Source organism: Centruroides vittatus, unplaced genomic scaffold, assembly GCF_030686945.1.
Source record: "Centruroides vittatus isolate TY-2023 unplaced genomic scaffold, ASM3068694v2 contig_364, whole genome shotgun sequence".
NCBI lineage: Eukaryota > Metazoa > Arthropoda > Arachnida > Scorpiones > Buthidae > Centruroides > Centruroides vittatus.
Window position 1 is genome coordinate 862773 of NW_027122188.1, and position 288358 is coordinate 1151130.

Consider the following 288358-nt stretch of genomic DNA (forward strand, 5'->3'; position numbering starts at 1 on the left):
ACAATTAGGGGAGAAACAGTTTATAGAATTACGTTTGGCAACATTTTTACGTAAGTTTTAATTAGAAATAATTGAAACTTCTTTTTTCATGAAAGAAATCTAAACCTGTGAATAAAGGTCGAATAATCCCCAGGAATTTTTCGGGGGGGGGTCCGTTCGGATATGTCGGGCCCCGTCCCTCACCACCCGGTCGCCCCATTGTGGGCCTGGCCGAACCCATAATGGGCCAACTAAAAAAAGGCCCTCTTAGTGCCCACAGGGCGGAAAGAGTTTAAAAAACCTGTGAATATTACATTCTAGATAAAATGTGAAACCCGTAATGTCATATTTCTCTAAATACGTTTTATTGGAGAAATGAATTCTAAACGCAATGTTTACTGCTGCAAAAAAAATATTGTGACGTAGTGAGTGGCTGTATTTTGAAGTTGAATTTATGTGCAAACCATAATGTTTTAAGAGCCAAAGTGCAAGTCACATGACTTTTGGCGCTTAAAACGGTACGGCTTATGTTTACATCATTTTCTTATTCCAGAGAATTCGTAACATAGTGAAGGTTTTTTAAAAATCATTTTATTATAAAAATTGAAATGAGGACTTGAAGGAATTCATACACTAGAAAAAGTGTTTATCTCTTCTGAACAGTTTGTTTTTTGGTATTTGCAACATTATGGCATTGCACGCTTCATAATACAGTCAAACCTGTTTTTATGCGGGGGATAGGGACCGCATTAAAAAAAACGCATTAAAAAAAATCTCACGAAACTTCACGAATGGCTGTAAATAATAGTTTTCGCAACACAATTAAAAAAATAATTTTTTTATGCGGTCAACAGGGACCGCATAAAAAAAGTCTCACATAGAAAATAACTCAAAACCGTACGAAATAGAATTTATTGACAACAGATGTCAGCACTTGACTGCATCGTCTGGTCTATCGTCTGTTTTACATATTTTTGTCCAGGTGGTGTTTTGTTGACTTAAAAAGTAAATTATTTCATTTCTCGCATATTCATGCAATAATATTACTATAATAAGTGCATTTATGCTATAATAAGTTTATTTAGCTATAATAAGTCAACGTGAGACATGACGAATCGCACGAGACTAGTCGCCAACTATACCGCACAAATTAAAAATTCGCATTAAAAAAATCGCACAAATGAAAATCGCACATAAAAAGAGCGCATAAAAACAGGTTTGACTGTATTTTATTGTGTAAAACTAATTACAGTCAAACCTGTTTTTATGCGCTCTTTTTATGTGCGATTTTTTTAATGAGAATTTTTAATTTGTGCGGTATAGTTGGCGACTAGTCTCGTGCGATTCGTCATGTCTTACGTTGACTTATTATAGCTAAATAAACTTATTATAGCATAAATGCACTTATTATAGTAATATTATTGCATGAATATGCGAAAAATGAAATAATTTACTTTTTAAGTCAACAAAGCATCACCTGGACAAAAATATGTAAAACAGACGATAGACCAGACGATGCAGTCAAATGCTGACATCTGTTTGTCAATAAATTCTATTTCGTACGGTTTTGAGTTATTTTCTATGTGAGACTTTTTTTATGCGGTCCCTGTTGACCGCATAAAAAAATTATTTTTTTAATTGTGTCGCGAAAACTATTATTTACAGCCATTCGTGAAGTTTCGCGAGATTTTTTTTATGCGTTTTTTTTAATGCGGTCCCTATCCCCCGCATAAAAACAGGTTTGACTGTATATGTATGTTTACAATAACTTTATTTTTAAATGAAATTTACAACTTCCTAGTTGAAATCTAGTTGAAAGTACAGTATTTTGTGTAAATTTTCTAAATCATCAAATTTGCCTACTCTTAAAGGGTGCCCCCACCGAATTTGTGCCCAGGGCCCCTGGATTGGTAAATCCGGCCCTGCCTGTGTGCAGATCTTATTACTATACAGTGGTGTGCCGTCCTTGGAAGCGGTGGAAGAGCCGCTTCCCTTGTATTTTCTAAAATATAAATACAAATTGTGCGATTATTTTCATATTTGAACGTACTGTACTTTGAATTAATTAAAATTAATATTTTATTATAACCGCATTATGTATCTTATTACAAATTTCTATACTAAAAGAGAAAAAAAGATAAGATCGCTATTGCATATTCGAATATCAATGGCGGAATGGAAGAGCTGTATTGTCGAAAACGGGACAGCTTCCACCGCGAAAATATCCGAATGGTGTAAAGCAGCCAGATTATAGGCATTTGCGCATACGCTTTACAGAGCACCAACCTCAGGCGGTTTAGCTAGTGGAAGCTACACACCAAAATATCGTATAACGCATCCAATGATTTTATCCAGGACCGATTCTGGCCTGCTAGATATTTGGCCGCCCTCGCCCCATTATGTGAATCGCGAGTAGATTTATAACAACCCAACCGATAAGAATTTACTGGTATGTTTTTATGATAGTTCTGTATAGTTGACAGGAGTTTTAAAAAAATCCATTAAAATATTTCATATTTTTATTCTGCTCTCCCATCTTGTATTACTTGCAGATTTCAATGTTAATTAAACTAGTGATATTACGATTTAGTATGTCCCAATCCCATCTATAAGGGATGGGACATACTAAACTCGTACAATTCAATAAAACGTGTACAATTCTTGTACAATGTTAAAAAAAAATTAACTGTTACTTGGGCAGCATTATTCACAACTAAATTTAATGAATAAGATGCACGTGGTACAAAAAAAGCTCTAGAATTTATTTTCCTTAAATTTACGATTTATGTATCCGTTGCCATAAAAATTTGTCTTTCCACTTCTTTCCCAAGACTACAAATATTCAGATACAAAGTAACCGATTTCAACTTATTTCTAGTTAAGTGGTTAAATAATTAAAACTCTGCTGAAAGAGCCGGAATTTTACTTAAAATTGTCTCATTTAACACTGTTTCGCTTAGCGCTTTGTCGTCTAGGAACGCATCCCCCGCGTTAAGCGGGGTCTTGCTGTACTTCAACAAAAAATTTGTTCGACATTTTCACGATAAAATTTATGAAGACATAAAATGGCTTTGTGGGTGCATAAAAATGCAAAAATTTTGTTGGCCTTGCCTACTATTTTCAAATGAAAGTGTGTGGAATAAGAAGGACTTTGACGATTTAAATAATTTGAATAAAGCTGGCAAAAGACACAAAAATCGTAAATGTCACATCGATTCTTTCGTAAAATTGAAGCAATTTGGAAATCAAAGCAGAATAGAATTTAACATTAGTAAACAATATAAAATAAATATTGAAAATTATAACAAGATAGTTACGGTTAATAGATATATAGCATCTATTAATTTAGATATAATATGTTTTTTATCGAAGCAAGAATTGGCATTTGGAGGGCATGGGGAATCTGTTGATTCTAATAACAGAGGTTATTATATTGAACTTGTTCATTTATTAAGTACGTACTGTACATCAGATAATCTATTAAAAATGCATTTAGAGAAGTCTGTGTTTTTTTTCTGGCTTATCGAACAAACGAATATGAATAGACCCTAGACCAGTGTTTCTCAACGTAGGGGTCGCGGGTGAAACCATAATTTAAATAACTTCATTGTACAACCTTGTCTTTTCACCAATTGATTCACTGGATGTAGATGGCTCACTTCGTTTTTTCACAAATTTATCCATTTCGCATTAGAAATTGAAAAAAACAATTCAGTTTCACAGTTGACCGCACACTAAAATAAAAGCACCAGACGCACGCTTCACATTCGAAACTTAACTGAAGTGGTGCAATCGCCAGCGCCTCTTTTTTACTAGGGACAGCACGACTTGTTCAAACGCATCCACATGCATGTTCAAACATGCTCTCCACAGCGAGTATTATAGAAGGAGATCAAATTACAAAGAGTACGTACACATTAAGTTGGAACTTGTAAATTGCTCATATATGTTCACGTCATGCATGCATGTTCATACCAGTCGCTATAAACGCAGCGACATAAAATAATAGGAATAGTTGTATTGCATTTTTTTTATACTGTCGGTATTTTCTTAATGTATAAAATTAGTGCAATGTGATTATATAATATTTTTAAAAATTTACATTTATAATTACAGTCAAAATTCAATTAGTAATAGTAAGGCTTACTGTTATTATTTCTTTGGGTGGGGATCGCGAAATATTAATTTTATTTATATTTACCAGTGGCGTGCCGTCATTGGAAGCGGTGGAAGCGCCGCATCCACCTTCCAATGACCTTCCCTTGTATTTTCTAAAATATAAATTTTCATATTTTAACGTACTTTGAATTAATTAAAATTAATATTTCATTATAACTGCATTATGTATCTTATTAAAAAATTTTATACTATATGTGAAAAAAACGATAAGATTGCTATTGTATATTCGAATGTCAGTGGCGGAATGGAAGCGCTTCCAAGACAGCTTTCAAGGCGAGGATAACTGAATGGTGTAAAGCGGCCAGAGGGCATTGGCGCATGCGCTTTACAGAGCACCAACCTCAGCCGGTTTAGCTGGTGGAAACTACACACGTGTAACGCTTCCAACGATTCTATCCCTTAGCCACTTGGTAGGGAGCTATCTGACTAAGTGAATTGTTTAAGATTTAAAAAATAAAGAGTATTCAATGTTATTTTTATGTACATTTTGTACATTTGTACATTATGCACGTTTTATTGCAAAGTTATATTTAATTACAGTATAAGTAAAAGAAAATTATAATTATATTGACAGATTTTCAGACAAAATCTTTAGAATTTTTATCACTTTTAGATGTTTTTCATAATATTAAAATTATTAACAATTTTTCCGAGCGTATTTTAATTCTTTAAATTAAGTAAATTTTATGGGAAATTTTTTGATTTATCTAAATTACGTAGCGAATCGCAGTATTTATATTCGTGTCCGGACTATATCGACAAGTAACTCTTAAACATAAAACATATTATAATTAATGTCGATCCGAACAAAGACGTACTAAAAGAATTATATAATTTAATATCATTAATATTTACGGTACCATTTACCGGTGGGTCTGCTGAGCGCAGTTTTTCGACCACGAAGCAAATTCATACATTGGCCAGGAACACTCGGTCAGAGGGAAAAATTGTCGTCGCTAGCGTTGCTTTCGATAGAAAGAGAGTTTTCAAATGCGTTGATGGAGTCGACGACCAGCGACTTTTATGATAAAGTAATTAACGACTTTGCCGGAAAAAATCGCCGAATAAAGTTAGTTTATAAAAAATTTTAAAAAGTTTTTCTATCATTGTTTGTATCGTATCAATTTGTATTATGTAGGCCTATGTATTATTTGTATTTTACAACTAAAATACATAAATTGTTTATTTTTGTCATTTCCAGTATTTGTTTAAAACTTTTATGGAAATGTCATGTACCGGACAGGTCTGACCCGTCACGAAAGACGCAAAAAAAACGGTTAATTTAGAGAAAAATTTATTAGTTTAAAAAAACAAGTAAAAGTCGCTTGTAGTCGGACACGCATTGTTTATATCAAACTGCCAGGCAGAAACCATAAATCGCGGAAGGAATCGTTCTATGATCGGTGGAAGATCGAATTTATCTTCGATTTTGACTTTTCTCACTCTCCAGGTAAGAGTCTCGTTACGTTTAGTAACGATGGATCCACCACTAGGGAAGCGTGATTGAGGGAGAACGACCAATCAAAATGGATGAAAGAAAGAACGGAGATTGATATAATCGTACATAGACAATCGAGGACACCTGGCACTCGGTTAACGTTCCGAATAACCAAAACCCGTGTGTCAACGCGCAAAAAAAAAAAAAAAAAATTTCTCGTCTATTGTGCCAACCTGTAACCTGTGCCACTTCGGACTTAGACCGTGTCCCCGACTCCAACGGACAAAGTCTCCCCGTGCCTTACGGACTCGTCAACGCCACTGTCCCGGAGCCACCTTCGATCGACCATCAAAGAACCACATCGACGCTCAGGACGTCCGAACGGCCGATTGTCCTAAAGCAAACTATTTTGTACATAGTGTATGTTTATTTTATGTTAAAATAAACGGTTTTTGTCAGATACTTGTCATCTTTGTCTCTACAGCCACCACCTATGTACGAATGGACCCTAGATTATTACTGACGCGCAATTAACTGATTGCCCCTGGAAGTCGGCTTCTTACAGAAACACAGCTTCCCTATCATCAAATGTCACGGCACGCCACTGATATTTACTATTTGGGGGGTCGCGGAGCTAAGAAGGTTGAGAATCGCTGCCCTAGACCAGGGATGGCGAACCTTTTTGAGCCTGCGTGCCAAGTTGTAAGCCTACTTAGGTTTAAAGATGCTAATGCGTGCCAAAGTCTTAGACTTCGAATAATGATATTTAAAAAAATTAAACGAATTTGCTTTAATTCGAATAAATGTAAAAAATCTGATTGAAAAAAGGATGATCAGGTGATAAACAGAAAGGATGATTGAAAAGAGAAATCATATGATACATTACGTGCCATAGGTTCGCCACCCCTGCCTTAGACCATCACTGTTGCGCAATTAACTGATTGCCCCTGGAAGTCGGCTTCTTACAGAAACACAGCTTCCCTATCGTCAAATGTCACGGCACGTCACGTTACTATATATAATTCTTATTGTTTGAAATTCTTCAGTTTAGCACACCACACTCGAATTGGTGTCAGAGGCGGACAAAACATGATCCTAAATTGAAATTTAACGCGGAAATTTATAACACTTTATAATGCGAAAAAATGGAAATGTCCAAAAGTAATTTTAGTGGTATGAGTTTAAAATCCATAATTTTATAAAAATTTGCTTCTTGTCCTACGTTTGAAATTTAATGGTTATCAAGCTTACATATTGGCTTCTAGTCTGGGGAGTTATCATACTTTTTGAGAATGTTTTCATTTGGAAACCAAGAGACTTTATCGGCTATTATATCAAATATGCAATTCGGATAGTTCTGTTCTTTCCGTTTAAAGATGTTTTTAAAATTTAGTTGCCTTACAGTCCTTAATTGAATTGTACTTTATTATAAATTGTCTACTTGGACTTAACGTATTAATAGGACTTTATACCGGTGTATTGGTTATCAACACAAGGAGTTCATAATCAGAAAAATCTTTATTTTATCACCTGTAGTAGTTTTTCCTGTACACATCATACGTGTTTCAGGCTAGACACAATTTATAAAAAAAAAGGTTTTTTTTTCTTTCTTTATTGCTCTTTATGCCCTGTGGGCACTAAGAGGGCCTCTTTTAGCAAGCCCATTAATGGTTCGGCCAGGCCCACAATTGGTTGGCTGGGTGGTGAAGGACGGGAATCGACATATATCCCCATCCCCTCAACTTTTAATCACCGAAATTTAGTAGCATCAATCCCTTTAATATACAAACCTCTCTGCAAAGTTTCAGAAATTTTTGACAAAAAACACAGAAGTTGTTAAGTTTCAAAAAGGGTGAACAAAATCGTGCTACAAACTAACATCCATATTTACAGAAAAACTTCCCGAATTGTTTTGCTTTTCTCAACGTTTCAAGGTGTTCTGAGCCCAAAAAATGTAAAAATCTTGGGAGGTGATTTTTGATTGATCGCCTTACTTTCCCTCTGTTCAGCCGGGAAAGTAAATATATTCCTAAATATGACTGAATTTACAATCACGTCACACAATATACAAACGACATTCGGTAGATTTTGATATTGTAGAATAAGCTAAACAGGATCAGAAATAAAAAATGAAATGAATTTCAGCCTTTGTCTATATTGGTAGTATTTTCTGAATCGTTTCTGAAACTGATAAATGAATAGAAAGTCTATTCTCAAATATAATCTAACTAATTGTAAATATAATGGTTATAAAAGTTTTGTAAGTTTGTCATTCGAATTGTTTATTCCCTTTAGTTTTATAATTTCTTAAGAAGAAAAAATTCAGTTTACTACGAGTTTTTAAAAATCATCAATGAAACTCTATTATTATGTAAACTATAATGACAACAGAAATTTGCAAGACTTAAAATAAAGAATATCAATTTAAAAACTAAAACGTTATAAATGTATAAATTTGTTTATATTCGTCTATTAATTGTATTAGTGTTAAGACAGACATTTTTTTCCTTATTTCTTTTACAAAAAGTGTAAAAGAAATAAGTGTAAATAATCAATGTTAGAATGAAATAGAAATTATCTGTACTTTGTTAAAATACAAGAATGCTCTTCTCTTTTTACAAAATATTGCGCAGTTTAATACAAAGACAGCAATCAAATTATATTTTTAAAAAATGTAATGTTTTAAAGGAAGCCACTTTAATATATGATATAGTAGAAGTTTGTTAATCCAGAATTGACCGATAATAATCTGGCATGCTAGTATTCTGTCAATCGAAATTTGTTTGACTATGTGATGTGCATATCTACAGTAAACTTTAGAATTGAATAGTACAATACATCACATAGTCAAACAAATTCCGATTGACAGAATATTCAATTTTCACCCTGGATGTACCAGGGCAAAAATTGAGGCAAAGGTGTGGGGATTGGTGTATGATAGACTTTGTATTATTCTGCTATTCTAAAAAGAACATGTTGTGGATCATAAATTGATTATTTTCAATCATATTTATTTAGACAAAAGAAATAAATACATGGAAAAGGTTCTCTTTGAAGATGATAAAATATTAAACATTCTTTTACTGTTTTTTTTTTACTAATTTTGAAACTAAAACTGTAGTGGGGCAAGCCTGCCTGCAAGATTGTCTCCCCCAGAATCTATAAGGAACAGTATTGGATTTAGATCACTAATTGATTCAGTAAAACCACATAGTTTAGTAGGCCTATAAGTAAAATCAAACCTTTCTATCTTCATAAGAATAAATAATAAAATACAGTACATATAAAAAATAAGAAAAAACTCAAATCTATAAAATATGGATTCTTGAATGCCTGCATTTTGCTAAAGGACTAAAAATTTGTAGTTACACCACTGCTTTTAAAAAAGAAATTACATTTTTCTTCAAACTAAGTATCAATTAGGTAAAATCAGTTATAGTTTTGAGCTTATATGAATTTTTTTACAGTAAAGTGTTTAATGAAATTGTTTATTTTGTATTATGCAAAAGAAAGAGAGTTTGCTACTTGGGGAAAAACATAGCTTTACAATTTTTTAAAATTTGATTAGTTAAACTATCACCTTTACTTTTAATTTATTTTTATCATCATTTATAATGCTCAAATGATAGTTCAAAAAAACTCTGCATAAACAAAGTATGCAAGAAAAAACTTGGCTGAATTATAAAGCAATATTCTGCAATGTCTACTTTGACTTTATTGCAATTCCAAAAATATGTATGAAATATATTCTGAAAAGTAACATTTAAAATATTGAATATTGCTCTTCAGAGTATCAAAAACAAAAGTATATAATAATTATATAAATTAGTGTTTACATACTATAATAATTTAAATAACTGTACACTGTAATGGCAGAAATTTTCTAAATTACAATTTTTTTTATTAGATACAAATTTGTTTAACTACTATTATTATTACAAATCTTTTGTCATCTAATGACAATAAAAACTTTTTAACAAAAGAAATCCTATAAAACTAAATCTTAAAGGATTAACAACAGAATTAATAAAAACATTATTCAATTTTATTTGATTCTAATTTCTCTTGTTGACGACGCTCCCATATCAAGCGATGTTTTTGTTTCATATAACAATCTCTAACATTTGCATATCCGCTTAAATCACCATCTACAAATCACAATAAAATAAGTTTTTTTAGTTTATATTTATCGATCAGAATTCAGTAAAAACAAAAACCAGAAAGAAACTTTCATTTTATAAAAAATTTCTATTTTTCCTATTTACAAAATAAATACTTAGAATTTTTCTGAATAATTTGATACTGTATTTTTATTGGGTTGCAATCTGAAAAAATTGTAGACCTACAAATTCCCACTGTTGTCCATCCATGTGCCTGTCTGTATTTCCTTAATCTTGAGAATGGAATTAGGTCTATATCTGGTCCAGATATAGAAACCTTAGGGACAGGGGGCCCTGGTTAACTAAATACGAACTTCTGATGTAAACTGGAAGTCATGTTGTTTCAATTCAAAAATTTTCCACCGAAAGGTGTTAGATATATGACTGACATGACTCTATTGTTAAAGGAAAAGTATGATGTACAGGGCAAGCCACTAACAATTTGAGGTAGAGAGCATAAATTTTAAATTAATTAATTAAAAATTGCAGACTGACATTATGATGATGTCACAATAAATAATTGCTCATTGCTGATTTATATTTTGCTCAGATACTGCATTTTACTTGTAATTATGAATAATTATTATTATTAGGGAAAATCAAATGAAAATGGACCAAGATTTGTCACATTGCACAGATATTTATTTGTGAGTTAAAATATATCAACACAATTAGGACATTTATCCCACCTTTTAACCAGATTAGAATTTCCTTGTCCATAAAAGATTGAATGTGAGAAAAGAAAATGTTCAACAGCTTCCTTACAGTTCCAGCCAATTCAAAACATTTTCCTTTGAGTGGCTTTTTTTAAAAGGACCAAAAATGTGAAAATTGCATGATAAAAAATCAAGACTATATGGTCAATACGAAGTATTTTCACTTAAATTTCTTGAGTATGTGTCCATGTTTTTGTTAGGCATTCTGGCATTTTAAAATCCAATGTGTGTAAATTTTCAATATTTTTCTTCATGCAATATTGTGTAATCTGTGGTGATTTCCTCCTCTGTAATACACTGGTTAGACTACATCCATTGTGACATTCTCTGGTATGATGATGATGCAAAATCCACAATAACACGACCTCATGTCACAAAATCCAAGAGAGATACATTCAAGAAGATTTAAGTGGAAAATGCTTGGCTCTACAACTGTGATTTATCATCCTGAGACTTCATTTTCAGTCCTCTCAAAAAAAAGGCAAAGAAAAATGTTTCATATTAAACAAAGTTGCATAACAGCCGTAAAACATTTTCTTATAATGTTACAATCATTCTCTTTCTGAGACTGGCATTTCCAACTTTGTTAAAAGGTGGGATAAATGTCTTAACAGTTTTGGTATATTTTAACTCATAAATAAATGTGTATGATGTGACAGACACTAGTTCATTTTAATTTGACTTTTCCTAATATTAAATAAAATTATAAATTTATGCTTAAAACTTTATAAAACCTACATATAAATAAATAGATTTTACTTATAAAATTATTTCCAACATAATTATACAAAAACTATTTGAAAATCCTAAATAATCCTAGACTATAGATACAGTGCAATATTTTGTCTTGGTAACATTTTGTTTTTCATATGAATTCCATTGCAATATATGAGTCCACACTGCAGCAATAAGCTATGATGGAGATAAAATGTTCTGGTGGCTGGCAACAAAATGCCCTCTTGTCCTACATGTTTATATGAGAGCATGCACATTGCGATTTTTTGCCATATAGAGCATTGCAGCACGGTCAACAGTCGATAGATGCAAGCCATGACTTGCAACTTGACCTAATAAACAATGCCATGAATGACAGTTTTTATTGATAATCACATTTTAATAGAAGTTGAGTTGTAGCCAAGCTTGTTTGATAAATCTTTGAAAGATTACTCAAATTTAAATATAAAGAGAAAACTCTGGGAGGAAGTTTGTGTGACATGGTATAACTTAACACAGTGATTCCCAACCAGTGAGGTGTGCTTCCCTTGGGAGGTGCACCTCACTGGTTGGGAATCACTGCAGCTATGGCAGGGAAGAATAGTGGCCTTGTAACTCGAGTGAATTCCATAGCTCTGAGAGTAAAATGACCTGCATGTAGAACTGACAGAGTTAGAACCAAACATGGATCATTTTGTGCAATTCAAAACAAGCTCATATTTCACATTGATGCTTACAGTTTATGAAAAAATTTTTTTAAATTTACATTATTATAACTATTCAGAAGGAATAAATTCCTGGTTGTACACTATGTACAGATATCACCCATTTTATTTGTACAAAGTGCTACAGATATATTAGGTCTATAAATAAAAGTAATGAGACTGGTTTCATAGCAAACAATATGGCAACATTGTGGGATTTTTGTGCTTCTTTGACCACAATGGAAGTGTTCATAAAGAATTCGTGCCTCAAGGACATGATGTCAATCAGCATTTTTTACCATGAGGTTCTTGAAAGGCTGTGAAAACGTGTTGCTCGTGCGAGGCCAAACATCAAAGAGACCATGCTGCATTATGACATTGTAAGCATCATGTGACAAGGTGCATCTTGTCACATGATGCTTACAATTATGGAGTTTTGACACAGAAAAATATTCCTATTGTCCCTCAGTCTCCATATTTGCCTGACGTGAGCTCATGCAACTACTTTCTCTTCTGCAGACTGAAACAACACCTCAAAGGGCATCATTTTGGCATGACAGAAAACAAAACAGCTGTAACTGACTAGTTAAAAGCCATTCTGCTTTCTGCATTCCAGCACTGCTTTGAAGAGTGGAAGCAACACCTCAGGTGCTGTGTCGCTTCCCAAGGGGACTATTTTGAAGGACACGGAGTTGATTTATAGATTAATTATGAATACAGATATTTACAGAAAAAGTCTCATTACTTTATTTACAGACAGGTATTTGTATTTTTAGTAGTGCAATTGTATTTTTGCTTCATATTTTCAATCAAACTTTTCTGATATTATTTAATTTGTAATGAAAAACAAACAAATACTAAATATAGAGCAATAAACACTTATGCATATGCTGGGGAAGGTAACATTGCACACGAGCCCCAATTGGAGAGGCATACTGTAAAAAAGGTTGGGAACCACTGACTTAACAAATGAAAAACAGAAAGCAAGTAAGTTTAGTTTACTCTTTTTATTAATGTGTTATTAATACAATTCTTGTATCCTTATCCTTACTTATATTATAAGGTAGTTTATCACATTGAATTAAAGGATTGGCTACTGGAGAAGGGATTAAGACTATTAGACATAAACATTCAAATTTGATGGTTAAAAAACCCTCATTGAAATTAACATTTGATTTATTTAATTGGCTGTGTTCCTCTGTGTTACAGCCCATCCACAAAAAGAGCCACAATTTCTTTTGCCCTCTTTGCATATCTTTTGCCATGCTTAAATTATTTGAATTCTGTATATTACCACATTTACTTTCCAATAACCAGCAAAATGTGTTCCAACCAACATCATGTCCTTCCTCATCAGTCAACTTTATACACAGCATGCCATAATAAACAATTTCAAAAACAAATTCCCCACATACATAGTTTCCTTGATGTGACTCAAGATTTTGATTCCATTATACCAAATAAATTACTGACCATACTAAATAACTAGTTTGACTAATTCCATAACTATTTTGACTCTTGATACTTATTAGCTACTAAAAATAAATTTCTTTCGGGACTTTTCTATCTAATGACTACTTCTTTCAGAACTTTTCACTCTTTCTAGATATCCAACAGGACTCTATTCTTAATAATTACCCAAAGAATTGGCTGTGGCTAAACAAAATTACCCAAGGAATTGGCTGTGCACAGAGGAATTCTGTGGAGAATTACCAAACTATATCTTCTAAAACTAATCCACCTCCATTCCATCTTTTTTGCTAACTTTCAATCAGTCATAGACTATTGCTTCCCCACATGATATTCTAAATCTTATTTCCTCATTTATAAAGTTAATGCTGAAATTTCTAAAACCCATATTCTTTTAAACAAACTTGTAAATCTGTCCTTTACTCATTCTCCCAAGATATAAACATTGAAGACATACTATTCCTTGATCTTCATATGTATAAACATATATCAAAAAAACCCTATATATATTTTAGCTTATGGTTAACTATTAATAGATTTTTGTTGTTTTTATTTATGTTTTATTTTTTATTGGGGTTTTTTCATGTTATTGTGGGAGAGTGGCTTTCTTTGTCTTTTGGGCTTCATCTATAATCTACTTTGTAAATAATGAAGAATTAAGTTTGCAGTTGATTTTTCTGACTGGACACTATCATCTGTGTAAACATCTGTACAAAATAAAGAAAGATCACTTTGTTGGAAATATGGTATGATGGATGAAATTGCTCACTATATCCTATTTGAATACATGGCATTGCTTCATGCAAGATACTCAATTTTGGAGCTGGGGACTGAGTGTGATGTTATGCTGAGAACTAGTGAAAAGCCTTTTCACTTCTGTGTTTGAGAAAAGCCTTTTATACTTTGTTAACGAAAGTGGCTTTATTGAGGAAGATTTATTGAGATTATCATCTGTCTTACTTCATCAATCTAAACAGAATATAGATTTCTGATTGTTAAAGATACCTTAATTATAAAAAACTAAAAACATTTCCAATAAATCTTACTGTTTTTTCATAGATGTATCATCAAGTTTTGTAAAATTATTAAGATTAAAAGACATTGTTAGAAATTGCTATTTCTTATCAATCTTTACCTTATATTTAGGTAAAACAAATTTTTTCCACTATATGTCCACTATTATTTAGATGAATATTCATTTTAAGTTATTATACATTTTTAATTGTAATATTTATGTTAAATTAATTAATGTTTTAAAAATTTAACATATTCAATAAATATAAGTTCATTCAATAAAATATTATATTCAATATCAACATGAAACAACAATTATTTATTGTGACATTGTCACAATGCCAGGCTGCAATTTTTAATCATATTTTTAATTTATTTAATTTAAAATATATGCTCTCTACCTCAAATTAGTAATGGCTTGCCCCTGTACATTATACTTTTTCTTTAACAATAGAGTCATGCAAGTCATATATCGAACACCTTTCAGCAGAAAATTTTTGAATTGAGATAACATGTCTACCAGTTTGCATTGGAAGTTCTTATATAGTTAATTGGGACTTCTTGCCTCTGAGGTTTCCATATCTGGTCCCATCTTTCATCTACCTAACTCATTTCTCAAGATTAAGGAAATACAGACAGACACCAGCCTGATGGACAACAGTAGGTCTACAGTTTTTCAAACTGCAGCCCAATCATATATGTTTATTAATACATGATGATAAATTATGATATGGTTTTTTTTAGAATATAAATGAAAATACAAATATAATATATTTATTTTTAATATACTTGCATTTTATGAACCAATTGAGAGCGGCTTCTTCATAATCGGCAAGTACTTTTTTGCAGTTTTCTTGATGATCAGGTGATTCATAAAAAACACAATCATCTCTTCTCAAACGTAAAAGATTTAAAATTTCTGTATCGACAGCTCTATAAAATATATTAGAAAAAAACAACTTTTACTAAAATTGAAGTAGTATAGTAAGAATAAGTATAAACAAGAATAAGTAGTTTTTAATATAATTCAAATTTTCATACTATTTAAATTTTATTAATAATGAATATGATTATATTTGGGTGTGCAAAGTACTCAAATAATCAATGTTTTCTAGTGATGATAAATATTTTCAACACTTTTTTCAATTTTCCTTTCTCTCTAAATATATTTAGCATTACTTTTGCAATTACACAGTGCTTGTCAGCTCTCAATCTTTCCTATTTCATGTATGTAATTAATAATACTGTAAAAATCTGACAGTTTGCATCATCAAAAAATGAAATATCAAGAAAACACAAATATTATTGGGCTAAAAAAATATATAAATATTTGTATTCTTTTTACTGAGATTTCACATTTAAAAAACTCTAAAAACAAACTAAAAAAAAAAAATTTGTTCTTTAATATTTAAATGCAAAAACCTAAGGATAAGGATAATCTATCTATACTATGTGATTTTGCATGAAACTTTTCCTACTAGGAATTGCAAATTTACCAACTTTTTATTACTAGTAAAATGATAAATTTTTATAATGTTACCAGCCATTTTCAAATTTTGACTGAAAAAAATGCAACAATTAGCACATTAATGATTTAGTTGCTAACTTCATGATAAGTTGAAAACTAAACAATTTTTACTGCTCTATGACCAATTGAATTTCTTTTTTTTTTCTATTTTGAAAAGCAAAAGACACATACGAGGTTGTAAGCTATCTATACAAAGTCCAAACTCCTAATTGCTACACCATGTTCAAAAACATAAATTGCTGTTACTATGAGTACTACTGATGCATACTGTGTGTTCATTGTTGCACTTTCTTAAAAATGATCTATCCAGGATTAATATTCTTTGAGACTAAAAGTTCTGACTAACAGTGTAAAAATGGTAAATTGAAGAAGATTGATATGGTTTTAATTTCCATAGTTTAAATAGGATTTGTTCAAGGGCTTAGAAATTGAACACTGTTTTCAAGAAAGCAATACATTTGGGAACAAGAAACTGAGGTTTCACTGTTTTTTTAAATACCACAGCACATTACAGCAATGATTCTAGATTTGCATAATTAATCATAAATCAGTTACAATGCTCCAAAAACATGCTAAAATTTTAAAAAATTATTTAAGAACAACCTTATTTAGGATTCTTCATATCCAAACAACAAGTTCTAAGAATATTTGGATGTAATGTACATAAAATATATACATACTACTAAAAACCTATGTAAATATTAAATGGCATCTTAGAAGAAGCATATATAAATTAAAAATTTAAGATAATTTAAAACATTTTTTAAGTTCAAGACATTTAAAATTATACAAAATAAAACAATTTTATTATTATTACTGCAGTATAATTTCTGCTTACAAATATAAATATTTATTAAAAATTTTTATGTTAAATTTACTTGTCTCTCTTATATTGTTCATTGGCTTCATAAAAGCACAGCACGTCACCAACTTCGCACTCATCAATAGATGGTACTCTTCGAAACTTCTCATGATAATAATAATATTTTGGACGGTTTGCAACTATCTTTTCTGTAACAGAAATTATATTATTATTATTTTTTTTATTTTAAATATTAAAAAGAAATTTGTATAATTACAGTTTTAAATTTTTCATGTATTGATGTATTCTTAATGTTGATTTAACTTGGCTTTTTTCTATTTTATTTGTTTTTTATGTACATGATATTGCAATTGCATTTAAGCAATATAGTTTTATCTACTAATTTTAATAAATTCCACACATCAGGCATTAGCTACTAAAAACATAGATATTCACAATAACTATTTAATAAATAAAAACCTGGTTGCTTTGAGTATTTTATATTTAAAATTATTTATATGAAAAGCATAAAATATTTTAAACTTTCAATAGAAAAGCATAAATTTCTGATTAATAAAATTTTGTTTTCACAAATTTGAAGACTATAAAAATAATAATTTTATCACCACATTGCAACTAATAAATTATATATTATCAATGCATTTTACTGATCAATATATATATTGATCAGTAAAATGCATATATATATATATATATATATATATATGTAAAATGCAATATATATATATATATATATATATACAGTGAAACCTTGCTTAACGAGCACCTTGCACGAGTATTTCACATAACAAGCAAAATAAATTGTAAAAATTTGCCTCACTTAACGAGCAATATTTTGCATAACGAGTGATGAGGAGAGGGGAAGTCCCAAATTGTGCGCATGCAGCATACTCCATCAGTCTGTTTAGCACTTGTTCCGCTAGCATGTTAGTATTGCTCGTGATCACGTTTTTCCAAACTTGTGCTCACACATATTATCAGGTCAGTCCATAAGTTCTTGCGCATTTTTATGACCTTGAGAAAAATCTTGTTTTGCTGTTAAAAATGTCAGTCTAATGTGATAATTTTTATATGGAAGTGTTAAATTGGATCTCATTCATATAATACTGTTCAGAATTGTGAACATTTCAGTTGTTTATTTTCGTTAAAATGGAAGTAACTGACGAATATAAAAGACACGTTTTATACTTTTTATTTTTAAGTGGTGAGAATGCTACAAACGCAGCCAAAAAAATAAATACTGTTCGACGACGGATCTTCCGGTACGAGCCTTATCCTCCACACTAAAATCATTGTTTCTAAATCTTTCAAACCACTTCTGTACAGTCCTTGAACTAATTACGATTTGATTATGTACAGTATTTATTTTTTTGGCTGCATTTGTAGCATTCTCACCACTTAAAAATAAAAAGTATAAAACGTGTCTTTTATATTCGTCGGTTACTTACATTTTAACGAAAATAAACAACTGAAATGTTCACAATTCTGAACAGTATTATATGAATGAGATCCAATTTAACACTTGGATGTAAAAATTATCACATTAGACTGACATTTTTAACAGCAAAACAAGATTTTTCTCAAGGTCATAAAAATGCTCAGGAACTTATGGACTGACCTGATACTTATAAACATCAACAACCATAGCCCGTTATATAATAAACACACCAAATTCTGGGTCATTAAATTTAATGACCAATTCCAAATTAAATTTTAGAAATGTCTGAATTAAAAATTAACTATTTATTATTATTAAATTTAATACGAGATGGAAATATAACTGTCTACCTCTAGTCAAATTAATTAATTTCTAATATTTAATTATAGCCTTTACATAATCCAAGAATTTGGCATATCGTTTGGAGTGTTTATCAAACATATTAGCTGTGATTTTTTTTTTGTTTCTGCAAATCAAATTCTCATCAGGATGGTTCATTCCACGCTAGATGATGATGATGATTCACACTCCTTATGGCCATCCATAAATTACCTAAGGTATTTTGGGGTGGGTGGGGGTCAAGCATTTCTTACTTGGGTAGGGGGTAATAGATCTTGTCTTACATAATATTCTTATTTTTATTTTTTGATTTCATTGAGTGGTGGAGTTTTGAATTTGGTGGTTTCTATTAAGAATACTCATTGTACTAATGCCATCTCATGTGATATAATAGAATAACAATGCTAGCAGACTCATGCTCTACACATTTTTTATCATGGGAGAAAGGCCGTGTGGTGGTTTCTCTCTCTTTTTTTTTCTTATTAGAATAAGTGCATCACTCCTGTGAGTGTATAAGACTAAGAATACATAAACCAAATTACATGATACAAAGTAAACATAAAATTAGTATTCGGCTTTTAGTGAAAACTGGAACTAGATATTAGTAATAATAAATAGTCTTTTCTTCCATATTCATAACATAATTGTAAAAAACATCAAACAATAGCTTTTGAACAAACTTATCGAGTGGACATGGCCACTTGAAACCAAGCGTAAAGATTTCTAATTTCAGAATAAATCTATGTTGATCGTAAATTGCACAATGATAGATCATATGGTCGATGGTGTCTAGGTTTTCTGTAAAGCAAAAGCAAGAGGCAGTTTCTGCCTAGTTATACATTGCCAGGTAGCTTCTAAAATTATAATGCCCAGTAAGTAGTTGAGCAGTAGCAAATGTTAAATCTCTGAGTGATGAGAACCTGCTTTCAACACTAGGAAAATAAAGTCTTGTTATCCTACCAGTTTTACTGCTCAACCATTGTTGATTCCTCTTTTGCATAGCGTTGTCAAGAATATAATTTTTAAGGCTGCTACGTGAGAGAGGGATGTGATTGTAGTCCAAGTCAGTGTCCTTTGCAGCTGACTTAGCCTCAAAGTCATCTTTTTCATTTCCTAGTATGCCAGTATGACCAGGAACAAATATAAAAGTTACCTTATTTACAAGACTTTTAATATGGTGCTAGATAGTAGTTCTGAAGTAGTAGTTTAGAACCTTTTCTACAATACATAGTGGCAAAGGAAGGAGCTCTGCTAGAATCAGAGAGGCATTAGTAGAAACAGTTCTGCAGTGCTTTGAAATTCTGATGGCAAACTATTTTTGAAGAGAGAGTAATTTACTTGGTACTGAATTTTTACTGGTTACATGACCCCAGCTAGAGGCCACGTAAAGCAGCATTGGTTGTATTGCCCTATTATATAGAGTTTTACAAGCTTTATGATTTAGTCCCCAGGTGCACCTAGCACATTTCAGCAGCATGTAGTTTATTTTCTTGGCCTTAGCCAAGATGTAATAATATGGCAACGGAATGTGGTTTCTCTCTATTCTCTCGTTTTATTTTGTATGACATTTCTGTTTACACGTGCACTAGCTGGTCGATCTGTCAAAGTTTTTGCATCCTTTTGTGAAAATTAAAATTTATATAAAAATGAATATTATGACATTGATTAATGATAATGATAATTAAAAGATTGTTAATAATTAAAAAATGAAGTTCTTAAAATAAATTGTTCATTCGAATTCATTAAATTTTTATATTTTTAAATGTGTTTATATAAAGTCTTTTATATATAATAGAACATATTAATTAACTAATTAATAAATATATACTTTGGACCCAAGGTTTTTAGGGTTTCATAAAAAAAATTTTTCTTATTAAAATCTTTCTATAAAATCATGCCTAAATATTATGTAAGATAGGGAAGGGGAGGGGATCAAAGAAAATATTACGGTTTCTTATACAGAGGTGGGTGGGGGTCTAGAATGGCTGAAATCGCCCTTACGTAATTTATGGGTGGCCCCTTAACGGCGTATATTGTACAATTTTTTTTTTTTTGAATAAACATTACACATAAAACATTTGAGCATCTTTTTCTGCATGGAATGCATTATCGTATTTTACATTAATTTCTATGGGAAAAATTGTTTTGCTTAATGAGTGTTTTGCATTACGAGTAAGACTCTGGAATAAATTATGCTCGTTAAGCGAGGTTCCACTGTATACATATATATAATTTAAATGAAGAAATATAGATAAATTGAATGAAAACAATAATGGATATAATAAACAATAATTAAAATCCATCTTAAGAAACGAAGCAATAATAAATATGTCTATTCTAATAACCTTAAACAGCTTCGCATACTTTGTGAAGCTGTTTAAGGTTATTAGAATAGACATATTTAAACAATAATTATATATAAGCAACAAAATACAGATGTATAAACAATAATAATACACAAACACACTATGAATTAAGTTGAAAATGTCAAGACTTTTCACTTTAAACTTCACCCACTATTAAAGGTACTGTACCGTATATTGATTAATTCAGCTACTGTATATACATTTTTTTTTTTTTCCTTTTCTGTTACCATAGCTCTTGTCTCCCTAACATCTTATTTACTAACACAGGATTAAAAAATTGACAGCACAATAGCTTCAATCCTGCAATCTTAAGCAGTATTTTGTTATAAACTTTCATTGGTGGGTAAATCTTATAGCTATATCACCCACAAACTAATTTAATTACTATTTCAATCATTGAATAAGGAAGAAATGTCTGTATGAGATTGAGTAGTATAAGTAATTAAATGTTTATTTTACTATACATTAAGCATTGCTGTAAAATAATGAACAATAACAATGGGCTAATCCTACAAGTAAATACTATGTACAGTAAATAATTTTAAGCAAGCTTTTAATAAAAGTTAAAAAACAAAAATATAAAAGTCAATTATAACTTAATGTAGATGTTTTTGTGGCAATTACTTAAATCAGTAACTAAGGTCAATTTTTTAAAATTTATTTTAATGTATGGAATCCAAAACTTGACTTCAAATCTGGATATTTCATACACACCTCGAGCCCAAGTAACCGGTGCATCTATCATATAAATAAGTCCATTGATGAATGCATCAAATGGGCTTCTAGAAGGCCGTGAATCACTCATCTATAAACAATCTTCACAGATTTTTAATAATAATAATGACGACCACGAATCTAGAAGTACTTCGATACCTCTAACTAGCCAAGGAGATTACCGAAAAACGCCACCTGGCGAACGATTATAAAACAAAATACAGTAATTAAAAACCCTAACTTTACAACAATTTTTATTTTTTTTTTATTTTTTAACAATGTGAAATTATTTTCCCTCTTTATTTTATATTTAATAATTATTTAATTCTTGAATTTCAAAAATTGCTTATTTTATGATTAATCGTCCAAATTCATAACTAATCGTTAAACAAGTATTCTGGACTTTTTTTAACCCTCGTTTTTGCCCTGTGGGCACTAAGACGGTACTTTTTAGCAAGCCCGTTATGGGTTCGGCAAAACCCACAATGGGATGGCCGGTGGTGAGAGACCGGGATATATCCGGACGGACCACCCCCCAAAAAATTCCTGGAGATTTTTCGGCCCGTTCGGATTCGTTTCCGGGTTCTCCCAGAGCGGTAGGCTGCCACATTGACCACTCGACCATCCGGCCGTCCGATTGGATATATGAGTAACTTGTACACTAAACTATTTTTCTATCAAAGTAACAAACATAACTAATAAATACCGTATTTTACGGACTACAAGACGCTATGGACTATAAGACGCACCTTAATTTTTAAACAATTAAAAAAAAAACCTATAAGACGCTACGGACTATAAGACACACCTGAATTTTGGAGGCAATTTTTCGAAGAAAAAAGTGCGTCTTATAGTCCTTAAAATACGGTATACGTATTATTTCTTTCAAATCTTCGAAATACAATAGTTTATTTCGAATTTTAAATAAAAACTAATATATATTTTTTTCTTGTATAATCATTTCTCCAAATATACAAGGTGATCATAATTAAAGAGTAGCTTTTTGCAGAAAAACCGTTGAGCAAATCTTAACCAGAGCCAACTAAATTTGGTTTACATACTGTTCCGAGTGTGCTGTTTCGATTTTCAGAAAAAATTTTACTTTCAAATTCAACCGATAAGGAACAATTTGGAACTGCTAACTCCGTAATATGCATATTAAGTAAATTTTATGGGAAATTTTTTGATTTATCTAAATTACGTAGCGAATCGCAATATTTATATTCGTGTCCGGACTATATTGACAAGTAACTCTTAGACATAAAACACATTATAATTAATGTCGATCCGAACAAAGACGTACTAAAAGAATTATATAATTTAATATCATTAATATTTACGGTACCATCTACCAGTGGGTCTGTTGAGCGCAGTTTTTCGACCACGGAGAGAATTCATACATTGGCCAGGAACACTGGGGTCGGAGGAAAAATTGTCGTCGCTAGCATTGCTTTCGATAGAAAAAGAGCTTTTAAATACGTCGATGGAGTCGCGACCAGCGACTTTTATGATAAAGTAATTAACGACTTTGCGGAAAAAATCGCCGAATAGAATTAGTTTATAAAAAATTTAAAAAAACAAGTTTTTCGATCATTGTTTGTATCATATCAATTTGTATTATGTATGTATTATTTATATTTTACAACTAAAATACATAAATTGTTTATTTTTGTCATTTCCAGTATTTGTTTAAAACTTTTATGGAAATGTCATGTACCGGACAGGTCTGACCCGTTACGAAAGAGGCGAGAAAACGGTTAATTTAGAGAAGAATTTATTCGTTTAAAAAGACATAGGTAAAACACATTTGTAGTCGGACACTCATTGTTTATATCAAACTGCCAGGCAGAAACTATAAACCGCGGAAAGAAGTTGTCCTATCGGTGGAAGATCGAATTCATCTTCTATTTTGACTTTTCTCCGGCTCCAGGTAAGAGTCTCGTTACGCTTAGTAACCAGGGACCACCACTCGGGAAGCGTGATTGAGGGAGAGTGACCAATCAAATGGACGAGAGAAAGAACGGAGATTGTTATAATCTTCGAAATTCCACCACGCACGTACGAATGGACCCTAGATCATTACTGACGCGCAATTAACTGATTGCCCCTGGAAGTTGGCTTCTTACAGAAACACAGCTTTCCTATCATCAAACGTCACGGCACGCCACTGCCGTGTTATATACACAAGAAGCCGACAAAGTAGTTGGAAGATTGGTTCAAGTTGTTTACAAACCAATAAAAATGAAAAGTTAAACCAATTAATAGAAGGGTTCCTAATCTTTTTTGTGTATTGTCCCTATTTAAAAAAGTATTTTTTTCTGTCCACTCATTCAATGTTAAGTACTATATATATTATACAATATTATATTATATATTAATATAACTTCTTAAATAAATGTTTTTTTTTTTTTTTTTTTTTTAAATTATATAAGAGCAAGAAGAAAAATGTGTAAAATTGTAAATATTTGCAAAGTCTTAGCTATCCCCGCAAACTTTCATTGACCCCTGAAGGGTCAATACCGACCCATCAAGAAAGCCGGAGTTAATATAACAGAATGTATTTAACAAAATATTTCAGTTTTAGAATTAATAAATCACAGGAGGGACAATCGTAAATTACTTATCAGCAGTTTATAATAAATTTAAATTTGATTTTGTACTTGACTATTTCAACCAAACACCAAAACACTTAGGGTTTTCAACGTCAATCGGCATAAGAAAGCTGCGCAGCAGCACCGAATGGATAAAATGGAACAAGCAGCTCTTTGCCTGCCGTTCGTCATTACCAGACGAACGACAACCCAGAACTCACCACGTGGAGGTGGCTGCTTCAGAGTTCCACCAAGAGTTGGAAAGAATCCAACTCCACAAGTGACCAACATCACTTGTCGAGCCGAGTTCTTTCTAACTCGCACGATGAAAATATTCATAATTACCTCTGGATTCAGCTATTCGAAACTCACCATATTATTACTATCTGAACTAAGGAATGCAATATTACAAAAACTAGTAATAAAAAAAGACAGAAATGTATAAATACACAAGGTCGTAATAAAATGCACGTTAGGGTCACAAAATTTAGTTCAATCTCATACCGAACCTCGTTAACTAAAAACAATAAAAAAAAATATTAAAAAAAATACTAGCCTTGCGCGCGATTTAATAAAACGAAACACAGAAAGTCCTCTCCATCTCCGGTCGGCCTCTTAACTCGAGCGGGCCTTAAAGAAACGAAACACAGAAAGCCTCACCGTCTTTTGCCTTCGACCCGTTCTTGTATCTTCGTTCTTCGCCCTAGGAAGGCCTCTTCGCCCTACGCGGGCCTGTTCGCCTTACGGGATTTTATTAGAACGGTGTCGACGGTCGCCTTCGACCCCCGTTCTTGTATCTTTTTTCTTCGCTCTAGGAAGGCCTCTTCGCCCTACGCGGGCCTGTTCGCCCTACGCGGGCCTTTTCGCCCTACGCGGGCCTGTTCGCCTTCCGCGGGCTTTTCTAGAACGGGGTGCTGTCTTCGTCTTCATCCGAGCGAGCCTTAATGATGCAGAACACAAAGAGTTAGTTTGAGTGAAGAGTAAAGAGTAACTCGAATAAAAAGGCCGACAGAAAATTTCATCTTTTTACTCGAGCAAGCCTAAGAGAAAGGCGACATAGAGAGCCCTTTCTGCCTTCCGTACATTACTTAATCACAATTTGTTCTCAAATCTCAATGAAACGCGGAACTTTCGAACAAATTTACCCTTAACAATAGCCACCTACAATAGAAAAAGTCAACAATGCATTCTAACAATTCGTTACGTATTGTTAGAATGTATTGTTTGGAACGCGTGAGATATTATGATCCCGTCATATTTTTACGTAACGCGTTTCGAAAAACATTAATCGGTTTGAAATATTTCACAAAGGATTATTTTATTATAATAATGTTCATTAGAAACAGGATTACTTTATGATTTTTAAGTACATTTTCTAACCAATTTTGGGAATTGAAAAACAAAATGCAATAATTTTATTTCAGTTACAGATGTTGAATGTCGACGATTACATCAAAGAAAAGTTTTATGTGCCCTCCACTTCCATGCTGCTAAAAATTGCATTCAGGCCCACCAGTGTTTAAGCGGTGTTTGCACCCTGAACACTGGGAGTTCGGTCGTAGTTTCGCGCCTCGCTCGGACGGGCTGGCAACGTGGAGTTTTCCGGGTTTTCATTACGTCTATAACGCCTAAATAGGGGCCAGTTTTACTTAAAAGACCTCCCGGAAGGCATCCCCCTAGGCAGATCACCCAAGTGTTGTGTTGCCATAACAAACAAACAAACAAACAAAAACTGCATTCGCTGCAGAATACTCTCGACGGCAGAATGCAACTGACCTGCGTGGAATTGTCTCACATGAAATTCTGTTTTATAAGACAGCTAGACTGAGATAAATAAGACTCTTTAGATAGTATTATAACCGTAAATAAAATTAAGACGTAAACTGAGTTAGCTCTATGGGAAATTCTTGTGAACTTTGATATATCGATCCGGAAGTTTCGCCAGTATTTCATTGATAACGAGAAAAGCTTAAGTTTAAAATTTGAGCTTTCTAGACCCAATAGTTTTTTCTCTACGAGTGTCTGATGAAGAAAAATAAGAAGCAAATACAACTTTTTTGGAGATTTTTGCACTTTTCAATTGGTTATATATTTCAGCAACCGCTTTATACAAAATCTTAAATTTTGCACACTACCTAAGAAAACAATTTTCCTTCGAACGACACGAGATATTCAAAATTACTATAGTTGTTTGGAGGGCGGAGAAATTGACTTCTGAAAATCTGATTCCTGTATATGTAGTCAGTCAGTGACTATTTACTTCTCAGAGAGTCAGTGCCGTGACTCCTGATATAAGACACTAGATCATTGGATCAAGTTGCTTCTGTTATTAAATACAGGACGTCGTCACTATATGTCATAATTAATAGACTCTACATTCAATCCTAATTACAGTAACATTATATATCATTTTGTAGCCTACTATAAAATGTGGTATACAAACTTATATGTCATAAAACTTTAAAGGAAGCTTAAAATTTTAATATTCTGTAGAATATTAAAATTCTAAGATTTCATGCGATTATTTTCTGGATATTTTATTTTGTACTAATATATGTATTACACATGAATATTTTCAAAATATAGCAAGTTTCAATACTAGTATATCTTTTGCTTATAATGTATTGCTAGCTATAATTTATTGCAAGTAAAAAACAAAACTTAATCTTTTGCATGACCAGATGGCCGAGCGATTAATTTGACAGCCTATCATTTTGAGGATCCGGGATCTTTTTTCTTTTTTTTTTTAAACTCTTTTCACCCTGTGGGCACTAAGAAGGCCTCTTTTTAGTAGGCCCATTATGGGTTTGGCCATGCCCACAATGGAGCGACCAGGTGGTGAGGAACGAGGCCCGACATATCCGAACGGACAACCCCCGAAAAATCCCGACATATCCGGGTCGAATAATCCCCAGGATTATTCGACCCGGATATGATCCGTTCGGATTCGATCCCGGGTCCCCAGAGCGGTAGGCTGCTACCTTGACCGCTCGGCCACCCGGCTGTCAAGAGGATCCGGGATCGAATTAGTATGGGCCGAAAAATGCTAGGAATTTTTTCAGAGATTAGTCCATCTTCGGGCGATGGACGAAACTCATTATAGGTTTTTGTCTCTTACCTCCTTGCGAACCCACAATGGACTTACTAAAAAATACGCTTTAAGTGTCGACAGGGCGGAGATTTCAAAAAATTTTTCATTTTAAATGATATTATTAATTCAAAATGAAAACAAATATTAAAAAGAACTTTATATTATTATCATGTATTTACACCAATTTATAGTCTTTCGTATTTACTTTATATTTATTTTAATGTAAAAAAAAAAAGGAAAAGAAATTGGAAAATAATCAATAATCTCGACATCCACACTAACGAAAGTTTAGAAAAATCTGGCAGCAGTGCCGGAACTGGAGTGGACACGCGTCTTTGGAGAAGGTTCCATTTTGTTAGTTGCGGTGTGCTGCTATGGTGAGTTTGTAGATATATCGACTTTCATCGAGTTTCTAGCTAATAATTTTTATAAATATACCAGATTAAGTTAAATTCTTCATACTTATTTATTGATTTCAGCTATTATTTTGAATTTATCAATAGTTATTAAACATTTTAAGCAAAATTATTGTATAATGTACCCAGACAATGCATCGGACTGAAATATATAACAACCAATAGGAACTTTATATATTAAGAACTTTATTATTTATTAATTATAAAATCGATTTACAATATATTGTAACAGTCACATGGCGAGAATAATTTTATAAGAAAGATACCTGTGGTAATGTAAATGGTTATGTATGTTTGAGACACACATATACCATGTTTAAATAGAGACCCAGCAAGTGAAATTTATTGTATCTTATAAAATAAATGGATCTTACGATTATTTCCTATAATATGAAAAGTTGTATACTTGGTGTTTTATATTCAATTTTTTTATTAGTAACTTTTTTGTTTTATTTCTTTTGTTACTTAATATTAATCGATATTTACTTTGGCTTACTTTACTTTACCAGTACTTTAAACCACGTTAGATTACTTTAAACCAGTTTTGCTTGTAATAAAGAATGTCTTCAATTTTTGTTTGACCTGATCTTATCAAGAAAACGATGTGTATATAATACACCATATGTAATTTTGGGATATGATAAAATCAGTATAATTTGTTATTTTGTGACAAAATTTTAAAGTTTGTTGGTAGTGAATTTTCATCTTGAAGCTCCTGGAGTGTTTTTGGTAGAGGCTGATGGGATGTATCTTGTCTTTTTATAGCATCCCATGTTGTTCTCAAACAGATAAAACTAGTTTCGGTTAATGTTACCTATGGTGAGTAAAATGGCAGCTTGTCTCTGATTCCAGCAAACAGAAGAAAGGAAACAGTGGGGACGCATTTTCTAACCTAACCTAACCTAACCTAATACCCCATTCGCACTGAGCATTTCAATCTAGAGTGTGACCAAGGTCGGAGACTATGCCTTGGTGTGATCGCTCTCGACCGTTTTAATCTCGACTGAAACAAAGTTCAATCGCGATCGACTCGAGAGTTCTTGAAACTAGATCCAGTCATAAGAGAGATCCCACAATCCCACGCGCGCGAGAAAATACAAGATGGCTGCGGAACATGTGTTGGGCTATCGACAGAGAAATAAAAAAGATATTTGGAGAGATGATGACATCTGTCTATTACTAGATATATGGCAAGAAAAAGTATTTATTTCTAACCAAAACTTCCATTTTGTGTGTTGGTGTTTGTGATTTACCATGTAGTTGTCGGTTTTATCATCGTGTGTAATAGCCGGGTTGTTCTCAAGCAGACTGCCTGTGCAAACAGCACGACGTTCGATTAGCAACAGTCACAATCTAGATTGTAGGTAAATCAAGATCGAAGTGAATCGTGGATTGTGTGCGAACGTAGTATAATAAATTACCATGATTATTACCTACCAAATTATTAGAATAGGTTAGGTTAAATCATGCGACCCCACTGTTTCCTTTCTTCTGTTTGCTGGAATCAAAGACAAGCTGCCATTTTAGTCACCATAGGTAACATTAACCCTAGTTTCTTACCATTATGAATTTTTTTTTTAACAGACATGAATTTGATAGAAATTTCCAAAATAGAATTACTGTATTTGGTGTCAACCCATATAGAAAGCACTAAACTGAAAATTCATAGTACTACTTACCAATTCCTCAATATTTCAGCTGCCATTGTTTAAGCTTGTCGTTGTGGAGCTGCATGTTGGATGGCAGATGTGTACAAGTGTGTCGTGTGACGTACCTTCAACTTCGTTCAGTCACGTGACTACACTTTGTGTTTCCGGATACATTGCATGATACAGGGATGCTGTCTTATTACTAACACGTGATTACCTCTTTTATGACTGAATAGTCTGCAGACTACAAGTTGATAAGCATTATTTTATGTTTCCATAATGATGACAATTTAGTTTTCAAGATTAACTTCATAAAAAAACAGAAGAAATAAATTATCAAATTACTTGTGTAACTTAAAACTTTTTTACAGTTTTTATAAATTACTGTATTTAGGAAGTAATGTATTAAATTTTTAACTATCAGTATACATTTTTCTCTAATGAATCCTTTTCTTCATTTTAGTTATGTATTATTTAATAATGGTAAAGCATACATTGTTTTAATTTTCTTAAATTAAATTTTTCGAAACAATACACAAATGACATGTTTGAATTACAAGGGAAAGGGCTCTGTAACATAACTGTCGTATCTGTGTTGGTTTGTTTCATTCTGAACTTCATTTCTCATGCTTTACTTTACTAAATGAATTTCTCTATGATGTTATTTTGTGCTTTCATATAAAAGTACCAAAATTATTTGTATATTTAATGATAGTGTGGACTTTTCATTATTTTAACTACTCATTGACACAATTTTAACAGACTAAGAACAATTTGTTAAAAAAAATTAAATTTTAAATGAAACATTTTATTTCCAAACACAAAAGTCTGTATATTATACACAGTATACTTTATATATCATTGTTATATAATTTCAGTTTAAATTTTAAAATAAAATGGTTGGTTGTTATAACATGTATATTTGTAAATTTAGATGAGAAATCTATAATGTATTTAGAAGTTATAAGCATTTAATCTGAATTTTAAAGTGATTTGATAGTTTATTTATTTTGCTTTTTACGGAGTTAATCTTGAAAAATAAATCATCATCAAATTGTAAGTGGGTGAGTTTTGTTACAGGATGTTATGATATTACCGGAATGTAACAGATGTAATGTTTATCAAACTGTGGTCCTCGGACTCTTTGGAGTCCGAAAAGTTTCCCAGAAATACATCAGATGTTATGTGCTGACATATCTAGATACACACGTGACCAAGTGCTGCCGAAGGCAGATCATGTGACACATTTTGTACTTGTCTGCCATCCACCCTGCTGCTCCACAACAAAAACGAGCTTAATTAAAACAATGGCAGCCTGAGCAGTGCAGAATCAGTAAGTAGTACTATGATTTTTCTTTTTATTTAGTGCTTTTTATATGGGTTGGAAACTTCTATCGAATGTGTGTCTGTTAAAACAAAAATTAAGAAGAAAATTTGTAATGGTAAGAAACTATAGTTTTACTCCCAAACATTATGAGATTTAAGTGGAAAGCTTAACTGGCTATTCTAGACAATGGATATCTTCATTGTTAAGAAAGTTATTACCAAGTGCAGCTCTGTGTGTATTGGACATTGTTTACAAAAATGAAATTTGCACCCGTGACACCTTCAAAAGTCTTGTGTTGGGTTACAAAATCTTGCAATAATGGCACTTCTTGAAAAACTGTGTAACTATGTGGCCATTAACTTTTGAGAAGTCGTCTTATAGTCCGTAAAATACGGTATTTTATAGCCAGGGAGGGGGCCCGGTTAGAAGTAAATGTCATCAGCATCCCAAAGTGGGTTAATCCGTGCCCTGTATGGTGCGGATCTATTGGGTTGCACAGACAGAAATTCGGCAATGTACTCTAGAGCAGGGATGGGCAACCTGCGGCCCCCGGGCCGCATGCGGCCCACATTCATATATTTTGCGGCCCGCGACGCATAAAATGTGAATAAATATATCAATTTCCCAGCTTAAGGAAGTATGCTGGAAAAATTCAAACGTTATTTTTACAACTTATGTATATGAATAGTTTTTCCCGCAATGAATTTAGTAAAAATTAAAACAAGAAACCAGCTAACAGACACATGGAAACTAATTTAAAACTAGCAGTGACGAATATTCAAATATTTCCAATATATTACGTTTACATCAGTTCCAGAAGCTAAATTAAGTATACCTATGGTAGTTTATAATTATGTATGAATAAATAATTCTGATTTACCAACATTTTTTTTATCATTCTCTTGTATGCGGCCCGCATCAGTTCAAAAGTCTTAAAATGCGGCCCTTACATAGAAAAAGGTTGCCCATCCCTGATCTAGGGCATAGTGAACCAGCTCCTGAATATTATTTTTTGCACCATTCTTTCACATCATTCATTCATTCCCTATGTGGCCTGTCTCTTGTCTCTTCCATGATTCCAAGTATTATAAGTTCTAATTGTTTTCTAGTCACTTATTCTAGATGTGACCAGAAGCCAAATTTCTTTTGGATGATCCATTGAAATAGCATTTTTGCTGGTTGGACTCTTTTATAGTCTGTCATTAGTGACCCTAACATTCCAATGTATTCTGAGTAGCTTCCTACAGCATTTTGTTTCAGACTTTGTCATCTTCTGGCTTCTTGGTGTAAAACTCATGCCTTACAGCCATAGAATATGCTACTAAAGATGCACATGTCCACAATTTTTAAAGTTGTTTTTAATGTAATGTTTTGACTTTCCCAAATTTTTTCTGAGGCTTTGAGATTTGCAGATTCTTTGGCTACTCTTGTTTTTATTTTGTCAGGATAGTGTAGATTTTCAGTCAACTTTCTCCCGTAAATTCTGTAGTCTTTTCAATTCTTTGTTCCATTTAAGTTGAGTATTTCATCTTGAGTTTGCCTTCCAAGTACCATCATCATGATCTTTCCTAAGTTCATATGCATTCTACATGTAAGGTTTAACTGTTTACTCTGTAAAGAGAGTGTGTGTATATACCAGCAAAGAATGCCCAGCATTGAGTTCTTGTTATAGGATAGTCTGTCTCCTATGGCAGTGAGTATCTGTGCAAATTGGTCAAAGGATTTGGCAAAATGTGGGGATGAAATCAAGGGAAAGGAGTGATGGTCTGAGTTTTAAAGTAGCGTATATTTTTTGAAGGATTATTGAGATAAACTATCCGAAATTATGCTCAAAAGGTTTGGGGAGATGAAATGAGAGAGGAGTGAGTTTTATGGTTGTCTATGTTTTCCATAGGGTATCAGAAAGTAACTATGTGAAATTTGGTCCAGATTGATCAAAGTGTTTGGGAGCTTATAGGAAGGACGAATCAGCAGGAAGGAGTGAGGGATCTAAGTTTTAAGATATCTACATCTGTACATTGGAAAGTAATAAGCTTTCCAAAGGTCCCTTGAGACATGTATTTTGTGGCAATTGCTACTTCTTTTTAGACATTTTAGTGTCAGTCAGGCTCACTTGCACTTGTGTACACCTGAAAAGTCACTGAAAGAATTCAATATATGTGGGTAGCTATCTGATAACATAAGACTAATTTTTATTTTAAAATAATGGCATGGTAGGATTAAAACTAAAACAAGTAAAACGGCAAGGCCGTATTTGGAACGAGGTTATGTCTCAGAGACTTACTACTAAGCGGGATCACTTTGACACTCACGGCGGGTCTCATTCTCTAATCATCTTTGGTATTGCTGGTTTTGAGTGCAATCATTCAAACTTCGCCAGCCACAACCATGACCACGAGGTCTTCCATGATACATTTCCATTGAAATTAACGTATCAAATGTTGAAATTTCTTTCCATTGCATGACGCCCCAGGTAGAATTTTTGTCAATGTGAAAATTTTCTGTTTTTGAAAAAAATAATGGTGGCTATTGCATCGTTCGCAATTATTTTTTTATTTTGCACAGACGAAATATATATATATATATATATTAATAAATGTAAAAAGAAAAAATAATTATATTTTGGAAGTTAGTTTTAATGTAAAATTATAACATCACGTCATCTAGTTTCAAAAAGTTCCGATGATCAAATGGGATATCTCCGGTCAATCGGTCAAGGTTAGCACGTGGCGACCAGAAATATGTGGGGAACAGGACAGAATAAATGGGTTTTTTCAAAGATTCGTTTAGCAACATTCTTTTTTCGAACTTCCCAACGCAGGTGTTTGTCAAAATTTGATTTCACAATATTTGTATTTCCAACTTACCAACGAGCAATGCATGTGCAAATCTTGCACTACTGCCTGTTTGTAGAGAGTGTCGCCATTTTGTATTTTATTGTGTTTCAGTTCTCGGTTCCCTGACTACCTAAAAGTCTGGTTTTTTTTATGCGTGCATAATTTGGGCACCTAATACTCTGTGCCAAATTTCAATTCCTGATATGTACTCCTTCATACCTCTAAGCTGATAAGACAGCAGGACGTACGATTTTATAAACAAGACATAGTCTTGTCAAAAACAATGAATCCACAAAAATAATTTAGGTCTACTTAGAAAAGTTCAGTTTCATATCAGGGAAGTAAATTCGCTCCTTATAGTTTTATATCATATTATAAGAAACAAACAACGAAGACGATATAAACAACAAAGCATATACACAACTATCTGAACTGCATGAATTGAAACCAAAAATATAAAATAAGTTTTAAAAAGTCCATGAGATGGTTAAGGGGAATTGATCTTGGATGGATTAGACAAAAATGTGAGGCAAATGTGGTAGTAAAACATCGTTCTGCATTTCTTAATATGAAAATAGTATATAGCCTATGTTCATCTGGAAGGAATAAGCTTTCCAGTAGCAGAAGAATTTTAAAATTTTTACTTAACACCTCTACTACAGAATATGGAATGTACCCAAAGTTAATTTGCTCATGTCAGGAATGCCATTAGATCAAGGGGAAAATATATTGATGTGTTACACTCACAGCTGCCATCTTGAATGCAACTCCAAAACTGTAAATGGGAAGGGGGTCATGTGGCACATCATTTGTCAGAATTTCACAGGGAATTGTTTGCTGAAAGATTTATTGACCTACTTTGAACATGTTATATGATGTATTCAATGTGCTGTCCCTGAGTTTTTATGCAGGCCTGTAGATGTCCCTCCCATTCATGCACAACATTGTGCAACACACCTGATGTGATAGTGCTGCATGCATTAAAGAGACTTCACATGTCCCCACAAATAAAAGTCCAGTAGCGTCAAATCAGGAGCAAGTGGGGTCACTCGACAGGACTGTATTAGCCAATTCACCTATCAGGAAATTGAAGGTAAAGGTGGTCTCATATATGGCGTCCAAAGTGTGGTGGGACATAGTCTTGTTGAAAAAAGTCAGGAAATGTGCCATCCTCTGAGAGCAAGGATGATAAAATGTGCTCCAGCAGCAGGTTCACGTAACTCTACATTGAGATTACCACCAGTAAAAAATGGGCCGATAATCCTGGTTCCTTGTATCTCACACCACCATCACTTTTAACTTCAATCATCTTGCTGGCATCAGTCCAGTGAGGATTTTCATGGAACCAGTAACGCATGTTCTGTTTAACTTTTCCATTAATGTAGAAATTGCCTCATCTGTGTGGATGATTTTGAACTCAAAGTGTGGATCTTCCTGTATTCTGTTCAGACACCATTCAGTAAACTGGACTAGCTGATCAGGATCATCTTCACTTAGGTATTTCTGTAACTTCAATTTGTAAAAGTTCCATTTATGCTCACGTGCGATCTTAGGGATCAGTGATCTGCTAATACCACATTCCTGGGACAATTGCCATTGGCCTAAGGTGGGGGACTTTGCAAATGATGCCAGCACTGCTTTCTCTTAATCCATCGTTGAAATGGACCAATCCCATATTCCTGAATTTCTGGAATAGGTTGGCAACTGCTGTGTGACACAAGCTCTCTGTGTGGATTATATTGATTATTGGGTGTATAAATATGACTGCCCTTTTTTCGGTAAATATAAGACATTTGTTTGTTTTTAAAATGAAGGAAGAATTTAATCAAAGTATTTTACATCAGAAGTTACAACGTTCACCCATTTGTAAGGCAACAAACAGATTCTATGAAGGAAGAAGTCTTGTTGTTTTGAAGCAATCCAGTTATCAACCAAATCTTGAATATCTTCATGAGATCTGAACTGTTCCTGAAAGGTCACTCTGCATGAATCAAAACAAATAGTAATCTGAAGGAATGACATCTGGAGAATATGGCAAGTGGGGCAATACATCCCAGTGAAGTTCTAGAGTTTCCTTGACTGATCTTGCAACATGTGGTTGAGTGTTATGTTGGAAGACAACCTTGTGTCTTTTGACATATTCTGGATGTTTTTGCTTCAATACTTTGTTCAATTTGATTAAATGTTTGTAACGTTCAACATTGTCTGACTATTGCAACAGCTCAACCGTTTTGGTCCCACCAGATACACAACATAACTTTACTTCCATGTATATTCTGTTTTGGCATTGATGGACCTGGGTCACCTGGATGCACCCATGCCTTTGGTCATTTTTCATCTCCAGTAACAATTTGGTGCAAAAAACCTTTTCTTTTTTGTCTTTGGAGCAATAATTTACATATGGTTTTTTGACGTTCAATGTCTTTCTTTCAGTTCATATGGGACCCAATTTTCTTGCTTTTGAATCATTCCCATTGCACGTAGACATTGGGAAATACATGGTTGAGAAACATTTAAATTAGCAGCCAGTTCTGATTGTGTTTGGCAAGAATTGTTGTCAAGTAATGCTTCCAATTCTTCATCTTGGAATTTTTTTGGTGGTTTGCCATGCTTTTTGTCAAAATCATTATTTTTAAACTGTCGAAACCACTCTGCATGTTGTATTGGATGGAGCATGTTCACCATAAATTTCCAACAGCAAATGATATGTTTCTGCTGCATTTTTCTTTGAAATAAAATAATGAAGCAAGACTTCCCTCAAATGCTGTTTTCCCTGCACAAAACTCGACATTTTTAATCAAATAAAAATAATTATTGTTTACACTTTAATGTCTGGAATTTATTTTTGAAGAATGCTGTAAAACCTTTCAAATAAAAGTGTTGCCAGAATCAGTTGCATGCAAGCAGTACTACTAATGCTGTCTATTAAAAAAGGCCGGAGTCATATTTATACACCCAATAATTTTATAAAATACCAGTCTTCAGCTTTGAGATGATAATATAAATTCCCTCCAACTTGAAAGCATAATAGAAACATGGAATTCATTGAGTCTATGTATAAGAGTTAGGAGAAATAAAATTCAAGCTAAGGAAGTTCAATTTTTTGAGAGCACTGTATAAACTACTTTTTTGCTGAGAATTTTGTTGATGATGAGAGTAAGATATTGATATTAACCCAAATTATTGCCAAGCATTTTTCTGTATAAGATTTTACATGATTATAATATTTTAGTATGAGATGCTTTTTATAATTTTAAATAAAAAGAATACAGCTTACAAAAAATAAACTTGTATTTCTTCAGTTGTATAAATTGGTATGATAATTGTTTATTATGACATGTAATAACTTAGCACTATTAAAACAGTGTTAATAATGTTAAATTTTAAGAAACATAATTTATGTATTGTTTTGCAGAGTCACCGGAAATTTTCAGCCCCTAGACATGGTTCTATGGGCTTTGTGCCCAAGAAAAGAAGCAAGCGACATAGGGGTAAAGTTAAAGCTTTTCCAAAAGATGATCCTTCAAAGCCAGTTCATTTGACTGCTTTTATTGGCTATAAGGCAGGAATGACCCATATTGTTCGTGATGTGGATAAACCTGGATCAAGTAAGTTACATTCTTGGTTTTTACATCAGAGTTCTTTTATTAGTCAGATTATTTCTTCCCCGAGTAATTTCATTTTCTGAAAATATATATCAGATGTTATCTGAACATTCACTGATTGTCCCTTACCAACAAAAAGTAATAATTTAGAAATATTTTTGTTGGGACACAAAGTATAAACTTAGAAATTTTACAAAAAATTTCCCATAGATGAACTTTAAGTGTCTTCCTTTATCCCTTCATTACACCATCAGGAAATAATTTCAAATTCTACCATCAGGAGGGATAAAGAAGAACACTTTTAAAGTTTGTTCGTGGAAAATTTTTTGGAAAACTTTCTAAGTTTAATAATTTAGAATGTTAATTATAAATAGATCATGGTTTTCCACTTGCAAACTAATATGAAAAATTTTATAATTACTAAGTAAATGAAATGCTTATTTAGTGATTAACACCAAGTTTTGTAAAATTTTAATGAATGATGGTTGATTTATAGTAGTATATTTTATTTTAGAAGAAATTACATAAGCACAAAGAAGTTTGATTCTCAACAAAACTGGGCAATAATATAAAATTAAAACAATTTAACCTTCAGTTTCTCCCAGCAGACAGATGAAAATAAAAATGTTTTTGATATAAGACCTGTTTCAGGTTATAATTTTCAGAAATGGAATGCCACAAGCTTTGATGTTTGGATATAGAATGTTCACATTCCTTATTCAAATATACAGAATTGTTTAAAAAAATGCAAATTCTTAAAAAAATAGTTTGTTTGCAAAAAACATTTCTGTGATCTGTATGAAATTGTAAATATGATGCTGCTCATGGGCAATCTGCCTGAAACTTAGAGAGCATTTTCATTACATTTTATACTCATCTGATTGTAATTGTTGTGTGTAATTTATATATCATCATCAAACGTTACAAACAGTAATGTGAGAAATGGTTAACTTTTAAACTGAAAGACTGAACTGTGTGCGCGTGATCAGTTGAGGACCTTGGAAATAAAACACGTTAAGTGACATTAGTATAGTTTTCAGTATTATAGAATGCAAAACCTATTTGGTCGATTGCAGAGACGGAGTTTACGCTAACTGACATTTAAAGGTATTTTTTATTGCATCTTCTTGAAAACTTTCATTGCCAAAAAACTGTCCAAATGCATAAAAAAATGATAGTCCGTTGACAAAAAGTCTGGAGAATAAGGTAAATGGGAAAGAATTTCATTTGAATACTTTCATTTTTGTGATGAATAATTAAAAAACTGCAGACCTCCAAATGATTCTTATCTCTCATTGAGTTCGTGTGGTACCAATTTGTCAAGCTTCGTGACTTTCCCTAACGACTGTAGATGTTGAGAAATGGTTGAATAATGTCCAGTATGTTCAATCTTTACATGATTACCTGGACATCAGGTGATGTTCTAATTTGATGATCATCTTCAATTCTGATTTGAGATTTGTATTCCTGGAATGAAATTTTTTAAACCGATGCTTACTGGTCTGCTCACTCACAGAAAAGTTTTACCAAAATGTTTTATTGGTATTTTGGATTGCTTTGGCTGCTTATACTCATAAAAGAAAATTATTCAATTTTCCTTTTTTCCATGCCATCAGACAAAGTACTATTTAAACATGTGGAACTCAATATAAATGAGATTACATTTTTAAATTCACATATTATGTGTGCTCTTCCAGTTGCATATATACAGCACTGTTCACATGGGAAAAAGCTGTACTACAAGGCCAGAAAGTTTACATTTTAAAAAACAGCCATTTTATTTGCAATAACCCAAATTATACATATACATTTAAATATAATAATAAAACTTTTGTTGTGAAATATTTTTATTGTTTTTCAACACTTGTCTATCTAAAATTCCATTTGCAGGAATGTAATCATGCATTATGTATTAATTTGTATGAAAAATTAGTTCCCACTTAACAGTAACTACTGGGAACTGGTTAAAAATTTCAACCCATCTACATTGGCAGGACCCATTGTTTTGTCAGTATTCTTAGATATTTTCAGATTGATGTAACTTTTAATACATGAAAGTTTGTCAAATTGTTTGCAATCATTTATATATTGGTTCCAACAAATACCTGTTGTGTCAGACAACACATTTGAGACTGGTGGTCCCAATCTGTCAATTTTTTGGGCCTAACATGACACTGGTAAGATGGTTATTCCATCATATTTCTACTTGACCATTTCACTTACATTCATCATAGAATGTTTAATTTGGCAACTATCTCACAGAATGACTAAATGTGAAAGCTCAGCCACCACTTGTTTTTTCCATTTATCTTGATGGAAATGAATATGTAACTTTATCTAATTTGTGGCATATGTTGCCTTAATAATTTTGCACATACATCGCATAGCCAATCACTTGTGGAAATAAAGGGTGCCTAGACCTTTTTGGCAAGATATCTGTTTTAAATTAAGAATTGATTTTCATTGTTTTATTTTTATGACATATTTCATAAATAAATACTGGATAGATGTTAATAATAATGATTGGTGATATAATTTATAATCTAAGAATTAAATACTTTTGAAATTAAAAAGAAAAGGGTACCATTGTGCACATTCACAATAGTGAAGTAAAACATTAAAATTTGTTTTACTTCTATTTTTGTTAAATGACAACAAAACAAAGTATAGTGAGTGGTCAGTTCACAAACAGTTATGGCAGCAAACAAATTGGATAATGAACACTTTTGCGATAGATTCTTGTGTTCAGACAACAAACACAAAAAGAAGCGACATAAAATAATGAATACCGATTGGTTTTCCCTTGTTTACAAGTAACAATTTGAAATCTTTTGGAGTGCGGGAGACACTCAACTCGATAGGAATCAGATATTATTCCTCTGAACTTTGAAACTCTCCATTGTAATTCCAACTTTTTGTGTACCTTTCTGACAAATAATTTTTTATAGTCTTTGCAAGTCAATTGGGAGGGCACTCATTAAGTTTTGCATTTGTTTTTATATTCTAAAGGTAAGAGTTTAACTGTCCTATTAGCTATTCGTTAATGGTTTAATGCCAAAATTTTGAATTTTATTCGGGCCTCACATTTACATAATTCTTTTGCGTTCTAGTTGATTTCTGTTCACTGAATTTTTGTGAGTGCTTTTCTGAACTTTATATTTCAAAAAGAGAGTGATGATAATATGAAGCCTAAAAAGAGTGTAGTGTCAAGAACCGTGCTCTGCTTAGAAACCAAGCAAGAGATAATAGCCAAGGTAGAGTGGGCAGTATGGCTTGAACCAGGTCTACAGTAGGCACAATCTTAGCTAAGAAAGATATAATCAAGAAGACTCAAAGTTAAAGCAGTAACAAAAATCACATCTGAGAAACAAAGATGTGCCATGTATGAAAAAATGGAGATTGCTTTTAGTTTCTTATTACATGTAAATAAACATAGTAAGAAAGTATATAATTTTTTTGATGTTTTGGGATTTCCAGAATGAATTAATCAAAATTTCATAAAAATCTGATTGGTTATTGGGCAATTTGGATAGCGAACAAAGTCTTGGAACGGATTATGTTCATTAACCAATCACCCACTGTATATCTTATTTTCTAATCAGTACCTTTTAGAATAAGTTTACTTTTACTAAGATGTGATATTCTGTATAATATATATATATATAATCTAATTCAATCTGTAGCTTTTATTTTATGATGATGCAATTAAAAATGAAATGAATAAATTTGTTTTCAAGATATAATTCTAATACATAAAAAATTATTTTTGTAGAGGTCAATAAGAAAGAAGTTGTAGAAGCTGTAACAATTTTGGAAACACCTCCAATGATGATAGTTGGTGTTGTTGGTTATATTGAAACTCCCAAAGGACTAAGAGCATTTAAAACTATTTGGGCTGAACATTTGAGTGAAGATTGTAAGCGTCGCTTCTATAAAAACTGGTAATTAAAGATTTTAAATATATGTTTGATTATTATTATATTATATTATTTAAACAGTTCTGTAACTGTAATCTATTTAACCTTACTTCATGTGACACATAAAGAAACTCATTGTCTTCCATCCCTTTGGCCTCAATGTAACATAATCAGCATGCAAACAGTATGGAAAACTAGTTGTTTGACATGACAACAATATTAAGTTCTATAGGTTTTTGTAAGCACTGATAAACATAGTTATGACAAATTCATTTCCCATATTTTTCTTCTCCAGTGATGTGATGGATAGCTGCTTGCCAGTTTGGTTACCAATGTTACAAATACGTTGCTTTGATTGGCTCATTCTTCTGCCTAGTGCAGTGGAAAGTTTCTAGGAACATATTTCTTCATCATAACCAAAATGTCAAATTTAAATAGTGCTTTGAATTTGAGAACATTACCATCTCATGTAGAGAACTTATTTATTTTGCAATTAAATACTCCAGAAGCTATTTGTAGTCTCGTAATCAATGAGAGAGGGCTTCAATCACATAAATTTGTTTACAGGTGGAATGAAGTAAGGATGAATATATTATACCAATTGTTAGTTTGTTACTTATTCATAAATGGAAATTAATTCATTTAAATTAGGATTGATGTAAGAACATATTGCTGCTTCCAGTTGTATATTTCTTCAGACTTGTTCTCCAAGCAGAATTATTCTGGGATAAGGAGATATTGAATAGATTAAATATTTGAATTTAAGATGTTAAATTTAAAGAGGAAACGTACAAGCAAAAAAAAGTCGACAGGCAGGTGGCGCCGTGTGTCACACGTAAGCATAAACAGAGTGACGTGGCTGAATGGCTGATGAGATTCAGTGAGTGTGGGGTCTTTCATTCTTCAAATAGTGTAAATTTATAACAGAATAGTGTAATACAAAAGTTGCAAATCTCTACAATGGAATTTTTTTTAAGAATGAAGAAGTATCCCAAATCCATTCCACTAATTATTGGAAGTTAAGTAGCTAATATTGAAAAATTAATCGTGGGCCGTATATTGGCCACCCCTGATCTAGATCATATTACTGTTTGGAAGCCACCACTCCTATCCATTGCACAATACAATGTTTATTTTTAGTTGTATGTGGTTCCCACGCTTTGTAGAACGTTTGATTAGTTTATTCTAGATGAATGTTAATTATTAATGGAAAATTAAAATTCTGTAGAGTTTATGAAAATACTGTCTCTAAAGCACATTTGAGGTAAACAGTTCAACGAATTCAAGTTAACCAGTTTGATTTAACATGTAAATCCCTATGTTGAATCATTGGAGAAAGAAAATGAGTTAACTAGATTTTACTGTATTAATAATTTCATTATAAATAAATGAAATAAGTAACTAAATGAGTGAAACTCACAATTTCAAAAATGTATATAGTCTTTACGGATATGAATTTTTGAGAGTTAATATAAAATTCTACATTAATTTAATAAATTTTAAAAATATAGAATTATTATTTGTCATAAGTACAAATGTGACAAGCCTAGAGACAAAGTTAAATTCATAATCAAAACTCATTTTTTTTTCATGAGGGAATATTCAAGTACATGTATGATAAAAAAAATAATGCTTAAACACAAGTATAAAGCACAGTCATACTTTTATAGCAGAAATGAAAAAAGATTTGTCTGCAAGCTCAACAAAATCACACAGTACCTTTCATGCATTTATAGTGACATATAATGAGCTTGTTCATATCATCCGAAAATCTACTATACCTATTGCTGCAGTCACCCAGCAATGATAGTTTTCATTTATTTATTACTAATGAAATGATAGACTGTACATTTTCAAATGTGGGAAAATGTAAGTTAGGAATTAGATCTGGAGATGACAACTAACCCTTTTCAACTTGTCTTCAACAAAGTCAACTGGTGTGTGATAAATACAAGTTTCAAAGATGTATTTTTGACATCTGGAAATTGTGTGCGCATTTAGTTTTATTTAAAATTAGTTTTACACGAAAATACTAAAGTTGAGAGAGTGAATTAAATTTAAAATTAATTTATTACAATAATAATTCTTACTTTTATATGTAATTTAAGTTTTGCTGCTTTATTAAAATAATAATGTTAGAAAATGAATATGAATTTTAATAAGTTTTATTTCTAAAAATTAATTTTAGGTATAAATCCAAAAAGAAGGCTTTTACTAAGTATTGTAAAAAGTGGCAAGATGATTTAGGAAAAAAAGAAATTGAAAAGGATTTTAGAAAAATGAAGAAATATTGTAAAGTTATTAGAGTAATTGCACATACTCAGGTAATATATTTTTAATAATAATTCATTAAAGTATTGAACTAATTTAACAAAAATTTTAAGGAATTTTTCTTTAAGCTAAACAATTGTCTTGTAATTGCTAAAAAGATTTATAAATGAGGAAAGATTTTGTTTTATATCTAAAATCATGCTGATGATGATTCTATAGTTTGATTTAAAATGAAATTATAACTAGGGCGAACTGAAGCATGATGATATTTTAAAAGTGTTTTCAAAATTTAGTTTAAATAACTAATTATTTTGAATATTCAAAATTTTTTAAAAATTTTATAGATGAAGCTGATGAGAAAAAGACAAAAGAAAGCACACATAATGGAAATTCAGTTGAATGGAGGAACAATAGGTCAAAAAATAAAGTGGGCAAGAGATCATATGGAGAAACCTGTTCCAGTTCAAGAAGTATTTGGTCAGGATGAAATGATTGATTGTATTGGAGTTACCAAAGGAAAAGGGTTTAAAGGTATGTAAGATATTTTGCTGAAGAGAATTATTATTTTATACATATGAAAAGATAAAAGATTATTATTATTATTATAGGCATAAATGTTTAATTTTAAATAAAGTTAATCTGTGTTGAATAAAATTATGGCTTCTATTTTTCTTGTTTTTAAACTGAACAGTTAATAGAACTTAGTTCCATTTGTGGAAAAAATACTGCAGAAGCAAAATACAGAAAGTTTTTTTAGCTTATATTTCAGAAATGGAAAATCAGTAGTCAATAGAAAATGAAGAAATTGTGACATTGATAGATTAATGTTGGCAGACACAACAAAGCCATGTGAAATATCAGTTGCTTACAACAAAATTAACCATATTGGCTGTTAGAAAATTTTTAAATGTCCACTGAACTTTTGAAAAGTGTACAGAAAAAATTAAGCATTTGATATTATATGGCCTGCAAAGCAATGACACTAAAATTAATCTTGGAATTTTGTCATTCCACTGATGCCAAGTTTCTATTAATGGGAATATTTTGTATTTTTGGAATATAAACAGTCTTTTTTTTTGTTTTCTGTTCTTTCCCCTTTGTGAATTTTCCACAATTGGAATTAAGGCTGATATTTTCAAGTTTCTACAGTTGAATCCTATTTTTATAAGATAATTTGATCTTGGAAAACTTATCAGTTAAGTGAATTGAATCTATCTTTTATAAGATGATTGTCATTGAGATTATATTCCTGAAAATAACTTTAATGATAAAATACTGCACAGAAATGGCATAACATTATTATAACTTTGTGTAATATTTTAATAATTCTTAGTAATAAGTTTAACATCTAAATGAATTAGTTTTTTAAATCAATATAGAAAAATATATTAAAATAAAAAAAATTACACGAGGTATTTTTACGATTTTTAATTTTAGATTAAAAAGTTCTTTTTAATCTAAAATTATCATCATGAGAGAGAAAAATTTGGTTAAAGGATTAAACTGCATCTGTTGGAAAGAATAAGAGGTTGCTATTTAAACTGCATCTACAGTAGAGCATCGATTGTCCGAAACAATTTGAGACTAGGATTGTTTGGATAACTGATCATTTACGAAAAATATATTAAACACACAAACGTACTGTGTATAATTTGTATCACATGTCTTACAAATACATACCTTACATAATGTAGTACATTAAATTAGGCCTACAGTTTAGGTTGGCAGGGAAGGGGAGCGTGCTGCAATGCCACAGTACTATTGGAAATTTGAATTCTCTGACACTTTCGGTTAACTGATGTTTTGATTGATTGGTATTTGGATAATCAACGCTCTACTGCAGCATTTCTCAACCTGGGGATCACAGTGATATTAAAGGGGGGATCGCGAGACAATAATAAAATCATTTTATGAGAAAAAATCATTTATTATAAACTTACAAATGTTTTACTTATAATAAGTACACATGTAAAGAAAAGAAATTAATGTGATGGTTGCATTTGTTTTTCATTTAAAATTTTCTCCATACATGGATCAAATTACAAAGTACACATCAAGTTGGAACTTGTAAATTGCTCATGTATGTAAACGTCATACATGCATGTTCATATCTGTCACTATAAATGCAGTGACATAAAATAGGAATAGTTGTATTACATTTTTTATACTGTTGGTATTTTCTTAATGTATAAACTTAGTGCAATGTGATTATATAATATTTTTAAAAAATTACATTTATAATTACAGTCAAAATTCAATTAGTAACAGTAAGGCTTACTGTTATTATTCCTTTGGGTGGGGGTCACGAAATATTAATTTTATTTATATTTACTATTTCGGAGCTAAGAAGATTAGAATCGCTGTATTTTAAACAATAGATATATGTGAAACAATTATAGTATATTGAGTCCAAAAATACAAAGTAAAATTTTAATTAGTATTTTTGGACTCAATATTTATGCCATATTACAATATCAAATGGTAAAAAAACTTATTACATTTAAAAATTTTAATTTCTAATACATAATGACTGGCTTAAGAATTTTTTTGAATAATTAATTTATATTAATTTGCAATTATTTTCTATATTGCATTTATACATGAAAAAATTTGTAAAAAAATTAAATATATTCTAGGAGTAACAAGCCGTTGGCATACAAAAAAACTGCCAAGAAAGACTCACAAAGGTCTCAGGAAAGTTGCTTGTATCGGAGCCTGGCATCCAAGTCGAGTTCAGTTTACTGTTGCTAGGGCAGGTCAGAAAGGTTACCACCACAGAACCGAAATCAACAAAAAAATCTATCGAATTGGTCAAGGAATTCATACAAAAGACGGAAAAATAGTGAAAAATAATGCTTCGACAGACTATGACATGACTGAAAAGTCAATTACTCCAATGGTAATTTATTTTAGATAAATATAAAATCACAATTACAATTAGCAATAATCAGTTTTTCAGTATTTCTATTTCTTAACATCAATCATAATTCTAGATCATAGATGGGCAACTTTGGTATGCATGCCAAAAACTTTTTCTAGTGCACTAACCCAGATCTTGCCTTTAAAAGAAATATTCAACACATTTGCTTGAGTTGTACAGAGTAACCAATTTAGTGGACAGCTCACTAAATCTGGCTTTTTATAGCATCTGTCCACTAGATCAAATTATGTGCTCCCAAAGATTTTGGTCAGCACATCAGAAAATTTTGCATTATAGATTTGGCAATTCTGACACGCATGCTTAAAAAAGGTTTTCCACTTATTGTTCTAGATCATGATTTTTATAATACAGTCGACTACGCATAAGTCGACACCCGGATAACTCGTCACTGTAGGTTAATTAGTCAGCTTTCTGTGGTCCCGGCTGACTTACATAGGCAATAATGCTATTAACGTTAAAAGCTGTTTATTCGACATCGTTTAACTCGTCACCACTGGATAAATCAACATACTTTTTCAACGTCTGATAAGTCGACTCCCCTCCTGAAAAAATGAGTTCACACCGTACAATAAGCTGTGTGGTGTGAACTCCTTTTTTCAGGAGGGGAATCGACTTATCAGACATTCTAAAAAGTGTGACAAAAAAGTATGTTGATTTATCCAGTGGTGACGAGTTAAACGATGTCGAGTAAACCGAGTTTTTTAAGGTTAATAACATTAATGGCTATGTAAGTCTGCCGGGAGCACAAAAAATTCACTACGTAACCGACCAGTGACGACTTATGCGGAGTCGACTGTATTAGCATCATGTTTTGTTTACTTGTTTTAGAAACTATCATGCTTTAATAGAAACTGAACACAATTAAAATTTAAGTGAAAAATAAACTTTTAGTGATAACTAGAAGTTGAACAAAAATTGGAAGGTAAGGCATTTCAACTTAAAATTACACTTTATAATTAAGAATCAACACACAATTTTCATGTAACTTGCGTCTAATTTTTATTATGCATAATTATATATAGTTTTAATTTAGATGAAAATATTGTGGAACAAAATTAAGATTCAGAAATATGAAAAAAATATAAGAAAATAAATAATATCTTTTACATTATTATAAACAAATGCATTTGTAAAGCAGAAGAATAACACACATTCAAACTAATTTTTATCATGAAGTTTAAAGTTATAGCTTGAGTTAAATTGTATTTTAAGGAAACTAAGCAAAGGATTTGCCATTCATTAAAGTATTAAACCAATTTAGCTTAAAAAGATTCCTTAAAATTTTTGTTAAGCTAAAATAATTGTCTTGTAATTGCTGAAAAGATTGATGAATGAGGAAAGGTTTTGTTTTATATCTAAAATCATGCTGATGATGATTCTATAGTTTGATTTAAAATGAAATTATAACTAGGGCGAACTGAAGCATGATGATATATTAAAAGTTTTTTTTTCAAAATTTAGCTGAACTGAAGAATTATTTTGAATATTCAAAAATATTTTTTTTATACTAACCAAAAAGTATGCTAACATTTTTAGCTGTAGAATTTCTAAGTAATTTGAAATAACCTTTTGCTGGTGTAATTTTTAATCACTGTTTTATTATAGATGGTGCACATGTTTTAGCATATATAATAATATAATATGTTTATCTTTACAATAAATCAACATTTTAAATATTTTAATGATTAAAATGAAATATTTCAGGGAGGATTTCCTCATTACGGGGAAGTAAATTGTGATTTTGTTATGCTGAAGGGATGCATCATGGGTCCGAAGAAGAGAGTGATAACATTAAGAAAAGTAAGAAATTATTTTATTTTTATAATTAGATTGAGAATTATTAATAAAATATAAATTTAATATACTTGTTATAATGGAATGTTTTTACTGAATTTAACACAAAAAATTTACTTAATTAGATTATTTGAGAATCTGGCCTTTAAAATATGAAAAATGTTTTTATTGTTTAGTAGCTTTATGAAACTGAGTATTTTGATACATATTTGATTTAAAATTTTTGCATGCCATTGTTATATAATGGACCACATATTTGTTTTACATTGGTTACAAAATAATTCTTGTTCGTTTTCAATAGTAAAATACTTTGATATGCCTAAATTCACTATAGAATTTCATTAGTCCTAACGTGTTGTCCCATTTATGTGTTTCCTTTCTGATACAGATAATAAATAATGCAATATTTCCTTAGAGAACATTCTCATAATCTGAAGATAACATTCTTCTATTCTTGCACCTCTTCACATTCCTAGAATTAAATGGTGTAAAAATGAATCGCCAGGTGTATTTTTTCTTGGAGGGGAGGATTAATAATAGAGTATTGGCTAATTATTAATAATACAAAGTAATTGCAATATAGAGAGTGTCTGCATGTTTGTATTATATTGTAACAGAGAAGGATACATTTATTTTTATACTAACAAAGTTTATTTCAGAAATTGTTCCAAAATTAATTCTTAATGGTTCATATAACATTTAATTGACTAGAGTTTCAAGTTATATTTTTTTTGCTATTCAGACAAAACTGGAGAACTTAGAATTTAGATTCAAAAGTTTTTATTGTATTCTTTCCACTCTGAACATGCAAGATTATCTGATATTGTATAGGAACAATAGTGGTCATGAGTGTTTTGAGAAATGGCAGGAAATTCTAACAAGTGAATTGGCAGGAATTATCTAAGTGTTTTCCAGGCAAAAACTTCCACGAGAAATATCCAGGACTTTACCAATAAACAAAATGCTATTACTTTCTTGCACGATAATGCCAAATCACAAAAGCCAAAAATTACAATTAACAATACTCTATTCGGCTTAATTGGGACATGTTAGGACGGATCTATTTTGGCCGAATTAAGCAGCTGCCCCAATTAAACGAACTAATAATAAATTCTAAAATAAAATATGTAATAACGTAGGTAAATAAATAAGAATGTAAAAAATAATTAGGTACCTGTTTTAATGTTTTATTAAACCAAAATACAGAAAATATTTGTACTCTAAATTTGCCAGACTCATGACAATATATGATTGATTTGCATCACGCTAGTGTTGTCAAATACAGTATTATTAGTGATGTACACAAGGATGGATCGTTCGATTTGTTCCTGATCAAACTATTTTTCCTTTCTCTCTAAAAAGGAGAAAGGAAAAGGTTCATCCAAAAGTCAACTTATGGTCTTCCTTTGAGCACAGTTTTCTTTACTTGGAGATTGGCCACTTTGGCAGGAGCATCCATAGAATCTGCCACCTCGGATGCTGGTCTCAACGATCGGATGGCTAGTGTTCGAATCTAGACGTAATTATGCATACAATACCTTTCAAGGAAACTCTAGCTGTCTTCAAACTCAGTCGAGAGACCTTGAAAAGTTGTCTGGGGATCTTTGTCCCTTTGCTTTTAAAGGGATCGTCCGGGTCCAATCCAGAGCAGGGGATCACTGTGTGATATGTCCCGCTATGGTGACCCCTCTGAAAAAACTGAACTACCTGAGCAAGACAAAATAGCTTTCTCTACCAATTGTTAGGCCTACCTGAAATTAGTGTATGTAACGTCTATATATTTTCAGAAGATCCCTAAAATATATCAAAACTTGCTAAATTCCTTTTCTGCTACTGTCTCAATTAAGCATTATGTATTTATTAGTTTGGTTTCTGTTCTTTTAATTGGGGCAGCCTCTTTATTGGTCCAAATCTCAATGGAATCAACTGTATTTGAATTGATGAGATTGTTTTGGCATTATTTGCTGGTTTTTGTTCTAACAGATAATTGCTTGATTTGGTCTTTGTTGTTGAATATTTTAGATACCAAGTGGTGTTAGTGTTGTCAGAGGGCATAAAGACTTCTTTTCAAAGCTATTGAAATTTTATCTCAATAGTATTAACAGCTTACTAACAAAATGTCAGCAACTTGTAGATGTTTTTTTTACATTAGATTTGAATATGTTTGAACTGAATTTCTGTTATATAAATCTAAAACAAAGAACTTTATTAAACAATCTTAACTGCTAATAAGTTTTAGGCAGTCTTACCGTTTTTTCTTTTTACTTCAGATAAAACACTTTTCAAGACACTGTCCCTATCAGACCTATTTTATTCTATTTGGAACATACCTTGACAGTGTTCTGAAGATTCCTTAAACTTATATTATAATTAAAACAGTCTTAAACATTAATGAATCTGAAGATGAATCTAGAAAGAGTGAGATTCAATCCAGTATTTATTAATGTTTCATGATTTGATTTTTTTGAAATAATTAAATTACAAAAATTTTGGATAAAAACACTAATCTTATCAAAGCAAATTTAGTATGTTTTAGATAATTTTTATCTCTAAATGCTTATGATGATATTTAAAGAGAGCCTAAAATAAGTATGATATTAATAATGAAAAATGAATGATAGGACTGAAGCATTTACTTAAATTTAATATGGTATTTTATATGTAAATGATATTTGGCATTTCAATAGCCTTTACATTTTGTTACAGTCTCTTCTCACCCAGACCAAGAGATCGGCCCTGGAAAAAATCAATCTGAAGTTTATCGACACTTCCTCGAAGTTTGGTCACGGAAGATTCCAGACCGCTGCCGAGAAACACACTTTCATGGTTAGAATTTTGTCTATTACAAATAGTTTAATTAGATTTACAGTATTTTAATATAAAATAGTTTCGATTGAATATTAATTTAATAAAGTCATGCCTTGCTGATTGAAAAAAAAATAACAGTTTTTTGCATTAGAATCCTAGCTACCTCCATTTTGGAAAATAATTTACTAATAGAAAAGGCATTAAACTTTTACTGCCATCTGCAGGAGATGTATGCATAACCAAAGAGGTTATAATCAGCCTTTATATGTTGACAATCATCTGTTACAAATTAAATCTGTCAATATAATTACATACGTTTGACTTACATATAAGAGTTGTTGTTATCTATTAGGAACTTTAATAATTTAATCACTTACACCTGCCAATGATGATAATACAATTAGTGGAAATTTGGTTTTATGGGTTTTAATTTTAAAAAGTAAAATAATACCAAATTATTATGCAATTAATAAATAACTTTAACATTCAAGTTTTCATGTTGTCTGCTATTTTGTAGTATTGCCTTTAGAGCTAGCATAGAACTGAAGTGAGAAATGTCTGTGAGACAACAATTAAAAAGATTAAGATACTTAATTATAATTGTAATCCCACTCCCAATATTTAAGATCAACATCTGCTAATGTGACAAAGGCTTAAGCCTTTGTTTAAAGCACTAGACTCAATCCTGCAATTGACTGTTTTTCTTTTTTCTGATGCCAAGTGTTCTGACTTAAAAAATGTTGAGAACCCCTATTAATAAGGAAACTTGTAATTGCTTTGTGATGAAACTTACAGGGATTTCATTACTGAAAATGATGTTGATTCCCTTGCTGCCTTCCTTCTGATGATTAAATAGTGTAGTACTTATTTAGTTTTCTTTTATACGAATTTTATGACTAAAATAATTTTTTTTAATGCAGGGCCCGTTGAAGAAGAATAAAATCAAAGAAGAATCCACTGCATGATAAAATTGTGTAAAAGGAGGAAATAAAAACAGATTTATGATAACTAGCTTTTTATTAAAATATTACAATTGTCACTCCTCAAAATTAAGTATAAAGTGACAAAATGTCTTTGAATAATTTCTTTTAACATCAATCACAGTAGTAAAAAAATCTCATCTCCTTCAGGAGGATGTGTTTCCGCATTTACAATTCAAAATCACAAAAACACCATAGCATTTGAAAAATGATTGTACAAAACAATTTGCATTTTCTGGTTGTGCATTGAAGGTTTCATGTAAAATCGGTTTGTCAGCTTTTAGCTCAGAACATTGTCCCAAAGGAAGAACTGCACCTCAGTGCCTTGCACTGTATGGTGTTTATATGTAATAATATATATATATTATATTTTTATATACAAAATTTTAATACTCCTGCCGTGTAAAATTGATATCTTGGTTTTCACAGAAATCTCTGGTCAGAGGTATACAATTAAAATATTTACAAAATGAACATTCATATATCGGATGTACGTAAAATAAAACTATTAATCCTACAAAAAGGGCCGTAACGACGATCAAACATACCCATATGAGAATTATTTTTGTCGTCCTGTCGTAAGTCCCGAACGACACGAATGGTAATAAAGCATAAGACATAAGAAACCCAAAAATAAAGCCGAAAAGGTGAGCATAATTATCGACCCACGGTAGTAGTCCGATTAAAAACAACACCATAGTAACGCCACCTAGCTGCAAGAGGGCTGCCCCCGGCCTCTTCAGCATCTGCCAGCAGTGTATCACTTCCACAAATAAACAGGCCAGTAAACCAAACTGAGAGCCCGCCGGTCCTACCTGTAATTATTTTCGGTTAGTAGAGAAGGATGTCCGAACGGGGAAAAAATTTTTATCTTACCTCCGCTCTGTACGGCACGAAGATGGCACTTGCCAGATTTCCCGCCACACCCGACATGATGTAGATGATAGCCATTCGTAATGGTCCTATAAGTTTCTCTACATCTCTCATAATTAAATATTGAACTATCACAGTTACTAGCAGGTGTATTATTCTAGAAAATAAATTTTCCATTATTTTACGTAATTTAATTAAATAAAAAATTGTATAATGCATACCCTGCATGTAGGAAAAGTGAAGTCCAGAGTCTGTAAAATTGATCAGGCACCTCTGGATTATAAAAAGGGATCATACCACAAACGTCATCAAGACATGATACCTATAAATGAATTAAACATTTGTTGTTTTTTTTTTTTACTAATTATCAATTATATGAAAGGACAAAAATATTTGAAACACTAATTTTCAATACAAAAGAATGAGAAGTTTTACAACAACGGTATCTAGGCTGGAGGTGTCCAAAATTAAAAGCTTATAATACAAGATCATCACATTTTTGGAGATTTCCTATTTTCACTAGTACATAATTGTCATTGCAGTAAATGGAGCATGTTATGGTTGGCCGAATTTAAATTAGTTTATGCATGCCCGAAGGGAAGGGAATGGGATCGATCCTCATTTGAATTCCCTCATTGGTGGAATAAAACTAAGAGATGGGAAGTTTTGGTTTCACAGACTAGAAGACACACAACCAAAAAAAAGTGCATGATTAATGAGATTGTGTGTCATTTATGTTACTAGCCTGTTTAATTGAGTTGCAAATTCCACATTTCGTGACTTTGTAGGCATAATAAACATTTGTGAACAAACTTCAAGTTCTCCAATACTTTTAAGCTAGCCGATCATATCCCAATTCTCTTGAATCTGGCTTTTCAAGCAGGCCAACTGCTTGGACAACTAGATTTTCAGATATGGCTCTATTGAATTTTTATGCATGGAAGTTTATTAAAGATAGTATGTACCAGAAAAAAAGTTTGAGATTTGGATGATTTAAAGCAGCGTATTGCAGCAGATGCCGAGAACACCTTGGGAGAGCTTGAGTATCGCACGTCATCTAAGTAAGCTTCACACGTCAAAACAAAAAATGTCCACTTTGAACTTTACTGATCTTCATAAAATTTTGGAGTTACTCTATAATACTAGTGACCAGATTTTCTGAACTTCAATCCAGGATACTCTAAAAACTGAAGGTAGGAAATTTAGGTTGTGAAGTTGCTGTTTGAATGATTTTGTTTCTTAATAATGTGGAACATTTTTTTTTTGGCAATGCCACTTGACAGTGTTCTGTTTTTGAAAAGCAAATTTTAATTCATAGTAAAAATTAAGAAATTGAAAATTTAATATTGAAGTTAAAAAAAATAAACTCACCCAAAATTAATTCTTTTTAAAATTTATGAACTATATACTTATACGTGAAAATGGGATAATCTGGGACACTTCCAAATGGAGACAGTTAAAAAAGTGACCAGCCATCCTTTTTTGTTATAATTAAAGTATAATATATACATCAGGATCTACTGTACAAGGTTTATGTATTTTTGAATACCTCTAGCCCAGATAACCTGTATATAAATAATCATTTAGACCAGTATCGCTGATTAAATGATTTTCTACTTAATACACAAAACACTTAAAATATCTACTTTGCTGAGGATAACGGTCAAGTAGTTTTTGACCTTATAGTACAAAAATAAAAACTGGAATCGGTCACAATTTGTTTAAAATATTTAATGAATTTTTTTTTTGTGTTCGTTTGGTATATTATGAAGTGTTCCATTTAAAAAAGTTGAAATACAATAATTCTTATAGGTAATCATCAGACATTATGTTGAAAATGTGGGGTTTTAAAAAAATATTCTTCAGCAAGCTTAAGGTGATCAAAAACTGTAAGCTTTTAAATATTAAGCATTATTGTCTTGATTCTGATTCACAAAATTAATATGTACAATTTCTGGAATTTGCAATTTTATTTACAAAATGTCCTGATATCTTTTGAATTCAGCTTTTTAAGTAATTTATTAAAGAAGCAATGCTAATGGTAAATTATGAATATGATATCTTAAATAGTCAAAATTCAATAATAAATACAATGTTTTTATTGAAAACAATAGTTAAAATATTTACAATACATCTGAAACATTTTTTAAATGTATTGGTAATATATTAACTTACTTGTGAACAAAGAGCTGCTTCTTCATGAAAGAAACCTTGCACAAAATCACAGTATTCTTTTGTAGTAATATGGCACTGCCCATATATACCTATACAACAAGGTCTAGCTATAACTTCACATGACATATGTGCTTCAGCTGCTTGTTCACTCATCACTGTATGCCTACATACCTGTAATATATAAAATTTATTTATATTTCAAACATCATAAAATTAATAAAGAAAACTTGCTAAATTAAAAAGTCTTGTACAATAAAGTTGTTATATGATTGAATTATGAGTTTACAAGAGAATATATTTTTCTAGATGGGTAGTGAATCCTGTGGCAACACTGGAAATTTTTCTAATTAATAATTTTTTTATTTTCAGGTAGGCATTATTTTGTTTTACTGTCTAAAACAGGCCTGGCCAACCCAAATTGTTTTGCGGGCCACTTTGATCATGCGTAACATTATGGTGGGCCACAATTTATGCAAACATGCTTTTAAAAAAGTAAAACAAATACAAAATGAATAAGAATTTATTGTTATACCAAGAGTTCGTACTCGTACTTGCGCATTATAACAATGACACATGCAAATTTTCATTTATTTAATTGTTTTGGTATACACAACGGGAAATAAAAGTTGTAAGATATATAATATCGCTTAGCGGGCCACACAATTTAACGTGACAGGCCGCGGGTTGGCCAGGCCTGGTCTAAAAGAAATACCTATTCCCAGCAAGTATGTACAAAAGTATAGTGAAATTATTTCATTTGGATCTACTAATGAAAATTTTGAATTTACTTCATGGTGATTTTGGGTTAATGTTACCCTATAGAAAATGGCGAAGCTTCCGGTAATCTCGAATCAGATTTCCAAGTGGCGTTGTTGATAGAGGGAGCTGTGATATATCACATTGTAATATGCAAATTTTTAAGAACAAAGCAACTAGTGAAATGATATCGTTGATTTAACGTATTGTGTTAAAGACTTATTGGATTTAGTTATTATTAATTTAAAATACTGTAATTCTAATTTAATTATTTGATAGCTGTAACATTAAATAATTAGGATTTGGTGATATTAATTTTTTAAAAATGAGTGATATTGATATTAATTCTGAAGAATTTTGGGTCGGATGCATCTCCCATAATTTTTATCAACTACTAGAATCTGAGTATTTGGAAATAGGTTTGGATCCCAGAAATGACAATGGATTTAAATTTGCAGTATGTTTAGGATTATAGCAAACTGATGACATGTGTAAGAAATGTTCAAAGGATTGCAAATTAGTATATCGAAATGATAGAAATTCATGTGTGATGCGATGTCAAAAATTCTGGAATAATAGTTCAGCCTTTGCTGGATCATTTAAAGGTAATTGTGGTAAAATTTCTTGGACTAAAATTTTGTATATATGGCATTATCTGGGATTGGAATGCTCTTCTACTACCTCAGATATTGTTGCAGGTATTTCTAACAAGGGTGCAGTTGACTGGTCTAACCATATACGTTATGTGATGCTAGTTGCTTTGCATACTATGACATCATTTAAAATCGGAGATCTGAATAAAATCATAGAAATAGACGAAACAGTTATATGTAAACGTAATTACGAAAAAGGACATAAACTAAAAATTACAAAATGGGACATAGGAAGGAACCTGAGTCTGTGCCTGCTGCTCCAGTAACTAAAATAATAAGAAAGAAAAAAAGGTAACAGAAAAAAATAGGCAAGAATTCTGAGAAACCAGATAAAAATATGAAAAAAAAAACGTCAATTTGTAATGTGGTGTGTCTTCCAGTAGAAACCAAACATCGGAAACGAGAAACTGATGCACAATAATGTAAGTAAAATTATTGTTTCATACTATTATTTATTTTTTTAAATAAACTAAAGTATAAAAACGATGTTTTGTAACTAATACATCACGGTCTCTATTTTCGATAATTATGCATTCATAAATGGTCGTCAAAATGGCAACCGGAAGCTCTGCCATCTTTAATACCTAGGGTAACATTAACCTGATTTGGATATTAAAGATGACATCTCATTGTTTATTCAATTAAATCTAAAACAAGATTCCAAACTTAAGGGGATGATTGATAAAGTGGAAAGAATTTCCTTTTGGTTATAATTTAGATGAATCAATCATTGAATTACAGTTTTCTCTAAATGTTCAAGTCTACAAGGACTTGAACATTTAGAGAAAACTTTGACACGATGAAGGCAGTTGCAGTGTTTCTCTGTAAGAATGGAATATATAACAATAATTTAAGAAATCAATCAAATCAAGAAAGGTTTGAATGTTTTTTAAGATAACAATTTAATTGTCCAGTCTTTCCAAATTAGCTAATCATGATGATAAACTTACATAGAAAAATATATCTCTGATAAGAGGGAAATACATGACATGGAGTTGCATAAATGATGTAGATTAGGACACCATTTTCCAGGGGAAAAAAATTGATTTTTTGTAGTTTTCATGGTCTTAGAGAGAGAAACTGAGAATCAGAAGTAATGCCTACAAACTAAACTATTCAAAATTTTTATTTTAGATAATCTTCCTTCTTTGTCTACAGAGAGTTTTCAGAATTTTTAGTAATGAATATAGTCAAGAATCCCAATTTAGAGAAGATATCCTTACATAAAATCTTCAATATTTTAAAACTATTCAATAGATCAAAATAACCAAGAAAAAAGTCTTTATACAGATTGTCTAAATTTTTCATTCTTTTGTATTAAATTAAGGTGCTTTCATGAATATCTTATTCACCAGTGAATATTTAGCAAGACAAAAGTTTCTGAGTAAGAGATTGCAGAGAACTTAGTTCTTTATTCTGTATGAACTAAACTAGAATGCACTTGCTCTTAAAACAAAAATAATGAACAGATTAAGACTTCAGAATGTGCTATTGCATAAAATCAAAAATTAACTCAATATCTAATAATATATTATAGTGTAAAACACTATTTAGGCTTGTAAATATGAATTCTCTATAAATTATCCAATCTATTCTTTTAACTCTTGGTGTGTTGCATGGCATCTCACAGTAAAAAATCTGAAAAAAAATTCTATCTTCCCAATTTTTCATCCTGGATGACATACAACTGACACCTTTTTCAGTGCATAAATACTTTTCCAGAAAAAAATACTGGTATCTGAGATGCCACACAACACAAGGAGTATAGTAACCATTGCATGAGAAATCTATGAGCATTAGGCTCGTGACAGTTGCCTTAAATAAGCATAATAGCAATTTAAAATAAATTTATTCTTATAAAAATACTGTTCCTTGCATTCTCTACTATTTCTTCATTGCTGCACAACAAAAACAAGTTGCAATTAATTTTGAATAGGAGAGCTGTGTTACGTGCAACAACGCAAGAAAAATTTTTTAAAAAATTTTCATTTTAACACCATAAACTTTAAATTGTAAAATTTTTGTTCATTTTGCAATAGTGTTACTTAGACATCATGACAAATGCATTTATTTGATAAAATTTTCATAATTTTTTAAGTGATAAAGCTAGTAATTTATGCAGTCAACATAACATGTGATTTCTTGCTAAAGTTTTGATCGTCCATGCATTATTTCTATTACTTCATTTCTCATTCCAGGTTAAACAATCATCAAAATGTTCTGATACTACTTGTAATATTTTCAACAATATTAATTTTTGAATTACGATAATCCATTTTTGATAACTGCATGACTATACTGCATAAACAAAAATTAACATTTAACAATCATTTTTGTCAAAATTATTTTAATTTTAATAAAACATTCTTTGGAATAAATTAAAACAAAAATATTGAAATTTTAACCATTTACAAATGAGATGGAAGCTTTAGTTTACAGGATAATAAAACACGTCATGGTTTTTTAACATTTGCAGTAGGGTCAGTGCTGACTCTGCTGCTAATTCCCTTTAAGTCTGGCACAAATTAGTCAACATTTCAATATGATATCAGAGATGGTTTTTATGGTCATGTCACTTTTCGTTTAATGATCTGTTTACCTTGTGATTTGCTCATGATGTACTTCTGAAGAACCAATGAACTATTGAACTCTTGAACTATTACCTGTAGTTCATAAAATGGTAACAATCAGTAACAACGATTTGTTGATGTTAGCTTCAAGCTGCTTCCATTTGTTGCCTATTTGGCAGAAATTTCATAAATAAATGAAAACAAAATTAGGGACCCAACAGAGAATGGATTTGCCATTGTGATATGTATATAGCTTTAATTTCATTGAAATTGATAGATTTTCATAAATATAAATTATAAACAGCTTTGTTTCATAATCCCAGCATAACAAAGACATGGCTGAAACATGACAAAGATCACAGCACAAATACTTGCTAGATTTTTGTGGCCTACAGTGCATGTTCCTTTTTTGCAATCTTTCAAATGTGTGCAAACATTTCTGATCATTGCCCAAAAAATTAACTTCTTGGATCTTGAGTTGTTACAGGGACTGCCTACTTTCGATTGAAGGGTTTGACGTAGAGCAATATTGAGTCAATGACCAGGTGATTGATGGATGATTGAACAAATTTTGTTTAATGTTGCCTTTGACCAGTTTGCTGTGATATCATCTAGATTGCACCGGGCTTTAAAGTAATGAAGTTTTCCTACCCTGACATTGAAAGACAACATAGCCCTCTCAAATTACAAACAAATTTGATGTCAATCCATGAAATCTAACATAATTTAGAACAAAGTGAAATTTGATGTGTTTATTTTATTGCTTTTATTGGACAAAATTACAACAAAATAAACCATAAATATGCATTTTTGTCAATCCATAAGTATTTTACATTGTTAGAAAGAAGACAAAATATGGAAATAAAAGATATAATCACAATTTCAGATGCAATTCCAATAATTTCACAATTTCAGAATACACAATAGCATGTTTATTCTGAAAGATACCATGCAACACAACTAAACCAGTTAACTTCATTCAATATGCACAGGATTAAGATCAAGATTAAACTTTTGTAAAAAAGAAAAATGTAAAAAACACTTTTTTTTACAAATCTGAAAAAGATTTAAGATAGAAGTTACATATACAGTCAAACCTGTTTTTATGTGGGGGATAGGGACCGCATTAAAAAAAATCTCACGAAACTTCACGAATGGCTGTAAATAATAGTTTTCGCGACACAATTAAAAAATATTTTTTTTATGCGGTCAACAGGGACCGCATAAAAAAAGTTTCACATAGAAAATAACTCAAAACCATACGAAATAGAATTTATTGACAACAGATGTCAGCACTTGACTGCATCGTCTGGTCTATCGTCTGTTTTACATATTTTTGTCCAGGTGGTGTTTTGTTGACTTAAAAAGTAAATTATTTCATTTTTCGCATATTCATGCAATAATATTACTATAATAAGTGCATTTATGCTATAATAAGTTTATTTAGCTATAATAAGTCAACGTAAGACATGACGAATCGCACGAGACTAGTCGCCAACTATACCGCACAAATTAAAAATTCGCATTAAAAAAATCGCACATAAAAAGAGCGCATAAAAACAGGTTTGACTGTATATTATCTGATAAAAAAAAAACCATCAGATATTGTCCAATCACTCACTCTATGACTGGATTATGCTGGAGTAAGATGATTGATTTATTATTTTATACATACAGGTTGTAACAAAACTATGCCAATATTTTATGAATAGCTTCTAGGGTCAAAAATAAGCTTAAAATCCTCTTTAAACATTTTAAAAAATTGCTTCATTTTCAAGATCTGGAATGCAAAAAAAAAAAAAAAAAAAACTTATCAAATTTCATGCTAAAGTACTAACAATGGAATTTTTAAAGTAATTTTGTATTTGCTTTTTATACTTCTGTCAATGGATTGTGGTAAGTAAATGCTGCCCAAGTAGGCCCTACTATAATGAATGAAAACAAAGCCTTATCCATTTTAAGAATTTGCAGTATCCATCCACTTTACAGTAAAAAAAAAAAAAAAATTGACAGGAAAGTTTTTCAATGTAAATTTACTTTGAATAACATTTTTATCTGTACAACATTAAACAGAATGATTTACAAAAACTGCTCAAAACGTCTTTCCCACTCACACATGTATAATGTGTGTGTGGGGAAAGACGTTTTAACAGGCTAGATCTCAAAAATGAAATGTGTTACTTAAAAAACATTTATAGAGGATTTTAAACTTATTTTGACCTTAAAATTTTGGCACAGCATTTTGTTACATCTTGTATATATGTAAGTAAATTATAGATTTGAGCTAATTTAAGTAATACATTAACTTAATGTTTTTGTATAAAAATATCCACATGATTTAAATTCAATTAATAACAATTATTGAAAGACGACTAATAAATTTCCATTAAAAAACTAACTGGTTTTTTAACAATAAAAATAATTTGAAACTAAACTAAAAATTAATCTCCAAAACACAATTCTAACAACAAATTTACTTTATTAATGTATATTGCCACGGCTCACTTTTCCCACCGTGTCATTCATGGTGCAGGGGTTAGCATCTTCGCCTATTGGAAGAAGGTTTCCGTTTCAAAACCTCTTTGATGTGGTTTTTTTTTTGTGTACACGTTCTCCTGGTCTGAGAACACATGTTAATTCGTTATCATTTACATATTTCAACCATGTCCTCACAGTATATAATCGCGAGCTTTCAGGTTGAGGGTGGTTATTATCTAGCACTGCAAGCTGCAGTGGTTATGTTCTCTAAGTGAATAAACGTCCCTTTGTGTTCCTAAAGACTGGTTGCTGTTTGTCTCTGCAACATTATTATTATTGTTTATAGATGTGAAAATCCAAGGATGATGAGCCAATAGACCCAAGAATGTTTGGTTAAAAAATAGTTTGTTGCTTATATTCCAACAAAACAATTAAATGTTTTTGATTGTTATATTTCAATATAATATAATAAATATCTTACTGGCCACTTCGTGATGTCATCTGGCCATTCATATGGATATGCAGATGCAGGTTCTTCACAATACCTGTAAAATAGAAATTAAATGTATATTTATTTTTATATTTATTATTAACATTATATGAAATTATGTTATCATTTCTTATGCAAAAATAATGAAAATGTGGAACTTGGAGTAAATAATTTTAGCCTCTCAGAAGCTTGAAACTTTTGAGTTTCTAGAAACTACATCATTTATAAAACAAAATGCTTTTGAGGCAATGAATTACATCAAAAACATTATTAGCAAAAACCAATGAATCATTGACAACAAACTCAGACTTTTTCACTAATAGTGCCATTGTTTTGTTATTTTATTTATCACATATCTAAAGTGACCATATATACTAAAACTAATATAATAACTAACTAAAACAACAAACACGAATATATAATTTTTCTACTGTTCAAATTTTAGATTACAATAGTATTAGAAAAATTTCATGTAATTATTTTTACCTTGGATCTTGACCACAAACTGAACCAGATAATCTTCTCTGTGGTGAACTCCTTTCAAAACCAATTCTTTTTGGATCGGATATCCACCTAGGAGGACCTGGCTGATTTATATCCCACTTTCTCCACGTAGAAATTACCTCCTAAATAAAATATATAAATTTTTAATTATGACTGAAAAAACAATAAAGTAAAAATTTCTTTATTACATTTAGAAAATTATTACAATAAACTATGAAATTAGAGGAATAAACAAGTAAATAAATAAAACTCAATATTTCTTAAAATTCAAAAAATTAGGTTCTTGATTCCTAATTGAAGTTAAATACACACATTGATTTATTTTTAATAGAGAGATTTTTTTGAATGGTACATTAAGTTTTTATTAGAACGTATAACAGATAAACTTTATTATTTTAAGTTCATTTTTATATTGATATAAATAGAAAATTTATAACAGATTATTGAGGAGAACATAGTAAATGCAATGATTACATTATAATCAATCGTCAATCTAATTATGCATTGAGAATTGCAAATTAACACACATTAATAAAATGCTATTCAAATAATTATTTAAAATAAATATTAATATAAAAGAAGAAGGAAAAAAAAATATATGTATATTGCTTAGTAAGTTATTTTTAAAAAATTACTGTAATGAATAATGATTTCTATTAACTCCAAAACCATGAAAGATGAATTTATTAGTAGAAATTTAATTTTAAAAATTAATGGTAACTGAATTTAAAATATTAATATATTAATTTTGTCATTCATTTTAAGGCAATCCATGGTAACAAAACATATACAAGTGTAATATGATTTAAAAAGTTTTTCTTGCTACTTTTCATTTATGTGATGCACTTTTGATTTCTGAATTCAAAGTCCAGCAATAGTCAGCCAACATTTGTACATGTTAGTGCAATACATTCTTTTTAAAATTTATTCACATTAGTGCATATTAAGAATATATCATTATTACTGAAAATTTTTCAAGAATGGGATGTTAAGGCCAAATTTGGAAAACAATTTAATAATCAGCACAAAAAATATATACAATACACTTAATAAAGTGTAAGGAAAAAAGTCATTTTGGCCAATGTTATTAACTTAAAAAAGAAATAAAACCCTTCCTTTTTTTTTAATTAATAATTTTTGGTGCATATTATGGTCTATCCTAAGTCATATTAACTTATCAGTACAAACATGCGGTCTATACGAATATGATGATAATGCACAAAGTACAGAATTTGTAGTTAGGCAGTAAAGTAGTAATTGGAAAGGAAAACATCAGAAATAAAATTTAAAGAATCTGAAGGGGTAGTTAAATATAACTAACTTGACTGTGCACACCTCACACATGAAATATTCTAATAAAGGTATCTCTTGTATAACTTGGCATTCCTACAACATAATGTTCTTACAATAGAGTCTGAGAATTGAAGACATTGGAGAATTACAAAAATGTCACATTTTTTTAGTGCAAACACCTTCATTCTATTTTCTTTTTTTATTCAAGCAAGTACGCATGTTGTCACATATTTGAAAATTTCAATATTCTAAAATCGATGGGCAATGTCATCTTGTGCCTTTCACCAGGTTTTCTTTAATGAGAATTGATTGTACAATATTTGTTCTTTGTCCTAGCCTCCTATTCTAGCTTTCATATAAACCAGGTGTCATTGTCATTGGTGATAGTCCGCACATGAACCCGATTGTCCCTGTTTTGTTTCTATAGATAAAATTAATATCTTTAAAAATTTAATCTTTTATATACTCTCTTAAGCAAACACAAACAAATGAAAATATCAGATTTTATGAAAACAAGTAGAGAAAAATCAAAATGTTGCTGATACTTCAGATTAAGGTCAACAGGAAAGTTCATATGACAATGATATTTTGTCAAAATGTCCTTGTTTAATGGTGTTTAGAAGTGAAGAAAAAAAATTAATGTTAATATGCAATACTTTTGATGTGACTGTTAGTTAATTATTGATTGCTTTAATAAACATATTTCTCTTAATTGTGAAAAAGAATAGTATACTTTTGCTAACCCTAAGTATAATCCTTTGTTTTGTATTGCATGGATTTTTATAACATGGTAATTAGATTTCACAAAAGTGCCATGTTATATGGGAATATCTGTATGTGTTTTGTGACACTAATTTTCAAATCCCTTGTGTCATGTACTGTCGCATGTTTATCCCCTCCCATCTAAAAATTGTGACATAATAGAAGCTAGTAAGATTTGCTTGCAGACAGAAGTACATATGCATTTCAACTTACAAATTTTAGTGTATACCTTGTATGGTACTGGTGTACTGGTGCTTTTAACATGCGTAATGTATATTTTCAGGCATTTTTACAGGCACACGTTTGTATGGATATTGAAATTTTAAATGCATATAAATCTAGTCCTTAATTGTTACATTTCAGAGATTTGTAATTTTGTGTTTAAAAAAATATTAATACAGTAATTCCTTCATTTAAACAACTAATTGGTTCTAAAAAAAAAAAACAGTGTATAAATGGCACCATAGAAAGTTGTTTAAAATAGGGAAGCTGTTCCTTATTCTCAAATAAAGCATTTTACTCTTAGTGGAGTAGAAAAGTTTTAACTAAAACATTTTTAAATATAGCACATGAATCAACTTTATGTTGTTTCATGTGCTACAGTTAAAACCTTAGCATGTTATTCCATGTTTTTGCAAGCTATGTTAAGCAAATTTACCAAGATATGTAGAATACTACCCTAGTAAAAACATATATTTGAAAATGTATTTGAAACACTGAAAATGAAATAATGAATTAACATTAAACTTTGCTGTAAGCTTAATATCTTGTAGTAAAACTCTAAAAATGCTAAGAACAGTCTAAGATGAAGACACCATGTCAAAGATCCAAATACAAGAGTGATTCAATTACCATATTTACTTGCACATAAGACGATCTCGCATATAGGATGAGGTGTGACTTTAAAGATCAAAATAAAGAAAATTAGATTTATTAATACAGTTCTAATTTTATTTTGTTTAATCACAAATAAAATATCAAATGCACATAAATGCACACATTGTCCCACAAAAATTACTGGCATTTCAAACTTCAAGGAAAAATCTTGTAAAATGGACAACATAATTTGTTCATGTACAGCTGGACAACTGGGAACCTTTTTTGCCAATTTTTAACAGTTGAATCCACTCTTCATTGATTACACTTATGAGTTTCACCAAATTCTGATTTCCAAATAATCATCTTGTTTTCATGTGGGAATGAATTAAAATTTATATCGGTCTCCCGTGTGATTTTGGAATTCAATTCAAAAGCTTGGCTTTTCCTATTGCTATTCATCTTTACTCGTGTCAATACACAAGAACGATTTAGATGACCCAGATAAAATACTTCTGTTTTTAAACACCAGAAGGTGAGAATCTGGTAAAAACTGCAAATACACAGTTTACAAAAATTATTGCAAAAATGAAAAGAATCCTTCGCTTGCACATATAGGGTGACTTAGGTTTTTGAAGCAGTGAAAAATGAATAAAAACCTTGTCTTATATGCAAGTAAATATGGTAATTCAAAGAAGTTAGGAAAGATATGGAAGATGACCCATATTCAGACAGACCAGTGATGGCACATAATGCAGAGATAATTGATAGAATTTAGGAAGAAATTAGACAAGACTGTCAGCAATCAAAAGAGAATCAGACAGTCTTTTGATTGCTGTACATAAAATGATTCCATGACAATCTCAAGATACACTGCATGTGTGTCATGCATCAAGCCTTCAAAGTCCAAAATAGAATTTTTATGTGATCATAGTCATCCTACTCTCCTGAACTATGACTGCAACAAATAATAAATGCTTCTTTAATCTTAGGAAGAGATTAAATGGGTGTTGTTTTGTAACATTGCAAAAAGTTGAGTGTGTTGTGCTATAAACTTTTTTTTAACATATGTACAAAAACTTTGGTTTCAGGACTGCTTCTGGTCATGGTATGGATGTTGGGAAAAATGTGATAGCAAATGGTCATTATTTCAAAGAAAATGCATTATAATTTATTACATTTACTCTCACAATAAAACTAGTTTTTCCTGTTTTATTTCTGAACCTTTCTTGTATAAGAAATGCTGTAACTTCAAAAATTTTACTTTTTTATATTTGATATAATATTAATTATTCAAAAAAAAAAAACTATAAAAATCTGTGTATTTTATGTAATATTGTGACGAGCAGATCTGCACATGCATATATATGTATGAGCTGAATAATATACAGTGGGTGATTTTGTCTTGGAACTGATTATGTTCATTAACCAATGTTTACTACCTGAATTGTTTGTTAACCAATTATCGATTTACCACAGATTTTTATGGGAATTTGATTAATTCGTCTGAAGACCCCAAAAAATAAATAAAAATACATATATACACAGTCTTGCATTTTTATCAGTCATGTTTTTTTCTGTTTGTGGGATATTAAAGAATCTGTCTAATGTTGATTGCTTTTCTCTCTTCTTCAGGATTTTTGGAAGTAGTTTATAGCATTGTTGTCATTGATATCTGCAAGTGCTATTAATCTCAACTTGGTTTTGATGCTATTCTAAGACCATTGTGCTGACATCCTCCCACTTCTTCAAAAGATCTTTAATAGCAGATATCAGCATTGGTCCTCTTTCGTCTTCCTCTTTTTCAGAAGAAAACACATCTTGCTGAGTTTCTTCTGTTGTCAGATCAGTTTCAGGTACCATTATGAGCTCTTAAATGTTCTTTGTTTCTCAGATGTGATTTTCATTACTCCTTTAGCTGCTTGAGTCTTCTTGATTATATCTTTCTTATTAAGATTGTGCCTACTGTAGACCTGTTTAAGCCACATTGTCTAGCAACATGATGTTGCTAGACAATGTGCCCACTTTCTACTTTGGCTATTAAACACTTGCCTTTTGAAAATAAAAACTGACACAAAACTTAACAAGTGCCCGCCCAACAGTCTCATGAAGATTATAAAAAAATTCTTTGTCAGAAAGGTAAACAAAAGACTAGAATTACAAGGGAGAGTTTCAAAGTTTGGAGGAATAGCCTACTATCTGATCAGTATCAAGTTGAACGTCGATGTCAACACCTCCCGCACTCCAAAAGGTTTCGAATTGTCACCTGGAGACAAGGGAAGACCAATTTATATTCACTATTTTACGTTGCTTCTTGTGTTTGTTCAGTGAGATGTTTGTTATCCGAACATAAAAATCTTTCGCGAAAGTGTTCATTGTCCAATTTTGTTTGCAGTCTGAACTGTTTGTTAACCTATCACCCACTGTATAGTAATTTAGTATAGTTGTGGCAAAAAGATGATTTCAACTGATCTGATCAGTCATTTCATTTTTGTGAATAAATAAAGTTTTGGAAGCCAGCATCTATTGAAGCTTATAAAGAAAATGTGATGCTGCATTCTAAAATATAATACTTCAATAAAATACTGGCTACATAATAAATATATAGGACTCTGCAAGAATTCAGGAATAATATTCTCAAGCATCTTCACATAGTTTAGATTTTGCTTATAGTGTTTATTTCTATGACTTTTCACTTTAAGATAAACTGTGCTAGTGATTTTTCAAAGTTAAAATGTGTTGTCAAGAGATAATTAAAATAACAGCCATTAAAATTTTATATGGAAAGAATTAAAAAAAAAGAATCATTACACACAGCAACATTTCAATTATATTCGAAAATAGCATATTGGTGAAAATTTCATCTTCTATATTCAATTCTTTGAATTTATCATATTGATATAAAATAAAAACTTTACTAATGCACTTTCTTATTCCCCGTCTTATACTGTAATATAAATGTCTTGATGCACTTTTAAAGCATATTTAATTTGTAAAAATATTAAAATACTGTATTTTAAAATACTCATTTTCAAATTAATACATATTACTTTACTGGAGTATCATAAAACTGAAAAGTGTTTTATATCTATTTTTTAGTTTAATACCCTATTATAGCAATATTTATTAATTAAAGTTATTTATTCTATAAAACAAAAACAATTGTCCTAAAACTTATGAAAATGGTAATATAAAGTTTATTCCATCAAGATAAAATTAGTGATATTGTGTGCTTATACCATATACAGTATCATATTATGAGTAATAAATATTTTTTAATGAATAATGAAATTTTTAATGAAAATGGTGTTTATTTTAACTAATATATCTATAATTAAGCTTAAACAACATATGATCAGAAACTACAAGTGACAAGTTACTTCATCCACAAATAATTAAGCAATAAATTGCATTTTGACAGCTAATGATAAACAAAACACATAAATGTTCAAAAATATGAATACACATTTCTAACTTGTTAGAATTTAATCAAATTATTTTATGCTTAAATTGTTTATTTGCAATTTTTTTTAAGCTTACACAGCACAATAAGGCTGAATTTTAATCACGAGAATATAAAATATGTGCATTACATTTAAATTTTATTCACTTCAATTAAAACACATTTTTTTTCTTTCTTGCTATAAGATCTTCATATTTTAGTATAAGAAAAAAGAAATATATAAACTGGGACATGTAGTAGAGTTTCTTGTTCATATTTATTAACACGTTTAAAAAATATAAAAATAAATAAATACATTTTTAAGAAAAAATGTTAAAAATTTAATAGCTAGATAGTGTATAAAAATATAGTAAAATGCATCATAAATTAAAATAAGTAATGTCTTTAAATAAATTCAATAAATATATAAAAAATGCCACAATACAATTAAAATTATTGTTATACAGAAAGAAAGAAAGAAAACAAAAGGCTAACAACAATTAGTCAGCACAGAATAAATAATTTAACAAATTATGTTGAAAAGTTTCATAGCAAATCTTATTTTGTCGACGATAAATGATAAGCCAATAATATCAGTAGTTTTTATTTTACGATAATGATATCAAATTTGATAAATTAATAATAAGTATAAAAACAAATGCAAAAAAAAGTCGTTTTAAAAATATTTCAACTTAAAAGGTCTATATGAGTTATTTCATTAGGTTTATGGGGTACAATGAATTAGTATGACCTAGTCACATACTTTAAGTCAAGCAATAAATTTGTTTTAACTTATATAAGCCATATAAGTATATTAGCTTGATATTCTAGAACAACAAATTTTTTGGTTCCCTCATTAACAGTACGCATTAAATTTTTAAAAATTGTCTGAAACTAAATAAAGCTTATTTTATGAACCTTTTCCATTTTATGATAATTCCAAATAATATCTATTACAATTACTTATTGATAAATAACATTACTTGATATGATTCTCTTACCAATTAGATATTTGCTTAGACTTAAGTTGATGTTTTATCCATGTATATTTGCTAGCTAAAAGCTTTATGAATATGAATTAGAATAGACAATAAATTCTGAATAAAATAATTCAAATATATTTTGTTTACTTATTGATAAGTGTTTAGGTACAAATTGAACTGTCACACAAATTTTCTTCCAAATTATCATAAGCTAATTTAGCTTTTGATAAAGTTTGTTTTATAATATTTTCCCATAAAAACCTACTAATGTGACACCATAACGTGACATATGATTGAAAGATGAATAAAATAATTTTTATACATTTTTCTTAATAATTTTCATTATATTATATAATCTTCCCCATTTAGAAAAATATTTTATTTTCATTTAACTATTACAATATTGTAAAGTAAGTTTAAATGATTTTTAAATGCTAAAAGTTTGCTGTTTGAATGTTACCATTGAAGCAATTAATTCATTCATTAGTTTTTTTTTTTAATATTACAACCAATAATTTATTTTAAAAATTAATTAATTAATTTCTTTAAAGAATTTTGAGCTAACAGCCAAATTCTTTCAAACTCAAAAATATATAAATTGAAAAAAATTCTAATAGAAAATTCAAGAAATGGCAGCCTCATTGCATTGTTTATATACTTTACAATGAAACATTAGAGTAATTACATTGAAATTGTAAAGATTATTCCTAATTATTCCTACTAATCTCTGAGATAAAAGCAGTAGCATCCAATTCAATACATTTATAAACTTCTCTCAAAACCCTATACATTAGTATAAAGTCACACCAACTGCCATATAAGATTAGGCTATTTTAGCGTGATCTTCCAGAATATTCTAAAATTCTTTAATTAAATTTAATGAGATGGCACCTAACGCCTCCCTCTAGGAGCAAATTAATTAGTAATTAAAATTATAATTGCTGGTAAATAGCCCAATCTTATATGGCAGTTGATGTGGCTTTATACCAATTCAATACATTAATAAAAAATACAAAATAGACATCTATATATTAAAAATATACATATTAAAGTATATTATTATATATGTTTCATAGTAATGATATTCAGTCAGAAATGTTTGCAACAATGACTTTTTTACATTATAAACATTTAATTGACTATGCAAATTTTTCTTTGCAGTATACATAATTATTTATTAGCAACTTTAAAAAAAACTAAATGAAAATTTTAAAAGATTAATATAAATGATATAACATTAAATTATATTGTCTTTTATAAAAATAAATTATCTTTTAAATAAAATTTTGCATTGTAATTTTTTAATATCACAAAGATGGAATAACTAACAATTTATCCATATGATGTAAACAGCCTATTGCATCCTTTTCCCCATGTTATGGTAACATATTAACAAGAGGCCTCTGACCAACCTGACTAGAACAAAAGGCCAGACTATTAACTACCTAGTTCCCATCATACTTGACAAAAACTATCTAGTCAATAAATAATATGCATTTTGTTAAGATTATATTATTAAGATGATTGAAATTGCAGGAAGGAGCAACATGTTAAATCTTATATCAATGGAAATTAATATTCTGCAAGACCTTTTCCAACTGCTCTTGATGTATTTAGGGTACAAGATTGTTATCAAGTGATGTGAAACTACAATTAAAGATTTTCTTACTGTCTGAACATTTTCTTCAGTACACAGTTCTTGAAGTATCATATTTGTTATATATAAGTATCATAGTATGTTAATTTGGAACTTTATGTCTATTACACTTCCATACTTTTACTTACCCAGTCCAAAATTTCATTGCATGATGGAATTGGACTATGTCTAGAAACATTAATTTAAACCATAAACAAAGTTTGTCATTTGGAAAGATTATTGTCTGTAATGAAGAAAAAAACTGTAATTTTGTATGTTAGTAATTTACAATGAAGAGATAGAAGTATAAGTTCTAAAATAGCATCAAATTCTTTTATGCATGTCAACATCATTTCTAATCCCCACTCCTCAAATAGAACAACATAATGTATTAGTTGATTCTGCACCAATTTGTTTAAATGATATACTATAATTTTTTTTATCAATTGCCCATTATTAATTAATGAAATTGATTAAAATACTGACTTGAATTTATAAAATAACATTTTTTTTTATAAATCAGCAAACCAAACAACACTTTAATTAAACTCCAGCTAGCATTCACAGCCCTTTTTAAAGGCCAACATCAAAGGATTAAAAACATTAGCTAGTGTTTAATTAAAGCATTGTTTGGTTTGCTGATTTGTGAGAAGGTTATTATGTAAGTTCAAGTTATTATTGAAAAAAATTAATAATCAAAAACATAATGAATCACAGTTCCATCTATTAAAATTATAGTTAAACTTTAATTTTTGATATATATTTTTTCCATTAAATTTGAAGATGTCTATTTTGCTTTTTATTTCTAAAACAATTCTCTGTGCAATTCAATATAATTAATGCATCATACAGAGCAAATAATTTTGCAGTGATGCTGTCATTCCATTATTTTCAATTAATTTCTTTGTACACAAAGGTGTGGCTAAACTTTTTACTATTTTCAATTACTCTACACATTTAGAAAGTGTGAGAAAAATTAAGTTATATCAATTGGCAATCAATTCTTATAAATAAAACTTGTTATAATTTTTAACATTAAAATATTAAATAAAACATCAACATATTTTTATTTGTAGAGTTTTAAGATCAAATCATCTTTAAAGCTCTAATTTACCTCAATTTTATTACATTCAATTAGGAACCAATAAATTATAGAAAAACTATTTTTATATAGTAAAATAGGAGCAAAATATCAAAATGGAATAATGAACATTATGATAATCACTACTTATTTCTTATATTAAATACAGTGGAGACCAGTTCTAAATAAAAGCAAACAAACAAACAAAAAAAAAAAAAAAACAGTTATAATAAAATGAATTAATTATATGCCAATATAATTAGTTCACCATACTAAAAAGACAATATTTTTATTTCTCAATTTTGCATAAATTTAGTGGAAATAAATTTCATTGAATATCCTTTCATGATAATTCATTTAACCAAAATTTTGACTTTATCTGAAACTCAAATTTTTGTTTAATTAAATTCACTCCAAATAATGATTAAAATTTCCAATAACTCAACTGAAAGTATTTAATATTTTCATTTGACACTTTGAGCTTCAAAGATGACACATATATATGATTATAAAAATATTTTTAGAACAGTTACTACTTTGGAAGTTCTTTGATGACAACAAAAATTCAAAAAAACATTAAAAAAATTAAAATATTTTAGTTGTTTTTAGTGTTTTTTTTAATTGTTTTAGTTGTTAAATACTAATTTTATACTTGTCTAAGCATAAAATTATTATTTTTACAAGACTTGCAAATTAAATTCCAAAATTTATTAGTAATTGCAAATCTTGTAAATTTAATGGAAAAACATATCAGTAGCTTGCAATTACTATGAGTTCAAACAGTATGAAATTCAATTTAGTATGAGTAATGAATTGACACCAGGTTGCAATTCATACAAGCCAAAATTCAATTTAATATAGTTTATAATTGACATCATCCTGCATATAATCAATTGAATTTAGCTTATAGCATTTAAAGTCAAAGGGCAGTGTTGCTGATGCATCAGTTAGTATTCAGCTGCTGTCCTATATGAAAAAAATAAAATAAATAATTTCTGACAAAGCTTTAAAATATTTCAGAAAATAAACATATAAATATATCACTCGTAAAACCAACATCAGCATATAACAAGAAAAAAGAAAAATTTACGAACATTTTCGTCTATGTGAAATAGACATCCTCGGGTATAAACAATATCGGACAAACAGCTAACCAAAAATAGAATGTTTTTTAAAAATTCGAACTAACTATGTGATTCAAATACATTACATTAAAATTTATATGTTCAGAATAAGAATTTATTTTTCAAAATTTCAAAATTTAAATGTTTTGAAAAATAAATTTGAAGATAGAAGCATTAGAGAGTGGAACATTTAAAAATCAGAATTGAACCGAAAAAATTTGTAGAACACCTGAAGACGACCCTAGAAATGGGTTGAAAACATTAGTGATATGTTCTAAGTATTACCCGCAAAGCTATACAAGGTTAGGGAGACGTATTTGTATTATTGCTTTGTTCATTGGATAGATTTGATATTTATATCAATTATTTTTTGTCACTAAAATTAATTTCTTTGTTTTGCATTACTATGGCAATGCTTTTCATTTAGCTTACTGTTTTCCTCCAGGGACTGATGATGATATGGTAACTAAAACATTTATTCAGTTATGTATATTATTAGGTAATTTTATTTTTCAAATAAATCAGTTATTTATGTATTGATGTTATATAATTGTAAATTTCTGAAGATAATTCTTATCTCAACTTTTATGATTTAAATCTCATTTTTAAAATAACACTTTAAAGTATAAAATTTAAAAAATAATTATTGGTATCATTCCAGTTTAATAGTTTTGATAATTTCTTTCTATAAATAAGTATAGCTCTCAAAATTAACAACTACATAACTTTTTGTTGAAATGTAAATTACTTAAAAACAAAAACTTTATCAAGGTGTTCTATTATAAGATAATATTACATTTCTGAAAAAATAGCATAATGATGATATTTCAAATAAATATATATAATTGATCAATAGATAAACTAATCGAGAAAGTTAGGATTAAATCATTATATTATCCTTTTAGAGGTCAGTTGGCTGACATCTAAAAACAAAGATAATATTTTAACCCTGAATTTCTCAACTAAAACATGAGTAATGCTCCGAAGAGCAGTAAAATAATCTTGGATAAATTAATTTTTAATAAACATACATTTATAAATATTAAGTAACAAAAATTCAATTGATATAAAAACTTGAAAAAACTAAAAAAAAGAAAAACAACTAGAACATTATCTTTTATAATATCACTGTATTCTATTATATATTTAACATTGCAGATAAATTTTCATTTTACTCATAGCTATAGTTTCTTAAATAACCCTATTTTCATCCTATTATAGAGAAAATGATTTTATTCAATATTAAGAATTTCCTTCCTATATCATTAGAATGATTGTCAGGAATTTGAACCAGATTAATATTGTAAAATTAAAACAAGACTATAAAAGACATTATAAATCAATTTACCATGAAGAAATCATTGTCTTTTATCTGCTCTGACTGACTAATAATTATAGTGTTAATATCTTTTTGTCTTCATAACTAATAACATTTCTAAAATACTCAAATGTTAACTGAAATTTTAGAGTAAACTTTAAGTTAAAAAATTTTAATTAACAAACCATTAAAACAATATTGTTGGAACTGATGATACTTTTACAGAAACAGTTAATAAAAAATAATATATAAATTATACTTATTCAAAATGTAATTAAAAACATATAAAATGAGGAATATGTGGTTTTTTACTTTAACAATTTCATTAAAAATAAATTGAAAATAAAGCAAAATTTAAAATATATCTAAAAAATTAATTAATTATACTTTAAAAGATTGATTTATATATTAGCCATTGAAATATAAGTAAAAATTGAAATAAAAACAACACACTTATTAAAAATGTTGATATAGAAATTTTGTGTGTATTAAACTAACTCCATGTAGAAGTTTTTCAGTTTTTATAAAAATCAATAAGATTAATGAACTCAACTAACTAAAATCACAAAGTTCGTTCATTTAGTTTAACATGCAGAATTCATAAACAAAATATACAAATATAAATCTTTAATCAAAATTAATCAATCTTCTTTTTAGATTTTTTTTTAAATGACCAAAATTTTGCTTTTTCTTTACTTTATTGTTATGTATTTATCTTCTATTTATATTTTGTTTAAAAGTTTGGGTGTAAATAATAACAATTTAAAAAACATTGTTTTGGTAACTTAAAATTTATTCTAAAGTTTCAAAATGTTCAAATGCTTCTATTTATACAATTACTTCTGAAAATCTATATGCAATGAAAATACTCAAGATAGATGAAACTCTCAATTATTAATAAAAAGTCATTTTAATAGCTATCATTTTCTGTTGCTTTCTTTTTATGAAACTCATTTATTATATAATTGAACTTATTGTATTTCTGCACATATTAGAGCATGATATTTTATCCAAGTATAAGAGTGTGCTCTTATAAACAATGCAAAATTGGCATATATTTCACAAAGTACCTAAAATCTTGCTGTTTTTAAAAAATGTTTATAGTATTGAAAATATTTTTTAACTTTTGTCTTTTTATTTTTAATAATAGTTTCACAGAGATGTCACTGAATGATTATTGTATTAGTACATTTATATTTAATTTACATTGACACATTAGTATTCTTGTTCTCATAAGCCAAAACAAGCTGCATACAAGAGCATGCTATTATATGTGAGATACTCTTTCACAAGCAAAGCATAATGTATGTTTCAAAAGTAAAAGAAACAAACAAATTTTTACATATAAGACAAGCTCTTATATACAGGAAAACACAGTAAAGTAGCATAAAAACAGATGTATTTTTTTAATCAAAAATAATACAAAAATCAAAAGTATTTTTTGTGTGTGTAAATTCAATTTTGAATACACCAAATAAATTTTAAAATTAAATGCCAAATGAATCTTTAAGAATGAAAATATTTTGTATATTTGTGAAATTCTGTATTTGGACAAATATAAAATAAAGAATTTTTGTTTTGTTTTAATGAAGTAAAATTTGCAATTACTAAGAAAAAATGAAACATCACATAAAAATAGTAGGATATAAAGAAATGAAAATCTAGAAGACAGATAAAAGCTCTCTTGGAAATACAAAAGAAATAAGAGAGATTTAGTATAAGATTTATGAGTGAGAAATAAGCAACAACTGAGAAAAGAAACTCAATTATACAAAAATTAGATAATAGAGAAAAGCCGATTAGTGCTTATCAACCTCCTTTAATGCTAAACTAAGGTGACCAGATTTCAACATTGGTAAAGCAGGACAAAATTCATGGGCAGGGGGAGGGGGGTTGTCTTGTTAAAAAAAAATTGTTCTAGAACAACAAAATTTTATCATAAAAAAAAAATGCATAAATTGTATTATATTTTTTTAATTTCAACATATGTAAAATTTACAAATATAATAAATATATATACTATTATAAATTTTTAAAAACTCTATTCTTTTACATATTTCTCATTTGAGTGAATTTTTTTAAATAAATTGCTGTCATTGTTTAAAATGTCATAAAATTTTTCACAAGAATTTGTTAAATTATATTTTACACATAATATTGCTTTTATAGTCTCAACACTTAATTGTGATTCGTGGGATGTCTACACTTTATTCACGGTAGAAAACATGCATTCAGTCGGGCATTTCTTCCTGGTAAGGACAGTGCATATTCCACAATTTTTAATGTGTTATTTTATGGAACATAGTTTGTTTCAAAATGATGAAATATTTCTAGCCATTTGTTCTCTGTTGAGATTTTTGCTGATGCCCAAGATTTAACCTTTTTTTTTTATCAATATATATTTTTAATAATGATACTTCATTAAAAAGATCATTTTCGGAAATATTGCTATCTGGAAAATGTTGACTAATGTGATCGAATAATTTTTGCACATCTTCCCAATTAAGTTCTTGTTTTAACATGACCCAATGAAAATGTTCAATATCATTGTAATGTCCCAGAAAAGAATGCCCGTTGTTCACACACACAGCCCTCAGGGTCACATTCCTCTCTTTTCCTCTAAAGGGATTGGTCACAGCCACCCAAGTAGGAAGGGTTGGAAAGAAAATTTCTATAAGGGACAAAATATATATCTAATATGGTGTACAGCCACAATACGAAACAATCTTTACTGGATCTTAAACATAAGTTGTAAGTTTATGACATGTAATTGACAAAAATTTAATCCTTCCAAAAAGTTGGAACATTTTTAAAAAGCCGCAGGATGCGGGACAAATTGTTAAAAATCGGAACTGTCCCATCAAAAGCGGGACGTCTGGTCACCTTATGCTAAACAGGAAATTGAATTTAGATTTAGATTTACTTTAAGAATAAGTTAATCTAAAACTTTATAAAATAGGATTATCTCAAATGATAAATTGAAATATTTAATTCAGAGATTGAAAATCTTATAAATGCTAAAAAAAATAAATTATACACGATAAAATTTTATAAAATGGCATTATAATTCAAATACAATTAAACAACTGTAATATATGTATGAACAAAATAAAAACACTTTCTTAAAATTATATTTAAATATTAATAAAAAATGATATATGATCTAAATAAATTTGAAAATTAAATTTTTACTTATTTATGATTATTATTTATGAGTATAATATAACATTATTAGAAAAATAGATCAACTAATTAATTTTAAAATGGATTGATGTAAAAAAATTAATTTTAAGTAACAACTTGAAAAAAAAACTCATTCTTCTTCTTCCTAGCGTTGAGGTTCTGCTTCTATGCAGGGTCCGCTTTCTTGCATGCCCTTCTCCATATGGTACAATTCAATGCATCTTCCAGAGTGAGGTTCACCCTCTCATGTCATCTTGCAGTCAATCCATCCACCTCATTTTGGGGTGCCATCCAGGTGGGCTGAGTTGTAATGCTGTCTTCGCTACTGAGTGTTCATCAGTATGCATGACATGGCCATACCATCTAAGTCTTGCTTCCTGCATCTTTTCAGATATAGGGGCCACTTTCATGGATCTTTTGGATGTCTTCATTCGGGATGTGGTCAAGTCGGGTAAAGCCGAGGCACCAGCAAAGCATCTTCATTTCCATGGTATGGAGAATTTGTTCGTGGCGGGTGCTTGATGGCCAGCATTCTGACCCGTATAGGGCCACTAGGCGGATGACAGATTTGTAGACTTTCACCTTTAGCCGGGTCTGCATACGATGGTCACAGAGGATGCTAGTGCATTGCCACCACTTTAGCCAGGCTGCCTTGGCTCGCGTCTTTGCATCAAGGGTGATTTCACCATCATTGCTGATGAGTGAGCCAAGGTATTTGAACTGAGTGGGCTTCTTAAGGTCTTCTCCCTTAATGTTAATTGACCCGTTGGTCTGGACCCCACACTCTAGGTCTCAAAACTCAAAACTCATTAATATTGGTAAATCTTCTTATTCTATAAAAATACTTTCTAATAACTAACTTATATCTTTATTATTAGTAACAGCCTTTCTTGTTCTGCAGCCTTTTCTCTAGAACAATAATGCCTCAATATGGGATTATAAATAACCCATTTTATTCTATCAATTGCTTATTTTATGAGTGGGAAGATATTTATGATTAGAATTAGAAAAATGATTCATTGATCCCCCCTTTCACTACAAAAGAAAAAATTGCAAAATAAAAAAAAATGTATAACTGGTAATACAGACATTTTCTTTGAAAAAGTTATTAAATTATTGTTAATTAAATAAAAAAAACTCTTATTCACTTCATGAACAGTTCATTTTTTATTGTATTTTAAAGACAGTTGATTTGGAATTTACCTTACAATAAAACCTTTATAATGATGAAAAAAGTGAATATCTCTATAGAATTTAAAATTAAAATTATATTAGTAAAAAAATTCAATGATTAATCAATCACATTTAAATATATAATACATATAAATATAATCATTGCATTTACTATTTTAAGCATACAGAAATATTAGAAGAAGCATATTAGAAGAAGCATACAGAAATACTGTTTTAAGCATACAGAAATTATTTATGACAATGAAATATCAATATTAAATAATAAACATAAATCTTTATATTGAAGAAATTTCTACATTTTATCAATGACCTGAAAATATTTATTTTTAATAATTTTATTAAAACTGCAGATAAAATAAATTTAACAAATTGTTAATTTTGATAAAATTTAGCCATTCTAACAAAAATGTTAATAAGATGAAATATTAAATTAAATTAGGAAAAGTCATTTCTTAAAATATGAAAAAAAATAATTTTAATACATTTTTTATATTAAAATTAATATTTTTTGTTGTAACTGGTTTCCACTGTAGTTTCAATTAATATAATAGTAATTAAATCAACAAATAAAATTTATTATAAAAATATAATAAGAAAATATTTTTTTCATGCAATTAATGAGAGAAATATAAAGATGATGCCTACCCCTGCCATCAATCCTCGTGTCAAGTGTGTTAAGAAAGAAGAAAAGATCACCATGGTATCCTCAATCATCATAAAAGTATTTCTAATATTCTTTAATAAATTATAACCTAACATTTATCATAAAATTATTACAGGTAGCCCTCTGTTTATGCCAGCTCAATTTACGCCGATTCACAATAACACCACTGCGCAATTCGCCATTTTGCGGTGTAGTTCCCTGATTTTCCTTATGCTAGACTGATTTTCGTTTCAGTGTTGACATATATACTGAGCTTGCTACATTGTACATTTGTTAAAACAAAGATTTTTATTGAATAATTTATTTTCTCTGTTCAATATTATTGAGTATGTACACATTTGCATTGAATTAATATTAAAATACTAAACGTTTAGGTACCCACAAGTAAAGTTATTAAACCTAGTAGTCCAATAAATGGCATCCGAATCCAGAGCGCCAATAAACGCAAATAGTTTGTATCCTGTATCAGTTCATTCAGTAAAACATCTTACAGCGCAGTAGCACTTCCGACAATCACAAACTATTGTTAGTGAGACAAAACCAACTTCAATTTTTCCATCCAAACTGACCTTATACATGCACTACGGCAGCCAGTGGTCGACCAATCAGCATCTCCACTTGTCTGTAGCTCTATGTCAGGTTAGCATATCATTTCAACTATGGAAAGTTTGACGGATGAACTTTGTGAGTTAGACAATGATTGGGAGCAAAGTGCAAATGTAAAAAGGAGCATCATTGCATCCATTCGACCATATTCCGAAATTCTTAATGAAAAAAAACAAAAATCTAAACAATTAAAGATGGATACTTGTACTTTTTTCCAAAAAATGTAAGAGATTCGAAACTTTGAAATATCATTTGTTTTTCTTAAGATTTTTTGATAAAAACATTCACTTTATTTTATCATAAAATATATTTTAAAAAAATTAAATTTATAATATATGTATTTTGTATTATATTGTATTAATAAACAAAATTATTTGCTTGTTATTCATTTATGTAGAACCTAACCCTATACCTCACTGTAAATATGGGTTCATTTTATGCCAATTTGATTTGCGCCGGCTTTTGTAGGAATGGAACTGCGGCGTAAACTGAGGGCTACCTGTATTTCAAGTATTTTAAAGGAAATGAATATATCTGGTATATAAAAAAGTGCTAAACTTCTAAAATAATTAAAATCATTATTTATAAAAGTCAATAATTTACATTACCTTTAAATTAATAGCAATAGAAGTTAATAATAAGTAATCATTTTAATAGAATTAAAATCATATTCTTATTTAAATGAATTTCGTAGTAAACAACAGTAAATGATTATAATTTAATTAACAATTTTATTGAATATATTTCAATTTTTCATATGTAAATGCCTAAATTCCAGTTTAATAATCCAAAATCAGTAACAGTACACTTAAATAATTTATAGGAACCAAAAATAAATTTTTAATATGATGTTTTTAGGAAATTTATCCCAGCTTCAAATCATTATAAAATTACTTTTACAAAGTAAACAAAAGTGTTTGTTAGTGATCTGAAGCTGGGATAAACTTACAAAAACATTTGTCATATTAAAAATTTGTTTTTGGTTTCTATAAATTATTTAAGTGTATTATTGTTGGTTTTCAATCTCTCATTTGAGTTTAGTTTTTATATCTACTATATATACAGACATATATATATAAATAAAATTTATCATAAATCTGAATAAAAAATTAAATGATCAGAAAGAAAATAAATCAATTTATTTATACTGTATATATAATATGCATAATAGAAGACCACTTTGAAGGAAATTGACACTTCTACTGATGTACAAAAGACAGAAGTGTCATTTTTTTTCTTTAAAGCAATCAAATTCTAATGTCCCTAGATTATTTTATAATAGAAAACATTTTCACAAAAACAAATATACATAAATAATTACATGATCAATTCTAAGTTTTAGTAACATAATACTGTATATCTGTCTGACATTAATGTCATAATATACTCTGCTGATTTATTTGATACTGTTTTAAATTACTGAAATTCCTTTAATTCATATAAAATATCTAGAAACATCCAATGATTTCTTTACATTATTTATATAATAATTCTAATAAATGTATTTATTCTTTAAAAAAAATTTGTTATTTACATGACTGAATTCAGTTTCAAATCAAATCTCTATTATAAATTCTTTTCAAATAATTAGTTTTTATTTGAAAACAAATTTTAACTATTCTTTATATTCAACATTTCATCAAGTAAATGAAGTAAACAATTAATATTCTAAATTCAATTTCTTGTATTTTACATTTTAAAGCATTTGTATTGCATTTTGGCTTTTTACTATACTGTATTTTTTTTTCTAAAGAGACCTTATTATTCGATGTGATACAGCAGGCCACTTTGCCTTAAAATTTGCAAAAAATATAATAAATTAATTTTCAAAAACTGTCAAGATTCATCATATTAAACGGCATAAATTGGTTTTTCAATATAAATATAACCTGTCTGTTTGTTTGAAGAAATTACTAATTATTGAAAACAGGGAACTTAATTTTAAAACTCTATAAAATTTCCATAGAATAAAAACCTCACTGTTATCCTTATGATACTATACATATATCGTAAAACTATATAAATGACTAATCAAAATAATTAATAATACTAATATTTTCAAAATATTATAATTTAAATTATTAAATAACATTATATGAAAACATTTATTAGTTATCTCTATTTTTTTATAATCTTTTCTTCTAGCATAATACGATGAAAACGATAGGTTATATTATGTGAGTTATAAAATAACTGAAAATTACTATACTGTAATTTTGAAATCAACTTCTGTCTGAAAAACATAAACGATGGAAGATTCACTAAAAAAACTTAATAGCTACATCCACTCTAGATAAACTAAAAACACCAGCAAGAGTCTCGAGAGATATGCCTCTCCCATTCCAAATGTAAATGTTGTGTGGAACAAAATTCTTTTAAGTTAATAAAATATTGAACCACTATTTACAGAACTTTATACATATCGTGCATAAACAGAGTATTTATCAAGAATAATTTCACTCCCATATCATCTTAGAAAAATAAATGAATGTCATAAGTTTTAAATAGATTTCTTAGTGTCAATGTATACTTTCTCTAGAGAGTACTCTAGTCACTTACTCAGCAACCATAGAAATATGACCGTGCAGCCTAAATATATATCGGACCTGTGAGCATATAGCCAGATAGCAAGAATGGTAATCTTATAGTGAAACGTTACGCTAAAGAAAAAACGTAATTGTTAACTATCGTCGTAGGACGTAGAAATAATCAGCAGATATCATCTTATTTCCTGTTCACTGTAGAATTTACAGAGCCCAAACCAGAAAGTGTTGTCTTTTGTCCGTTGTCGTTACTATAAAAGAACCGCTTTAGGAAATGTTAACGAGCATGTAAATAATGCGCAAACTGCTGACTTCTCACTTTCATATACGAGTCAAATTGTGTCTAATACTTTTACGTGCTGTTCTCATAGGATGTTAGTGGCGTGAGCCGGAAGCGGTAATCGAGACTCAAAATATCACATAATTGTTTTGCAAAACAGTGTGGTGATAACAACTTATCTGTGCCTAATGTCAACATTGCTACTTGCAAAAATTGAAGGCTCCTTAAAGTTTATTGCTTAAAAGTAGGAAGAATGAGTACTCCCATACCTTCTAGCACTTAAGTGCGCTTCTAAAACGACAGGATTGTATGCTTGTCGTCCTACTTTACGAGAAGGTATTTAAGTTAATGAAATGGTTTGTTAAAATAATATTGTAATATATTCTGTTATATATTGATGAAATTTCGAAAATATAAAATATTTGTTTGAGATATTCATTAAGACAAAAATATTAATTTACTCAGCCAAGTGCCTAATATGTTATTTTATTAGCTCTGAAGACTCTGAGATATTAGCCAATTCGGCTCCTATTTCCTATGATTACCCCCTATGAGAACCCCGCGTGTTTTTGTTAGAACGTGAAAGATTGGAAACTCAAGAATTCCAGTATACGATATATTACCCTGGAACTCTGTTATCATCTCATGTGCGAGGTGCGCTGAGAACAATACCTCCTAGCGATAAAGAACGGCAAAAATTTGGTCCGCCAACCATAGATGGTCTTCTATGGGCCCCCGAACACAATGCATAGAGTGGCTTCCCCTACAAAGAGATGTATCACTGAAACAAAAATAATGTTTAAAACATGAAAATTATGGTCTCCTTTTTTTTCTTATTACCCGCGATACCAGAGATTCCCTCATAAGCCACACTCCCTCTGATATTAGGCCCCACACTAGAGCAAAGCGTGTTGGCGTGTGAATCATATTGAGAAACACTCAGAAAAGAGGTATTATAGACACAGAGTTTAAGAACCTATACCTCTCGGAAAAAGATATAGCACCTTATTTTCCGTTTTAGTATCTATTTTCTCCAGACGTAAGGTAAATATTTTCCTCAAGGGTGGATTGATATATGACACACAAGTGTATAGTTTCGAGCATGTAGGTTGATTTTGCAAGTGACTTAAATAGTTAAACCAGATAATGTATTCATTGAATACACATAATAGCAAAGGTTTGTATCTATATTGTTTGTGTTTCTATTACATACCATAAATAATACTGTCTATTTTTAATATTAAAACATATTACTTACTAACATTTAACCGTAATGTTCAAATGAATGTGCGTAAGTAATTCTTAAATTGGTAGAAATTTTACAAGGGTACCCCTATAATCAGTGGCAAATGCCGTGCACTCACTCTATCAAGTATAGCATGGATTTACGTCTAAACAATCATATATGTTCGCTTAGCAATTGGGAGATGCACCAGCCGTGCGCATTACAACCGCTGTGATATTAAGTTAGCTCGACTAATATTCCACGCCACTATTAAACGCACTCAAGTTTTTGTAGCCTTGAGTAGAGAGTAACTAACACACTGTTAAAACACTCTAATTTCAGTTGTGCCGTCATTGAAAATGATGAACTAAAATAAACCCAATTTAAAGGAACCGTAACCTTGTAAAATATCTACATTATATAGAAATATATGAGAGAAACATACTCGGTGACTAACGTCAATAAACATGAGTAAACAGACTTTCTTTTAGTCTTATTCCCGTGCCAAGTATACCCTCATTGACTGCTCTTCATGTTAGCGCTATACCAACTTACTCCGTTTTAATATCATCTGGCACTTAAGTTTTGAGAACGACACCTGGCGTTACGTCTAAATTAAAAGTATCCTAGCTACTCGTAGTGTTTCATGTCGTTATGCACGCGGTGGCCGTTCTGCAAATCCGTCCAATGTCTTCCGCCACAAAATGAGTACGCCCAAATCTCTCATCTTCTGCGCTTGTTTTTTGGAGCTTAGTAGTATGAATTGATTTGTGTACCATTGAGTGCATTATTCACACATACCATTGTGTCGGGCTCCTCCATGGCTACTATCTGTCAATCCCAGTGTTATTTCGCACTTGGTCACCCCCGGCCTTCAACACTGTTGGGGATCATCCAGATTTTATAATGTGGTTATCCCTTTTAAGTATGTGAATTTGTAGTAGAGTTCGTGTATAAGTGTGGTTTTGGACTAAGTATGGCATTAAAGACGATCTTATCGCCCGTTATAGTGTGTAGTGGAATGACCCCGCCCCCCAAAAAACCAATTGTTTGCTATGCAAGATTGTTTATTTTTACGTCAAAATCTTTTCGTTTAAAAATAGTCCCGAAATTTTAATAAAGTACGCCTTGTAACTATTTTTAAAATCAAAATTGTGATTATATAAATGATGTCTTCTTAATTTTTGAACCTACACCCTTTTGTGGCTATTTGTCGTTAGGTATCTTTCGTGTTTCATAGACAAATAATCCATTTTATGATAATATAATCTACTATGGGAATTATGAATTTGAAGACCCTCCCTTTCGCGAACTTAAGTATAATAGCTCAAATTATTAGAATTCCTAATGTAGGTATATTCGAGCTATTCGGATAGTACGGGCGTCACTGCTCCTTATTCTATTATTTCTTTTCTTTCATCTGCCTCGTCGTCTATACCTAATGAAACGCTCCTACCAAAAACTAAGTCAGTCCACGGCTCTATTAACCCTTGTTAAATAGCGGAAAGATTGTCAGAATGCGATCCGAACTGTTATATCTTTAATTGGATAAGTCAGCACACCGTGGTGACGCACTATTAGCACCTAAATATAATTTGATCGCCTCTCCCAGTGTTTTCATTGTTAGCTCTGTGATATTTGTTCTATTCTCGTAGGTTCCCTGTGCTCTGTGGAGTTTTGTAAAAATGAAACTGTAACTTGTTTGGCCATGGAACAGAAAGTTTCCGTCCAGGTTACGGATTTACATCAAACGTAACGCAATTATCCGGTTGATGTCTGTTTCAACGGATTTTGAGATATATAAGGACAGCACAAGACTGTTCATCTCCCTATAGGTGATTTGAAATTTTTGTTAGAATATTTCTATTTCGTACATACCCACTATGTGCATAAAACTTATTTGCGTTTGCTAAAAACCCTTTCATTACGTATAAATGCCCTTCTCTCTGTCGACCTTTAGAGATTGATAATCGTGCTTCCTATAGTGTGATAAAATTCATGTAAGTTAAATATAAACCAGCTCAAATATTTGTCTTATGTTGTAATAAAAAGCCGAAAAATTATGTTACTGCTTCAGATGCTCTTAAATATATAATTTGATATTACTAGATAGAGACTAATTGGAAATGATCCTAATAATGATTTAACTGCGTAGTAACTCAAAAACGAAATGAAGATCAGTAATGGTTTTAGCTCTTTTATAGAATATACGACAATTTATTGGATTCTAATTCCAGTAATAAATTCACTTCTCATATGGAAAAATGAAAAGATCAATGGAAGAAAAAACGTTGAGTTATAAAAGTAATAAATGTTAAAATAAATACCCACCGCATAAGTATTGTCAACAATAAAGCTGTATCGAGTTAATTGATGCTCCTTGACTTACTTACGTATATTTATTTAGGCTCCAATTGAGTTAGGATGCATTCAAACTATAATTGATTCTATCCCGATTCCCGAAAAGAGACTCAAAACTGTGTGTTGTCTGGTCTCACCTCACGTATAGTAAACCCACGTCAGTGTTTTTTTTTTTAGTCAATAATGAGTGTCCAAAGAACGTCCCAAATTCCCAAAACTTGTCCAAATAATTCCAAATGAACGTATTCAGGTGTATTTCTTGTGTTTCCGCACTAGCTTTGGCCACACATCTGTGCTTTATTAATATTAGCACTATGGTCGCAGTGACAATTAGGTTAATGATTTAGAGATAATAATATTTTCACAATTATACTAATATACACTTAAATATTAAGTGTTAAATGAAAGTGTGGTCATTTATGTAAGATGAGAGTAATGGCTTGTGAACAAGAGGTGGACATCAAATAAATTCACAATGTTCTTGAAATTTAGCTATAATCACAAAAAAACTAGAAGAACAATAGCTAGTCCGAAGTTTTAGAAAAGAGTAAATTAAAGATTACCCTATAAATAAAAGTGACATGCTATCAGTGAAAAGATAAAACCAGATAGATAATAAGTCATTTTGTCCCAATGACCTACATTGACAAAAACGATCTTATATATGCAAAAGGAATTTTATATAAAGGATCCAAATAGTCTAGTACTCCTACAAAACTAGCTAATTATATATAAGAACGAAGAAGAATTTTCATCCTAAAATGTTACGTTAATTAATTCTTTACTGATTTAATATCATTATTTATTGTATCTGATATCTTAAACTCATCAGTTACCAAGTCAATTAAAACTCAAAGATAGCTTTAAAGTCTAAGATGAATATATATATTTATATATGAGAAAACACAGCAGTGAGAAATTCGTGACATATAAAAAGATACCGCAGTTTTATCAAAATATGACTTGCCAATTAGTTTGATGTCATGGTCATTAGAATTTTAGGTTAAAGTGTACCTAGGTAACCCCTATGGCGACACTTCTGGAATCTCGATAGCATTTGTGATTAGAAATGCGAATATTTAATTTTTGTGGGCCCGAGGACACATGTTCTAACCTAACGTAACCTAACCTATTCTAATAAATGACCAAATTATTGGTAATTTATTAGGGAATAGAATAGGCTTGGTTGGAATGACATGTGTTCCCTGATTCCAGCAAACAGAAGAAAAGTTGGTAATTTACTACATTACTACATCCCTATATATATTTACCATATTTAACTCAGCTAATATTGGTCCTTATATACTCCATTACAATAAGCACACTCCATTGGGTTTCCTTGTTTTTGTTTATAAAACTTATTTTCATACATAAAATAATTATTTCTAATACAAACAGCCCTAAATGTATTATCCATTGATGCAATTCAACTGTTCTAATGTTTTCTTAACTCTATTACTGTATAAATAATAAAAGAATAAATATTTTTTATATAAAGAGACACCATTTTAATATTGTTGGTAATGTCTACATTTTTAATTTTTTACCTGGGGAAGCCCATGCTACTGGGGTAACATTAAAAATTTGGACAAAAAAGTGCAAAACAAAATTTCCAGGTAGATTTTGACAATTTTGGTGTCAAAGTGCTCAGTATAACCTTCTCTTTTGCATTAATTACTTTTTGGAAAATATAATTAACTCTGAGAAAAGATATATTCAAAAAACAAAAGTGTCAACTTTTCCATCTTTGATGCTTAATAACAAAAAAGGGTTAATGTTACCCTAGGTATCAAAGATGGTGGCTCTTCCGGAAATCTTGATGGCAAGAGTGTTTAGAAATAAAATGTAGATGGCGCTGTTTTTACTGATGCAAATTTTCATCAAAATTTTTCCTTCTGGAAACATGAGGAATAATGTGAATTTTGATTTCGGTTATTGGTTAGACAGATGGTGCATGTTGTTAAGTGTTATATAGGTGTACATGTTTTTTTAAAGTTTGTACAATTTTCTCTAATTTTTTAAAGTTAACGAGTAGGAAAACATGGCCAATGGTAATTTCCATGTTAAATGTTGTCTAAAAGTGTGTAATTGTGCTATATGTGTTAAATGTGTCATAACCAAAAATATGTAATTGTGAATTATGACGCCATGAGACAATGCAACCAACACATGGAAGGCAAGGTGGACGTAAATTGCAGGTGCCATTCTCTATGGAGAAGCTGCCTCTCGCTGCCAAAAAAGTGAGAGATGTGAATCATAAGGCTGAGTTCCTTAGAGGCTTAAACTTTTATGTACATTCCAGGCAAATTCTGTTCGAATCACTGATGTATCCAATCTAATTCAATTACAACTAGTTATTGATGGATTTGAGATAAAATGATGAAATTTTTATTTTTCGTCTTCGATCAAAAGTAAGGAAATGAAACCAAAATCTCGGGAAAAAGTAAGTAGCAAATTTATGTTTTAAAAATGTTTTAGTTTAAAAAAGTTTAAATCTAGGTGCATATTGGTTAATCTCAATGGTCGCCATCTTGTTTGCACATATGCATGCGCAAACAAGATGGCGACCGGAAGTGCCGCCATCTTCAATACCTAGGGTAACATTAACCCAAAAAAGTATATTGAAATTTTTGGGTGTTGTTTTCTGACATAAAGCCAGACAGTTGCTTGATATTTTTCCAGAGTTTGGTAAATTTTGGTTGAACTATGGAAAGTTATCAGAGTTATAAAAAAAAAGGAACCAGATTTATGTCCTTCATCCTCACTAGATGATGCCATGATACCTAGCTCTCCAATTGTCTAGCTCTAATAACGAGAAGCTTTTGGAACAATGGAGACTTTGTCATTTTTTTCAAGGTGTAGACTTTTTGATTTCATTTTTGTACTAAAATACAGCTGATTCCATTTAATTGGGCCACTGATTAATTGGGGCAGCCACTTTATTTGGCCAAATCTCAAAGAACGGAAACCAAACTAATAAATTAATTTATAATTTAAATGCTTAATTGGGACAGTAACAGAAAAAGAATTTAGCAATTTTTGATATATTTTAGGGATCTTCTGAAAATATGTCAACTCTACATACACTAATGTCATGTAGGCCTTACGGTGGAAGTAGAATGAGTGTACAAAGCTCAGGGTGATAGCATTGGAGATGATGAAATTAAGAGAGCAATAAAGCAATTCACATTAAAAGAATTTGATAAAATGCTTCAGGAATCACTTAAGTAAAATAATGGATGACAATCTGAATGTTGAATGTTCAATAAAAGTGCATTGAGAAACAGAAAATGTCATTCACTGTTATTGAATCTTGTAACAAGAAAAAAAACCAAATTTTTTAATCAAAATCTCTCCTACATTATGTTTATGAAAAATAATTCTCATGTTTTTTGTTTAATAATAATGTTTTAAAAGTAGAAGCTTCATTTAATTTATTACCTCCTTTTAAAATACATACATAAATAAATAAATATCTAGAGTAATATTTAATATTTAAAACTGTAAGCATAATTTTGAAAAATTTGTGGCAATAATCTCTTATTTTTCACATGTTATTCTTCTTGACTGTTATGGTTTCAATTGTTGCAATGTTTTTCCTGACAATCTTTAACTGCAGTAACAGAGGTTTTCTTGTATATTAAAGATCAATTGAAATTTAATAATTAGTCTAAATCAACAACACACATATATATAAATATGGGCTTATCACACATCTATAGTATATACATGTTAGAGGAGCCACAGTTTATTGTAAATTTTTATTATTAAGGTGGTGATAATTATTAAAAAATTTGTTAAATACTATCATTCACTGGTGTGGTAACCCTATATATATATATGTCACTGTGAAAGACCAAAATTAGAGAATGTCGATATTCTCCGGTGAACGTCGACACATACAAAATACGTCAGTGATAGACCAAACATTTGGTTATATTATTATACATTTGAACAATCGCCGGTGTATATCAACAAGCACAGATAAGCTTTGGTGAAGGTCGAAATGACACCCGAGAAGTTGATGTCAACAGAGAGGCAATAGTCTGTCGCCAAATCCTTTGTGGGTAGCCGGAGGTAGGACAAGGTCATACCTCTTTTCCCAGCAATGGTTTCATGGAAACCACCCACTTTGTCACTGGATGGCATTTTTATTCTTTTGACCCTGTGAGGTGGGGATCAGTTTGTCAGCTTTATACCCTGCTTTATATCGCTGAGAGAAGCAGCTGCAGCTAATTCGAAAATTGGAGGGCAAGGCTATACACGCTGTCATTGCAAAAAGAAGTGTTCCACGAATAAATTCAGTTTTAAAAGCAAGGGACTCTTTTGCAATTCAAAGTGCTATAACAGTTTAAGTTGTTGCAATAAATAAAATTGTATAATAATAGTCACATAATTTATGTGTAAGTTTATTATTGTATTATTTTCTTTAATGATTTAGAATGTACTGTTCGTTTTAGGTTCAACAGTTTATTTACATGTGCTGTTACTTAAGATTTCTCCTATTTTGACACATTGAAAAGTTGCATTTTTGTCTTAATGTAATAAAAATATTTTTATTCAACATTCACCATCAGTGCATGCTAAATGTCGACATTTTCCAGTGTGAGAAATAATGATATTTAGCAAATATTTCATACATACATGAAACGACTGTGTGAATGCTGACATTCACTAAAGAATGTCAACATTTGCCAGATATCGGTCATTCACAGTAACATTTATATGTGTCTTGTTGATTTAGATTAATTATTAGAGAGTATGAAGGGCTAAAAGTGGCTATATTATTACATTAATCAATTGAAGTTACTATTCATATACTGACAAAAAATGCTTTGTTATTTATAAAGTAATTTATAAATAGCTTTCATAAACAGTTGCAGATTTAGAGACATGAAACTAAAGTAGGGGCCTTGTAACATGTAGTTGAAATGACCTTTACAGTTATGAAAGTATTTTATATCTTTATTGAAAAATGAACAAGTTATTTTAATAATAATAATAATAATAATAAGCCTCCCAAAATCCTACCCTATGTCCATGTCAAACATCAGACCACATGGGGACGGGCAATGCATAATAGTGATTCTTATGCAGCTAACAGGGTAAAGGTAACCCAACAATATGGAGAATTATAAAAATGATGAACATATAGGATAGCTGCCCGGAGGTGATCTCCGGGGCACGTTTAGAGCTGACACTGGACGTGGCAGCATGCAAGCCACCAGTGGCTTGCATGCTGTCACTCTCACACGCTCTGCTGAGCAGGCGTGTGAGAGTCGGGAGACCTGAAGAGATTACAGCCGATCAATGAGGAGGAGAGGTGGCAGATGATGCTTTGCAGAGTAGGGCTTTGTCCACAGACACTGTTGGCTCATTAGCAATGACCACAAGTAATATATTATGTAAAGATAGAAGATGCAAGTGGTCAATGGAAGAACTCAAAGAACTTATATTCTGTTATTTTAAAGCAAAATATATGAGCAGATTGGAGATGCTTTTTATTAAAAGGAACCCTAACAATCCTAAAATCCATAAATTTAATGGAAATACTTTGTCAACTCAAGCTTGCAGAATAATTAAACAGAATGTAATATCACAAGAACTACTTAACTGTATACAAACACAAGCAGAAGAAATACCACCTACAGAACTGATTACAACTGTGATTGCAGAACCTGAGAATGTTCGAACAACTACAGTGCACAACAACCTGTATGATATACAATCCATACCAGATTTTGTAGAAAATATAGACCAGTGGACACGAAACATTGTAATAGTTGAAGATCAAGAACTTAGTCTTGCAATTCCTTTGGATACTGGCTGAAATGAAAGAAATCTCGTTTGAGGAACAGTTACTTCTACCTAAAGCAAAAATAAATAGATGTTTCATAGAAAATCTAAATATCCTTAACAAATATCTACCTAATTTATTAATTACTAATAACAGCCTGCTTGAAATAAATGATATAATATATGCAACTGCTAAAACTCTAATAGAAAGCAATAATCAAATGCCACACATATCTACAGCGACTATAAAATCAAAATGTGACCCAGTTTGGAAAAAAAAATACAAACTAAAATAGATAATTTTAGGAAAGAACTAGGACAACTAGTGGAGATAACAAGAGGAATTGACACACACAGAATGAGGAAAATTAGAGACAATCTCTATATAAAATACAATATCCAAACTGAAAATGATCAGAATAATATAATATCAATGAAAAGTCAAAGCTTTAGCAGGAAAACTTAAAAGATATGATGAAATGAATAGAAAAAAGGAACAGAACAGGTTATTTAAAAAAAATGAGCATAGGTTGTACACAAGCTTGGGAAGCAACACTACTCAAAATATCAAAATACCAAGTAAAGAAAAAGTAGAAGAATTTTGGACATCAGTGCTATCTAATCCTAAACAATACAATATGGAAGCTAAATGGGTTAAAGAAATAGAAGTTTCAAGTGACATTAATGCAGTAGAAGAGATTACAGAAGACCAAGTAAAATTTGCTATATGAAAATTAATGAACTGGAAGTCACTGGGAATAGACAAAATTCAAAATTACTACATTAAATATTTGACTAGCGTTCACAAATACTTTGCCATATTATTTACAAATATAGTCTCAGGAACAGAGATGTTAGAAGATTGGTTCACTACAGGTAAAGTCATACTTATACCCAAAAATGAAAACTCCAAAGATCCAAAAAACTGGAGGCCTATAGCATGCCTTACGAGTATGTACAAATTACTTACTGCCGTACTAGCTAATGTACTGTACTTTATGACCACTGCCATAAGCACGGCATAATAGCAGAAGAACAAAGAGGGCATTGCCGTAGAGCCAGGGGGTTGTAAAGATCACTTAATGGTCAATAAAGCAATATTGGAGGTTGCACACCAATCTCAAAGAAGTCTGAGTATGGCGTGGATAGACTACCAAAAAGCCTACGATAGTGTATCACACAAATGGCTCCTTAAAATTCTTGATATCTATAAATGCCCATCTACGGTTAAAAGATTCCTCCAAGTGACTATGCCTACATGGAGAGTGATCATGACTGCACGTGGCTCCCAAGATTCAATCACTACTCGACCGATCTACGTAAGATGTGGGATATTCCAAGGCAATTTTCTCTCTCCACTGTTGTTCTGCTTGGCTATAAATCTGCTTTCATTCATACTAAATAAGTATGAAAGGAAAGGTTATAAACTGAAAGATAGTATCTAGGTTAATCATCTTTTATATATGGATGACCTTAAGGTTTATGCAAACAGTAGAAATAATCTAAGAGTATTATTGAATAGCATCGAGATTTTTACAAGTGATATAGGGATGGGGTTTGGACTGGATAAATACAAAGTAATACATATAACTGCAGGATGCAGAAGCAAGTGCAGTTGGAGAAGGACATACACTACTGAATGGAGAAACTTTCGTGCAACTTGCAATAGGTGATAGATACAAATATTTAGGAGTGCATGAATCAGGAAAAATAAAGCATAGTATTATTAGGGAACAGATAACAAAAGAAAATTTTAGAAGGATTAAAAAACTTTTAAACACATACCTTAACTTGTGTTATCTAATAAAAGGTATAAATACATATGCTATCCCGGTCTTACTTTACTCATTCGGAATAATCAACTATAAAAATAGTGACCTAAAGAAAATAGATGTCAAAACACGAAAGCTACCAGCAGTTAAAAAGTACATCAGCAAAAAGCAGAAGTAGAAAGGCTGTATTTGCCAGTAAATCAAGGAGGAAGAGGACTATTAAATATAGAGTACATGTATAATGCACAAATAGTTAAATACAACAATATCTTAAAAGAGGAAAGTGATCATCTGATTAAAGTAATAGTAAAGCATGATATAGGTAGGGATAAATACTCAATAATAAAAGAACACAGGGTTTAGAAGGTGAATTACATTTACCACGAGGAAATACACATACAGATGAAGAAATTTAGAAAAATCAATAATAAAATGGCATAATGACGTATGGAGAAGCAAACAATTACACGGTCAATTTCCTAAAAGGGTATTGGATCAGGGTAATATAGACAGAGAGCTTGCGTTTGAATGGATTAAAAAGCAACAAATAGCCCCAAGTGTTGAATCATTAATATTTGCTATACAGAACCAGGCTGTAATGACACAACAATATCAACATGACATATTAAAGGAGACACTGGACAGGAAATGTCACCTTTGTACGACCAAAGATGAGATCACGCAGCAAATTATATCAGGACGTGAAAAACTGGCAGGGACTTGTTATGTGAAACGTCATAATAACCTTGCCCAGTACGTCTACTGGTGCCTGGGCTGAAAACATAAAATAGAAGTTCCTAACCAATGGTGGAAGGAAACATTAATCCAGCGGCAAGTTAAAAAAAATGGTACAGCCAAGATCTTATGGGAAATGCCTGTCCAAACTGATGTCACTGTATCTCACAATAGACCGGATTTACTTTATGTTGATAAAAACTGCAATAAAACATTCTTAATAGATATAACTGTACCATCAGATTACAACATTAGTGCTAAAGAAATAGAAAAATTAAGTAAATATCATTTTTTTGAAATCTGAAGTTAGCCATCTATGGAATACACAGATGACTAGTATCCCAATAGTAACAGGAGCAAGAGGAATAGTACTGAAAAACATAAAGAAATATATAGATCAATTAGAATTTAACATTGACATCAGCATTCTTCAGAAACAGGCAGCCGTACACACATCCCTTATACTCAGTAGGGTGCTTGATAATACTATCTTTGTGGTCAACACACCAGATCCACTCAAGCATAATATGCAGCAATCTCAAGACATACAACAATCTTCAGACACGCAGCAATCATCAGATACGCATCATTCATCAGTTAATTCAGAGTTACCCAATATGACTATTGAGACTAGTACACAATGCTCATCTGGAAACCTTTTAAGAGGAGGAGAAGAGGAACTACTTGCATGTAAAATGCATCTAATGCAGTAAAGGGGTGGAAACAGATACCTTCTTTACCGTGGGTTACAGGACAAGGTATTTTTTACTCCAATGTAATCGTGTAGAAATATAAAATAAATAATAATAAAAGTCAATAATGTAACCAAAACATTTCAAAAATACATCAAATGCTATTGAAACTTAATACATAGTGAAACCAAATGTTTTCAGATTACAATCCTACTTGAACTTATTAACTTAAACAGACAAACTGATGATTTTTCTATATTTTGTGCATAAAACACAAAAATTAAATACTAGCATATTTTTATTTAGTCAAAGTGGTTTTAATTATTTACAGCAATTTGATATGCAAGCCATCTGTCAAAGAGGGATGCCTCCCAGGAAGACTAAGGAAAACTGATTCCTATTTAGGTGTTACAAATATGAAGAAAGCCTGAAAAATTCCACATGGGCAGCCAATTTCTTGCAATAGAAACTTATATCTCATTCTGACATAACTGTCACCCTATCCATATTCCCAAATAATATTAAAATGTTAAAAAAAAACCTATTTATCTGATAAATGGTGATTCTAAATGAACTAAAATGAACTAAAGTTTCATTGTATTTATATTATTTAAGTTATACATTAATATAAAAGGAAGTAATAAATGAAACAGTGAGTGTGAAAGAAAAAAAGAAAATATGTAAATTATCAAATATTTCCATATTTAATAGCAAAAAAAGTGCATGTTAATTAAGACAATAAGTAAACAGAAAACAAACAAAATAGAATCAAATAAAATTGATTTTTAATTAATAAAACTATAATCAGCAACAGAAGGACTTCTAATGTAGAGATACAGTTTGCTAAACTGCACAACTCTGTTATAATAAATGGCATTAACGTTAACAAATATACAGTGTGAATGAAACAAAGAAAATGGTAATTTGGACCTAACAAGCTATATAATTATAGTGAGAAGGAATCTCAATCTTTCTTGTAATTACTGGCACTTGTGCACACAATTAATGCACTTGTAATTAGAATATTTTGTTCCTGTAAATAGTGATTGTTGTATCAAATTTTTCATCTCAAAATAGAGAAGATAAAATAAGTGTTAATTCAAATTCTCATACGTTGAGTACTTGTACTTGTAAATCCGGGTAATAAACTTGAAGATTATTATATTAAATATCAAAAAGTAATAAACTTTTAAAAAACATCAAATTGATTTTTATTAAAACATTATTATTATTATTATTATTATTTTGTTGGGTTAAGTGAGATATACTCGGTTAACACCGGTGGCTGTGTACTATGCCGGACCAAAGTCAAGGCATAGTAACCAAAACAGAAATTAAAGAAGTGTATCAGTGTGTGTGTCTGTATTCAAAAATTTTCTCACAATATGACATGTATTCAATATAGTGGCCTTCTGTAGTGTCATGTATGTGTTTCTATTCAATTCTAATGTGCCCAGGCTTGTGTGTAGTGTGTGTGGTATGACACCTGTAGAGGAGAGAACAACAGGTACAATAAGCACCCTATCCATCCTCCACAGATGCCTTATTTCCTGGGCGAGTTCTGTGTACTTGCTAATTTTTTCAGTGCATGCGTTTTGTATATTGTGGGTGTTTGGAATGGATATGTCTATAATGTATGTGATTTTATTGTGTTTGTCGACGAGTGTGATGTCTGGTCTGTTGTGGTAAATTGTTTTATCTGTGATTATGGCTCTGTCCTAGTACATTTTGTGTGTGTTGTTTTCCAATACTGTCTGTGGAATGTATTTGTAGTATGGTTCGTGGATGTCTACTAATTTGTGTTTCTTTGCAAGCTCTTGGTGTATTATATTTGCTACTTGATTATGTCTGTGTAAATAATCTGTCTGTGCCAAGAGCTTGCAACCAGAGGTGATGTGTTGTATAGTTTCTGGCATGATGTGACATTTTCTGCATGTGTCATTTGTGAGTGTTGCATCTTTGAGTATGTGTTTTCTGTAGTTTTTAGTATTTATGACCTGATCCTGTATGGCAATCATGAATCCTTCCGTCTCCCCAAAGAGGCATCCCCGAGCTAACCAGCTGTTTGACGCAGTTTTGTCAACAAAATCCTGGGCCAGATCGTAAGGATGCCTGCCATGGAGTGCCTTTCGAGCCCACGATTGCTTAATGGTGTCTATGCTTTTTATATGTTGTGTTGTGTCCATATGATGTGAGTGTAAGTTTAATGGTGTGTTATTCGAGTCTGCTAGAGTTACTGCTTTATGTAATTGTGATGTTTCTTGTTTCTTGTAGAAAAACTCTCGCAGTGACTGTATTTGTTTGTAGTGAAGGTTAACTATGTCAATCAGGCCACGTCCGCCATCTTTACGTGGAAGGGTTAATCTTTCTGTGGCAGATTTAGGATGATGTTGTTTATGCTTAGTAAGTGTTGTTCTTGTTTTCCTTTGGAGTTGCTCGAGATCTGTGTGAGTCCAATGTATAACTCCAAAAGAATATGTGAGTACTGGGATGACATATGTGTTTATTGCTTTAACTGTGTGTTTTGCATTTAATTGTGTTCTGAGAATAGCATTTAACCTACTTTGGTATTCTTTAATTAATCTTTGCTTTATTTGTGTATGTTCTGTTAGTTTGGCCTGTTGGAATCCTAAATACTTGTAGAACTCGCCCTCTTCCATGGATTCAATAATGTCTCCATTTCCAAGTGCAAAATCTTCTTTCTTCAGGATTCCTTTTTCTATGTGAAGTGTTTTGCATTTATCTAGGCCAAATTCCATTTGTATGTCCTTGGTGTATGAATGTGTGATTTGTAGGAGTTGATGAAGTTGTTTTTGTGTGGATGCATAAAGTTTTATGTCATCCATGTACATGAGATGTGACAGTGTAAACTGTGTTGTTTTTTCGTGTCTGATATTGTAACCATATTGCGTGTTGTTTAACATGTTGGATAATGGGTTCAGGGCTAAGCAGAACCAGAGAGGACTCAAGGAATCTCCTTGAAATATTCCTCGCCTAATAAAAATTTGGTTTGTTTGTATGGAAGTGTTACTAACCCTGAGATGTAGTGTTGTTCTCCAGTGCTGCATAGTGTTTTGAAAGAATGCAATGAGTGATGGATGTATTTTGTACATGTGTAGAATATGTAGCAGCCAACTGTGTGGAACACTGTCGAATGCTTTTCTGTAGTCTATATATGCCATGTGTATGTTTCTGTGTTGTTTGTGTGCTTGCCGTAGAATGACTGAATCTATGAGTAACTGTTCTTTGCATCCCCTGTGGTTTCTACGACAACCTTTTTGCTGTTCTGTTAGAATGTCGTGTTCTTCAACGTGTTTGTATATTTTGTTTGCGATACAGGATGTCAATAATTTGTAGAGTGTTGGAAGACATGTAATTGGTCTGTATTGTGTGGGGTCTGTGGTATTGTTGTTTTTAGGTTTCATGTAGGTGATGCCCTGGGTAAGAAAATTTGGCATGTCTTGTGGATTGATGATGATGTGTGTTAGATGTTTAGCTAGTTCCTGGTGCAGTGATGTAAACTTTTTGTACCAGAAATTGTGAATGTTGTCTACACCAGGTGTCTTCCAGTTGTGTGTTCTGTTAACAGTGTATTGGAAATCATGTATGCTTATTTCAACACAGGGCATAGTTGGTATGTTGTGCAAGTTTCTGTTCTCCTCCTCGATCCAGCCTGCATCAGCATTATGCGTGACAGCACTGGACCAAAGAGAAGACCAATATGTTGTGAGTTCTTCTTCTGTTGGTGTGCCACTGTGCTGTGTAACAGTGTTTGCTTTGTTATTGATTTGTCTGTAAAAGAGTTTTTCATTGTTTGTAAATAATTTATTTTGTTGTTTTCGTAGTGTACATGTTTTGTATCGTTTGAGTCTACGTGCTTTGGCAGCAAGTTTTTGTTTTAGTGTATCAATGTATTCTGTAATGTGTGTGTTGTGATGTTCATGTTTTGTGTGTGTTTTTATTTTCTTGAAAATGTTTTTGAGCTGTTTCCTTAATTTGGGTGTTATGTTGTTTTTAGCGTATTGTGTCAGCTTGCCTAATTGCTGTCTAATGTCATTTATTTGTATTTCTATTCTTCTCTGCCAGGCAGGCTTGTGATAGAATTTTGTTTTCTGTGTGTTTGTCTGTGATTGTACTTTCAGCCCATGGTGTGTCACTACTGTGACTGCTCCAGCATAAACTAATGTATGAATGTCTGCGAGTGTAGAAACTGAATGAATGTAGTGTGGTAGTAAGTGAGTGTTTACGTAATTTAGTGTTTTTCCTACTTCCTTTGACGTGTTGATTTTTGGTATTCGTGGTCGTTGTGTGGGATCTGTGCCTGTATATTTAGTGAGTGTTTCCTGAAATATAAGTGAGAGCGTATTAACTAAATCCATGTCTATGTTATCAGTGATGGATGAGGAAATGTCTGTAGTATCATTAGTGGTAATTGTTATATGTGTGTTATTATCAATGCTTGTTGCTGGATTATCCTGACAGGTTACATGATCTTCATTAATGTTAGATGTTTCTGTCTGTTGATGTATTTGATCAGCAACCTGTTGTTTGATAAGTTCAAGTGTTGTTTGTGGAATAAGGTTGTTGTGTATAATTGTTCTTTTTTGATCAACAACCCTTTGTTCGGTGACAGTGAGGTGAGGATACTGTTGTGTGAATCTATGGTGTAGTTGTTGTCTGTATGCTGTCATGTTTGTTTCGAGTTTTGTGATGGTGTAGTAACTACGGATGATAAACTTGTTCATTTCTACTGTCCATTTCATCCGTTGGCGTGGTTTTCCAGCCTTTGTGGTCTGTGGATGCATTGCCACAGAAACACCAAGGCTGGGTTTGTTCCTCACATCTGTTGAGGGCATTGCAGTAGCCATGCTTGGGCCGGTGCTGCTTTCGCCACCGGTAACCAAGGGAGACTGTGGCCTATTTTTCGAACGTGAGCCTCTGCCTAACCCACGAACGCGGACCTTGTTAACCCGGGCGACGTCCGAGCCGGTATCACACTTTGATCTAGTTATTACCATAATAAATATCTCCACAGAATGTGGGTGTGGTCACTCTTAGCTTCATTTCTCTCCATAGACCTTACTGGCATGGGTGTCCCTACCAGGAGCTTATGCTCCAGCCTGCATTGCCCTATGGATCAGTAAAATTACTGGGCTCTCCCACCACGACCAGGTGGTGACCACGGGAGAGTTATTATTATTATTATTATTATTATTATTATTATATAATATATATAAATATGTCACATATGTGGCAATTTATATTTGAACAGGCTTCAAAAATCAATGAAAACTTGATTTTCATTGAAGAAGGTCTAGTGAAGACCAAAATGCATCCCATAAATAAAGTTGGTCTTTTATTGATGTGATATCGATTTTCTAATGCTCCAATACAGTTTGATAAGCTTCGTATATCTCCATTAATTGGTAATTTGAGATAATTATTTAAAAACAATTCTGTTAAAGTAGTTTCATGCCACACACCCTCCTGCAGGAGCATAGTGCAACATCCCACTTGGGGAACAGTCCTGCATATTCAGCTTTTGCATCTTACGACATGATGAAATTGCCAAAGACCATAATATGCTGTTTAGCCAGTACTGTTGCAGTGTGGCCACATGGAAGGATAGATACTGTGCAGAATAGTACGACCTATAAACATTAATATGAATGAATGATATATATATAATTTGTTATGTAAAGTTGTTGTTACCCAAAACCCCCATTAGATAACCACGAGACACGAGCAGATTTCCATGTGGGCATTTATAATAGTGGGTTCTTTTTTGCGCAGAATTTTTGTGGTTTTCCATTTGTGTTTTTGACTATTTGAAGCCGTTTGTTACATGTTTTTGTTCTTAAGTGTTGTATTTACTTATCTTTCCAAATATGGAAATTGATATAAAAATTCAAAATCAATAAATTTCAATAAAAATCTTAAAGTGTAATTTCTATTTTATCAGTGTATATATTTGAATTTTGCTTTGAGTATAGATATTTGTGATTGCAGGAATTTAATGGAAAAAAAAAGTTCTAAAAACAATGTATTTATTAATGGAACAAACATTTTTGACCATATACAATGGCCATCTTCAGGTTATAGAATGGAATATAATAAGTAGAACACAAAGCACAATTGAATTTATAAGCATTCAAAAATTACAAATTTACATATATGTGCAGGAGCATAAATATATTAAACTTCAAATAATGCAAATAAGCATGTGACACCACTGCAGAATCTTTCAAGTTAATTGCAATCTCTTTTTAACTGCAGTGGGATCACATGCTTGGAGAGCATTATTTGAAGTTTTAACATAATGAACACAGTAGCATAAATAATTTTCAAATGCTTATAATTTCAAATGTAGTGTCTGTCCTATTTATTCTAGAACAGTGGTTCCCAACCTTTTCTAGGATGCGGAACACTTTTGTGAGCAATTTTCTTTAGCGGAACACTTACTTAAGTTAATATGAAATACATAAGCTTGTCATCAGTTATTTTATTAGAATTGAGCAGTTATAACTCAAAATCTCTACTCATATTATTAATGCCAATTCTAAGACAGGAAAAAATATACCTAAATAACTTTAATGGGAAACTTGTGCCTGATGTTTTTTACATATTTCATTCAGTTTTTATCATTGCCTTTATCTTATTCGAAACAGTAGTACACTCCATAAGTACGAGTCGTACATATATATTTAAGTTTATGAAAATTTTATGATTTTAATGTTTTGATATTCAACGGCTCGAATACGATTGTACACTTTCCGATTTGCGACTAAATCTGCGGAACACTTGGGAGATGCTTACGGAACACCGGTTGGGAACCACTGTTCTAGAACCTGAAGATGGTCATTGTACATAGTCAAAAACATTCATCCTGAAAACATTTTTGTTAGATTTAAGGTTTTTGGTATTAATTTTAATTTAATGAAAATTATTTTTTGAGGAGATACTTTAAAGCTACTGGAAGTGGTTTTGCACATATTAAATAAAACCCTAAAAAATGAAAGTCTTTTCAAACCTCTTAATTTAAAACATCCTATTACACTTTATTTGTAATAAAGCATTCTTTGTCAGTGTTTTTAAAACTGATAGTTTCAAATAAAAATACCACATTTTTCATTTCTGTATGCTCTCAGCAATTTTGCTGTTTTAATTTCTTCAAAGTTATGACAAATTAAAGACTTATGACAAAAAAAACCATAAAATTTATATATGGTTTTTTTTTTTTTTTGGTCATAAAATTAACTTTTCTACTAAATAATTATTTTGCCACAGTCATAATTCTAGAATCTATTTATTTTGTTTATTATATTGTATTTAAAATGCTTCTTATTTTTAGAAAAAAAAATTATATATATAAGGTGCGTTGCAAAAGTTTAGGTCACTCCTTTTCAGTTAAGCAAACAGAATGCAAACACATCCAAAGAAACTAACACACACATTTATTTGTGAAGGTAGCAGAAACATGTAAAAATAATATGATCTCATTAAACTAGCATATTATTAGATGACTGTAAATGAATAAATACACAAAGTGAGATAATCCATGTGTTGCAAAAGTTTAGTTCCACTGTTTAAAATTACATATTAATATTCCAGAAACTCTTCTTTTTGCATCCCAATGTCAAAAACATGCTGTCTAAAAGTCACTGGAGCACATCTTGACTTATCTTGTCCCATACAGAGGTAATGGCTGTCTGCAGTTCTGCAACAGTTGAAAACTGAAGTTTGTTGGCATGCACCTTCTTAGTGAGAATTCCTAAGGTTCTCCATGGGGTTAAGGTCAGGGGAATTAGCAGGCCACTCCATTATCTGAGAACCACTCCCATGTAGTGTGTGCTACATGGATTAGTGCACTGTCCTGTTGGAATGTCCAGAATGGTCCTCCAACCTTCTCTCCAAATGCCATGAGGTGCACATCCAACAGTTCCTGGTAGTCTCTGGCCTTCATACATTTGGAAATGCAATGTTAGTCACATTCATCCATTTGGAAATGCAATGTTAGTCTTCCTGTTGTATCCGAATCCGGCCCAGACTATTACTGATCCTCCTCCCATTTGGTGTATGGAAAAAAATCTTGTCCTCTCTGATATCATGCTAGTAGTAACACCAGCCATCAGGACCATCTAAATTAAATATTTTTTCATCACTGAATACTACTTGTTTCCATTCTGTATTCCAATTTGAATGTTCTCTAGCCCATTTTACCTTTGCTATTTTATGGTCTGATGTTAATTTGGGTTGACTTTTTTCCTTCTTGTACAGCAGACACTCATTGAACCTTACAGCTCGATAGGGTTGACATGAATGTTAACCATTGGATCACATGCCAACTGTCTGAGTGATGATCTCGATTGTTTTAGGGTGTTTATGACCTGTCGAAGATGATGTTCACTGAGTGCTCCGGGATGTCCTGAACAAGGTTTTTGGTTGTAATCCTCTTGGTTACATACATAATTGTTCACAGTGTTATATGACCAATTAATCCCTTTTTCTACAGCCTTGTTGAACAGCTCTTGCTGCTTTAATGCACCAATCTTGCCTCTCTCATAGGTGGATAACAGCTTGCCATGGCTCCTGTTTCCATAAAATGTTATATCAAGCAAATCACACAACTCAAAGTTGCAGCAGTGTGACAATTTCACTCTTAACACATATGAAATAGTTTGTAACATTTAACTTGCAGATTCATATCATTATTTCTCCTGGGGATGTGGTGGAACTAAACTTTTGCAACACATCGATTATCCTCACTTTGTGTGTTTATGCATTTACAGTAATCTAATAATATGCTAGTTTAATGATGCCATATTATTTTTACACGTTTCTGCTACCTACACAAATAAATGTGTGTGTTGGTTTTTTTTAGATGTGTTTGTGTATGTTTGCTCAACTGAATGGAGTGGACCTAAACTTTTGCAATGCACCTTATATATACTTTGTTATTAAACAATATGTTTGAGTAAGTAAATGTTAATTTTTTAAAATTTTATTTACACTTTTTAGTTATATTTTTATTTCATTGTTATAAAACTGCTATAAAACAATGCAAAATAACATTTTTTTTTCTAAATGAATTTTTTCAATTACTATGTTCCTATTAGTTAGATTATATCAAGGATGAGAATGCAAATGAAATTTTATTATTGAATATTCAAGAATATTTTATTACAATTTAATTAGTTTTATATACAGTTTTGATATTTATAAATCTTAAAACTATCATATTTATTAAACAAAAACATTTTCAAAATATATTCAAATAACTGCAATTGTAAGGTCTTGTCAATTTTCCTCAGTGTTACAATTGTTCCATATAAATGTACTTTGTTATCAAAGTTAAAAATCAGAATGCTGCAAATCTAAGAATTTTATCTAGACTACACATATATCTATTAATTTATTAAACAATATAAAAATTAATAAATGAAAATTAATGAATTTTCAATAAACAATAAAAAATGTTTTATTAAAGTATACAAGACTTTTATTAGAAAAACAAAAATATAATAATTTTTGTTTCAAATAATATCCTATTTTATGAGAAATAAATCATAAGAACCTATCTCTAGTCATAAATAATAATTAATTCATCAAAATATTCAGATTAATGAATCTGATAAATATAATAAAATTATTTTTTTAAATTAATACAAAGGCAATGTCATAAGGACAATATTAGCCTCCCCCACAATGGGTTTGTTTATTCATAAAACAACATTATTAATGGCTATTTATTTTTAACAGTTTTATTCTAAAAAGTTATATAATATCAAGCACTATAATGAAAAGCCTATTTACTTCCATTATTCCCTATAAAGATAAATTTTCCAAGTTTAACAGTATTATCATACCAAAACTACTGACATTCAACATATCTTTTACAATTACATATTTATGAAAATAAACATGTTAAACTATAATTAATATGCGGTTCTCTTAAATTACTGAACAAATAATGTTCCTTCTTCTTAGAACTTAATTAACTATTCTATACTACAGTTAAGATATTTTTCCATTTAAAAATGCCAACACTTCAACTAAAACTTACAAGATAATAAAAGAAAATTTTGTTTTATTGGAGGTTGTTTTGTAAATATGTAAAACCAAATGAGAATGTCTCTAATTGAATGCAACACAATTAATCTTTATGGTTACACACTATAAATTAATATATGTCTAGATGCAAGATTGGATAGTCGTGTGATGACCTATGTAAGGTATCTGATACGATGCATCTGCTTATCATACATCCAAATTACTGCAATTCTGTTTCTTTAACAGAAGTGAGTTCAAGTCTCTCTATGGGCTGAACTTTTCTTTAGCATTTTATAAATTATTAAATCAAACTTCTATAAACTGTAAGATGATGATCTAATTACTTAACTTTATGCCAAATTAAATTGTTTAACATAAATTTTCACACTATAATGTGAAAATAAAAGTTAAAAAATCTAAATTTTTGGATTGAGATAATGGTTCTAAGGAAAGGAACAAATAGACCAGGAATGGATAAAACTATTGAGAAAGTTAAATAGAAGGAAAAATAAGTAATGTCCAGAAAAGATAGTGAAACATTATTTGTAGTTTGGAAGAATAAAAGATAAAGCTTAATTTTTTTAAATTAAAATTTAGTTAAATGTAAAGATACTTTATCTAATTTTGTGAAGTTAGTAAATGTTAAAGTTTAAGTTTAATAAATACTTAAGAAATAATGACAATTGTTTAATCTTGAAAAAAAGTTTTTCATGTGTAAAACTTATTTCATAGAGTATCTCATTTAATTCATTTTTTAAAAAATCTCTGATATTAATATTTTATAATTTATTTCTATTTTAGATTCCCAGAAAATGACTAAATCAATGTCTTCTTGTTCAGTATAGAATATGAAAAAACTATTATTTTAAGTTTTTATATTTTTGAATACTTCTGAAAATGTTTAATATTCAATTTTATTAAAAGCACTTGTATCTTGAAGATGAATCAACGAAGTCTGGAAACATTAGTTTTACATTTTTAAAAAGAAATACTCCAATAAAGTAAAGTTTTCTTGTTATTTTTCTACTGTTTCTAATCAAAGGATTAGTTTTTGTTAAGATAAACAGCAAATTGTTCACCATACTAGTAATCCATCTTATTAATACATATCATTTATATTTCATACTAGCTGACCTGGCCACGCGTTGTTGTGGCTCAAAATGTATCTATTATAAATGTATAACACTTCCCCGTGGGGGAATTTCAAAAAATCCCTTCTTAGTGGACATTCTCTTGACGTACCCTATTAAAACGCAATCAAAAACGCATCTAAAATAGTATAATAAAAGCCAAGTTCTTCACAGTTAGCCTTAATCCTGTCCCTTTCCCCGCTGGGGAATATCGAAAAATCCCTTTTTAGTGTATATTCTGTTGACGTAACCTATTAAAACGCAATTAAAAACGCAAAAAACCGCACGTAAAATAGTATAAATAGAAGCCAAGTTCTTCACAGTAAGCCTTAATCCTGTCCCTCTCCCCCAGTGGGGGGAATTTCGACATGTATATTATATAAAAACACGTGCGTATTCGAATGCAACGTTGTGTCAAAATTTCAAAGGAATCAGTAGGAACAAACGAACGTTATATTTTATTTATATAGATAGATAGAAAATGATCTGCTTTAGTCCATTTTCACAGAAAAGCATAATGCCTCACAGAAAAGCAAACTTAGGTCGTCTGAAGTTAGCGCCATCTGTTAAAAATAAAAGCTTTAATCCATATATAAATATATTTTTGAAAGAGGGGAAATGGTGGTCTTCACATATGCCACAAACCTTCGCGGGAATGTATTAAACAACTTCCCGAAGTTTTATGGCAATCGGATAAATGGTGTGGTAATGCATGAAGGACAAACACACAGACACACAGACATACATTCGTTTTTATATATATAGATTAACATATGCAAAGTAAATATGAAATAAACAATTTTAGTATGTATCAATAAGAATAGAAAATAACAGTGAAAAAATGAAATTTTTACTGCAATAGATAGATAATTTTATAATTAAATAGTAGCTTAAGAACAAATAATTAGAGGGAAAAAATAGAAACAAAAAACTGTTTCTTTATAAAGAATAAATTAATTGAATGCATGAGAGAATATAACAAAGAAGAAAATGAATTTGTATTTTTATTAAATGAGACTAGTATTAAGAGTATACAAATAAGAAACTGACAATATATAGCAAGAAGAATGTATATAAATATATTTAACAGTTAGAAGTAAACAGCTTAAGAATTTAAATTTTTTGATTTTATTGAACATAAAACAAAACAGAAAAGCTTAAATACATAAATTTTGGGTATGTCTTAAGCATGACTAACATCAAAATTATTTCCTAAGAAAAATTTTTGTGACATGATATAATGTCATATATTTTCTAGCTGTCCTTTCCATCCCCTCTTTACAAAGCTATATTGTTCTATTTGGAAATTTAGCAAGCAGTCAAATACATTAATTTTAAAATTACATTATTATTATTATTAAAATAATTCTTTCTATTTATGTCTTTTTATTATATCAAAAGTTAATTACTACAATGACAAAAGTTTATTTTTTTAGATACATGATTATTGCCATTTTTTCATGTATATAGTGTCCACTCTTACATGCTTTGGAAATTTTCTTGCAGTGTGCTGATATAGAATTTTCTATAACAGCACATTTTTGTATTAAATGTCTCTAGACATTTAATACAAAACCAATGAAAAACTGACATACTTTTGATGTAAAAATAAGGTGTAATTGTGTATGAATAAAATACTCTGCCTTTAAAAAGTCCTAATACTAGGTCCAAAGCTATCAACAGAAAATTTGTTGCATATAATAGGAGAGAAAGAACAAAGAAAGAATAAAACCGATATCTATTAAGGGAAATGAAATTATAAATAGTAACTGATGCATTCTGTAATGACAGTTTATCATGTAGTGAAGTACTGTAAAATTACATGACTATAAATTATCAATGACTTAAAGTAATTTATAAATCAACTTCACTGCAAGGAAAATTGTTGCTGTATAGTACATTATTTACTCTTGATACCACTTTTTTCTTTTTCTATTCAACTACTTAAATTATATCAGGTTGTAAAGATGAAATTTAGACATTCTGAAAAAAACTTTATTTACAATTAACTCAACAATGATTACAGTTCAGCCTGATATGTAATCACCATCGATATCAATCACATCTCACCACTTTTACTGCAAACTTTCAATTCTGTGAGCATAGAATGACTGGTTTTTCTTTGAAACTTTTGAGTATTGTTCTCATATGGGTATTATATATTGACAATATGGTTCTGCAAGACACAAAATACAAGGTAGTCAACTGGCTCAAAGTCTGGGCTGTAAGGTGGAGGAGGCAGAACCTCTCAGGTCAGACTGGTCAGCTTCTCTAAGGTTATCTTTGCTCTATGTGCAGGCAAATTGTCCTAGTGGTATCAGACTTTGTCATTTTTGGAGTGCAAGAAAACACTCAAGTTGTGCTAATTTTCTGATGGTCAATTGTGGATCATCATTATCTATTGCAGAAGATGATCATCATTAATGGTGGAATCAGTCTGGATGGGGATCATCTTGAAATGAAAAATCTCCATCCTTAAATTTCTTGAACCAATTGTAGCATGTCTGCCTGCTGACTATCCTTGCAGATAAGATTGTGGGCCTTTGTTGCATTGTGGCAACTTTTGAAGTGATAGAGCAAGAACATATGAATGTGTTCTTTTGAAAGTTTCATATTATCAGACATTGCTATTTCCAATGAAATATGTGATGAATGCCTCCTGGTTGTTATACTTATATTCTACATTAGATGTTCTAGAACTTTTTCCAGTTGTTTATAGAAAAACAATCAAAATGTCTAAATTTCACTTTTAGAACATGATATATTCAGCAAGTATTTATCCAGAATATTTTAAAGAAGTATGCTAAGAAATATTTAACCACTATTCTTATTTGAAATATGCGTATTATTTATTACATTTTCTGGATGTAGTAACATACTGTTAAGTGTTCAACACTCAAATTTTAGGGGGGGGGGAAATAGTTATTTGGATAAAAGTAATTAAAATTACATCAAAAAATCTTGTATCAAAAGGAGGTAAAGGTGCTATAGTCTACTCTGTATTCACTTAAATACATTTCTGATAGGTAACAACTTTCCCATCAACATGTCTACAAGTTATACTGAGATTTTTATGGTCAAAAAATTTCTCTTTGTAAGTATCAATTGTCTTTACCATTTCTTGTGATCAACACATCATGAGGAAGTTCACAGGATATGTTAGCATGGACGTACTATGTGATGATATTTAATAAAAAATATAGAAATATTTTCTATTAAATAAAAGTACAGGAATAATTCAGTTAATGAGGTTGATGCATTCCAGAACATTACCACACTAATTGGAAAATATATTTAACAGGAAAAATTATGATTCATTTGAAAAAGGGATTTTTTTCATTTAAAAGATAAAACTGATGTAACAATGGGTCATAAAATGCATAAACTAAAAGAGAAATAGGTAAAAAGTCATTATTAAACTTGAATTTTTATTACTTAAAATTTGCATCTAAATGTTTTTATTAAAAGAGAAAAAATTATTCAATGTTGTTTAAACTTGTCTCTACTTTTCTGCATGAAACTTTCGATAGCATTAAATTATATTTTCAATTGATCTTTTGCATAAATACTGCATTTTTCAAAATTATTTCAGAAATGAATCTATTAAGCATATATTTGAAAAAGTCCAAAATGTACAATACCAAAATATAACAGGTAGTGAGAGGTGAGCAGCTGGACTGAATGCTGCTAGCCATTTTTTCAAGTCTTTTCAATCTAAATTTGCTACCAGAAGTGTTTAACACAGTATTTTTCTGCTTAAAGCTTTTAATCACTAAGTAAATTTATTGTTGTTATTATGCAAGTGGGACTTTAAAGCCAAACACACATCAACCTAAAAAATCCATTGTGCACCCTACAAGAAGTTACTTTAGAAATTTGATCTTTTTACAGAAAGATAGCAGATATCTAAAGGAAAGTTGAGGGATGTCCAGGGCTCAAAAAAGAAGAACCCAGACAAAGATCTGTACAATCATTAATGAGATGTAGAGGAGTCTCTTCAGCAGATCTGAAAAAAGAGCAAAAGACTGAAGAGAAAAGTTTCAATAGGTACAAATGTTTATAGAAGTGACCAAAATCAGCCACAACGCAAATCAAAAGGACTATCATCATTAAACAGATACTTATGTACAAGTACAAATTTTTCTATACTTTTCTAAAATATAAATATATTTTAATAAAAAGTTGCATAAGTTAATAGGCATTTAAATAGTATTGATCCAAGAAAATTAATTGTACTTCATGCCAAATAATGATCTAGTGTAATATTATGATGTAACATACTCTGTCTTACTAATTCTTAAATAATGCCAGGATAGAAGAACATTATTTCTATGGGAGGCATTTTATATCTCCTCCCTCTTACAGTTTAACAGTATCATTTTGAAAATTCTCAAACTATGGATCATGTTATATAATTGATTAAAATTATAAAACTACAGATTATTATAAAAGAGCATTTCATTTTTTTTTATTTTATGTTCTTATTTTGATTAAATATGAAAAGTCTTGTTCAATTGGATTCTAATTGAATTGGCCCAATAAGGATAGTTGCAAGTTATCGGAAGTAATTGCAATTTTGAATAAAATATTGGTTTTAATGCCATAAAACCAAGTGTTTCATCATAACATTACACTGGTATTGATCCACTTTTTATTGCTCACATTATGCAATTTTTGTTAGAATTTATAGTTTTAATTTTCTTATACATATTAGGCTGGTAATGACTGTATTATAGTGAACCATCAAGCATATTATAAGTCATATTATAGTGAATCCTGCATTAAATGAAGTAACATTAAACAAAAATATTCCTATATTTTAATTTAGTGATAAGAGACTGCACTATAACTTTTCAAATATTAAAATAAGCTGTAATTTGAAATCATTTTTAATATAAAAAGATAAGAATATTGATATCATTGTAATGATTTTATATCAATATTTTGCCTTTGAACTATACAAAATAAAATAATCCAGCAATGCACAGATATAAGTTATGTTGACAGAAATATTGATATACATGTTATTCAAAATTTATTGAATTGTTCAGATTTTCTCTTGCAGTTCCTTGCTAAAATTAACTGCTTTAGTATATTTTTAAAATAGTATTAATCATCTTACAAATATTTATCACCTTATTTGAAATCAATAACCAAACTGATTATACAGGTGAGCAAATAGAAATTTACTTATAAGCTGAAATGACTTTAGAGGAAAGCATTGCAGATGAGCCTGATTATAAAAGGGATGCAAACAGTATGCAAAATTGTTAGCAGTTAAATTACGAAAAATTGTTGGTTTACAAAACCAACAATTTTTTGTAATTTGATAAGATTTTTGATGTTTTGTAAAAAATACAGATTTTTGTCCCGGTTAATGAACAGAACTTCTTTCAGATGTGATTATAAAAGTTTGTTGGACAGTAACAAGGAATATAAAAAAACAACCAAAAAGCTTTCATTGAAATATGTGTTGATTCTGTTACTGTTTAATTCTTTTCTAATCTTTCTTTTTCTCTCCTCTCTTTTTTCCTATTAAAGACTCCTCCATATGCTAATGTCTATTCAATGAATGTTTAAATTTTTAAATTGCCTCAGGGTCATTCAATAATTTACATTTAATATTTTACCAATAGCCTTAATTCAATAATGAAAGTGTCGTGTTTAAATTTTTTTAACAAAAAATTTATTAGAAAATTAATTAAAATACACATAACTTTTGAAAAAATTAAAATATTTCAATGTTTCTTTTATTTTTCTGAGAGAGAACACCACTTCAGAATTACTTCATGATTATATTGTCAGAAACAAAGTAGTGCAAAGCATGAGACATCTGATACCATCTGGCATTCCATGCATATCAAATTACCTAAAATATTTAAATATGATTTAATATTTTATAAGGTTAAAATCTGATTCTTTTCATAGTTACTTGAACAGAATTTTCTGGTAATCCAGTCCATTAAACTAAATGCACTGAAAAAACTTTTTTTATGACAACTATTTTTGTTAACATAGGCCTTTTATACCATCATTTATTAGAAAGTTTGTAAATAAACCTAGGTAGGAAAGATGATTTGGGATATTTTTGCATATAAATTGTTGTTTTAATGTAGGGTTTCTCAAACGGGATCCCGAGATCCCGGTTATTTTTTTAACCTAGGAAATCCCGCAAATTTCTTAAAAATTTACTTTTTTCTTATTCTGTGTTAAAGTTGAGGAAATTTTGCAAATAGAAAGTATAATTAACTCATAAACTGTCAAAATAAATTTGTATTTCTATCTTGAGGAAACCGTGTTTTGTAAAGGAATAAAAACCGAATAAAAAGGATGAAAAATTCGCCCAGTGTTTAAGTTTACGTCACTACATTGTGTCTTCGAAAGAAAAGAAAAGAAATTTGTATTTATTAATTTTAAACCTACTTATTAATTTTTTAAATTTTTGCTCGTTATGGCATGTTACAAATGGTCAATAATCAATGCGTAGCTTATTTGTGGCAGGACTCTGAGAATTCTTTACTTGTAATATCTGGAATAATTGTGCTTACGCTGTTTTAGTTTTAGTTTTAACCATGCCCAGTAGCTTCAATAACTGCATAACGCCAGGTTGTGCAAATTGGGCAAGGATACAAACGACTACAAAGTCTGCAAGTATGAAGTTTTTCGGTACTTATGGGTTAAGAGGACGCCAGTCAGAAATTGTGATCAAAATCGCATTTTTGAACGAAATTATCTAAATAACAATAGAATAGTAAATTTAACTCAAAAATTACTGTTTAAGTTGTAAAAATGAAAAAACAGCAAGAAGAATGATTATTGATATCACGTCTCTGGTTCCAGCAAAGAGAAGAAACAGTGGGGACGCACGTTCTAACCTAACCCAACCTAACCTATTCTAATAATTTGGTTGATAATAATTATGATAGTTTGTTAGAATAGGTTAGGTTAGGTTAGAACGCGCGTCCCCACTGTTTCTTCTGTTTGCTGGAATCGGAGACGAGCCGCTATTTTGGCACCGTAGGTAACATTAACCCTTATCTGTAATCGTAAGAAGTAAGCAGTTTTTGAAATTTGTTAAATATTAAAACTAAGCATTTGTAAATCGTTAATTTGTTGTTTGATTTAACAATTGTTTTAAATTTGAAAAATAAAAACTTGCATTATTCGGAAAAATCACAATTTCCGACTGGCGTCCTCTTAACCCATAAGTACCAGTTTTTCTTCATAAACCTAATTATTAAAGACAAACGAACTGTCGAATTATCGGGCTACAAGCTTAATACCGCTATTAAAGCAGCCAAGGTAGACAAATCAAGAATACTAGAGAGCAAAAGAAGTACTACAATCTCGAAAACAAACTAGAAATCCTCCATGCTACAGGTGAAAAAACATATAACATCTGTTTTCTCTTAAATGCATTAAACACGATTCCAATCACATGAATTGAATTGGAAAGGGCATTCTTGGTAGCAGGCTTTTCATTAGTTAAATAAGAACCAGATCGAGTGATTGGAGTATTGACCATCTTTGCTTTTTAAAATCTTATTATAAAATTTTCCAATAATTTTTTGTATTGTGTTTTATTTAAAAACAAAAATTACTTTTTAAGTTAGAAAGTTGATCTAAGTTCGTGTTTTTAAAATTTTCAACTCAATTCAAGCATTTTTTGTTGTTGTTGTCGTTGTATGCAGTTGCCAGCAAACTTTAATAAATTTTTTCTATTAGTGAACATTTCTACGTAATTCAAAGATAATTTTTAATATATATCTTACACTGCATTATTAATATGATTTTGGAGGTTGCAGAACGTATTAAATTATTTTAAAAAATAAAAAAATAATTATATCATTTGATTTCAAGATATTTTGTATATCTTAAAAATAATTAATTTTGTCCCTGACAAGCAAAAGACTGGGAAACGAGAAACCCTATTTTAATGTTCAATAACTTTCTTCTTTGTGTAATTTTCTGTTAAGAAAATGATATATTATACAGTGTAAGGCATTTCCAGTTAAAGCAACACTTAATTTAAGTAAAAATAATGACACGGTATTTGGGAGTAGATTATGCATGGTAAGTTAGACAATTCCTTGAACCAGTTTCATCTAACTTTATTTTTTGGAAGTAAACTTATCATTTTCTCACCTGATAAAGAGTTTGAGAGAAACTAAAGATGCTGTTTGTTTTAATCTTGTTGTTGAAGAAAAATATTCTCTCTTCTAAATTTATTATATTATTTTTTAGAGTATTTTAATATTTTTCTACTGTTTTTTCATAATTTTTGAAATAAGAACATACTTCAGTCTCACATAAGAATTGCTTTTAAAAATGAATTTGAATATAGCCACTCAGATAACACACACAATTCAATTATTAGCATTAGAATACGTTGTATATTCATGTACTACACACACACACACATACACAAAAACACAAACATATATATATATGTGTGTTGAGTTTATAAAATAATGATGATAAAGGAAGATAACATATCATAAAATATGTAAAAATAGAATAATACTTATGTATGTTTCTTCTAAATTATTATTATTTTTTTAGTAGTATTATTACTATTTATTAAAAATTTTGAAAATATCAGTTTTTTAAAGAATTAAATTAGTCATATTATCTTGTACAAATATTTTCTTAGTATTAAAAAAAAAAAAATGCTTATGTGAGATTCAAATACAAAAATCTTTTATTCATCGTTTCTAATATTTTTATATTTGAAATTCATATAAGCATTTTTTTTAAGTTTTCTTAGAAAAGAAACAAATTTATTTTACATTTTAAGTTCCTATATGATGAAACATTAAAATCTTGTAGACAATTTCTATATAAATTAAATTATTTTCTTTTTATAAAAGCCTTTACTATTTTCTGAATTGATGGTTAAAGCTAATACATTTTTACAGGCTTTATATCTTTATATAGAAATAATTTAATCAATCTCTTTTGTGCAATTACACAATTCTGACTAGCTGTTTTGTTTAAACAAAAATCTAGTGTTTAGCTGAACTCTTTTATATGTTTTTTTAATTAGGTATATAATAGTATTACAACCAATATTATAACTTAAGAATAAATATATTTAATTAATGTGGATCATAAATATAAATATCAGTTTTTATTCACAAATGTCATATTAATAATTTAAAACAAATAATGTAATTATCAATAAAACCTAAATTTAATAGCCAATAAAATCACTAAATAATCATAAAATGGTCACAAATTATGATTAATTTATTATAACTAGTTAATATTTAAAATAAATTTTATATATAAAGAACAACAGTTTACTTTCATTTTATTTGTAGTCAAACTTTAATTGCACTTTATATGTTTTTAAAATTAATATGTTTAATTCTCAGATTCAAAATTTCAGAACAATTATATATTATTGTTTATATACTCACACATTTGAACTGATAATATGTAAATATATAATTCAACTATTTCCAACAAATCTCTAATCCTAAAAAATTAAATCTGTTTTTCTTTATATATTTAGAACAAAATCATTTTGAGAGCTATAAAATAAATTTATTTAAGAGAAACATTTCAGATTTTATCATCTTTAATCAATTTGCATAAACAATCAGCAAAAATAATAATAATATATTTTAATAAAAACAGGTAACATATAATAAATATTGATTTATAAATAAACAGCTTAATAAAGTTTTAATATATATTTACAAATTACTGTTCAAAATCATAGAACATATCTTACAGAGCATTTATCCCTTGATGTCTGAACACAACCAGACTGATCATTACGAATACAGCAGGCAGTCTTCCTTTCTGCTTCTCTACTTTTCAAAATATCATCATGTATTTTTTTATCTTTCCTCATACAAGGAGTAAATTTTGCACCTAGATGTACAAGATCAGCCTAAAAATAAATTAAAAATTTGATTTCACTTTTAATCACATACTAAATATGTTATGATTTTTATTAATTGGAATATAATATATTTTATATTTATTAACCATTCAATCATCTAAAGCCATAAACTTTTTTAATAGTTAAATTATAAATTTATGATCTCTTGCAGAATAAAATTTTTACAGAAACTTATGAATATCAATATAAATTAGGAAACAACAATAGCATTTGTACATGTATTCAAATTAAGTTTTTATAATATTGTGTAACCTGATTAACTTGAATCGACGGGGGAAAAGTCAGGGCTTTGAGTTATGGAGATTTGGCTAAAAATCAAGATTTTTGTGCATAGGTTTACTGGTAATCCATAATAAACTATCCATACATTATTTTCCATGCATCTTATTACAGAGAATTGTTGCATCAATGCAAAGCCCTTGGCGTTGTCCAGAAACTCAAAAAAAGCTTAATAGAATGATTAAATAAGCTACTGATAAATGCTTTCCCAAATGATTGATCTGTTCACTCTTACATATTTAGTAAGGTTTTAATTAAATTGTGATATTTTACACCTAGAATCAATCTGCTTTTTATTTTTATCACAAACATACCACTTTTTATGATTGTTAAATTTTTAAAATTTTGACTCAAAAGTTAAAATTTTTACATAGAATTAAGCTATAATTATTTTTTAAATTAATCTATTGAAAATCCATTTATTTATTACATCATCTAGTCAGAGAAATCCATCATCAATCAAATAAAAAAAAAGCAGGTTTGATGGCAGTTACAGTATCCAGGTTATGCATGCTGACAGGAAGCCATCACCCCAGCCACTGTCACATGGCACAATGTTTATTTTTAGTCTAGTTTATTCAATAGATGAAAATTAATTATTTTATTTAAATTAAAATTCCAGAATTTTTGAAAATACTGTATCAAAACTTCATTCAAGTTAACAGTTCAATGAATTTGAATTAACCAGTTTGATTTAACATGTAAATCCTTGTGCTAGATGAATGTGGAAAGAAAGTGACTTTGGGTAAACATGACTTCAAGTTATGCTGTTCGAGTTAACCAGGTTTCACTGTATATATTATTTTAAAAATTCTATTAATATGAAAAACAAAAATGTATGGAGAGTTGATTCAAGTGTAAATGAAAATATTTTAAAACTTGATTTTGAAATATTTTTAGATGATGATTTGATAATTTGAAAATAGGAACAAATTACTTTTTTAGTAACTTGTTCCCATCCTCATATTTTGTTATAAAAAAAGTAAAAACAACACAGTTTTTTAAAAATTTACCAAGAATGCAATGAAATATCTTACTTAAATACATTCTATTTCCAAAATTCAAAAACAATGTCTTTTTAAAAATAGGAAGAAAAACCAAATTCTGCATACTAAGCATCATAAATGTATATTCCTGACTGAATATTTATTAACCAGTTAGTTAAGGACACAAGTTGATGATACATCATATATAGACTTCTTTTTTTCCCATTTTTAAAAGATTCAGGTTTTGAGTTTTAGAAATAGACTGATTTTAGTAGATATTTTATTGTATTCTTGACAAATGTTAAACAGCTTATTTTTATGTTTTTTAACATTTATTTTTAATTGTATATTCTAAGAACAAAACTAGATATTCTCAAAAGTATTAACTAAAAATAGAAAATCTTTGGCCTTTATGCTGAAAAAACTGACAACTGACATTCTTACTATGCAATGAAATAAATTAAACATTAAATTTTGATTTTAAGAAAATATTTTCAAATTTCCTCAATTTTACTGATAGATATTTAAATCATTTAAAAATAATACTGTGAATATTAATTTATTTGATTACTTTTATTACTTTATTTATTAAATTGAATTACATATTGATATTGTTCATCATTATAAACCATTCATCTTAATGATTGATTAAGTCTATGATACAAAATGTTTCAATAGAAGTAGACTACTTACAAAAAAAAAAAAAAAATAGTAGTCAAATTGGAATATTAGATATGTTACCAAAGATTCAGAAATCTTAATAATCTTTGTATTGAATAAAATATTTTGCTTCTTTAAAGTGTCAAAATTCAACTCTCAATGCCTCATAAAATGTCACAGCATCCATGCAATCAATTTAAGCACAGTCTATTTTAAAAAATGTTTATTATTATTAGTTTAATTCACATAATTTTAAATTATGACATTTTCTTTTGTTTTATCACTGATTTTTTTTACAAATTTTTAATATTTATAATTACTTAATCAATATATACTGAGAAGTACTTAATCCTGCTCTCATATAAATCAGACATCCTACTACTACTTTGCAAATAACATGAGCACAATCTTTGATATATCCTGTATCCGAACAATCTTTCTATCATTAGTCAAGCATACAACTGTATCAAGAATGGAGGAAAACAAAGAATCTAACGTGGCATCATAATGAGTATAAGACATGCTAGACAAAGCATTTTTTAAAATAGCAGCTCTCCTGAACTCCTCACATACTATAGCCTCAAGTGTATCAAAAATGGTGCAATGAAGAGAAAACATCCAGTCATCAGCATTCCTGTGAAAGAAGATCACTTGTGGAGAGAGGTCTGAGAAAGATGGCTAGAACTGTGCAGGAAAACAGACAGGTCACAATCTCGCAAATCACTTCAAATTTTAACCTTTTTGGGCAGAATAAAATATCATACTGGACCACTAGCCACACCTTACCTGGACCACTGATGGCCAGTTTGGGTGCTACTATAATGGAAAACAAAACCAAGCCTCCTGTGGACACAACACACCACTGGACCATTAAGGATTAGAAAAAAGTTGCTTGATTTGATAAATTAAAGTTCCTGCTGTATCATGCTGATGTAAGGCTCAGAATTTGACAAAAGCAACATGAATGCATGGAGTCTTCTGTCTGGCAACAACTATGCAAGCTAGTGTAATGGTATTGGGTATGTTTTCCCGACACACATTAGGTCTCTCAATACAATAGATTTACTTCTGAATGCAGCATTGTATCTAAACAACATTGTGGACCAAGTGCATCCTTTCATATTGGCAGTTTATTTTCAATCAGATGGTTACTTTCAGCAGATGACACAAAGCCCAAATCATTACCGAATGGTTCTAGGAACATGGCAATGACTACTTTGTTGCAGTGGCTCACTCAGTCCCCAGATCTAATTCTATTGAACATCTTTTGAATAAGTTGGAAAAGACTTTTCACTGGAGGCTTATACCTCTGTCAAATCTCCAGATATTACATAACACTCCATTCCTGTACAGCACATCATCTCGTTGAATCCATGCCTAGATGAATAAAAGTTGTTCTAAAGGTAAAGGAGTCTCAACATGCAACTAAGTGGATGTATCTAATAATGTCATCTCTATGTATATATATAAAACTGATATTGTTTATGTAAAGTATTATTATAAATTGCAACAAAGATAGGGAATAGCATCACAAAGTGGTGCAAAATGCAGGGAATAAACTGCTGAAAGTGGTCAATGCTTAAAAAGTTTAGAATATGATGATTTCTCATGAGTTCATTCTTTAAGAGGAAGGTGTAATAATTATTGAATCACTAGACGTTTTATAAATAAAATTGATATAGACAAAACATTTTGATTTCTTTTATTGTAAAAAAATAATATGTTTGTCTTGAATCATTAAATATTTCTAATAAAAGAGTCATAAAACTTTTATCGTTTAGTCTATCAAAGTTAGTATAACAAATGGCAATTTTTAAAAATAATAATGTAAGAAAATATATTTTATTAGTAGGAAAACAGTATCAAATATAATATGTAGTATTAGTAGTATGTATACATAAACAAAGGAAATACTCTATTTTCATACTAACTTGGCAATTTATTTAATGTGATCTTTTAAGAAAAGCATTCCTGTGTTAAAATGCAGGTAACTATAAAATAAAAACCTTACTAGTATTATGATTCATAATACTTTTTCTTGTATAAGGCGATAATTACAATAGATTACTTAAATTCTATTTTGGTAAAGTATCTTTCAAAGAATACTGAAATTCAGTTTTGTTCAGACAACAATGTAATAAACATTACTACAAAAATGTTTTATTGCTATTACAGTAAAACTTTGATTTAATGGACAAAATTTCTGATCTGTAAGTTATATGTTAACATGTGATGAGTGGTCACCATAGACAGGTTTTACTGCATATATGTATATTTGAAAAAATAATGCGTAGAATTATTTTGAAAAATAAAAACATTGCAGAATGAATTATTAACTTCATTTGTTCTAGCTGTATCTACATTAATAAGTTCAAAAGAATATACAACCAAAGGAGCATTGTACTGTATATATGATAATATAGATAAGTCTACTCTTTCCATTTCAGTTAAATGTTCAAGTTCTGGAAAGAATAGGCATTAAAAACTCCTCATTATTAATGAATAATTAATTTGAAATAATTTTAACTTTATGAATACCAGAAAAACCAGCAAAAAAATACAGTTTAATTGTGTAAACAAATGTTTTCAACAATTTTAAAATTGTCATCATCATGTTGAAGGAAGATAGAATTCAATCTTCTTTTTTTTAAGTAAATGTGTCTGAATGTTATTGGATAGAATATATACATAATAATTCACATGATCTCACCAGGCTATGGATCATCAATAAAGATTTCCATATAAAGATCGTCATGCATGAGAAAAGATATCTGCATCCCTGTAATTGATGACTATGCCCAAATCATTCATCCTATCTTTAACTGGCCCCATTTAAAACATGTCAAAAGGATGAAGATTTATAAAGCTTCCTTTAGAGAATTGGCCAAGGATGCAGATACTTTCTCCCATGCATGGAGATCTTCTTTGATGAATCATAGCTTGGTTGGATCACATTAGTTATTATGTATGTGTGTTAGGCTCAAAGACCAAAATCGCTCATTGAGTGAAAAAAACAACAACAACACGTGGCTAATTCAAAATGGCCATGAAGCGAAATTTGTGTCGTGGCTTTCATGATATTTGACCATGACGCGTTGTGGTGATTAAAAAAAGCCATAATGTGTTCTTAACATTAGCTGATGCAACCAAAATAGAGGATCATACGACGCACAGTGGTTTGTAACTGTAAAATATAGATTCTAGCCTCAACATTTTTATTTACAATTTTTAATGCTTAACATTATTCTATAAGTTTTCCTAGAAATTTAATTTTTATTCTTAAAAAAATTTCAAAGAAATAAAAATGTAATGGAGAAAAATACACATTTGTTTCTTTTGTTTACTAAAAAGTGCTAAAGGTCTAACTCGGGGGTCACCAATCTTTTTTTGGCTGTGGGTCAAAATCAACCAAAATATGTGTATTAAAAAGACATTTCAAGTCAGTGGTATTTTTATTTTAAAACAGTTGTTTTTGGTGAATAATAAAATAAATTTTATTGAAAAAATAATTACAATATGCTTTAAACTTTAAACATAATTAGCGTTATAATTTTAATTTTTATTATAAAAACAAACATAACTGAATGAACTTTATTTTTCTCTTCGATATCAATGGCTCCCGATGCTGAAATTGTGACATCAATTTAGTCAAGTCTGGCTTATAGTTAGTCATCTTAAGTCAAATACAAGCATCTGAATTGGCAGTTAAGCTACTCTTGTTCTTACTTAAAATAAATTTCATGTGTGAAAATATTTGCTCACATTTATAAGTGAACTGAATGCGGACAAAATGGCAAAGCCAACTTTTTTCAGATATGAAAACTTTGTAGGAAGTGAAGCCCAACACGTTGATATCATGGAAAAATCATAATCTGATTTTCCAAATCTTTCCGCAATATCTTGAATTTATCCAAAAATAAAGTATAATATATACTTTATTTTCGGAACTCAAGTGGGTCACTTAAAATTATGAAATGGGTCACAGGTTGCCGAGGCCTGGTCTAACTACATATACTTGTAGGTGCTTGATATACTATACACAATGATATAAAAATCAGCTGCTAAAGTTAAAAACACTGTGCAATGGATTTATTATGGTTAAAAGCCACCACATGCTCTGGATGTTAACTAATAACGAGGTGATAATAAGAAAATAAATAAATCATAATGAAAAAGAAAGTTTTATCTTCAATCATCTTATATAAGTAGGTAACAAAATTATTCATCATATACAGAAATGTAACTTGGTTAATTTTCAACAGTTAATCATTCGTGAAAGAAAATCTGTTGTGGTGATTGAGATGTCAATGTTTTCTAACAACTAATTTACTAAAAATAATTACTTTGTCAGGAACTTTTATTAGTAAATCAGTCTTTTTTTTATGAGAATCAAGAATGTTGCAGAGTCACTTTTGCCAATTGTTTTTGAATAGATTATTGATGAAAACAGAGTGTACATCCATGTACCTAGCATCAATTTGCATTATTTCTTTAGCTTCTGTTTTCCTGTCCTAAAACCCTCCAGTTATAAGGAAAAACAATGGTTTTGGGCTAAAACTTTTTCCAGCAAAACTTGTGGTGCAATGAGTAATAGCATCAGAACACAGGGTAGTTTTGCCCTAAATATAAGACTACCTGAAACATTACTCAGAGAAGTTGAAATTACTCTAGAAAAGGGTAATTATCCTAGAAACGACAGCACTGGTCAAGAATGAACACAACACAAATTCTGCAAGTGTTTGCAATGCACCTGTTGACAAGTTAAAACCTATCCTTCATATTGTGGTTGCATCAGCTAACATTCAGAATGCATTATGGCTTTTCTTAATCACCACAATGTGTCACGGTCAAACATCATGAAAGCCATGACATGAATTTCGCCTTGTGGTCATTTTGAGTTAGCCACAACATGTTGCGGTCGTTTTTTTCACTCAATGAGCGATTTCAGTCTTTGAGCCTAACATATATTATATCAAATAGAACTTAAATTTTTTTTTTAAATGAACATGTTCAGATTCTATCCTCCATTCTTCAACATGAAGACAACAATTTTAACTTAAATTATACAAAAAACATATTATTATCATCATTTATATATTTTATTGCAATTGTATGTCATTGATCCATATTTGGAACACTGTTGAATTTAAATTTTAAAAACTATTCCTTTATATGTTTGTTCCTGATGATGGCTACATAGATAGTCAAAACATTAGAAAATAAAAAAAATGTTGCTGGAACAGACTGGAACTTTTTATTTTGAAAATGTTGGTTTATGTAATTAAACTTTATTTTTTGCTGGATTCTCTGGAATTTATGAAGCTGTAATATTTTATTCAGTTATTAAGGGACATTGTTTATGAAATAATTTTAAATTTTATTATTAACTATGTAATTACTCTACACTGACTTCAACTTAAGATTTTTATTGTGAATGAAATATTTTCATTTAACTTTTCTTATCATTATATCATGTATCAATAAAAAAATTATACAGGGTGTTTCAAAATGAATATCAGGATTTTAAGGCTTTGTAGTATTTATTATATTTAAGTTACAATTATAAATAATACATCAAATGAAAGAGCAACTCAAACAGTTTTTTCTACAAGTGTTCAACGTGAGCACCATTCGTCACTTGGCACACATCCAGTTGATAGGCGAGTTCTTTCTAAACCTTGATCAATGTGTCTGGAATAATTGTTGCAACAACTGCTTCAATCCTGTTTTCTTAAGTCGGGTAGGTCAGCTGATAGCAGAGGCACATACACAAGATCCTTTATGAACCCCCAAAGGTAAACGTCACATACATCAGTCGCATGGCTCTCTCACTCATTCAACACATTCTTCAGTCACTCTTGGTTGTCACGTACTCTTCCCTTTACAAAGCCAGCCGATGTCTTCAAACTGATGATACCATCTACCGCTGTTATCATCACTTGGAGGATTACAATGGAACTTAATACAGAATGCACATTGCACTGTAACTACAGATTGTCCTTGCAAACTATAAAACACAAAAAGCTTTCTGTTTTCTAGTTGCCATCTTTGCTACTAGTGCTTTCTAATGGAAACAGTGCATCATACATATACACAACAAAACTGTTTGAGTTGCTCTTTCATTTGATGTATTATTTATAATTGTAACTTAAATGTAATAAATACTACAAAGCCTTAAAACCTCAATGTTCATTTTGAAACACCCTGTATTATAAAAAATAGGTAATCTAGTTTCTTATATAAACATTTTTTATTGTTGCATATAGAAGAAATGCTTTAAGACAAATATGATATCTGGTAATTCTTCTCTTTTTATCTCCATTTAGTTAGATAAAAACATGAACAAATGAAAATCGTGAAAAATTAAATAATGGAACAATTTAGTTCTAATCCAATTTCTCTTTAAAAATAGAATTACCAAGAGAGATTAAATTGATATAGGAAAACTTATTTATTTAAAATAATGTTAATACAAGCTAAGCTAAAATTAGCAACATGTGTTGAATTTTTTAGTTATTTACACAACCACTTAAAAGGGTCTGTTTGATAATTCAGCACATCAGTCCTAACGTCAACAATTAACAGGTCAGGAATCAATCAGAAGATATGTATGAACAAATTCTTTTTATCAGAGGCATTTTGGATTGGTAATCTGCCAATCCCTCTTCAGTCTACTAAAATAAATTGTATTTTGTAAATAGTTTTTTATATTTTAGTCATTAAATTAAAAATTACAAGTCTAAAAACATTAAAAATAGATGTAATCTACAACTACAACTACAAATAAATTTAGAGAATTAATACATTTATTCATTTACATGGATTACAAAGACAGATTAGAAGAACAGCAAAAATTAAAAAATGTTAAACAGGTATCCAAGTAAAATACTGGAGAGGTGGATAAGTACTGTACAGTACATATACATCTAATAAGTATACAGCTAAATTTAAAGAAGCAAAGTATATTTTTTAAAAATTTCAAAAAATATTTAAGAAACATTCCATTGTGCTGACAGCAAATTTAAAAAATAAATTTCATTACTTAGGTCATTACAAGGGGTAATTTTTTACAAAAACAAAATCAATAGTAATATAATATAATATTTAACAAGTTAATAATTAAGTACAAAATAACACAAAATAAAATATAGAGTAATAATCAGTTTTTGAAAAGTGCAATATATTAATATCATCTTTCCAAACCTTAAACCGTATTAAATACTTGTCCCTACTAACTCTTAAATTTTACACAATAAAGAAATACCTGTTCCCATGTTTCATATACTTGCATGGTATAATTACTACATATTTTTTCAGGATCTACTGTTAGTCTGCTATTATACATTAAGATATAATTTTGACCGCATCTCAAATGAAAGATATAAATTATGTTAAACAATTAATCCATAAGCAAATAATCATCACACATGAACATCATTTTAATGCTACAATATAATTAAAAGTGTTTATTCTTTTCTAACAGAGACCAATCTTCTTGTATACTTTGTTCACAGCACAGTTTTATAATTAATGGTTGATAATATTCAATTAAATGAGAATACTGAGAAAGCCACAGAAAAGAAAAACCAAGTCAATCCAACAGATTTTGCAATACTGATGCCCAATTGTATGTGCAATCCTTTGTCGTTGAACACAATCTGTGAAGTTTATCATATGTTGGTTTAACATAGCTTTTATTGTCTAATTTTAAGAGACTTATCCAAAATAAAATTATTACTTTTATTGTAATTACTGATATTCCGGAAACTTCAAACTCCAATCGCAACATGTATGCTGGAATTTTATTGTATAACATGAAAATTTTTTTAAAATATAAAGCAAGGATGATTTCCAGTTTATCGTAGTAAATGATTGCCCATGTAGGAGCAGCATAGAGTAATACAGATGAAATCATTGAACAAAATAATTTTATATAAGTAGAAGCAGAGTTAATTTTCACTCTTGAAAAAATAGGCCACATAGAACCCAGTGCCATTTTAGATTTACGTATACTATGATTTTTAGCTTGTAAAAATTGTCCAGAAGACGAAAATAAAACTCCAAAGTATAGGTAATTTGAAGTAACTTGTAAAGATTGATTGTTCAAAAACAATCTTTCTCTAGGTGACATTCAACCTCCCTTCTTGAATACCATTATCTTTGTAAAAAAAATAAATTTAAAGAATATTGTTTATAAAACAAAATAAATTAAAGAGGTCTGGCATGGTGTATAAAGTATCATGTACATGCAAGAATACAGTTTACTATGCGGGAGAAACTGGAAGAATGTTGGAAACAAGGTTAAAAAAAAGACAAAGTGGCAATTCTTCTACAATATATACACAATCATCCTGGTTTCTGTAGTATAAATGAATTTACTTTTAACGGAAATAATCTTAAAATTTTGTTTATAGAACATGTTTTTTAAAGCTATGTAAATATAAATTATCACAATTACAAAAAATGTTAATTTAATCAATTTAAATAATGGAATGTCAGTGGATGACATCATATATAATGATAAAATCAAAATGTTACATGATGCAGGATATCTGTTGAGTATTACTATGTAGTTGGTGATTTATTGTCAAACAGAAGAGTATAATTCTTGTTATAGATTAAATCTATTTTTAAGTTTTTTATACTTGTAATTTTTTAATTAATGCTTGTATTTTGCAAATAGTTTTTTATATTTTGGTACACTGAAGAGGGATGAGCAAGTTACAAATCCAAAATGCATATAATAAAAAGAATGTGTTCATACACAAGTAATCTATGGCCTTGTAATTGTCAGAGTTAGGACATTGCAAATGTGCTGAATTGTCACGTCAACCCTTTTTAAGTGGTTATGTAAATAAAACAATATTCCTTTTAAAATATAAAAATAGTTTTTGAGTTAAATTAAATATAGCTTGCGCAAAAATTATTGGATGATTTCATAAGATTATATTTTCACTATTATCGAACAGAAATATATGATATTATCATTCTTTGAAAGAGGAATATTTGCAATCTTGTACTGACCTTAAATGCATTTAATGTGTGCCCATGTGTAACACATTGAAAGCAGAATCTTTTAAAATACATAAATGGGTAACAAATTATTCAGTTATATCAACTAGATAAAAATAATGCTGTTTTTAATCATATTTATTACAAGAATTAAATGCTACAAAGTTGTATGCTTTTATATTTTTTTTAATTAGCAGAAAAAAAGTTTTACCCTGTTCCAAAACATTATCAACTCAAGTGAACTAAATGAATTTCATAAAAAGTGAGAATTAGTAACCAATATGTTGAGACTTAGAAATTCTTATGATGTCATTGCATAATTTCAGACAGGAGGTGCACCAAGTTGAATGTGTGATCTCATGTGATCTAACATGATCTCGTGCGCTTCCTGCCAAGAACGGCATTCTATACGATTGAAGTTTCTGTTATATAACTTAAAGATAAAACCAATAAATTACATTATTTATCTAATTCATAATAAAGCATACTACAAAAACTAGAAGTCTGAATAATTCATTTAACACAATAAACTTACCATTTACATTAATTAGTTAAATATCCAATCTTTCACAGATTTAATTAAATTTTCAAGAATTCTTTCAGGGATTATGTTCCAGAAATCATAAATTGTAGCCTTCAAGTCTGCAACTTTAGAAAATTGCTGACCATCTTTATATATCTGTCTCACAATGATTCCCTGCAAATTTTCTACTGGATTTATGTCAGGACTTAATGTAGGCCAATCCAAAAGCTGAATGTTTTTCCTGTCAAACCACTTTTAGAATGATTCAGAGACATATACTGAAGAATTATCCTGTTGAATTATTTAATTCCTAGCACAAATTTTGGTGGCACATGGCAGTAAATGAGACTGAAGCATATTTTGATAGTCAACAGAGTTCATCCTACTATTTATTTCTGCTAAAGAAGTTTTACCTTTCAATACAAAGCTATCCCAAACCATTACTGATCCTCCATCATGTATCCTTTACTGAAGTAATGTTCTTCCTTCCGTAGATCATGCCAGTAAATTTTAAAACCATCTGGCCTGTCTAAATTAAACTTATTTTGTCAGTGAAAATAACTTTATTCCATTCCTTGTCACAGATAATATGATTTTTGGCTCAAATGAGCCTAGCCTCTTTGTTACGTGGTTTAAGGCAAAATCTCTTTGTTGCATTCTGAAAAAGCTGAATTCAAAAGAATAAAGTGCAATGAACAGTTGGTTTTGAAATACAACCTTGCAAATATTCTGTTATTTGCCTTATAGAACATCAGTTTTTCACTGACATCTGAAATATATGCTTTTGTTGTCAAGCAGATGTTTTTGTTCTTCATTCAGAAGTTGATATTCCTGTTGAACTTCCTTTCTGCTGCAAAAACTTGCTTATTGTTGACTTAGATCTATTTAATCTTTGAGCTATTTCAGTTTGGAAAATGACTTCAACTGCCAGGCATGTATTTTGCCTTTTCTATAGTCACTTAAATCTCTTTTATCCATAGTAATAAATGACCTTCAAATGTTTCAAATATTTTCATATGCTTACAGAGAAGTGATATAAATATGAAAATACAAAATGATTTGCATATATTTTCTTAGAAAGTATTTTTAACAACCAGTTGATAATTTTTTGGGGACAGGATAAAATTTCTTTCTGCCAATTTAAAAAAAATACGAACGCATACAACTTTGTAGAATTTAATTCATGTAATGGAACATGATTAAAAACAATATTGCTTTTTATTTAGTTAATATATTGATACTGTTTTGAAATTTAAAAAAAAAAACTATATATTGATAATTATCTGAGACACCTTAGCATAAAGATAATTTAAAACAATCTACAGAACAACATAATTTAAATCTTAAATATTAAAAAAATTACACCCATTTTTCAAAAATGATTATTTATAAATGTGTTTTACAAGAAACAAGTGTAATTTTTATATGTTAATTACAAAAATAATAAATAATGTAAGAATATATACACTATATAAAACATACTGCTCTAGGACCTATCCAAAAATTATCAGGTTCAAAATAATCAACTTCTTGAAGAGACAAACTTGTAACAAAAACCTGAAATTTTAAAATACAAAATATTATTTTTTCTAATATAAGTCAATTTTCAACTATATTTCATTAATCATATTTATAGTAATTTATTATTTTCTTTATATATTTTATGAATCAAATATTCAAAGATTTAATCATATAAACATACCAAACTTGATCGTTGTGTTTTATGAAAACCAACTGGACCAAAACCATAAACTGCTAATGAAATAATTGTAACTAATATTTGGACAGTTGTTACCCAGTATGTAAAAAAAGGTCTGAAAAATAATTGACTACTATTAGAATTACATAAAAATAGCATATTAAAAATACTAAATTTTTCATAAGCATCTTAAAATTGGTTTCTATTAGGAAAAAAAAAATTACATTTAGATGAGATTTAAATTTCCAGTAATACAACTAAACATGGGGGGGAAACAGTCTTTTTATGTTAATTCAAAATATGTTAAAAACAATCAGTTTAGTTTACTCAATTTTTGAATAATTGACTAATTGATTATTTACAATTGCACCAAAGAATTTCCATGCATAGTTTGCAGACTGTAGCATAATACGCCACAACTTGGCTGGCATTTAGCATTGCTAAACAAATATTACTCAAATTTTAGCAATGCTAAACAAATTTACCAAATTTTAGCTCTGTATAGCATGTACTGTACAAGACAATTATCAAAATTGCAGAAAACTTTAATCATACTGATTAAAGCTTTCTGCAATTGAGTGTGATTTTTTGCTACTCAAAAACAGGGAAAAAGCACTGACTAATATTCAAGCCAACAGGACATATATTTTTTCATTTAATAAAAACAGAAACACAATAAGAAAATAAAGAAGAAAAACTTTTTTAAATAAAAAATATTTCTATTTTATGATGGTTTAATAAAAATGTATTTTTTTTTTCATAATATATTTAAACCATTTTTATGTTATTCATACCTATGATCATCTAAATCATCTAATTGCTGTTTAACATCCGAAGTGATGCGTTCTTGACGAAAACTGTGTTTTAACAATTTACCAACAACTCCCATTCCATATTGTCTTCTATTAGAATTATCAAATGCTTGATCTAAAAGCTACAAAAGAAAAGTGTAAAATTCAGTAAAAGAAAGTTTTAATATATATACAACATATTTTCAAATACTTAATTTAAAAACTTTCTTTTTTTTCATTCTCTCTCTCAGATAAAGACTAAAATAAACTAAAATAGTAGTTAATTCTAAAACAGATGTTTGAAAGACAAGAAAATAGATACAAAAATCTGATCTGTATTCTCACTGATGGAACTGAAACATTTATGACTTGACATTACTAAGAGAAGACATACTCAATAGCTTATGTATTCTATTTTATTTTGGCTATTAAGCAGATTACATAAACACAGAAATATATTTTTTGAAATAATGTTCTTATTCATTAGAAAATAGTTTATCCATTTCTGTATTTCTTAAAATTATTAATAATGCACATGTACTATAGTGATCTAATTACATATTACTTTAACATATTTATTGTTTTTATGAAAAATATCACAAAAAACATTGATTATCCTTCAAAGAAAGTATGGCCCTTAATAATGTTTTAACAAGTTAATATATTATTGACAAGACTGTCTTGTTTATAAAATTGCACTGCCTGATGTCTTACCAGCTTAGAGGTATGAAGGAGTACATGTCAGGAGTTGAAATTTGGCACAGAGTATTAGGTGCCCAAATTATGTGCACATAAAAAAAGAAACCAGACTTGTAGATAGTCAGGGGACCAAGAACCGAGACAAAATAAAATTCAGAATGGTGACACTCTCTACAAACAGGCAATAGTGAGAGATTTGTGCATGCATTGCTCATTGGGAAACTGAAAATGCGAACGTTGCAAAATCGAATTTTGACAAATGCATGCGTTAGAAAATTTGAAATGAGAAATCAAATCTTTGAAAAAAACCAATTTAGCTGTGCAGTGTTATTCCCGACATATATATGGTCACCATGTGCTGACCTTGGCCAGTTGACCCAAGCATTGGAACGTTTTTCAAAGTAGATGCCATTAGTTGTTATAATTTTATATTAAAACTAACTTCCAAAATATAATTTGTTTTCTTTTTACATTTATTAATATATATATATATTGTTTGTGCAAAATTAAAAAAATAATTTCGAATGATATGATAGCCAGGATTATTTTTTCAAAAATGAGAAATTTTCATTAGACATCAACAAAAATTTAACTGGAGCAACACGCAATGGAGAGAAATTTCAAAATTGGATAGGATAATTTCACCGAAAATGCATTGTGGACAACCTCGTGGTCATGGTCATGGTTGTGGCTGGCGAAGTTTGAATGATTGCACTCAAAACCAGCGATACCAAAGAAGATTGGAGAATGAGAACGTCACAAACCTGCCTTGAGTGTCAAAGTGATCCCATTTAGTAGTTAGTCTCCAAAACATAGTCTTGTCCCAAATACGGCTTTGCCGTTTTACTTGTAATAATTATTATACCACAAAAATACTTCTTTCATTTTTTAAATGAAGATAAGGTTCTTTCATTATCATCTTTCATTGCTTCTGATGTGCTGAAGAGAAGAATCAACACAGCATTGCATTTATATGGCAATATACATTTGTTTCTTTATATTGACATTTTCTGGAAAATAGCATTAAAATGTAAGAATTTTAACTTGAAGTTCTTCTTAACCTCCTTAAAGCTTTTTTGATTGTCTTGAACCAGAAATTCAGTATAATTTATAAACTTTTGACTATTAACAAATCATGTGATCTATTTTTTACTCCATGTAAAAGGATTCTATATTGCAACATTGAAAATAGATAGATTATTCTAATATTATTTCCAATTTTTTTTTAATTATACCAAAATAAATTTAAATTAAAACTTACAGAATAATTTTAGATTCAATAACATTGTTAAAAGCAATCATCTAGCCAGGTACAGTACAAGATGACAGTTTATCTACCTTTAAACATATTATAAAGTTAATTATTTATAGTAGTAGCCAAAATATGATAACACCACATATGTTCAACAACAAGGAATATTCATGGGTAATTCCCTTTCTAGAGATCTCTGTGAGATGGGAGTGAATATGTTATAGCAAATGTCTTACCTACATTCCTCCATCATATTCACACTTATAAAAGATACACAGATGACATCTGCATCACCTGGAAAACTAAACCAGATATAGATGGATTGCTATTCAACACATGAATAACAACCCATACAGTCTAAGTCTCAAACTTAATCTATTCAAAATGCCAAACGTTATAAAAAAAGAAAATTAGGACTGAAGATGAATTTCACTATTTCTATACTAATCATTGAAAACATACTTGACTTGGTGTTATGAAGCAACGTCAAGTATGTATAAAAAAATGAACACTGCAAAATACACTATTATCATCCATTGTGCTGAGAGAAGCCAACTCTGTGTGGAAAATATTTCAACAAAATGTCACCAATAAAAACATTATTTTCATGAGTTTTAATTATTTTCTATTATTTTTCTACAAATAAATATTGTTCTCTGGTACCATAGCTTATTTTTCAGTCTTATTTCAGATGCAAACTAATGTAATCTTGCCTTTAGTTTTAAATAACATTATTTAAGTGTTAATATATATTAAGTGTTATTTATAACTAAAGGCAAGACTACATTTCGCAAGACAAACTTGTAAGTATCTGGTGTCTGCCATCTAAAAGTTATAGTTAGCAGATTGCCAACTATAATTTAACACACACAGTCATCAAAGTGTTAATGAATTTTAAAAAATTCATTTCTGTTAATTTATTTGTTAATAAATTAACAGAAATGAATTTCTGTTGATAATTTGTTAAAAATATGTTATAAAAAATAAACAGCTACAATACAATAATGATGACTTGATCATCATTTTCATGTTTTAAAATCATAAAAGAATTTTCAATTCTCAACAAATTTTAAACAACTAAAAAATTTCACAAAATACATTATCTACAATTCTACATATTAATTTGTATATGGATAATTCATCATTTATTTCACTATAAAATATATTAACTGAAATAATAACATGCAGTAATTATAATAAATTTAAATTTTATTTGGACATTTCTATGTAGTTTATATTACCTTATTCCAAATTCTTTTCATACCAACATCACTACCAGAAGTCTGTGATTCTACAGAGGAAGGTCGATGCCACGTATGCTTGACAGGCCTAAAGAGCAACAATATTTAGTACTAAAACTATGGCAATTTTACATATTATTTGATCAAAAATTTATAAAATTAATAAAATTACAATAAAATTTTAAACTTAGTCAAACATTAAAAATTAAAAAAAATATTACCTAGCATAATCTACAAAATCTGTTCCCGGAGCAGTGACTGATGTTGATCGTGCTAAATTTTCATTCTGTTTTTTTGTCCAAGGATCTCTACTTTCAACTATCGTATTTGTTGCAGATGAATTTATATTATCAAAAAATACTTCATCCACCAATTGATCAGTATTTGAAAACATCTATAACAACAATTATAATATTAAACAAAAGTCTGATATTTTGACAAATATACAAATTTTTTATTTTTTAATATATTGCTAATGTTGGCTTAACAAATTTTTTCATAAGAAACTTTTAAAACTAAAACTACTAAAAATTTTAAAACTAATTTTAAAATGTAGGTACAGTAGAGAGTTGTTAATCCTAATCAATTGGGGACTGGGGTTGTTCGGATAACTGATTATGTACAAAAAAATATATTAACCTGTCCGATGTTCAAATTTTTCTCCGTTGCATGTCGCTTTGTGTTGAATTTTCGTCGATTTTAAGCCTAACGAAAACTTTTATAATAATAATCGAGGCTATTGTATTGTTAAAAATTATTTCTTTATTTCGTACAAACAAAATAAATATATTGAAAAATATAAAAACATAAAAAATTATACTTTAGAAGTAAATCTAGTATCAAAAAAGTTCGATTCAGCACGACACAGTCCGACTGAAAATCGTTCAGATAACCGGGGTTTGGATAAAAGACTCTCTACTGTACTGTATTCTACAGTATAGTATAATCACCTCATTATCATCATTCAAACAGTATTGTGCAAGCATGTATTGTTAGTGAAAAGTGAGTTTATTGCTATAAGTTTTTCTTTAATGTATGATTTTCTTTAATTTTGTATGATTTGTGGTTTAATATTCAAACAATAAATGTTTGAATATTAAAGAAAAACTACAAATGATCCACTTGAAAACAAAACATCGATTTCCTTTCCTGGAATATGTCTGTTTTCAATTGTAATTTGCATAATCAGTTTTAGAATATCTCTTAAATAGAAAAAAAATCCCTTGACTATATTCCGACACATTAGTACAGTCATTTACAAAAGAATATATTATGCAAATACACCAACAAAGATTGCTGTTGTTTTGTAAAGAGCTCAATACTGATATGTTATAAAGTGATACAAAAAGTCAAATAATTGAAATAAGGGATTAAGACCAATACAAGTCACTGTGAGTAAGAACAAGACATGACTGAGACACTAGGCTACTTCAAAAAACAAAAATGAGATCAAAACATTATTTTGATAGTCTTAAATTCAAAATGATTTAATAAGTATCAGTAATGTTAATTCAAACTGAAGTAGCCCTTTTTTCTGAAACTTTTTAAAGGATGTCATAACTTTATACTTATTTCAAGTAATTTTTATATTTTGTTCTATTTTGCAATATTCATATCTTACTGATAAAACTTATTACTTTGATTGAAATAAATTTACTACTTACTTGTGATGGTGGAAGCCCAGAATCTTGGTTTTCTTCATAGAAGACACTGCCTGCTGTAGATGCTGCATAGCTTAAAGGTCGATGATGAGCACAAGACGTTCTTGGTCGTGCAGATGACACCCTTCTTGCTACATTCTATAAATTCAAAATCCATCATGTAATATACTGGGTAATTGTAATTAAAGTACCAAATGAAACCAAATCTCTTATGATGACATTTCTGTAAAATGAAAATTAGTATCAAACTCATGGCACTAACTACTATGATACTTTTTGCACAGCAAGCAATGAAAAAGCAATTCCCTTTGCATAAGCCTTGTGTTGCAGCCAAGTTCTGGGTATAAAAGTAGCCACAACTGTTGAATGGCATTCTTATCAGCTACAATGATACCTTGTTGAAACATGCATTTCATGTGAAGCTGTTTTATTAAGACAATGACTGCTACTGCTATTCTTTAGGAATTACACCATCATAATAATTTATGCTGAGAACCATTGACTCCACAAGCTCTCAGGAGAATGATCACTCAATTAAAGGAAACTGGTCATCTGGGAGTTCATCCTGGTCAAAAGGGCAACTTATAACTTCACAAAATGTTTAATATGTTATCATAGCTGTTGTTGAAGTCAATGAATAATGTTGCTCCAGTTGATAGTAGAGCATGTATAGTATTATAGCAATTGGGTGTTTTCTATGACACAGTGTAGAAGGTAGTGGAAAAAGTTGGTATAATGTTTGTTATCCATGTAATATCAGCCACAATGAGCTGCTGCTTGCCACAAAAAAAAAATTCAATTGACCTTCCTTTCCAGAATTGAAATGGATATGTTATGGTCATGGAACATCTTGTAGAGTCATGAGGCACACTTTCACCTACGTGAAACAATGAACATCCATAGTTGATTTAGATCACAAAAAATTTTCGTATTTTCCAGCAAATTCTACTGAACTTCCTAAAGTTAAAAGCTTATGTGGATCCCTAGTCACATTTATCCTTGAACAATTCTTCTTTGAAGAAGCTAGTGACAAGCACTGTGATAACCAAACCAAAGATACCAAAAGATGCTAAACATTTTTGTCTTATCCAACTGCAATAGCATCTTGAGTCTTTCATGCCAGATAAAGTGCCTCCACATATCAAGATGCTGAGTACAGCAGCAATAACATTTCACTAATAACAGAGTAATTATATTTAGTCATGCATTTCCTATTGCCTGGCAATCTTGTTCTCTAGATTTTAATCTGTATAATTTTTTTGTTTTGAAAACACTTAGAGTGTGGTTTATCAAGGATATTGCAAATTTGAAAGCCTTAAAAAAAAAATAATATAATACTGCATGTGAGAATCAAAAGATCAATTAGGGTCAGCCTATGTGCCTTCAGGTTTTACACCTTCAAAATAAGGATCATATTGAGCAATATCCCTTGTTTTGTAAAGTAAATATAGGCAGTGTTTGAATAAATAAAATGTTTGTTACTTGCAGATACAAAAAGTATCATATTGGTAATTTTGGTATAATTTTTTTTTAATGAAAATATCTGCATGTTCTGAAATGTTGGTCACATACCACATTTTTTGCATTTGGACTGCTAAATATCTCTATAGACAGCACTGAATAATGGTACTTTAATTATGACAAACTCCTGATATATTATAGTATAAAGTGAAAACAAGACAATTTATTATAAGAGAAAATTTTAATCTACATTTTGATATTAAAATAATGCTAAAATAAATGACAATTCTCTTCTACTCCAGTATAATCTATATATATATATATATATATATATATAATCGAGACGAGTTGATAATAATAATAACAATAATAATCAGCGCAGAGCCCAAACGGTTAGGAGTTGAAAGTTGAAATTTGGTACACAGTTAGTGTGCGTTCTCGTGACGTTCCCTAAGAAGGGATTTTTTGAAATTCCTCCCCACAGGGAAGAGGGACAGGATTAAGGCTAAACACTTCCATCAACAATGGAAGTGTTACAAATGGAAGTGTCAACAATGTAAGTGTCAAGAGAAAGCGACGTGCAAGAAGCAGATGCAGTTTTTTTCGTTTTTACGGGAAATAGAACATATTTTTAGACCCATCTAAAAATTCTCTAATTGATCTGACCCAATTCTTGCATTCTGTGAAAACAGGTAAGGTTGACCATAATGTAATAATCTTAATCTTCGCTATCATTACTTTTGCCCAAGCAACGCTGGGCCTATCTGCTAGTATATATATATGTTACCGGCAAAACCCGATTTTACGCCAAACCAGTTTTGCCTAGGCCAAACTAGTTTGGCATAAGCGTGTCAGGCCAAACTAGTTTAGAATTATTATTCAAGTATAATAATGGTTAAAAGAAAATTAAAAGGCAATCAATTAGATGAACAATATTTATTCCAACATAGTCTTCTTAATTATAAAAAACAGAGTTAATGTTACCCTAGATATCAAAGGTGGTGGCTCGTCTCCGATTCAGCAATCAGAAGACAGGGAACAGTGGGGACGCACGTTCTAACCTAACCTAACCTATTCTAATAAATTACCATAATTATTAGCAACCAAATTATTAGAATAGGTTAGAAAGTGTGTCCCCACTGTTCCCTGTCTTCTGATTGCTGGAATTGGCAATGAGCCACCATCTTTGATACCTAGGGTAACATTAACCAAAAACGGTATTGATTAGAAGTGACACAACACTTGTACAAAACTATAAAATAAAAATAAGCTAATCAGTACTTATCAGTTTGTGTTTTTTTTAAATTAATCATGTACTTTTAAGGGTAATTAACTTTCGAAAATATTTTCAAAAATTCAAGCAAAATAATAAAAATAACTTTTAAAATCAAACTAAAATTAAAAATGAACTTATTTGTGTTTTATGATGAACTTAAATTAACCATTAATATATTTAACCATTAATATACTTGAATAATAATTCTAAACTAGTTTGGCCTAGGCAAAACTAGTATGGCGTAAAATTGGGTTTTGCCGGTAACATATATATATGATTTATTCTTCTGCTTCTATTCCACTTTTTTATATTTCAATATGTAACTAGTTCAAACACTGTTATTTTCTAGGAATTATCACATTTTTAATCAACAACTTTATTTTACCCATTGAGTAAAATATTGTTGTTGATTGGCTAGTATTTTTGGATAATCTATATATATATAAAGGAGGATGTTTGTTTGCTATGCATGCCTAGGTACTTCAACCAATTACTACTAAACTCAGCCATTATATTCAAATGCTTCTAACTTAGATCATGTCATATATCCCACCCAAAATATCAATTGCATTTCTATAAATCAATCAATTTTTATTTACATGAGATTTTCTGAGTTACACATAGCACCATCTATTGGCAAAACGTCATCAAAATAATTAACTAAATATAATTATTACAAAAAAGAATATAATTTTAAAAATTACAGTTATTATATCTTTGGTGCACAAGAATAGTGACACAACTCAAAAATTTCCAATTTCGAGTTTATTGTAGAAATGTATAGCAAACTCCCCATATTTTTATATGGAAGAACAAACACTAATATTTATTTCCAAAACAGATTTGAAAATTTTAAAAATCCAAGATCATGACAAAGCCTTACAGGAAACAAGAAACTTTTAAGTGGCTGCTCTGGAGGAACTATTTTTTTGAGTTGTGTCACTATTCTTGTGCACCAACAATATATTCACTGAATTACTGCGACAATGTCATAGTGCAAATAGACACACTATTATGCCATTACTGCAACAGGTAGCACATAGCACTAGCCTGTGCAGAATGTAGTAGTGTTTTGCCCCTGTACGTCATACTTTTCCTGTTAGTAATCATCATGCTGATTATGTATCTAATTCCATTCGGGGGAAAATCTTTGAATTGAAATAATGAGACTTGCAGTACAAATTGGAAGTAAGTATATAATTAATCTGGTCCTCTTTCTCTTACAATTTCATATCTGGTCTTGACTTTCATCTATCTAACTCAGTTCTCGAGATTAATAAAGGACAGAGACAGAGTGATGACAGTGAGAATTTATAGGTCCATAATTTTTTGAAATTGCAGCCCAATAAGTACCCTCCAGTAACCGAGTGGATAAAACCATTGAACACCAGTAGTTGGTCATGGGTTTGTGCATGGCCAACAAACTGGTCACATAGAGTTTTCTGGGTTTTCTTCACATTGTAACACTTAAATTGGGGCCAGCTTTACATAAAAGTCTTTCCAGGATGCATTCTCCTTGAAAGATCACTCACATGTTGCATTGCCATAACAAAATAAACCAAACTAATTCTAATAATTTTTCTATAAAATGTGATATTTACAAGGACATGCTTAACTACCAGGAAACATGGACATCCCACCCCCTCCCCTGATTTAATCTCCCCTTAGTAACTAATAAACCCATTGCCCCAAACTTCTTTCACTCATACTTCTTAGGATGTTCTAACATTCAACCAAATTAATGTATGGTACATGCAATGATTTTAAAGCACAAAGTAGAGATGGAAGTCTTTTTCTGTGCCAACGTTTATTTTACCTATTTATTATCATGACGATATTGTTTCATTCAAAATTTCCTGTAGTTGTAGTCTTTGTAATGTGCTCTTTATTCACATGTTTAGTCTTTCTGTCAAATCTGCTTATGGTATACTTATGCCACAATTTTCAAAAGTTTCCTTTTCCTAGCTGTTTTTGTTGAGCTTTACTTTTTCAACCTGGTTTCATCAAAAACCTGGATTTTTTTTTTACAGGATCACATAAAAACAATTATTCTCGCAATTTTACAAGATTTCTTTTATTTAAACAAATCTTATATCAAGTCTTTTGGATGTTAAGGTTAGCAACTTCGATCACATACAAGACCATCACAACCTATCTAACACAGATTACTTTTCAAATATTAATAGTAGACCAATATTAAGTAGTTGTTGTTGACCATCCTCTCACCCAGGAGGAAGACAATTAGTACTTTTGATTGAATTAATTTCCCATTAAACCCAATGGTGGCATTCAAATAGGAAAATTACATAATACGAGGTTACCACGCTGCACTAAATATGTTTTAAGTAGTTTTCTAGGGTGCCAAGTTTATATATTTTTTGGTACATTTTTTGCAAAATTTGATTCATTGGCATATCACCATTTTTTAAGATATTGTATCTTCAATTGGTGTCTACTTGATCAATGAAATTGTGCAATTTTGTACCATCCAAGTATCACAATAAATATGACAATGATAGGCTAAAATAAACCAAACTCTTCACATGGTTTTCATTTAATGTTTCTTATATTATGGTACTTGATTTATATAACTATAAACATTATCTTACATAAGGGTTTATCACACCAAGTGACCAATCTAACACATTTAAAAAATTTTATTCCTCTACTATACACAATTTAAAGAATTTTTAAAATCTGCTAAATTGGGCAATTAGTGCAATAAACCCTTATATAAGATAACATTTGTAGTTATATAAATCAAATACTATACTATAAAGGTTAGAAGTATAGCCTATAGACATAAATTGGAAAAATTTGCCAAAATGTAGGAATCTTGACCTTTAAAAAAAAATGAAATTTAAATGTTGTTTATTTTGTTTCTGATCAGTTAAGTCACTTATTACATTGTTGCAGTCTTACACAGTTATGTCCCTGCAGTAAGGACAAGTCAGTCTCAGTTACAGAATCATACGTTTGATTTTTACTAAAAACCAAAACTGAAAATCCAAGAGCTTTAAAAAGAACCAAAACAGAAAACTGGATTTTATTTAAAAACTCTTTGATACTTTTAATGAATGAAATTTCATGTCAGCTTGAATTAAAATGAAATATTCACTCATTCTCCATATGGAAAATTTGCAAATTAATAAACTACGTTTAAAAACTTTTTCTGAATTGTCTCAATTAAATACCTAAATATAAAAACATTATTTTCCTTTATTTTTCATATTTTTTCATAGATTTATTATAAAATAAAAGTATTAACATCAAAATATGTGTGCAATAATTTTCAGAAAATTTTGAGTTGTGAAAATATTCTGCACCTCTGGCTCTAGCACATCTACAGCAGTGAGTGTTACACATTATCATATACAAAATTTGTAGTTAATTAAAATATACTCACTGTGGCTATAAAATTTATACCATCCCACATCAGTTTATACACAGGTTCCTTCTGTTGATGTTGCCAATGATAAGACTGACTATGATTTGAAACACCATCAACATTATCAACAGCATCTGTTCTGCAAGTACCTAATCTTGTTTCTGATGGTTCCATAAAAGAATCTCGTGCAGGATAAGATGCTAAGTGAGGTAGCTCTGTAGGACCAATGTGTTCATCTGAAGACTGCAAATAGTGATCCTAGAATAAAAATTCCAAAATTTTATATTACCAAAATAAAAGATTCATCATCTATACAGGATAAAAAATTTTATTATTTATATTATCATCACGATATTATATTAAAAAGATACTGACCACTGAAAAAACAAATATTTAGTCCTATTTCAAAATTAATTACATATCAAAAATATTATCTTCATATAATATGTTAAATATACTTTATGGTGAAGTAAATAAATATAAAACAGTTCTCTATAACATATTTTTATACAATAATTAAATTTTACAAAATAATTTTATTTTCCTTTACCCTCTTGTCCCAACTTTCTAGACTATTTGTTAACTAAAACATTATTTATTAACCTGGGTCTTCCTATTAACTTTATACTGCTTATTCGAGAAATCTTAGGTATCATTGTTTACAACAATTATTTTTTATTTAGTAAGTTTATCATCTTAAGTTCTTAAAAAATTTATCAAGATGTCTCCATGAAGTCACTGCTATCCACATTTTTAGCCAAAATCATTATGTGAAGAACTGAAGATTTCATCTTTAACTCCTCTCTCACTTTACCTTAGTATGTTAATAACATACTTTTTGCATGGTAAGGTTTTCATAAGAAATTTTTGGCCCTAATTTCAGAAAACTGTTTACTAAGGTTTCTATTCTACAAAGTAACATTTCTTTAAAACTTTCCAAATTATTTTTCTCTTTCAACTATTGTTTTATTGTTTGTCCATACTGCATCATATCCTTTCCAACAATCAAGACTGCCTCCTTAAACATGAAAAATCCAGGGTTTACACAGTTCATTTTCAGCATCATTTAAACAATTTAATAACACATTACTAGATTGCTTGGAATGCATTTGAAGGAATATAAAATATCCTTCTAATTGTATTCTAAAACCTGAGAATGACCTATACTAAGAAGAGGTTGAAAACATTAGTGTAATAAATAAATTTTTGCTCAGGAAACATTAGGTGGTATTTGATGTGTTTTCAATCTCTGCTGAGAAAGCTGTGGATAATATAAAATATCCACCACCAACAATATGTTCTTAACAAGCTTGCCATGCTCACACTTCTCAAGCACTACTATATGCCTCTCTGAGATGATGTGCAATGTCTATTATCCAGTAGCAATGAGAATAAAATTTTTTCTGAGAGTTCTCTTTATTTACAAGTAGCAAATAGTCAATGCTCCCACCTTAAACTTTCCAGAACATTGGCTGCACATCTAAAAGCTCTGTTTACATTGGGTGGGACCAAGCCACCCACTACCTCATACTTCCTCCTTTAGAGTTTTCCAATTGTTCTCCACAGCTGTTTACAGATGCAGCACACTTCACAAATTTGATCATTGCATCATTATTTATTTATATTTATATTTATGTATTTTTAACTGATAATTAGTTATTTAGTCTCATATAATTTCCTATTATTGCAATTCATTACCATTGTAGGAAGAAGGTTTCTCTGAATTTTTAAAAAGCTTTAATTCTATTATCTGTTTCCAAAGAAGCTTGCATTGACATAAGAAAAAGTACTTAAAGAGTAATTAAATATTTTTTACAACTCTCTGTGTGTTTTAACACTCAATTTAAAAGCTTTACATTATTTATTTAATACTTGTGGTTTATGGCGTATGCCTTCACTAAATTCAATAAAAATTCAGATTAATTTTCCATAAAAAGAGTGTTTTTACTTTTTCTTGTAGTAATGACTGAGAACTGGGTTAATATTAATATTAAAAACATTCACCAAACCAGAAAATCCAGCAGTATAATGTTGATTTAATAAAAACAAATATTTTTGGCAAACTTAAGTTGTCATCTTCAGGTTGAAAAGTAATTCAGAAGAGAAAATTAAGTTTGAAACATTGATTGAATATTGCATGGAGTTTCAAAAAACCAAACAATGAGATATTATTGGTTGCAGTGGCACTTGCAGACTATAAAAAGAGAAAGCACAAGCTATAAAAAAAGGCATCATGTGTACATTATACAAAACATAATATATGTATATATATACATATATATATACACTGGTATCCCTTGATTAACACAATTAATTAATCCCTCAATGCTATTGCTTATATCAAAATTGCATTAATCAAATACAGTGGGAACTCAGTACTCAATTGAACAATCACAACTTGCTACATTTGTTTTTGGTTAATAACAAATATTTTTATTTTTATTTTGTCATCAGTAAAAAAATTTTCTCTGATAAAAATGAGTAACTAATTTAAAAATAAAGTGAAGCCTTAGAGCTCCGTTAGAGATTAAGAAAAGGGCAACCTGACAACAATGGAGTCGCACAAGCCTCAAGTGCCCCAATGCACAGGCACCTGATTGGTTATCTCTGAACTTGATTGATAATGTGAAAGTAGGTTTATGAGATGATAAAATAAAGATCTCCATGCATGGAAGAAAGTTTCTGCTCCCTATAATTAATCACAATGTCTTTAAAAGATGTCTTGAAAATTTCCAACCTTCCTCGGTGTTTTAAGTTAGACTAATCAGATCTGGGCTTGATCTTAGGCTACCTTGATGCTGTTTTCACTCATGTAAGAACTCAAAGTAATGGAGGATAGGTCTTTTTTAATAGAGTATATATGCTCCTTAATCCATTTCACAATCTTTTAGTGGCTCTGCAGTAAACTAGGTTTTTGTTAAACCATTTGTCTTTAAGGGGGATAGAACAGATCCCAAGAAGTAAATTGTAATTTATTGAATCCTTTGAATTCCTTAATAATGAATAGTGAATAAGATTCCATTTGTATGCCAAATTAATATCCTTGTGCTTAGCAATCTGTTTGTAAAGGTTACATAGGTGATGGTTAAAATGGACCACTTAATATTTTGGATGTTCAGCATTATCACTTGTCAGTGGACAATTGGAAACTGTCAATTAGAGATTTTATAAGATTTGGATGGTATCCACGATGGCCTCTTGAGAGATCTTCTCTTATGTCCATAGGATCAGAAGTGTATGGAAGGCTCTCTTATTAGAGCCTAGAATGCAGCTATCTTATGTGAAAGAGTTTCAGGATTCTTTAGGGATCAAGAGAGGTTTGTAACCCATTTTCTTATATACTTTGGTGGAGAAGCCATTCTAGAGCAGTGGTGCACAAACTATTTTCATTTCCACCCCCCCCCATTTTCTGTAAAAATTTTGTTGCAACCCCTGGATAGACAGTAGACTTTTTTAATCGTCAACATAGTTAAAGTGAAAGTCTTTCTGGGATTTGGTGCTTATGTTTCTGCCTTATTAGAGGTCTGAATAAAACACAATTTTATGAAACAATGGTTTTATTTATGCCTATACTTGAAGAAAATATTTTTTATACTTTTTATTATCAAATAAATTTGTTTGAATTCAGTGATCCTGAAAAATTTTCTGGCAACCCATGGTTTGTGCACCACTGTTCTAGAAGACCATTAACTGAATATCTAAGTGAATGGATTTGAAACTTTCTTGTTCTAAATGTAAGCTGAGTCCATATGGATTTTGGGCGATGGTTGTTAGGAAAGCTGATAAATTGGTTTCAAGAAAATTTTTTAAAAAAATAGCCAACCATTTTGCCACTTTTAATTTTTTTGCCGCTTCAAATTATTTATTGCCATCAATTTTACTTACTAATTAATGCGGGTGCTAGTAACCTTATTAGTTTGGAGTCTGAAAAGCAAAAGTAACTTCATTACGCTATTTCATATAAGAACACTTCCAAGCCCAATATCCAGTTAAAAGAACAAACACATTTATTGAAAAACAAATGTTTTCAACATTTAAAAAGGTCATCCTCAGGTTCTACTGGTAGAACACAAGTTAAATTTTAAAATGTTCATTGCGTAAGAAGTTTGCATGTGCAGGAACGCAGTAATATATTATAAATAAATATGAATACAAAAGAAAAATATAACATATACAAAAATTTTTAAAATAACTATGTATTCAATTTTCAAATTTTAACTAAAATGTATTCAAATATAATCTTGCCTATCAGATAGAAAAGAGTGTTGTGAGTTGTTTCTGAGATTAGTTTATTCAATCAAAAAGTTTAGTTGTTGACCTTTTCCTGGATGAGACAATGAGCCATAAAAAGTTTCATGGCATTTGCTGAAACTGTCTGAATGCATAAAGAGCAAATTAAGAAACAACTAACAAACTTTCTTCTTTATATACTAAATATTGCTAAAGTACCCAAAGAAAATAATAAGCTAATGAAAAATATTTACACTTGTTTCCTTAAATAATATTTTCCACTATAACTGAAATATATATCAGTTTATAATTTCTAGTCTTACATTCCCTTGACAAACTGGTTACCTAAACTTTACTTAACCGGATCAGTAATGGTATCTGCATATATGTTATCAGTTATAATGTTTATTAAAATTAAAATATAATCCAACAAAAAAATAATTTCAAAATATCAGCAATTTACCTTTTTCAATTGCCCATATTTCTTGCTTAGTAATCGCCTCCTTCTCTCTGTCCATCGTTGATAGCTATCTTGTTCTGTTTCATTATCTATTCCAAAAAACGAGGCAGTACTTTTCCTGAGATATCTAATATTCAAAATATAGATTTGATAAATATTTTGGAACTGAGAAGCAAAATATGTATTATTTAAGATTTCTCTTAAAATAAATTTTTAAAAAGGTTATTATACAATTTTACATGATATTCCAATAATAATTCCATCTATTACTTTCTTATATAGAAGATCATTTTTGAATTGTTTGCTATAGCTGATAAATTGGTAACAATTACCTATATCCATAAATAATAAAATATTTTATGTCCTTTAATTATTATATTTTCTCTTCTATCAATACAGCTACCAATTTGGCTTTTAATGAGAATTTATCACACAATGTGGTGTGAATAATATGGCCAAATTAATAGCTATACTGATAATTTACGGATATTTTCTCTTCTAACTTTAAAGGGTTTATTCTTTTCTGTATTCATAAAAACTAATTCAACTTTATACAAAGTTTATAATAAATAATTTTAACACCTTATCTATTTATCAAGAGCCTGGATAGTTTCCTACCAATGTATTACATAAACGAGGGTTTAGTTAGTGCCAGGCCTGGACTTTATGTGAACAATAAGTAACAAAATATTGCTAGTGAATCAATAATCTGAAATGATTGCTATACATAATCAGGAAAAATCTATTTATTCTTCTAACCTGAATATGTACAATAATGAAATAAAAGTTATCAAAAATTCAAAATATAATAAAAAGATATTTTATCAAATCCAAAAAACCATTTCATCAGTATTTATATATATAAATATAATGAAAATCTATCAAAAATTCACAAAGAAATCTTACAAATTAAATTATTCACCTAACTGTCACTAAGAAATGTCTTCTATGTCATCAATGGAACTTGAAAGCTTGCTTCAACTTTGCTCAATCCTTAGCATCACCTCATTCGATCTTGAGTTTTACCTTCTTATAGTGCAGTTGTGGTGATGTTACATGATTATGCCCACTCTCCCTATTTACATACTTAAGTGGCTAACATTCATTTAATTCTAATAATTTTTCTTTAAGTTGTATCATTTAATCTTTTATAATTTATCGTTGTGTCTTTTGGTGACAATTTGGGCAGGAGATCATTCTTTTAACTTCCTGTGGAAGTCCCCCAGTTGTTGTTTCTGGGTTCGATAGCATAATAGGTTTCCATCAGCAGTCATCATACTAAGGTGAGTTTAAATTTTAGACTTTTGCCCAGGTGACGTGCAGTAGTCCATAATAAAATAAAATTCTCCTCCCAAAAAACAAACTAAAAATAATTCCCAAACAAAATAAAATGGTTCAGAATCAACTCCTTACATATTTATATTAAATATATATACAATTCAAACGTAATACAAAAGTGGTGGATAAAACTTTATGCAGGAATCAATTATTCTATTCATAGTAAAAAATGTTGTGGGAAAAAATAGTAAATATAGGGTGGGAAAGAAAGTCACTTAACATCATACTATAGAATATAGAATGTACCCAAAGTTAATTCACTCAGGTCAGGAACACATTAGACCAAAAGGGAAACAGATTCATGTGTTTCACAAGGACAGTAGCCATCTTAACGGCAGCTATATTGAATGCACTTCACAACTGTAAATGGGAAGGGGGTCATGTGACACATCATTTAGGGTCAGAATTTCACAAAGAATTGATTGCTGAAAGATTTTATTGATCTACCTCAAATGGTTACAAAGTTATGCATGTTACAAGTGTGAGAACTGGGAGTTTGATAGGGAACATTTTAATATTTTTAAAAGTGACTTTTAGTCAATATTTTAGAATATTTTTTAAAGCTGTAAAAAAAATAGAAAGTTTATCTTTCTTGTCATCTTCATACTTCCTGTGAATCATTAGAGAAGTGACATTGTTCCCTTAGAAGTGAAAGTAACACTTTGTAGTTCCCTTAAGAACAGAATGTAAAAGGAATCAGACAATCCTTATTGGTCCACTGATTCTGTATAAAAAGTGAAGACCAACTCTTTACCACACTTTTAGTCACGTACAGCCATGCATCTATCCACAGGCTGTATAGCCAATTGATTAAGTTCATATTTCATTCCTGTCTTATTTTTGCTGCATCGATCCCATCATGAAAGAAGGATAGGAGAAGGCTTCCCTTTCAAAGAAAAAGGTTCTCTCATCCCGTTCATCATTACAAGGAGAGGTAATAACAAATAGGTTTCATTGTAAAATCTTTCAAAATATTTTGTAGTTTGCATTAGGACGCATTAGGATAGTTTAAATGGTTGAATAATCAATTCCTTGTATTCTCATTTAGTCAAATATTGGTTTGATATATATTGTTATTGGAATATTACATTAATTGTAATCCTTTTCTATATTAATGTGTAAATAAATATATTTAATTGTTTTACAAATTAATTTAAGCCTACTTCCGTTTTCAATCCTACAAATTAACATCCCTCTTAGTACTACTCAGATTAAACTAAACTAACTGCTCGGACTAATATGAGTCTGTTGAATGGTTAGTGTCCTATCAAAGATTGGTATCAAGACCCTGATGTTTAGGCAGAGATCTTCACAGTTCTCAACCTCCTTCTTATCTTTAAACCAATCATCTTGATAAGTGAGCATGATCTCACCACCCCAATCCCATATTTGGTGTCAGGAGTTTGAATATTTACCCCAGCTCTTCACCAGTGCTTTTCACATAATTTCTATCCTGCAAAAGATGTGAACTGCCTCACCAGCAGTTCTCACACATGATGTGCTCAATGTACATTCTTTGGGTACATTCTATATTCTGTAGCAGGCTGTTAAGTGACTTGCTTTCCCATCCTGTACTTCTGTCTGATTCTCAAAGATAATGGCATTAGAAAGAAAAATCTTTATTTCAAATCATTCATCGTTTTAAATCTAGCAACCAGTGAAAAACAAGAAGACAAATAAATTGGTTGCCATCACATTATTTCCAAAAGTGTAATTACTTTCATTTGCAACAAAGCTGCTGCAGAATACATCAAATATCTGAACAACTTCATAATTAGGTTTTTGGTTCTGAGTACTTGGACTCATCAAGTCTTTTCACTTCTACTTGAACTCAATACTTGATCTAAAACTCAATGAGCCCATGTCCAAAGTTTGTATATTTTAATAGCAGTAAATAGAAATCATTAATCATTGCTTGTTTAAGCATTATTAGCAAAGATGTAAGGAAATGAAATGCAATTAGTAAAGATAACTTGTTAGTTGTATTTATTTTTACTGATTTATAAAGATAAAATACAACTAGCAGGTTTAGTCTAATTACAATCATCTTAGTTCAGTTGTCACATCTACAATACTGACATTACAGCTTGCACAACAGAATTTTTAAGTCAATTTGAGACCGTGCAGTGTAAAAAGTTGAAAATAGTTAAAATCATAAAAAGAAACTGGATGCTGATTCAGAAAATAATCAAATGATTTTTCACAAATCCAAATGGTTGCTATATATCAAAATTTGTTCACAGTAAACTGGTTTTTGCTTGAATTTTATAAACTACATTTATAGCTCCAGTGTGATTAAAATATAAAAAATTAGTATCCTTTCAGTTAAGCAATGTAGGAAACAACAGATAAGAGATTTCAGAAAGGATTTAGCTCCTTTTGTTTCCATATTAAGTATAACAAAGTTATTTACTCAAGGAATGTGTTTCCCCACTCTGTGTAAAACATGAGTTTTTATAGTAAACAACATAATGCTGTATCTCTCACTTGACATGGTTTTGTCAGTGGAATATTTTCTGGATCATCAAAAAATTTCCACATTACTGTTTTGGACTTTAAAATGATTTTTGCAACTTGAGAAACTCTGATTGCTTCATGTAAGCAGGATATCTCCCTCAAGTAATAACTTTTACACTTTTGCAATCTTCTGGTGCATCTGATAAACCACAAAACACTATCTCACTCTTTAATAGAGCTTTTTTAGCACAAACAATTCAACAGCCAAGAACTTTAACTTTAGTGTTCCAACTATGCACTAATCTTTCAAAGTTCCTTGATAAATGTGCTCAACATATCTGCCTGTTTTCATCAGCGAAGTAGTTATATGCTTCATACCTATTGGTTACTATCAGATTATTACAATTGCAGAACACACTACAGTGGATGATCAGTTAATGAACATAATCCATTCCAAGACCACGTTTGCTATCCAAATTGTTTGTTAACTGATTATTGATTTACCATAGATTTTTATGGGAATTTGATTAATTCATTCTGGAGACAGTAAGAAAGTATATAAATTTTTATTTTTTGCAATGTTTATTTATATGTAATAATAAAAATATATATATACACAGTCTTGCATTTTTATCAGTCATGTTTTTTTCTGTTTGTGGGACGTTAAAGAATCTTTCTAATGTCAATTGCTTTTCTCTCGTCTTCAGGATTTTTCAGAAGTAATTAATAGCATTGTTGTTGTAGAGATCTCCAAGCCTATTAACCTCAACCTGATTTAGATGCCATTCTAAGACTGTTGTGTTCTGACATCTTCCCATTTCTTCAAAAGATCTTTAATAGCAGATGTCAGCATTGGTCCTTTTTCATCTTCCTCTTTTTCAGAAGAAAACACATCCTGCTGAGTTTCTTGGTGTTCTTCATTTAAGAGTTCTTGGAGTTGTCATCAGATCAGTTTCAGGTTCCATTATGAGCTCTTCAATGTTCTTTATTTTTCAGATGTGATTTTCATTACTCCTTTAGCTTTTTGAGTCTTCTTGATTATATCTTTCTTAGCTAAGATTGTGCCTACTTTTCAAGCCATACTGCCTAGCAATATCAGATGACATCTGCCCACTCTCTACCTTGGCTATTATCTCTTGCTTGGTTTCTATGGTGAGCACAGTTCTTGACACTCCATTCTTTTTAAGCTCCATAATATTATCAGTTTCTTTTTTAAATAAAAAGTTTGGAAAAGCACTCACAAAAATTCAGAGAACAGAAATCAACTAATGCACAAAAGAATTATGTAAATGTGAGGCCTGGATAAAATTTGAAATTTGGTGTTAGAACATTAATGAATACTCAATGGGACAGTTAAACTCCTGCCTTTCGAAAATAAAAACAAACACAAAACTTAATGAGTGCCCTCCCAACAGTCTCACAAAGACTATAAAAAAATTCTTTGTCAGAAAGGTAAACAAAAGGCTGGAATTATAAAGAAGAGTTTCAAAGTTTGAAAGAATACTATCCCATCAATACCAGGTTGAGCGTCAATGTTGATGTTTCCTGAGCTCTGAAAGGTTTCTAATTGTCACTTGGAGACAAGGAAAGACCAATCAGTATTCACTATTTTATGCCACTTCTTCTCGTGTTTGTTCTGTCAGGTGTTCATTATCCAAACATGTATTTGTTGTCCGAACATAAAGGACATTGCAAACATTGGACAATGAATACTTTCATGAAAGTGTTCATTGTCCAATTTGTTCACAGTCCAAACTGTTCGTTAACTGATCACCCATTGTATTTTATAAAACTTTCATTCCTCTTGATTTTGTCAACTTTACAAAACTTGCTGTATCACTTATAAACATCCAGCACCAGCCAAGTTTACCTTTACTATAATGACTAGTTCCATCGACATGTAGAACCTTACTCTTGCTTACTTCTTGTTCTATTTGCTCATATCTTTATTTTTTTTTTACATTTTGACACAACTTGATTTTTGCTATTTGATATGCTACCAACACTTATATTCAATTTGAAAATGTCATTTATGATATTTGCTGCTTTGCATTTTGAATTTTCATAAAATGTGTTGAGTGCTGCAATTACAGACTTAACTCTTGACCCAAATGTATCTGGTGTCACACCTTCTGGTAATTTGCTACTCTTTCTTTTTCCACACTTTCAACAATGGCCGTGCCCCAGCTGATACTCCACTACATATGGCTTGATTTCTGGAAGATCAACTTTTTGATGAATATATGGTTTTTCACATATTGCAATCTCTTCTCTGCATTTGCATGCTTGTTAAATAGCAAAATTTCTTCCTGGTAAACGGGTTTTTGCTTGAATTAAATAAACTACATTTATAGCTCCATCTGGCAACACCGTTCAAAGTATGCATGTTACGTTCATTTATTTCATAAAGATTTAAAAGAAAAAGCAGTTAAAAGTAAAAAATGTCAAAGAAATTGAAAGTTTGAAAATTCTTCAAGATGTTTGCAAAGTCAGAAGCTCAACAGCCAGATACCTGAGGCAGTTATGGGTGTCAGCCTACTGTTTTGGAGACCCAAGATCTACTCCCTAGAGACTGAGATGAGCAACTCCCAGAAATTTTTCATTGTGGACCTGGCTAAATCCTCAAAAGGTATAAAAAAAATGGCCTTCTTAGTGCAAAAGGACAAAAAGAGTAACAAAAACTAAAATTTAAGTAAAATATTATGCATATTTATAGTAAACTTTCTAGTTGATTTATTTCTGTTTAAGATATCTTGTTTCATAAAACAATGATTCATTTTGTGAACATTTGAAATATCATGAAAAAGTATGATTACAGACAACAATAATCTGGTAATTATAATTAGTGTTTGAAACACAGATTATGAACTTTAATTAGTTAGTCATATATTTAGCAAATACTTCTAAATACTGTAGAGAGTCGTTAATCCGAACCCCGGTTATCCAAATCATCAATTCAAATCGCCGGTCATCCAAACGATTTTCAGTCGGACTGTGTCGTGCTGAATCGAACATTTTTGATACTAAATTTACTTCTAAAGTATAATTTTCATGTTTTTATATTCTTCAATATATTTATTTTGTTTGTACAAAATAAAGAAATAATTTTTAACAATACAATAGCCTCAATTATTATTATAAAAATTTTCGTTAGGCTTAAAGTCGACGAAAATTCAACACGAAGCGACACGCAACGGAGAAAAATTTGAACATTGGACAGGTTAATATATTTTTTTGTACATAATCGGTTATCCGAACAAATCACTAATCCGAACAACCCCAGTCCCCAATTGATTTGGATTAACAACTTTCTACTGTATATGAAATCTCAATATACAAACCTAAATAAAAACTAACTAAACAAAAATATTTTATTTGAATTTTATTAAAAATATGGATATGATTATAGATTTTTCATTGTTTGAATGTACCATAGATACTAACACTCGATAATAGAAACTGTATATAGTATTTAAACATGGAAATATAGACTTGACACAGAATCAAGTCTTAAAATACAAAGTTTTGCTAAATCCTATTCCTATTGTGAGGTACCAAGAGAGACTTTTACTTACAGTTATAGTTAGTTATATTTTTTATTTTGTTTCAGTTATTTTAACTTTTGGGTGTTCAGTTACATTAAACCTGAACAGCTATCTCAATACTTCTCTACTAGTACTTAATTTACTTAATTTCATACTAATATTTGTATAATTTATGGTTTAAAAATGATTAAAATACTAAATTCAATTTTGTTATTTCTTATGCCAATAATATTAAAATTTTATATCACAATCTCCCCACTCTTTAAACTGATCTTATTCTTTTGTTTACTTTATTTTTCAAGGTTAACCTTAGAATATAGATAAAACTTAAAACTGTTCTGATGTGTTTTTCTCTAATTTTCAATATACAATTATCTACTTTTACTGTTAATAAAGTGCCCATTAGATATGTTAACTCTCTGAATGATCTAGGTAATGTCTTTGACTATAAAAACTTTCCTTTAAAGGTCATATTAACAAAATTGTCAAATCGCTTGAAATTCAATGTGGTATCCTTTGACAATCTCTTTGAAAACTGTTCTGTGTTTTGAGTTTTATATTGTTATCAGAGGTTTATATTGTTACCATTTTCACAAAAATGGATTGAGACTTTATAATCACCCTGTACTTTAATTTATATTAGGTTTTACTATGTAATGTGACATAATCAGTTTTGGTTTCAATTCAGATTTTAAACCAACATCATAGAATAAAACTTTATGTTCCATAATTTAAATTCCAAAATCATTATAGAAGAAAGGTGTGTTCCATTTTTAAAACGACAGAAAGTTCTATGTGGGCCTGAGGCAGACTTGTAAATTGAATCAAAAATGTTTGTCAGATAACCAATCATTTGTTGGAAAAGTGCTTTGGTTGTTATAGTTAAGTATTGAAATATGTTCCAGCTTTCCATTGTCATATTTTACAGTCAGAAAAAATTTAATTCAAAGTTTGATGATTGTTTATAATTGCATTTCTTCCAATTCTTATTAATATAGGGCCCATGAATGGCAGAGTAAATAACACCACCAAACACTGGTTATGGGGTTTGCACCTAACCATCAGACTAGCCACATGGAGTTTTCAGGGTTTTCTTCATATATCTGACATCTAAACAGGGAGTAGAATGCAATCTACCAAGGAAGAATGTCTCCTACATTCTAGGAGACATTCTTCTTTGGTAGAGTGCATTGCCTTATCCCAACAATCCAACCCAACTTTTTCAATACAGAATAGTTGTTGTATGTCATTCAATGTTAAAAGCTATTTTGGTGCTTAATTGTAAAAGTAAATTACAACACACCACACTGGGAAATATTTTAATAACACACACAAAACCAATAACCGGTGTGAACAAAAAATGAAAAAACTATCACAAATGTTTTCCAACACCTTCAGAGTTCTTCAGGCATTGCAACAGTTGTTAGATAGAATATCGTTCAAAAAATAAAAGCATTTTGAACTAAATATAAACTTTGAACCAGAACTTCGAAGTATGAGTATAAAAATTCAAAGCTGCACATGTGTTGTCTTATGCATAATGGAGAATCAACCAAACGGCTAAAGCGTCATGTCAAGCAGAGCTTGCCAGCCAGCCAATGATAGTATCATCTTGTATAAATTTTAAGGAGGAAATGTAAAATTGGCATTAAAGATTTCAATGGCCTCCAACCATCTTAGGTGCTCCGTGCGGGGTATGGCGAGGAGGAGTTTGGCCATCATCAAGTCCGCCACAATTTCTGGATCCACTATATAGGTAGAGAGAACTGTGGAGGTTCTAGCATGTTGCATGTCAGAAACATGTTCTTGTATCCTGGTTCTCACAGAACATTTACTGAACCTAATATACAGAAGGTTCCTATTGCATCTATGTTCTGAACAACATTCCATCTAACAACCATTACAATGTCTGAAGAACTCAGGAAGAGTTTGAAAATGCTTGCAATAGTTTTTTCATTTTTTTGTTTACATCAGATATTGGTTTTGTGTGCATTATTAATTGAAAAAGTCAAATAAAAAATAAAACTAAAGTTAATTTTATGCAAATATAATATAAATTTATTGAATTTTGCTGATAAGTAAGTTACAATTGTCCCTTATATAATTTATTAACTAAAAGTGAAATATTTTGTTTAACATATCCTATTACATTGTATTATTTTTACTGGTTTTTAAAGCCTGGACCAATCTTCCTTTTTCCACACAGACAGTATCTTTCTACACAGTATATTTTACACAAATTTTTTGCGAATTTTCTGTTTTTATATTGTAGATACAAAGCCCAAAAGGTTTATAATAATAAGTCAAGCACCTATTTGTTATTTACAACAAATAGGTGCACTTGTATATATTATTTTAACATCTCTTTGCTAAAATAAAATTAATAAAGAAGAAACTTGAGAATGGAATATTAATAATATCTTATTTTAATATATCCTGATGTCTGTTTAAACACTCTTCAAAAGTGAAATTGCAACACCACAAAAGAATGAATTTAGCCTTATGCACATTGTAGGACAGGTAGAAATGACAGAAATATGCAAATGATTAAAAGAACAAACAAAGATATGCAAAAGACATCTGTTTATTCAGTAATGAACATGGCCCACAGACAGCTATACAAGCTGCTATATGGCAAGGCATACTATCAATGAGGCAATTTATGGTTGCTTGAGGTATCCCTTGCCAAACTATGTCCACTGCAGTGTGTATGTTGTCTACAGTATGTGGCAGAGGTCTGTAATGCACCTCATGTCAGACAGAATCTCACAGGTGTTGAATGGGAGAGAGATCCAGTGAGGCTGCTGACCAGGGAAGATGTGAATTCTGTCCAGGCTGGTGAGAGTTTGCCATGTGACATGTGGTCGGGCATTGTCTTGCTGAAACACATGTCAGATGCAACCTGCACCAGTGGCCAAACCACAGGCCCCACAATTCATGTGATGTACTGGTCTGCTGTCAAGAGTACTGGAAATGTGCACCAGGATTGTCCGCCAATTAAACATGTGCATAGTGTGGAGCTGGTGTGACACTCAGCAAAAAGAACTGGCATGTAGCATTCCCTGGATATCACAACACCCATCCATGGCTGTCATTCCTCCACAGACAGAAGCAGATTCATCTGTAAATAATATCTGATGCCATTCAGTGGTCCAGTTGCAATGATGGCAACAGCAAGCTAGGTGTGCAGTCCTGTATCAAGCTGTTAGTGGCACCCATTGCAGGTTGCAGTGCATGCAGCCCAACTTCATGCAACCTGTTGCAAATGTTTAGGTAGACACAGATGCACTCATAGACAGTAACAGGCAACTTCAGAAACACTGGATTCATGTGCTATAGTGAATGGGTCCAGACAGGCTGTTCCAAGAATCAGACAGGCTGTGCACTCATATGCTGGCAAGATCCAATCCCTCTTCAGTATGTTCATGGATGTTCCTACATTCATCACACATCACTGGATGGTATTCATGTCATGCCCAACATGTATGGCAACTATGCACATCGACAAACCAAATGCACTCAAGGATATAGTCTCATTTCCCAGCCATTAGTTGGTGGTATTCAGCTCACTGTTGTCTCTGAGACATTTTCTACACTTCTTCAAAAGTTCAGTTGCCACAAACTGTTGCCGGTTGCATTTACAGCCCAAGCTGGTTGCTGGTCTTTATAGCCAAAACTGGGTATCACCTGATACAATGCATATGAAAACTTAATCATTTGCATATCTCTGTCACCTCTACCAGTCCTGTGATTTGCATGTGGTTATGCACATTCCTTCATGGTGTTGCAATTTTACTTTTGAGGAGGGCATAAACAATTTTCTTATGAAAAAATAATGTTATGTGAAAAAACATAATGTGAACATGCACATTATGTGTTTTGTCATGTAATACCATTTTTTCATTCTTTTAAGTATTTCATTATCAATTCAGAGGCTAGAGCCAATATTCTATTGTGTTTTTTGTTAATCAAACTTTCTTTGGTCCTTATATCTGAATGAACCATAGTTGCTAACTCCACTGAAAAAATAGTTAAACTGTTTTTGACTGTGAATAGTCCATATATTGACAACAAAAGTGAAACATAATTTTTACTTTCTCTCCAAAATCCTTGTTACCCATCTCATGGAAAATGCAAGGAGATGTCACCCTCACATTTGAAACAAATTTTAGCCCACATGATTTAAATAAAACTTTATGGATGTTAAATTATGAAAAATGATAATAAATAATAAAATAAATATGTTTCAAACTATTATATTACAATATCTTCTACTCTGTTTACCGGTGTTATGATCACTCTCATACACACTGTATTATATTGTATTATATTACATTCAAAATTTTTTAATATTTTCATTTTGTTCCATAAATAATCATATTGATTATTTATGAAACAAAATGAAAATATTAAAAAATTTAATTAAATAAAAATAAAAATTAACAATAAAACTGAAAATCAAAAATCATTTTACTATTAAAGCATACATTTTTAAACTTATTTATTAAATTTTTAAGGCATTAATTAAAAATCACCCAATTGAATTTCTTTATTCAATATTATTGAAGCTTTTGACTATGAACAAATAATTTTAATAATCAAAATTTATAACAACTTACTCTTTCAATGTTTTTGAACGCCTGATTCCACCTCTTACTACAGATCTTACTGTTCCATGATTATGGTGTGTTCAGAAACTTGACGTGAAACTGGAGCTGACCGGGAACCACTTCTATTTGCATTTCTATCTCCAGATTGTTCAAATAAAGGATTTTCAATTAGAACTGGAGCAGATGAAGGATTATCTAAGATTCTACCACCTCTCATCATATTCTCAGTGGTCCCCAGTTGCATGGCACAATAAATAGTCCAATATAATATTGCAACTAAATTAAAAATAAAATAATTTTAATAAAAAATTACAATTGATTTTTCAAATAAATTATATATGTATTGTTATCATAATTATCATATTATTTAAAATTGTTTGAAAATGTAAATGAAATCACACAGAACAGAAAAATTGAAAATTTTCTTTGATTTTGATTTCTGTTATTACTTATTATTTTAGCTAAATTTGCAAAAGGAAAGAGATAAATATCCAGTAAATATAAGTTTATTATTTTATTAATAAGCAACTTTTATGAAAAATAAATCCATCTGTTTTCCAGTAGTACAAATTTTTTGTACATAGTTTGATGAAAAAATTTACATTATATTTAAGTATTTTCTTCCAAAAACTTTATGGCTTAAATTTTTACATAACAAAATTTTGTACAGAAAGGAATCAGAGGAATCTGCATATTTTATTCAAAAAATAAATACTACAATAAAATACCTTTTATCGTTTTTTAATTATCCAATTATCATACTAATTTTCTTAAGACACACCATATTCCCTCTTGCACTCCTCTATTCTATGCAAAAAATTATGTATATTAATGTTCATACAATAAACTAGCCTATTCTCTTATAATTTCAAAGTAAATTAATTCATTCAAACTGTAATTAAAATTAACAGATGTTTAAATTTCATTAGTCAAGACATAATGAAATAATATTCTTGACTGATATGAAGCAATCATTATTTAATCAAAATAAGTTTTTTAATAATAAATTGAAATATCTTTTATTAATAATTTCTGAAATCAAAACAGCTTCACATTGGAACAGATTTTAAAATTAACTTGGGTAAATTTTTATACAATCAATTACATAATAAAATAATAATAAAAATATTTAAATGAGAATATTTAATCATTTAATTTATTTTCAATTTTACAATTATTGAATAAAATTAAAATTTGAAATTAATTCAATACCTATTATATATAAACATCATTGCAGATTTAAAACCATCATAAGCTGATCCAAATCAGTTCTTGTGAAATGTCTGAAAATTAATATAGATATCTTAGAACATTTAACAAGCCAAAGTTAGCAAACGTTAAAATATAAATTTCATAAAATATCACTTATACAAAAATTAGGAAAACTTAAATTTAGTATCATTTAAATACAAAACATCATTTCAAAATTACAAAAATTGTTTAAATTAATTCGTCTTTCTAGTTATCCTCAGTGAAAATCTTTGTCATCTCTGAAGTTTTTTAAATCTTGGTTGCTTGTTGTTCTCTATCATATATATTTTCTTAGCACAATGTTGCCATTGAGAACATATCACACAGAGAACACTTTCAAGAGGAAAAGATTGGTTTATTTGGTGTGAATGGATATGCATTTCGGGCTTAACGCCCCTCTTTAGTCCTGAGATAGTGACAGTTAAACCAACATGACTCGTAGGAAGGTATACACATAGTTGAAAAAGGAAAAAAGGGGTAACTCACTTCATTTTAACCTCTTATATCGTGTCTATGTCCTCTGTACATCTCATCAGAATTATTTCACAGCAAACCCTACAGTACATGTTATACTATCCTAATATGTATATAAGTGGAGTCAAAGACTTTTGGCCCCTTTTTTCCTTTTTCAACTATGTGTATACCTTCCTACGAGTCATGTTGGTTTAACTGTCACTATCTCAGGACTAAAGAGGGGCGTTAAGCCCGAAATGCATATCCATTCACACCAAATAAACCAATCTTTTCCTCTTGAAAGTGTTCTCTGTGTGATATGTTCTCAATGGCAACATTGTGCTAAGAAAATATATATCTAGAGTTTCTTTGCTTTTTTTTTTAACTTCTTTCTAAGAATCAAAAATTATGATCCATATGTAAAAATTCAATCAAAAATCAACATTTGTGCAAAACAATTCTGATTATACAAGCATATATTTGAATACAATTTTTCGAATTGCATACCAATGAAATGCAAATTTCAATATTTTATACAAATTTTTAATTCTTAAGAAAATTCAAATTTACAAAATGTAACTTTTAATTATTATTATTTACAAATATTAGTTCATTAGTTAATTTTATACTTTAACACCAATAAAAGCATATTTATAATTAACTTGGACATGTAACATTATTAATATATAAAAATGGTTTTACTTAAACTATTGTTATTTATTATAAAAAAAAAATAATTAAAATTACAGATGAAAATTCCAAAATTCTTATCATCAAAACTTTTTATATATATTCAATATAAATGATAATTTTGAGTCATTTCTCAAAAGTTTGAGTCTTCATTTTCAATATGGGCATGTAGAAGTTTTTCTATAATCATATTTTATATATTGAAGGATACCTTGATCCATCAGTTGTGACAATAAAGTTGAATACACTAAAAGGTAGAAAAACATTTCTCCACAGAATAGCCTCAGATGGATGAGACAGAGCATTATTCAATTCAGCTTTATTACATTATTAATTATTATATTCGAAACAAATATCACTGTAATAAAACTGAACTAAATTGCAATTCTTCAGTTCCAATGGCAGTAGCTTACAAACAAGTAAAGTCACATTAAAAAGTCTGTCTACATTAATCAATTATAATGTGGCCAAAACATTTTAAAATACAGATATTCCTTATATAACACGGTAGTTATGTTCCAAAAAAGTGCCATGTTATGTAAATCTGTGCTATACAAAACAAAGGACTAATGCAAAACATATGATTACATTCCAAAAGTTAACAAAATTATACTATTCTTTTTTGTTACTAAGAGAAATATGTTTATTAAAGCAATCAATGATTTATTTCCAATCAATAATTAATTAACAATCACAATTAAAAGTACTGTATTATGCATCAATATTAATCTTAGTTAAATCAGAGCATTTTCTTTTTACAAGATATCATCATCATCTCAGCTTTTTTGTTGATCTCAATCAGGAGTATCAACATTTTCATACTTTTTATTTTTATCATAAAAAATTTTCATAAATGATAAAATAAAAATGAGAAATATGTTATTAACCAATAATTTGTTCTAGTGGGTTGCATTTGTTTGGTTGAGTATTGAGCAACTTTTTTCCAGAATTTGTGTTTGAATACCAAATTGTTTGAGTACCGACATACTGCTGTATTTTGTTTGTCATTTTTACGAATGAAGTAATCATTCATAGGTAAGTAATATCTACAGTTAAAAACAAGTTTAATAACACCTAAAAATGTTTACTAAATACAAAGATTAATCTATAAAAAGAAAATATTGTCACTCTTAAGGACTAAAGTCTGAAAGCAATGACAACTAGCTTTGGTTGATAGGAAAGTTAAGACAAGGAATAAAAAATTGCACTATCAGTTTTCATTAAAGTAAACCTGACAAAAAGCAGAAAATAATTTGAAAATTTCAATATTCTAAATTCCATGAGCAAATTTGAGACAACATGCATGCTTACTTGAGTAAAAAAAATATCAAATAACAAAGTTTACAGTTAAAAATTGTGAAATTTTGTACAGAGAATTGCCAAAAGCACATTAGAGCAAAATCGTGTTGTACAAGGGATACCTGTATTACATAATAAGCGTGTACAGCCAGGCACAAAATATTTTTGACATTGCTAGAAAAGATTTGTCTTTCCCACAATACTAAAAAACAGCTCTCATAGTATTCCAGTTGCTCATTAAGAAAGATTTTATTGTCAGACAACAGCAATTGACCACTGTCATGGTAATGAAGAACACTGCCAATAAATATTTGGCAGATTGTTTTGAGTATTTTCAACTAGCAAAAACTATAAATTATTTACTCCAACAAAAGTTTTCTTCAATATACAATGTTCTGTTCCTATTTTCAATTTGCAAATCTTCTATTTGAATTCTCTGAATCAAACCTAACAATGTCTGTTGTATACAGAAGAAAATGATTTGTAGTTTTTGCTGGTTTTTGGTGTTCTTTACTTATATTTTAACCATTATCTCTTCCACTAACTTCAATATTTTTCAATATGTGATGGTTGAATCAACAGATCAGTCTGACCTACAGATACAAAGGATTGTATGTGTATGTCTACACACACAGACACACAGAGTAGCCAATTTATTATGACTATCTACACAGTACATTGTTGGGTCACTTTTGCTGCAATTTTCTTTGGCATGGACTCTGAGATGTTGGTAAGTGGCTGGAGGAATCTGACACCATATCTGATAAATTGCATTTTCCAGTTCACTAAGAATGGCTGATTCTGGATCAAGCCGATCTGATGCCCCTTTTGACGTCGTTCCATAAACGCTTGAGATCTGGTGACTGTGGATGCCAACTAAGGTGAAGTCTCTGTCATACTCTTCAAACTGTTTTTCAATGATTTGAGCTTTATGGCATGAAGCATTGTCCTGCTGGAAATATCCATCTCCAGTGGGGTATGCTTATTGACATAACCAGATGGACTTGGTCAACAACAATATTTGAATACCTTCAGGCATTCAGATGTTCCACCAAAGCAAAGGGCCCAAACAATGCCAGAAAAACATCCCCTAAACCATAACATTGCATCCACCAACTTGAAGTGTAGTGGCAATGTTAATAGAGTCCATGCTTTCATGTTGTTTTCTCCGTATTTGCACTCTGCCATCTGTGTAGTGCAATTGAAAACAGGATTCATCAGACCACAATACCCTTTTCCTGACCACAATACCCTTTTTGTGATCATGTGCAATTTGGAGTTGTTTGATCTTGTTGGCTGCAGACAACAAGGCTTTGGAACAGACCTTCATCTTCTATATCCAAGACAATGTAATGTACAGCGAACAATTCATTTAGAAGTCATCAGAGATGTTCCCTGACTAAGATCAGTTATAAGCTGATGTACTGTTGCTCTTCTGTTGGACTGAACAAGTCTGGAAACTCTACTTTCAGCTTGAGCATCTAGGAGCCGAGGATAACAAAGTCTTACATTGAAACCTACTTTTTTGTTTGTTAGTCCACTCTTGTATATGTGAACAACAGCCGCTCTCAAACACTTCACAAGTGAAGCAGTTTTGCTTATACTTGATCCACTGCTTCTAGCACTCACAATCATTCTGGGTTTAAAGTCTGTTAAATCACATCTTTTACCCATATCTTCACATGCAATTCCCTACAACTGTCTGTACAATCATCCAGCAATCCCTTTTATACCAATTTTGTCTTCTGATGACAACAGAGTACCATCATAGCTGATTTGGATAAACTTTGCATGTGGTCATAATAAATTGGCCTCTCAGTCTTTAACTGAGAAAAAACAAATTGCTAAATGTTATTAAAATTATTCTTTTCTTTCGCCATTCTTTACACCCCAATGCAATTTTGTTCCCTCAATTGGAAAAGCATTTTACAATAGAATTTGAAAGTTTATTTATAAGAAAAATTATTATTAAAACTAATTTCAACAATTTCAAATAAATAAACGTTTTTTTCATTATAAAATAACTCATCAAAATATAGATAATTTGTTTTAAATAACATTAAATAGAAAAAATTTTTAATTTAATTTTTATAGTAAGTATTATTTGAACTAAAGAAACAATGCATCTTCCACTGATGCAAAAATTATTCCTCAATTTCTTTACATAGGATTTTAAATTTCCTGGGTTTACCAAGTTTCCAGACTATAAAATGAAAAATTTCAGGTGCTCTCCCAAGAGTTCAAAATTTACCAAAATCATGATTACTAAGATAAAATGCTTGTAAAACAAATTGCAGTTAGTCCCCATTTAAAACGATCCTGTACTTACGACAGCCAAAACTCATATTAAAAGTATATTTTTGAATTTCAGTAATCATTTTTGTTCTTGCTAATTATACAGTACAACACATTTCTCTTTCTCGGAGAATGTCAGTCTTCGCTATTAAAAAATTATCTCCACATGCTTTCAACAGGTTACATCCACAATAAGAAAACATTTTTTCTATTATTTTTTTTAACCATAAACAGATTATTTCAAATATATAAAAAGTATAATTAGTAAACGATTATGCAAACATTTCAGTTCCAACTAATTTTAAAATAAAAAATAAGACCATTTTTAAACCAATTCCATGAGATCAGAAGTGAAATGTTTGCAGGAAAATCACCATATTTTCAAAAACGTTAAATATTGGTTGAATGAATTTTAATATGTGAGGGGTAGGGGTTGACCCACTCCAACTAAGTCAAGATGTAAAAATATAAATGATTGCTAAATGTAAGTAATTATATTCAGAATAACCTCAGGATTTTTCTGACACTACTTATTGGTTTACAAGAAACCTTTTTAATCTCAAGGGAAAACAGACTATCTACTTTGTAAGCAAGAAGTCTCATATGGAGATTCAGAGTAAGAGAACAGAAGTGGAATTTGATAAAAGATGATACAGAAGTAATTCATATTACTTGTTAATAATGTTTAAAGACATTTATTTACAAATATCTATGTATGTCTGTAAATAAATGACAACATGATGCATATAAACTTTTTATGCTTAACCTAGACCCTATTGAGACAGAGATTACAACTGGCTTGCAAGATGAGTCAAATACCTTCTAAACTTCAGGAATTAAACACATTGAACAAATCATTAAATCTTTATTGTTTGAATAGTCTTTGGAATATTAGAAATTGTCCTCTTGTGAACAAATTAAATGGTGTCATTCTTCAATATTCTTTGACAAACATCCATCATCCATAGGAACCTCTCAGGAAATTCTTCTGAGGAGAAACCTCTTTAGACATTGTCTCTTTTTATACTTTTCCTTTTGTCAGAAATATTGGCATCTGATCAAATTTGGTCATCTCAATGTGGTTCCTAACATTCATCCAATCAAACATTTTAAATTGTACTTCCCTGGATGAGTAGTGCCCTCAGGAAGATGTATCATAGTTGATAGGAAGTTAGAAGTTGATAAAAATTCAATAACTTCCCTGTTAAAATTTGCAATTTTGAATCAAGTAAATAACTTTTTCTCTTAACAAATATAAGTTTCATAAATTAATAAAAATTACAGGTCCTCAAAAATATATTTAGATTGCATCTCTGTGTTACTCTCATATTATACTATTGAATAATTTCATTACAGTAACCAATTAAAATATACAATAAAACTTCTCTAATTCAAATGACTGTAACTAGAATATTTCTTTATCTCAAAGAAAATGAAGCACTTGATAGGTCTCAATGGAATAGCATAGCAATTTAATATCTCCAACTCAAATTTCCATAACTCAAATTTGCTCCAAATTGAAGATTTTCATAGACCCAACATTGATTTATGTTACTTTCAACTTCTCTCATTCAAATTTTAATATTTATTCTATCCAAAGTGATCCTAATCATTGGATATCCATGAAATTTTCAGACAGTTGTATCTACTGTCCAACAGCCATTCTCAGACAATGTTCCAGTCCAAAGCAAAAGGACCTCTCATTTTATCTCAACAAGATGTACTGCAAAACTGTTCAATTCCATTAGTTACATTGAACATTTTTCTGAAAGATGTTAGACAGGCTGTTAAAACAAAAAACTATCAAAGATTCTTTATATAATGCAAGAGAGGTAAAAAAAATCTATTTGAAATCACTATTTTTCAAAATCAGAAAAGCCTACACACACTGTAGCAAAGAACAAGACCAATGGAGGGAAATAAGGAAAATAGCAGAAATTGCTGAGAGTCATGACTACAATAAAGGCCTAATATATAGAATGGCCAATAACCAACAAAATCATCTTGAAGACCAATTGAATGGGATCCTAGGAAAGGATCCACGATAAGATGCATCTCCCTACAGTATAGCTATAACATGTGAGTGCCGTATGCAGTCCCTATATCAAGAAATTGGAGCTTACACTAATGCAAAAATAGCCTACAGACACCAGATACATTCGTCACGTTGAAAAATAAGAAAGATCGGGGCAAAATCAAAAGAACACCAGGAGTATATAAAATCCCATTAAAAGATAAAAGATTTAATAGGGGCCTCATATATGTCGGATCTACAAAATGATTGCTGAAACAACACCTCTGTAAGCACAAAACGGACATTGAAAAAAAAAAGCAATACCGCCTTAGCAATATATTCCAACAAAAACAGCACTATCCCTAACCTACAACAAGCAACAATGATTCGACAAACCTGACATATAAACCAACTACAAAATCTAGAGGCGTTAGAAATTTTTAAAGCGGACTGCAAAGGCCTGTCAATCAATTTTAAAGAAGAAAAACAACTATCAAGAGCATGGCAGGCTATTTATGATGCAATGCTATAACAACTGGCACAGGCGCACATCGTTTGGAGATTCGAATTTTGAAATTTTAAAAAAATTCCAAAGATAGAAGCATTGGAGACCTGAACGGTTATTTGGGGTCGCACCAGAAAAACTTATAAAACACCTGAGGAAGACCCTAGAAGTGGGTCGAAAACATTTGTGTTATGTTACTAAGCAGTAACTACAAAGCTATACAAGGTTAGTACAACATACCTGTAATTATTGCTTTGTTTGCTAGATGGATTTGATTGTGAGGTCTCCTGGATTGTGAGAATATCTAGGCACTCAACACCCTCACTCCTGTATTTTTGTAAGAGAATTTTACTTTTTGAATTGTTAGCTTTTTGTCACTATCATTAGAAACTTCGTTTAATTATTTCTGCGAGACCAACATTCCTGACAGAAAATTTATGGACAACACATGGTGTCTAAGAACAACTGTCATTGAGAAATACACACTACCTGATTTACACAATGAAAGTCCTAAGCTCAAGTAGACATGTTCAGTTGAAATAGAAGTTAGCATCAAATTATTGTTAATATTGATCTTTCTCATCTGTCTTCCCAATTTCACTTGGAGACAGATAACAGATCAATTGGATTACAAGAGAGAAGGCTTGAAACAAAATGGGAAAGTTCAGGATGTTAGATTGAGGAACCCATCCTTTAAAAACTCATGTCTCAAGAACACAGCATTCTGTCCATTCTGTTCTGGTCTGTCTGATTTGATTCTGTCAAGCTAAGCTATTCAATTGTCCATTGATTTAGCAACACCAGTGTCCATCAGCAAAGCTGGTCCATTGTCCAGCAGTGCAGTGCCATTCTGCCAAGTTTGTGAGTTCTATTAACAGATTATCCAAACTGGTAGCTCAGGACCAGAAGCGAGGCATTTGTATACTTCTCAGCACTGATCAATCTCCGGAATTCTCTACTTATGTGTCATCTCATCTATTATTTAATACAACCTTATTCTCTACTTTGTGACTTAACAAGACTCCAGTCCCCACTGAATCACCTCTGGTAGTGATTGAAGCCCAACACAAAGACTTGTCCAGCAACAGTGATAGTGATAAATAAACATGAAATTGCAATGTTTAACAAAAGTAAAATACTTTGCTTCTGTTATTCTTCCATTGTTCATTTGAGTGACAGTCCACAAATTCACAAGCACAAAGGCAACCTTTCTTTTGGGAAGAATAACGGAAGCAAAGTATTTTACTTTTGTAAAACATTGCAATTTTATGTTTATTTATACAATTAAATGTAATACTGTTGGCCATGTTTTATATTTATTACTTTTTACTTAAAAAGTGATAGTGATAGTTTGCAATTCAGGACTGTTGTAAAGTTGTATTGTTAGAGGCATCTACACTTTCTCAGGTAATTGTATGTTGGCTCTCATAAATGGAGTTTGAAGTTAAAGGATTCATCTCTCATGCAAGATCCTGTGCATTCACATATATGTCATACTTCTGCTCATGTCATCCAGTCACAACTTTCCCCAATTAAAAATTCATTACATTTGATTTCAGACTGAAATCAAAATCCATGGCTTCACAGTATTACCATGTTATCCAAATATAAGGTGCATCCCTATTTTTAGAAGCCATTTTCAGAAAGAAATATTTCCTTGAATAAAAGGCACACCTCTTTTATAACTACTTTTCAACACAAAAAGTTTTAAAATGGTAGATGAAAAGTTTAAATTTTGCATCATGACTTTTCCAAACACCAGATGACATCTGATTGTGCTTTTGTGATTCTATGTTGTATTGTCAATGCCAAAGTCTAAGCTAAAATTGATCAAAGGCTTGATGCAGGACAAGTGACTCAATTTTGCACCACCTAGTGTTCATGTGCAGGTATGACTGCAATATTTGACTTGTGACAAAATTTATCTCAATTAATGATTATGGTTCTCATGGCCATATTCACCAGCTGTGTTTTAAATGTTTTAAATTGAGAGCTTTGTAATCTGAAATTTCAAGCTGGTAACTCTACATTAATTAAGAGTTACTTAAGTTTTCAACTTACCCCTAATACTAGATTATGAAATCCTTAAATTAAAATCAAGAGTTATGCTACAAGCTCTCTAATTTGCCTAAGGGCATCATGATGTTTGTACACAAACTGTCATGCATAAACTAAACATATGATTTTAAAACTTAGTAAACCATAGATTCCAACAATGAAAGAAACTATATTAATTTCAAGATATAAATTTTAGAATTACTTGCAAAATATAAAAATGTATTAGAAAAAACAACAAATGCTGTAATAAATACAGAGACAAATATAACAAATATAGATGAATACAAAATTTAATAATTACCCAGGAATTATAACACCACAAATGTTATTTTCAATTGTTATTTCCTTACAAAATATTAAAAACTAAAGCAAATAAAAGTTGAGTGAAAAGTCAAATTTTTTGAAACTGGAAATCCTACCGATATGATGATATAATCATTTATGTTCAGCATAAACAATTAAAGCAATTCTTATTTTCAACTTGTGAGAGCTTATCACCATAAAAAGCAAATAAGTCCATGCTGTTTTTAAAAAGACTCAAATAGCACATGCTTTAATTTGTAATTCTAAAATTAACTTGCAAATATTTGTGAGTTAAATCATGATTCAGATTTAAGACTTAAATCTAAAATTAATGCATGGTGCATATCAACTTTAACTACAATCATGATTTATTTAAATCTTACTTTAGATTTAACTTGAGATGAGGAATACATCCTTCAGTGAACTTCATAATGTTAATCAAAAATCATTTGATAACATATTTTGTTAAATTTTGGTAATTAAATGGTAATGACTTAAAAATTCTTTTCAGGAGAATGGCAGTAGAATATTTAATCTGACACAGGGCAGAAATGCCTATGAATGACACTTCATCTCTGAAAAAACTTGCAGAAAAAATTCTCCAAATGAAATATACAGTACATGGCATTTTTAGTGCCAAAATTGATAAAAAGAATGTACCTTATATTTGGATAAATGCAATGTAAATTCTATATTTTCCATCTTGAAATATTGTAACTATCATTATAATTATTAATGCTGTACTGTATGAGATGATGTGTAACATGTAAGTCATTTTTGTTTCTGATTACAACACAGTCAAAAGACACTGGTACCAAATACGAAACAAAAAAATGAAACATGCTTTTTGGTTGTATCTAGTTTATGTTGTTTGTTTTAGAAATTGCTTTGTTGCATTCAAACAATATTAGTTAAGTGCAAAATGTATAACAAACAGAAGCAAAACTTGTGATTTGTACAATGAATGGAAATAAAATTCTTTTTTTTGTTATGTTGCTGATGAATGTTGCTGATGAACATTCATCAGCAACATAACCAAAACCTATCTTCATGTATTTACCAAACAGGGATAACCTTAAGCATCAATTACTGTGCAATAAATAAATATAACTGTTTTGCAGTGTAATTTTATAAGAGTAATTAATAAACTTTATAAAAAAGAATAAAAATGTTTGGATTGTAGATTGTTGATACAGTGGACCCTCATTATAGTGCTGCTCGCTATACCGCGCACTCGGTTATAGCGCGGGCAATAAGCTCAAACACGTTTATACAGGTTTGTGTGGCGTTAGTGAGTAGCACATTTTATTGTTACTGCGTATTGAGTAATTGTGTATGTATTGAGTTCCTGAATATATTTTGAATAGTGTTTAATTATTGTATGCATGATGAGTAAAAGAAAAGCTTACAGTGTGAAAAAAGCTTGACAATATTGCTAAAGTAAAGAGGTGAACCGCGTTACACTGCGCCGCTCGATATAACGCAGTTCACCTTATAACGCGGGTGTTGTTTCCCACCCGACATGTGCGTTATATCGGGGGTCCACTGTACTTTTGACTCCTGTAAGTTAGCCACATCTCACTATAACTTGGCCAGACCTGGTCTATATAATACTACTTCTTGCCTTACATAGGTGAGTCTTATGATTTATAAGACTTATGAGTATCCATATCCTAATGAGAGCTCAAGAATCATATCTTAATATTAACATTGTTGGGCTGCAATTTAAAAAAAATTGTAGACCTATAAATTCCCACTGTCATCCATCTGTCCATTTTTCCTTAATCTTGAAAATGGTATTAGATAAAATGAAATTCAAGACCAGACATAGAAAGCTTAGGGGTAGGAGGTCCCAATTAACTATATACAAACTTCTGATGCAAACTGGAAGTCATGTTATTTCAATTCAAAAATTTTTCCCTGAAAAGAGTTAGATATATGACTGGCATGACTCGATTGCTAAAGGAAAAGTATGATGTACAGGGGCAAGACACTACAGTACTAATTTGATGTGGAGAGCTTATATTTTAAATTAAATAAATTAAACTTATAATTAAAAATTGCAACCCAACATTGCGACAATGTCACAATAAATAACTGTTTGTTCTTTCTTATATTAGAATTATGATAAATGAAATTTACAACAGATTTCTCTTCCAGGTCATCCATTTTTTGTTAGGGATTATTTGTGTAACTAATCTAAAAATATCTTCCACTAATTTCAGCAAAATAATTGAATAGAAGAATTTGTTTAAGTTTTATTTTATCCATCCTAGGTAAATCTTAATTACTAGAAATGAGTTCACACTTTAACACTATTTGTATAATGGAATAAGTTAAATGAATTGTCATTAAATAATCAATCTCACTTTTTTAAAATCATTTTCCCATTCTCTGTAGGGCAAGTGTCAGTGATTAGATTCAGCTTGAGTAATGTGTCATGATAACTACTTTGAGAAATACAAAAAGTAAAAACATTAATTCTGTTATTTTACATAAAATTACTGATATAGATTGTGTTGTTGATGGTCCTATATATCTATCCTAACCTACCAAAATATAATCACATTAACCCAAGAACTATCTATACTAGCAGCAAAATATAGATTAAGGCAAAATGTAAAACTACACAACACAATCTCTTGCAAACATTAAGTTGGGGTATTAATCTGGTTACATGTAACTATTCCAATCAATAATCTGTGATATCATTTATTGTATTATTTTGATAACTATTTAGAATTTTAAAGTATTTTCCTTCTTTGTGAAAAATACATAATGTCTCAAATGAAAAAAAATTAAATTGCACTAATCTTGTATTTTGTTACTTTGACAAGTGATAAGAAATTAAATATTAAAATTCTATGAAAATTAAAATAGAAAATATATTATGTAAAAAATTTTCATTTATAAAAATGAATTTAATTGGGCTGCAATTTGAAAAAATTGTAGACATAAATTTCCACTGTCATCCACTGTCTATCCGTCTTTCCTTAATCTCAAGAACAGAGTATGCAAACAAAAGACAAGACCAGATATGGAAACCTTAGGGAAAGGAGACTCCAATTAACTATATACAAACTTCTGATGCAGACTGGAAGTTAAGTTATTTCAATTCAAAAATTTTCCCCTGAAAGATGTTAGATAAATGGCATGACTCTCTTATTAAAGGAAAAGTATGATGTAAAGGGGCAATCCACTACTAATTTGAGGTGGCAAGCATATATTTTAAATTAAATAAATTAAAAATATAAATAAAAATTGCGGCTCAGCAATTGTGATGATATCACAATAAATAATTGCTTGTTTTTTATTTACCAGTTATTACCAAATATATAATACTCAATTATAAAATTTATATGATTCATTTTTCTAATAATTATTTATTATAAAACTCAATTATTATTGATAGTTCATTAATATAATATGTATTTTTTATAATAATATGCTAATTTAGAAGTGGAACATTTTATAAAACATTATGTACTTTGCTATTTTTAGAGAAAACACACGTTTATACATGATTAAAACAAAGGAATTAACAATTTTTTATTGTTTTAATTCTTGCAATTTTTTTAATGCAAAGTTTGGAAGATATAAAATATGATTGTAATTATATTTTGTTTCACTGTTTTCAGTACTTCTACTATGTACTATAATAGAGAATTTATTTCATTAAAATGATAAGATTGTTTAAGAAATTTTTTATCTATAAAAAAAGGCAAAATAAATGTGATTGTTTGTTCATTATAACAGGTCAGTCCAATTATTTCTAAATCATTCTTTATAATAATCATTTACAAGATTTGTCATCTAAATTTCTTTGTTGAGAATCAAATGCTTATTAACAGCAACACATTTTCAAAATTTTCATGAAATAACAAGACCAAACAAAAAATTGCATATATCTGTTGCAAGAAATATTAACATACTAGATATTAATTCAGTTGCTGATCCATCTTCATTTAGTTGAAAATCAAGTGTAGTCCATGATCAGTCATTGTGTTTTTAATTTCATGTAAAAACTAAATAAAATTGATATTGCTACAATTGAATTGCAGCAATACCAATTTTACATGTTATCATTATAGACATTTCCTTAATTTAAATCATCTTGTTCTATTTCTGTTTTGGAACTTAGAAAAGCCTGAAGAAAGCTGTTCAACAAGCCAAAAACATTTACCTTAAAAATAAATAAATTGTGCTGGTGTTAGAAATTTATTTGGAGTGTTTTTTACTGTATAACCAGTTATAGTTTGCATAATATGCATCATCATCTAGTTTAAATCCAAAAATTATCTAGTTTGCAGTAAACTTAAAGTAAACTTTAAAAAATGTTTTTCCTTGTTATTGTCAATAGCAAATATAAATATTTTTAAGACGCATTAAAATTATTATTATAATTGATCTTTGTGCTTTCATACTTACATTTATTAAAAAACAGATTAAGTATATTTTTAAACAGTTACATTTTTATTTGATATATAGTGTATAACTTTTAAAACTTATAATTATTTAATTCATATAAAAAATGCATTAAATAATACTAACAAAGTGTATTTAAATTCTCTTTCTGATTTCTTATTAAGACTTTCACACATTATAAAAAAAAATCAATGTGTGAAAATCTTAATAAGAAATCAGAAAGAGAATTTAAATACACTTTGTTAGTATTATTTAATGCATTTTTTATATGAATTAAATAATTATAAGTTTTAAAAGTTATACACTATATATCAAATAAAAATGTAACTGTTTAAAAATATATTTAATCTATTTTTTAATAGCTGTAAGTTTGAAAACACAAGAATCAAATATCATCTATAATAATATTGCAGTATTAAAAATGAAAATCTGAAGTTTACATTTGATTAAATATCTTGTATAAGTTTAATAAAACTTACATCTATTTCATACTAGCTGACCCGGCCACGCATTGTTGTAGCTCAAAATGTATCTGTTATAAATGTATAACGTCCCCCGTGGGGGGAATTTCAAAAAATCCCTTCTTAGTGTACAGTCTCTTGACGTACCCTATTAAAACAAAATCAAAAACGCATCTAAAATAGTATAATAAAAGCAGAGTTCTTCACAGTAAGCCTTAATCCTGTCCCTCTCCCCACTGGGAAATATCAAAAACCCCTTTTTAGTGTATATTCTGTTGACGTAACCTATTAAAACGCAAAAAACCACATCTAAAATAGTATAATAGAAGCCAAGTTCTTCATGGTAAGCCTTAATCCTGTCCATCTCTCCCCAGTGGGGGGAATTTCGACATGTATATTATATAAAAACACGCGCGTATTTGAATGCAACATTGTGTCAAAATTTCAAAGGAATCGGTAGGAACAAATGAACGTTATATTTTATTTATATAGATAGATAGAAAATGATCTGCTTTAGTCCATTCTCACAGAAAAGCAAACTTAGGTCGTCAGAGTTAGCACCATCTGTTGGACATAAAAGCCTTAATCCATATATAAAGATATTTTTGGAAGGGGGGAAATGGTGGTCTTCACATATGCCACAAACTTTCACGAGAGTGTATTAAACAACTTCCCAAAGTTACATGGCAATCAGATAAATGGTGTAGTAATGCATGAAGGACAAACACACATACAGACAGACATACGTTCGTTTTTATATATATAGATGACAATTTCATATATTTTATAGATAACATTCACAGTAGATTAACTATGTCATTATAACAAGATAATTTAAAATGAACCTCCTTTTTTTAAAAAAAATGGCAGAATTCGAAATGGAAATTTGATTCAACACCATATTGCTTCTTAGACAAGGATAAGAAAGAATACTAACAACATAAGTTTCAAAATTACAAAAACAGGTTTATTACTTATTAATATATTCGTATAGATAATACGGTGACATGTAGGTAAAAAATTAAGCATTTTTCAACATGAAATAGATGAACGTAAAGTTCCGTACTGGTGGTATGCTTACCCTTTAATTGTACTGGCCCAAAAGAAGATTAACAAAGGTACGTTAATAGTGTATATATATGTATTATGCAAATCAATGCATTGTAATGACTAATATTATATTTACAATATTTGTTCAAATAGATATACGATAATAATGTGTAAGCCGTATACATATTATGTACTCATCCAATAGAGCATAGAGCCCAGTTCATAAAAAATCTGAGGTATGTCTGGGAAAAAAACATCTTAACCACTTATATGTATTTTTTACCTTTTTATGTACTTTATGTGTGTGTGTATTTTTATATTTTTTAGTTGACTGAAGAGGGGCGAAACATGTAATTTAAAATGCGTATCAACTGAACTAAAATAAAAGATGAAAGAATGCCAAGTGTTTGAATTTATTACACTACATAGTGTTTAAGCAACAAATACTTAATCTTATTGATGTAGGCTAGTAGGTAACTCATTAATTAGAAAATAATAAGTTTAACATACATTCAATAATTGCTGTTTTTCTCTAATAAACTGACAGTATAAAATATTAAATTTGTTTAATTATTATTGGGCTGCAATTTGAAAAAAATTTAGACCTATAATTTCCCCATTGTCGTCTGTCTGACTGTCTGTCCTTAATCTCAAGAATGGAGTTAGATAGATGAAAGATTAGACCAGATATGGAAAGCTTAGGGGCAGGAGATCCCAAGTAACTACATACAAACTTCCAATGCAAACTGAAAGTCATGTTATTTCAATTCAAAAATTTTCCTCTGAAAGTTGTTACATCACCGGCACGATTATTGTTAAAGGAAAAGTATTATGTACAGGTCAAGACACTACAGTACTGATTTGAGGGGGAGAGCATATATTTTAAAATATGAATTAAATACGAAATTTAAAATATAATTAAAAATTGCAGCCTGGCATTGTGACAATGTCACAATAAATAATTGCTCATTATAACAAAATAATTTTCATAAAAATAATACATTAAATACGAGCAATTATTTATTGTGAGATTGTCAAAATAAATAATATCGCTAGACCTGATATATTATAAAGCTAGACTCCAACCAATGCTGAATTCTATCGGACTAGATATGGCTAATTACTAAATAAATTATGCAACCAATTTGGCACTAGAGGGAGGCATTAGGCACCATCTCTTAAAAATTATAATTATTAAAGTTATTAAATTAATTAATTTAAATAATTTAGAACTACTAGAAGAAAAAAAAAATCAGCCCAGAGCAAGACTCGAACCCACAACTCCTGCTTACCGTGCAGATGCATAGCCAGTTATTCTATCCAGACCTGCAGTCCAATCTCTTCTTCCAGCACATATAAACTTACATTATAACCATTGACAGTTATTACAACACCGGTTGGAAACATATCCAAAATTATTCAAATTAATTAATTAAAAATTATAATTATTAAAGTTATTAAAGAGATGGCACCTAATGCCTCCCTCTAGTGCCAAATTGGTTGCATAATCTATTTAATAATTAGCCATATCTAGCCCAATAGAATTCAGCATTGGTTGGAATCTAGATTGTCACAATGCCAGCTCGCAATTTTTAATCATATTTTTAATTTGAATTTACAATAATGGACTTACATTTAAAATATATGCTCTCCAGTCAAATTCGTAGTGGCTTGTCCCTGTACATCATATTTTTCTTTTAACAATAGAGTTATGCCAATCATCTATTAACTACTTTCAGGGGAAAACTTTTGAATTGAAATAACATGACTTCTGATGAAGTTCATATAGCCTGGATCAATTGGAGCCTTCTGCCCCTAAGGTTTCCATATCTGGACTCAGATTTCATCTATCTAATTCTATTTGCAAGATTAAGAAAAGACAGACAGACAAACAAGTGGGAATTTATAGGTCTACAATTTTTTTTCAAACTGTAGCCCAATAATATCATTTAAACCAGATTTATTTATATTATCAAGACTTTGTAACTTTTTTAAAGATTTCATATATTAACTTTAAATATTATTTTAAATACTAAACATTTAATTAAATATAAATATTTTAATGGATTTACAGGTAATTTTATATCAGAATGTAACTGTTTAGGTCACAAAAACTTTGGATTAATTTTACTAATTCATTAAAAGAATTTCTTATATTCTTAAAAATGTGACCTGCAATTTTGTATTCTTATATACTATTCTTTGTAATGAAAATTTTCTAAAAGACGTAACTTAATTTTTTTAAATTTAAAACTTTTTCAAAAATAAATGTATCAAATATTTAAGTTAAATACTTTTTTATTTGTAATATAACTTTAACATTCTAGTGATAAATATTTTAATTTATTTATAGATATTATTCCCAGTTTACCAAAAGTAATTAATTTAAGAATTAATTCTTTAATTTCTTTTAGTTTTTCCAATATATAAAATTACAAATTTTCATTTTCAAAGTAATTAATATTTCTCTTGGAAACAAACGATAGCTGAAGCTGGCCAAATAATAAACTGAAAACAATTTAAATTAAATCTTATTTTTGGCTTCTGTAACAGTTTGAATTTATTTAATTATCAAGTTAACATAAAATTCATAATATAAAAAATATAATTAATTAAATTATCAACCATGAAGCAGATAATAGTGAGGGACCAATGACTTGATCCCTGAGCATTTGTGCCCATCATTGGTCTGATAAGCCCTCACTATTATCTGTCTCATGGTTGTTGATAATTTAATTAATTATATATTATACCAATGGCTAAAAGCAGCCTTTGTAATAATTTCATATAAAAATATATTAATATGTATTTCATTTAGCAAACAAATAAGAAAATATGTAACTAAATGAGCATCATCATAAAATGGAAATTTAGTAATAATCAATTTTGCAATAGGTTAAACTAAAATTATATTTTAATCCTCTTATGAACATTTATATAATCCTGAAAGATGTTAATTTAAAATAAATAATAACTTTCCTGAGATTGATAAAATCTGATTTGTCTTATTTTGAATAAATTTAATAATCTAGATTTGTAGATAAAATAAAGATTGATTTTATGCTGTCCATTATGATGAAATCTATCCATATTCTATGGACATCTGTTGCTGATCAAGTATTTTTTATAAGATGGAAAATTTCATCATTAAAAAAGAAATAAATCAAAGAAAAAGTTTCAAAATAATTGTCAGTACTAATGTTTAAGAAAATATTTATTTTTTTAAAATTATATTGTATATATTTTTTTATATTGTATTGTATTTTTATGTTGCATTTTTATATATTTTTTTATTATATCTGGTTTCATTCCTGAAATACAATTGGAATAAGAAACAAATTATGATTTAATGTGCAATCTGAAAAAAAAATCTTTAAATTTAACTTTAATAATTTTTTTTCTTATATACATGAATAAATATTACTTATTGCTAATTTATTTTTAAATGCATGTTATGTTTGAACATTTTAAGTTAAAAGAAAGAAATATTTGAAAAACAAAAAAAATCATTCAATAAGATTCAAATTAATTGAAATATTTCTTTCTATTTAATCTGATTAAATTAATGTAATATTTTTCTAAAAATCAATACAGCAACTTGACTTAAAGAAACTAATCATTTCAATGGAGGACCAAGTTTTGAACTAGTTCAAAGGGAGAAAAGAACAGTTTTTAAATTACCCCGAAACTACCTTAATAATTGCATTAATCACTTTAATTTCTAATATTTTCAACCATATTAAAAACACCTCCTTCGGGATAAAACATACAAAATGAATGACATTTCCTTTTGAATAGAACAAACAATTTAAACCATTCCAAAATATACAAATTTAAATCTTAACACCAGACCTTATAATATACAAAAATACTATAATAAATAAATAAAAATATAAGTATACACACAGAAATACACAGTATAGAACACCATTTAACAACAATGTCACATGGCATTAACAATTAAACTTTAAAACCGAATTCATTATTGGATTAACCCCATAACAAATTTGGCCCGTCGTTTAATCGTTAATACAACTGGGCTGGATTTTCCATACGATTACATCTTGTGGTATTCCTTTTTATATCATTTTTAAATATTACAATACAAATAAAACAAATCTTTTCATAACAAAAATTGTATCCAGATTAGATATAATTTAAATTATATCATTAACATTACTAAGCTTTGCACTACAATCACTTATATGTGTAACCACTTCAATCACGTGCCATTTGTTTGATAAAATATAAAATCGTTACCGTTCAACATAAATTAATACTAAAAAAATGTAACGATATACACGCGACGAAAAACCTTTCCAAAAAGAATGAACGTCTTACACAAATTAAAAACGATTGTCAATAAGATTAGTCTTGACGAATTTAAATTTCCTGGTATCGAATGAAAGCGTAAGAACTTAAATAAAAAAAAAAAAAAGCGAGAATTACTTTTAATAAGATTGACGTTTACCTCAACACGTAAATAATAATATCATCTTTTCTTAGCATTCGTCTTCTTCAATATATCAACAAAGTGAAAATTTAGGCTTAACTATGTTTACTTGTGAGCCACTAAACCGAATACGTGTGTCAGATATTTTGACAGAAGCGTTTTTGCCTGCCTCTTCGATACCGACCAGGTATCCTATAAAGATGCTTTTTAAACTATATCACGAAGAATTCACAACATTTCGTATAATGCTGGCTTTTTCTATCAACAACCAGATAGCCATTACTTCTTCAAGATTGAAAATAATCTCGCCTCGAGAGACTCTAACATATTGTCCCCTATCGGCGATATTTATAAAATCCACTTACGCAATAGCATACGGCCAATACCGAATTAAGACTTGTATACGGTCTATAAATAAGTTTAAATTATTGTTGTTATTGTGTGTATATGAATTTCTCAACTGGAATACACTCGATAATTATCAATACAGTATAAAACGTTTTGTCTGAATTAAAAGCATTGTAGTGTTTACACTGTATAGAAATCGAATTTACTAGGCCAAATTTTTTAAGACGGAATCAATGCGTTTTATATAGTAACTTAATGGATGCTATATATATATATATATATATGTCTACTTAATTCTTGATTGATATACTTGAAATATCTTTTCGATTTAAAGTTCATCTATAAATATTTTCTTGAAACAAATTAATGGGTTAATGTTACCATAGATATCGAAGATGGCGGAGCTTCCGGTCACCATTTATGAATGCGTAATTATCTCAAATAGTGACTGCGATGTATTAGTTACAAAACATCGTTTTTATAATTTAGGTTATTACGACAATAAGGTTAATGTTACCTATGGTTCCAAGATGGCGGCTCGTCTCTGATTCCAGCAAGGAAACAGTGGAGACGCACGTTCTAACCTAACCTAACCGACGGCCGGATGGCCGAGCGGTCAAGGTGGCAGCCTACCGCTCTGGGGGACCCGGGATCGAATCCGAACGGGTCGAATAATCCCCAGGAATTTTTCGGGGGGTGGTCCGTTCGGATATGTCGGGCCCCGTCCCTCACCACCCGGTCGCCCCATTGTGGGCCTGGCCGAACCCATAATGGGCCTTCTAAAAGAGGCCCTCTTAGTGCCCACAGGGCGGAAAGAGTTAAAAAAAAAAAAAAAAAAAAAAACCTAACCTAACCTATTCTAATAAATTACCATAATTATTACAAACAAAATTATTAGAATAGGTTAGGTTAAAACGTGCGTCCCCACTGTTTCCTTGCTGGAATCAGAGACGAGCCGCCATCTTGAAACCATAGGTAACATTAACCAAAAAGAAATAATATGAAACAATAATTTTACTTACATTATTGTGCATCAGTTTCTCGTTTCCGACGTTTGGTTTCTGCTGGAGGAGACTCCACATTACATTGACGTTTTTTTTTTTTTTTTTTTATTTTTATCCGGTTTCTCAGAATTCTTGCTTTTTTTTCTGTTGCCTTTTTTCTTTATTATTATTTTTAGTTACTGGAGCAGTGGACACAGACTATGACCCATTTTGTACTTTTTAGTTCACGGCCTTTTTCTTATTTACGTTTTCATATAACTGTTTCGTCTATTTCTACGATTTTATTCGGACCTCCGATTTTAAATGATGTTATAGTATGCAAAGCAACTAGCGTCACATAACGTATATGGTTAGACCAGTCAACTGCACCCTTGTTAGAAATACCTGCAACAATATCTGAGGTAGTTGAAGAGCATTCCATCCCAGATAATGCCATATATACGACAATATTTTAGTCCAAGAAATTTTACCACGATTACCTTTAAATGTTCCAGCAAAGGCTGAACTATTATTCCAGAAGTTTTGACATCGCATCACACATGAATTTCTATCATTTCGATATACTAATTTGCAATCCTTTGAACATTTTTTACACACGTCATCAGTTTGTTGTAATCCTAAACGTACTGCGAATTTAAATTCATTGTCATTTCTGGGATCCAAACCTATTTCCAAATACTCGGATTCTAGTAGTTGATAAAAATTATGGGAAGTGCATCCGGCCCAAATTTCTTCAGAATTATTATCAATATCACTCATTTAAAAAAAATTAATATCAGCAAAATCCTAATTAATTAATTTTACAGTTATGAAATAATTAAATTAGAATTACAATATTTTAAATTAATAATAACTAAATCCAATAAGTCTTTAACACAATTAATACGTAAAATCAACGATTTCATTTCACTAGTTAGTTTGTTCTTAAAAATTTGCATATCACAGCTTCCTCTATCAATAACGTCACTTGGAAATCTGATTCGAGATTACCGGAAGCTCCGCCATCTTCGATACCTAGGGTATCATTAACCCTATGGTAACCGTTATGACATAATATCGTTACATTAAAGTGTAAACAATATCGTCTAACTTGCTGTATTTGTAATAAGAATGAAAATTATATGTAATATAATTAAATTTGTTTTTTTTTTTAGCCAACTTACAAATAATGAATTTTAATAATGTTTACGAATCGTGTAGATTAATTTATTCTACGTTTCCGCAATACTGTTTGAAGGATTTTATTAAATATCATCGCGAATTGCTTGAAGAGTAACGGTATTGTTGCCAATTTTGTATTTATTGATAAGAGATTTGGTGCTTTTGTACTTGTACTTTTAATTACTAAAAGTTTAATATTTAAAGTTTAATATACAGGTATGTATATTTCATATTTTGTCATTAGAAATGAGCCAATGCGATTAAAATGTGAAGGCAAATATTTGAGTGCTTTCATATCTACATTCGCTCATATTCTTATTGAAAATGAGCATAATATTAAAATTTTTAAAAAATTTACATTACAAAATAAAAAAGATTTGATTGTTTATTTAAATAGAATATATATGTTCACTCTCCTTCAGAGCCAAATGAAATGAAAACAATTATTATGATGAATTTATTTAAAAAAAAAAAAAACTAATAGAAACACAGTTTATTTTTTCAGATCCAATTTACAGTTTATGAATGATTTAAAAGAAATGCCAGGTAATGGTTTTTGTAATAATTGCTATTTTTTCTTGAAAAATAAAGGTATTGTAAGTTTTATTGTCATAACTTTCGTGGTTTTTTTTCCAATTTTTCTGTCCTGTGGGCATTAAGGGGGCTTCATTTAGCAAGTCCGTTAAACCGCGAGAACTGAGTTACATGAAATCCGAGACCAGATATGGAAATTTTAGGGACAGGAGGCCCCAATTAACTATATATGATCTTCTGATTCAAACCGAAAGTCACGTTTTTTTTTTTTTTTTTTTTTTTTTTTTCCAATTCAAAACGTCCCGCGAAAGCTGTTAACAGATGACTGGCACGACTAAATTGTTAATGGAAAAGTGTTATGTACTGTACAGGGGCAAGCCACTACTAGTTTGAGGTATTTTGAATTAAATGATTTCAAAATATGATTAAGAATTGCAGCCCGGCATTATGACCATGTCACAATAAACAATTGCTCGTAAATATAGTTTGTTTGTGAAAGCTTTGGTTTCCACTTGTGAAAATATTTACAATGGAAACTACATTTTGATCTTTGTCGTGTTATGAACCAGAATATCGAAGTTAAAATCTTTCTGAATGGTAATAAGGAGTTAATAATTGTGGGAAATGGAAGAAGCGTTGCATTTTCCCATAAAAAATAAACAAATAAAGCATGTCAGTAAGTGGATATGTAGAAACTATACCATTAATTAAAATGTGTACAAATTGTGCACTACATCCATCATTGTGGATTAAAAAAAGTATATTAAGACGAACTAACCTTTTGTTCGTTATGTTGGAGATACTGAAGCCGTGAGCGTGAATAGGAATTACAAAATTACCAATCCGAAATGCATTCTTAAAGATCGACTATCGTAAATGTGTGTTTTTTTTATTTTTATTTATTTAGTAACGTTATAAACCCGTTATTTTATTTATTAAAATATATTAAACACTAGTAATAATGCAAAACAATGAATTAAAAAACTAGTAATAATGCAAAATACCGCTTTTTTCCACTTTTCGAATGCTCATATTGCAGCAACCGCTTTATACAAAATCTTGAAATTTTGCACATTACCTAAGAGAATAATTTTTTTTCGAACGACACTAGATATTGAAAAATACCATAGGATGTTTGGGGGCAAAAAATCGATCCCCGAAAATCGAAAACTCTGATTCCTGTATATGTTGTCAGTTAGTGACTTTTTTAGTGTCTTATATCAGGGTCCCTACCGTGACTCCTAATATAAGACACTAGATTATTGGATCAAATTTCATCCGTTATTATTAAATACAGAACGTCCTCAATATATGTCATACTTAAGTTCTTAAAATCCGCCGTGAACGAAATGGTGTACATCGAATATCAATTTCTCACCGAAATAATATATTATGTGATATTGCCGACCAACTAAAAACAATTTATGTGTAAGTGTGTAGTGTACAGTACAATAAGAAACTGTTTACATGGAAGTATCGCTACTTTCAACACCTTGAAAACAAGGTGACGGCCGGATGTTTGAGCGATTAAGACTTCAGTCTACCGCTCTGACATCGAATTCGGGCTGTTGAAGAACCCAGGGCGGTCTGTATCTGATGTGTCGAGTTCCGTTCCATACAGTCCGGCAGCCCACACTGTGGATCTTAACAAACCAAAAATGGGTAAGATTAAGACAGTTCTCGATGAACAAAACCAGCTACCATGATGCTTGCAAGTATAACGAAACATACGATAAGCACGAAGATCTTTAACGAGTTAGCAATACTGAAATACGAGCGGGATTTGTGCGCAGATAATTTTTTACCACACTAAATTTAACAGAAAAATTCATCACAAAACGATTATTGATGCTAATGTGTGAAATTCCATTTAATCGATGCAAGATGTGTGATTACCAGAGCCCCTTCGGCCGCCAATTTAACGTCTTTTAATCTTTAAAATTGGCGTTTCCACTTCCCGGGACGAGGACCCAGGGGTTGGATTTGTGGGAAGCGAGTGTTCGGGTTGTTTCATTGTGTCGAATTACACAGAACGAGGCGCTTGACGTGTAAGTACGTGAGTGCGAGAATTCGAGTAAAGGTTAAACGGTGTATATCTTCGTGTAAAGTGATGTTGTGTCCGTGTGTGTGTGTGTGTGTGTGTGTGTGTGTGTGTGTGTGTGTGTGTGTGTATGATCGAAGAACATCTTCGGCATGTCTATAAACAGAAAACAGTAAATTACGATACGAGAATAAGATGTGTTAAAAAATAAAACGAAAGAGTTCTTACCATCAGAGATTTCGGAAAATATTCACTTGTCCACTTGGTCCTCTTCGTGGTAAAGTTGGGGAGGGAGAAGAATCTCCCTCCCAAATGTTCCTATAAAACACAAAGACAGTGAGAAAAGGAGAAGTTGATTCATTTATTATCTAAGGTTAAAATTATTACCTTTGTCAGATAGTCTTTCTTCCCGAACAGTGTTATGAGAAGAGCCTGGCCTAACCTAACCTACCCTAACCGGAAGCTCAATCTTCATAACAGCTGTTTGGGAAGAAAGATCGGCCGAATGTCGCGTCCGGCGAGTAAACGTGTCACGTCCGGGTGGTCACAATCGGGAGTCAAATCCGTTGTCGTCGACCGAGTGTCAAGTTCGGGAGACAAGTCTGTGTGGGTCACGACCGGGTAAGAGAGGTCACGTCCGGGAAAAGGTGTCGAGTCCGGTAAGAAAGTCGCGTCCGGGTGAAGAAGAGGAAATCGAAGAGGATCACCGCCTAGGCCAAGAAAACCACAGCCGTCCGCAGCAACTAAACCACGGACAGCCCGGTCCCTCAACTTCGGCGGCTCTCTCCTTCGACTCCTCCCCGTTCCGACTTTGGCAAGGCGGTGGCGTCGCCGTCGCGGACGAACGGGCAGAACGCGACCAACCAGAAAATGTCAGCTTGGACGAGTTGTCACTTTCAGTATCCTCCACAGCAAGGTCTGTGGCAGGATGACCCCCGAAGACCTTGGCCAAGTGCACTGGACCCATGGTGTAGCGTCGCATCATCCCGACTCCGGGAGGATGCCACGCCACGCGCACTTTTTTTTTTTTTTTTTTTTTTGTAACTCTTTCCGCCAGTGGGCACTAAGAGGGCCTCTTATAGCAAGCCCATTATGGGTTCGGCCAGGCCCACAATGGGGCGGCCGAGTGGTGAGGGACGGGAACCGACATATCCGGACGGACCACCCCCCGAAAAATTCCTGGGGATTTCTCGACCCGCCCGGATTCGATCCCGGGTCTCCCAGGGCGGTAGGCTGCTAACCTTGACCGCTCGGCCATCCGGCCTTGCCACGCGCACTTGGGGAAGGTCTTCTTCACCCGCTGCCTCTCGCTCGTCCAGCCCCCGCTCCTCCAACGGCACAGAACAAGAGACTCGTTCCGCGTCGTCCGAGGAACCCCTCCCTCCGGCGCCACCGTCTGCCTCCGCCGGAATTTTCCTTTATGTCTTCACTACTTAGAACGCGACAATTTTGCTTTCGAAGGAATGCTACATTTATTTCCAAATTTTGTCATGTCTACGAGAGTCAGAATCGAAGCTGGATTTTTCTGATTAACATTCTAAACATTCCAATCCATTAGTTGGTGTCGACCCGTGACCTCACGTTGCTGCAAATTGAAAAATTTGTAGACTTATAAATTCCCATTGTTGTCCGTCCGCTGTCTTAACAGCGGTCGCTCACCGGTGGCCCGCTCGCTATTTGCCCCCTGGTGCTAAGCTCATAGACAACGAATCTCAAGAGACCCTGGTATACGTTACACGGGCCTCTCTTTCTCTTGTTAACATCTATTCCCCACATGGCGTCCAGTCGGCTTTACCGCTGGACTCCCTCTTGCGGGATGACCACTACCCTCGCATTGCTTGTGGGGATTGGAACGCTCATCATCCCTATTGGAATAACGAGTGCAACCGCCCAGACGGCGTTGGCCGCACCCTCTTCGATTGGTTCTCATCAGTAGATTTATGCTGTTGGAATTCAGGGGAGCCGACCTACTTCCACCCAAACGGCTCGTCGGCCATAGACCTGACCTTCTGCTCCCCGGACTTATTGGGTTCCGCCTCGTGGCGCCCTTGCGTGGACACATTAACTAGTGACCATGCACCGATCTCTATCACTCTATCCCTCCAGGGCACCCCTAGCCCGACGACTGCCCCGTCTACATCGTACCACAAATTGGGATCGATACTCCAATAATCTTGATCAGCTTTGGACCTCCGGGGGATTCACACCCCACCTCTTACAACTCCTTCGTTGACAATATCCGTGAAACAGTTACCGATAACACGACAATTCGCTCTATTCCTTCCTCGGGTAAACCGCCGTGGAGACCCTCGAGTGCGGCCGCATTAGAGCGCAAAAACGTCGTGAGTTCCGTCTAGCCTGTAGGTGGGGTCTTACTCCTGGTGGGATAAATACAGGCGAAACTCCGAAGGAAGACCCGCCAGGCTCGCCGGGAGTGGTGGGGTCGTCTGTGTGCCTCCTTCCTCCCAGTCAACGCTCTACCGCATCTTCCGTCGTCTGAGGTCCCCACCGATGACCACGGTCACCCAACATATAATCCAAACGACGAACACTACTCAGTCCTATACAGCAGATTCCACCCATTAGCCACTGGTAGGGAGCCATTTGACTGAGTTTGAATTGTTTTAAGATTTAAAAAGTAAAGATTTTATGTTATTTTTATGTACGTTTCTTTACAAAGCTATATTTAATTATAATTCTCTTTAAAAGTATGTTCGTACAATTGAAGAATATTTTGTACCAGGTATGTATATCCACCGCACATTTTATTTCACCAAGTAAGTTTTTATAATTTTATTTTTAATTTTAGTTCTTATGGCTAGCGATGCAGAATGTAATTTCGATATTGAAAATTTATTTTAAAATAGCTTAGGCTCAAGACCATATAATGAAAAAGAAAACATTATTAAAAGAGAAAGACCAATTCCTAAACGTCGTTCTAGAAAAAGAAAACGAAGGAAGGAAGACGATCACGTGACCGGGCGGGCGAAAGACCATTGGTGGAGAATAGCGGTTAAGCGCGTCCACAGTCGTAGACGTTTCGGAGTGAAATTGCTCGTCGTACAACGTACTGTATTTTCGTTAATCGCAGTCGCATTTTAGAAAACAGAGAATCGGGAAGGTTAAAATTTTCTGGACGTTTCGTGGTTTCGTTTATTAAAGTGACCATCGGATCAGCCTTGCATTCGAGGCTGGTGCTAGGGATAGAAAGGAAATAATTATCGTGACACCGATGTCCCAGATTCTTAAAATCGTTCTCTTCACTCGGACAAGCTAGGGCCATGCATTTGATCATTTGTTGACAAACACTTGCATTCACGTTGACAATATGGCCGACCTCGTACACATTGTTCGTGCCATATTTACAAATAAAAAAATAATCGATTTCATTATTTGCAGTCACGTTTCTGTAATTGATTTATTTTAAATATTTAAATAGGCGAAATAAAAAGAACTGTTTTAATCTCGGTCTCTGTTAATTATGCATAATTAAGAAAGATGTGATAGATATTACTCAGTGGCGTGCCGTCATTGGAAGTGGTGGAAACGCCGCTTCCCTTGTATTTTCTAAAATATAAATTTTTATATTTTAACGCAGTTTGAATTAATTAAAATTAATGTTTTATTATAATTGCATTATGTAACTTATTACACATTTCTATAATACATGTGAAATAAAAGATAAGATTGTTATTGTGTATTCGAATATCAGTGGCGGAATGGAAGCGCTGTATTGTCGAAACTGGGTCAGCTTCCAAGCAGCCAGATTATACGCATTCGCACATGCGCTTTACAGAGCACCAACCCCGTGCGGTTTAGCTGGTGGAAGCTACACACGTATAACGCTTCCAATGATTCTATCCGGGACCGGTTCTGGGCTGTTAGCCGCCTGCCTGCTAGATATTTGGCCGCCCTCGCCCGATTATGTGAATCATAAGTACAGTACATTTATAACTTAACCCAACTGATAGGAATTTACTGTTTTGTTTTTATGATAGTTCTGTATAGTTGACAAAAGTTAAAAAGAAATCCATTAAAACATTTAATATTTTTATTCTGCTCTCCCATCTTATATTACTTACGGATTTCAATGTTAAACCGGTGATATTACGATTTCGTATGTTCCATCTATAAGGGTATGTAGAAAAAAAACGCGTACAATTCTTGTACAATGTTAAAATATTAACTGTTACTTTGTCAGCATTATTTACAACCAAATTTAATGAATGAGACGCACAAGGTACAAAAATGCTCCAGAATTTATTTTCCTTAAATTTACGATTTACGTATCCGTTGTCATAAAAATTTGTCTTTCCACTTTTTTCCCAAGACTACAAATATTCAGGTACAAAGTAACCGGTTTCAACTTATTTATACTTAAGAAGTAATTAAATAATTAAGAGATTAGGGAATTGGAGACATAAATAAAACCCTGCCTAAAGAACCAGAATTTTACTTAAACAAAAGCTTAACCGAATCAATCTCTAGCCAGTACAGTGGGGACTGATTTCTTCGTTATATTAGATAATAAAGACAGAAATTTTTCCAGTTCAACGAGAGTGACTAAAAAGTTGTAAATTTTGGAAATTTTCGTGGATTCTGGTCTTAAAACGAATTAGTTAGAAAACAAATGATGGACAATCTACTTAGTATTAAGTTTAACATATTTAGATTTTTAGAGCTATGGTGAGAAACATTTAAAATTTACAACAATCCTGTCGTGTTCTTTGAGGTACACTAGTGATGCGACAAGAGGCATTTGACATTGACCGGTATCGGCACCCTCGAGATTTGTCATGCACACACTGTACACCTACTGGACCGTCTCTGATTCCATCCATTAGCCACTCGTATCGAGCTATTTGACTAAGCGGATTGTTTTAAAAGTTAAAAAGTAAAGAATATTTTATGTTAAGAGGGCTTTTTTAGGAAGCCCATTATAGGTTTGGACAGACCCCCCCCCTGGAAAACCCCCTTGACTGGACAGGTCAAGGGTCAAAAAACCCCAAGAAGGGGGTTTTTGACCCTTGACCCGTCCGGATTTTATTCTCAGTCGCCGAGTAGTAACTGCACCTTACCTGTTTGTCCATTCTGTTTTCCATCTATAACATCAACGAATACTGTTATAAACCATATACCGGGCTCTGTCCTTCTCCCCATTGTGCACCTGGTCGAACCCATAATGGGCTGGCTAAAACGAGGCCCTCTTAGTGCACGCAGAGCGAAAAGAGTTAAGTAAACATTTGCCATTAAGTGGGGAGTAACTAAAGCTGCTCAGAATGCTGTGTGTCCAACTTTACAGAGAAATTTATACGAATAAACGTTGCTTTGAACTACCCTCAAAACTAATGAAAATAAACGAATAGTGACGCACGAATGTGCAAGTATTCCGTTCGTTTGATAATTCGGGTAACATAGATATTCAAGTTTTAACAGTGATCAATAGTATTGACAGGTGTAATTGAATACACATGGACGTTGATCCAAACCAAATTTCTCGAATTTTTAGCATCATGTTGAATACCGCTACCACTTAAAGACCGCTTATAATAATACCATTTAAAGACCGCTAAATAAGACGACAACACAGAAACACAGATGTTTTCATGTTTCGTTCTCTAGAATTTATGATGATTATATTAACATTTACTGTAAATGTACATATTCTAATATGATTTTATGTGCTTTTAAGTCTTTTCTATGTCTTTAAGTCTTCTAGGGACGGATGTAAATTCGAATAAAATGACTTAAACTTGATTTTTATTTTTTCATATACTTTTTTGACAAACGACTTATAATCGAAAACGACGTAACTCGAGGTATACCTGTAATCTATATAGCATAGTCTATAGACTATGCTTTATTCAAAATATGTACTATGTACTTTATATTTTAGTTGAAATTATTATTGTTTAAGATCTAGCAAAATTAAATTTAAAAATGTTTACAATTTGATTACATATACAATATAACGTAAAAAATATTTTTGGGGCCCTTTTCACTCCGTGGCATTAAGAGAACCTTTTCTCCAGAGTTTGGCTAAGACCATAATGGCCGAGTGTGAATGCAGAAAATCTCAAGAATCTGGTCATTGCAGATGGCCAAATTCTTGAGATTAAACGCCAAGCATAGAAGACGATATTAAATATATTTGTTTAATTATTTTATCAAAAATCAACACTTTAATAACAACTCAAATGTTAAGGTCTCCTATTTTATCGATTCCTATCCGCTATTAAGTCTTCGCAATATTAATATAACTGATTTCAAATGAATTTTATAAACTTTAAACATAAAAATTGATTCATTCCTTTTATCTCTTAATATAAAGTAAGAGAACATATACAGAAAGTGGCAAGAAAAGTTCTTTACAATTAAAATTCGCCGTTGAAATCATTCGTAATTGTTGAAATTTTAATATAAATTTATATTTTAATAAAATCTTGCTAGAATTATACGTTTGAATGAAACCACACGTTTATCATCACACATTTATATATTTCGATTTACGCGATATTAATATACAAGTTGCGTAACTTTCCCGGCTGTTATGGGATTTTATTTAAAATCTAACTTTTATGTTATTAATCATAATAAATTAAATTTCGTGTGACTTCATATGTTATGAGGTTTTGTTATAAAAAGCTTTTTATATCATTAAATATTACAAACTAGCAGATGTTCCCGGCAAAATATAACGATAGCGAAGATTAAGATTACCGTACGGAACAAATTTAACGCTTGCGTACCTTCGTAAACAATACTTCAACCATTTACTATAAATCAAATACTTTTCCTACTAATAATATTCAATTCCACACTATAGGCGTGGATTTAATAAAACGACACGTTTTATACTTTTCAATTTATCAAAAGATTCGGATTCCGTATGGAGTCGTCGGCAATTATCGGCAAGGCATTTCGATCAATTTTTTCCTCCATTGGCAATTTATGGTTATTATCAGTTTTATCGGTTTTATCGTGTAAAAATATTTAATAATAAACATCAATTATTGAGATTATGGAAAGAATTATCAAAACGTAAATATTTGGATGTTTTTAGGTGACGCTAGTTGACGCGTATGCATTGGCGAAGTGGCAACCAATCGAAGATTGTTATGGATGAAATTGAGTGAGTGTTAATGTATTTACAATATGTATATTTATTGCAATTATTAATTGAAATATCGAAAAGACCAGCACGGTTATTGAATAATATGATTTTTTTCTTTTTTAAGCAGCAAATATATCTTCGTTTGCAAACTTCTATTATTCAGCAATGTTATTCAATGGGGTCTCAGTTACAATCATGGTCAATGTTATATTGCAATATCATTCATTGCTATTAAATGATTTTAAATAATTTCAAGTCATAATAAACACTAATTTGCCTACAAAACATTTGCAGTAAAATAATAATTTTGTTATAAACTTTTTTATATTTCATTTATAGACAATTAAATGGACTTTTTTATTTTCACATATGTTTAGAATTATTGTCCATTTTAATATTGTATTTAAGTGTGTTTGGTAGATTTTATAATAAATTAGAATTGTAATAGACATAATTTGGTTGTTGCGCTTATGGCAACTTTCTAGAGTTGTGGATTTAGGACGTGCGATTAAAAAAAACAAAAGGATTGCAAGTTCAATCCATACCGATTGGGAACTGTTAATTTCAATTCCTTATCTGCAAAGTTAAATTCGGATGTGCTAAAATTGTTTAATGTTTCTGCTGTTATTACTAGGTGTCTTCGATGAATTCTTCTCTTCTTGTTAATTCTGTATTTAAAACTTAAATCCGTAAAGTATAAATTTTTTAGTTTTTGAGTGAATATTTCCGTAGCAAAATCTCCAATTTGTTGAATGAAAGCTTTACGATACTGTTTTTATACTGAATCTTATAATACGATAATTGCAATGCAATGATAAATATGCAGGAAAAAAAATGAGGAAAGAAAAAGAAATTCCTTAGCTGATGACTTGGTCTACAATGGAAGTGTTGCAATTTTAGCATTTTGTCGGAGCCTTAACACTCAGTTCAGAACTTGATATCTGAAAAATACAGATTTAATTCATGGTTTTCTTGAGTTTTTGATTTTTTCAATTGTATAAGTCTTCTGCTTATACAAGTGATTTCTATTTATCAAAATTTGAATTATATTAAATAATAGCATGCAATGACAAAACAATAGTTACACATTCTGTAAAGTATCTGTAGATCTTCTAATAAAAATTTGTTTAATACAATTCTATGTGAACTTGTGTTTATAAGTTTCAAAACACCTTTCTTTTTTCTAGCAAGTTCTTTAATTAAATCAAATAAACTAACGTTTTCAGCTATCTTAAATGGCCTTTTTAAGATAGCTGAAAATGTTAGTTTATTTTATTTAATTAAAGAATTTGCTAGAAAAAAGAGAGAAAGGTGTTTTGAAACTTGTTTAATACAAGTTTTTTTTTGTTTGTATGAACTACATTTGTAATGCATAACTATATAAATGATTTTAATTCAAGAAGTTTGTTTCTTGAATTAAGATTATTTATTAAGTTATAAGTTAGTAAAGAAAGTAATACGTGAAGTATTTAAATAAATATATTTCTTTACAACTTACTGAAAAGCAATTTTATTTTAACACTTTTCTATATTTTTTAAGAATTAATATATTATAATTGTGGTTTAGGCTTTTCAGTTTAATATTGTAATCTGTAAATTATTTATACATATTATTTATAACTTAACCTATTACAAAAATAAAAATAGTAATGATAAAGTAAACTAAATCTTTTGGCCTTGAAATAATTACAGTAGTAGTAAATTTTCAAGCTTATTTTTTATTTTTTTATTTTGTCTCTTCTCCTTTCATTTTGCATTAAATTCCTTCATTAATTATAAATATATCAGATTATCCCATTGTTTATTTTAATATAAAGGTAGTAGCTTATCTAATGGTAGTTAATATAATAATAGCTTGATCTTCAGCAGTTTAACCATCTATTTAGTATAGGCTTATTTAGATGTTTGTTAAAATCTTATTTTGGAATTTTAAAAATGAAATTATTTGTAATGTCACAAATATTTTGATTTTCATCTTCAATTTTTATAAGTCATTAAATATTAATAAATCTAATAACACATCTTGAAACTCAAGCAGAAAATACATACTAATAACTGAACCAAATGTTTTTGACTATGTTGAACAGTCATTGACAGGTTATCTAATTTGAATCACAGAAAATTAAAAGTTAGACTAGAAGTTCAAATCTTATTGAATGCCTAATACAATTAGCTGTTGGAAAGTGATGCACGTATGCATCATCAATGATAGTATGCAGGTTATTTATAAAGCTAATAAAAATGTAGTTAATATTAATAAATTCTAAAAGTTTTAAAGATAGAATTGGAATAGTTAAATTAATATACTCCAAATTTGAGGCCAATTTAAGTTGATATATTGTTACCTATGAATTTAATTCAATAATTAGTATTTTTGAGGTAGTCAAAATTTTTCAAATATATTAAAATTAATACTATCTAGAACCTATAACTGGTGCGTAACATGTATATACTCTATATATAGCTCAAAAACATTTGTCAACCGCACTATATATAGAGTATATACGTGTTACATGCCAGTTATAGGTTCCGGATAGTATTAATTTCCACCCCAGTGCTGGAATCAGAAGAATTTTCTATTTTTATATTAAAATTTTTGTGTGGAGTAAGAATTGAACTATAACTCTTGTCTAATGTATAAATAAATAGCAAATTACACTGCATTCCAAGCATATAATCCAAAGATGTAAGATGTGATCATTTTTGTCTAGTATATAACCATGTATTTATCATTTGCTGATTGGAATGCATGCTACAGATCTTCCAAACAGCATTCAATTGACTATAATTGATATTGTAAATATATCAGTAAAATATTCTTACTACTAGGATAATTAATCATTAAAAATTATTCTACATGTTCTTAGATTACAGTTGAGCTAATATTGTATTCTAATCAAAAATTTATATATTTATATAGGTTTTGTTAGTGTTATTTAGTATATATTTATATCTGAATTGACTAATGTTTAGTAACTAGATGGAATAACTGGCATATATCATACATTTATATAGTTGAAAGTTAAAGCAGATCAGTGTCCTGTTTGAAATGCACATTTTTTAATTTATTTATCCAAATGAGATTAAATTATTTTAAATTTACTAATTTACTAATTATGTTAGTTTTATTTTAAATGGTGAAGTACACCATTTAAAATAAAACTAACATAAACATATCAAATTCAATGGAAATAATTTAAAAATTATGATTTATTAAATATACTGCTGGAGTTATAAGGTGCACTGTTTCTTGTGTTTCACCTGTTTATCATTTTTGAATTGCTGTCCTCCCAACACCACCTTGAGTGATCCAAACAAGTGGTAGTCATATGGTGATATGTTTGGGCTGTATGTGAGATTGTTTGACAGTGGTCCAATGCATTTGCATTAATTTCTCATGAATTGGAGCCTCACATTGTCATGCAGGAGCAACACATTGTGGATGGAGCTACCACATCTTTTGAACCAATAGGTTATCTTGTCTTGACTTTATCCAACAGGTTTTAGTAGTAGGTAGCATTAACTGTCTTTTGTTTGTGGAGGAAATCAACACACAAAACTCCTTTGTAATCTCAAACCACAGTGGCAAGATGTAAACAACAAGTCATAAATCAATTTTAATTCATTAAGTCAAACAATCTTGCCAAAATTAATTATCAGTGTACTTTTTGACTACATTAATAATTAATTTGACGAAAATCATTTTATGGGGGTGCTCAGATTGTCACTGTGGTTCGTGACTTTTTTCTCACTTCATCCGACTTTGATACAATTGTTAATAATTGGAAACTGTGTAATATTTTCAACTAAAATGAAGATTTTCAAGCTAATCCTACTACTATTATTAATCTCCGGATTTGAATCCAGGACCATTGCAGAAAACACCAACGAAGAGAGGTAGACCACCAATAAATCATCTAAAGCAATCAACTAATAATGCAATATCATTAGAATTACAGACAAACCTTATCACGGACTATACCGAAATAAGAACAGAGTTACCAACTCAGACAGGTGAGAAATCTAATTTAAATCCTTCAATAGAGCTAACAACTACAGAAACAACAGACATTTCAACTATAGACCTATGGTTGAAAATTGTAGAACTTACACTACCAGTAATGAAAGAATGGAAAAACAATTTACATTTATCCAAGAGGAAATTAATGTAGTTCATAGTGAAATAATTAATTTTAAAAAACAATTGCAATTTACTAATGAAAGAAATGAAAAGATTGTGAATTAGAACTAACCAAATTACTTAATGATAAAGAACTAATGCAATTTAAGATAGATACTTTGAATAATGCAATAAATAATAATAAATTAATGATATATGATTATGCAAATAAATTAACGGATGTAAAACATAAAGAATTATTGAATTTCTTGATGCAATCTGTAAAGCTTACATGCAATGAAAATGAAGACATAAAATCTATCTATAGTATACCTAATTCTAAAATTTAATATTAAATGTTTAACTCTGAAATTGGAACAACTGAGAAATAATATTTTAACGACATTTAATAGATTGAAACAAAAGAAATTACTGGGAGAGTGGCAACATGTAAATATGGCAGCTGATTTAGCTAAAAACTCATGTAATAGAAGAAAATCACTATTACCATATTATATTGATTTAAAAAAACGAGGAGTTCAACTCAAATTATGAGATGATTATCTGCTAATAAATCAGCAAAAAATTACATACAGTTTTATGCAAAATCTCATATATTTAAAAAGCCTTGGCTTGACTTCAACTGCTATATTTTAAAAATCAAGAACAACAAAGCCTTATCACTATTCAGAAAATTCTATACAAACGATTCATTTAATCACTACAAAAAATTAAAATCTATATACTTTAATATACTAAAATCCAAAAAGATAAAACATATTAAAAAATTATAACAGCAGCTGATTATGAATAAAACTAATGATTTTTTTTGGGAGAACAATACAGAAACTACAGAAAAAAGATTTTGAACGACAATCGTAAATTGATTTCTCAACTTGGTCTCTTTACTTCAAGAGATTTCCCAATATTGAAAACATACCATCCATGAAATCAACAAACCTGTATAATGAAATATTAGATACACTGTTTACCTATGAAGAATTAGAAGAATTAATTCATAAACTGAAATTAAAATCATCTTCAGGCATTGACTGACTTACTGCTAAATTCATAAAATTACTGCCACCGTCAGCTAAACAAATATTACTTGATTCATTTAATTATTTTTATAATTAACTAAATTTTCCAGATTCTTGGAACTCAGCTAAAATATAGTTATGATTTACAAAAAAGGAAACCAGAATGAACCTGAGAATTATCATCCAGTAGCTCTTCTATTGATCATAAGAAAATGTTTTACATCAATTCTAGCAGCACATTTTCAATGTTGGATAAAAGAACAAAACCTGACTTCGAAATTCCAATTTGCTTTTATTAAATCCAAGGGAACCAAATCTGCTCTATTCTTTTTAATTAAATTTATATTAAATTCAATAATTCAGATTTACTTACAAAAATGCAGGAAAATATATTCAGCCTTTATTGACATTTCAAAAGCTTTTAACTCCATACATGTTCCTACTTTAGTTAATAAACTAAAACTGTCCAGTGCTGGAAATAAATTTTTCGATTTTATTATGCAATTGTTCTCCTATTACAAAATTAATATTATTCATGGCAATCAAACTTATCAAGAAATAACTATAAACCGTGGAATACTCCAGGGCGAGCAACTATCACCATATCTCTAACTTTTATATTAATGAAATAGATAATCTATTTTTAAATGAGACGGAAGGAATTTATCTCAATGGTCGAACTTTCCATTATATACTTTATGCAGACGACCTAGTACTAATTGCTCCAACTCGTGTAACATTACAATGTAAGATCAACAAGGTAAATAAATATCTGAACTGTCTATATTTATCAATTAATGTATCCAAATTAAAAATAAATATTTTTAGAAATAATATGAAAATAGCAAATCAAGAAAATCTTTTTACTTAAATGGGCAACCTCTTGAATTAGTCAGTAACATATAATATCTAGGTATTACCTTTAATTAGAATGGAAATTTTCAGTTACATTTAAAAGCTCTTACTACAAAAATTAATCTACTTATCAACAATGTTATTTATGTTCAGCTTTAAAAATTAAGGACCTAAAACTTCAGATGAAAATATTTAACATATTAATTATTCCTTCATTTTTCTACGCTAGTCCAATATGGGCATTAGATTTATTTTATGATCTGGAAAAATTTCACATCACCTACCTACGAAAACTATTTAAAATCGAAAGAACAGTCTCAGGATATGCCATAAAAGCAGAAACGAACAGATATCAACTATTCCCTTTTTTTCTGAACAGAATGATCAAATTCTACTACAGATTAATAAATACCAACAATGACAATATAAGATTCATACATCAAATTATGTGTACCCAAATCAACGATTCAAATTCAAAAACAAACACATGGCAATACAAATTTAATAAAGTACTTCAATCACTTGGTGTCTCAAGCAGAATATTTGATAATTCATAGGACAATTGGAAACATGGCTATACACTAATGATGGAATCAGTCTTATCATAGTCTATTATAAAAGATAAAAATTTAATAATGAAATAGATTTATCACACTTGATACTTGGAAACTCTAAATATACCTACAGATTTGAACATCTTATCTGCTACTATAAACATGAATATTAAATGTTTACTAATTCAAATCAGACTTAACAAATTCTTTTTATTTATCAATAATACTTATATTGATTTTCTAAATAATTCTGTTATTGGTGCAAATCCAGGGACTTTTCATTACTTCATTTGTTTAAGGACTGTGCTGCATTAGAAAAACATCGTAAAAAATATCAAATCATTGAAATAATCCACACGAACCAAGACTTAAACTACAGAGCTAGGCTAGGTTACCTAACAATAAGCAGTATGTTTAAAATAAATAATTTTTTTATTCGAATCACAAATGAGCTAAAAAGATATTGAATTAATTGAAAACTATTTCTGATTCATTACTTTGTTTTCTAATTTAGTATGTAAACATAATATGTAGGGATAATAATGTGTTTATATGTTCATATTTGTTGATATTTTATTTATATGTTCATATTTGTTATCAAAAAATTGTATAATTTTACTGTTGCTTTTATAGATTTGACTAACAGAATAATGTATAAACTATATTTGTAAACTTAAAGCTATTTATAATACTAACCCCCTGTAACAAGGTTTTTCCTTACTACAAGTAAAGATTGATTGATTGATTGATAATTAATTTGACCAGAGTTAGGTGATGACAAGAATCTTACCTTCAGACAACTGTGTTTTTGTTTTGTCTTCACAAAACCTGCTTTATTTTCACCACTCTGTTCTGGCCTACTTTGACTCTGGAGTATAGTTAGGCACTCGTGTCTTATTGTAGGTGAGAATGCAATTCAAAAATGCAACCCCTCTATCTTGTACTGATTCAGCGGTCTCTGACAAATTTCACTCAAGCAGCTCTTTGTTGTGGATTCAATCAGTATTGAACTTATTGTGCTGCAATTTCTGAAAATTTTAACTCTTTCCAAATGATGGACTGTACACTGCCATGGCTTATCCAATTTCTTTACAAGTTTCATCCACTTTTAATTGTCAGTCATTTCATTAAGGTCTCGAACTGCTTGAATGTTGCCTGGCATTATGATGGTCTTGGGATGATGTGGATGCATCAGGTTTTGCATGTCATTATGCTTACTAGTGAATGGCTTATGCCATGTAAACACTGATATCTTTGATAACGATTTATTCCCAACCTGTATACATATTTCTTGCAATATCTCAGTTTTATGCTTTCATTTGTTAAAAACTTGATTGTAATGAGTTGTGCAATGGCTAGGCTTACCATAATATTTTTTTCTCAAGCCAGGACAATTTTGAGAAAATACTCACAACAGAAAGTAAAGCCTACTAGGATAAGTACCTATGATTGAAAAGGCTAAATAAAGGTGTTAACAAAAACAGAGTTAAAAGCAATTTTTAATAACTGAACTAAACATATCTTATTATTAAGAAGTTATTAATATTTATCACTAGTGTAAACTTTCTTTAAAAATTCTTTGTCATTTAAATTGGTACATTTAAAATACAACAATACAATTGAGGAAGTTCCTATTGCTTGCCTTATGTTTTACACATTTCAAGTGATTTTTAATGAGTTACTGAAAATTCTGAAAAGCACAGTTCATATTTTAGTTTGTCAATACAATCACAGACTTTTTTCAATCATCAGTAAACATACGGTTTCTTTTTGGCATTTTGGAGATTAAATTAATTTAATGTACCGATACGGTAAAAAATAATCACAAATGCCGACTAGCAATTTGAACCTGACTAAGGTAGGACATGCGCAATAATGACGTGACCAGCATAACTTTACGGTCTTGCCAACTCTAATTGAAACAAAATATCTAAAAAATGAAATAAAAATATCTGAATCTCATAGGCTACATGCTATTATAAATTCTGTGAAAAAATAAAACATCTAAACTCATTAGGTCATATGCTATAAATTTTTTTTTGGGGGGTAAACATCTAGACAACATTAAAAGTACTTAGATGTAGATACAAAATATTTAGATTGGCAACAGTTAGTGTAACAGGGGGGATTATTTAGTTGTCAAATCGTCATTGTACTCGAGGCTGCACTATTTTTACTTCTTGTATATTTGGCACTTTTAAAATTTTACCAAATAACCGGGACAAAATGACAAACTGGCCAGGATGCTGGAACATCATCATCAAAACAGGATGTCTGGTAAGCCTAGCAATGGCAGTGCTTACTCATTTATTGTACTAACTACCACAGAAATGACTAAGCTGATGTGCATGGCAGGAAACTAATCCACACACTCCAACCAATATTCATATGTAGTTGGGACTACATAGCCTACATTTGTTCTTTCCATTACTGAGAAAAAGTTTAGTTTATATTTGACTGATCCAAATATAAAAGTTTATAACAAGAAGACTTTTTCTTAATTTATATTCCTGTTGTCCTTGAAAGAGTTTATATTACAAAGTAATAACATTTTATTTACTGGTAAAAGAACTTCAGTTCTATATTCTGATTACTAGAAACTTAAGAATGAGTTAGAATGTTAGTTAGGGAAACAACTAAAGACCATGGATCAAAGGAGATGATGTGAATAATCCAGAATTGAAAGACAGTATTTGAAGAAAGTATTCAGTAAAAAATATTCCATTTTATCTAACTTTGTGATAAAACTTTTGATGATAAATTTTGGAGATGTTTAATTATGATGACAAAATTAGAAATTACATTACCAAATGATTGCCAAATTATCAGGCTATATTAAGGCTAATAACTAATTAGATATAAATTAATTTGGTTAGAGATAGGTGGTTAAGCCTCCACTTCATGATAAATTTAATAATTAGAATTAAATTAATTTTAAATTTAGAATATTCTGAAGGAAAAGAATGGAACCGAAATGCCAACTCCTGCTTATTGTATAAAGTTGTAGGTTAAAGTCTTACTCCTGGCTGATCTTTTTTCCCAAAATTCTAAATTAAATTATTTTTAATTACTAAATTTATCACAAAATGGTGGCTCAACCATCTACTTCCAGCCAGACTTTTTAATAATTATAATAATTAGCCTTAAGTATTTGTGATAAAGAATCTAGCTATTTAAAGAATGTTTGATATATTATTTGATATTTTATGAATGAAATTAGAATAGTAAAAAACCTCTTGCAAAAGCAATTGGCAAATATTACATAAAATCTTTCTTGAATTACCTAGTATCATGTCATACAACTAATAATGTAATTGCAAGCCAATTATTGTTAGCTTATTATGATTTTTGATTACATTCAAGGAAGAGTTAATTTATTTTATTTTGTCTACATATTGGAAAAAATAGGTGAAAAATTTGTGCAAGATAACATTGCAAGAATTATTTTATCAGATTTTTGATCGAATATGCAGAAAATATTTTTAAAAGACATTATCAAAAACTTTTTTATATATAGCAAAAATTGCTGATTATTGTGAAACAAGATACGATGATGTATTATTAAAACTAAAACAGAATTCCTGAAAAACAAAAAACAATGAAAATATTTGTAATTTTATAAAGTAAAATTATCTTTAATTGGTGTTATTAAGTTATTTTTAGCCAAATTATCAGGCTATATTAAGGCTAATAACTAATTAGATATAAATTAATTTGGTTAGAGATAGGTGGTTAAGCCTCCACTTCATGATAAATTTAATAATTAGAATTAAATTAATTTTAAATTTAGAATATTCTGAAGGAAAAGAATGGAACCGAAATGCCAACTCCTGCTTATTGTATAAAGTTGTAGGTTAAAGTCTTACTCCTGGCTGATCTTTTTTCCCAAAATTCTAAATTAAATTATTTTTAATTACTAAATTTATCACAAAATGGTGGCTCAACCATCTACTTCCAGCCAGACTTTTTAATAATTATAATAATTAGCCTTAAGTATTTGTGATAAAGAATCTAGCTATTTAAAGAATGTTTGATATATTATTTGATATTTTATGAATGAAATTAGAATAGTAAAAAACCTCTTGCAAAAGCAATTGGCAAATATTACATAAAATCTTTCTTGAATTACCTAGTATCATGTCATACAACTAATAATGTAATTGCAAGCCAATTATTGTTAGCTTATTATGATTTTTGATTACATTCAAGGAAGAGTTAATTTATTTTATTTTGTCTACATATTGGAAAAAATAGGTGAAAAATTTGTGCAAGATAACATTGCAAGAATTATTTTATCAGATTTTTGATCGAATATGCAGAAAATATTTTTAAAAGACATTATCAAAAACTTTTTTATATATAGCAAAAATTGCTGATTATTGTGAAACAAGATACGATGATGTATTATTAAAACTAAAACAGAATTCCTGAAAAACAAAAAACAATGAAAATATTTGTAATTTTATAAAGTAAAATTATCTTTAATTGGTGTTATTAAGTTATTTTTAGCCAAATTATCAGGCTATATTAAGGCTAATAACTAATTAGATATAAATTAATTTGGTTAGAGATAGGTGGTTAAGCCTCCACTTCATGATAAATTTAATAATTAGAATTAAATTAATTTTAAATTTAGAATATTCTGAAGGAAAAGAATGGAACCGAAATGCCAACTCCTGCTTATTGTATAAAGTTGTAGGTTAAAGTCTTACTCCTGGCTGATCTTTTTTCCCAAAATTCTAAATTAAATTATTTTTAATTACTAAATTTATCACAAAATGGTGGCTCAACCATCTACTTCCAGCCAGACTTTTTAATAATTATAATAATTAGCCTTAAGTATTTGTGATAAAGAATCTAGCTATTTAAAGAATGTTTGATATATTATTTGATATTTTATGAATGAAATTAGAATAGTAAAAAACCTCTTGCAAAAGCAATTGGCAAATATTACATAAAATCTTTCTTGAATTACCTAGTATCATGTCATACAACTAATAATGTAATTGCAAGCCAATTATTGTTAGCTTATTATGATTTTTGATTACATTCAAGGAAGAGTTAATTTATTTTATTTTGTCTACATATTGGAAAAAATAGGTGAAAAATTTGTGCAAGATAACATTGCAAGAATTATTTTATCAGATTTTTGATCGAATATGCAGAAAATATTTTTAAAAGACATTATCAAAAACTTTTTTATATATAGCAAAAATTGCTGATTATTGTGAAACAAGATACGATGATGTATTATTAAAACTAAAACAGAATTCCTGAAAAACAAAAAACAATGAAAATATTTGTAATTTTATAAAGTAAAATTATCTTTAATTGGTGTTATTAAGTTATTTTTAGCCAAATTATCAGGCTATATTAAGGCTAATAACTAATTAGATATAAATTAATTTGGTTAGAGATAGGTGGTTAAGCCTCCACTTCATGATAAATTTAATAATTAGAATTAAATTAATTTTAAATTTAGAATATTCTGAAGGAAAAGAATGGAACCGAAATGCCAACTCCTGCTTATTGTATAAAGTTGTAGGTTAAAGTCTTACTCCTGGCTGATCTTTTTTCCCAAAATTCTAAATTAAATTATTTTTAATTACTAAATTTATCACAAAATGGTGGCTCAACCATCTACTTCCAGCCAGACTTTTTAATAATTATAATAATTAGCCTTAAGTATTTGTGATAAAGAATCTAGCTATTTAAAGAATGTTTGATATATTATTTGATATTTTATGAATGAAATTAGAATAGTAAAAAACCTCTTGCAAAAGCAATTGGCAAATATTACATAAAATCTTTCTTGAATTACCTAGTATCATGTCATACAACTAATAATGTAATTGCAAGCCAATTATTGTTAGCTTATTATGATTTTTGATTACATTCAAGGAAGAGTTAATTTATTTTATTTTGTCTACATATTGGAAAAAATAGGTGAAAAATTTGTGCAAGATAACATTGCAAGAATTATTTTATCAGATTTTTGATCGAATATGCAGAAAATATTTTTAAAAGACATTATCAAAAACTTTTTTATATATAGCAAAAATTGCTGATTATTGTGAAACAAGATACGATGATGTATTATTAAAACTAAAACAGAATTCCTGAAAAACAAAAAACAATGAAAATATTTGTAATTTTATAAAGTAAAATTATCTTTAATTGGTGTTATTAAGTTATTTTTAGCCAAATTATCAGGCTATATTAAGGCTAATAACTAATTAGATATAAATTAATTTGGTTAGAGATAGGTGGTTAAGCCTCCACTTCATGATAAATTTAATAATTAGAATTAAATTAATTTTAAATTTAGAATATTCTGAAGGAAAAGAATGGAACCGAAATGCCAACTCCTGCTTATTGTATAAAGTTGTAGGTTAAAGTCTTACTCCTGGCTGATCTTTTTTCCCAAAATTCTAAATTAAATTATTTTTAATTACTAAATTTATCACAAAATGGTGGCTCAACCATCTACTTCCAGCCAGACTTTTTAATAATTATAATAATTAGCCTTAAGTATTTGTGATAAAGAATCTAGCTATTTAAAGAATGTTTGATATATTATTTGATATTTTATGAATGAAATTAGAATAGTAAAAAACCTCTTGCAAAAGCAATTGGCAAATATTACATAAAATCTTTCTTGAATTACCTAGTATCATGTCATACAACTAATAATGTAATTGCAAGCCAATTATTGTTAGCTTATTATGATTTTTGATTACATTCAAGGAAGAGTTAATTTATTTTATTTTGTCTACATATTGGAAAAAATAGGTGAAAAATTTGTGCAAGATAACATTGCAAGAATTATTTTATCAGATTTTTGATCGAATATGCAGAAAATATTTTTAAAAGACATTATCAAAAACTTTTTTATATATAGCAAAAATTGCTGATTATTGTGAAACAAGATACGATGATGTATTATTAAAACTAAAACAGAATTCCTGAAAAACAAAAAACAATGAAAATATTTGTAATTTTATAAAGTAAAATTATCTTTAATTGGTGTTATTAAGTTATTTTTAGCCAAATTATCAGGCTATATTAAGGCTAATAACTAATTAGATATAAATTAATTTGGTTAGAGATAGGTGGTTAAGCCTCCACTTCATGATAAATTTAATAATTAGAATTAAATTAATTTTAAATTTAGAATATTCTGAAGGAAAAGAATGGAACCGAAATGCCAACTCCTGCTTATTGTATAAAGTTGTAGGTTAAAGTCTTACTCCTGGCTGATCTTTTTTCCCAAAATTCTAAATTAAATTATTTTTAATTACTAAATTTATCACAAAATGGTGGCTCAACCATCTACTTCCAGCCAGACTTTTTAATAATTATAATAATTAGCCTTAAGTATTTGTGATAAAGAATCTAGCTATTTAAAGAATGTTTGATATATTATTTGATATTTTATGAATGAAATTAGAATAGTAAAAAACCTCTTGCAAAAGCAATTGGCAAATATTACATAAAATCTTTCTTGAATTACCTAGTATCATGTCATACAACTAATAATGTAATTGCAAGCCAATTATTGTTAGCTTATTATGATTTTTGATTACATTCAAGGAAGAGTTAATTTATTTTATTTTGTCTACATATTGGAAAAAATAGGTGAAAAATTTGTGCAAGATAACATTGCAAGAATTATTTTATCAGATTTTTGATCGAATATGCAGAAAATATTTTTAAAAGACATTATCAAAAACTTTTTTATATATAGCAAAAATTGCTGATTATTGTGAAACAAGATACGATGATGTATTATTAAAACTAAAACAGAATTCCTGAAAAACAAAAAACAATGAAAATATTTGTAATTTTATAAAGTAAAATTATCTTTAATTGGTGTTATTAAGTTATTTTTAGCCAAATTATCAGGCTATATTAAGGCTAATAACTAATTAGATATAAATTAATTTGGTTAGAGATAGGTGGTTAAGCCTCCACTTCATGATAAATTTAATAATTAGAATTAAATTAATTTTAAATTTAGAATATTCTGAAGGAAAAGAATGGAACCGAAATGCCAACTCCTGCTTATTGTATAAAGTTGTAGGTTAAAGTCTTACTCCTGGCTGATCTTTTTTCCCAAAATTCTAAATTAAATTATTTTTAATTACTAAATTTATCACAAAATGGTGGCTCAACCATCTACTTCCAGCCAGACTTTTTAATAATTATAATAATTAGCCTTAAGTATTTGTGATAAAGAATCTAGCTATTTAAAGAATGTTTGATATATTATTTGATATTTTATGAATGAAATTAGAATAGTAAAAAACCTCTTGCAAAAGCAATTGGCAAATATTACATAAAATCTTTCTTGAATTACCTAGTATCATGTCATACAACTAATAATGTAATTGCAAGCCAATTATTGTTAGCTTATTATGATTTTTGATTACATTCAAGGAAGAGTTAATTTATTTTATTTTGTCTACATATTGGAAAAAATAGGTGAAAAATTTGTGCAAGATAACATTGCAAGAATTATTTTATCAGATTTTTGATCGAATATGCAGAAAATATTTTTAAAAGACATTATCAAAAACTTTTTTATATATAGCAAAAATTGCTGATTATTGTGAAACAAGATACGATGATGTATTATTAAAACTAAAACAGAATTCCTGAAAAACAAAAAACAATGAAAATATTTGTAATTTTATAAAGTAAAATTATCTTTAATTGGTGTTATTAAGTTATTTTTAGCCAAATTATCAGGCTATATTAAGGCTAATAACTAATTAGATATAAATTAATTTGGTTAGAGATAGGTGGTTAAGCCTCCACTTCATGATAAATTTAATAATTAGAATTAAATTAATTTTAAATTTAGAATATTCTGAAGGAAAAGAATGGAACCGAAATGCCAACTCCTGCTTATTGTATAAAGTTGTAGGTTAAAGTCTTACTCCTGGCTGATCTTTTTTCCCAAAATTCTAAATTAAATTATTTTTAATTACTAAATTTATCACAAAATGGTGGCTCAACCATCTACTTCCAGCCAGACTTTTTAATAATTATAATAATTAGCCTTAAGTATTTGTGATAAAGAATCTAGCTATTTAAAGAATGTTTGATATATTATTTGATATTTTATGAATGAAATTAGAATAGTAAAAAACCTCTTGCAAAAGCAATTGGCAAATATTACATAAAATCTTTCTTGAATTACCTAGTATCATGTCATACAACTAATAATGTAATTGCAAGCCAATTATTGTTAGCTTATTATGATTTTTGATTACATTCAAGGAAGAGTTAATTTATTTTATTTTGTCTACATATTGGAAAAAATAGGTGAAAAATTTGTGCAAGATAACATTGCAAGAATTATTTTATCAGATTTTTGATCGAATATGCAGAAAATATTTTTAAAAGACATTATCAAAAACTTTTTTATATATAGCAAAAATTGCTGATTATTGTGAAACAAGATACGATGATGTATTATTAAAACTAAAACAGAATTCCTGAAAAACAAAAAACAATGAAAATATTTGTAATTTTATAAAGTAAAATTATCTTTAATTGGTGTTATTAAGTTATTTTTAGCCAAATTATCAGGCTATATTAAGGCTAATAACTAATTAGATATAAATTAATTTGGTTAGAGATAGGTGGTTAAGCCTCCACTTCATGATAAATTTAATAATTAGAATTAAATTAATTTTAAATTTAGAATATTCTGAAGGAAAAGAATGGAACCGAAATGCCAACTCCTGCTTATTGTATAAAGTTGTAGGTTAAAGTCTTACTCCTGGCTGATCTTTTTTCCCAAAATTCTAAATTAAATTATTTTTAATTACTAAATTTATCACAAAATGGTGGCTCAACCATCTACTTCCAGCCAGACTTTTTAATAATTATAATAATTAGCCTTAAGTATTTGTGATAAAGAATCTAGCTATTTAAAGAATGTTTGATATATTATTTGATATTTTATGAATGAAATTAGAATAGTAAAAAACCTCTTGCAAAAGCAATTGGCAAATATTACATAAAATCTTTCTTGAATTACCTAGTATCATGTCATACAACTAATAATGTAATTGCAAGCCAATTATTGTTAGCTTATTATGATTTTTGATTACATTCAAGGAAGAGTTAATTTATTTTATTTTGTCTACATATTGGAAAAAATAGGTGAAAAATTTGTGCAAGATAACATTGCAAGAATTATTTTATCAGATTTTTGATCGAATATGCAGAAAATATTTTTAAAAGACATTATCAAAAACTTTTTTATATATAGCAAAAATTGCTGATTATTGTGAAACAAGATACGATGATGTATTATTAAAACTAAAACAGAATTCCTGAAAAACAAAAAACAATGAAAATATTTGTAATTTTATAAAGTAAAATTATCTTTAATTGGTGTTATTAAGTTATTTTTAGCCAAATTATCAGGCTATATTAAGGCTAATAACTAATTAGATATAAATTAATTTGGTTAGAGATAGGTGGTTAAGCCTCCACTTCATGATAAATTTAATAATTAGAATTAAATTAATTTTAAATTTAGAATATTCTGAAGGAAAAGAATGGAACCGAAATGCCAACTCCTGCTTATTGTATAAAGTTGTAGGTTAAAGTCTTACTCCTGGCTGATCTTTTTTCCCAAAATTCTAAATTAAATTATTTTTAATTACTAAATTTATCACAAAATGGTGGCTCAACCATCTACTTCCAGCCAGACTTTTTAATAATTATAATAATTAGCCTTAAGTATTTGTGATAAAGAATCTAGCTATTTAAAGAATGTTTGATATATTATTTGATATTTTATGAATGAAATTAGAATAGTAAAAAACCTCTTGCAAAAGCAATTGGCAAATATTACATAAAATCTTTCTTGAATTACCTAGTATCATGTCATACAACTAATAATGTAATTGCAAGCCAATTATTGTTAGCTTATTATGATTTTTGATTACATTCAAGGAAGAGTTAATTTATTTTATTTTGTCTACATATTGGAAAAAATAGGTGAAAAATTTGTGCAAGATAACATTGCAAGAATTATTTTATCAGATTTTTGATCGAATATGCAGAAAATATTTTTAAAAGACATTATCAAAAACTTTTTTATATATAGCAAAAATTGCTGATTATTGTGAAACAAGATACGATGATGTATTATTAAAACTAAAACAGAATTCCTGAAAAACAAAAAACAATGAAAATATTTGTAATTTTATAAAGTAAAATTATCTTTAATTGGTGTTATTAAGTTATTTTTAGATTTAAATATTTTTTTTAACTTGATTATTACAATATAATTTAAAAATTTACAAGTAGTACTATATTTCACATTTTGAATTTTTATGTGAAAACATACTTGCTGCTGTTTTATTAGAATAACTTTAATGGTTTTTTAAATTATTATTGATATTATCATTTATTTATTATTATTATTTATAATTTTAATGTATATAAATTTTCACAATGGATGATAGCAAAACTTAAACTATTCAACAAACATGAGCAGCAATTTATGAAGTGCACAAACATATGAATCCTACTCAGAGCATGAAATTCTTAGGAAAGAATTAATACAGTAAGATTTAGCTAACATTTTTTTATCAAATACAGTTACTAATGACAATTCCTCAAGAATGCATTTCATATTTATATGTAAACACTATATAAACATACATGGAAAAAATGACTTAATAAAGAAAATTCTTATAGCCTTATGCATTTTATTCAGAATTACCAGGTTTTATTCTGTATTTTAGAATAGCATTTCATTCAAATATTTCTAAAGTAACTTAAATAATTTAAAAATAACTTAAGAATTTAGCATATTGTTTGGTGTGTTTATTATATAACGGGCTATGGTTGTTGATGTTTATACATAATATGTGTTGGAAAAAGTTTGGAAAAATGTGTGCTCACAAGCGACACTAAGATGCTAGCTGTATGAGTGCTAGATGGAGCATGTGCACAATCCGGGACTTCCCCTCTCCTGGCCACTTGTTATGTGAAAATTTGCTCATTAAGCGAGTCATTTTTTCACAATTTATTTTGCTCATTATGTGAAACACTCAAAATGGCACTATAGTCTGCAAAGTACAGTACTTAAAAAAGAATTTTATAGCTTTTGAAGCACTTTTTTAGTTTTTTATTTTTTACAAGATGTCACTGAATGGTTATTGTATTAATATCTTTACATTTAATTTACAGTGACATATCAGTACAGTTCTTTTGTAAGCCAAAACAAGCTGGCACACATAAGAGCTTGCTCTTATATGGAAAGTCTGCACTTACAAGTGATGCAGGACATGTGTTTCAAAAATGCAAAACCAAGTAGTTTTCACATATAAGAGTAAACTCTTATCTGCATAGAAATACAATAGATATAATATTAATTTGAAATAAATTAATTTTTAATTTAAATTTAGAATATTCTTGGAGAAGGTGAGTGACCAGTATAGTTCATGTAAATTGATTATTTAATTAATAGTTCTAAATCTTCCCATAGCTGGTTATATACTAGTAAATAATATCAACAAAACCTTCAAAAATATACCAGCAAATACTAATTAATAGTTCTGAAAGTGAAGGTTGGACGGAGATCTGGGTAGTGTAACTGGCAACTCATTCATGGTAAGCAGTAGTTAAGGGTTTGAGTCTCACTCCAGGCTGATCTTTTCTTCCAGAATATTTTAAATTTAAATAAAAAATTAATTAATTTCTAATTACTAATTAGTAAATTTTTCTATTGTGAGATGGTGGCCAAACCACCTACCTCTAGCTGAATTTCTTTATATATAATTATTAAATTAGTCTTAATATAGCCCAGTGGCATAGCATAGTGGGGGCGGCAGGGGCGGCCCGCCCTGGGCAGCACTTTTAGGGGGCAGCAAAATTTCACAAAAAATAATATCATGCAAAAATAACTAAATAAGGGGGTGGCGAAATTTTCCTTTGTCCCAGGCGGCTGACACCCACGCTACGCCACTGATATAGCCCAATAAATTATCTGGCAGATTGTTTGGCAATATTAATATTGACTAAATATTTGCATATGGATTGGATTTCAAGGAAAAATTTTTGTGAAAGTTCTAAGGCAAAACAAGTTTACTATAGTTAATAATATAATATAATATCATAGATTTTAATAGGTAATATATTGGTTATCATATTTAAAGAACCCCATTCAACACTTTCTGGAGAAATATTTAGCAGTCTAAATGGAACCAAATCTGATATGATGACATTTCAGGATATGCAGGTGACATTTCCATTAAAAAAATTTAGTATCAAAACTACAGTCATTTTTGGCATTGCAAACAATGAAAAAGCAATTTCTTTGCATAAGCAGACATGTTGCAGTCAAGTTCCATATATAAAAATGACCACAAACTGTTGAATGTCATTTTTATCAGGCCCACCAGTGGTTGAATGGATAAAACCACTGAACACTGGTAGTTGGTTGCAGGTTTGTGCCTGAGCAACTGGCTGGCCATATAGAGTTTTCTGGGTTGTTTTCAGTTTTTTCACACCTAATATCCAAATAGGGACCATTTTCCCATAGAAAATTCTTGGAGGTATCTCTTCTTGGCAGATTGCTCGTGTGTTGCATTGTCTTCTCAACAAACCAAACCATTTTCATCAGCTATGATGGCCATCATCTTGCTGGCATGCACATTTGTTGTAAAACTGTTTTATGAAAACAATGTCAATGCTGCAGCTGCATCCAGGAATTTCATCATTTTAAGAATTTAGCCCAAGGATCATTGACTCCTGAGCTCTCAGGAGAATGATCACTTAATTTGAGAAAACTGAATGTCTAGGAGTTAAACCTAGTCAAGGATAAAAATTTAAAAATCATTAAGCTGATGATGGTCAATGAATAATGTTGCAGGCTTTAGTTGTGCATGTGCAATGTCATGGCAGTTGGGTGTATCTTATAGTCCAGTGTGAAAGGTGATACATTCTTATTTGTATAAGATCAGTCACAATCAGCAGTTGCTTGTTGTTGATAGAGAAACTGAACTGACTTTTGCACTTGATCATCTTTGCCAGAATGGAAGTACAGTAAGACCCCAATTAACGCTGCCTGCTTCATGCCGATTTGATATAACAGTCAGCTCGATGCCTTAAAAAAAGCTCAAAATTTATGCTGATTTAAATTATCATGGCATTTCATTGATTCGTATATAATGCGATTATTTACAAACACAAACCAATCAGAAAAAGGTGCACTTTCTTTAAATATATGTTTGTTTGGTGCAATTTTGGAAAAAATCATAATATCATGGATGCCATAGGCAATACCGGCTTCACTTGGCAAGAATTAACTGGTAAATGCACGAACAAAGTGTGGAAGAAGTTATGGCTGAAGGTATCTAAGAATTCTCAACAAGAAGAGCCTATCGCTGTATCGTTAGGTTGACCAAATTGTCAACCTAATCGACACAGCAGGACTAGGAGATGTAGACAAGCAGGATATTGAGGAGTTACTGCAGGTTTCTGGTGAGGGTCTTACCAACGACGACCTTCAAGAACTGGCAGAACAAGGAATGAGAACTGGAAAATAGACATTCTGAAAATGAAGAACCCAAAAATTTCTCTACAGATTTTATTAGTGAAAGTTTGGTAACAATAACTGAAATTGTTGATCAAATTGTAATGAATGATTCAGATTTTAAAAGGAGTGCAAAAGCAAGACGAGGCGTTTTGGATGCCATCTACTGATGTTTGCTTGAGGAGAGAAAAAGAAAGCAACAAATGACACTAGATGGCTTCATCGCAAAAAAAAAAAAATTAAGAATTTCAGAAGAGCTAGGACCTTCATTCACAAAAAATGAACTTTATATTTCTGTGTACATATGTTTATGTGTTATTTAACATATATTATTATACAAATTAATATAAAAATAACTTAAAATTAAAGTAAAATTTGTTTATTTTTGGTTGCGTGTTCCCCTATCCCTATTTACTCTATGTTAAAATGACCTCGTTTAACGCTGTTTTGTTTAGTGCTTTGTTGTCTAGGAACACATCCCCTGTGTTAAGCGGGGTCTTACTGTAGATGTATTGTGGTCATGGAAGCTTCTGTGGAGCAACAAAGCATATTTTCAACTCAATAGAACATTGAACACCAGTAACTATTGCATTTGGGCCAAAGAAAACTCTCATATTTTGCATTTGTGTGAAGTTACAGTCTAGTATGGATTTATAACCTTATTTCTTCTTGGACCATTTTTTTTTGGAGAAGTTAATCCCAAAAGGCCTGTAACATGCTCTATGATGGCCTAAAGATGCTGAAGAAAGCTTAGCACTTTCATTGTACTCCATCTGCAACAGCATTGCAGCAAACAAATGCCTTGAGTCAATCACTTTCATGCAAGATGAAATGCCTTTACATATCAGGTGCTATATACATCAGCAGTTTGTGACAACATTTTACTGATAACAGAGTGATTAGTTGTGTATTTTTTAATACCTGGCCACCTTCTTTTCTGGATTTTATTAAGTGTGATTTTTGTGGAGACACTTCAAGAGTGGTTTATTGAGGACATATTGTAAGTTTGGAAGTCTTGAAAAACAGTTTCATACTGCATATGAGAAGCATCACAGAGTATCAATGGTTGGACATCATCTTTAGGTTTTGGTCCTTCAGAATAGGTTCTACATTGAACAGTATCTCCTGAATCTCTAAGGTTTCCTCTAGCATGAGTGTTCTTTTGAAATGTTTGTTGCTTGTAGTGCAAAAAGTGCCATATTGGTGAGTTTTTGTACTAATATTTGTACCGCTAATATCTCTCTAGATAGCATTAAATAGGAGTAGGCAACTTTAATTATGATCACGTATTAATTATTTAATATAATTATAACAATTATTATTATATATACAGTAGAATCTACTTATTGCAATCATGGATGATGATATCAATTATTTAATGTTGTTAGAATAAGTATGTCTCAAAATATATGCATTCAAATACACTATAAAAACTTTGTTTATTATAATCAGAATTTGACTATAATTATCATTACCTTCAGATAAATAAGTACAGTACTTAAACTGTCTTTTTTGTGTTATCAGCCTCAGTGTATAGTTGATAGCATGTAACCATTACCAGTTATTTTACCAAATTCTAAATATCGTGTCAATATCGTGTACATTATCAGTCTTAGCCAGAACTTTAAATATTAGTCATTTTAATAATTTGATTATCAATACAATATAGTAGTTTAAACTGTTGACATTTCTTCTATTATATACTAGATATGGTTAAAGACAACATTACAAAAATAGCAGGAAAACAACACTGGATAAATTAATAATTAATAATAATGATACTAAACTAATACATCGGGTTTTGGGATATTGCTATAATAATGATATAAAATGTATAACATGAAAATTTATTAACTAGTTGTTTTGTTCTTTTAATGTCAGAATCAACAAAAGCAGAATTTTTACTAATTTCAGTTTTCTCAGAATTTTCAGTATTATTTATTTACCATACAATGTAATCATTTGGTTATCATCATCAGTGTGGGCAAATCTCCAAAGTAATTATAATAATTAGATTCTACTGTGTACAGTATTATCTTCTTTTATATGGATCTTTGTAAAATGAAGTTTCACAAAGACCAAAATTGTTCTCCACTCAAATTATAAAATAAAAAAATGAAATTATAAAATCTTGCTTTAGCATCAGTCCAATTAGCTTAAAAGACTGAAATTTCCAAAGCTACCTATAGATGGAGAAGATATTCCCTCTTTAGGTAGCTTTGAAAATTTTTGACAATTTTTTTATTTATTTAAAATACATTAAATTTATTTCATAATTTTTGAATTTACATACATACTGTTTTTCTTTTATCTTTCCTAAGTTTTTTTTTATATTCAGAGTTTTTTGTAATTTGAGATAGTCTCTGTCCCATTCAATTTGAATTATCAGGACTCTACCTACTATACTTGTTTTGCTAGAAATTTTTGTTATTTCTATCATTTTGAAATGTTACTCTTTACTATTCAATACTTTTAATAATTTTCTTAATTGAAAACTTGTTTATAGTTCAATTGCTTAATGCTCAAGTAGTTTTTATTTGAATGCTTTCATTTTAATAATAGATAAATGAAAACATATCCAACATACATTAATTTCATAAATAACATACAAATACAGTTTAATTTCAAAAATGGGCTTTGATGCAAAACACACTATCTTGTAGTGCTTTATCTATTTCTATTGAGAGCCCATATAGTTTCTTAATGGTGCATTACATAAATGAGGGTTTGGCTAGTGCCAGGCCTGGACTTTATGTAGGCAATAAGTAACGAAAAATTGTTAATGAATCAAAAACTAAAATAATTACTATATGTAATAACGAAAAATTTATTTGTTCTTCTAAGCTCGAATATGATAATGAAATAAATGATGCTCAATAATGAAGAAGAATTAAGAATTGAGAATGAGAATGAGCTCAATAATGAAATAAAGTTAGCAAAAATTCAAAATATAATAATAATCATATTTTATCAAATTTAAAAAACAAATATATACATGTACAAGAAACTTTTCCTGACACTTGGGGATTATAAATTAAATTATCACTATCTTAGAATTATCTCCGCAAAACTGACAAGCAAAAATATGAAATGGAAATCTATCAAAAATTCACAAAGAAATCTTACAAATTAATTGTACTGCACCTAACCATCACCAAGAAACTTCTATATCATCAATGGAACTTGAAAGCCTTGCTTTTACCTCGCTTGATCCTTAGCTTCACCTTGTTTGATCTCAAGCTTCACTCCCTCCTTATAGTGCAGTTGTGATGATTTTACATGATTACACCCACTTGATTCTATTTACATACATAAGAGGCTAACATTTATTAAATTCTAGTAATCTTTCTTTAAGATATGTCATCACTCTTACATTTAATCTTTTATAATTTTTTGTTTTTGTTTTTTGGTGGCAATCTAATAAATTTGACATAATTTATTATGTCAAATTTATTAGATTGCCCCCAAATTAGATTACAAATTACACTAATAGTTAATTAGTGTAATTTGATACACTAATTAATAATTTAATATTAAATATTTTGAGTTTATTCAGAACATATTAGAAATTGTTTATTCTAAATTAATCTTAACTATTTGAAATTCTATTTAAGCTAAATTAATGACTTATTGATCAATATATAATAAAGAAAAATTGTTAATGAAAAAGAAAAAGATTTTCTAACTGATAAACATTTTTGAGAAGTTTTTCATCTTTAAATTTATAATTTTCAGCTATGAAGAAACATGAAAAGTTTTTTAGAAGTAGCTTCAATTATGGTACTTTAAATTTATCATTAAAGTATATTTTTGAACACTCATTTGAAAGTGTTCTCATTAATGTTTTAAATAATAAACATTTTAATCAAAAACTTTTTAAAAATTATATATGTAAATAAAAAATCTTAGATTGTGTTAAATTATGTAAATAATTTAAATAATAATAATTTATAAATTTTAATATATTACTATATATTTATAATTGCACTTTTATAAGTTATGCAAACTTTCAGATAAATTATTAGGTTAAATTATAACTATGAAATTTAATTATAAATATGTACATTTTTTAGATTTTTCTGAAGAATATGAATGGCTGTTTTTCAAGAATTAGATATTGATTCAGGGACATAAATGGAATTTGGGGCAAAAGGTATAACAGTAGAATATTTATTTTTATAAAAGCAATAATTATTGAATTTTCTAACAGTTAATACTGTGTTATTTAAAAAAATTGTAAAACATGATTAAAAAATTCAAAATAATAAAAATATTTTTTTTATTTTCAGATTTTTAATATGTAAATATATTAATGAAATCATATAATGAAAAAAATGGGAGATCTTCAATGTACAGTTGAATTTTGTATTGAGCTTCAAAAATTTATTAATGTAGATCTTTTTCAACGAGGGTGAGTTTTAAATTTTAAATATGATTTTATTTTTAAAAACAAGTAAATGAAATATATTTTCTCAAAAAATTATTATTATTATTATTATTTTCTAATGAATATTACACTGCTCTTTTGCTCTTAATTGCAAAAATTATATTATATGATAGTTTTGCAATTGGAATACTGAAGATGTTTTTATGAAGATAAAGAAAATAATTAATATTACAAAATGTTTCTTTTATTTTTGTTTTTTTTTTATTCTGTGAAGATGAGTTCAAATAAAAGTTTGATAGAAATTCTAAATATCATGTCAATTGTGCTGTACGTTGGTTGCATCAGTATTCATAACTTAAGGAATATCTTGCAGGTGGTAGCATGATACTATGATGCTATGATGAGCTATATGACATCATAGTAGCAGTATAAAGATTGCTGCCTCATTAGGATAAGCATGAAAGAAGAGCAGTGTTTTGTCATTTTTTTGAGCAGTGAAGAGGTGAAATCTATTGAAATTCTTCAATAAATGAAAGTAAAGCAAGGTGATGTATGTGTCACTCTAAGTGTATGAGTGAAATATGAAGTTTTTTGAAAAGTAATTTGGTGACAGACACTTTTCAACCAGATCAGGTACATTTTATTAAGTAGTGGCATCAGAGTTGATTGCAAAAATTGAACACATTTTTATGGATAAATTTGCTTTGTTGGACGACAGTTAATACTACAGCTGTTCTTCTGGACATCAGTTGTAATTCAGCACACTACATCATCCATAATATGCTTCAGTTTCCCACAGTGTGGCCACAGCATCTGCCTTCAGAATTGAAGTGATATGTTGATGTTGAAAATTAAGATTATATATATTCAAAGAAACCTCCGTTAACGGACACTCCCAAATAGTGGACACCACTGCTTAATGGACATTTGTATCATACAATTCCCAGACTCTTCAAATAGACATCTATAATATTTATCTCTAAATAGCAGATGCCATCATCCATAACCAACCTTACAAAAATGTAAAGTCCTGCTTTCAGTATTCTGAAGAAATTATTTATGTATGAAATATTTAAAACAAAAACAAAGAATCGGTTCAAATACTCTTTCAGATAATGAATTTTGACCATAGGCATCAAATAAAGACTGGTTTAAAATAGGAATAGGGGAGGAGGGAAGGTTATAAGAAGTTGAACAATATTTTTTATTTGTTGAGAAATTTAATCTGGTTAAGTTGTCATTCACCATTTATCATTATACATATCAATGTTATTAAACTTCAGTCTTATTGTTGAAATTAAGCTTATGATACCAAAAAACTATAAACCTTCCTGAGTTTCATTTGACAGGAATCATAGTATAGTAGTAATGAAAAATAAACTTAAGATCATAAATGCGAGAAAATATCTTTGCACGTTTTAGAGTGGTCAGCAAATCTCCTTCGTAACATGACCTTTCAACTTTCATCAAACAAACGCTGTTGTCGTAACTGTTTTAACAGCTCTGTGGTGTCTAAAGTAATAAACAGCTCTGTGGTGTAATTTTTAATAAATTAGTTACTGAAAAAAGCAAAAAATGTTTGAAAAGTTACACCTACTTGATAACTACAGAGCAAACAAAACTCTGTGTCGATTTTTATTAGTCGCTTAGATCATAAATGTTGTTATAAATGTAACAATTTCCTATATATTTCCTACCACTTGAAGTGGCTTGCAAATTACCTTCATAACTCAACATTCAAATGAGATTCAATTAAAACAAGATTTTTACAGTTGAAAAAAATAAATAATATAACATATATAATTAAAATATATATACACTATGTATATATATGAATACATTTCAGTATATTTATATTCCTAATGCAAATTTGATGTTTTTGTAATCCATCATATTCTTCACTTTATAATGATCAGGTTAAAATACAATATGGCTGCTGACCATATATCTCTGAATAGTGGACAAACTTCTCGGTCCTGATTCAGTCTGCTATTTGGAGATTATATTGTCTTTCTAAAACTATAAACTGTGTTTGTTTAGTCTTATATAGATATTGATTTTTTACAAATATAACAAAATTATTATTTACTTTCATTGAATTTTAAATTTATTTTCAGATATTATCAGATCCGTACATCTTTGAGATCATCTCCTAAATTACCAGCTAAAATTGAAGTTACTTTGCCTCGAAATTCATGTATGTTAAAAATCAATAAATGTTATAAAATGATTTGATATACCTTAATTTATTATATAGTTTTCATATTTATTATTTAATTTTAATTTTTAAGCATTATATCATTTAATCTTATGGATAATAATTTTGGCATTAATAATATATGCTGTTTCAAAATACAGTCAAATCCCATTTATTTTTCATGGAAACTGAGAAAAATATCATATAAGTGAGAAAAATGCACAAGTGAACTAAGAATTTACTTTTGAGTTGATATTAGAGTGGATATAGTTGTCACAAAAATATGGTGTGTTACAAATTAACACTGTACAACTGAATCTATATGTATAATACATTTGAACAACATGTAAAAAGTAAAACAATGTGAAATCAAGTCATTGACTTTTAAAACATTGATCAAGTTTTGTTTGATTTTTGTTTTAATGAACTTGTCAGATAGTGGTACAGTGTGTGATTGTGATGTCAGTTGCCTCCTTTTGCCAAAACTCCAGTTTCTTGAAAGACTGAAGAATTATCCTAAAGGTTAGCTAACACTGATTGCAAATAGTGAAAATGAATGAGAAACCAGAAAGCAATTTTTATTTGCTTAATGAAATTGCTGTACCCCAAAACATAGAAAGGAAAAATTTTCAATGTTGGACTAACAGAGAAATTTGCTAAACAGGAAATTTATTTGGGTTATGTATTATTCATTTTGGTTGTTGCATTTGCTGTCAGTTTTGACTAATCTGAAATGAATATATAATTTTCTTTTTTATTTTTTTTTTTTAATAATTGCTCTACATTTTTCCACTTCAAAGTGAATAATACATAAATGAGAAAAAAGTACTTTAGGGTACTGAAAAATACAGTATGACATATAAATATGAATATGTATAAATGAAAAACATAACTGAAATGGAAAAGTAATTTCTCCATTATAAAACACTTCAGTTATATGTTTTACAGAAAATATTTAATATATAATTGTGAAAAATGTACAACTGAGAAGTGTATAAACCAGGTTTGACTGTAGTTAACAAATTTTCTAAATATGAGCATTGTTATATATAAACACACTTTAAAGTTTTATAAGTTGTTATTTCAGACTTTACTTTTCTACTTTCTTTTTGGGATATTTTATGAAAGATTCCACTTTATGATTTTTATTGAGATTTATTCCAGTCATCTAATACATTGACATTTCACTCACTGACATAAAAGAATTGAGTAGATGTAGACTTTTTTATAGAAAAACAAAATTATACAGCAAAAAATGTTGAGAAAGTTCCCAGAAAGAATTTGAAATCTTGGAAAAAGTAAAATATTTTATGTTTTGAGGTGTCAAAGTTCAACTCTTGCATCATAAAATGTCGCAGCATCCAATCTGTCATCATCAGATATACAAATGGTTAAGCACCATTGTTTGCTTTTTAAAGATGTTTATTATTATTATTATTATTATTATTATTATTAATTTGCATTTTAGATTAAAGCCTTTGTTTCTTACTATTGGTTATTAAATTTTATTTACTGTTATTTAATTAATATAAGTTTATGTAAAAAATTATTGTAAATTACATCATAGATGTGGTGAGCATTGTGAAGCAATGTAAAATGCTGAAACTAGATCTTCAAAGGTGATCAGGGAGCTTCTAGTAGTGCAATAAGAATTAAAACTGAAGAATTTTGGTATCTGATATTAACAAATCATTATATAAAGAAGTTTAATAATGTTTAAAATAATAAGTGATTTATAGTTTAAATCAGCAGTTCTTGATCCAAACATATTGAACTAGTGAATTTTTCAAATATTTACATTCAGGACTATTAAAAAATGACTTTATATACAATTGTTTTAATTGTAAAAATAAATCAAATAATATAAATAACCTACTAACAAGATCAAAAACAGTATTCTTTACATAAATAATTCAATACACATTATAATAACTACATGAGAGAGTAATCGGTATGATTATTCTTATTAGTTGTTGTTGAATAATTTTCTGACTGTTGAAAGTGAAATAGTGAATTCAAGGCATAGATAAAACTGATTTCTTTGTTCAATATTAAGAATAAAATGTCTGCTTATACTAAAATGTCTAGGATTATAAAAAATAATCATATAATTCCATTAATAATTTCTCTGGATTTAACTTTTACAGATGAATAAAAATTTACTATGGTTCAATATCCATAGTAACAATATTAGGTATTGAAATATTTCTGAATATGAATTATTTTTGATTTAAATGTACAGTTTAACTCGATTATAATGTCATTCATGGGACCGGCAATTTTTTGATGTTATAACTGAGTGTCATTATCTGCAGGGTCATAATTTCAGTTCCATAAAAAGTACCAAGTGTGTTCAAGAATCTATTATAAAATCCATTCTAATTTAATATCGTATTTATTACTGTAAAATTATTTCTTAATGGTAATACAGTATCTATTATGATGATGATAATTTATTATCGTATGTATAAAAATGCAAACTACATGTTTAAATCAACTTTATTTATATTATTATGTCTAAGTTTACGTCGATGTAATTAAAAATTTCAAAAATTATCTTTTATAAGAAATTTCTATTTGTTCTAAGTTTCAATAATGGCGGAACTTCCAGTTTTGAGAATAATGTTGAATCAAAAGGCAACAAAAGGTTAAATTAATGTATGCCAATTAAAAATGGTTCAATTATTTCTTTATAAAGTATTTGATATAATATGGTATATTAAAAATAATAGAATATTTAACAATTTAGCATAAAGTAATTTAAAAATGAGTACGTAATACCATAATAACTGATTGTCACGTCATTTAAAAGTGTGGCAAATCTTACCCCACCGAAGTCAGGTGGTGAGAGTACCACCCACAGTCGTTTTAGGAAGTAGACTCTGACCCTATGACTGAACACACAGTATTTCGTTTGTTAAACAAAATTTACAATCTAATTTTGTAAATTTGGGAGTGCTTTAAATATGACATTAAAACAGTTTGTTGGATTTTTTTAACATTATCTAGTATAGTAAAATGTGGGGCTGACAAAAATTTTACGTTATATTAGGGTTGTTGTTACATCTGATGACGTTATAATCAGGTTAAACTGTATTTTAAAGTTTTTGACTCCATTAAAACGCTTTAATTTATTTTTCTATAGAGTCGAGTTTTAATTTTTATTTTATTTTATTACATAAAATAAATATATTTCTAATATATTACTGTAATTTTTAAAAATCTAACATACGATTAAATTATTAAATATCTGTACATTTTTTTTATTTTTCATAGTTTTTAGATATTAAATTAGAAATTATTTACTATTGATGATGTAATTATAATCCAAAAGAATATGGACTATATTTATATCTACTACTTTAATTAATTAAATAAAAAACTGTATATGAAATTATTTACTCAGAGAGAAAAAAAAAACAGAATTATTTTAAGAGAAAAGATATACAATAAATATTATCTTTTAGATCTGTTTTTATTTATTGTATTTTTATCTATTTTTTAGCTTGTTCACTTACATTTCCTGCCTGTATTGTAAATGGAGCTGCAGTGAGTAAAACTTTTCAAATACTTTATAAAAATGAAGAAATACAATTGGAAGACATCATAGCTTTTAAAGCTCATTTTTTAATTGATAGTCATCGGGTAAATATTAATTAAATTCATATTAGTTGCAATTAAATTATAAAATTTAACTAATAATTTTATAAAATAGGTTCGAGAAATTTTACATAAAGCTGATTTCCAGCTTATGGTTGAATTATGGTTTACTGATCAAAATTTTGGGTAAGTTTTTTTTTAATTATGAAATTATCATAAAAAATATATTTTAAATTCTCTTTACTTCAGCTTTTAACACACATATTATTATATACCATAACCCATTTTGTTTTTTATATATTTGTGGCATATACAGTGGATGATCAGTTAACAAACAGTTCAGACTGTGTACAAATCGGACAGTGAATACTTTCGTGAAAGAATTTTATGTTCGGATAATGAACACCTCACAGAACAAACACAAGAAGCGACACTGCATTTGAGATTTGTAAAACTATATTTTAATAGCATCTGTACATGGTTTATGTGATTTGATTTGTTTACTGCAGTGTGAGCTTATAAATTATTGCATCTGGGAAGTATTTGATGCCTAGCACAAGTTATTGGAAATAACTATTTGGAATGGAATAGTTTTCAATTTTTGTAATTGAATATACCATACATAGTTGGAATCGCTGAATTAAACCTAGTAATAAAACTTTATCATGTATGTTAAAGTGATTTTACTATAACAAATAAATATAACTGTGTGACATTTATCTGGTATACTTTAAAGTTAAAAAAAAAAAGAAAATACTTAAACCTATTCAAAACAGAAACCTGCCAAAACGGAAAAAGTAGTTCAGTACTGTGCAATTTCTGTTTGCACAGGTTTTACTGTATAAGAGAGTAAGGATAAGGAGTACTGCAAAGAATATATTAACTTTGATGATAAGTTGTATATATAGCCTGTGCGTATGTGTGTGTATTTTTTGTTTTTAGAAAATCAAAGAAATCAAATGTTTTATCAAGTAATGTAAAAATTAGTACAATTCAGTAGAAATTTTTATACCAAATAATGTTCATGATTATGCATTCAAAATTATTGAGCAAAATCTTTACATGCCATTGCAATATTACTGTATTATATTTCTTGAACTTAACATGATACAAAAGTGTTCATGTATGCCCATTTTCACATAAATTCAGATATTTAAAATTGTATTATGAATTCATTATTTAATTCAAGACATTGTATTTGTTCATTTTTCTGTTATTATTATTACTATTATTATTTATTTCATCAATATCTTCAGGAAGGGTTGAATTATGTTCTATGAATTTCTTTTTTCAAAAATTGGCACAAATTATAGAATAAGTCCTGTATGTATGAGCTATTTACTACTTTATCAAAGATGTTCTGGAATCATATTTGTAAAGTAAAGTAACATTTGGAGCAGTTTCATTTTATTACTTACTTGAATTCTGTTTAAGGAATGAAGTCATTTGTTAATTCTGCTTTTAGACTGAGTTGACAAAAGTTAGAGTTCTTATCTAGAGGTATTTTAAATTAATCTTTTCAGTTTTCCATTATTATTTATTTCATTTTATTATATTACCAAACTAATATCTGAGAAATGAAATATTTTTTCCTCTCAGAAAAACTGATCTGTTATTAATTGGTCAGAATACAAACAGGCCATTTCCCAGTCCAAAAGTGTGTTAGTATTATACTGTTGTTTGAAATCCCTAGAAGTTCTATTTCACTATATTAATGATTTATTATCAAGGAATAAAATTTTCTGAATTTTTAAGAAAACCATTTGTAGAAAGGTTAGGAAATTATTCAACCAATCTATTACTCTGGGCAGTGATGCCCAAGAGGGTTTTTGATTGGTGAGCAGAATTGTACTTAAGTAATAAGTAGGCAGGCCATAAATATTCTGTAATATCATATATACAAAAATTAGCTTATTTCTATCATTTATAAGTGATGTATCAGATGTGTTTATGGACCAGATTAATGTGTGCCCAAACCAAATTTGGACAACACTGGCTTAGCTAATTAATTAAATTGAACCACTAGGGATGCTATATTAATACTCTCAGTAGGATCCTGAAATACTTCTCAGAGTATTCTGGATCCCACTAAGAGTATTAATATCACATTTCTGGAAATGACTCCAATAAATATTGGAGTAAATTCCAAAGGTGTGGTATCCTGATACAAGAAATAGGAGATATATGTAAAAAAAAAAATTGTATCATTTTCTAGATCAGCAGTTTCCAACTTTTTTTTGACTTGCATACTCCTTGGTAGCTTGCTTTTCTAAATTGTACCCTTTACATTAGAAAAATGTTTGTACTTTATACAGTTGTATTGTAAACTTGTTGCAACTGTAAATAAATAACAGTGAAATGGCAAGGATGGTGCACAGGGCTACTGAATTGACAAAGATTTAAAAGGTTATCTGTATAGGTACAAATTTTTAGTGTTTGGTTTATCTACTTTTCTACTTACCATGCCTTTGCTCTTTGAAATTGGTTAATAAAAAAGAAACTAATAATAAATTGTATATATGTATTTAAAACTCAGAAGATCAATTTATTGAATTTAAGTTATGTGACATTGCCAAAGGCCTCAACACAAAATTCAAATATTCTTATAGTACATTTACCATTAATAAAAATATATCTCACTAACCTTGTATAGCTTTGCAGGTAATACTTAGAACGTATCACTAACATTTTCAATCCATTTCTAGGGTCTTCTTCATATGTTCTACAAATTTTTCTGGTTCAATTTTTAAATGTTCCAGTCTCCAATGCTTTTGTCTTCAAATTTATATTTCATAATTTAAAACTCTGGAAGATGTGTGCCTGTGTCAGCTGTTATAGCGTTGCATCATAGATAGCCTGCCATGCTCTCGATAGTTGTTTTTCTTTATTTCTTTTCTTTAAAATTGATTGACAGGCCTTTGCAGTCTGCTTTAAAAATTTTTAATGCCTCTAGATTTTGCAGTTTTAAAGTGGACTGCAAAGGCTGTCAATCAATTTTAAAGAAAAGAAATAAAGAAAAACAACTATTGAGATCATGGTGGGCTATCTATGATGCAACGCTATAACAGCTGGCGCAGGCGCACATTTTACGGACTTTTAAATTTTGAAATTTTGAAAAATAAATTTGAAGATAGAAGCAGTGAAGACTGGAATGTTTAAAAATTGGAATTAAACCAAAAAAATTTGTAGAACACCTGAAGAAGGCCCTAGAAATGGATCGAAAATGTTAGTGATACGTTTTAAGTGATACCTTCAAAGCTATACAAGGTTAGTGAGATGTATTTGTATTATTGCTTTGTTCATTGGATGGATTTGATCACCATTAATAATTTTTCTTCGTGTACTCCTAAATTACCAAGCACATACCCTCGATTGGAAATTACTGCTGTAGTTAGTGGATTAATTAAATAAAAAAGAAGTTTCTCTAAGGACTAATATGAAATGCTTTCAAGGGATTTCAGAACACTTTTTAGAGTATATAGGAAAATAATAATGACAATTTTAATTTGATCATTACTAGATTGATTGATTTTTTTAATTTTGTTTTTATTGGGTTAGGATATAATTACTTAACTTTGTTGGTGTTTATTTTTTATTTTACTTTTCTGTTTTTAAAGTTATAAAATACAAACAAAATCATTACACTGCTATATGCTTACAGTACATACAATCTTCTAAATAATTTCAAATTCAAAGTTATAGAATGCTGTTCTAATTTCATTCTGGTATCTTATAATAAATTTTATGTAATTACTGAACTATTATTATTTAAATTTTTACTAGATAATATAATGTACTTTTAATTTTGAATTATATTTTTTAAATTGACTTTAGTCCTGATCAGCATAACTCCATCCAGTGTGTCAGTACACGTATTTTGCATTTGCACTTTGATCCATCAAGAGGTCTTCATCATCATATACCTGTATTCTTTGATTATTTTCATCTCTGTGCTGTTACAATCACTATACACTCTACTGTTTTGGCTTTATGCCAGCCTTATCTCAGGTTAGTGAAAATTAAAAAATTTATAAATTATAAGAGGAAAGAATATATATACAGTATATATAAGTACTCTCTTATAGAAGTGTATAATAACAATAATAATGTACATTTTTAATAACCTTAAACAAATTTTTCTATTGTAAAGTAACTGATTTGTAGATTGATAATTTTATAAATATAGAAATATTTGATATACAATAGGTTCTGTTTATATGTTTTAATAACAATTATATTTTATTTATTTTACATATATAAGTAATGCCAAAAGGCAAGAGATGACTGTTCTCATATAATAAAATGCTTCACATTTCTGTAATTTTATTGAATTTAATAGTAATAAAAATAATAATAAATTAAAATGCAAATTACTAGTGATTTCTGCTATCACAATATTTATACATTGGAAGGAGGTCAAAGTCTAAAAAAATAGAATAAAGCAAAACAGAAATATTGCTTGTGTATACATTGTTATGATTCCAAAGATTAATTTGAAAAGGAGCTGGAAATTTAATTATGCCATTATCTTTCTAAAGCAATTATATTAGTCTTGTTTAAACAATACCTAATTTAAATGTTGTTTAATATCTCTATGAATCAAGTTTTGATTAAAATTTGATTTGATTAACTTATGAAAAAATTACATAGAAAAATAAGTATGATAATAAGTAGCATTTATTAAATTTTAAGCTAAAACTAAATGTAATAAAATTAGGCATTGTATTTAGCTTTATAAATAAGATTTGAGAACTGATATCAAGTATGTATATGTCGTATTATTTTGCAGTCGTAGTCGTGGGGTCGAGTGTAGGGTTAGCAAGACAAAAGAAAATTGGAGACCATAAAAACACGTCCGTTCACTTTCAGGTCCTCACTCGAACTCTCCTTTATTCTTTATTGGTGTTGTTAACCTCATTCCAAAAGGGGCGAGATTAACAAAGTAAATTACAGAAAAATATACAAAAATATATACAAAATTTAAAATATGTTAAATGCCCCCCTCCTGAAAAGGCGACATCATGGAGCCTCAGGGAGGTTGGGCTGGGTGTTATACAATTTATCGGCTTGAACTCTAAAGTTGGTTGGATTATAATACGGTATAATTTTATCTACATTTACAATATCAGTTAATTTATTTAATGATTGGACAGGTCTGTCTATTTCTACGTTACAAGGAGATACTATCTTTAATATGGTGAAAGGTCCATGATACTTTGGAGCAAGCTTTTCCTTGGTCGGGATGGAAAAAGGTTTGTAGTAGTATTTGGTCTCCTACTTTGAAGTTTGGAGTTTGGTGTTGACTATTATATTTATCTCTGTTTCTTTCATGAGCTATTTCGGTTCTTTCAGTGGCAATCTTACGTGCTTCACTGAGAGGGGGATAATTCAAGTTGTCAGGTGAATCGGGGATTTCTCCGTACATTAAAAACATTGGAGGGAATCCTGTTATAGTATGAGGCGTTTGATTGTATTCTTTCACAACGTCACGTAACATTTGAGTCCAGGATCGTTTTGGATTCTCTGAATATTTTATTCTTAGTCTAGAGACAAGTGTGGCGTTTAGTCTCTCAACTATCCCGTTGTGCTGAGGTCGCTGAGTACTTGTTAGATGTTGTTTGATTCCATTCTTTTCTAAATATCTTCTGAATCTAGAGGAGGTAAATGAAGGTGCTCTATCTGTTAGTAGACGTTTCGGGCTGCCTGTCTGTAATATTTTGCCTAGACAATCTATGTAGGCGTTTATAGAAGTAGATTTGGATGGAAAACACCAAGCAAACCTAGAAAAGTGATCGATGGCAACATGAAGGTAGCCTTTAGTAGATCCGTATCTTTGCATTCCAGAGACAGTGTCCATAGATAACATGTCAAATGGAGCTTTTGATGAAGGTAAATCACCTAACAAGCCAAACCTTTTATGGTTGTATGTCTTTGCTTTCTGACAAGCATCACAATGTTTAACAAACTCTACAACATCGTTGATGACATTCGGCCAATAGTAACGTGGACTAATTAGTTTCAGCATCTGTGTTATACCTGGGTGACCATAGTGTGCATGTGCCCTGGATAGCACCTTGTATTGAAGCGATGGAGGTATGACTTTCTTTGTAAATCCCTTCTTTCTGATACAGATTACATCTTCACGATCTCGGAAAAATTTGGGTGAGGTGAGTAATGAGGTATCCTGGTTGGAAAGGACTTCCTCAGTGGTAACAAAATGGCTCACGGGGGCTCTGGATAAATAATCAGCTTCTACATTCTGGCTTCCCTTCTGATGTTTAATATCATACTGATACATGCTTAGTTTCAAAGACCATCTAAATAACCTTCCAGATGGGTTTTTTATACCTTTCAGCCACTGTAAAGCCTGATGATCAGTGTGTATGGTGAAATAGATATCATGAAGATAAAAGTGAAACTTTTCAATAGATGCTACAATTGCAAGGCATTCTCTCTCACTAATGGTGTAGCTTTTTTCATATTCACGTAAGGACCTGGAGAAATAGGCAATAGGAAGTAATCCTTTAACAGGGTGTTCCTGTTTCAAGATACTCCCTATACCATCTCCGCTAGCATCTGTATAAAGATGTGTAGGAAGCAAAGGGTTATACATGTTTAAGATGGGTCTGGAGATAAGTGCTCTTTTTAATTTCTCAAAAGATTCTTGACATTTAGTCGTCCAAACCCAGTTTTGATTTTTCTTTAGGAGCTTATTTAGAGGAGCTCTTAAATTTGCATAATTTGGAATAAATCGATGGTAATGGTTTATGGACCCTAAAAAGCCCTGTAATTGTTTGATATTAGTTGGACATTTTAACTTTTGTATTGTTTCTATATTTGGTAATGAGGGGGAGTAACTTTCTGGTTTGATGTTGAACCCAAGATAATTAATTTCAGATCTAACAAACTGACATTTTTTAAGATTTAAGTAGAGACCCTCCCTTGAACATAATTCAAATACTTGTGTTAAATGTTTTAGGTGTTCGTCCACGTTCTGACTAAAAATTAACAAGTCATCAAAATAATTGATGAGAAAAGGAAATCTATATTTATTTAGGATATTTTTTAGAACTAGCTGAAAAATCTGGGGTGAAGTCTTTAGGCCAAATGGTAAACGATTCCACTGGAAATGACCAGAATTCGTTACAAAGGCAGTTAGTTCTTTGTCTTCAGAATGGAGAGGAACCTGCCAATAGGCTGACAGAATATCTACCGTAGAAAATATTTTCGCACCTATAAGTCTATCCAGTAGCTCATCTATTCTGGGAATAGGTTCATTGTTAACTTTAATCCTCTCGTTTAATTTCCTATAGTCCATACATAATCTAGTTTTTCCCTCATCTCTTTTCTTGGCTAATGTGACTGGGGCAGCGTAAGGGGACGACGATGGTTCAATCAATCCCGACTTTAGCAATAGTTCCACCTGTCTATCAATCTCTTCCCTATCACGGTAAGATGCTCTGTAAGGTTTTAAAGTTATGGGTCTTTCGTCTTTAAGTAATATTCTAGGGGAAGCTATTTTTAGGGCTGGCACTGAAAACTTCTCAGCAGAAAAAACTTCCTGAAATCCTAAAACAATGCTCTTTAGCTTCTGCTTCTGATCATCCTTCAGATTAGGGTTAACAACATCCCTAATGTTAAAAATATTTAACAGAGATTCCTTTAAGGAAGTAGAACTATTCCTACCCCTACAAGTTCCTGCTGCATTTTGAGCCAAAGGAGGTGGGAAGACAAGGTTAGGAGCCTGAGGGGTCTCCTTCTGATCTATCTTATATAAGCTATTACTATTTTTACTTATTCTATTACAAAAATGATTAATGTCTCTACTATAGTAACTATTTGTGGAACTAGAGTGATTTGAACGTACTTCAAAAGTATTAGGATCTAATGCTAGGATAGTCTGATTTTGGGAGATCTGATTAAGACTAGAATCTATGACAAGACTAAATTTTCTAATGTCTGGATAAGATAAAATTAAATAAGGGAAATACCTAGATACTACATGTAAAGTAATGTTTTTTGTCAGGTTTCCAATCTTAAGAGGGATTGATACATTAGCCATGCTTGTGGTAGATCCTGCAGCTGTAGTGATAATCTTCACATCCGATTGGTATTGAAAGTATTTGGATAAAGTATCTAATAGTTTTTGGGATATAAGGCTGATGGAACTTCCTGTATCGATGAGCGCAGGCATCGTCTTGTTCTCCATTGAAACAGTTAGTAGTAGTCAAGATGGTGAAGTTGGTTCTGCCTCATTTGCTTCAGATACCTTGTGGACGTCTCTGTGAATAGGAGCTGAATATCTTTGGGGACAGTCTCTTCTCCAGTGCTGTGCTGGTAATCCCTGCTGATAGCAAAAACGGCAAGGGGATGGCGGTCTGCTCATGTGATGTACCAAATTTCTGTACTGGGGTTGACCCCGTGGTGGAATCCAAGATGGCGTCGTTTTCTTTGTGTGCAGCCATGACAGTATCTGGTTTTTGGCAAAGTGTTGGGATCCTGTGTAATTTTCTCGATTCGGTTTAGTTGCCGGATGATTTTCTTTCTGGGTCTTCGGCGGATGATCTGCTTCTTCTTGAATTTTTATTAATTTAGTAGCCTTCTGAAGCCATTCGACAGCGGTGGCTGGCGGTGCGGCTATCATATATTTTCTAATTTCCTGCATTTATGCCGGCATTGAGGCCTGTAATGGTCTGTTGCATGTTTAACTTAGCTTTTTCCGCCAAGGAGGTTTTGTCCCTATAGTAAGTTAAGACGTCTTCATCTCGCTGGTGTTGTCGATTTACAAAATCGGTGAAGTAATCTTCTTCTTCCTGTGGAAAGTACTCGAGTAATTTTTGTTTAATTTTGTTCCAATCCGTTTCCTCCACTAAATTTTCACAAAAATAGTCGAAAGTTTCATGCTGTAAATACTCTGGTATGTAAAAGTGGAGCTCTTGTTCGTCAATCCTTTGTCTTGCCGCTTGCTTCTCAAACAGTCTCATCCACGAAGTTAGACTTAGCTTTCCGCGTGGGTTAAACGGAATAAGATTTAGTTTAGGAGGAGAGGTAGAACTACCTGTTTCTGGAATGGATTTGTCTCTAGATTTACTCATTGCTGGATAAGGTAATCCTGTCGACTCTTATAAATTGTCGTATTATTTTGCAGTCGTAGTCGTGGGGTCGAGTGTAGGGTTAGCAAGACAAAAGAAAATTGGAGACCATAAAAACACGTCCGTTCACTTTCAGGTCCTCACTCGAACTCTCCTTTATTCTTTATTGGTGTTGTTAACCTCATTCCAAAAGGGGCGAGATTAACAAAGTAAATTACAGAAAAATATACAAAAATATATACAAAATTTAAAATATGTTATATAAATTTTGGAAATGAATCACTAGAGGTAATTGGCTAAATTTGAAAACGATTTTATATGTAGCTTTAAGATATTGAGATTAAAATAGTATCATTCTTAAGATAGATGAAGTATATACATTATTGAAAAGTTTTGAGTATATATTTCATCATGTGCATTACTGTACAATTACTGTTTGTGCATCAGAACTTATCATCATAGATAATTCTAACTAATATTGCTTAAAATCTAAACATAAACCTTTTATTTTTTTAAACATTAGGGATTTTTGTATATTTACTATTTTATATTAATTAGAATGTGGTTCTAAGTAAAAACATTGTAATACAAAAATGTTCTTTTAGATTTTGTTATTGGTATAAAACATCATAGTTTTAAAACATAAATGCAAACACTATTATTATGTATTAATAAACTACTTACATCAACAAAATCAAGTAGCAGATATAATACATCAAAAGCTTGCATGTAAAGACAAACTTCTACATACCCAGGAACCATACTACAAATACACTCTTCATATGGTCATAGAAAACAAAATACACAATGACCATGCCATAATTACAGATAAAACAATTCATTACAGCAGACCAGACATTACATTCATTGACAAGCAAAATAAAATCATATATATCATAGACATAGCTAGACTAAACACTCAAACATAAAAATATATACCGAAAAAATTGGTAAATACTCTCCCATAAATGAAGTGTCTGTGGAGAATGGATGAGGTATGTATTGTGCCATAAGTCCTTTCTTGCAAAGATATCATACCACATACAATAAAGTTTTTGACAGCCAAATAGCCGAGTGGTGAATCTACTGCTCTGGAGGACCTGGGATTGAATCCAGATGGGTTAAAAAATCCCCAGGAATTTTTCAGGGGGTAGTTCAACCATACATGTCAGCTCCTGTCTTTCACCACTCAGTCGCCCCATTGTGGGCCTGACCAAACCTATAATGGACTTGCTAAAAGAGGCCCTCTTAGTGTCCACAGGGCAGAAAGTTAAAAGAAAAAACACAAAAGTCTTGAAACATTAGGGATTTACAACAGCATATACATCATACTACAGAAGACTGCTATAATACCATAATAAAAACATGTCACATAGAAAATTCATAAACACAGATACATACACGAATAATAACAATAGGCTCTCTATAGATTGTCTTACTTCTATAATAGCAATTACTGAAATAGTGTTAATATTATTTTTATCACAGTAATTCCTTTTTGTGAGAATCAAACAAGTAAAAGAAAAACAATTTAAGGGTGACATCATCAGAAGCTAGTATATATCAGCTTTCTGACTGAGAGAGTGTCAACTTACACTTTCTCAGAGTCAGTAGTAACACCTTTCCTGTGACTTTTAGTCACTTCTAAGGTATTTGATGCTTTAAATATGATGAAGAATGGCCGATTCAAATCAGTCATCGCTTGTTCTTTCAACTGTTCAGTTTAGTGTGTTTGTGTGCCTTTTTGGATTAGTGGTCTTCTGTGCCCTTAGATTCCTTGTCATCCCTCTACTTGCTACTTCTCTCTTGAACTGCTAAGTGAAGGATTACATTCTGAAGATCTTTAACATGGATTCTAGTTTTGGTTTGTGAAGTACCAAAAATTTGTAATCTCTTTCTTTCTGCAAAGCATGAATACGCTGTGTAACATGTTGTACCAACTTTCATGCCATCTAATAAATGTTAAAGTGTAGTAAATTGTGTTGAGTGAATCAATTCCAATTGAATTTTGTCCTTTCCTACTCTATCCTCTTACCCCTAGTCTCACATATGAGACCTCTACGATTTCTCAAACGGGATACTGAGAAACCTGGGATCCTGGCTGTTTTTTTAACCCAGGAAATTCTTCTCATCCAGGAAATCCCACAAATTTCTTAAAAATTCACTTTTTTCTTATTTTGTGTTGAGGAAATTTTTCAAATATAAAGCATAATTAACCCATAAACTGTCAGAATACATTTATATTTATTAATTTTAAGCCTGCTTATTAGTTTTTTAAATTTTTGCTCATTATGGCATGTCACAGATTATCAATAATCAATATGTAGTCTATTTGTGGCAGGACTCTGAAAATTCTTTACTTGTCGGAACCTGTAATATCTGGAATAATTGTGCTTATGCCGTCTTAAAATTTTTAACCATGCCCAGTAGCTTCAATAACTGCATTATGCCAGGTTGGGCAAATTGGACCAGGATACAAACAAGTGCAAAATATACAAGTACAAAGTTTTTCTTCATAAACTTGATTATTAAAGCCAAACAAATTGTCAAATTATTGGGCTATAAGCTCGATGCCGCTATTAAATCAGCTGAGGTAGACAAATCAAGAATACTAGACGGCAAAAAAAGTATTGTAACGCATCTCAAAAATGAACTAGAATTCTTTGAGGCTACAGGTGAAAAAACACATAACACCTGTCTTCTCTTAAATGCATTAAAGCTGATTCCACCCACATCAGTTGAATTGGAAAGGGCATTCTTGGTAGCAGAACTTTTCATTACTAAAATAAGAACCAGATTCAGTGATTGGAGTATTGACCATCTTTGCTTTTTAAAATCTTATTATAAAAATTTACAATAATGTTTTGTATTATGTTTTATTTAAATAACGAAAATTACCTTCTAATTTAGAAGTTTGATCTAAGTTCATTTTTTCTTTAAATTTTTAACTCAGTTCAAAGGATTTTTTTTTTTGTTGTAAACAGTTTCCAACAAACTTTAATAAATTTTTTCTATTTGTGAAAATTTCTACATAATTCAAAAGTAATTTTTTATACATATTTTACACAGCACTATTATTATTATTATTATTTTGGAGGTTGCAGGATGTATTAAGTTACATAAAAATGAAAAATAATTGTATCATTCAATTTTAAGATTTATTTTATATTTTAAAAATAATTATTGATTTCCCAGGATTCCGGGAAACAGTTCACTTTTTTCCTGGAATCCCAGGACAAGCAAAAGACCGGGAAATGAGAAACTCTAGAGATTACATTATTGCCATCCAGAAATATTCTCAAAATTTTGTGTAGTATGTGTAACCTACTTGGTGTCAGAAGGAAAGATCATAGTAGAATCTCAGTGGTGCCTGGATGTCACTCAGCAACTCTCCCAGTGGTGTCAGAATTAACATACCACCATCGAAGAATATTACATTTTGTCTAAGGAGGTTGAAGTATTGACTGAATTATTGGCATCTTTTAAAAAATAACTGAAACTATATTATATAAATATTTACAAAACTGAAGGTTAGTCTTGTTTTTGTACTTACTGCAAAAATTTATTTTATAATACTGTGATCTTTCATAAATATTATTTTATTTAAGTCATTTCTTCTCAACAGAGTTTATTTATATGTTAGTTTCTCAAGTTATCCGTATTTCAGTTTTAAAGAACTGTGACAAATACTTTTTTCATTAATTATTTTTATATCATTGAAAATTACATTTGTGCTATTGCTAAATCAGATATTAAAAAAAGTATATCTAAATTTACAAATACAGTGTTGCCTTATACTTTGAATTTAATTTGTTTCAGGAGGCCATTCAAACTCTGAATTAGTCAAACTTCAAATTAATTCATTTCAAGACCCTAAACAATACCCATTTTAATAAACTTAAACAGCAAATACACACAATTTAAGGTAAAAATAACACAATTAAATGCCCTAAATAATAAATTTAAACATGAAAACAATAAACAAAATATATGAATACTGTAAAATAAAATGAAAATTGCATTTACTGTACTTTAGTGATGAGTGCTGATGTCCCATTTCTTAAGGTTGCTTTGCCATTGCTTGGTTTTCTCACAAATAATTCTCTCAGAGATCAACCAATTGTTTCACATTCCTCCACACTAGGAGGAGTTTTTCTATTTCAATAACATGCAATCTCGTGGAGGTCAATGTTTTCACATACTTAGCCATATTTACTGCTTTTATTGCTTCCTTGTTCCTAAGAATGGTGCACACACTCAACTTTGGCATCTTAAACATGGCTGACAGATCTGCCCCACACACATTGTTTTCATGATTCAAGACAAGTTTCTTTTTTCATCTCAATTGCCAATACTACAATCTTTCTCTTAGGTTTCATTGCTTTCACTCTCTTCTTGGATACCATGGTTAATAAGTAGAGGTTATATGCGAAGTGCATACCAGAATTACGTATTGTTTATCCATAACTTCTAAACCAATCAGTTTTGAAGAAAACTTTTGATGTCACTTTTCAACATAATTCCCATCTTTGTCAAGACACACTTGGCATCTCTTTAACCATTTGTTAAAGTACTGTGCAAACTTGTTTTCTGGAGTCCTTCAGAACTACTGGAAAACTGCAATACCAAGAGCAGATCTTGACAAATAATGCATCCATAGAATGAATTCTTTAGGTTTGAAAACAGCTAGAAATCACTCAGAGCTAGATCTGGTGAGTATGGAAGATGTGGCAAGATTTTGATGACCTTCTTCATCAGAAAATCTCGGACAACTTGAGTTCTGTGCAGCAGAGCATTGTCCCACTGCAAGACAAAATTGGTGCTGGCAAAATTGGGACACCATTCACGAATCACTGGCAGCAAACCTTTGTCCAGCATATGTTTTGCATACAGACCTGTAATTATATCACCGTTTTCAGGAGAAGTTGTAATGGCAGGATGATCAGAGTGTTGTTCATCTTTGGTAGAGTTTCTTCCACCTGCAAATTTTTTAACTCACTTATGAACTGTGCAGTCAGCACAATCAGACACCCATTAACTGCTTTTGGATATCAGCTACTTTTTCACCACGAGCAAACAAAAATTTGATGACGCATGCAGCTTCTGAACAGAAAACTTCATGCTTTTGACCACACTCAGAAACAAGTTTGTGAAAAACATGAATTACTCAGCACCTGCTGTTAGCACACCAATGATACTTCATAAGTCAACTAGCAAAGGCTTGTTCAAATTTGTCCCAAGAGGGCATGCTTACATAGTTTGCTGTGCCCCAGAACAATTCAAAAGGACAATATTAACAAACAACAAACACTATCTTAAATCCTCCTTAGAAAAGTTGATACTTCCATTTAAAGATGGAGGACAAGGCTTAACAGATAGTGTGGCCAAAAAGTTGTTTTCCAATTGGGGAAAAAAGACAAATTGCAAATTACAGACAAAAGACACTGTAAATGACTTTAATAACATTTAATGCAGTTGTATGATAGTCAGGTTGAGACTAGTATGAGTATGGAGTGTTTGTACAACATTCCACAGTACTTGTCAACAATCATGTTCAAAGTTTGTCCACATACTTGAATACGGTGTTGTACACAATGCAGGACTTTCTGTGTCAATATTGCAAGAGTCATGTGTAATGCTGTGAAGAACAGTACTAAGTAGTTATTGCACCTAAAACAGTAAGAACAGTGATTACCCCAATTTGGAAAGCAAATTTTTTTGCCACAATATATAATAAATCTTTGCAACAAACACATACACTACAAGAGTATTTCTAGCTACAGAAAACAATAAACATCACAATTGGGAACTTTCAAAAAATTTATTTATTAATAAATAGTAGTCATTATGATATAATTTTGGTTGAGAAGTGAGAAAATTGCAATAGTTAAGCATAAAAAAAAAGTTAAATATACAAAGAAAATTATGTGACCTAACACATGATTTCATTGGTTTAATGTCACTAACTTATGATATTCTCTCCTATTTCTTAGTGTGAATACTATGTGTATTTGCTCATTTATTATTATTATAAGATTAGTTTCCATTCAGAATAACCAAAGACTGCTTCAGAAAAGCTCACTCCAAAAACCTGCCACTTGTGGATTTGTTCATGGTTACATTTTTAAAAAAAGATTGCTTTGTAGCTGTGGAAATTCATATATCCAAGACAGCATAGAAAGTAGATCAGCCAATGTCATTCTAACATTTCTAATTCTTTTATAAATTTGTATGTTTTAAGATGTTGAAAGTTTCATGATTAATTATTCAAGTTGTTAGCAAGAAAAAAATTTATAAATTTTTTAATTTTTTAAAATTGTTCAAATTTTTTGGATGTCTTTTCTGTATATAAGTTTATCATAAAAATCCAAAATATGGCATCATTTTTACAAATAAAAGAATCAATCAATACCAAAAAACAAAAATGTTTTTGGTCAAAATTGATCATTTTCAGCTTAGAATATTTGTTAAATAGATGGTTTTAAGTTGGTTTATCTGTATATATGCCATTTTTCAGAAAAAAATAGTTTTTTTTTTAAATTTTCAAATAACTAATAGAAACTGACATTATGAATTTTCAAGTATACTGTTGTTTTCAAATATATGAAATTGAATTTAAATTATAATTTTATCCTACAGTTATGACTATTTTTTAAATTAAAATGAATATATTTTACAGTTTACAACGGTCTTCAAGACAGTCTCTGGGAGGTGGTAGTCCTCGTTTATCTAATAAAAAACCACATCGTTCAAGTTTAGAAACTGTATTATTTGGAAATCAGGTATTAAAACTATTATGTAATATTAGTTATAAAATAAATAAAACTTTTAAAAAATTGAAAATAAAAAGTACAAAAAATATTAATTAATATAATGATTACATAAATGTGTTGAGACACATTTGATTTCATTCATTCATTATTCATAATTTCATTCATAATTAAAACACCAAAAACTAATGCTCAACAAACTTCAGTAAGCTAAAATTTATTTAGATTAAATTTTTTGTTTAAACATTTATTGTTTCATTTTCAAACCATACACATAGAATAAATAATTTATTGATATTATTATTAATACATTGATAAAAAGACAATTAAGAAAAACTGAAGAGTGTTACATAGAAAAATTTTAATTTATATTTTAAATATAAAATATTCTACTGTTTTTTTGAAAAATATATACTAAGGAACATAGTAGCAATACTGAGATCTAAAAGAATTATAAACATGATACAAATTATATTAGAATTATATTTAATTGTTATATATTAAAAAACTATTTCTTTTCAAACTCATGCTTGTTTATCAGTGTTTTTAAATCAATATTGCTAATATATTTTTTGAGATTTTTAAATTTTTTTAAACTTTTTAAATTTTTTTTACTTCACTTCACTATTGCATTATATGAGTGGATTATTAGAAGGTTTAAGAAATTTCTTCATAAATAATACATATAAAAGATTGTTTATTAACTGTCTAAATGTGAGTATTAAAACCACAATAACAATTATTTAAAAAATATAAACACCAATCGAAACCTGATGCATAGCAAATAGACACTCACAACTGTCATAAATAATTGGGCTATAATTTAGAAATATTAATTAAGAACTGATGATGGTCACAACTTAAGCTTATGTATACTGGAAGAGGAGATCGGACCAAAGGTCCGGGTAGCGTAACTGGCAACACGTCTGCACAGTAAAACGGGAGTTGTGACTTCAAGTCCCGTTTCAGGCCAATTATTTTCTTCCAGTTTAATCTAAATTATTTAATTAAATATTATAATTATTAATTTTAATATGAGATGGTGCCTAACGCCTCTCTCTAGTGTCAAATTTATTTGTAATTCTTAATTAATATTTCCAAATTATAGCTCGATTATTTACAGTAGTTGTGGTGTCTATTTAATTATTTAACAATTTTTGTTGTTATATCATTATTATCTATTTTAGGAATAGTGATATGGAATCATAAGATTTATTGTTAAAAGTAGTCCCAAACGTATATATAGGTAAGATTTGTAGTTCTTATAGAAGAGCTACATTGGAACACTACATTAATATGAAAAATATGAAAATATTTAAGGACTTACTTAATCAATAAATATTAGTTTTGATAAATTGATATTAATGGATTGGAAGAATTATTTGCTAATAAACTTATTTCTCTGTTGTTCTACTATTGTAATTAGTTTAATTAACTTTAAAAGTTTTTCGGTTGTTATTTTAGAACAATCAATGTAAAAAAAATAAAGTTGTTATTATTTTAAAATTTTCTAAAATTTATTTTTTCTAAGTTTTGGCAGTAATGTAATTTTTTGATAAATAAAGTAATTTTTAAAATTTTAATTTATAGTGAAATAGTCAACATAATTATTGTCATCAAAAATTGTATAATAAAAATCATCATCAACAAAAACCCTTTACAATTCAAGGGTTAAGAAAGTAATAAATAAATCAAAAAAGCAATCACTATCCTGGATTGGATTGCATTCCATATAAAGGATCCATGATTATTCACTAATTACATGATCCTGCTTTACTAATCATTCATGATCCAATAATTATTAAATATCTATAAAAATAATGTGGATGTATTCATTGCTTTATTACATGGGAATCAATAAATTCTAACATGAAAGTGACAAGAAGAAAACTTTCAAAAAATAAAGTATATGATTATTGCCCAATGTTATAATTTCAAACTTTAAGAAACTCTTCAATTCTTCCATTTATGTGAATTCACTTTAATACAATTGAAAAATTTTTAAATAATCAACTTTACAGAAATAAATTATAGTAATATCAAAAAGTGTTTTCTGTTATCAATAACCTCTTATATAGACATATATTTAAAAAAACTTTAAAACTTTTCTACTCTAGTAAGAGAAACACTATTTGAGAATATAGAATAAACCATTATTTTAAACAGTTTTCCATGGCTACATTTATGTGCTGTTTTCCTGAAACCAGTTATTTGCATAAATGAAAGGATTATTGTACAATGATAAATAACAGACTTACAATTATAGTATTATTACTACTTTTCTGATGTAGCTTTAATTCATTGATTTTTGAAGTACAGTAGAGCGTCGTTTATCTGAAAGCTGGTCAACCGAAACGTCGGTTAACTGAAAGCTTTCCAGTCAGACTATGTTGTGCTGAATCGAACATTTTTGATACTAGATTAACTTCTAAAGTATAATTTTTGTGTTTTTACATTTTTCAATATATTTATTTTGTTTGTACAAAATAAAGAAATAATTTTTAACGATACAATAGCCTCGATTATTATTATAAAAATTTTCGTTAAGCTTAAAATTGACAAAAATTCAACACAAAGCAACACGCAACGGAGAAAAATTTCAACATCGGATAGGTTAATATATTTTTTTGTACATAATTGGTTATCCGAAAAATCAGTTATCCGAACAACCCCAGTCCCCAATTGATTCGGATAAACGATGCTCTACTGTATTAGTTTTGAACATTGTTGTTTTCATTTTTTGAAGTTATGTTTTTTGTTTGCAACATATATCAATATTTTTCATATACAGTAGAGAGTCGTTGATCCAAATCAATTGGGGACTGGGGTTGTTTGGATTAGTGATTTGTTTGGATAACTGATTATGTACGAAAAAATATATTAACCTGTTTGATGTTCAAATTTTTCTCTGTTGCATGTCTCTGTGTTGAATTTTCGTCGATTTTAAGCCTAACGAAAATTTTTATAATAATAATCTAGGCTATTGTATCATTAAAAATTATTTCTTTATTTTGTACAAATAAAATAAATATATTGAAGAATATAAAAACATAAAAATTATACTCTAGAAGTAAATTTAGTATCAAAAACATTCGATTCAGCACAACACAGTCCGACTGGAAAGCGTTTGGATAACTGACGATTCGGATAACCGGGGTTCGGATTAACAACACTCTACTGTATATGTGAATTACAAGTCGAAAGGTCCGATGCAGGCATCAGGGCATATTAAATTACAAATAAAAATAATAATATATTGAATATTATACTGTAAAAATATAAAATAAATATAAAATAATTTATATTGTTAATTTAAATTAATTTAAATAATAGCTAGGGGCACCCCTAGTGGCAGTTTTTGGCATACCGCAACAGAAAGAAAGAAAGAGACTGCCCATTTTTTCAGCTTTATATATTAGATTATAAATATGATAAATAGATTTTACAGGCATACCTTTTCTTTAAGGCAGTTTGTTTTAGAGTGCTTTGCCAGTATGTTATTTTCAATTACTTTCAAGTTTATTTTTGATGCTTGCCTTGCTCTTAAAGAGTTTTGGGTTATTTTTATTTATTTTTACTTTTGAACTTGCTTTTTAGGCCTAGTATTGTGCACTTAATAATTGATAGTGTAAATGTGTGTTTAGGCTTTTATATGCACTGGCAAGTGAAAGAAAGGTTGTGATTTGCTTTAAGATGATATTTGTTTTACAGCAGTAGCCTGGGACCTAACCTGCCATATTAGTGAGGTATGCCTGTATATAAAATTTTTGGTTTGATAACAAAACTAGAATAGCAATCTTGTGTTGCATTTTGTCTTTTCTTTTTAATTTATTTATTTTTATTAAAACACGTTAGTTTTTCTATATTTTTTTCATTTTTTGAGTCATTGCAGGGTTGTACTCCTCAAGTTGGACGAATTATGCCTTCTACTGGAAGATTAAATCGTGCTCGTCTAATACATTGGGAATTATGTAGCCTATTACTTTCTGCTTATACAAGTCTTCAAAAGCGATTAAGTGAATATTTGAAATTACTTCCACCATGGCAGCAAATTAAAATAGGTTTATATCAAATTTATATTTAATAAAATACAAAGCTGAAAACAATTTAAGTATATTTTATATCAGATTTATTTTACAGCAAAATCAACAGCATCATAAAGCTGATTTAAATCTTTTAGTATGCTATTTTTCATAATTTCTGAATAACTTTACTTTTTCATCTAGCAGAGTAACTCATTCACCAGTTGCTTTGTCATAGATGAAATCATAAAAAGTAATAAAATTTTCTGTTTTTTTATTTATAAATTCTCTTTCAGTATTAATCTGATTTTGAATATCCTATGATTGTTTTTGCTAATGTGTTATATTTTGCCATATATTATGAATCATTGTCTAAATATAACTTTACAAAATCAACACACCTTGTTACTGAGAAAGTTCATTTATTCTGCTGAGCAAACGTTTTCAACCCATTCTATGGGCCATCCTCGGGTTAAAGACATTCGAATCCATAGCGTTTCGAACAACAAGTTCAAATTTTAAAAAATTGTTTGAAATGCTGTGGATTCGAATGTCTTTAATGAACTTTCTCAGTAACAAGGTGTGTTGATTTTGTAACATTAAGGATTCTGAGTGTGAATAGGAGACTAAATATAACTGATTAATTTCTATTTGTGAATTATATATTATTAGTTTTATGTAATATCTATTTGAACATATGTTCAAATAAATGGGAAACAGTTAAAATGTAGAAATAGGATTTGGAAAATCATTGAAGTTTTTATGAAAATTTTAGGAATTTCAGTTTGAATTTTTAATCGAAAAAATTAAATTAATTAATTTATTTTAAAACTCTTAATGAATATTTTACAATCTTCTTTGCAGTTATAAAATAAAATGTTTTAGAATGGGAAATCAAATTATTCTTGAATTTTTATTGGATGTTATCTGTATTATTAATTTCTATTTAGCCAAAATACATTGTTTGTCATGAAATCTGCATAGTTTTCATGCTGCCTTATGTTACATGAACATTTTGCAGGAAAGTATTAACATTCAACAAAAGAGGCAGGATTCTTAAACCAGTAAATTAAACTCAGGATGTTGATACAAGCAACCTATCACTATATTGTCTTCTTCTAGTTACACTTGAATTTAAAATACAAGCTTCTCATAAACAATGAGATTCTTGCCCAGTTCTGTTTAGCATTGATGCTTTCCTGCAAGGCAAAAGGGAAACTGCAAATTTTATAACAACATTATAAAAAATTGACATTCTAAGAAACAACTTCTCAGAAGCTGGAATGTTCTTATATAGCAAGCAAGAAACAACCTTCCTTACTTTTTCAGCAATTATTTTTATTACAACATAAATGTTTTTAGCCTCATTAAGTTTACAGGGCTGCTTCAGGCTGTAAACTATATCAAATAATCACTGCTCTGGGATGCATTCAAAATTATGAGAATGGTTTATGATGACTGAAAGTTAAGAATCCTGGGGACCTATTCTGAGTAGTATCATTAAGCTAACGAATACGATAAAAACCAGTTTCTATTGGAACCACGTGATTCGCGTTTAATCAACTGTGAAAATGCTATTTCGAGCCGTACGTTTTGTTTTCGGTGCCGATAGCCACGTGCGATAACTAAGCTTTTGTTGTCGGTCATTCTCAAGCTGTTGTTAGAAACGTAATGAAAGTGAAAACAACATGGCGTCTTTTCGTGTAAGAATGATTTTACTTCACGAGCAATTGGAGAGAGGGGACAGCAGTAACATCGATTAAATTTAATACTCTTTCTTCAACTTTAGTTAATTTTTGATTAACTGAAGGCCCACCTCCTGTTTGAAACGTTGATTTTTTTTTATTTGTGAGGCTTTACTTTTAATGTTTGCTTTGCAGTCACTCCATGTCTATGCAAATAATATTTACATTTAATAAGATGTATTGCATTTGACATTTAATCATAATACTAATTCTAATTTGGTTATAAGGTTTATAGAAGTAGAACTTGTGGCAAAATTAAGTTTGTCATTTTATTCTTAATGAATGAATTAAAAAATACATGAATTACATGTAGTTATATAGAAATATACAAAGAAACTTGGACATACTTTGTATAATTGTAAAATGTTAGCATTATGTAATAATAGAAATCTTTATTTTGTAGATTTTATCTTAAGTTTAATGTCGGCTTTAATTCATTAGTTTTAGTAAAAAAAATACGTTTTATATACGTAACTTAACAGTAAACTATACACTATACATAAATGACTATCTATCACATAAATTATAATTTTTAAAAACAAATATTTGCTTAACGGATGGGCTGACAAAATAGACCCAGTAATAGACCCAGACATTTTAAAACAAAACAAAACTATATCACTAGCGCTAGTAAACGACAATGCTAAAAGCACGTGCTTCGCTTAGAAAATGGCAGGTTGCAGTCACGTGACAAAATACAATGTTAACTAAACTGTGATTGGTTAAAGCGTAATAGTTATTGATAGCATGGAACCCAGACGCATCTCGACCGACTACCCATAGCGAAACCCACTTAACATGGAGCACAGAATAGCGATTTGTCTAAGGTTCATGAACTGCCTTTCGCTAAGGGGACTTATCGAATATCCCGTGTATCACTCTCGTTCAGTTATTGAAAGAGCTCAGAATAGGTCCCCTGGAAACACTTGAAATTTTATGGACTAAAACCAAAGGAGAATTTATTATTAATAAAGAAAATTGAAAATGAGACATTTTCCTTAACCTGACTATTGCGAATTGACATCCCATCCAATGAGATGGCACCAGTGATTATACTTAAAGCAGCTGATTAAACAAAGTACACATAGTTTATTAAACTGAATGCACAATGTTATTTGTTCTAGTCATGTTTGGTAACATATCAGTTTTATTTAATTTCATTTATTTCCTCATAAAATTTTTATTTTTGTTTTGAATTCTGTTTGTTTTTATATTTTAAAAAATCAGTTTTCTACAACACACCAACCACTGCTGTAAATCATCAGGCTATAATTTGGAATAAATAATCTAAATGATTTAATTAAATATTATAATTATTAATTTTAATATGAGATGGTGCCTAACACCTCCCTCTAGTGCCAAATTCATTTATGATTTATAATTATTTATTCCAAATTATAGCCTGACGATTTATGGCAGTGGTTGGTGTGTTGTTGCTTTGCATTGGGCTATTAGGATTGTTTATATTCAGTTTTCTGTTTAATATAATTTAAAAACTGAAGCAGGCTCCTAAATGAGGCTGAAAAGATTTGTGCTATAATTATTATTGCTAGAAAGAAGTAAGGAAAGTTGTTTTCTTGTTTGAAATATCAAGATTTTAGAAGAATTTTGGTTAATGTTACTTTAGGTAGCCAAGATGGCGGCTTGTCTCTGACTCCAGCATACAGAAGCAAGGAAACAGTGGAGACGCACATTTTTCTAAACCTAACCTATTCTAATAAATTACAGTAGAGAGTCGAAAATCGGAATCAATTGGGGACTGGGGTTGTTCAGATTAGTGATTTGTTCTGATTACCAATTATGTACGAAAAAATATATTAACCTGTCCGATGTTCAAATTTTTCTCCATTGCGTGTCGCTTCGTATTGAAATTTTTCTCCGTTGCGTCGCTTCGTGTTGAATTTTCGTCGATTTTAAGCCTAACGAAAATTTTTATAATAATAATCGAGGCTATCATATCGTTAAAAATTATTTCTTCAATTTGTACAAACAAAATAAATATATTGAAGAATATAAAAACATGAAAATTATACTTTAGAAGTAAATCTAGTATCAAAAACGTTCGATTCAGCACAACACAGTTCGACTGAAAATTGTTCCGATTACCGGCGATTCCAATTATCGGGGTTCCGATTAACGACTCTCTACTGTACCATAATTATTAGCAACCAAATTATTAGAATAGGTTAGGTTTAGAAAAACGTGCGGGACGCACGTTTTTCTACAGAAGCAAGCATACAGAAGCAAGGAAACAGTGGTCCCCACTGTTTCCTTGCTTCTGTATGCTAGAATCAGAGATGAGCCGCCATCTTGGCTACCTAAAGTAACATTAACCAGAATTTTACTTCTGTCTTAGTTATGAGAACATTTAAAAAAAATAAATGAATTGAATAGATTTTACATTGATGATATATCTTAACTTAGAAAAATTTGATTGACTTATAAAATTTAACTGTTTTTCTTAATTCAAAATCCAAAAACTATTTTGTTTTTAATTATATTTAATAACATTTTCATAAATTAATAAAAAAATTTAATCTTATGATATTTAAGAGTTGTAATTCTTAAATATGTAATAATAATCAATAATCAAATATAAATAAAAATTCAGAATTTTCAATAAAATTCAAATTTTTAACTGCTTAATTTTAAAAACAATTACTTAATAAATTTAAATATTAATGAAAATCTAAAAAAGATATGCAAATATATATATAGAATACACTATTTCCAATTTGTATGTACTTGTGTATAAATTTGTTTTATATATCATTTTGAAGATTATTTGATGTAGATTAGCCCTATTGCATATATTTTACTATATAATTTTATTTAAAATAATTAAAAGCAAAAATATGTTCAATTTTGTTCTTGCTGTAGTGATGCTCTTCCCTGTCATTCAAACTGTTGAACCTATCCTCATCCAGTATAAAAACACTTCTGAAAATAACTTCTCAAGTTGACATTCTTTCATTGATTTCAGATTCTTTTAATTTTATGGTATTAACAGAAAGATTATTGTAAATTAAACTTTGATCAGGAAGACTGATGTCATTTCTTTCAAATAAAATTGCACCTAAATGAAGAACTCTTATAGATAGGTGAGAAAGAAACAAAGAACTACATTCAGTTAAATGTTGTATTTATTTCTGCATGCAAATTGAGTCCTTACTCTGAAGTTATTTACTCAAAAATTGTTTTATATGAAATTTTAATGATGATATGTCTTATAAAATTTATTAATATAAATTTATTTGCTTCTTTTTTTTCCTTATTTAATTGTAATTTTTTTTTACAAGAAATATTTTGCTATGTAAAACTATTATATTTATAATATCTAACTAAATTTGAAAATTTTCTTTTTTTGCACTTATATGAAACTAATCATTAAACTTACAATTCTGAAAAGTCCTTCCATTTTTGTTCAAAGATTCCAAACCAATCAAGTGTTGAAATTGTTCATTTAAGTAACCAATATATTCTAGAAACTTTTTTAACCTCAACATTAAACTTTGTATGTAGGCAAAATAAGGAAGTATCACAATTGGTTTACTTTATTGTATCTTTATTTTTAAATTAATGATAATTATACTATTATTATGATCCACTGATAAAACTGTTTATCCACCTAGGATTTAAGAACTAATACAATTACCGTATTTTACGGACTATAAGACACTATGGACTATAAAACGCACCTTAATTTTGGAGGCAATTTTTCGAAGAAAAAAGTGCGTCTTATAGTCCGTAAAATACGGTAATCTACCTATAAGTTTACCATATATTGAAGACTATACAGTAGGGGCAAAAATAATATAATAAATCTGTATGTAAACTCTTGAGATCTAGCAATTGATGAGAAAGTCTTCAAGATTTTACTGAACCATCATAGCATACAAGATATGATCAATAAATTTCAAGAATGTTTTCTTTTTACAAAAATGAAATGTTAGCAGATGGACGTTGCATCCCAGTGATAGTCTAGATCAGTGATTCCCAAACTTTTTCGATCCACCGCCCCCTTTGTTCCATAAAGTTATTCCATAATATGGCTTTTAAAGTTATACCCAACACCCCCTAACAGTGGCGTAGTGAACATAACTGGTGCTCGGGGCATGATACACCCCCTTGTTCCATAAAGTTATACCCAACGCCCCCTAACCCATTTTCTTTTGTGTGAGAAAGGATTGGAAATATTCTTAGGAAAACTTTTCTATGAATCTCACACTTTGTTCTCATTGTACACCGTACTTTGTTCTCAACATCTAGAAACCATTAAACATAATGTTTCCTCTTATCAGTTTAACAGAGGAAAGGGAATGGCTGTCAGTGATTCCAACTTTTGCCTTTGGTCACCATTCAGTACCCTGCCTCCAGTGCCTCCAGTGCCCCAGATTTACTCACCGCCCACAAGGGGGCATTATCGCCCACTTTGAGAAACGCTGGTCTAGACATTAAGGTGGGTATGTACCAGCTGTCATCTTGGTGCTTGCCTACTGAGGTAGAGAGGTGAGAAGAAGAGAGACCATCTTCTCTGCCAGTGTTGTATTCCAAAACATCAGACCTACAGGAGCAACATGTGACAATCAAATTTAATGGAATAAGGGAAAATAGCCACAGAAATCTAAAGACTGCTGAAAGAGGCCACAAAAATGACACTCCAAGTCATGGTTTTCTTTCAACATGACTTTGCATCATGTAACAAGGTACTATGTGTGAACCAGTTTTTGGTCAAACACAATGTCTTATTGGTCAGATATTTCTGTATTTACCAGATTTGTTTTCCTCTGACTTTTTTCTTTTTCCAAAACTGAAAGCTGTGTTGAAGGGAAAACATGGAAGCCATACAGAAAAATTCAAGGTTTCTAAAGTCCATTCCAAAATCTGAGTTTGGGAAATGTTTCTAGCAGCTCCAGAAATGCTGTGAAATGTATATTATATCTGAAGGATACCCTACTACTTTGAAGGAAACCCATTCTAAGTGATAAGTGCTCTCATTCAGTTTAAAAAAAAATAATTCTCGGAACTTATTGATCACACTTCATATATGTATAAAACATAAATTTTTTTTATACCATGTGGATAAATTACTTTGAATATTTTCACCATATATTTAATATTTTCTCTTGTAGTTCATTTCTTGGGAAGGAGACCTTATTTTAAAAAAGATTGAATCTCCATCATTCTACCATGAAAATCACAACAGAGAATTGCTTATCTCCTTCCATAAAATATTCATCTCTTATGTTAATTTTTCTTTCTTCAAATTTTAATTTGACCAGTGGCATTAATTTATGTTTCCTGAGTCATGATCTTCTACATGAATCAGGTGGAAAAATCACTTTAGGCAACTTTCTTTGAAGCAAATTTTGTCTGCTTATCCATTAATACTTCAGAAGTAAATTTTGAATAAATATATCTTTTAAAGTTTAATGAAAGACCTCACAGAACCAAATTTAAATATTTCTAAAATTTCAGAACCCAAATATGAGAGTAGTTTCAGTTCTTTTATAAGTTCCTGCATTTCTTTTTGAGTCAGATGAAGGTAGAAAATTTAAAATAATAACATTTATTGGCAATTTATTATTTAATTTATTTGTTTCAAACTCAAAATAATTTTTCATTAGCCTGATCATTTATTTTATCTGTTAAATTATCAATTCTGACCATTAAATTTTTGAATTACTTAAAAAACATGGCTCCTATTATCATTAAATTTTATAAAATTGCAAACTTTATTTACAGAACTAATTTTGCTAGGATTAATAATTAAATAAAAATTATTTAATTAATTTTTCTAACAATTAATTAAATTTTTGTTAATTATTATAAACTATGCTTCTTGTGTAATTTCAATTTGAGCATCAAAATGGAAATGAGTTAAAAATAACTAAACTTTTAATATGGCTTTAATTTTAATGTTTGTCCTTAATAATTTTTACCTTGGAAATGCTGGGCATATTTGCTAGATTATATTCAAACAATACGATAAATGAAAAATGATTACAAACAGTTGTGTGAGTGGATTAGTCATTTTAATAGAATATTGTAAAACTAATAATGACAAATGTGTTAGTGTTTCTGCAATAAAACTAAGATTGAAAAATAATTAATTATAAAATAATTTTTCTATGTATAATTCTAAGAATTTGGTCTGCAGTAGAATTAGTTGTTCACTCTGCACGACTGCTAATAAATTTTTTTTTTAAATAATTAATTTGATAAATTTAATTTTTTTTTAAATCTTTGAAAAATATTTTAATTCAATTTCTTAATTTTAGAATCTCTTGATTGTTCAGATCATTTAGAAAATCTCAGTGAATTTGCAAAGGTAAGAATTTAATTTTGAATACTGAATGAAGTGGTGATGATATTTCTGCTAATATTTTATTATTTAGTTACTGATTTATCAATGCTTGAATATTCATGGAAAAACTGTTGAAATAAATTTGTTTTTTTTTTATTAAATTTATTTAAGGGATTGATTCTATTAAATTGTTTTATATTTAAATGTTTACAAATACAGTAGAGCGTCGTTTATCCGAAAGCCAGTCAACCGAAATGTCGGTTAACCGAAAGCTTTCCAGTCGGACTGTGTCATGCCGAATTGAATGTTTTTGATACTAGATTAACTTCTAAAGTATAATTTTTTGGTTTTTATATTTTTCAATATATTTATTTTGTTTGTACAAAATAAATAAATAATTTTTAATGATACAATAGCCTTGATTATTATTATAAAAATTTTCATTAAGCTTAAAATTGATGAAAATTCAACACAAAGCGACACGCAACAGAGAAAAATTCAACACAAAGCGACATGCAACGGAGAAAAATTTCAACATCGGATAGGTTAATATATTTTTTCGTACATAATCGGTTATCCAAAAAATCAGTTATCCGACAATCCCAGTCCCCAATTGATTCGGATAAATGGCACTCTACTGTATTTCTGTAGAAATCATCAGAAAAAAATTGTGTTTGAAAAACAATACAATTCCTTGGAAACATTTCCAAAGAATTTGATTGTTTGTTACACTAATATAAAAACTGAATAATAGAAAGAAACTATGTATTTTCTAGGAAAAGGAAATGGCCCCTTTGCGTAGATTTTTCTGTTTCAGCTTGACACAAAAACACAAATGTGGTGATATGCTTCTAATGTTCTGTATATAGCAGTTTAAACCTTGCAGGGAGGACATGCATATCCATTGTCATAGATCACAAAAATGTCAAGAAACGTTTAAAACATCCAGATATGCAGCCAGTAGCCTATCAACTCCAGCAACTGGTTAAAACACACAAATGTGTGGTCACAGGACACGTGCAAGTTTTAAAAAGTTAATTTCATCCCAACATTATGCATGTTAAATGCCCATTGTAAAGATAAAAATAAAAAGTTATCATAGTGATCAATGTAAATTAACAGCAATTGCAAACTTGATTGACAAATAGCATGCAACGAGCAACAATTGGCAGTCTGCCAATAGAGTTTACATGGAAAAATTTGACTTCTGACTATCTCGGCCCATAGGTGAAATTTCAAAATTCTGGCTTTGTCGTGACAAAGGCCTTGCTGAGTTTTACATGTTTGCAAAATAATTTTTAATGGTCATTTGGTTGCTTTGAACTTTAATTACACTTTCTGATTTATGAAGAGCTCTGCTTATGCTCCACTCAATAAATAGAAAGTGAAATTTATTTAGTTTATATTATTTTTTATTAATGTAATTAGTGTTAAATTAATGTAAAGAATTAATTGAAATATTATTTTAATAATTTTAAAAATGTAATTATATAATTATATAATATGGTTATAAGGAAATTGTGTGCAATTTTTTTCAAAATGTCATAAACTGTATATGAATTTAATTATCTATGAAAAGTTACACAATTATATAATAAATAGAAATATATATATAACATATTTAATATTCCATATATTTTAAAACCTTTTTTAAAATTGAATTTTATATCTTTGTAATGTAACTTGAAGTAAACTGATTTTTAAATATAATTACATAAATTATTATTACAGAAAACTGATAGTAATATCTTTCTTTGTTCTTCGAAACTAAAGCAATAAAATGAAATAAAATTGTTACACATGCATTGGTGCTGTCATGTTTTAGAAGAACAGAGAAAGAAATACAGTAGTATTCACTTATAATGAATTCGCCTATAACGAACTCTTGGCTATAACAAACGAATTGTAAATGTATGAACGAAACACTCATAAGAGCAATGTTATTTTTTTCCGGCTACAACTAAGCCATATATAACAAACAATATTATATAACATGTATAATGAAAAATATTCATCCATATGCACAAGTGAAGAACATTTGCTTTATTTATATTTTAAATGTGTGCTTATCTTATGGTATGTGTCTTGTTGCTTTTAACAATGTTGCATTTGAAGATTTGGATACAAAATGTGTATTTAATAATTTAGTGTGTACACCAAATTTTAAGATTTTAACAACTATGAAACAACTGAAGAGGGATGATATGAATCCAAAATGCATTTTGTAAAAGGTACTTAAAAAGAATAAAAAAAGGAATGTTATAATATACAGAAGTCATTGTGACAAGTTTGGGAAAAACAGCACTATTAGGTTGCTGAAATAATAATTTAATAAAAAACTGGTAATGTGTTTTGTTCTTGCTATCACCTACATATCAAGTATTAAAAAGAACAAATTTAATTCTCTTAATTTGCCAGTTAGTTACAGAACTAAGCACTTGAGCCTACATTAGTTGAATGTGATTTGGATACAAACACGAATTTTGAGCAATTAATTTCTGTTTGGCGGTATTGGAAACCTGAAATGATAACTAATGTACTATATAATTGCCTCTAATGCTTTGCCTAAACACTTCTCTTCACAATCTCCTATGGTGCATTTCTTTTAGAAAACACTATATATATATAAAGTAGAATCTTGTTTCAATGGATTTTTTGGAATAATGGATTTTATCTCCATTTTTCACCATTGATTTGGTGAAACATGGAGGGGGAAAGAAAATGTAATTTTTTTCCTGCATGCTCCACTTTTTAGCAGATCCATAACTTGGAATAATGAATTTTTCCTAGCTCCAACTTTGATAAACATCGTATTTCTTTCAATCTTTTTAATTAATAATTGGATGTTTCTGGATACTGAATTTAAAAAATGCATTGCATTCTGTGCAAACTAAGTGCATAAGTGCACTTTGAGCAATCTGTTATAACAAAATTCTACTGTATGTGAAAACCAAACTAAGTTTTTAGTTAGATTTAAAAAGTTTTTTAATATCTCATATTTCATTTCAACAAAAAATGCTCAGTAGAATGTCTTAATAATGTATTATACAAAATTTGTATTTTAAATTTCAAATGTGATACTGTTTCAATATTCTCTTAGTATTCTGCATGCAGGAATTGAAGATAAATTGTATAAATTATCTATATTGTGAAAGTTCCATATTGAATTATTAATAAATGTGCAACAACGAACTATTTTTATAGCTTGAAGGAAATGTTTGTGTTTGTTTATTAGGGAGAGGAGAGGAAAAAATTACAACTTATTAAAAATAAAGTTGTAAAGCTGTTTTATAGGACAGGAAAAGGACATTTATATATTATAAAAATCATTATATTTTTCAATATTTACAATAGATTTTTTGATGTTATGTTATATAGAATATTAAATTGCATTTGTTTACTAAGAAACTGACAGAATTAATTTTTTTATAGCATTGTCATAAACATCTGAAAACCACTAATAGTTTACCACCTTCTAAAGATTACATGATGGCTCCTCCACAGGTAATATTAAAAATTATATCTAGTCATGAGAAAATTGAATAATGAGTATATGAAAACTTTAAGCTTTTAATGAGATTGTCACTGTAATGTGTCACAATATTAATCTCTTAAAATTTAAAAATTTATCTTATATTCTAAAATTAACATTGTCTTGATGTTAAAGAAAAAAAAATATGCTTTTCTAATTTCAAAATCCAGTTTGAAATGTTTTATTTTTTGTTACAGCAATCTGTTTTATAGAAATATTTATAATAATTACAAATGTAAAACATACAACTAAACTATATAAAATAAATTACATTAGGATACGATCAGATATATATATATATATATATATATATGTTTAAAAATTAAAAATTTGTTTTTTAAATTTAGTATGAAGAAAATGTAAGAACCAAACTTTCTAATATTACAGTGGAACCTCGGTATATGACCTTAATCCATTCCTGATGTTTGGACTTATACCGAATAGGACGTGTACCAAATCAACCTTTCTCATAAGAAGTAATGTAAAAATGATTAATCTGTTCTCATCTAAAAAAAAAACTCCTCTCGATATGATATATTAATGGGGTTGTAAAATAATTTAAACACTGTTTGAGCACATTAATAAAAAAATAAATTTTATTATAGATTTTTAAAGTTATTACAGTATATTGTATTATATTATTTAAATTATTAAATCAAAATCAAATCAAACCAAACTCTCCTTAATACTAATAATTTGTTTAGAAATTGATTAAACCCCTTTCGCAACGTTAGCAGATTTAATAATGTCTTTATTTTTCACGATTGTCAATATTGTCGTTCTCGGAATATGGTATGCAACAATTAAATCTCGAACACCCATGCCACCTTCATATTTCTAAACAATCTTTTTTTTTAGTTCCATTGTGATTTTAGTCAGTTTTTTAGTTTTCTGTTGCTTTTCATTTGCCTTTTTGCAATTCATGATTAATAAAAATAATAAAATTTTACTTACAAATTAAAGTCAGAAGAAATTTAACAAAGTTATAAACTGTGGGATCGCAAACGTCTAGTCTGGTCTAGTACACCGATAGTGCTACTTGTTCATAGATGGCATGTATAATTGAATTAAGTCGTATACAGAGCAAAATTTGTTTCGTCCAAACAGGATGTATTCTAAAGCAGACGTATACCAAGATTCCACTGTATTAGATAAAATTGTCATTTATTATTAAAAAAAAAAAAGTTAGACATGCCTAATTTTGGAAAAACTGTTATTTATTAGCATAAAGGATTTTAATTTTATAAAAATTTTCTAGTGTAATTTGTATGGTTTGAAATTTAATTACAATACTTTTACAAACTAAATTGATTTTTATTTTAAAAAAAAGAAATATATTAAATTGGTATCATAAAGCATAATATATCCTTGTTATTGATATATTTGATTAGATGATTAGATGCTATTTTAAAACTGATATTATCAAAAAGTTTTGAGATTACAGATCATATTAATATATTTTGTAAATTTATAAAATTCAAATAATTTAAATTGTTATGTATTATTTATAAAATTGAAAGAATTAATTTGTTATGTAATAAAACATAATAATCTTAGATACAAAATGTAGTTTAAATTTTTTCTTGATTACATTTTAAATAGATCTTTAAATACAAAAAATTGTTTAAAAGTTGAAAAATTCTAAATTTTCTATAAATAAATCATCCAACACCTGATTCTGAGAAAACATTTATTAAAGAAACATTAACATTTTTGACTTAATATGATAGGCCATCTTCAGATGCAAGTATTCTCTAATGTATTTTAACTAAATATTTAAACATCAGAATGTTTGAACACAGAAAAAGTGTTTGAATGTCAGAATGTTCAAACACTTATTGAAAAATTAAAAAGTTGTCAATTATTACACTTATTGTGACATAAATGTCACAACATGTGTAATAATTGACAACTTTTTAAATTACTTTTGTCATATTTGAAGAGAAAAATTGATAGTTAGGAATGAAAAACTAGAAGTTAAATAACAGATATTAAATAAAGAGAGAATTATTTATACAAATTTTAAATTATAGATAATTTGATAAAAGTTCAGAAAATAAATGCGATATAAGATTACAATTGTGAAATAATAATTGCAATATCTATAATTATGTAGAGATTTCATTCTAGCTAAATAAATTAAAATAAGAAAGAAAGTGCCAATGATTAAAATTAAGTAAATAAATAATAATTATTAAATAATTTTGAAAAGTTAGAAATATTAGTATGTAAATGAATAATTATTCTAAATTCTTGTTTAAATATTTTTCTTCTGTATAGGGAGCAAATACAGAAGAAGATTTCTTAATATTAGCAAATAGTGATATAGCATTGTTATGTGGTGCTCTTATTGTATTATGGCAAAAGTTTTTACAATTTGTTGTTGGACAAGAAAAAGTTCGTCATCATTTAGCTAGACAGCGTCATGTTCAAAGAGTGAAACGTTTTGCTGAAGCCTTCTTTGTTATTGAAAGAACAAGGGAATCTGCTTTCACACCATGTGAAAATAGGTATACTAAATATTTATTAATTGATTTAAATGTAAGAATTGTAACACACAAAATACAAAAATGGTAACTGATGGCTAATAAACTTGATAAATAACATCAATAGAAAAAAGTTAGAATGAGAAAATCTTATATGAGAGTGACAAAAAGGGATACTGATAGAATATTTTGTAGACTGTAAGAAAGGGGAAACAGCAATGCTTCTAGTAGAGACTGCATTAAAGGAAGATGTGGAAGTTAGGTGGAAGGAAGAAAAACATTAGAAGAGATAAGAGAGGATGAAAATATATCATGCTGAAAGATTATGGATATGGAGAAAGAGTATAAATGCCATAGTTAATGTTAAAACTTATATGGGAAGGTAAGAGTGGGTTTATTACATGGGTTTGAAGTTAAAACATATAATGCCATAAGTTATAAGCCCACTCTAACTGTCTGCACAACATTGGATTGCATCTCATGAAGCTTTAATATGAATAATTTTTAATGACAATATTTGCAACTACAATGCTATAAATAAAACAAAAATTAAGATTGCTGTTGTATTTTGAACTATCTGTTCTACATAATATTGTTTGAAACATCCATTTATTTGATGAATTTTGAATTCCAATGCTTGTCTGAAAATGATAAAATTTATTTATCAAAAGTACTAGTATTTAATTATTTTGTACGTTGTGTGTTATAATTTATAAAAATTATAACATTAAAAATTTAAGATCTAGTGTTATGTGAAATTAATGTAGTTTCATCCTAAATATTATAATCATATAAATTCTAAACTTTACAATTAAAATCAGAAGTATATAAATTCAATATAAACTACATATTGGACTGAAAGAAGAAACTTTGAACAAAAAGTACTTTTAATACTATTCAACATAATCTCCTTAACAAACCACATGTTTTTGCAGTAATTTAAAAATTTTTAAACTCATTTATATATTTTGTATCTAATTTTTGAACATAGATATCCTCTGTAATGTCCTATCCTCAAATTGTTTTTCTTTCAATATTTTTTTGGTTTTGAAAAACAAAAGCCAGCCTGTTAAAGATTAATTAGCAAAATGAAGAGTATGATTTAGTTCTTTATCATTTCTGGAATTTGATTAATGTAGTTTTCACATTTTTTATTTTCAGATTTAAGTTATGTAATAAGCTATTTCATAATCTCAAACATACAAAACAGACAACTGAGAACATTGTTGTTATATATTTTCTTTATTAATTTGTTAGCTTCAGTTGCAATTCTGTACAACTTGCAACTTGTAAAATGCTCAATTATTATAAGTAGTGACAAGAATGTGTATAATAACTCAGAAAATCTCAGTGCTCTATTTTTAATTAAGTATTACATCTTTTATTAGTGAGTTTGTATAGGAAAGCAATTAGATTGATTGTTGTAGATATGTAGAATTATATTTTTGTTTACTTTTATATGATGATAATTATGTAGTTCTGAACTTAAGTGTTTATTTAATCTAGTAAAAGTATAAAATTATTTATTTATTTTTTTTTTATAGTACTGATTTTTATCAGCGAGTAACTGAAGCAGCTAGAAGATCTCAGTATTTAACTTTATTGCCACCTTTAGAAGTAGAATGTATTGATTTAGATGGTGATCACAATTCATTACCTATTATATATGAAGAACGATATGAAGAAATAACTAGGAGGACATCTAGGAACAGTCGGGGTTCACGTATGTCATTTGATATTATATTAAACTTTAAAATTTTTGCTGAAAAACTGATTATTATAATTATAGATTTAAAAAAAATTTTATTACACATTATTGAAATGAAAGTAAAGTTTACATCAAAATTTGGGAGATTTTAATCAATTTTTTTTCCTAGTAAAATATTTTTCACGGTCTGGAAGAAAATAATATAAACTGGTGCAAGTTAAAAATGAAACACTAAAACCCTGTTTTATCAAAGTCAGATGTAGTGTGAGCAATTATATATTTTTTCTCTTATTGATTTATGATGATTTTATAACTTGAAAACACTAGAGTTTTCTAAGAAGTTTTTGCTTTGAGAAAAACAAATTTAATGTAAGTTATGGATGTTATAATTTATCATTCTTTAGAACTGCCCATTTGGTGGAGTTTTGAAAAATTGTTTAATATTATTGTTGCATCAAAATTATACAGTCCTTCCGACAATAATAGAACATACAGTGATTGCCTAGAAACTTATTATTATTTTCATGTAACTTTAATGAAATTTTCTAATATATTTTATAGTAAGATATCAACAATTATTGCCCAAGTTTGGAGAAAAATGATTAATAAACAAAACAGCCAGATACTATTAGCAAAAATAGAACTTACATTAATAGAACATCTTGACTCATTATATCTTTAAATTAAAATGAGTAGCTGATTTTGCTACCATTTTTGGAAACAAGCTGAAAAAGTACAATTAGACATTGAATTAATCAAAGATTGCAGTCGTTCTTGAGGAATATTTTTCCATTCCTCAATGAGAGCAGTCTTTAGTTCAGTGATGGTCTTGTATTGCTTTCCACTGCTACACATTTAGAAAACTAAGTCACCCCAAAAATTTTCATTTGGATTTAAATCTACATTTAGGGGGTACCCAGTCCAAAAGCCTGACATTTTACTCTGAAAAAAAAGGATAACATTGATTTTGATACAGGGAGCCTTGCATTATTCTGCATGAATTCAAAGTTCTGTCCAGCAATTTTTTGCTCATAAGTTTGATGCTGCCTCCAGACAGGCTCCTCATAAATTTGAGAGTTGTTTCAACCTTCGATAAATACTAGTTCAGTCTTTCCATTCCATCCAATCCCTGCCCAAGTCATGAGTATACTACTGTCAGCTACTCTCTTTGAGTCCTGTTTTTGATCTAGTCTTTTGTCTGCCCATTAATATTTAAAACCGTCAGGTCTCTTGCGATACCACTTTTTCTCATCCAAGAAAATTACATTTTGCCATCCTTTTCAAAGTTGTTTCTGGCAAATTGTAATCAAAGTTGTTTGTTTTTCTCTTTGAGCTAGTTGCCTGTCTTCATTCTGATGAAAGGCTAATATTTTTGGAATTTGTGGATGTGATAATTCCTAGGGAATAAGTGTTTGAATCTGTTACATATCGATAAATCAATTGTTTTTTGAACTATGTGACAGATGTGTTTTTAAACATTTTAAGTGTAAAAGTGATAAAATAAGTAAATTATATTCTAAAATTTCAGCTTAGGGATGGTTGCATAAATTTTAAAATCAAGGTTAAAATGCATATTAATGTACAGAATTACTCTTGACATCATTTTAAAGATAATTTCAATTGCATGAAGGTAAACCTTCAGGGTAAATAACTAGCTAAGTTAATTGGCTGATTTTGGGCAGTTAAAATATATTCCGTAGATTATTGGAGAAACAAAATGACTGACATAAGTTCTGATTCTAATATAGATGATTTTTATTTAGACCAGAGATAGGAAATCTTTTGTAATTGGAAGGTCAGATATCATTTCAGAAAGACCCTGTGCTATTGCATGTTGTATAAGCATTGCATATTTAGCACACATGCACCAGAAATATACATAAATTTTATTTAGATGGATACACTTTTATTCAAGAAAAGAATTAAAAAATTTACTTTTATGACTCAAGATTTATGTTGACAAAATTATATCAATTTATGTTATCAGGTTTCACCAGACCTGCAAAAGGCTGCAAGTTTTCCCTCTATGGTTTAGACTATTTTAATAAAGGTGTTCTTAATCCTAATAAAAATATTTTTTAAAGAACTAGATCCTATACATTGTATAATGCTTGAAAATTTCAAGAGCAATTTGGTTCTAAAAAGGCAATGATTTATGTTTATTGTTGGAGATAAATTAATTGTATTTTACATTTTATAGTAATAAATTATGCCAAATCTATCAATATACATCTTTCTTCAATCCTTCAATTTATCCTACACTTTTTTATTTTTTTTTTTGCTCATTATTTTGTTTACGGTTGCTCTTATTTCATAGTTGCATTACCAAAAACTTTTCAGCTATAAACTATCTGCTGAGTTAAAGTGGCTTGTGCACCAGTGTAGCCTATTCTTGATATTTGTGGCAAGGTTAATAGTTAATCTGTAGTTTAAATGGTAACTCATGCAACCATCCCTTAATGTAGTAATAGAAAAATTATGAATGATGATTTTATTTAAATGTTTTTTTGTTAAAGATCATAATTAAAATTTTCAAGAGTATTTGAAATTAAAATATATTATTTTTAAATAATGTGAAATATGAAATGATCTAAATTGCATTTTGTTTTGTAGAATCAACAATTAGTTTATGTGATGTGAGTTTTCTCGTCGAAGAATCTCCTGATGAAGAAACTGATTCAGAAAGAAGAAATTCTCAAGGATTAGATATACAAAAGACAAAACTTTCTGATAATCCAAAGTTGTCTACTAGTCCAACAGTTTTATCTTGGATTTCTGAGTCAGCTTCCATGAATACAAAATTTCAATCTGCATCTACCAGAAAAATATCATTAAAAGAAAAATTTTTAAATAATTTCAAAGTTGACTTTGATTCTGACAGTGAAGAATACAATGTTGCTACTGGTACATTGAGAACCAATCACAAATTAGCTATGTGTTCTAAAATAAAATTAAAATCCAGAACGGCTAATTTTCTTCGACAGTTAAAGAAACCTCATAGTAATTTTAATAATTCTGTAGTTTTGCTTGGTTTCAAAAAATTAGATTCTGCTCGTAACATTTCTGCTGTAATGACGAAATCTTCAAGATCAAAAATTCCTCTTGAAAATGGAATTAGGCATTCTCAGAGTACATTATCAATGGTAGGAACGTTAAGTAATGACAATGATAGATCTTTACCAAATAGTGAATCTCTACCTGATTTAACAACAAATTTTATACCTCCACCACCACCGCCACCTCGAGCAAGATTTGCAAGTTCAGAATTAGATTGGCCATCTTCTGATTTTATACTCTCAGATGTTCCTCAAAGTCCAGCTTTTGATCCTCCTATTAGAAAAAATAGTAGGAGAAGACATTCTGTTTCACTTTTGCCTCGCTTTAGAGGGACCAATAATAATTCCAGGACATTCTCTAAAGAAGATTCTTCAATTAGGCATTATTCCCATACTTCTGATACTAGTTTAATTAAATCTGAAAGTTTAACTAAATTTCTTTGTGAAAATGAACAATATTCAAAAGATATTAGTGATGATGTTTTTAATTATAATAATGCAAAAAATTCTGATTCAGTTAATCACAGTTATCAAAATGGAAGTACAGAATTGGTTGACAAAGTTGATGAAAAATCTGAACAAATTATAGGAAAATGTGCCGTTAATAGTAAAGAATTAGAAAGAATAAGTAGTACTGTAAAAAGTGAAGAACAAACTGATTTTCACATCTATGAAGAAATTTGTCCTCCGTCTCCTCCTGTTCAGTTCAGAGATCCTCCAAAAAATGAATCTGTATCAAAACAAGATAACAAGTATTCCATATTTAATATGTTACCAAATACAGATAGCATTGTATCAAATCCAACAACTTGTTTGTCAAGTTTATCTTGTGAAGGTACATTGTTTTTTCCTAAACCTCCAGCTCAATTTGCAGCTGACAGTACAAATGAAGAAGTTTCTCAAGACAAAGAAAAACCTACAGAGTGCACCAATAATTCTAATTTAAGAAATGAAAATGAGAAAGATGGCAGCCCATGTCTTAAGACAAGTGATTCAAAACAATATTCATCTGATGATTTTACAAATAAACAGACTAAAAAAATTGATGAAATATCATATTTTGAAACTAAATGTACAATATTAGAAATGTTAACAGATATATCAGATATTGAAGATCCATATTGGTCTTACCAATGGAATGATGCAACAATGTTATTTTCTGATAACAATCAGTCACATTCAGGAAATAGCCCTTTAGGATTTTCTGAAGAAAATACAGTTAGTTTAAGACGTGCATCAGCCATTGGTGCTGATATGATCAGGTTAGTATTTTTATTGTATAATTAATTATGAACTAAATTTATTTTTTAAGAAAAACATATAATTTTGGTAATGCAAAAATTTATTTTCAATTTATTATGGGATTGTTTTATATCAATCAGTTTACTATTTACATAAGTGAAAACAAAATCAGGCATGAAACAACATTAATGAATTTAAGAAAAGATGATTGTTTTTAATGGTGCACATTTTCCATCTGTTTTATTTTTTTCCCATATTAAATTTCTTCAGGTCATTATTGTAAATGCAGTTGCTTTAATTTTGTATTTAATTAACAAAAAATATTTTTACTTGGAAATTTGTTTTTTAATAATTTTGAAACTAGCTATCAATAAAGTAAAAGTTCACTTTTAAATATGACATTTTGTATAAAAAAAAGTTTATATACACTCGAACCCTGTTTTTGTGTGGTCTTTTTTGTGCGATTTTTTATACGTGCAATGTGTTTTGTGCAATTATTTTTGTGCAGTATACCAATTTGATTGAAATTCATACACCGCACACAAAAAATCACACAAAACAAATCGCGCACAAAAAAAATCTCACAAAAATAGACCGCACAAAAACAGGTTTGAGTGTATTTATATGTTTCTCAACATATAACAGACTTATAATGTCAATTACTAGTACAGTTACTCCATTTATTCATAATAATTTGAATGTTTTGTCACTATATGCCAATTTCAGTTATGTAAAAAATTACAGCCTCTTTGATTTAAAAAAATTTATTATTATTATTTTTATATATATACACAGTGCATTCAAAAAGTTCCAGGACTGCTGTTGCTGCAGATGTATAAGTGTCACCATCTCAGCATCATTGCTAGAACTAATTAGTATGAATTTTCCCTTAATTTTCTGTTCAAATTTCATCAAATGGGACTTATACTGTAGTAAGCAGTGATGGTTTAAAATTTCTGTGCTTTCTTTCATTCTAATGATTTTCAAGACAACAAAGAGCTGCAATCAAATTTTGTTTTAAATGTGGTAAACCCATCCACATAACATCAAACTGCAGAATAGCACAAGTTAGAAAAGGTCAGAGAAATGAAAGCAAGGACTACAAATTCAAAAGTGAAGATGATCATCATGTCATTTTTTGATTTAAGCGGACTGTAAATTCATGCCTCCTGGCCAGATTGTGAATGGACCTTTCTATGTAAAAGTACTTGATTTACTTTTGAGAAGAATTTGCAGGGTTAGACCAGAAATGTACAAATCAGAAGAATGGTTTCTCTTCTGTGACAATGCTTGGCACATTCTTCACTCATTGTTACTCACAATTTCTCACTATAAAATCAGTCACAATGATCAATCAACCCTCTTACTGGATTTGATTCAATCTGACATTTTTCTGTTTCCCAAATTGAAAACAGGACTGAAAAGAGACTGTTTTCAATTTGGGTTGGACTGTTTTTCATCCTCCACATGATGTAGACATCATGTGGAGGATGAACATGATATCTTTAACTTGATTTCGCAGGAGGAGTATACACACTTCTTCCAGAATTTGTACAAGTGTTTTCAAATGTGTATTAAGAGAGAAGGGATATATGTTGAATAATAAACAATAAAATTTTATTTATCTGAAAAATTTTATTCTTGGTAGTTAGTTCTGGAACTTTTTGAATGCACAGCGTACAGCAAAAAACTGGAAATTTAAGACAGAACTGCTGATGACCAAAACAAATTTATTCAGAAACATTTCTGATCTCTAATCAGGCAATTATCAACTAATGTACAAAGTGACTACTTATGAATTAAAATTACAATATAACAAAATATAGAACTTTAAAAAATTCTGTATTTTTGATTTTATTCTACAAACATTATTTTTTTTAAAAACATCTCATTTTAAATACAAAATTTTGCAAAACATTCATTAATATTTAATGACTATAAATGAATTAAATAAGATTATTAAAAATTTAATAAAAGAAGAAGCAGCCAAATAAGGGTTTCAAGGAAATAATAAAATTAAACAGATAAATGTTATAACATAATTACAATAACAAATAATTGCTATAGACAAGAGAAGAAAAGAATTTTTTAAGAAAATTTGCAATTTATTGTATAAAGAAGAGAAATTAACTATTGTAATAACTGACCTTAGGCATGATTGATAGCTTACATATCTTGCACATTACTGTTAGTGAAATATTTATTTAAGATGTGTATTTTCAGTTGTTTAAATGGTTTGAGGCAAATATTTCCATAATTCTACATTTAAACAGAATAATTTTCAAAAGAATAGTTTAAATGATTTAAGTTCATTATAATAAAGAAATGGAATTTGATAAATTATCTGTACTTCTCTGCTCCTTACCGACACCGGGTATTATAACTAACTTCAAAAAACGAACCTGTTACCGGTGTAAATCTTCTTATGAGCGTCTGGCTAACGTTTTCGAACCTAAAACAGTTCTTCTTCAGGCGAAGATGAAATAATTTAAAAGATAGAATAGAACGTTTCAAATCGAACCGCTTCGTCCAATTCCGTCATGGCTGACATGCGCTGTAGTGTCAGGGTGTTGGTTATCGTTTATGCGTGTCTAAAAGGATTTGCCAGGCTGATGAAATGTCAATCTCTTCTTTTTGGTTGATGCAGATATTATTACAGCTCGTTTTATATATAGCGACCGCTTCTAACCATTTTATATGTTCCGGGTGGGGCGTCGTTACGATGATTTTAGCCTTATCCAGTTCCTCGTTGATATCTTGATCAGATGCGTATATACTTAGCGCCGTGTTGAGTTTCTGGTGTTGGCATATCTTAAAAAGGTCGCAACGGACCACGGGTACCCTTCCCTAATACGGCGTATAACCAGGCAACATCACCAAGGAAGCACATCCGCTGGACAAGCAAACGGTAGCGCTAACAAAAAAGATTTAACAAGGCTTCCTATCACATACAACCCATACGTTTGTAAAGTATATGGAGAAATAGCCAAAAAACAGCAGATGCAGATAGCATATCGAAGAGGCCCCACAATAGCCGAAATCCTAAAAAATTGCAAAGACCCTCCGGATCCCAACAGAATGTACGGAGTGTACTCTATCCCCCTAAGGGACAACAGATGGCAAAGGGAGCTCGTTTACATCGGTTCCACTAAGCGCTCGTTAAAGACCAGATTAAAAGAACACCAAGCCGACCTACAACACCGGAAACTCAACACGGCGCTAAGTATATACGCGTCTGATCAAGATATCAACGAGGAACTGGATAAGGCTAAAATCATCGTAACGACGCCCCACCCGGAACATATAAAATGGTTAGAAGCGGTCGCTATATATAAAACGAGCTGTAATAATATCTGCATCAACCAAAAAGAAGAGATCGACATTTCATCGAGCCTGGCAAATCCTTTTAGACACGCATAAACGATAACCAACACCCCGACACTACAGCGCATGTCAGCCATGACGGAATTGGACGAAGCGGTTCGATTTGAAACGTTCTATTCTATCTTTTAAATTATTCCATCTTCGCCTGAAGAAGAACTGTTTTAGGTTCGAAAACGTTAGCCAGACGCTCATAAGAAGATTTACACCGGTAACAGGTTCGTTTTTTGAAGTTAAATTATCTGTAATTGTTAGAGAAAAATTCTTTTTAATTTCAAAAGAAGTTAAATGGTTTAGGGTCAAAAAATAACACATTATAAAAGCTATTAAGATTTTTAATAATTTTTATTTGATAAATACCTGATTTGTCTGTATAGTACATATTATCTTTGTCTGAATTCAAAATTTGCATAGCTGAGGAAACTAACAGATAAACTAATTTGTGAGCATTTGAGGAAAGATCTTAAAATAGTTGCTAGAAATTTTCTGGTAATAAGTTAGCATTTAATACAAAGATAATTTTTAGTTGCCTTATTATTCATATGAGGCAACATAAGTGCCTTGTGGATTTGCTAAGCGATATATAACATCGCAGTTAACAAAGATTAAAAATATTTAAAGAAAAAAATAATAATAAATTTTTCTCATTATTTTTTTTGGTCTTAAATTTTAAGTACAAAATTTAATATCATTATTTAATGATGATAAAATATTTTTTTTAAAAAAGTTATGTAATGTATCATGCAATCAAAACTAAGTTAAAAAAAAGCAGTGTTACACAAAATTAGAGTTCTTTCAAGCACCAGGCCTGGACTTAACAGGAAAGAACAATATTACAGTTAAGAAAATGACACTTGTGTGAGCAAAATCCACAACAATATTTACTAAGTTGAATAGTATAATATATATATATAAACAATGGTTATAAACAAGAAATTAGTAATAAATATATATTTCAAATATTCAACACAAGTCAAGATCAATTATGTACAAGGAAAAAAAAAACAATTAATAAAAGAAATCATTTTTCTCAACTCAGATTGTACAATTAATTAAATCATTACCAATATCAAATAAAAAGCAAGGAATACACCTCTTAAGAGTTAAACAATTCACCAAAAATATGCCAGAAAATTCGGTTCAAAAGAAGGTCACTTTGGAGCTACACAACAGCATTGAATGGATCTGTCAACTTTTTATCTGCTTATAAGTAATTCTGCACTACCTTATTTACATATTGAAGTGTTATGAGATCAGTCACTTATGTAAATAAATATTTATTTGTTTAAATTTTGAATTTAGTATTTTTTGGAAGTTTTCATTCTTAAAACACAAAACGTCCTTGATAAGAAAATAACAACTAAAAATAATGCCCAAAACATGACATAACGATCAGACTTTGACTCCTTACAGTTTTGTATTTTTAATTTTGTTCCATCACATTCAATTTGTATGTAAGCTGCAGATGGCCCAATTAGGAATTGAAAATGTTTCTAAATAAATATTTTATGAAGATTTAAGTCAAATAGATGCTGTAGAAATTCTAATAGCATGGTTTCAAAATTTTCAGATGATAAAGCCAGCTGAGTACAAAGTGATGATGATATAATACCAATTTTCAGATATATCAACATTGATGCAAAACTATGCACATAAACAGAATTATCATCATTTTACCATGCAGAACATATTAGTTTATGTTGTTTCTGAATATTTTCATGATTTGAGAAAGAATACATTATTGTAGAAATCCTATCCTGAACTGGATGCATATAATACATGAACACTTCCAAACTTAAAATCCAGTGAGAAGAATAAAAACATTTATTGAAGAACAAACATTTTCAACCTTCACAATGGCCATCTTCAGGTTCTACTGGAAGAATGCAAATGAAACAAAAACAGAATTTAAATAATGTCTGTTGTGTACAAACATCGCATGCACAGGAATGCAGTAATAAATTGTAAAATAAAAATGTTAACAAAAGAAAACAACACATACAAAAGGTTAAATGCTTATAAATAACAAAAAGTCAGAATAAAATATACTCCAAAACAACTGGAATGCTGATATATAATGATAACATATGAATATAATATATATATGCTAAGCCAGAACGGTTTACAAAACATTACATAGTTGCTAAATGTGCTCAAATACTGCTTACCAAACATGTGACAGGAGCCATGTCCCTGCCATTCCTCTAGAAATAGCCCTGTGTATCTCAAGAATTTCCAGGTATTTTAGGCACAATGGTAATGCATTTTGATGTAGAAGATGAGCTCTATCAAAGCAGATCTCTATATCTACATTCAATGGTTAGGCAGCCAAGGCTGTACCACTGGATTTCCTAGTAATTGAGTTGTGGTTGAGATATAGGAAAAAAAAACCTTGAATAGTGAAAATTGTTTTGATATAATACAATATATGCCCTTAGAGTTTGTTAAAATCATGTAAATATTGTAAATGGGAACTAAAGTACCATATGAGTGTGTGACAAACAAACTGGGGAAAATTGGTGAAAATCTTCAAGCACTGAGGAGGGGCTAGAGAATTAGCCTGAAATGCATCTGGAAAGACATTAAAGGAGTTTTTTAACCTGAATAGCCGTGTGATAGTCTACTGAAGCATTCTTTTTTCGGATTGAAGAGAGAAGGATTTACAGAACAAATATAACAGCTACCATTATAAAATTCAAATTTCTTTTTTATTGAATAAATTACACAAATGCAGATAAGCAATTAACTAAAAATACAATAACAATATTTGAAGAAATAGACACAGTTCATCGGCCAATATGATGAAATTGAATCTCTTTTATTAACACCCATCCATAATAAATGTCAAGAAATTTTTTTTTATTTCAACAGAAACAGGTTCCCATTTAAGATATTTTGATTTTGGTTTCATTTGAATTTTATTAATATATTGATCTGCATATCTGTTTGTTTCACAGATAATTATTTCAATTACTTCATAATCCAAAAATAATGAATAAATTTCCATTGGAGAGGCATTCAGAAATATCTTCATTATAAGGCAAAGATGAATCATCAAAATTTGAATCTTCTGACCCAAATAGGGATGTTGAGCAACTCCCAACATCCTTTTGGGTTTATTACAATTAGATCTCTTCATTATCAACAGTATCTATTCTACCATAACAAAAATGTCAAACTCAATTGAAAAAAAAAGCCAAATAAACAAAATTAAATTTTATTTATATATTTATTTATTATTATACATTAAAAAATATGATATAAAAAATAACAATGATAAAAAATAGTGAAAAAATGAAAACAAGTTCTATCCGTGAGGAAAAAACTATTTAAGCAAAAATGAAACAGTGGTGCTATGGGAAGTTTCATTAAAAATGATGTGGCAGTCAATGTGTTAAGATATGCTGCTCTTCCATCCTTATTTACTACTGTAACAATCAAAAACTGTAAAATTATTTTTCATGATACAATTTTAAAATTAGCTGTTGTTTTAAAATTTCTAATTATGTGACCTTCTTCAGAAGAGTGCCAAAGCAATTTGCCAAAGTGTCTTGAAACTTTCCAAATATTAGAGCGATTTTAGACTTGTTCAGAGTTTACTGTTCAGAAAACAAAGCATTTGTGCTGTAAAATAGAAACACATTCTTATTAAAGGAAAACAATATAATTTTTGACAGGTGTTACCCCAATTGGTTTAATAACATTTATGAGTCATACATATGGTGGAGAGCATTTGATAAGGTAATATTTGAACAAAGTGGTTTATAACGTATTAGAACTTTGTATAGATACCATCATGGTGGGCAAAGGTTTTCATGTTGATGACATGACAAGTTCTTATATTATAAAACTCCTTCAATCAGTTTTTTTTTTTAAGAAAGAAAGATCAGTTTTCAGAAGCAGCAGTTAGGACTAATGTTGACATTGCAAAGGCAGGAGTTCACATTGAAAGAATAAGCTAAAGAATAAAAATATTCAAGGTTTTTCAAAAACCTTTACCAGTTACACTTGTTCAGACAGAAGATATTTTTACTGTAGCATATATCATTCAATATTAGCAGATAAAAATTTGTGACAATTTGATTTACCAAAGAATATGCCAAATATAATGAAGTTATACAAAATTGCATAGTTACATTTATTATATCTTAATAAAATAAAAAGTAAACATTACAATTTTTATTTTAATAAACCCACTCTTCAATAAAAACATTATCTAATTTAAAACAAGTTTTATTCTTGATCATACCATGAAATCTTTATTTCATATTAGGATTTCCCCTGTTATAGAGTATTAAATTATTAGTTTGAAGTTACAAAAATCTTAATATTATAAATCATTAAATTGTATCACTAGTAATCAAAATTGTTTAATTATAGAAATATAATTAACTGTTTAAAGTTTTATAGATTAGATTTTATCTAAAATAGACATATCTATATTTATATTGTTTTTATTATTTTAATTAAGTAGTTACAAAGGTCAAATTTTCCTCTGCTATATAAGTTAGTTATAAAATTGTTCTTCCAAGTAAAAATTCTCAAGTTAAATTACTACTAATTCTTAAGTTTCTATATTTTTTACATCACGTAGGAAGCAGTATACTGATAAATAATTGTTACAATATTGCCTTTACCTGTCTTTGTTCTTATTAATATTTTAAAATGCAAAGTTATATTGCAATAATAACTTGAGATGGAAAATAGCAAGTACAATACATCAGTAACAATAATTTACAATTCATACAGTTATACATAAGGTGTTTTTTGATAGGACAGGTTTAAGTTAATAACCTTTTTGGTAAAAATTTTATGTACTAGAATTAAATGCAAAGTATGATGTAGTTTTATAAAACTTAATTTGTCTCAGGAGGCTATTCAAATGCTGAATTGTTCAAAGTGTAAAGCAGTTTTCCCCTGTTAGAAATAATGAAAAGTGATAAGCCAAACAACTACAGATTACATTGGGCTATTTATTCATGATTATATTTAATTAATTTCTAGATAATTTGTCACTAGAAAGAGGCATTAGATACCATCTCTTAATAATTTTAATAATTATAATTATAATTAAATAATTTAGAAAGTTCTGGAAGAAAAGAATCAGTCCAGAATAGGACTCTTAACCTGCAATTCCCACTTATTGTGCAGTAAGCAGGAAGTAAATTTTAGATCATGCCTTCTGATTTCTGGATTTGTGGTGTATCAGAAAGAACACCTTACAACTCCTTCAACTCAGATTAGGTCTATTTATTTGACAACTATTTACAACATATATACAGCTTGCTTCTAACAACAAAGTCTTAGGCCAGGCTTGTTTCTCTCTTGGTTCCCTCAGTTATGTTGCCTCATATCTAACTTCTAGATCCATTGGCCGACTAATCCAGAGCTGAATCGGTAGCTCTCCTGCAGGTCTGCCTTGGTTGGCATACCTGTCCCAACTTGTCCAGGATGATTTGCCAACAGACCTTTCCTGGAAAATGTGTTCTGATGAGTGAAAGCTTGAATTATCTTGTTACTACTCGATAGGCCTCTTTGACACAGGAGTTGCAGGTTTTTGTATTTAGAATATTATATTTAAGTGTGAAAAACTCTAAACTAAAATTTAGTATTATTAACACTAAATAAATGAGAAATCATCCTATTTATGGTTGCATGTGAAGCAGATACAAAACTCAATATTTTTCATGTTTTAAATTCATCTTATTGTATTAAATTATGTAGAATTTAATACAATAAATATGATAATCCAATGGCTGAAGCAGTTAACATACATGCTTGCTACTCTAGAGAATCTAAATTTAAGTCCAAGTTCCAATTGTCAGGAATTTTTCTTGGGTGATATAGGGCTTGACATACCTGGACTCTCTCTCTATCCCTTATCATTTAACTAGCCCATTGCAAGCTTTGCTAAATCCATAATAAGTATGTTAAAAAACCCTCTGTATCTGTAATTTGAGAGTAAAAAAAAATATTTATTTTGAAAAATTATTTATGCATGAACTATAATATGTTAGTGAATTTCTTGTTTTCTTCTTGCTTTAATTTTCTTGTTAATATTTCAATGAGAAATAACATAATTTTAAAGCATTAATTAAAGATAAAAATTTTGCTCTTTATATATATTTTGTAATGAACAATGTTTTTGTTACATCACTAAAAACATTTATCTTATTTTTTCGATATTTTTGCTAACGATTTTTGCTAATCTTATTTTTTCGATATTTTTGCTAACGAATTTGTATTGAAGTGTCAGATTTTACAAAATATTCTGATTACAAAGTCATATTTAGAAATATGTTTATAAAAATATTAATCATAAAATTTGGGAATAAAAATATTTTGTGTGTATATGGAATATTGATTATATATATGTATACTTTTAATAGTGTGGAGACTAATAAAGTTATGGTCATAGATAAAATGATCAAAAAAATAATTTCTCTGCAGATAGGAAAGCATTAAAAATTAGCTAATGTAAATAAAGTGTTAATGAAAATATATATTGTGCAAACTTATGTATTATTATGATTTTTGTATTATTTTTATAAGCAAAGATTTGAAATTTAATTTATGAAATTTTAACTTACAGTTTTGTGAAAGCAAAAGAAGAATTCAGGCAGCAATTAGGATATTCATGGTTTTGGTATAGGTAAATATATAATTGTTGTTCTATGTAAACTTTATGAAAATTAATTATACAGTAAAATCCTGATAATCGTAGATAATGTGTATTGAGGATGCTTCAGAACAAAATCTATCACAATGTTAAATAAACTGGATTTGGAAACCAAATCTACATACATATATATAATCTATATATACACATAAACCATATTTTACATACAAATATATTCTATTTTTAGTTAATCTGCTTATTGATTGTAATGGTTTTGTTAAATTGTACAATAAAATACCTTTAATTTTATTTATGACTGGCTGTTAAAGTAAATATAAACCTATGGTTATAATTAAAATTTTTAAAATTTGCTGCTGTTATGGAAATTCACTGGACTAAATTCTTTTTAAAATTTGTAGAGCCCTTTTGAGTACAGTACATAGGAAGAGAAAAATTATGTACTCTTTGAGTATGTACTGTACATTGCATGCCAAGATTTATGAAGCTAACTGTATTACATTCTTTCTTGTCTTTATTTTGCCAAAGTTTATCTAGGAAAATGCAGAACCTCAGTTAAGTGGGTTTGGTTAATAGGAACTCTACTTTAACTATATAATAATTTTTTAATAACTTTTACATAATTTCATCTGAATCAAAATTACATTTGAATAAATTCTCATTAATGATTTATTTATACATTCTGCATAATTTTGTGTTAATATACATTAGAAGCTCTCTGGGAAAAAATCACAAAATTTCTGTGTGCAACTTATCATACAGGAACTCACTTGATGGATAAAATAGACTTTATTTTGTACAACCTATTATTTTTGTACAAAGAAGGGGCTATTTGCCCTTCTTCAGTCCTTATTTTTTTACAATTATTAATAATACTGAAATAATATTTACTTGTGACTGCTGGAAGAACAATGTTTTTATAAAAAAACTAAGGTAAAAACTCATTAATCCTGTACCCAATAATCTGGAATGTTTGGTACCTGACACTCTCTGAAAAATAGATGATGATTTGAAATTGTCTGATGATGATCCAGCATATTAATATTCTGCAAATCAGAATTTGTTTGGACATATAGTACACTAAAGGCTCAGACAGATATACATTACATGTTTGGAATGTAAATATTATACATACAGTACATAATCACTGTAAATGTTGATTTTGTGCAATGACATGTTCATTAATGTTTTTGCAGCTTTTTCTTCAATCTTAACACAGTATGATACAGATGCACTGTGTCATCTTCAGACTGATGCAAAGAGTATGCTTAAACAAATCAGAATTATACAACAGTATGTACTAGTACAAAATGCACTGCAGTTCAAATTGCATATAATTTACCAAACTTTACGAAAATATAAAAATGTCTTGCAATCTTGCATTATTGATTAATCTGACATGACTCTGGTCTCATAGATGCTAGATTAATGAATTTCTATTGTAACAATTTTTTTAAAATTCAAAATCAGATAATTTAAATTTAAATTTAGTTTGAATTCAATAAATTATACTTTCATTTCCAATAAATACTAACATAAAATTTTAAATCATTACTTGTAATGTAAAAATTCTTTCAGATAATTCAAAGAAAACTGAATTGAATTATGCATTTTGAATGATGATCATTATACATATGTGAAAATAGCTTATCAAATGACCAATGTTGATCTTTCTGGCCAGACTTTATTGTATGTCTTCTGCTTTTTAATCTGTAAAGGAAATTTTCTGAATGTTAATCAAGTGCTCATTATCCTATGTTTTAAAATCATTTTACAATGTTTTCATTCCATTTTAAATAAACTTACAGTTTTCACAAATAGATCTAAATTTTATAATGTTGTATGTTTAATTTTCATTCAATAAACATGTATTTTCTTTTAATAATATATAAAAAATATAATACGACATTTACAAAGTTAAAAACTTTGTGTCTTGTCCTTCTTTTCGCCGTATTACACCATCAGCAGTCCTCAAGTCCTCACAGTCCCTCGGAGACGACCTTTTTTTGTAAATAATTTTTACTTAAAATGTAATATTTTTATTGATTGTGGCAACAACACTAGAGGACACTTTTACCTACTCTGCATTTTCTCACGGAGGCAGTAACCTCAAAAGAAAGGTCGTCTCCGAGGGACTGTGAGGACTTGAGGACTGCTGATGGTGTAATACGGCGAAAAGAAGGACAAGACACAAAGTTTTTAACTTTGTAAATGTCGTATTATATTTTTTATATATTATTAAATGTAATAACGCCAGCCATGTTTTTTGTAAATAATTTTTACTTAAAATCTATTTTCTTCTTGGGGTCATGGAATGCCACGTCTAATTACACCATGTGTTTCAATTAATTCTAGAAAAAACTTACACAGTTACTCCTTCTCTTGCAACACATTAAATGCATTTATCTTTATGCACTGAATTTTAAATCTATCAGTCTCAGTCCAGACACTCTGTATTTATTCTTTTTTGTTTTTAAATTAATTCTATGTTATAATCTTAAAATATATTGCTTATTTTATCTGATTTAACTAGATAAGCTGTTCCAACTATCAAACATATTCAAATCTTTTAAAAACAAAAAATTATTCCAAAAAGCTGTCCTGAAATTCCTATTTTAATTTGTATAAGAGTGGAATCTGATGCTGGGAGTTAATATTCTGAAAAAATTTTTAATTGGGCTGTAATTTGAAAAAAATTGTAGACCTATAAATTCCCACTGTTGTCTTTCCATCTGTCTTTCCTTAATCTTGAGAATGGAATTAGATACATGAAAGTCAAGACCAGATATAGAGAGTTTAGGGACAGGAGACCCTAATGAACTTTAGATGAAAACTGGACATTGTATTATTTCAATTCAAAAATTTTCTCCTGAAAGGAGTTAGATAACTGGCATGTCTCCATTGTTAACAAAAAAGTATGATGTACAGGGGCAAGACACTAGTAATTTGAGGTGGAGAGCATATATTTTAAATTAAATAAATTAAAAATATGATTTAAAATTGCAGCTTAGCATTGTGACAATGTCACAATAAATAATTGCTCATTCTGAAATAAAAACAATCTGTTGGACTCCTTGAAAACTTATTTTAGCATTAGCAAACTTCAAATTATAATATGGAATTGATTATCATGAAGAATTATTTATTTACATTTAACTCCAAACTTTTTAAAATTTATTTTGAATCTGTTTTCTGAGAATTAAAGAATCCCAAGATGGTCTATGAAGTAAACTGAAAATGTGATTCAAAAATTAATTTTGCTATTATATTGATGTGATTTTTGTTTAGTTTGTGTTATAGTAGCATATATATCATTTCATATTCAAAACTGTAATAAAACAATGTTGAAATTTTCAATTAACTTGAGAAAATGTTTTTCTATTTATAAATCTTGAAAAAATTGAATTGAAATAGTTCAAAAATATTTGACATAAAAGAATTTTATTAATTCGAATTTCAATTTTTCCCACCTCAAATAAAAGTTAGAATAAAGTTTATTAGGCTTTTCCTTGAAATATGAGAGAGAATTCTGTTAAAACTCTGTTTGTTTAATAAAGATTACTCATGTGTTTTACTGTTTTTTTTTATGTCTGATGATTTGTTGTTTATACTTCTGATAAGTAGCACTGAGTTCAGCGTTAATGTAGATTCTTCTTTTTATTGCAAGTACTTTCGACGAAAAATTACGATCGTCGTCTTCAGGCGAATGTGGAAAGAACAAATTTGAAAGAGGTACGTGCCGAACGTTCCAAACTGATAACGGAAGATTTTCGTTGGCGAATTTTTAAAAAATAATGTATTCTTTTAGCGTTCGGTAACTTCGCCGGTTCGAAGGAGATTTTAAATCGGCACAATTGACGGTGCATGTGCCGAAAAGCACACACGCTACGTGTGCGCTTGTCGGCATGTTTGAGTGTTTATGCGCTTGTAAAGAGTGACCCAAATTTCGGGCAAGTCCAGGGTGGGGACGTTGCATGCATCTGCTGTTATTGTGAGGATCGCTTCCCAGATGAATATTATTTTTCTATTGTTGGAGCTTTTTAGGAGCGCTGTTTCTGACCAAAGCGGAGTGTAACTTTGTTGTAGAACTTTTCTGGTCAGCTCTGTTGTTTGCCTTCCTTTATTTATATCATCCTGGTGTTCCGCGATATGGCAGGCGATCATTCTTGCTGTTGCCCCTATATATTTCTCTATTTCTCCTGTTGTTGGATTTTCTAGTGGCACCGCGTAGACCCCCGATTTTTCTAATGCGCTGATTTTGTCTCAGTCATTGCATATGCTTCTGCGTAGGCTGGGTAGAGGGGTCAAGGGGAGCACAAAGCCGTACTGCCGGAATATACGGCTAATGAGTATGGACTGTGCTCCTAGATATGGTAATGTTGACGGTACTATTGCCATTTCTTTTTTGTTGTGTAGCATGGTGAACGGGTGGATGGAGTCGTTCACTCTATGCAGTACATGCGTAAATTTGGCGCCTGTAAACCCAGCGTGATGTACTGCCGTTCGTATGATTTCCAATTCATCGTTTATTAGGTCCTGCGATGAGTGAAGCAGTATCGCCCTTCTGATGAGAGCTGCTATGGCGGCATTGATATACCGCGATGGTTGGAAGGTGTCAGCTGGAGTGATGTGGGGAATCATGTCGGACTTGTGGTATACCACAAACCGTGGTCCTTCCAGCGATTTCTGTATTCGCATATCTAGAAATGTTAGTGTCTGGTTCCGCTCCTTTTCCCAAGTGAATTTGATGGTGGGATAAACGCTTGATAATCGCTGCATAAATCGGATGAATTCTTCCTCTGAATTTCCCCATACTAGTAGGATGTCGTCAACATAGCGTAGGTATAATAGAGGGTAGCAAATAGTGAGTGGTGCGTTGAAAGTTTTTTGCTCCACGTCCCTCATGACGAGCTCGGCCAAGACTGCAGAAAGAGGGGAGCCCATAGGGACACCCTGTTTCTGGAGATAGATTTTCTGGTTGAAGCGGAAATAATTGTTTTCAGTGACGAAGATCAACGCTTTACGAATATCTAGTACCTGCTGAACTGTGAGACCTTTCTTAAGGAGCATAGCATTGGCTAGCATTACGGCTTCAAACGTGGGGACGGAAGGGTATAGAGATATCACGTCCATTTTGTAGAAGGTGCAGGTGTTGATGTTTGCTCTTGTGATGTTGGCTTCGATGGTGGTCTTGGCGTCTATGGAGGAGGGAGTGACAAATGGTGACTCCGGGAGCAGCTCTCGTAGAAATTTTGCCAGGGCTTTTTCCAGGTGGTAAGTTGGATGTGACCTTTTGTTTACTAAAGGTCGTAATGGTCAGTTCTCCTTATGCGTTTTGGGCTGAAAGAACAGCCTAGGGCAGGCAACATTTGATGGAGGTTCAAGGTGACCAGATAAAGTCAGTGCTAGTCCTGGCAGTGTTATAATTTTTCTTGCCTTTCGCAGTACTGTTGGCGTTGGATCTCTGTCCATCTCCACTGAGCATGAGTGTAACAGAAAGTCATTGGCTCTAGAAATAAAATCGTTCTCTCTGCATAAGACAAATCTTCTGTCCTTATCTGACATTAAGAGCCTCATTAAGAGCCTCAGACCATTTTTCGTCGAAAGTACTTGCAATAAAAAGAAGAATCTACGTTAACGCTGAACTCAGTGCTACTTATCAGAAGTATATGCAACTCTGGCGTAAGTTAACTTTTATGATTTGTTGTTATAGGAAAGTTAAAAAATGTCACATTTATTCAAATATTATAGAATTTTGATATTTGTTTTTGATCATTTCAATGCAAATACCAACTGCCATCTCCTAAATAATGTATTGTTTTATATGTTAAATAGAATTTATGTATCAATTAACTGTTTACATTTAATAGAGAAAAATTGAAATAAAGAAATCAAAATAAATATTTTATAAATATGAATAATAGTTTTAGTTCATTATTTTTATTCTGTTGTTTATAATTCTGACAACTTGAATAATATGATATTACTTTGAAAAAATTACGGACTGATGGAAAGGATATTATCAGTGCTGACAGGATATTTAAGAATTTTTAAAATATTACAAATTACACTAAAATTGTTAAATAACTTTTGCAGTTAAAAAATGCTTAATAGTTGTTTGTAATGTTTTTAAATGTAATAATAACAGTTTGTAAATTATTAATAAATAAAATTATTTTTCAGTGATCTTCCTTCTGCTGCTTCCATAGTGCCCTATTTTCAATGTGATAATGATCTTCGGGCATTTAGTCCTGAAGGTTTACATCTAGTAATTTGTGTTCATGGTTTAGATGGTAAGTAAATTTCCACTTATTTTACAATATTAATAAATTGTATACAGTGCACTCATACAATAATTAGTTTGGATGTCATCTGAACAAATTATTATATGAGGTTATTTAGATTAGTGAAAAGTTTGGATTAGTGCAGTTATATGTGTTTAAAATTTTTTTTGATACAGTACTTGGTGTTTATGTGATGTGTGTTAAAAGTTTGATGAATGTTAGATTATCTTGAGTTTGGTGCCCGCCACAAGGTCAAGTGTGCTTGTGGACATCCAGAGACATGTCTAGGAATGCCTTCTGGCATGAAATATACATACATAATGCACAAAATCAACACCAACAGTATGACATATACATACCTGCAAGTGGGCTTTTCCACAATCATTCAAGCACAATCTATGTGAGAGGTGGCATCAAAGAGCAATGGAACAATGACATAACAAAATTCTGCTTCAAATTGGGGAAAATGGTGATAGAGATGCATGAAATGTTGATTAAAGCAATCTTGTTCCTGCAGACTTATTTTTGTTTCCTCATCTCAGAGGTCAGTAAGGGATCATGTTTTGCCAACATCTTTCTGATTCAGGCCCCTGTGACAGCAGTTTCCAAACAAGACTTTTCCAATGGTTTCCAGAAGCTCTATGAATGTTGTCAAAAGTGTGTTGTGTTTCTTGGAGGGTACTCTGAAGGCATTTCTGTGTCATCTGTTTTGCTGTTCTTATTCTAACATTCACTGATTTTTTTAGCCACAGCATGTATATAAATTGGTATAAAAATGTGTAGTATATATTAATTTTACAAATTGTCTTGTTTTTAAAATATAATCCGTAGGTTAGGCTTTGTTTTTGGTGCTTGTGTAGAATATTTAGTAACAAAACAAATAAAAATTGGTTTGGATTAAATGGAGATCAGTGTATTATTATTATTTTTTCTGTTCTTTTCTTGTTTGTGTCCTTGTTTTCCTAATTGTTGATTTGGAAATATCAGTGTAAAAGCCATATAGTCCATTTAATCTTATCTAGTATAGAAATCAAATATAAGCAATTTTTGATTTATGAGCATTTACTATAAATAACATCATAGTGAACATATCTGATAGATCCTTCAACTGTACATGATAACTGTAGCACATTACAATCCTCTTAAGATGCTAGACAGACCAGTTATTTCATTATCAAATTGTCTTCCATCTATTAATGTGTCATTTTCACTTAGTCATTTATGTGGTAAATGATTATGATCAAATAATGAAACTATTGATGGGTAAAAGCTTATTAACAGTAAATAAGTGTACTATTACATATATTGTTTTTTTAAAATTTTGCTAATTGTTTCTATTTTCTCAAGTAATTAAAAGTATAATGAACAAAAGCTTATAACAAGCTCTAGGAATAGATCTCATTTGCAAATTGAGAAATGTCTGTATACTTCAGTTTGTTGGATATAATATTTTTATAATTATTTCTCAGCAACATTTTTCTTCATATCTTCTAGGTAAAAATATTAAATAAGAGAAGAAAATTTGCAAATGAAAATATAAGATTTTTGTTTGCAAATTGATAGTTGAGTAAAATAACACATAAGGGGAAAGAGAGAGCGAATGTGATCGGAGGATTGTTAATCGCACGCCTTTTCCCGATATCACATTTTACATTCCGTTTTTTGTTGGCCGGCATGTGGCTTACATGCGTTCTGTTATTGATCGTTTGTACGCAGATATGGGCTCAGTTATCGCGGGACCGCAACAAACTGCTGAATTGGTGCTTGGATGCTAAATATCACAAGAAGAAACTCAGTCCCGGTCCCGAAAATAACACATAAGAGAGAGAAGGATTGGATAAAATGTAATAAATTTAGGAAAAGGAATCATTTTAAAGAGGAGTAAATAACTTATTAATTGAAAGGATATAAAATTGTTAGAGGTGATTTTTTGAAAAAATTAAGAGAAGAAAAAATGTTTTCCATAAATTCAATTTTTATGAAGAGAGATCCTTAACTAGAAAAACAATTATACTTTTGGTATGGAAATGAATAGTTCAAAAGAAAATGTTAAAAAGAAACTAATATTTAATGAAAAACATAAATATTTCAAAAATTTTAAACTACTAGATTTTGATTTAAAAGGCTTTGAACAGATGTATACAAAGTATTTTTAATATTGTTTAAATAAATAACATTAATAACACTATTAATTTTATAAGGATAATAATAATATTGTAAGTTCAGTCTTGACATAGTTAATTTAATTAGTATCTTTGTATTTAGTTAATAATTCTATAATTTTTTTCAATATTAATTTATAAGGGAAAATCAATAAGTAACTCATAATATTATTTTCGAGCAAAGTTTACTACCAGAAACAAAGTTAAGGCAGCTGAGAGCAAGGGACAATCATTAGTTAGTTTTTGACATATGAACCATTCCTGTTGGTTTGTTTGTTCCACTGTGACAAGCTTAAGGATGCCTTGTTCATAGAACTTCATATTCTGATTATACAACCATTGGAACACTGTACTTTTCACTTTAACATCACAGGCAGTGTTGACCCTCCAAGAACTTAATGGGATGAAAGAGGTGAAAGTTGTTTGGTGCAAGGTCAGGACTAAGGGTGGTGCATAAGGACCTCCCAACCATTCCTAGCAATTTGTGCATGCCCTGACATGTAGATGTGCTTTATCATGAAGGGTTTTATTCAGATCATTTGTCACAAAATGCACATTAAAACTTGTGCAAAGTCTTCATGTAGATTGCAGTGGTAACAGTTGACCTGTAAGAAAGGAATTCCACCAGTAGTAGGTCCTTGATGTCCCAGAATACTGTAACAAGATCTTGGCAGACTAACCCAAAACTTCTTTGCTGGTGGGGATGAAAGATATTTCCAGACCACACTGGCTTTTGTTTCTGATGTGAAATGGTAGGCTGTGATTCATCACTGGTTATTATGGTTTAGAAAAACCTGTTTCCTTCAATAGCATACTGCTGCAGGTGGTCTGATGATGTTGTCATTCTCATGCCCTGCTATTTCAGACTCAATTACTTAGGGACCCATTAAGTACTGATCTTGTGATACTGCAATTTTTTGTGGACAATAACATAACCTATTCTATAGGAAATGTTTATAAGGTTGGCTAAAGTCTGTAGATGGATACAATGATCTGTCAAAATTGTCTCATTAATTCATGCAACATTATTGGTGGACATGCTAACCAGGTGGCCAGGACATGGCTAATCAGCAAGGACATCTTTCCTCTGAGAAAAAACTTGCACATCTGGCTACAATGTTACAGTCCATGTACATATTCCAATATCTTTTTGTGAATTTGGATGGGCATTTTGCTTTTAGCCTACAAAAAATGCACAACTAGCTCATTGCTCAAGTAGTGTGACAATGTCAACACACCATCTTTGCTAGCTCTTGTGCACCACTAGATGGACACCTATCTTCCTGTAAAGGGAGATTCATTGAACTCCTGACCCAGGTTTCATCACACTGTCACTAATTGTATTTCTGCAATAAAATACTTTGAGTAACTTATTTGTTCTCCTTTGTATTGAAATTAGTATTAAAACTTTTATAATCAGTGTGTTTTATTTATTGTTTTTATTATGTTTTTGTGTGCAGCAATGATAAATTAAATTGCCTTATTAATTGCTGTGTTTAACATTTGTAATAGTGAACTTTATTTTGTAAAACTGATAATTGTATGAATGGAATATTATCAAAATATTTAATGTTAAAATATACACTCAGAATTCAGTGAATGAGCATTATATTTCAACTAGATAGTTCCCTGTCAAGCATGATGAAGAACTGTGTAGTTAATGGTCTGAATTTTTGTCAGATCAGGTCAGTTGGGCTCCCTTGTTAATATGTTACCATAACATAGGGAAAAGGCTAAATGTATTAATCTTATTCTTTTAGATGTGGAATTTGCTTGATCAATGTTGCTTTGCTTTCTCTTAGGCATTTCTTAGACATCAATATATCATGCTTCTAAATAAAAAATGACAATGCCAAATGATATGAAGTAGCACTATCTGGTCAGCAATTTGACTTTGGATATTATAGTAGAATTAATTACATTAATAAATTATACAATGTGTTATGAGGTAGCACCATCTGCAGAGAAAAAAGACAACAAACTTTGGTTATTATATTAATAATAATTGAAACATTAATTAAACATTAATGTATTTATAGAATATACCATGTATAAGTTATATATTTTGAAATTCTTAAAGTTATTTGATATTGCAGGTAATAGTGCAGATTTAAGATTAGTTAGAACCTATTTGGAGTTAGGACTTCCAACTGTTAATTTTGAGTTTCTTATGTCGGAGCGTAATCAGGTATGTAAATTAAATAAAAATATTTAATTTAATCTTTCCTACAATTATATATTAATACATTTTTTTAATCTGCTGAATATTTATAAATAAATTATAAAATATTGAAAATAAAGTAATTACCAAAGTAAATGAAACAAAAATAATCATATGGCTCCTTGAATTGTATTAAAAAAAAGCAATGCAGTCTTCTTGAAAGTCAAGATCTTGTCAAGTCTATTAAATGCTTTTAGGAATATCTTTCCCTCATTCTCAGAATCTGTTATAAAAAAAATTTAAAAAAATAAAACAGCTCTTCTAAAAGAGCTTACAAATTTAAATATAATTACAACAGTTTTAATTTTGTACAGAATAGCATACTAATTCATAATAAAAATGGCAATTTTTCTCAAAACTATATTAAAATCATTTTCCTTTTTTTTATATCCAAATTACTTTTGCAATTCTATTCCCTTGGATATACTCTAAGGATATTCTAATCTTGTTGACTATAACATTATCAAATTGCTGTATCTCATTTAAGTGTAATATAATATAATATATTACAATTAAATGAGATATATTTTATTGTTCTTTGACACAAGCTTTGTATTATGTAGATAAGTAACAGTGGCAAGTAGTAGTAGTAATATTTTTGGGGGTTGTGAAAACATATATACTGCTGAATAATTAAACTTTGATTAAGAACTGTTTAACAACACTAATGAAACTTTATAACCATTCATTTTATATTTGTTTTTATGATATTTGGATATTTAAACAAAATATTCATGTGATCAGTTTTTCTATGATTATCTTATGAGTTTAGTTATCTTATTTCTGGAGATGTAAGTTGATTTTATTACAAATAAAAACTTATTGATTTCCTGTAGTAAATACTTTCAAAGTAAGACATTATAGCTTTTGTTGATATTGTATGTTGTTAAGAATTTTCACTATAATGAAATGTATATATGTATTAATTGATTAAAAAGTTTTAATTTTTAGGGTGAAACTTTTGATGACTTTGAAACAATGACTGACAGATTGGTATCAGAAATCACTTATCATATAGAAGTTTATGGATTGAAGCCATCAAAAATTAGGTTGGATTATGCTTTTGAATATTTTATTATTTGATTTTGTAATTCTTATAGAAAAATATAAAAGTTTAAAATTAATGTTAACTTTTAAAATCTTATTAAATTATTCAACTTAAATGAATCATTAAATTAATAGCATAATAATAATCTAATATATTTCATTAAATTATTAAATATTTGGTATTAATTAAATTTTGATGAAAATATTTATGAAAACTTTGTAAAAGATATAAAAATAAATGTAAGTTTTGTATATGTAATAAGCTGACTCAACTACTTTATTAACTTAGCATAATTCATGTTGTTACATTTCAAAGTTGATGCATGATTTTGAATTTCAATTGAGTTTTTATTCAATTACAGATTTACTTTTTTTTATTTCTCTGTCTGTAAGAAAATAAAATAGAAAAATTCTCTAAAAGTTTAAAATCCAGTAATAGATTTAATCTAATCTTTCTGCCTTTTTGAAAGCCACCTTTTACGTTTCTCAAACATATTCTGTTTTATATGCAACACTGAAATTTTATACATAATATAAAGGTCTTTCATACATATATATGAATATGAAGATCTATATATATGATAATACATATGATAAGCCCTCATGTAGATATATATATATCTAATTGATATAGACTTGAAATAAAATGAAGAGCTACATATACAGTTAATTCTGCTTAAGAGAGCACCAAGGGGATTGCTGTGTCATGTTCCCTTAACTGAAATAACAAGGTTACTTGGGTTTATTCATAGTATTCAAATCTTTCCCCTTTTTCTTGTCTTTGGAGTTCTTTGTAACTTATGTATTGATTTCATTCTTATATCATAAGTATTCTTATACCAGGAGAACCCAAAGGAGGGACAAATTAAAAAATTAAAATATTTGAATAATTAGTACAAATCTTTTATTAACATGTGTATGACAATTGTATTGTGGCTGGTTTGATAAATCATATTTGCTATCATAAATGCTTTTAAAAACAATGTTTTGAAGATTGAACAAATAAATTATAATTTTTTTGTGTCTACTGGGAGGGCTTAAGCCCTGTTCAGTCAATTTCTGTTATGGTTTGGCTATTTCAACATTTATTGTGTATTGGGATTTATTGTAAAACAGTTATTAAAAAAAGAAAAATTTAATTCTGTTTCCTAGTTTTGGTTTTGTAAGTATCTTTTATTAAGTCATATTTTTAATTACGTTAATTCAAACTTTTTACTTTAGTTTGTTATAAATCATTGGGCTGCAATTTTTTCAAATTGCAACCCAATATATAAATTTTTACTGTTGTTCTTCTGTTTGTCTTTCCTTAATCTCGAGAGTGGTGTTAGATGAATGAAATTGAAGACCAGATATGGAAAGCTTAAAGGCAGAAGGTCCCAATTAACTATATACGAACTTTTGATGCAAATTGGAAGTTGCATTATTTCAATTCAAAAATTTTTCCCTGAAAGGAGTTAATTGGATGACCAGTACAACTCTATTGCTAATGGAAAAGTATGATGTACAGGGGCAAGACACTACAGTACTAGTTTGAGATGAAGATCATACATTTTAAATTAAATAGATTAAAAATATGATTAAAATTTGCAGCTCAGCATTGTGACAATGTCACAATAAATAATTGCTCGTTACTTATTTATTTATATTTGTTAGTAATTTGTTTTAAAAACTTGATATGTTAAAATTTCAGATTATATAATTTGTTTATATTGAAATTTTTAACATTTTATTTTTTTACCACTTTTTTTACCACTAAATTATATTATTACATGATAGTTACTTTATCAAAGACAGTTTTAATAGAAGTCTTGTGTTGTTTATGATAATATTTAGAAATGTAATAAAATTAATAACTCGGTAAGTAAAATAAATAAATAAACTCGGAGTCAAGAAAAATTTCAGAATTTTTAAAGAGAAAATGTGAGAGAGAAATCTCAACTGTAAAGAAGTTAATATTTCTTTGATGTTTTAATATTATTTCAGGTATATTTGAGTATGTTTAATAGGTTTCTTCCAATTCAAAGAACATCTTATTGTATCAAAGTTGTTTGATAAAAATGAATCATTAAATTAGGATTTAAATTTTACTATGTTATTTACTTTTAAAAAAAGGCAAATTTAACATTGCCTAGATTTAATTACATCAATAATAATAAAGTTATTTCTATAATTTATAACTTTATTTATTTTTAATTTTATCTGTTTAAAAACTTTTCAGTTTTATTGGCCATTCACTTGGAAATATTATAATTCGTTCAGCTCTTGCAAGGCCAGAGATGAAACCATATTTGAATCAACTTCATACTTTTCTGTCTTTATCAGGTCCTCATTTGGGTACACTCTATAACAACAGTGGACTTGTAAATATGGGTAAAAATTATATTCTTAATTGTTATGTATTATGTTATTTTAGATTTTAAATTAAAGTGTTATTATTTTTCTTAATTTTGTTAGTGTTGAAACTGAATTCCATGATTATTGTGAATAAAATTATATTTTCTTATACTTTTTAAGAATTTTTTTAAAACTTTTTTTGCCCTGTTGGTACTAAGGGCCTCTTTTAGCAAGCCTATTATGGGTTTGGCCAGGCTCATAATGGGATGGCTGGGTGGTTAGGGATAGAGCTCAACATATCCAGACATGCCACCCCCAAAAAATTCCTGAGGATTTTTTGACCCATCTGGATTCAATTTCAGGTTCTCCAGAGCAGTAGGCTGCCACCTTGACCTCTTGACCATTTAGTCATTTGTAACTTTTTAAGAATACAGTGGGTGATCAGTTAACAAACAGTTCAGACTATGAACAAATTGGACAGTAAACACTTTTGTGAAAGATTTTTATGTTTGGATAATGAACACTTCACAGAACAAACACAAGAAGAAGTGACGTAAAATATAGTAAATACCGATCGATCTTCCCTTGTCTCCAGGTGACAATTCGAAACCTTTCAGAGCTTGGGAGACATCAACATTGATGCTCAACTCAATATTGATTGGATAGTAGGCTATTCCTTTGAACTTTGAAACTTTCCCTTGTAATTCCAACCTTTTGTCTACCTTTCTCACAAAGAAATCATATTCAATTTTATAGTCTTTTTACAAGACTGTCGGGCGAGCACTCATTTTGTGTCAGTTTTTATTTTTGAAAGGCGAGTGTTTAACTGTCCCATCAGATGTTCATTAACGTTTTAACAAATTGCATCAAGGCCTCACATTTACATAATTTTTTTGTGCACTAGTTGATTTCTGTTCTCTACATTTTTGTAAGTGTTTTTCTGAACTTTTTATTTCAAAAAGAAACTGATAATATTATTGAGCCTAAAAAGAGTGGAGTGTCAAGAACTGTGCTCACCATAGAAACCAAGCAAGAGATAATAACCAAGATAGATAGTGGGCAGAAGATGTCTGATG

General features: G+C 29.8%; 4 protein-coding genes and 1 long non-coding RNA gene across 7 annotated transcripts in view; 3 read left to right on the plus strand and 2 right to left on the minus strand.

The window, feature by feature from the left end:
- Positions 1–9475: 9475 nt before the first annotated feature.
- On the minus strand, positions 9476–21749 carry ND-PDSW (NADH dehydrogenase (ubiquinone) PDSW subunit). The gene is made up of 4 exons (XM_067270212.1): positions 21583–21749; positions 16781–16913; positions 15168–15307; positions 9476–9744 (listed from the first exon to the last, which is right to left on the minus strand). Exons 1-4 carry the CDS (start codon positions 21671–21673, stop codon positions 9632–9634), a joined length of 477 nt encoding a protein of 158 aa, XP_067126313.1. The 5' UTR covers positions 21674–21749; the 3' UTR covers positions 9476–9631.
- Positions 21750–27544: 5795 nt separating this feature from the next.
- RpL3 (ribosomal protein L3) lies at positions 27545–51837 on the plus strand. The gene is made up of 9 exons (XM_067270083.1): positions 27545–27641; positions 36909–37101; positions 40871–41039; positions 43204–43339; positions 43631–43817; positions 45923–46185; positions 47932–48027; positions 50728–50847; positions 51750–51837. The coding sequence occupies exons 1-9, from the start codon at positions 27639–27641 to the stop codon at positions 51792–51794; spliced, it is 1212 nt and encodes a 403-aa protein (XP_067126184.1). The 5' UTR covers positions 27545–27638; the 3' UTR covers positions 51795–51837.
- LOC136975081 (inactive rhomboid protein 1) lies at positions 51828–180062 on the minus strand. Of its 3 annotated transcripts, XM_067270078.1 has the most exons (20): positions 179751–180062; positions 159688–159758; positions 159204–159282; positions 158485–158751; positions 146529–146652; positions 141854–142093; positions 135714–135848; positions 134271–134443; positions 134050–134137; positions 130861–131000; positions 130070–130181; positions 129850–129924; positions 116734–116895; positions 79786–79806; positions 62291–62430; positions 61796–61859; positions 54858–55028; positions 52904–53004; positions 52686–52839; positions 51828–52624 (listed from the first exon to the last, which is right to left on the minus strand). In XM_067270078.1, exons 6-20 carry the CDS (start codon positions 142007–142009, stop codon positions 52196–52198), a joined length of 2121 nt encoding a protein of 706 aa, XP_067126179.1. In that variant the 5' UTR covers positions 142010–142093; positions 146529–146652; positions 158485–158751; positions 159204–159282; positions 159688–159758; positions 179751–180062; the 3' UTR covers positions 51828–52195. The 3 variants fall into 3 exon arrangements, with proteins under 3 accessions (XP_067126179.1, XP_067126180.1, XP_067126181.1); XM_067270079.1 differs by lacking the exon at positions 159204–159282; XM_067270080.1 differs by lacking the exon at positions 79786–79806.
- Positions 180063–191792: 11730 nt separating this feature from the next.
- The window catches only part of LOC136975077 (protein FAM135A), a 113447-nt gene continuing 16881 nt past the window's right edge, over positions 191793–288358 (plus strand). Inside the window, exons 1-19 of the mRNA XM_067270074.1 lie at positions 191793–191952; positions 217146–217225; positions 217362–217483; positions 219577–219656; positions 223162–223301; positions 223372–223442; positions 227091–227264; positions 239028–239130; positions 243011–243179; positions 251167–251216; positions 254625–254696; positions 257005–257234; positions 258755–258933; positions 261532–263236; positions 273190–273249; positions 279418–279527; positions 283777–283868; positions 284853–284950; positions 287167–287318. Of these exons, the coding sequence (XP_067126175.1) occupies positions 217398–217483; positions 219577–219656; positions 223162–223301; positions 223372–223442; positions 227091–227264; positions 239028–239130; positions 243011–243179; positions 251167–251216; positions 254625–254696; positions 257005–257234; positions 258755–258933; positions 261532–263236; positions 273190–273249; positions 279418–279527; positions 283777–283868; positions 284853–284950; positions 287167–287318 (3571 nt within the window). The 5' untranslated portion in view covers positions 191793–191952; positions 217146–217225; positions 217362–217397. The remainder of the gene's footprint in view (positions 191953–217145; positions 217226–217361; positions 217484–219576; positions 219657–223161; positions 223302–223371; positions 223443–227090; positions 227265–239027; positions 239131–243010; positions 243180–251166; positions 251217–254624; positions 254697–257004; positions 257235–258754; positions 258934–261531; positions 263237–273189; positions 273250–279417; positions 279528–283776; positions 283869–284852; positions 284951–287166; positions 287319–288358) is intronic.
- Positions 288049–288358, plus strand: part of LOC136975175 (uncharacterized) — a 448-nt gene continuing 138 nt past the window's right edge. Inside the window, exons 1-2 of the long non-coding RNA XR_010880758.1 lie at positions 288049–288102; positions 288317–288358. The exon at positions 288317–288358 is cut by the window's right edge and continues 138 nt beyond it. This is a non-coding gene — a long non-coding RNA (uncharacterized lncRNA). The remainder of the gene's footprint in view (positions 288103–288316) is intronic.

Coding starts and splice junctions, on each gene's coding strand:
- ND-PDSW (XM_067270212.1), bottom strand. CDS start 21,673: ATGAGTGATTCACGGCCTTCTAGAAGCCCATTTGATGCATTCATCAAT. Junction 15,308..16,780: donor GAACAATATAAGAGAGACAA/GTAAATTTAACA, acceptor TATATTTTATAG/AGCTGTCGATACAGAAATTT. Junction 9,745..15,167: donor TCTCAATTGGTTCATAAAAT/GCAAGTATATTA, acceptor TGTGATTTGTAG/ATGGTGATTTAAGCGGATAT.
- RpL3 (XM_067270083.1), top strand. Junction 43,818..45,922: donor CAAAGGAAAAGGGTTTAAAG/GTATGTAAGATA, acceptor AATATATTCTAG/GAGTAACAAGCCGTTGGCAT. Junction 46,186..47,931: donor AAAAGTCAATTACTCCAATG/GTAATTTATTTT, acceptor GAAATATTTCAG/GGAGGATTTCCTCATTACGG.
- LOC136975081 (XM_067270079.1), bottom strand. CDS start 142,009: ATGGAACCATCAGAAACAAGATTAGGTACTTGCAGAACAGATGCTGTT. Junction 129,925..130,069: donor AAACACAACGATCAAGTTTG/GTATGTTTATAT, acceptor TTAAAATTTCAG/GTTTTTGTTACAAGTTTGTC. Junction 55,029..61,795: donor ATGACATCACGAAGTGGCCA/GTAAGATATTTA, acceptor TATATATTACAG/GTATGTAGGCATACAGTGAT.